At 32.5% G+C, this 230,472-nt stretch overlaps 9 protein-coding genes and 1 long non-coding RNA gene across 16 annotated transcripts; 4 read left to right on the forward strand and 6 right to left on the reverse strand.

Annotated features, from left to right (window-relative positions):
• Nucleotides 1-8,561: 8,561 nt before the first annotated feature.
• LOC111417867 (mitochondrial ribosomal protein L1) lies at nucleotides 8,562-9,921 on the reverse strand. Its single transcript, XM_023050261.2, has 4 exons — nucleotides 9,833-9,921; nucleotides 9,598-9,769; nucleotides 8,922-9,537; nucleotides 8,562-8,867 (listed from the first exon to the last, which is right to left on the reverse strand). The coding sequence occupies exons 1-4, from the start codon at nucleotides 9,849-9,851 to the stop codon at nucleotides 8,613-8,615; spliced, it is 1,062 nt and encodes a 353-aa protein (XP_022906029.2). The 5' UTR covers nucleotides 9,852-9,921; the 3' UTR covers nucleotides 8,562-8,612.
• An 18,225-nt stretch (nucleotides 9,922-28,146) lies between these two features.
• On the forward strand, nucleotides 28,147-56,192 carry LOC111417861 (Chondroitin sulfate synthase). Of its 2 annotated transcripts, none has more exons than XM_023050253.2 (6): nucleotides 28,147-29,192; nucleotides 46,474-46,614; nucleotides 47,440-47,620; nucleotides 47,679-47,836; nucleotides 54,341-54,542; nucleotides 54,897-56,192. In XM_023050253.2, exons 1-6 carry the CDS (start codon nucleotides 28,428-28,430, stop codon nucleotides 55,853-55,855), a joined length of 2,406 nt encoding a protein of 801 aa, XP_022906021.2. In that variant the 5' UTR covers nucleotides 28,147-28,427; the 3' UTR covers nucleotides 55,856-56,192. The 2 variants fall into 2 exon arrangements, with proteins under 2 accessions (XP_022906021.2, XP_022906022.2); XM_023050254.2 differs by having other exon boundaries at nucleotides 28,148-29,174.
• A 4,914-nt stretch (nucleotides 56,193-61,106) lies between these two features.
• Nucleotides 61,107-68,432, reverse strand: LOC111417864 (phenylalanine--tRNA ligase alpha subunit). The gene is made up of 2 exons (XM_023050256.2): nucleotides 67,430-68,432; nucleotides 61,107-61,808 (listed from the first exon to the last, which is right to left on the reverse strand). The coding sequence occupies exons 1-2, from the start codon at nucleotides 68,341-68,343 to the stop codon at nucleotides 61,241-61,243; spliced, it is 1,482 nt and encodes a 493-aa protein (XP_022906024.2). The 5' UTR covers nucleotides 68,344-68,432; the 3' UTR covers nucleotides 61,107-61,240.
• A 4,187-nt stretch (nucleotides 68,433-72,619) lies between these two features.
• Nucleotides 72,620-82,687, forward strand: LOC139429285 (uncharacterized). The gene is made up of 2 exons (XM_071194935.1): nucleotides 72,620-72,704; nucleotides 79,551-82,687. Coding segments are annotated over exons 1-2 (1,947 nt in total). The 5' UTR covers nucleotides 72,620-72,702; the 3' UTR covers nucleotides 81,496-82,687.
• A 2,301-nt stretch (nucleotides 82,688-84,988) lies between these two features.
• On the reverse strand, nucleotides 84,989-107,891 carry LOC111417865 (GRAM domain containing 1B). Of its 2 annotated transcripts, XM_071195163.1 has the most exons (10): nucleotides 107,680-107,891; nucleotides 107,477-107,624; nucleotides 99,090-99,315; nucleotides 98,708-99,018; nucleotides 98,256-98,372; nucleotides 90,942-91,108; nucleotides 86,797-86,898; nucleotides 86,226-86,484; nucleotides 85,974-86,166; nucleotides 84,989-85,918 (listed from the first exon to the last, which is right to left on the reverse strand). In XM_071195163.1, exons 1-10 carry the CDS (start codon nucleotides 107,745-107,747, stop codon nucleotides 85,326-85,328), a joined length of 2,184 nt encoding a protein of 727 aa, XP_071051264.1. In that variant the 5' UTR covers nucleotides 107,748-107,891; the 3' UTR covers nucleotides 84,989-85,325. The 2 variants fall into 2 exon arrangements, with proteins under 2 accessions (XP_071051264.1, XP_022906025.1); XM_023050257.2 differs by lacking the exon at nucleotides 86,797-86,898.
• A 345-nt stretch (nucleotides 107,892-108,236) lies between these two features.
• On the forward strand, nucleotides 108,237-123,415 carry LOC111417866 (neurofilament heavy polypeptide-like). Of its 2 annotated transcripts, none has more exons than XM_023050258.2 (7): nucleotides 108,237-108,348; nucleotides 108,840-109,648; nucleotides 115,815-116,092; nucleotides 116,154-116,317; nucleotides 121,756-121,923; nucleotides 121,994-122,404; nucleotides 122,505-123,415. In XM_023050258.2, the coding sequence occupies exons 2-7, from the start codon at nucleotides 108,872-108,874 to the stop codon at nucleotides 122,642-122,644; spliced, it is 1,938 nt and encodes a 645-aa protein (XP_022906026.2). In that variant the 5' UTR covers nucleotides 108,237-108,348; nucleotides 108,840-108,871; the 3' UTR covers nucleotides 122,645-123,415. The 2 variants fall into 2 exon arrangements, with proteins under 2 accessions (XP_022906026.2, XP_022906027.2); XM_023050259.2 differs by having other exon boundaries at nucleotides 121,997-122,404.
• A 3,768-nt stretch (nucleotides 123,416-127,183) lies between these two features.
• Nucleotides 127,184-132,274, reverse strand: LOC139429315 (uncharacterized). The gene has a single exon (XM_071194983.1). The coding sequence runs from the start codon at nucleotides 132,272-132,274 to the stop codon at nucleotides 127,184-127,186; it is 5,091 nt and encodes a 1,696-aa protein (XP_071051084.1).
• An 11,305-nt stretch (nucleotides 132,275-143,579) lies between these two features.
• LOC111416280 (organic cation transporter protein-like) lies at nucleotides 143,580-180,251 on the forward strand. Of its 3 annotated transcripts, none has more exons than XM_023048250.2 (6): nucleotides 143,580-143,852; nucleotides 173,901-174,260; nucleotides 174,417-174,593; nucleotides 174,649-175,220; nucleotides 179,410-179,739; nucleotides 179,948-180,251. In XM_023048250.2, exons 1-6 carry the CDS (start codon nucleotides 143,834-143,836, stop codon nucleotides 180,062-180,064), a joined length of 1,575 nt encoding a protein of 524 aa, XP_022904018.2. In that variant the 5' UTR covers nucleotides 143,580-143,833; the 3' UTR covers nucleotides 180,065-180,251. The 3 variants fall into 3 exon arrangements, with proteins under 3 accessions (XP_022904018.2, XP_022904019.2, XP_022904017.2); XM_023048251.2 differs by lacking the exon at nucleotides 143,580-143,852 and adding an exon at nucleotides 159,889-159,950; XM_023048249.2 differs by lacking the exon at nucleotides 143,580-143,852 and adding an exon at nucleotides 168,642-168,815.
• Nucleotides 160,304-168,545, reverse strand: LOC139429581 (uncharacterized). The gene is made up of 2 exons (XR_011640138.1): nucleotides 168,180-168,545; nucleotides 160,304-168,029 (listed from the first exon to the last, which is right to left on the reverse strand). It is a non-coding gene; the product is annotated as an uncharacterized lncRNA (long non-coding RNA).
• A 60-nt stretch (nucleotides 180,252-180,311) lies between the features above and the next one.
• LOC111417732 (intermembrane lipid transfer protein VPS13A-like) lies at nucleotides 180,312-227,858 on the reverse strand. Of its 2 annotated transcripts, none has more exons than XM_071195450.1 (22): nucleotides 227,745-227,858; nucleotides 227,424-227,660; nucleotides 226,777-227,371; nucleotides 226,270-226,718; nucleotides 226,095-226,215; nucleotides 225,700-226,034; nucleotides 225,459-225,649; nucleotides 225,124-225,405; nucleotides 217,799-218,192; nucleotides 217,303-217,682; nucleotides 216,939-217,245; nucleotides 216,708-216,887; nucleotides 216,335-216,652; nucleotides 206,738-207,267; nucleotides 205,315-206,681; nucleotides 199,609-200,497; nucleotides 198,244-199,557; nucleotides 191,255-192,167; nucleotides 181,612-181,790; nucleotides 181,394-181,559; nucleotides 181,070-181,340; nucleotides 180,312-181,014 (listed from the first exon to the last, which is right to left on the reverse strand). In XM_071195450.1, exons 2-22 carry the CDS (start codon nucleotides 227,562-227,564, stop codon nucleotides 180,407-180,409), a joined length of 9,930 nt encoding a protein of 3,309 aa, XP_071051551.1. In that variant the 5' UTR covers nucleotides 227,565-227,660; nucleotides 227,745-227,858; the 3' UTR covers nucleotides 180,312-180,406. The 2 variants fall into 2 exon arrangements, with proteins under 2 accessions (XP_071051551.1, XP_071051552.1); XM_071195451.1 differs by having other exon boundaries at nucleotides 227,424-227,675.
• Between the last annotated feature and the right edge of the window lie 2,614 nt (nucleotides 227,859-230,472).

Here is a 230,472-nt window from a genome sequence, read left to right on the forward strand (position 1 = left end):
GCCGCTTGTTAATCCCTTCTGCAGGGCTTTATCTATATAACGTCTAATCCTTACCTCGATTATCTTCCAGTATATCTTATATATACATGATTACAGGCAGATGGCCGTATATATAAGCATTTTATTGTTTTTGATATTTACAATTTTCCCCTTAATACATTCTAATATACAGGGTGATTAGGGAGGAAATGGAAAGATTTTAAGGACATGTCTAGGAAGCTAAAATAAGCAAAATAAGCCCATATGTTCAAATCCGATTTTCATTTGTTTCCGAGATAATTAGGTTTTTCTTTTTAAAAAGTTAATCAAGTTATGTTTGACAACGTTATCCTATATGTCAATTTGAAACAAAATGTTAATTAAAGTGATAGTTGTAATTGTTACGAAATAATAAAAATGCCTCACATTTTCAGTCATAGAGAATATGCAGATATGGTGTTTGTTTATGGTTTTTGTAATGGTAATACTGTTCGTTCAGTAGAAGAGTATCGACGTCGTTTTCCGAATCGAAGAATTCCTAATAGGCAAGTGTTTCAAACTGTTTTTACACGTGCTGGCGAAAGTGGAATGTTCCCAAGTGCAAGCATTGTTTCTGAAAAACAGCAAGGGCTCAGTTTGGAACATGAAGAAAATATTCTGGATGTTGTAGAAAATAATCCAGGGATAAGTACAAGGCGCATGGCAATACAATTTGAAATTCCACAAACAATGGTTTGGAAAACATTAAAGCGGCAAGGCTTAAACGCTTTTCATTTGCAGAAAGTACAAAATCTCCAAGAAAGCGATTATCCATTAAGACTACAATTTTGTCAATGGATTCGTGAAAACAGAAGATTACTTAAATGCATATTATTTTCTGATGAAGCTCAATTTACTCGAGATGGAATTAACAATTACCATAATAATCATCGATGGTCGGACGAAAATCCCCATGCCACGCAAGAACACAATTTCCAACATCGGTTTAGTATTAATGTATGGTGCGACATTCTAAATGATCAGTTGTTTGGTCCTTTTGTGTTGGATGGCCGTCTTACTGGGGAAGGTTATTTACATTTTTTGGAAGACCATTTAGAGGAAATATTGGACGATGTACCTTGAATATTCGACAACGTATGATCTTCCAACATGATGGAGCACCCCCTCATTATTCAAATAATGTGAGGAATTTTCTAAATACGCATTTCGGCGATCGCTGGATTGGCAGAGGAGCCCCGCACCCTTGGCCACCGAGATCACCGGACCTCACTCCCCTAGATTTTTGTCTTTGGGGATGGATGAAGTCCTTAGTTTATGCTAGAAAAGTGGACACAAGGGATGCGCTACTAGATCGTATTCTTAATGTTGCGGCGTTCATTAGAGCGTTCACTGAAACTGGCTACCAGGTCCATTTATAAACGCGCATATAAGTGTATCGAAGTGGGTGGTGGAGTTTTCGAAAATGTAATGTGAATTAATGCTACTTGTTTTTTTGGTTTGTTAGTTTAGTAATAAATTTGGTTTAATTTTGAAATTATTATTGTTCAAAATATCTCAAACAAATGAAAATCGGATTTGAACATATGGGCTTATTTTGCTTATTTTAGCTTCCTAGACATGTCCTTAAAATCTTTCCATTTTCTCCCGAATCACCCTGTATCTTATAAATATATTATTTTCACCCTCTACCCTCTTCCTCCATTTCCATACCCTCGGCTCCTCGGCCTAATCATGCCCTCATCCATCCCTTTGTCTCCTCACCCCCACAACCATTGATTCTCATCAATCGTTTCCCCTCTCCCCCCTCTCCTAAGATCTGACCTCGGTCCAACTCCTCCTCCCTCAACTCACTGCACCCATTCAACATACCCTTCGTCTACTATTTATCTCAGTTACCGAGTAGCCCGCTCGTCTATAATAGTTGTCTCTGTCTCCTTTCCCATATCTGATCTTTCCCTCTCTAATTTCCCTCCAACACTCCCCCAAGATCCCGCAGTTTAGCCTCCCTTCTATTCGTTCTTCATATTTCACTGCTCTCCTGCCCGCCTCCACTCTGACCTTATCCACCTTTACCTCTTCACTCGCTATATACCCCGGCGTTTCTCTCGCCAACCCAAGCACCCATCTCCAGTATCTAGCTTGCACGTCCTCCAGCATTGCCTGCTCTCTCCATCCCCATACCTCTGCCCCATACATCATCACACTGCTAACCAGACCTTCAAACATAATCTTCCTCGCTGCCACATTCCTTCCAAAGACTCTCTTCCCCCAACCCCATACTTGTCCCATCACCTTATTCGCCTTTTTTGCCATAGCTATCACATGCGACCCCTCCCTGTTGTCCTCCCTGAACACATACCCCAAGTAAGTATACTCCCTAACCTCCTCGATCTCTTTTCCCTCCCATCTACAGTTTTCTGTTCTTTTTCTCCCACCCTTACAAAACTTCATCATCCTTGTCTTCCCCACATTCACTTCCAGCAGATGGCCGTATAAATATTACAATATTTTGTGTTTCCCTTCTCGTGCAGTGGTTTGATATTTTCCTCCCAATCTCTAGGTATGTCTTTTCCATCCAACGCCTCCTGGCATATTCTCTGGATCTCTTCCCCCATTTCTTTCCCTTCGTGTTTGACCATCTCGGTGCTGATTTTGTCACTTCTGCCATTCCTATGTATCGCTTCCTTTACTTCTTCCACTGTTATTGCTTGTTCTCTCTCCATTTCCAGAGGTTCTTGTGTTGAGCTTACGTTGGTAATACTTGCTCGAGATGTCCAGTATTTTGCTTTTCTCTATCCCGATATTTCCAATGCTGATTTGCCATACTTTTTCCTTGGATTTTTAACTGTAATCCAGAACTCTTTGTTATGGTTTATATTGTCTTTAAATATTACCTCTATTTCTTTTCCGAAGTCTTCACATACAGTAGGACCTCTACATAACGAACTTCTACATAGCAAATTTTTTTTTAAAGACCCTTAGGAATTTCTTCATACCCATACATTATACACAATATTATACAAACTTCAGTTGCTTGTCTTGTGTACGCATAGAAACGTGCCATCTGAAAAAGCAGATTGTTTAGCTATAATAATTACTGTTTCATCGGAAGATGGTGTTAGAAAAAGCAAAACGCAGCAGAGAGTATGGATGAGAGTGGTGACCACGCAAATCTTCTCAAAGAACTTAAGTTGAGTTCACCATTAGACTATAAAAATTATTTACGAATGCATCCCACTACTTTTGGTGAATTATTGGTCATGGTAACATCACTTATACAGTGAATTTCACTTAAGATGCAATATACTAAAATATATTTCCCTAGAAACCAAGGCGTACCTACTTACTTTGTCTATGTCAATATAATTTGACATTACAGTAAAACCTCGATATATCGGATTAATATAAATAACTAAATAAGCGATTTTAATTAAATTACAGTCCAAACCCATAAAGTAATTATACAGAGAATGAAAAGAAGAGTTTAAACATTACACGGGGAAAGCAGTGTCCGTTACAGCTCAATAAAAATATACAATAATCTAGTCCTGAATAACAAAATATAATACAAGACTAACACTAGACCTAGAACTAGAAACAATCGGGTTTAGCCGTACGTCTTTTAAGACGGCTAAATCCGAATGATTCTAGTTCTACGTCTAGTTTTAGTTTTAATTGTTGTTCAGTGCTGCTTTTAGATCATTAGAACCACCAAAAATTAGAAAAATTCGAGTATAGCTCTTTTGAGCAACCTAGATTAGTTATTAATCATTTAGACAAGTATTACACAATGCTCAATCAGTTTTCAATAATTTTGGACAACATGGAATGGCTATGAACCAATTTTGAACAATGTTGGTGCAGGTTTTATTTGTTCTGAGCAACCTGGACTTGCTATAAACTAGTGCTTATACATTTTAACTAGTTTTCAGTCATTTTGAGCAACATGAAATGGCTATGAACCTATGTCCAAACATTTTGAACAATTTTGGACAATGTTGGTGCAGTTTTCAGTAGTTCTGAACAACTTGGACTTGCTATAAACTACTCATTATACATTTAGACAATTTTTATGTTATTCAGCGCTAGATTGTTGTTAATTATAGCGCGACGATATGTTAAGACAGGTAGTTTTCTTCTGATTCCAATTAAACCGTGAAAAAACCCTAATTAAAGAGTGAAGAATGTTAGGATAGGTCAGTTTTGTTTTGAAACCCTAATCATAGCGTGAAAGAATGTTAGGATAGGTCAAAACCCGATACTTTCTAGTTCTAGGTCTAGTGTTAGTTCTAGTTTTACAGTAGGACTATCACTAGAACTAACACAAGACCTAGAACTAGAATCATTTGGACTTAGCCGTCTTGAGAGACGAACAGCTAAACATTAATGTTTCTAGATCTAGTATTAATTCTAGTTTTAATTGTTATTTACCGTTAGATTCTGGTATATTTTTATTGAACAAAATGTAAAGTTAACACTAGACCTAGAATCATTCGGGTTTAGCCCTGCGTATCTTAAGACGACCGAAAGCTCAGGGTTGTTATAAGGATGTCACCTTTTTTCAAACATAACCTTTCCTTTGCAAAACTATCCAATGCCAGTACTGTTAAGCTGTTACATTTTATGTGGTACAATGAAACTGTCGTTATTGCGCAACTAATTTCAAACAAGTTTGAATTTCTGCAACCAGTTGCGCAACGCATCAACCAACACCATACACTATACAATTTGTTTGCAGGTGTATGGGGCCTATAACAGCAAATCTGTATAAACGTACTTTTATGTTTCTGCATAGGCACCTGATCGGCGGGACAGCGGTTAGTAGAGATAGAACTTTTACTGTAATTTCATTTTAGCGATGTCTAAGCGAAAGTGTCTCTGACAAAATTAACATTTCAAAGGATGTCGACCTTGGCATGCAGAAAAATGACAATTATAAAAAATCGGGGAACAGTTTTAAGAAGTGGAAAAGCTGGGAAAGAAGAAAGAAAAAAGTTAAAATAGTGTAAGTTTAATTCTATAGACGAAGCAGTGCTAAAGTGGGTAACAATGATGCGAAGCCAAAAGGTGCCGATCTCAGGACCATTTATTAAAGAAAAAGCAATTGAATATGCAAAAATTTTGGGCCTTGACGATTTTCAAGCAATTTCACGATCAGAAACGGTTTGTGATCAATGGTAACCCAAATGGCTGGCAATATTGAAAGATTATCAGCCTGATGAAGTGTTTAATATGGACGAATATGGACTTTTTTTATAAATGTCTTCCCAATAAAACCATAAATAAATCAAATTCAACATTAATGATTCATTATCAATTAAACTATATGTATATTTTATAAGTTTTTAAAAAAAGCAAACCTCCACGGGATTTTCAAACTGTTCTGGTCTCTCCTCTGTATATCCAGATGCAAACCACGCGTATTTAAAAACATTAATAAATCGTGGGGAAGACAACTGGTTATGCGTTAGGGATTACAATTTTAAAATATTATCGCGCTGATGCATATTGACATCGTATTGGTAGAGAATAACATGATCAGAAAATCTTCTAATGAAATTTTTCCATATTTTAAAACCAAATACATAGGTATAGACATATGTTTAAACTTAACATCCGATGGACTTACTTCACTAATAATTTCAAGGCAGTGGCCACTCCAACAATCCAATAATAGTAATGATTTGGGTCCAGTGTTTGGGAAATAGACATTTTGTAGCAAATTTTTCATATGAGCAGAAGTCAGTTAACCAGACTTTGATACCAAGACGAATATGTTATCTGCGTTGAACATTGTGCTACCTAACGTATAAAAAGATCATCGTGGTAAATTACATCAATCGACAAATCGTTTCTTCATAACCGCAATTATTCCTTGATCAAAAGATTGCAGTGCATTTGTTGTGTTAGCTGGAAAATAAACGACGTTAACATTGCGCAAATCAATTCCCATAACGTTATGTGCTGGACAATTGTCCATTGTTAACAACACTTTTCTGTCTAGAGCTGCCATGTTGCGTTAAAAACGAAGAAACCATTCTCGAAATACTACATAAGTTACCCAGGCATTTTTCTGAGCAGTATAATGACATAGCAAATGGGGACGATCGAATTTAATTAAACATCTTGGATTTTTTGATTTTCCTACTATCCATAGTTTTAATTTAAAAACTGCTGTTATTCTTTCTTTGCTTTTAGTGCCCACATAACATTTTTTGAATTTAAAATCCAAAGTACAGTTTGGCATTAGATTAAAAGAAATACCAGTCTCATTAATATTAAAAACATCTTGATACATCTTGGCTTCAACCCGAAACGTTTGCGAAGCAAGTAAGTCGTAACTCGTCTACTTCCAAAGCTAAACACTAAAAACTAGCTGGAATATGGTTTAGACTGAGTAGACAAGAAAAATTTTTAAATTTCAATTACGATAATAGTTTGCATTGAAATTATATTCTACGGATGAAATAATTGTTCGTAGTTCATTATAATGAAAAAAGTGCCATATAAAATGTGTTTAAGACATTTGTGGCAAAATTTTGGTTGGCAATAATGATAATTTCGTTACATCGGTGTTCGGTATCTAGAAGTTTACTGTATGTTATACTACTATATTTTTATTGAACTAAAACTAGAACGAGAACTAGAAACATTCGGGTTTAGTCGTGAAAAAAACTGAAAAATGTCAACTTTAATTTTATCATTATATTCGTAATCTTCATAAAATAACCATTAAAGTGAGCCCAAACATGACGCATTTATCTCAAAAAATTCAAAAGTTCGAACTTTTAACTTTTAATTTTGACATATTTGTCAACTTCATAAAAAATCCTTTAAAATGAGTCCAAACTCGACCTATTTAACTTTAATATTAATGGAGATACAGTCACTTCCGGTTTGAAACGTCAATGTCAATTTTGACATATTTATCATCTTCATTAAAAAACCTTTATCCGCACTTATCTCAAAAAACAAAAAAGTTGGAATAAAAAACATTAAACCCGAAGTTAGCAACAATGAAGATAGTTGCAATTTAATTTTTAAATATTACTACCAGCCTTATTTTTTTTTTTATTATATTTTTGTTTTTGTGACAAATATTAAGACATTTTATAAAAATTAATATGTCAAAATGACATTGACATTCCTAACCGGAAGTTACTTATATCTCGAGTAATATTGGAATTAAACGTATCATGTTTGGACTCATTTTAAAGGATTTTTCACGACGATTACAAATATGTCAAAATTGACGTTGACATTAATATTGAAGATAAATATGTCGTGTTTGTACTCATTTTAAAAGATTTTTAATGAAGACTACAAATATGTTAATCATTGAGGTCTTATATAGATGTACCAACTTAGCAGGAAATTCGAAATTCTTATATATACTTATGCAAGAATTTACATTATTTATAAACTGGAAAGACAGAAAATAATAACCAAAACAAAACATTAATATTTATTGATAAATAATTATTAATTATATGATATTTTAAAAGAACTTAATAATTTTTAGCCATGACTCTTATAATTAACAAACTAAGAAGAAAATATTTAAGGAACAGTCCTTAATAATAAACTTTACTTGAACTTCAATTGAAGACCTCGGTGCAAGAAGGGAGTAGCTTCATTTATCAAGAGAAGGAGCAGAAGGAGTTGTCCCCTTCTTATACCGAGGTCTTCAATTGTTAATTCCAAGTCAACTAACCAGAAACATTTTATGGACTGTTGTAAATAATCGTCCAACTTAGCAAATTATAAAAAACATATGTCAAAACGAAAAGAATTCGAAAACTTTCAACAAAAATCAAATTTTAATAAAAATAACAATATGTTTATGAGAATTGTGAGGTTATAATTGTAGGTACAATAGAGACTTGAAACTATAGTCAGGTCGGCACATCCAACATGTCTGACTTTCTGATTACCCCCACCACCACCACATACGCTCTCTAGATTATATATAAGACCTCAATGATGTCAATATTGAGGTTGATATTTTAAACCTGAAGTTAGTTATCATATAACTTTGTCCTTAATTTCATTTTACAACTTTTTAAACTTTAATTTTGTAAATTAGTAACTAATAATCTGATTTCGACTTTGATATGTGATCTTTTTTAACAAAAGAAAAAGAAATATTACGAAATTCGTTTGTAAAATGGATAAGATGAGAGATGTTAATCTATTTGTAGAGTGTCTGAAGATGGCCAAGGACCAAAATTAGTTAGACTTAAATTCTATATAAAATAAAAATCAAACTTTAGAATATTTTCTTCAAAAATTTTTACATGAATCATCATTTTGACTCTAGTATTTGTGGTTAAATTTATGCCACGACTTACAGAAACATCCTGTATAATCGCACCATACAATTTTCAACAGTTTGAGCCTATCTATACTGAGAAGTCTTATTTTGACTGTTTGCAAAGTTTGTCAGAAATTCTACTACTAGATACTTAATAAGTCGCTTAATCATGTACTCAAGGGCTAAAGAAGAAGTCCTAGTATGCCCATTTATTATAAGATGAATCAAAGATGAATATGTGCTTTGACACTTAATAAACAAAATTAAAAAAATTTGACATTTTTATTTATTTCTCTATTTAATTTTCTTAAAAACTATTTTAACCAGCAACAACACGTTCTTTCTCCTCAACAACCTCTTCACCTTCATTCACATCAACCTCATCATTACTTTTATTGGTCTCCTCAGTTGATTTAAGATAAAGATTATAATCGATTTTAAATTTTTCCCCAGATGGAGGACTCCATAAAACAGTTCTCATTATAAACCCACCAGCTCTTTTAGGCCTTTGTTGATACACATCATTAATAAAATAAGAAAAATTCTCTTCTAATTCAGAAGGTTCCATGTTCAGCTACAACCATATTATTTTAATAAATCAACTAAAAAGATATCAATAATTTTTTACCGTTCCAATTCTTGTATCAATTGTACCAAAATCCTTCTCGTACTCATCTTTAACTCCAGTGTAATTAATCCCATGATAAAATTTTAAAGTGGTGTTTACTAAATCAACCTCTAAATTTCCACTTCTAGTTTGAGGGAATTTTTTCTTCATTAACCCCCTCAAAACAGTTAGTTCTGGTAAAATATTTGGATGGGCGATGACGTATTGAAAATCTTGTATGTTAATTGCACCATTTTGAATTTGTTTAATTAACTCAACACCACCAGCATGTAAAGCACCGGCTTCTTTTAATTGGGGAACTGTTTCTGGTAACTTGGTGAAAGCAATAATTGTTCTTTCTTCCCCATGTTCAAATTTATGAGGGGCAAATGCCACCCTTGTAAAATTCTCTAAGAATTTATTCTTTTTCTCCCCAGCCATATTCAAATCAACAGTAACATGAACATAAGCATTTGGTTGGTTGTATAATTGGGGGTGATGAGTTTCACGATGGGCTTTAATTGCATCTTCGAAATTATAAACAGGCCATTGATAATATTTTTGAGGGTAAACATTATCTGAGGCTAACTTTTTCCATGAATCGTCAAATTTGCGTGTTGAACCTTTTTGTGGTAAACTTATTTATAACAAAAAAAATTTTATATCAATTTATTTAACATTTTTAAGGATAACTTACTTTTCCTTCTTTTTAACTTGAAACTTTGATTTTGTCACCTCAACTTTTACTTTTGACTTAGCCTTTTGCTCCCTGTAACCCTTTCTAGCTGCATAATTCCTAGTTTGAGTGACAAAAATTGACGGTGTGATTGTTTTTGAGAAAATACTGGGAAAAATGATCTCGAATGCGCCTTTATAAGAATATAATAGATAATTAAGGTGTAATTAAGGTTAAATTATTTAATTTAACTTACTTTTTGTTAATAATGACATTTTTTTAAAGAATTTTTGTTAGGTTAAGTGAGGTTAGGAAAACTAACCTATAAAAATCTCATTGATGTTTGACAATTTGTTTTGTAATTTGGGTTGCATAATAATTTTGTATAAAACTTAAAAGATGCAAGTAATGTTGCATAACTAACAGGTATTAAGGATAAATAAATTTTATTATTTTCATAAAAGATTAAATTTTATCATTAATTGTTAATGAAAAAATCAAAAAAATCTTTATCTAACTTTTATTGCTTTAATATTTTTATAGTTCTAAAGATCAACGAAAGTTATTGTAAATATCTAACACAATGAACAGTGAAAAGATAATCAAAAAGTATTTTCGCGTTGAAATAAAACGAAATGAAACTTATCTGAAACTTATCAAACAATTGACGTCAATAAATGTAAAGAATACGTTGTTAATTGGTAGTATAAAAATGATTCGACAAAAAATTATAAAAAAACAATAATTTTTAAAGACTATAGTAGAATAGAAACGGTAGGTAAACGTAACATTGTTTGTTTAAGTAGATAAACACCCGGTGAAACGTTTATTGTTGAAGTATAGTGTAAGTAAGAGCAGGTCGCGTGTTTAGAAGTCGATTGTATGAGCGTCTCTGCTCAATTGCCCCCTTTAATAGCCTTTTCCTCATCCGCTTAGGCATTTATACAATACATGCTATAGTAAATTGAGTATACAATAATTGTATTTACATTTTAAAGAGAAGTCATGTTTAAAAATCGGTTTATAAAGATTTGTAACTAAGGCTTTGAATGGTTCAAATCGCTTTGATAATTTTAAACATGACGATATATCTTGGGATATTTTCGCCCACAGGAAGTAAGCATCTTAGAGAAATATTTACAAAAGCATTTATCAGCTGGGGCAGGTAGAAATACAAATATTATCTTAATCAGATTATTTTACAAAAAAAGAGAATGTATCATGGATAAGTTTAAAAGGCTTTTTTTAAATTTTTGTCTTTAAGTAACAATTTGATAAGAAATCAAGTCACAAGAAATTACCAGTTTCATTCATCATGTCGTTAAGATTTTCCACAAGTCCTCTCCACAACACTCCGCGTTCCAATAATGCTCCTACGCGAATAATGTCTAAATTCCAAACACTAGTTCAAGAAAATGTTTCATTGATAATACCCCATATTTTATAAATAACACAGGCCGACAAAAATTTAAATGTTTTCTAAACCAATAACTAGACTATACTATCCCGAAGGTTTTTCACGTTCTAAATCCAAATTTAACCTCAAAAATGCTTCAACACGTAAGGTTTTCAAAATATCTTAGCCAAAATATGTTAAAAATGTGGTTTCTGGTCGTATTTGTGGTTATAGTTCACATGAGGGAGTTAATAAAAACAATTGTTTTTTAGAAGTTTTGAAATTATTACCCTTCCTGTTTAAAACTCTTTTTTAATTACTTAAATATCTTTTTTCTTCTTCGAGATATCATCTGTTGAAATTAATAAGTACATCGGTTTGCTCTGTCCTTGATAAACTGATGTTGAGTTACATCAAGTTAGCGATGTTGACGCACAGTAAAACAAATATGCGAAAATGTGATCAAATATCTAAAAATGAAGCTTTAAAGTTGAAATTTTTAACCATGCATTTATCTTTTAACCAGGAAGTATTCAATTGAGAAACTGGACATTCAAAATCCAGTTAATTTTTATGAATTTATTTGGTTTGTTAGCAAAGTTGTAGTTTTAATGGGAAAACTATAGCAGTATTTACAAAAATAAAATGATTGTTTACGAGATTTATTCATTCAAAAAGAGACAATTTACATATTATTTTTTATTTAAGCTCTATAGCGTTTTATAAGATGAAAATCACAACCATATTGGATTTTCTACACAAAAATTTTAAATTTTTTTTTAATTTTCTTTAGTGACTTTTTTGCGGAAACTTCGAAACACGTCCTTATCGCAGAACCATTAATGAATGGATTAAAAAAATTTGTAGAATGTTACAACATACCTATGAGAAATTTAGTTAAACCGTGGGTACCTACATCTATTTGTACTACTTGTAGATTAACTTTGATTAATTGGAACGATATGAAAAAGGAAGTTGTCATTACACCAACCATGTGGTACGAGCCTAAGGATCACAATGAAGACTGTTACTTCTGTGCCTGTGAATAACAGGTTGTAATAAAAAAAAATAAAGGAAACATATTATATTCTAACGTACAAAGCGTAACACCAGCCAAGAAAGGAAAAATAGCGAGATTAGACAAAGTACCACCTAATAAACATGAATGTTGTTTGGAAGAAATGAGTTCTGTTGAAAGTAAAAAGAACAGTGATTATGAGGATTCTGTTAGTGCCAAAGACCCTGAAATTTTTGATCAAGATTCATTAGATGATCTTATTCGCGATCTTATTCTTTCTAAAGATTCAGCTGAATTATTGACTTCAAGACTTAAAGAGAGGAACATGTTGTTACCCGGAACAAAAATTACAGCGTACAGAAGAAGAGATGAGGAACTTCTGAAATATTTTTCTAGTGAAAATTCCTTAGTTTATTGTAATGATATAGAAGGACTTATCAATACATATCAAGTAGATGTGTATAAGTCCGATGACTGGTATAGAGTATATTTATTTGTAACTCTATATTAATTAACCATATAATAAAATATTAAAAATTAAAATGGAGTATTTGGTAGACTGTTTTATGTTTGTCTACCAGTTTATTTATTATTTTATGACTATAACAAAATCGCCATGGGAAAATACATTATGTTGATATAACAACCCATGGTGATATAACATGATGTTTCTATATAAAAATAATAAGAGTGCGTGATGCGCTACAATTATTCCCCCCTTCAATAAAAATTAAAAATTTAAAGTAATGACGATGTTTCAAACATAGAAATAAAAAGAACGAAGAAGGAAAGGAAATCCATAGGGGGTGGTAACAATTGTCTTTAGTCTGCACAAGAAAGACATTATATACGTTGAAATAATAAGTATTTGTTTAAATTATAAAAAGGAAAATTTTACTTTTTTAGGATTTTCTTTAACAGTATTAATATCATGCAAGGTTTCATTCAACAAGAATGCTGGTTGTAAATGATCAATATGTATTGAAGTGTGGCGATTATTCTTTAGAATAACAAAGTATTTATCCATTCTCTTAATAACTTTGAAAGGACCTTCAAATCTGGACGATAAAGAATTTTTTATTCCTTGAATTTTTACAAAAACAAAATTTGATTTAAACAATTCTTTGTGTATGAAAGGTTTTAATTTTGAATGAAAGTTAGTCTGAGTTGGTCTCAAGTTTGCAAAAGATTCACGCAGGCTAATAAGAAGTTGATCTGTGTCTATCGAAGAGTTTGACTTAAGAAAGAATTCGCCTGGAAGACGAAGCGGTTGTCCAAACACAAGTTCAGCAGAAGAACATCCCAGATCTTCTTTTAAAGACGATCTGAGTCCTAATAAAATTATTGGAAGATCGTGAAACCACCTGTTGCTACTACCACGTGCAACAATGGAATTTTTGAGTGTACGATGAAATCTCTCCAAAATTCCATTGCTTTGCGGATGATAAGCAGAAGTACTAATTTGTGTAGTACCAATTAACATGGCAAATTTTGAAAAAAGTTGAGATTCAAATTGTCGCCCTTTGTCATGAGTAATTGTGTGCGGAATACCAAATCGTGAAAAGTAATTTTGAAAAAGTGTATTTGCTATGGTGCTTGCTGAAGTGTCTATAACCGGAAAAGCTTCTGGCCATCGAGTAAAACGTTCAATAACAGTTAAAATGTATGAATAACCAGAAGAAGGAGTAAGAGGTCCAACAAGATCTATATGTATATGTTGAAATCTTCCTTGTGGAACATTTATATGCTCTATAGGAGATTTTGTATATTTATTAATTTTAGTTTTTTGACATGGTATACATGATCTAGTCCAAAGATAAATGTCTTTACTCATGTGGGGCCAAAAGAAACGCATCTTTAATAAATGACGAGTTGCACGTATACCAAGATGTGAAACATTGTGAAATTTTTGGAAAATTTGTTTGCGAAATTTTTCGGGAATATAAATTTTAGGAATGGATGTTGAGACATCACACCAAAGAGTTATATCAGGAAAAACTGATTTTTCTTCAACGAGTGTAAAATTAGTATTACCTCGCGATTGGGCTTGTAAGAGATGTTGTAACTGAAGATCTGTAGATTGAGCATGTTTAATCTCTTTTAAATCAGGATAAGAAAAATTGAGGGATTCTATATTAATGCGTGACATTGTGTCTGCAATAATGTTAGAATCGCCTTTAATATACCTGATGTCTGAAGTGAATTGAGATATATAATGAAGATAACGTGTTTGTCTTGGTGTTTTATCTGATTTGGAATGAATGGAATTAACTAACGGTTTGTGATCAGTGTAAATTGTAAATTGGTTGCCGTATAAAAAATGTTTGAAATATTTAATAGATGAATAAATAGCTAAAAGTTCCCTATCAAAAGTTGAGTAATTTATTTGACTAGGTGATAACTTTTTTGAAAAGAAAGCAACGGGTTGGGTCGTATTATTAATAGCCTGAGACAGAACTGCACCCATACCTGTATTAGAGGCATCTGTTGTTAATGTCAAATTGGCTGAAGGATTTGGATGCGCGATATATACGGACTGAGATAATAGATCTTTAGCACGTGAAAAAGAGTTGGTGTGCTCGTCTGTCCACACAGTAATTTGCTTCTGATTATTTTTGCAAAGTGTGGTCGAAAGAGAATGCAAGGGTCCAAGAATTTCAGAAAAATTGGGTACAAATCTGTGATAGAAATTGATCATTCCAAGAAATCTTTGGAGTTCTTTCAGATTTTGAGGTTGAGGAAAATTATTTATTGCTTCAATTTTTGATTGAGTTGGACGAGACCCTTTGGAAGATATATGATGGCTTAAAAAATCTATTGAACTTACTCCAAAAACACATTTAGACGGTTTAATGTTGATTCCAAAACTGTCTAATCTTTCAAAAAGTTGTCGAAGGTGAATTAAATGTTCATTTTTGTCTTTACTAGCAATAAGGATATCATCCAGGTAGACAAAAATGAAACTTAAACCGGAAGTTACTTCATTTATAAATCGTTGAAACGTTTGGGCTGCGTTTTTTAACCCAAATGGCATTCTAGAGAACTCATAGAGACCGAAAGGGGTAGTGATAGCGGTTTTGTAGATATCTTCTTCTGCTACTGGTATCTGGTGATACGCTCGTACAAGATTGATTTTTGAAAAAATTGTGCAACCATGAAGGTTCAAATTAAAATCTTGCAAATGAGGTAATGGGTATCTGTCTGGTACCGTTACTAAATTTAACTGACGATAGTCGCCACAAGGACGCCAGTCTTGACAATCTTTTTTAGGTACCATGTGTAAGGGTGAAGCAACAGAAGAAGAAGATGATCTACAAATACCGAGTTCTACCATATCATTGAATTCTCTTTTGGCGATTGCAAATTTAGTTTTGTCAAGTCGTCTCGGCCTACAAAATGGAAGATGTGAATCGGTTATAATATAATGTTTAACATTATGTTTAACAGGTAAATTAAAATCTGGAATAGTGGTTAAATTTGGAAAGGATTTTAAAAGATTTGTAAATTCAGTTTCGATAGAAAATAATTTAGGGGAAGAAATTTCTGAGTTGGCTAACGTGCCATAAGTAGATAAAGTGGTCTTTGAGTCAATCAATTGTCGATTTTTTATATCAACTAAAATGGCGAATTTATTGAGGAAATCAGCTCCAATAATTGGTTTTGTAACATTCGCAATAGTGAAAACGAAAGGAAAATTTCTTCGTAAATTTAAAGAGACGGTTAGTAATTTTTTACCATAAGTATCGATTACAGAACCGTTAGCCGCAGTAAGTATGGACTGTGAGTCTTTTTGATTTAAGGGATAAAATTTATTTGGAATGACAGAAATGTCAGCTCCGGTGTCAATCAAAAATCGCAGGTTAATTTTATTATCATATACAAAAAGTCTGGAAGATATTTGGTTAATTGATTTTGAAGAAGGTGAGGATTTTTCTATCGAAACTTTAATTAGTTTTTTTGAATTTGAATAGGATGTAGTTGGTTTATTTTTTATTAAATTATGGAATTTACACCAAGTACCTTCACAACTATAAGCTTTGGTACCATATCTGCTATGAAATTTGCAAATGTTTGAACGTTCTCGAGAAGGAGTACGATTGCGCGAACGAAATGAAGAATTGTCATTGTAACGACAATGTGAACAACACTGACGTTGTAAAGAATTTATATCTTCAACACTCTGTTGTAAGTTATTTATTTTATTTTGAATAGATGCAATAGATGTGTGTTGTTGTGTTACAGTTTGCAACAAAGTTTGACAAGTTGAAGTTAAATCACTGATGGCTTTTAATAAAGGAAAATCATGCGTCGAATGTGAATTTTGGGCAGGCGTAATTTCTGAAACTTTTAATGATGGATAAGGACCGGAATTTAAAGAATCCCAAATTTTATCTGCCATCGTTAGTAATTCAAGTGGATCACTTTTTCCAGAGGCCAGTAAGGCAACTGAAATTGTGTGTGGAAGCCTCCTCTTCCAAAGTTTTAAAAGTAAGTCTTGACTTACAACTTGAGAACCACCTGCAGTAACCATCATACCTCGGAAGAATTCAGATGGTTTTTGATTTCCCATCTCTGAACCCGACAGGAGATCATCCAGACGTTTCTCCTCACTTTGTGATAGTCTATCAATTAAAGTTTTTTTAAGAAAAGGATATAAGTTTGTGTCTGGTGGGTTATTAATCACATCAATAACTGATGAAATGATTTCTAACGGTAAATTAGAAATCACCAGATTGTATTTAGCTTTGTCATTCTGCACATTACAAATTGAAAATTTTGCTTCCACCTGAGTAAACCAGATTTCAGGTTTTGATACCCAAAAAGGTGGAAGTCGCACTGCAGAAAAATTTTCGGAAAAATTTTGTGTATCACCAACGTTATTATCGGGCATTTTGAATGAAACCTTGTTTAGTATCGAAGAATCAATGATTGAAAATTAGAAGAATATAATGTCTGACTTATGAGGAATAGAAACAATTGTCACTCACCCAAAAATCAGTTATTATGATGATTAGTTGTAATAGTAGGTTTCTTCTTCTCTTATTTTTCTTAGGTAGATTTTTCTTTTATGAAACGCAGATTTCTTCTTGTCGTAGATTTCTTTATTCCGTATTTCTGGTAAATTTCTTCTTGTCGTTTTTATTCCATGTGTATATTTCGTCTTCTTCTAATTCTTCTTCGATTGGTGTTTATTATAGATTTATTATATGATTATTATTATATATTTTCTTTTTTGAAAATAGTCGGGGTCACCAATTATAGAGTATATTTATTTGTAACTCTATATTAATTAACCATATAATAAAATATTAAAAATTAAAATGGAGTATTTGGTAGACTGTTTTATGTTTGTCTACCAGTTTATTTATTATTTTATGACTATAACAAAATCGCCATGGGAAAATACATTATGTTGATATAACAACCCATGGTGATATAACATGATGTTTCTATATAAAAATAATAAGAGTGCGTGATGCGCTACAACTGGCTTCTCTTTATAGATTCTTCTAAAGAACGCCTTAAAGCAGTGTTGCTCCATAACTGAATAATTGGTCATTCCACCAGGCAAAAAGAATCATACGAAGACTTTCAATTTGTACTCGAAAAAATCAATTACAACATCCACAACTGGTTTATATGTGGTGACTACTTTAAAATGATCAATATTTTGGTTGGTTTACAATCAAGAAATACAAAAAAATCCTTGCTTTCTCTGCATTTGGGACAGTCGGGCCCGAGAACAACATTGGATTAAAAAAAAGTGGCCTGAAAGATTTGATTGGAAAGTTGGTTCCACCAATGTTGTTTACAAGAGTCTTGTTGACACAAAGCGTATTTTGTTACCTCCACTCCATATCAAATTAGGCTTGATCTAACAATTCGTAAAAGCCTTAAATACTGATGGAAACTGTTTTAAATACCTTAAGTCTGCATTTCAAAATTTAAGTAATGCTAAAGTTAAGGAAGGTATTTTCATGGGGCCTGATATAAGAAACTTAATGAAAGATGACGATTTTATAAGAACAATAACAGATAACGTAAAAAATGCTTGGTTAAGTTAAGAAGTTGTACAAAATTTCTTGGGCAACCATCGGGACCCACAATATGAAAGCATTGTATCGACAATGTTATTAAACTTTAAAAAATTAGGCTGTTTAATGAGTTTGAAGCTACATTTCCTATTTTCCCATTTGGATTACTTTCAGGAAAATGTAGAAGCCTTCAGCGAAAAATTGGTGAACCATTCCATCAGGTTTTGAAAGAAAAAGAGCGACACTATCAAGGTAGATGGGATGAAAGAATGATGGCTGACTACTGCTTGTCTTTGAAAAGAAACGATAACGCTGCTCAATATAAGCGTAAGAGTGTTAAGTGATCGTTTGAATTGATGCGCGATAGTTATCATAAGAAACTAAAATAACATCTAAACTGTTATAAATAGAAAAGAAGTTTTAAAAATACAAAATTAAATACAATAAAAAATAAATTAATTTAAAAATATTCGAGAATAAGTGAAAGTTATGAAGTTTCATTGTTATAAAGTATATCAAAGAAAAATATTGTAAATTAATTTTTACTTTCTCGCACTATATACGAAGTATATGAGACAAAGTATTGTAATCGTGCAAAGATTCGACCTCGACATTTTGATGGATATACACGTTTTGAGGTCCCCTGAGTCCTGATATTGACCATTCCCAGAAAATGCTTGTGCGTATTTATGTACGTACATTCGTATGTAATAATGTGTGTAAACACGATAATTTAAAAACGCAATAAGTTACCGTTGGTATATAGCTATTAAACCAAAATCGAAAGCTCTTAAACAACTTTTGGACCAAATCCACTAACCGGAAATGGCACTTTACCTGAAGACATTCAAATGTTTCATATAAACTTACACTTTTGATATGTATAGCCCATAGTCTAGTCTTTGGTTTAAAAATTTGTCAGCCTGTGTAATTGATGAGTTTAGAATCTTATATCCACATTAAGTAAAGTTTTTAAAATCAACCTTTGAATTGTGCGTAACTTTTCTAAGTAAATATCCCGAAGCAATAATGTCGTATCTCAAATTTGCCTCAACCATCGCAAAGTAATATTTCCTCATGAAAGCGCTTAACACATGAGGTGACAGCTTTTTTATCAAGAACATTATTGATATTAATTTTTTTTTCACGTATTGCTAATATGGACATCCCACCTGAAATACTGATCCACCACAACGCCGAGATATTTCACAGAACTAATAATTTTATAGAATTAAATAAAACAAAATATGTTAGCTTTGCACTTGCATAAATATTTTAATCGGGACCGGTTTCGAAGTTTACAACTCCATCCTCAGCCGAAAACTATATAGAAGTAAAAATATTGCAATTAATCTATCTAAGATAGATTCGAAACCGGTCCCGATTAAAATATTTATGCAAGTGCAAAGTTAATATATTTTGTTTTATTTAATTCTATATTCAAATTTTACTTGCAACATGGATATTTATCTTAACTCTAATAATTTTAGGACAATCATAATCAATTTGTTGACAGAAGTCGTTGACTGTAGGTTGAGAATCAGTGTGTATGGAGAAAGTGATGAAACTAGTTTTCTCAAAGTTGAAGAATATATCGTCTCTGGGTAAAAATAAAAGATCTCACCATATTGGGTTTTTAAACAAGAGGTCTGCGTAAGATATCATTTTACAATTTAATCTAACTTTCAAAAGATCATCAATACAAATTAAGAACAAGAGTGGGCCCAGAACTGTACCTTGGGGCTCATCACAGGATAGTTTTCCATGTGAGCTGTAACTAAAATTTATTTTTACTCTCTGAGTTCTATCTTGCAAGTAAGATCTAAGTGAGTAACTCGTATTGTGCTATTTATGTGCGATAACTACGACATTCATAGAAAATTGGTGTTAAAAAAACATTCTGACAGATTATCCAGAGTGATCCAATGATCTCACGATGTTGATTATTAAAAGATAAAGGATATGGTCAAAAACAAGAAAATTCCAGAAAGACCGAAAACAGTTTGAGTAGCTCGACTCGTTAGCTTAGCACAACTCGTTGGCTTCCTGCCAAGATAATTAGACAAATACGCAATTTCATATAACTAGCAATATATGAATGTACCACAAAGAGTCCGCCCTGGTTGTCTTCATTGACGTGGAAGGCGCTTTTGACAAAACCACCTTCTCCGGAATAAACGAGGCCTTGTTAGAGCATAACGTTCCTCCAACCCTATGTGGTTGGATCGAGAGCACTCTAAGGCATAGAATCGTTAAATTAAGGGCTGGCCACGCCACCCTACAAAGGGCTATTACCACACTTCTGTGGAATCTCACCCTGGATAGCCTGATGAAACGGCTCAAACTAGCTGGCTTTAAAACCGTTAGCTACGCAGATGACCTGGCAATCCTCTTTCGAGGGAAGTACGTTAAGGTACTCCTTGAGAGGATGCAGGAAGCACTCAATATAACTGAGAACTGGTGTATTAAACAATCCCTCTCCGTTAACCCCAAGAAGACAGAGATGGTTATTTTTACACGTATGCGCAACATAGGCAACCCCAAACTGCCAATGCTCGCTAACACTCCACTTACACTGTCTACAGAGGTTAAGTACTTGGGCTTAATTTTAGACAGCAAGTTAACGTGGAAATCCCACCTAGATAATAGAGTAAAAAAAGCATGCGTCGCTTACGGCCAGTGCCGTAGGGTTGTCGGGAGGACGTGGGGGTTGTCCCCAAGATAGCTCTATGGATTTACACGGCGGTAATCCGACCAATGCTAACTTACACAGAACTTACTTTAACAGAACTTCTAAGTCCATCGCCACCACCGCGCTAAATAGGATACAGAGACTCGCGTGTCTTTTTGTTACAGGTGCGCTGCGATCTACTCCCACCGCGGCCATGGAAGTCATGCTTAACCTGCCATCACTTAATCTACATATTCAGCAGGTGGCGCTGGTAACCATGGAAAGACTACAATCGGTAGGAATCATGAAGGATGAGGACACTGGCGGCAGTTCGACGCTCTGGAGGAGGGTTGTACTGGACTCACCCTCACTTGAGTGCAAGACGGACTGCTTGTCAGCAAAAGCGTTTTCTCAAGAAATTACCTCACCTACATCAGTCCCACAGTAGTAGATGCGAATAAGACCTTAAAAATCTACACTGATGGCTCAAAAAGACGGAACGGGGCGGGAGCGGAGATCTTTTCCCGTCATCCTCGAATACAAGCGGAACTGACCGCTATCAAACTTGCTGCTGACTATATTGTTGACTCCAACGAATGCGGTAAGTGTTATACTATTTATACAGACAGTAGGCAATCTGTTTTAGCGTTAAGCAGCGTTAAGATAACGTGTGCACTAATAATGGACTGCCATCTAGCACTGGAAGAAGCCAAGAAACACAATCGTGTCACTATCCAATGGATCAAGGGGCACTCCGGCTCTACGGGTAACAAACGAGAGGCATGGCCGACCACAGATGATATCAGGAACTTACCTCTGAGGAATATCCTGGCCTTCGGTAATTCCCTAAGCTGGTTGATGTGAAAAGAGGTTATGTTGGGAGTATGCACAAGGGATCCAATGGGGCGTAAGGACGGTGTGCGGGAACGCATGCATTCCCGTTTGCTTACATACATTACATACATACATGAATGTAGTTACCATAGTTACGAAACTACTATGCACTTGCACTGTCCCACATAAAATGCAATATAGCTTAATAGTAGTGGCATTGGGTAGTTTTGCAAAGGAAAAGTTTTGCTTGGAAAAGATAACGTCTTTATGATAACTCTGATTTTCCCTCTTAAGAGACGCATGGCTAAATCCGAATGTTTTTGGTTCTAGGTCTAGTGTTAGTTCTAGTTTTACACTTACACTGTCACTAGAACTAACAGTAGACCTAGAACTAGAAACGTTTCCAAAATGACACAACTGTTGCCATTTTTCTTTTCATAAAAAATGTTATTCCTTTTTTGCAAAAAACACATTATTTAAAAAATTCACACTTTTGTATGCAATTTGTATTTACTCTTTATTTCCTCTTAACTTTGTTAGAAGATGTGCCTTCTTCAAGGAGGTATGCATTGCTCACGTCCAGTATACAAAAATACTTGCCACCCCTCATTCTGTTGAAAACATCTTCTATTCTTGGTATTGGATATCGATCGTCTTGTAAATATTTATTAATTGTAATGTTATAAGCCGCGCATAATCTGATTCTTCCGTCTTTTCTTGAAATTGGTACTATTGGTGTGCCCCATGATGATTTAATTGTCTTCTCGATGATTCCTTCTCTCTCCAATCTCTCCAACTCTTCTTCCACCTTCGGTTGTAAAACGTACGGTAGTGGTCTTGGTTTGCAAAAAATTGGTTGAGTATTTTGGTCAATCAGTTTGTAACTGTATTTAGAATTTCTCCTAACTCATCAGACAATACATCACCATAGGTATTCAAAAATGTATATAATTCTGTATTTGTTTGTATATTAATATCTGGCCAATTTATTTTTATTTTTCGTAACCAATCTCTTCCAAAGAATGCATCAACTTGTAGAGGTAAAGAATATATTGTGCCTTCTGTATTTTGGTTATTGTAGCTTATGTTTACCATTGCTGTACCAGTAGGATGAATGATTTCCCCTGTATATGTACGTAATTTTACATTTGTAGGATGTATGGGTGTATTGGGGCAAATCGTTTTGAACTGCTGCAGTGAAATTGTAGAAACAGCTGCGCCTGTATCCAGTTCCATATCGCATTTCCTTTAGTTTGTTCGTTTATTGGTAATAAAATTTTAGATGTATGTAAAGAATTGATTGCTACGATTTCGTTGAGTGGATGAACTTCTTCGTCTTCTTGTTCATTCTCACTTGTATCGATTTGTTTTTGCGTTTTTGATTTTATACCTGCATTCCGTTGCATACAAACCGATTGTACAGGGTGGGCAAATTTGGGTGTTATTATAGGCTATCTCAGAAACTATAAGAGATACAAAAAAAGTAGGTACCATGTTCCGGTCTCTTTTTGCGAGACTAATCCAATCCCGTAAAGACCAAATCTCTATCTTCTTTTGTTTTTAAGTTATAGCCAACAAGTCAAATTTTAGTGATTTCAAAAAATGCTCATATTTCGTTTATTTTTGAAATTAGAGAAATGAAGTTAATGCTTCTTCTTAAGACACTTTTTTGAGTAGAATATACTGCCGTTGAAAAATTTTTAACATAGCTGATAATTTTTGAGATATAACATTAAGTTGTATTTTTTTAAATACAAACTATACTTTATTATGATGTTACTGAAAAGAGCATATTTTTAGCTTTCCAATGATGTATCGCACGCATGATGTTTCTGCGGAAAATAAGCGTTATTTTTCAATTTTTAAAATATTAAAGATTAAAATTCAAATTTTTAATTACAGTTGGCGAGGAAAACGCTAAATACTACTTAGTTACTATAGCAACGTGAGTTTACTTGTCATTTCATTCATGAATTTTGCGAAACGAGTTTCCCGTTTAAGAAGTTCTGCATTATCTTTAAATAAAACGATAAAATTAAATATAGAATATATTGGAGTCCGCTTTGAAGATGATACATAAGTCTTCATATCCCCATTCAAACGGTGTTTCAATGGAAAGTCCGCTCCCAGTTTATGATTCCTAATTTTCCTCTATCTCACCCAATTTCAAAAGAAAAGATTGCTGATATCAAAAAACTTCTACATCTTATGTTTGGGGAAAACTGGGAAAATACTACCGAAGACTTCATTCATTGATACCGAACTGTTCTAATCTTACAACCAGTAAGTTGAGTAGAAGAAGATGACAGTTTATGACTCTTTAGTTCCTGAAGTTGTCCATATTTAATTATTCATTAATCAATACATTTCTTGTATTTTTAATAAACAAACTTTAAATGCTAATCATTTTCCATTGGTGAACAAAGTCAGGGATAAGATACTGAGAAATTTAAATTAACTATTCAAAGTTTTTATTCGTTGGTACAAAACCAACTTATCCTGAATAATGGTACAAAACCAACTTTATTCTGTCATATTCGTGCAAAACCATATATTTAAGCCACTATAATCAAAATTTTGAACATTAGCGCTTACTATTTTCGAATTGAAAATTAACGCTTATTTTCCGCAGAAACATCATGCGTGCGATACATCATTGGAATGCTAAAAATATGCTCTTTTCTTTAACATCATAATCAAGTATAGTTTGTATTTAAAAAAACACAACTTTGTGTTATATCTCAAAAATCATCAAGTATATTTAAAACTTTTCAACGGCAGTATATTCCACTTAAAAAAGTGTCTTAAGAACGTATCAACCCCATTCCTCTAATTTGAAAAATAAACGAAATATGAGCATTTTTTGAAATCACGAGAATTTGACTTTTTGGCTATAACTTAAAAACAAAAGAAGATAGAGGTTTGATGTTTGCGGGATTGAATTAGTCTCGAAAAAAGAGACCGGGACATGGCACCTACTTTTTTCGTATCTTTTATAGTTTCTGAGATAGCCTATAATAACACCCAAATTTGCCCAGCCTGTACATGACCTTCTTTTTGACATTTGTGGTAACGTTTGATGATGTACATGATTTTAGTATGGTAATGTTGGTTTTTCACTATTGAGCCTTACGTCATTAATACGCTACTATCGTAACTGTAAATGGAATATTATAATTGGTCAATTGTGGCTTTAATATGACATCATACCAATCCTTAGTAACGTTTGATGACGTGGGCGAAAATTTAAAGTACAACAAATTAAGCAACAATTAGAGTGCGGGAAGTTAGCCCCCCATTTTTTGATTTTTAAATTTTTTATTGTTGTTCTAGATTGTTCTAGAGTTGTTCTACATTGTTCCAAAGCGGCAAATCGAAAAAATAAAAACTCCGCGAGAAAACCGAAAAAACAGGTTTTTTGACTAGCCCCCCATTTTTGGAAAAATCAATTTTTCTTTGTTGTTCTGGGTTGTTCTAGTTGTTCTAGTTATTGTTCTAGAAAATCAAAATTATGGGATACAGCATTACGAAGTTATAACTAAAAATACGTTTGGCCGCCGAAATGTCTAGTTGATTGCTGTGACCATAGTCTTTCTATTATCAATTCCATATTACAAATATATACTTATTATAGCTAACGCAATCTGGAACAGCTATTATTTTCACTAGAACAACTTTCTAAAGGGCACTTTACTCTTTGAAAATTAAAGTTTTTGGAAGTTTCAGTCAGTAATTCTTGTGTCAGCGGTTTTATATTACACAATAAGAATTAAAAAACATAGAACAATCTAAAATAACTCAATCTTTGCCGATTCAAATTGTTCTAAATGTGTTTTATGTTTAACATGGACATTAATTTTGCAAAATCACATATTTTTTATTGCTCTAAATTGTTCTTGTTGTTCTAGGTACTTAAAATGTTTATTTAATCACTGCGGCTTTAGTTCTTTTAAAGTTTCGTATTAAAAATTAGTACTTACAACAATTAAAACAATTCAGAACAGCTGTTATTTTCACTAGAAAAACCTTAAATTTGAGTTGTTGTGATATCGGACAAGTTTTGTTGAATCAGTGAACCCAACCTTTAATATAATAATAGTTTTAAAAAACTAAAAAAATATGGAATAATCTGACCATCCTAATTTTCTAAAAATCACAAGTTTCACCTTTCTCTTTAAACTTATAATAGTAAAACATAAGTTGCGATTTAAAGTGTATTTTATTTTGTATAAACTAAGTAATAAATTAATAAATAAACTAACAAATAAGGCAATAACTATTCGATCAGTATTACTATATCAGTACAATAACTTATTCTAAGGTAAACTATAACTAAATAAACTAAATTATGTAAATAAACTAATATCATGGAATAATACGGTTACATCACTTTCCTCATTTATAAACATATATGCACATTTGTACATTTATTTCAGTAGCTTCTTCAACTTGTATGGATTTTTTTTCGTTTGGGTACTGTCCTACATCATTCAAAGATTGAGTACCTTCGTAACTGATGATACCTGCGGGGATATAGAATTTGTTCTGGAGTAACAAATTGCGTGCGTAACTCAATTTTGTTTTATTGTTCTCTCCATTCGTTGTTTCTATAAACAGACCACATTTTTTTGCAATTGTTACTTAGAGTTTGCATGTAGTTTTCTATTACTTGCTTTAGCTGTGCATAGCCAAATATTGTTACGATGTCAATATCGATTGGTAAAATTATGTTTTTATGGAAAGTAACGTTTAAACTATTATTGCAGTTTTTAGTCCTACAATAACTAAATTGTTCTTTAAACAGTTGTGTGCAAAGAAACGCAATATTTGAAATAGCATTCATTATTATCACGCCGGCAATTCTCTGGCTTCCAAAATAATTTATTCCTGTTAATAGTTCAGTTCTTTTTTTATTTGTTACTTTACTAGAACCGGTTTTTAAAAATAATTTTAGGAAACTAAAGCAATCTGTGCAAACATTCTCAACATGATTTCTAAATGAATTGTGTGTACGGGCAAATGCTAAACTATGAAATATGCTGTCGAATCCGCAAGTATTTTGAACAATATATTTTTTATTGAAATAGATATTAATGAAACTTACTTATGAACTTATGAAAGAATTACTACTTGACACTTCCAAAAATTTTAATTTTCAAAGAGAAAAGTGTTCTTTATGGAGTTGTTCTAGTGAAAACATTAGCTGTTCCAGATTGCTTAGGTATAATAAGTATATATTTGTGATATGGAACTGAAAATAGAAAAACTATGGTCACAGCAATCAACTAGACATTTTGGCAGCCCAACCTACTTTTGTTAGTTTAGTTTATTTATTAATTTATTACTTAGTTTTGCAAAATAAAATACACTTTAAATCGCAACTTATGTTTTATTATTATAACTTTAAAGAGAAAGGTGATTTTTAGGATATTAGATGGTCAGATTATTCCATATTGTTAATTTTTTAAAACTATTATTATATTAAAGGTTGGGTTCACTGATTCAACAAAACCTGTCCGATATCACAACAACTCAAATTTAAGGTTTTTCTAGTGAAAATAACAGCTGTTCTGAATTGTTTTAATTGTTGTAAGTACTAATTTTTAATACGAAACTTTAAAAGAACTAAAGCCGCAGTGATTAAATAAACATTTTAAGTACCTAGAACAACAAGAACAATTTAAAGCAACATAAAATGTGTGATTTTGCAAAATTAATGTCCATGTTAAACGTAAAACACATCTAGAATAATTTGAATCGGCAAAGGTTGAGTTATTTTAGATTGTTCTATGTTTTTTAATTCTTATTGTGTAATATAAAACCGGTGACACAAGAATTACTGACTCAAACTTCCAAAAACTTTAATTTTCAAAGAGTAAAGTGCCCTTTAGAAAATTGTTCTAGTGAAAATAATAGCTGTTCCAGATTGCGTTAGCTATAATAAGTATATATTTGTAATATGGAATTGATAATAGAAAAACTATGGTCACAGCAATCAACTAGACATTTCGGCGGCCAAACCTATTTTTAGTTATAACTTCGTAATGCTGTATCCCATAATTTTGATTTTCTAGAACAATAACTAGAACAACTAGAACAACCCAGAACAACAAAGAAAATTTGATTTTTCCAAAAATGGGGGGCTAGTCAAAAAACCTGTTTTTTCGGTTTTCTCGGGGAGTTTTTATTTTTTCGATTTGTCGCTTTGGAACAATGTAGAACAACGTTAAAAAATGGGGGGCTAACTTCCCGCACTCCAACAATTAATGCAAGAGTTTTTTTTTATTCAAATCGTAAAATGTAGTGCTAACTTGACAGACGTTATCATAAATATGTCTAAGTTTGATGGTGAGCTAATAAATCACCCTGTATATACAAAAATTGATCTAATTGAGAATGAAATCTTTTAATCCTCTTCATCTTGAGACCACCTGAGGTCAAATCTCCATTTCCTCAACTCCACCACATCCCGACTCCCGACCAGAAGAAGTACCAGAACTCTTTAATCCTTCCACAATACCCGGACTAACAATTTTCTCCGTCTCTTTCCCACTCTTCGTCGCCGTTTCTCAAGTTTCAACTCGAGACAGATTCCGTCTGCGATCCGTCTCAGTCCTTCGCGTCGCGGTGATCGTGCGGGTCACCCGGGGCGTCGGCGCGGTTCAAGGACGACGTTCGCAGCCCCGAACCACACCACATCATCATCGCACACACATAATCGGCCTCAGATAAGATAGCGCCACCGAAAAATCCGATCGCCGGCGTCATTGCCTCGCCGTGTATTCAACTCCGCACAGTTTTCTACTCGAGTTCCATACAATTTCTAGTCAGTTCCTTCGAGCCTCGCGTTCGCTCCACGTCCGCCGTCTCGTCGTAGTGTTATAAGATGCGCCCGAAATGCCGCGCAAGAACAGGTTCTTGCACGTGCTGCTCGGTATCTTACTCGGTACGTTCGTTTCCGTCGTCTTCGTGGCTCGCCATCGCGGCTCCTCCATGTGTTTACCGCCGGCGAAAACGGTCCGAAGAAAACATTTGGATCCCTTGGAACTAATCGGTGTTAATAATAATTCGTTAGAGGACAAACATCTTTTATTCGTCGGTGTGATGACCGCCGCTGGTTACTTGGATAACCGTGCGGAAACGGTTTATAACACCTGGGGGAAAGAAGTACCGGGAAAAATCGCGTTTTTTAGTTCCGAGGGTTCTTATAGCAACTCGATCCCTTTGGTCGCTTTAAAAGGGGTCGACGACAGTTACCCACCCCAGAAAAAGTCCTTCACCATGTTAAAGTACATGCACGACCACTACATAGACAGGTTCGAGTGGTTTATGAGAGCAGACGATGACGTCTATGTAAGAACGGATCGTTTGGAAGTACTTTTAAGAAGTGTCGACAGCAGGAAACCTTGGTTTATAGGGCAAACAGGTCGCGGAAACACCGAAGAATTTGGATTACTAGCTTTGGAAAGTGACGAAAACTTTTGTATGGGCGGACCGGGGGTAATTTTAAGTCGAGAAACTCTAAAAAGAATCGCTCCTTACTTGGAGGATTGCCTAAGAAATCTTTACACGACCCACGAAGACGTTGAATTAGGGAGGTGTGTGAAGAAACATGCAGGGATTAGCTGTACGTGGTCGTATGAGGCGAGTGATTATAAACAGGCAAGATGAGGTGTTATATTTTTGTGCACTCAACCACATTTTTATTTTTTTTATTTTGGGTTACAATTAAATTAATTTGCATTTTGGGTGTTGGAGATTAATTTAAAAAGGTATCATAACTAATGAGTCATTTTAATTCTTAAATTAAAATTATCACTAAATGAAATTATCACTAGTTAGAAGCACTAATGACATTCTAATTGATCCGAAATTTCGTAGTTGTATAATATAATAATCGTTATTATGGAAAACCTTCGGGGAATTTTCTATTGTAATTTCTATATTTCGAGGAATTGTTTTCTTTTCACTCGGTTAAAAATAACTTGCAATTTTTCAGAAATAAATACTTATTTTCAACGCTGTACATAAATGTACCATATCAATTAACCCGCATTAACATCTACAGGCTAACGATTTCAATTTAATTCCGACCATTTAAATTTAAATCTCGAAATAAATTGGTAAAGAAGGATTGGAGAGACTGATGGTTTAGATTTAAAAATTATACTTAAATTGAGTTACAATAAATAAATGAAATAACCCATAAAACTGAATAAGAAAAAAATTTATTATTTCAAAATTGGTTTAAAATTAAAAACGGAAAGTGGCTTTAAAATCGTATATTGAGGGTAGTAAAGATATAAACTCTCCTGTAAGACTCACTAATTTATATTAATTATAAATGTTAATATAATATATAAGAAGCCGTTTATTCCTACTCCGCCGAGGTTGCTTGCGGGCGAGGCGCTAGAATCTCCCAAAACGAACGATTTCATGTTAATATATTAAATGCAGCTCCTCGCCCGCAAGCAACCTCGATTATTTGAAGCAAAGTCGTTCGTTATATATCTTAATAAGGATGTAAAGTCCTATAACAAAAGTTTTACTCTCACTCCGCCGAGGTCGCTTGCGGGCGAGGCGCTAGAATTTAACAAAACAAATGATTTCATGTTAATATATCAAATCCAGAGCCTCGCCCGCAAGCGACCTCGGCTATTTGAAGCAAAATCGGTCCTTATATATTTTGATAAGGATGCAAAGTCCTATAAGAAGACTTTTACTTTCACTCCGCCAAGGTCGCTTGGCGGCGAGGCGCTAGAATCTTCCGAAGCCGACGATTTCATGTTAATATATCAAATCCAGCGCCTCGCATCTTAGTAAGGATGCAAAATCTCCTACAAGAACAGTTTTATTCTCACTCCGCCGAGGTCGCTTGCGGGCGAGGCGCTAGATTTTTCCAAAACGGACGATTTCATGTTAATATATCAAATCCAACGCCTCGCTCGTAAGCGACCTCGGCTATTTGAGGCAAAATCGTTCCTTATATGTATATTTTGGTAAGGATGCAAGATCATATAAGAACATTTTTATTCTCACTCCGCCGAGGTCGCTTGCGAGCGAGGCGCTAGAATCTCCCAAAACGAACGATTTCATGTTAATATATTAAATCCAGCTCCTCGCCCGCAAGCAACCTCGATTATTTGAAGCAAAGTCGTTCGTTATATATCTTAATAAGGATGTAAAGTCCTATAACAAAACTTTTACTCTCACTCCGCCGAGGTCGCTTGCGGGCGAGGCGCTAGAATTTAACAAAACAAATGATTTCATGTTAATATATCAAATCCAGAGCCTCGCCCGCAAGCGACCTCGGCTATTTGAAGCAAAATCGGTCCTTATATATTTTGATAAGGATGCAAAGTCCTATAAGAAGACTTTTACTTTCACTCCGCCAAGGTCGCTTGGCGGCGAGGCGCTAGAATCTTCCGAAGCCGACGATTTCATGTTAATATATCAAATCCAGCGCCTCGCATCTTAGTAAGGATGCAAAATCTCCTACAAGAACAGTTTTATTCTCACTCCGCCGAGGTCGCTTGCGGGCGAGGCGCTAGATTTTTCCAAAACGGACGATTTCATGTTAATATATCAAATCCAACGCCTCGCTCGTAAGCGACCTCGGCTATTTGAGGCAAAATCGTTCCTTATATGTATATTTTGGTAAGGATGCAAGATCATATAAGAACATTTTTATTCTCACTCCGCCGAGGTCGCTTGCGGGCGAGGCGCTAGAATCTCCCAAAACGAACGATTTCATGTTAATATATTAAATCCAGCTCCTCGCCCGCAAGCAACCTCGATTATTTGAAGCAAAGTCGTTCGTTATATATCTTAATAAGGATGTAAAGTCCTATAACAAAACTTTTACTCTCACTCCGCCGAGGTCGCTTGCGGGCGAGGCGCTAAAATTTAAAAAAACAGACGATTTCATGTTAATATATCAAATCCAGAGCCTTGCCCGCAAGTGACCTCGTCTATTTGAAGCAAAATCGGTCCTTATATATCTTGATAAGGATGCAAAGTCCTATAAGAAGACTTTTACTTTCACTCCGCCAAGGTCGCTTGGCGGCGAGGCGCTAGAATCTTCCGAAGCCGACGATTTCATGTTAATATATCAAATCCAGCTCCTCGCCCGCAAGCAACCTCGATTATTTGAAGCAAAGTCGTTCGTTATATATCTTAATAAGGATGTAAAGTCCTATAACAAAACTTTTACTCTCACTCCGCCGAGGTCGCTTGCGGGCGAGGCGCTAAAATTTAACAAAACAGACGATTTCATGTTAATATATCAAATCCAGAGCCTTGCCCGCAAGTGACCTCGGCTATTTGAAGCAAAATCGGTCCTTATATATCTTGATAAGGATGCAAAGTCCTATAAGAAGATTTTTAGTTTCACTCCACCAAGGTCGTTTGGCGGCGAGGCGCTAGAATCTTCCGAAGCCGACGATTTCATGTTAATATATCAAATCCAGCGCCTCGCATCTTAGTAAGGATGCAAAATCTCCTACAAGAATAGTTTTATTCTCACTCCGCCGAGGTCGCTTGCGGGCGAGGCGCTAGATTTGACCAAAACGGACGATTTCATGTTAATATATCAAATCCAACGCCTCGCTCGTAAGCGACCTCGGCTATTTGAGGCAAAATCGTTCCTTATATGTATATTTTGGTAGGGATGCAAGGTCATATAAGAAGATTTTTATTCTCACTCCGCCGAGGTCGCTTGCGGGCGAGGCGCTAGAATCTTCTAAAACGGACGAATTCATGTAAATATATCAAATCCAGCTCCTCGCCCGCAAGCGACCTTGTCTATTTGAGGCGAATATAATATAGAATAAATTAATGAATATCACAAAGATAAAACATTTAATTTTCACTGATGCGTTATTTACAATAGTATATTACAGTACAAGTGAGGAAAGTATGATTTTTCATTAACGCGTATGTCGGATTTAAAAAGACATACAAGTTAGTGGAAAATATTAGTTTCCCACGTGTGCTGTATAGCGTTTTGCTCAATCCTACTATTTAGAGAAAACCCGTCTTAAAATTCGATAATTCCTGAGTAATTTCATGTCGACATGTCGGCGATTACAGCAGTTTTTGACGTTGTCATGCTCTTAATTGATATATGTAAACAACCGTTTGTGTCAAATTGTTAATTGTCATCATTATGCAAAAAATTAATAAATTGATGAAAATTAATAATTTATACAAGTGAAATACTTAATTAACTTTCCACGTATGCTGTCCACGGTTTTTTAGTTAACATCTGTTACGTTTAAACAAAGAGTCCTTTAAAGGTTTTATATTTAGCTAATAGTGGTTGAAAAAAATTTTCACTCACTCGTTTCTATGAAAGTCAGCAGAGTGAATGCAAATAACAACTTTCAACACTCGTATCTAAGTTAGAAACTCACAATTTTGAAGGTAGGATTGAACAAAATATTGTGCACACAACTAGAGTGCGGGAAGTTAGCCCCCATTTTTTGATTTTAAATTTTTTTATTGTTGTTTTAGATTGTTCTAGAGTTGTTCTACATTGTTCCAAAGCGGCAAATCGAAAAAATAAAAACTCCTCGAGAAAACTAAATTTTTGGAAATATCAAATTTTCTTTGTTGTTCTGGGTTGTTCTAGTTATTGTTCTAGAAAATCAATATTATGGGATACAGCATTACGAAGTTATAACTAAAAATAGGTTTGGCCGCCGACATGTTTTTCTATTATCAATTCCATATTACGAATATATACTTATTATAGCTAACGCAATCTGGAACAGCTATTATTTTCACTAGAACAACTCTCTAAAGGGCTTTACTCTTTGAAAATTAAAGTTTTTGGAAGTTTCAGTCAGTAATTCTTGTGTCAGCAGTTTTATATTACACAATAAGAATCAAAAAACATAGAACAATCTAAAATAACTCAATCTTTGCCGATTCAAATTGTTCTAGATGTGTTTTACGTTTAACATGGACATTAATTTTGCAAAATCACATATTTTTTGTTGCTCTAAATTGTTCTTGTTATTCTAGGTACTTAAAATGTTTATTTAATCACTGCGGCTTTAGTTCTTTTAAAGTTTCATATTAAAAATTCACTAGAAAAACCTTAAATTTGTGTTGTTGTGATATCGGACAGATTTTGTTGAATCAGTGAACCCAACCTCTTTAATATAATAATAGTTTTAAAAAAATATGGAATAATCTGACCATCCTAATTTTCTAAAAATCACAAGTTTCACCTTTCTCTTTAAACTTATAATAGTAAAACATAAGTTGCGATTTAAAATGTATTTTATTTTTTTACTTTTATATTTTATTTTTTATATTTTTTACATTTATTTTTTCGATTTGCCGCTTTGGAACAATGTAGAACAACTCTAGAACAATCTAGAACAACAATAAAAAAATTTAAAATCAAAAAATGGGGGGCTAACTTCACGCATTCACGCAACTACGCAATAAAGTTGCAAATGAAGAATATATCATAAATTGATTAATATAAGTATTGTTTATAAGCAGTAAGGATTATTTATTCATATCAAGTATCATTTATAAATCACCTATAATTTAATTCTTACATGGTATTATGAAATCCCTAAAATTACTACTTGCCATTGCCAACTTAAACGTTTTGTTTTCAATTTGAGTGTTGTTTTCGAGCTTTATTACATAACATTAAAATATATCTAAAAACATTTTCTTTATTTTACATAATTTTACATAAATTTTGTTTAATTTAATTAATCAAAAATAATTTTAAAATAAATATTTGGACATATGCAAATAAAAATCATATTTTAACACCTAAATCGACTCGTGTCGTCTTATAAACAAAGATTAATAATAATTTCATTAGTCATAAACGTGACTGGTCATGTAAATACCCTTCGACTGTAAATATACGCGCCAGATTCGAATACAAACACGATTTCATAACGTGATAGTTAAAACTGGCCATTTACATCGTAAATTAATATGTAAATTAAACATTTCCGGTTCTTTTTTATTTTTGAACATAATTTTTGAAATTTCTGAAATGGTGTTAATTTTTTATAAATAATTTATATAAGCACAGTTTTGTTAATAACTGCTGGGGTATGTATGGTGTATAAAAATAAATTGTCACGCTATCGTATCAGAAACACGGCAAACAACGTTTGCAGATAAATGCGCAAACGTTTGCAATTGTAGCGTGAATATACTTGAAATACAAATGTTGATTACGTTCAATGACGTTACATAGTGAAAGATAACCAACTATTTAAGGGGATTTAAGTTTCATTCTTAATCTAATTTTGTTGGATGGATTTATTACTTATCCGGAGACGTTTCATTGTTAGTTAAGTTTTTATTTAATGCACGTGGATTAACATTGTAAAATTTTTTTACTGAAACTGAGTACGATTTAGAAATCTTTTAATCATAAAGTAATAAAATTTTCACCAAATTTTAAATCAATTTTATGAAATTTCTTGGAATTTTTCAGCAAAGAAAATATTTAAACAGTATTTAGATAAGTTATTTTTATAAATACCATTCAAATTTATTTGGAATAAAATAGGTCGAACTTCCATAAAAAAGATAACCTTTCTAAGAAAGGTCCATTAAACAATTTCCAAGATATCCAACAATTTAACGACTCGCAAAGTGATTATAATTTAATAAGCAAAGAGATATGTTATATTTAATTAGGTCGTATAAATTAAATTAAATGGCTAAATTGCCCCTTATTTTTATATTATTATAGATAAAATATTTTTTCCAAACTCATCAAATCATAATTTTTTATCATTAATCCCATAATAATCTGTTGTGATGTTAAAAAAAGTGGGAGAGATAAGAAATTCTTTCTATTCATTTATTTTTCAATTAATACAACAATTATCTTGTAATAAATTCGTATACGTTGAAGTGTTTTTGATAGTTTTGAGCAAAAACGATTACGCAATTAATCGATTTGACATCGGACCATTAACACTTTAAAAATAAACGTTTGAATGTGGTTAAATGTTTTCGAATTCCGTCGAAGATAAATTTTATTTTTGGTTAAACTATTCGCCAGTTTAGATTTTAGCAACTAAGTAGGTAAATAAATTACTGGAGTAAAGAGAAAGCGGTTTCATATTTAGAGTAAAAATTACTTCTCACTTTAAGTGTACTTGTAGGTTACCGACTTTGCGTCTTTCCACGTAAAAAATTTCAATAGGTTTACGAAATTAGCACGCGTTCGGTTTACGTAAAAATTTAATTACGGATGCTTTGAAAAAAAGAGATGGAGAGCGAAAAAATTTGGGTTCGTTGAAATTGAAATTGAAAACGCTTTCAAAGTTGTGTGAAGTGTAAAAAAAAGTGTTATAAGAAATTCTTTTAGAAATTCGAAGAAAAAAAAGATAATTTATTTTTTTTTCTTCACTTTGTCAGAATTGAAATGTGAAATTTTGGGGGAATTTTTAATTTTTAATAAGAAAAGAATGACATTAACGTTCTCATTACATTTTTGTAGCAGTCGTTTTGACTGCTTAGCATGTTTTATAATCATACATATATTCGGAGAGTTGTGGTGCCCATTCTACAATTCTCTTTACTCATTTGTCTCCCTACATCCTTTCCAGATGTCCCAGCCACTATATTCTTAATATACAGGTGTCTCCGAAATGCGTGTACAACGGAAGACCACAAATTCCTTCAGTCAAAATTGGTCGATTTAAGTTAAGTTATCTATATCCAAAGTTGCTTCGTTTCACTGCTAGAGGACTTCAAAATTAGCAAAAAAAAATCTTTTATTTTTTATAACTCGAAAACGCGTAAATCAATTAAAACCATTTTTTAAAAGTGTATTCACGTTAAACATAAATTGCAATTAGTTGAAATCATTGCCAACTACGATAAGGTAACTTTTGTAACTGCAATGACGTAAACAAAGCTTGCAGATATTTAAAAATACCTTTTTTCTGGCTTAACCACTTATGTAATCAAAATCTTATAAGAGACAAAAACGGTTTAGAACTAAATGGGCTATTCAAAAATTATAATAATGTAATTGTCGCTTGGCCAGAAAAAAAAATATGGAGTAATATCCGGTGAATACATAACATTTCCATCATTCCTGTGTTTCTAAAATTGTATCAAAAACCATAAATTTTTTTTAATTTCAATTGATTTCAATTGATTTACACGTTTTCGAGTTATAAAAAATAAAAGAATTTTTTTTGCTAACTTTGAAGTCCTCTAGCGGCGAAACGAAGCAACTTTGGATATAGATAACTTAACTTAAATCGACCTATTTTGAGCCAAGGAATCTGTGGTCTTCCGTTGTACACGCATTTCGGAGACAGCCTGTATATAGGAGAACAGCGGAGTTGACTGAAATCTGTCCAGTTAGGAAGTATAATGAAGATTTTATGAAACGTTGAAACAACAAGGAAGTATTATGCAAACCGGATAAAGATATACCCAATCTTGATGGAGACCTTATAGAAACTTTGTGAAAATATGATGCTGAGATGAAGTAGTTATATAGAGTTGTCTCAATGCAGACTTGATGCAGGAATGATAGATACTTAAAGTGACTGACTTGGTGCTGATTTTTGCAAAAATTTGATACATTACTACTATCGGTGCCAAAAGTCAAGGCATAAAACAAATTGCGGCATAAGCGAATTATAAATTAAAAAGCAACAGAAGCATGTTTCGTCCAATCGGAAAAGATGGTCCTGGTGTGTGTTCCAGGCAGGACGTCGCGCCTTTATCTTACTTACATAAAGAAATAATGGCGCGACGTCCTGTCTGGAATGCACTATTTTTTCCGATTGGACGGCACTCTCCTCACCCCGTAGAGCTTATTTCTGTTTCTTTTTAATTTTTGATTCGCTTAAATCCCTCTAAAGAAATTAGAGAGACATAACTTTGAAAAACTGATAACGATATCCGATAAACGCAATTATTTGATTATATGGAATATCGAAAAAATAAGATATACCCCTCATTAAGAACAGATTAGGCTACCACCTGTTCAAAATTAAAATGTTTTCATCAGATAGTTTTTGAGAAAAAAAAAATCAAATACGTTTGAAGTACATTTTTCATTTTACTCGCGATAAAAGGAAAACTGATCCGAACATTTTCAAATTAACATATGTTATGTAGCAATGTTCGGTGATTACAACAAACTTTGCCGCAATTTTTTTTATCGAGCGGTTGCAAAGATATCGATCTCTAAAATAAGGGGTCTTGACTTTTAGCACAGATAGTAGATGATAATACAAACTTTATACGGAGCTATCTCAATGCAAATTTGATGAAGACCGGATGCAGGCATGACATACATTTAAAGTAGACTTGATGCTGATGCATTTAGCCTGACTTGATCATGAGGCTAATTAGAGATTGATTTTAGACTATTTCAGAACAAGAAAATTTTGTGCAATCTTGAACGAATCTTGATATATTCCTAGTTACAGTATTTATCCAGTCTGGATAGAAATATGATACAAACTTGATGGAGACTTGATTATATACAAACTTATTTTAATAGAAACATGGTGAGCTGCCGAGTCTGTACCATACTTCATAAGGAGTTTTCTAGATGCAGAATTGATGAAGACTTGATGCAGAGTTGATCAAGACTTGCTGCAGACACGATAGTCATTAAAAGTAGACTTGATATTGATGCATTTATGAAGTCATGAATCATATTAGAGATTGATGTCTGTATATCAAATCCAGCTCCTTGCATCTTGATAAGGATGCAAAGGCTTGTATAAGAAGACTTTTACTCTCACTCCGCCGAGGTCGCTTGCGGGCGAGGCAATAGATTCTTCCAAAACGAAGGATTTCATATTAATATATTAAATCCAGCATCTTGGGAAGCGGAATGGTTCGTTATTTGTCTTGGTAAGGATGCAAAGTCCGATAAGAAGATTTTTAACAGCGAAATTGACTGAAATCTGTCAAGTCAGGAGGTATAATGAAGATTTTATGAAACCTTGAAAGAACAAGGATTGACGGAGATCTAATGGAACCTTGATGAAAACGTGATGCTAGGATGATGTGCTTATATGGAGTTGCTTCAATGCAAAGTTTGGCAGTGTAATAGAGATTAAATGCAAACTTCTAAGATTTGGTGCTTATTTTTGCAAAAATTTGATGCATTACTAGATGATATATACTTGTGCAATGCAAAATTGATGAAGACCGGATGCAGACATGACAAGACATTTAAAGTAGACTTTATGGTGATGCATTTATCAAGTTATGAGGGTAATTACAAATTTATTTTAGACTATTTCAGAACAAGGAGATTTTGTGCAATCTTGAACGAATCTTGATATATTTCTAGTTACAGTATTTATGCAGACTGGATAGAAATATGACACAAATTTGATGGAGACTTGATTATTATCTTGATAGAAACATTTTTCAAGATTAAAAGTGAAGAAATAAAGTTAGGGCAACAGAAACTTGTTCATCATACCTACCTAACCTTCAAGATTATATAGATATAAAACATTGAAAATACCTTATATAGCCCCTTTATTGGGGCTTCTTGGATACTAAACTTCGTTTTAAGCACAATCTCTTACTTTGCATGTCAGATGGCCGAGTTCCCCTGAAAATATAACTGAAGCATTAAGAAATGTATTTTTATTGATGTTTGACGCTATTCTGATGGACAGGTTGTTTCTAGCAATAAAAGAATCGATGAAATCTGGACCTGGACTGTTGTTCTTGAAGACCTTGACCTGTTTCAAAAATATAACCTAACCTCGCTTTCGTGACACAGGACTGAACATGTATGGGTTATGTCCACGTAGCCCCGGGGTGGTCAAGTAGCCCCATCTTACGGTACCATACTTCATACGAAGATGGCTAGATGCAGAATTTATGAAGACTTGCTGCAGACTTGATATTGATGCATTTATGAAGCCATGAGACATATTAAAGATTGATGTCTGACTATTTTAGAACAACGACATTTTATGCAATCTTGAACGAGCTTTGATATATTCCCAGTTGCTGTATTTATGCAAATCGGATAGAAATATTACGCAATTTGATGGAGAACTGATGCCGAGGGGATACAGATTTCATATGTAGTTGGCTAAATGGAAACTTGGTGTAGACTTGCTGTAGACTTGATGAAAACATGATGGACATTAAAAGTAGACTTGACGCTGATGCATGTATATGTATAGTTATTAACCCTTGCGATTATGGCAACAAACTTTTACCCATAATTTCCTATCTACTTCCTTAGCTGATATCTTCCTTACTATTAGAGATAGCGAAAAACTAAATGCACCATGTGAAAATTTGATTCTTTCTCTATCTAAAATCGCTGCCGCTACTACTACTTGACACTAAGATCAATAAAAAATGAAGAACACCTTTCTGTACTTAAAATAGCTCAACATTATCAAACTTCAAGTCCTTGTGCAATTCTTATTAAACCGAATTTTAAAAAACTGTTATTGCAGTCAGAAAGAGCGCTCCTTCAACTATCTTAATACGGGGTTTCGTCGGGCAATATCTATCCACGTTATGCTCAAATCACCCTTAATATACATCTCTACACGCAGAAATGCTTAATTTCTCTTCCTCTAAGCAACTTTCTTATTTGATAGGGGGAAAGCTATAGAAGTATATCTATCTTATCGAAAATTTTCTGCTCTTTCTAATGGTGTATATCGCGTGGCGATCGCAGGTTTGCACAAGTACGTTTTTGACCAAAAACTACAAAATTTACACGTTTTAGCCATTTTTAAACCTTGTTGAGGTCGATAACTTTTTTATATGACCAGGAGAAAAATATAAAAGTATATCTATCTTATCGAATTTTCAATTTTCTGCTCTTTCTAATGGTGTATAATACGCGGTGATAACGCATTTAGTTCAAATGGTGCATTTAGTTTTTCGCTATCTCTAATAATAAGGAAGAAACCAGCTAAGAAATTAGATAGGATATTACGGGTAAAAATTTGATGCTCAGAGGTTTGTTGCCATGGTACGGGTTAGTCATCAGGCATATTGTAGATTTATTTCAGACAATTTCAGAACAACGAGATTTTATGCAATCTTGATGTATTTCTAGTTGCAATATTTATACAAATCAGATAGAAACAGTGTGAGAACTGATGCTGCAGTTGTACAGATTTCATACAGAGTTGGGTAGATGCCGACTTGATAAAGATGTTAAGTAAATTTGAAAGTGGCTTGCTGCATCTATTAAGTATTGAAGTATATTTAGACATTTTATGCATGAAGGAGTCTAAATGGTAATAACTAGTGATTTTGCGAAAAATCGGATATCCGGTATATCTATCCGGCCATTATGGTTACAATTTCTGGTACATTTCTGAAGTGATACCCTACATTGCCACATTATTGCGACATTTGAATAAAAATGAAATTAATAAGAAAGCTGATAAGATATGTCAACTTATTTGGATCCAAGATACAAAATGAACTTTTTTGATGTTGATTTAACGAAGCAACTCTAAAAAGAGAATACTTTAATTAATAATTGGTGATATTTCCACAAGGATCCTTCAAGAAATTAATTTTATAGCAAATTTTGAAAGTTATCGATGAAAATTGCAACATCGAAAATTTTAACAACACTTCAAATATTGTTTTCTCAAAAACTAAAAGTTATTTTTCAAAACGTGTTAGTTGATTGGAAAGAGGACACTTTTATTAACATTTTGGGAAATTTTTATACTCATATTCCAAGAACTGGATTTTATATGAATCTTTAAACTTAATCGGCGAAAATTGCAAAATTCAAAAATTGTCAATTATTTCAAAAATTTATTTCTCAAGAACTAAAAGCGATTTTTCAAAACGGCTTTTTGCATTAAAAAGAGGATACTTTAATTAATAATTGGAGATATTTCCACAAGGATCCTTCAAGAAATTAATTTTATAGCGAATTTTGAAAATTATGGATGAAAATTGCAACATCGAGAATTTTATCAAAATTTCAAATACTGTTTTCTCAAAAACTAAAAGTTATTTTTCAAAACGGGTTGGTTCATTGGAAAGAGGACACTTTTATTAACACTTTGGGAACTTTTCTTACTCATTTTCCAAGAAGTGGATTTTATACGAATTTTTAAAACTTAATCGGCGAAAATTGCAAAATTCGAAAAAATTGTCGATTATTTCAAAAATTTATTTCTCAAGAACTAAAAGTGATTTTTCAAAACGGCTTTTTGCATTAAAAAGAGGATACTTTAATTAATAATTGGAGATATTTCCACAAGGATCCTTCAAGAAATTAATTTTATAGCGAATTTTGAAAATTATGGATGAAAATTGCAACATCGAGAATTTTATCAAAATTTCAAATAGTGTTTTCTCAAAAACTAAAAGTTATTTTTCAAAACGGGTTGGTTCATTGGAAAGAGGACACTTTTTTTAACACTTTGGGAAATTTTCATACTCATATTCCAAGAAATGGATTTTATACGAATTTTTAAAACTTAATCGACGAAAATTGAAAAATTCGAAAAAATTGTCGACTATTTCAAAAATTTATTTCTCAAGAACTAAAAGCGATTTTTCAAAACGGCTTTTTGCATTAAAAAGAGGATACTTTAATTAATAATTGGAGATATTTCCACAAGGATCCTTCAAGAAATTAATTTTATAGCGAATTTTGAAAATTATGGATGAAAATTGTAACATCGAGAATTTTATCAAAATTTCAAATACTGTTTTCTCAAAAACTAAAAGTTATTTTTTAAAACGGGTTGGTTCATTGGAAAGAGGACACTTTTTTCAACACTTTGGGAAATTTTTATACTCATATTCCAAGAAATGGATTTTATACGAATTTTTAAAACTTAATCGACGAAAATTGAAAAATTCGAAAAAATTGTCGACTATTTCAAAAATTTATTTCTCAAGAACTAAAAGCGATTTTTCAAAACGGCTTTTTGCATTAAAAAGAGGATACTTTAATTAATAATTGGAGATATTTCCACAAGGATCCTTCAAGAAATTAATTTTATAGCGAATTTTGAAAATTATGGATGAAAATTGCAACATCGAGAATTTTATCAAAATTTCAAATACTGTTTTCTCAAAAACTAAAAGTTATTTTTCAAAACGGGTTGGTTCATTGGAAAGAGGACACTTTTTTTAACACTTTGGGAAATTTTCATACTCATATTCCAAGAAATGGATTTTATACGAATTTTTAAAGCTTAATCGACGAAAATTGAAAAATTCGAAAAAATTGTCGACTATTTCAAAAATTTATTTCTCAAGAACTAAAAGCGATTTTTCAAAACGGCTTTTTGCATTAAAAAGAGGATACTTTAATTAATAATTGGAGATATTTCCACAAGGATCCTTCAAGAAATTAATTTTATAGCGAATTTTGAAAATTATGGATGAAAATTGCAACATCGAGAATTTTATCAAAATTTCAAATACTGTTTTCTCAAAAACTAAAAGTTATTTTTCAAAACGGGTTGGTTCATTGGAAAGAGGACACTTTTTTTAACACTTTGGGAAATTTTCATACTCATATTCCAAGAAATGGATTTTATACGAATTTTTAAAGCTTAATCGACGAAAATTGAAAAATTCGAAAAGATTGTCGACTATTTCTAAAATTTATTTCTCAAGAACTAAACGTGATTTTTCAAAACGGCTTTGTGCATTAAAAAGAGGATACTTTAATTAATAATTGGAGATATTTCCACAAGGATCCTTCAAGAAATTAATTTTATAGCGAATTTTGAAAATTATGGATGAAAATTGCAACATCGAGAATTTTATCAAAATTTCAAATACTGTTTTCTCAAAAACTAAAAGTTATTTTTCAAAACGGGTTGGTTCATTGGAAAGAGGACACTTTTTTTAACACTTTGGGAAATTTTCATACTCATATTCCAAGAAATGGATTTTATATGAATTTTTAAACTTAATCGGCGAAAATTGCAAAATTCAAAAATTGTCGATTATTTCAAAAATTTATTTCTCAAGAACTCTAAGCGATTTTTCAAAACGGCTTTTTGCATTAAAAAGAGGATACTTTAATTAATAATTGGAGATATTTCCACAAGGATCCTTCAAGAAATTAATTTTATAGCGAATTTTGAAAATTATGGATGAAAATTGTAACATCGAGAATTTTATCAAAATTTCAAATACTGTTTTCTCAAAAACTAAAAGTTATTTTTCAAAACGGGTTGGTTCATTGGAAAGAGGACACTTTTTTTAACACTTTGGGAAATTTTCATACTCATATTCCAAGAAATGGATTTTATATGAATTTTTAAACTTAATCGGCGAAAATTGCAAAATTCAAAAATTGTCGATTATTTCAAAAATTTATTTCTCAAGAACTAAAAGCGATTTTTCAAAACGGCTTTTTGCATTAAAAAGAGGATACTTTAATTAATAATTGGAGATATTTCCACAAGGATCCTTCAAGAAATTAATTTTATAGCGAATTTTGAAAATTATGGATGAAAATTGCAATATCGAGAATTTTATCAAAATTTCAAATACTGTTTTCTCAAAAACTAAAAGTTATTTTTCAAAACGGGTTGGTTCATTGGAAAGAGGACACTTTTTTTAACACTTTGGGAAATTTTCATACTCATATTCCAAGAAATGGATTTTATACGAATTTTTAAAACTTAATCGACGAAAATTGAAAAATTCGAAAAAATTGTCGACTATTTCAAAAATTTATTTCTCAAGAACTAAAAGTGATTTTTCAAAACGGCTTTTTGCATTAAAAAGAGGATACTTTAATTAATAATTGGAGATATTTCCACAAGGATCCTTCAAGAAATTAATTTTATAGCGAATTTTGAAAATTATGGATGAAAATTGCACAATCGAAAATTTTAACAACACTTCAAATATTGTTTTCTCAAAAACTAAAAGTTATTTTTCAAAACGTGTTAGTTGATTGGAAAGAGGGCACTTTTATTAACATTTTGGGAAATTTTAATTACTCATATTCCAAGAACTGGATTTTATATGAATTTTTAAACTTAATCGGCGAAAATTGCAAAATTCAAAAATTGTCGATTATTTCAAAAATTTATTTCTCAAGAACTAAAAGCGATTTTTCAAAACGGCTTTTTGCATTAAAAAGAGGATACTTTAATTAATAATTGGAGATGTTTCCATAAGGATCCTTCAAGAAATTAATTTTATAGCGAATTTTGAAAATTATGGATGAAAACTGCAATATCGAGAATTTTATCAAAATTTCAAATACTGTTTTCTCAAAAACTAAAAGTTATTTTTCAAAACGGGTTGGTTCATTGGAAAGAGGGCACTTTTTTTAACACTTTGGGAAATTTTCATACTCATATTCCAAGAAATGGATTTTATACGAATTTTTAAAGCTTAATCGACGAAAATTGAAAAATTCGAAAAAATTGTCGACTATTTCAAAAATTTATTTCTCAAGAACTAAAAGCGATTTTTCAAAACGGCTTTTTGCATTAAAAAGAGGATACTTTAATTAATAATTGGAGATATTTCCACAAGGATCCTTCAAGAAATTAATTTTGTAGCTATAAAATTAACTTGTTGGATCTTGATACATTCCTAGATTCATTTTTGATGCATATTAATCCAATTTCAATTAATTTCTTATTAATTTAAAGTTTTTCGTTAGTTACAAAGTGATTTTCGTAAATGAACACCCGTTTTAATTTATCATTACAATTGGAAGCAATAAAATGCCACATTACGACATTAAACAACACAATAAACTAATTATTATGATACAGTTGGAGATAAAAATTGTTACATCAGATAAAAATTAAAAATATAATGTTTCTCGAATATTATTCTTTTTACAAAACGTATCACGTTTCGGTTGATTAATCTGGGAATATTAAACAATTTAATAAGTGTTATTGATGATTAGGAAAAGGAAAAAATGACTCATTAATTTTACTACCTTTTAATTCTTTATCATTTTCACTCACATTTCTATGCACTCTTAAAATAATTATTATGCACTTTTAACAGAAAATAAAAAATTACGGTTAAGTTCACAAAAAGAATATCACCTCTTTTTAAATGGTCGTGATTTTATTATAACCTTGTTTGAATCAAAAAATAATCATCAAGGGTTTTAAGGTTTAAATTTTTTTGTGTTTCGGTTAAACTAATGCCCTTTTTTATAAATCTAGAAATGTGCCTTTTCTACCTGATCTGTTCTCAAGGTCCCTTTGCAAAAAATAGAAATTGTTTCAAGGAATTCCCGAACAGAAGGGCACCACATGGTTGTGTTTGTAGATAATGTCCTTTTAAAAATAAAAGGAATGTTGAAGCCGATTTTTTCGCAGATTTGTTTAGAATTTAAAATTTCAAAGCCGTACGCGCTTAAGTTGGGAATTGTTGTGAAAATATAAACTTCATCCTAAAATGTAAACAGATTTTACACTTTTTTTAGATCACAACCTTGCTCTAAATTCTTGATTTAGTGACTTTTAAACAAATACCCGATTGTGTGTGTTGAATAATTCTGTCTAATAAAAATCGGTTTTTTCAAATTGTTTATCTAACAACTTAAATTTTTTTCTAAATTCATTTTAACCTTGTAAAGTCGGTGTAACGACCATAAAACACGTTTCATTATATCGACGTTTGACTTTTTAGAACCAGTATTGAAGTTTGAAATTAAACAAGGACATTTTTCACAATTACTTCTTACTTCTTAATTTGCAATTGATTAAATTTTTCAATCGAAGCGTTCGAAATTGAAACCAATCTGTTCAATTAAAGATGCAAAATACAAAATAGAGCGGAGATTATTTAATTTAAGGCGATCCCGTTTAAATTAACATCAATCTTCATTAAAAGTGTCTCCTTAATTCGAATTGTAGGGTCACATTGTAAATAAAATCATAAGAAAACGATATATTTTTATGAAAAAAATTGAATTTGATTTTTTTTGTAGATGCAAGTAATTCTTTACCACAACCAAAGCGGTTCAACAGCTTTTACAGGCGATTTGAAGCAAAAAGAAGTCCACAAAGCCATAACATTACATCCGGTGAAGCAACCGCAATACATGCAACGTTTGCATAAGTATGTTAAGGTCAGTATTAAAAGATTAATAATTTTGTCTTAATAAGACAAAGAGAAAGTTTAATTTCTTGGAACAAAACCCTTTTTGTTCTTTTTAATCTCAGTAATAAAGAAGTTGTCATAAAATGGGTTCGTTAACCTAAACATTGAGCATCTGCTTCAGAAATAAATGCATTTATAAGTTCTTATGTACTATGTAGAATGAGATAATATTAGAACTTTTAGATATAGAGTTGCTTCAATGAACATCTTTTATTGTAAACACGATTGTTTGTAATTTGGTTAAAATAGATTTTCTTTGTTCTATAATTTTAGAGAAATCGAGTTAAAAGAAAAATGTTTGCATCGTAAAATTAACAAATTAACCCAAACTTATCTTTTTAACTGGATATTTCCTTTTTTTCGTTCATCATTAAAAAATTACTCGAAAAAACCATAAATGTAATGCACAAAACGTATAATTCAACTATTTTTAACTCGTGTAGAAGACTTGAGAACTCGAGGAGTAATAACAACCCAGACCTTGCACTTAACAGCCGTTAAACTCGAACAACGGATTCGTTTTATGGAACAAGAACCATCAAGCTATCAATCAAATCAAAGCCTAATACTCAAAGTTTTTTAAACAACTATAAAAAAATCTTGTTACATAATCATAATCGCCTTGTAAAAAATCCAATTAAAACGCGATAAGATCAAAGATTTAGAAAGTTATAATATTAGGATTTTATCTTGTAAAGTTGTTTCGTGTTTATTAAAAGAGTAAAAATCTTTATCGATTTCCAAACTCGTAAAACCGTAGTAAACTCATTGATAACCGTTATCTAATTTTTAGGGCTTGAAAATACAATCGCTGAGTCAAGAAAGCGTGGATCTTCATCGCGATATCGCTTCTTCAATGGCACAATTGAACGTTCCAATTTCAGAGATATCGAACGCGGATTTAGCCAAAAACATGAAATTATTCGATGAAGAAGCGGGATCTGACGATTATTTAGGCGATCCAACAATTTTAGGTAAAATCATTTAATCTAAGAAAAATAAAACGAAATTAAATAATTTTTTTTGGGACAGGTATTCCTCCGAGTTACTCAAGATTTAGACCAAAAGAACTCCGAGATGTCCTTGATTGGGAATTTATCAATAGGACGGTGTTTTCAGCCAAAGATTTAAATCCTAAAAGAAGAATACCTTCTTCTATGAGAGAAGGAATCGATGATATCCTTAGAGAGGTAATTATAAAAACAGAGAAGTTTTTTGCTACAAAAAGAACATATTGAACATTATTGAAATATATATGTTATAGTATATGCGTAATAGACAAACAACCTTTATGAGAAAACTGACTGACGTATATAGCCAAATATTTATTTATTTATCAAATAAAATAAAATCCAACAGTAATGACACGTGTAAAAACACTATACAGAAAAAACAAATATCACATTAAAGCATTTTCTAGTTGTTTTTCTCAAAATTATGAATGAATTAATTCCACGAAAATTTTGTAATTGAAACAAAATTAATGTTTTCATTAACAAAATCGTTTGGGAAATTAAATTTGCTTTAATTTGATACCAAACACGCCATATTTATCTCCTAAAACGGAAATTTTTGATTTTGAAGCCGCCATTTTGTTTTTATTTTAATTATTAGCAACATTTTTGTTTATAACAAAATATAACAAAATAAATGAGTCATGTTTGGTATCAAAATTTACGAAATTTTCTCCTCTTTCACGCTAAAGCATTTTCTGCTTGTTTTCCTCGAATTTATTAATGAATTAATTCCAGGAAAATTTTATAATTGTAACAAAATTAATGTTTTCATTATCAAAATCGTTTAGGAAACTAAATTTGCTTTAATTTGATACCAAACACGCCATATTTATCTCCAAAAACGGTTAATTTTTGGTTTTGAAGCCGCCATTTTGTTTTTGTTTTAACTATTAGCAACATTTTTGTTTATAACAGTAAATGAGTCATGTTTGGTATCAAAATTCACGAAATTTTCTCCACTTTCACGCTAAAGCATTTTCTGGTTGTTTTCCTCAAATTTATTAATGAATTAATTCCATGAAAATGTTATAATTAAAACAAAATTAATGTTTTCATTAACAAAATCGTTTGGGGAATTAAATTTGCTTTAATTTGATACCAAACACGCCATATTTATATCCAAAAACGGTTAATTTTTTGGTTTAGTTTTTGGTTTTGAAGCCGCCATTTTGTTTTTATTTTAACTATTAGCAACATTTTTGTTTATAACAATAAATGAGTCATGTTTGGTATCAAAATTCACGAAATTTTCTCCTCTTTCACGCTAAAGCATTTTCTGATTGTTTTTCTCAAATTTATGAATGAATTAATTCCGCGAAAATTTTATAATTGAAACAAAATTTATGTTTTCATTAACAAAATCGTTTGGGAAATTAAATTTGCTTTAATTTGATACCAAACACGCCATATTTATCTCCTAAAGCGGTTAATTTTTGGTTTTGAAGCCGCCATTTTGCATTTATGTTAATTATTAGCAACATTTTTGTTTATAACAATAAATGAGTCATGTTTGGTATCAAAATTCACGAAATTTTCTCCTCTTTCACGTTAAAGCATTTTATGCTTGTTTTTCTCAAATTTATAAATGAATTAATTCCACGAAAATTTTATAATTAAAACAAAATTAATGTTTTCATTATCAAAATCGTTTAGGAAACTAAATTTGCTTTAATTTGATACCAAACACGGCATATTTATCTCCAAAAACGGTAAATTTTTGGTTTTGAAGCCGCCATTTTGTTTTTATTTTAACTATTAGCAATATTTTTGTTTATAATAGTAAATGGGTCGTGTTTGGTATCAAAATTCACGAAATTTTCTCCTCTTTCACGCTAAATCATTTTCTGGTTGTTTTCCTCAAATTTATTAATGAATTAATTCCACGAAACTGTTATAATTAAAACAAAATTAATGTTTTCATTAACAAAATCGTTTGGGAAATTAAATTTGCTTTAATTTGATACCAAACACGCCATATTTATCTGTTAAAACGGTTAATTTTTCATTTTGAAGCCGCCATTTGTTTTTATTTTAACTATTAGCAACATTTTTGTTTATAACAATAAATGAGTCATGTTTGGTATCAAAATTCACGAAATTTTCTCCTCTTTCACGCTAAAGCATGTTTTGGTTGTTTTCCTCAAATTTATGAATGAATTAATCCCACGAAAATGTTATAATTAAAACAAAATTAATGCTTTCATTAACAAAATCATTTGGGGAATTAAATTCGCTTTAATTTGATACCAAACACGCCATATTTATCTCCTAAAGCGGTTAATTTTTGGTTTTGAAGCCGCCATTTTGTTTCTATTTTAACTATTAGCAACATTTTTGTTTATAACAGTAAATGGGTCGTGTTTGGTATTAAAATTCACGACATTTTCTCCTCTTTCACGCTAAAGCATGTTTTGGTTGTTTTCCTCAAATTTATGAATGAATTAATCCCACGAAAATTTTATAATTAAAACAAAATTAATGCTTTCATTAACAAAATCGTTTGGGGAATTAAATTTGCTTTAATTTGATACCAAACACGCCATATTTATCTCCTAAAGCGGTTAATTTTTGGTTTTGAAGCCGCCATTTTGCATTTATGTTAATTATTAGCAACATTTTTGTTTATAACAATAAATGAGTCATGTTTGGTATCAAAATTCACGAAATTTTCTCCTCTTTCACGCTAAAGCATTTTTTGGTTGTTTTCCTTAAATTTATGAATGAATTAATTCCACGAAAATTTTATTATTGAAACAAAATTAATGTTTTCATTATCAAAATCGTTTAGGAAACTAAATTTGCTTTAATTTGATACCAAACACTCCATATTTATCTCCTAAAACGGTTAATTTTTGGTTTTGAAGCCGCCATTTTGTTTTTATTTTAACTATTAGCAACATTTTTGTTTATAACAATAAATGAGTCATGTTTGGTATCAAAATTTACGAAATTTTCTCCTCTTTCACGCTATAGCATTTTCTGGTTGTTTTCCTCAAATTTATTTATGAATTAATTCCACGAAAATGTTATAATTGAAACAAAATTAATGTTTTCATTATCAAAATCGTTTAGGAAACTAAATTTGCTTTAATTTGATACCAAACATGCCATATTTATCTCCAAAAACGGTTAATTTTTGGTTTTGAAGCCGCCATTTTGTTTCTATTTTAACTATTAGCAACATTTTTGTTTATAACAGTAAATGGGTCGTGTTTGGTATTAAAATTCACGAAATTTTCTCCTCTTTCACGCTATAGCATTTTCTGGTTGTTTTTTCTCAAATTTATTAATAAATTAATTCCACGAAATATCACACTGTTCATATAACACACAAAATTCATGTAATAAAAATATTACTTGTTCTTACAAGCACTGCTGCCATGACATTTTGAATTTCACAGCATATTTTTTGCATGGCAATTTCTCTTTTTGCATTGGCACATAACCAAACGTTGTTTAGATCCTGACGGTAAAGCTGACGCTTTTCATAAAGTTCACGAGAAACTAGGCACATCTGACTGGCGAATAAACTTTGACTCTGCATAGGTGAATTCATTTCGAGAATAATATCTGGCGAGTTACCCTTTATTCGTTCCTAACTTGTACAGACCGGATTCGTTTACATTCAGAACTACAGCTAGTACATTTCTAGTTGTAACTTTAACCACAACATTTGGCTCAATTTCTGCAAGAAGAAATTTTTTTTCACTAATCTGGCCTTCGCGTCTTCTCCCTGTATATATGTATCTTTGCTTTACATTTAGTACATGATTGGAGATTCCCATAATTTTCACATATGGAACATGGAATTACATCAATGCTACTCTCTCTTTCTTTATCAATTTCTGGAGCCATTGCAACTAAAACTTTTTATCGTTTTCTAGTGACGAATCTGCCAGTCCAATTTTAATTTTCCTGATGTACAGCATATTCAGTACATACCGGGAATTTCATATAACTTACAATATATGAATGCAGTAACCATAGTTACGAAACTACTATGCACTTGCACTGTCCCACATAAAATGCAACATAGCATAATAGTACAGGCATTGGGTAGTTTTGCAAAGGAAAAGTTTTGCTTGGAAAAGGTGACGTCTTTGTAAGTCTTGTGTTAATTCTAGTGATAGTGTAAAACTTGAACTAACAGTAGACCGAGAACTAGAAACATTCGGATTTAGCTGCACGTCTCTTAAGACGGCTGAACCGGAATGATTTTAGTTCTAGGTCTTATGTTAGTTCTAGTGATAGTGCTAGTGTAAAACTAGAACTAATATTAGACCTAGATAAATTAATGAATTTCTCTATTGTCTTCAGGTAAATTATAGTAATTGATGAAAATAATACAAAATGTACCTCTGAAGATTAATTTTTATTCAAAAAATTTTGTTCTCAACGACCGGTTTCGATTTTTATACAATAGTCTTCAGGTTGTTTGCTACGAATTAAATATAGATTGAAATATCACAAAAACGCATTAAAATTAACATGTATTTACCGTCAAAAAGAGATTCAATTCTCGAGGAAAAAATGGAGGTATGTCACTTCTATTTTAATATGTTACAGAGAAAATTCCTTTGAGGTTATGTCGTGTTTTTTTGTCAAAATATTGTTAAAATTACACTAATAAACGTTAAATCTTACAAATAACTTTTCTTACACTTAAAAAATCGCAGATATAATGGTTTTAGAATTAGTAATTCGTAGCAAACAACCTGAAGACGATTATATAAAAATCGAAATCGGTCGTTGAGAACAAAATGTTTTAAATAAAATTTAATCTTCATAGGTACATTTTGTATTAGTTTCATCGATTATTAGACCTAGAAGAAAGAACATTCCGGTTTAGCCGTCTTAAGAGACACACGGCTAACCGAAATGTTGAGCATATGCCAGTCTCCGTGTATTATACCCTCATCATCGCTCTTTGCCGTTAACACTAAAGAAACAGCTAGTTGATTCATTGGTTCTATTTTATTTTGCCTACTGCGCTCCGCTTTACCATGCCTCATCTACGCATTCAAAGAGTGCAGAATGCTTGTTTGAGGTTTGTATACAGTATTTGAAAGTATGCTCGTATTTGGCATAAACTTCGTGACATTGGTTGGTAAAATATGTTAAATAGACGTAGATTGCTAACGCTCGATCTCTATCATAAGATTTTGACCAGTGGGAACTTTTCCTACCTAACAAACAAAATAAGATATAGTTGTGATGTGCACAATTTGAATATAGGTTAAAGGCTAGAATTTCTCCTCCTAAGTATAAGTTGTCAAAACTATCAAGTTGTCCTAAGTATCATTCACGTACCAGATTTGTGTACTTTACAGGGATTTAAGTCTACCCTTGTCAATTTGCTAATGAGAGATCAATAGTTTTTTTTCTTCTTTTCATTATTTTCGTTTTTATTTGTATATGGTATCCCATCTTTTAGAACCATTTCACTATTTAACCTTTTTATTTGTTTAATTCTCCTGTAACCCATTTTTCTTCCTGTACAATGCGTAGTTCTCTAACTCATGGACCCTCTTCTCATTTCTTCCTGTTTTTTCGCCTTTATAATCCTTCTCAAAATACCCTTACTAAGAGATTCGCTGCGTTTTTCTCTTCGAACCTCAGTCCTACTTTCAGTTCCAACTCATTTCTTTCTCTTTCAAATCTAATACACCCAAAGATCGTATACCAGGGGGTGTTTTATAATATCTTAATTTCATTATTGGGTGGTGTTATTCTCCGTTTGGGTTCTCGCTTCTGCCATCTTGCATACATTATGTCTTTATTTTTTTTCCTTTTTCCTGGCTTCTACTTCTCCAATTTTCATTTCTCTCTTACGCTAGCAGATTCGGTATGCAGATGACACCTTTATGGCTGATTTTCTTCCAACCCATCTCAACATATTAGCATATTTTTTGCATTTCAAAGTACCTTCCCATACCATTCTTTCTTAGGCATTATTCTAGTTAAGCTTTTCTGCACTACCCTTGTCTTTTCTGTTATCCTTCTTATGTGTTCGGTCATTCAAAGGTGTTTGTCCAGGAACAGCCCCAAGTATTTGACCAATGGGCAACTTTTTATCTTTTATTATTCCATCATTATTTCTATGTCCTTCAATGGTGGGAAAAAGAAATTCCCTTCAGGATAATCATTTTCTTGTTTTTTATGGCCAGCCGCAAACCCATTTCTGCCATCCTTTCCGAGATTTTCTTTTTTAGGTTCACATAAAATTTGCTTTAGTTGTTACTTCCTCTACAATTTAGTTGTTAATCGGTTATGGTCATGTCTTTGAAGAAACACTCCTAGATACTTAAGTTTTCTTGAGCTATGAATTACAGTATCGTTAACTTGCAGGTTAAGGATTAGTTCTAGTCGTAGTGTTAGTCTAGTTTCCTCGTAGTAATGTCAAAATGTATATATAAACATGTTGCATTTTATGTAGGACAAAGTAACTAGGAAATATATTTTTATTTCACTGTATAAAAAGCAGGAAGATAAACTTAATCGATAAGAAAGCACCCCAGATAAATCTTTATCTGTCGGGCAGATGTGGGAAAATGTTCTTTTATAGAGATATCACAATTTGTATTCTAAGACTACTTTGGAATGTTTTAGAACACTAAATAATTGTGTTTGATTGAATTTTTTTATAACATTGTATTCTTTCTTTTTATTTACTACAAGGCAATGGATATTATTAACCAATACTCAAAGCAACGAGGAAGAATCATCGATTACAAAGACATTTACTACGGTTATTGGAGATTAGATCCAAAATATGGTGTTGATGTGATTTTGGATCTTTTACTTGTTTATAGAAAATACAGAGGACACAAAATGACGGTTACAGTTCGAAGACACGCATATATCCAACAAACATTTACAGGTAATCTTTCTCCAAGTCTCTCTATCCTGCGTATCCTCTACCTTGAGTTGCTTCTCTCTCATTGCCTTTGCGATTCCTTCATTCCCGGATCTTTTCGATCTTCCACATTTCTTCCCCGCTGGCGGAACCCATTTAAATAACTTCGTCGCCCAGCAAACCACCATATACTCTTACTTTGATTCTATCTATCACTGTTGATGTTGTTTTCATGCTACATTCTTGATACTCTGGTGCTTCTTCTCAAATAGTCCATCTCGACTCATATCTCACTATCATAGCCCAGGATTGACTCTACTAGTTCTTCTTTTTATGCTCTTGTCATAATAAACTAAATCATTAATATTTTATTAACAGGTATAGAAGTTCGCGAAATCGATATAAATCAACCCTACACTGAAGAAACCAACGAAAATAACCTCCCATTTCACGAAAAACTCATCAAACAAATTTCAAGAATAAGTTCAAATCTTCAATTAACAGATATATTCGATTCGTCGTCTTCAAATGCATCGAAGAAAAAACGTATTAATTTTATTCTTCCGTTGAGTGGTCGATTTAAAACTTTTAAGCGTTTCATGGACGTTTACGAAGAAGTTTGCATCAAAGAGAACGATCCAACGACGTTAATCATCGTGCTGTATAAAGAAAATCTTTACGATTACGAGGAAAGTTTAGGTTTAATCGAAAACGTTCAAATGAAGTACAAAAACTATGATATCAAAACGGTTTTGGTGAACGAAACTTTCGCGCGCGGTCGAGCGTTGCAGTTCGGAGTTGAAACAACGAATCAAGATGATTTATTATTTTTTATCGATGTTGATATTGTGTTTAATGCGAAAAGTTTGATGAGAATTCGACAAAATACTATTCAACATTTTTCGGTGTATTATCCAATTGTTTATAGCATGTATGATCCTGAATTTTTTGGTAAAAAATATGATATCGATGATTATAAGTTGTTTGAAAATGAGTCGTTGTTGAATGAAGATAATGGTTTTTGGAGACAATTTGGGTTTGGGATTGTTAGTTTGTATAAAAGTGATTTTATTAAATTGGGGGGTTTTAATACAACAATCGTTGGTTGGGGAATGGAAGATGTTAATTTTTATGATAGCACAATTATGTCGCGTTTAAAAGTGGTGCGAAGTGCTGATCCAGGATTAATTCACGTTTACCATCCAGTGCAGTGTGATAATGACAATAATTTAGATAATAATCAAAGGGCTATGTGTCTAGGTACAAAAGCGAGCACATTTGGCTCGTTAAACGACCTTCAGATATACTTTTTAAAGAATAAACATTTGTTTAGCTAGTGTTGAAACTAATTAAAAAAAACTTCTATATAATAAAAGTACCAATCAATTTTTGCTGTGATTTTGTGCTACATATTTATGAACAAATTTTAAGTTAAAGGGAAATTTATTTAAAGAAATGGTTTTATCAACAAGTGCCTTAATAAATTAAAAAGTAATTAAAGTAGTTGCCATTTTCGTTCCTACATCGATGATGATTTAAAATGAAAGTGAAATGTAATTTGTAATTTTTATTTTTAGTGTTTTCGTTTGAAATTATTTGCATTTCAGAATGCTCACTAGCTCTGTATTTTTGTCTGTATGTATCGTGTAAATAAATTAATTTATACATTTAAAATCTTCTTTTGCATAACAGAATAATAATAATAATAAACATATTTATTGACTAAATAATAAACATTGACGCTAACAAGCGTATTAATGTTTCTTGAACCTCAGACGAGAGTCCATAATAACACCAAGATTGCGAAATTCAGAGGAAGTTAGTAGTCTGCGCCTTGCAGAATCAGATGAAAATTGTTTAACAAAGGTAAGTCATCTATCAATCTGCCACCGCTGGGCCTAAAAATAACCACTAAGGATTTGGAAGGGTTAACTGTTAGACAGAGCAGAGCATATACTGCTAAATTGTCCAAGTCAGTATTTATCCTATCCACTGCAATATTCACTTCATCAGCTTTAAAGCTATAATATACTTTTAAGCAGGAGCAAAGCTGAAACGTATAAATCTGGTACAATAAATACTTTTGGGCCTAATATCTTTCAGACCTGAATTGTCTTTATTTATTTGGGATAGGCATTATCAAAATAATCCAGTCCAAGAATTGTTGGACATCATAGTACTTGCATTTTTTTACTAAATTTATCATTACCAATTGATTCAGTTTTAATGGAAATTATTAACTGAGCAATTTAGACAACATTAGATGATTGTCTGAGAAATCTTGCAAATCACGATCACCCGAAGAATTAACCTGTGTCGATTGAAAATAACAATTTATTTGATTAGGTGTACCCAAAGTGTCCGAAATGTTTTGACGTCTGATACGGGATTTAATAGAACTCCATAATTTACGAGAATCGTTTCCAGCAAATAGGTGTGTAAGAAATGCGCGCTTTTCGCGAAGCACGGACGAGTTGGTAAAATTTCTCAGAGAAAGAACCCATTCATTTCCTAATATCTCTATTTCTTTACGGATTTTGTTAACAATTGCAGTCTCAGTTGTTATAGCAGAAAGATCATTATCAAAACCAAAAATAATTAAAAATTATCTGCGGTCTACTATGGGACAAGATAAATTGGCAAATCTTGCAATCATATCTATTGAGAGCGATATTTTACAAAAATTAGATATAGATTTAGCAGATAGATTCAATACGCAACTTTTTTGTCTCTTGACATTTTCTCCTAAAATAGTTAGTTTGATCACAAAAAATAAAATAATACACAGGCTCAAATGAATTAATACAGATTGATTACTATTAGTCAAAGAAATGGAGTTATGTCAAATTGATCTCAGCATTATTTTATTATTTGTGATCAAGCTAACAATTTGTTAGTATGTTAAGAGATAAGAAAGGTGCACATTTTTTCCTTTAACTTTAGAGGGCTTTAACTTGAAGGAGAAAAGATTTTGAACAAAAAGATATATAAAAGACACCCCTCATCATGTTGAATACTTTTGAACAAGTTTGGATGAGTTAATTGTAGACGAAGTAGATAATTTTAAACGAATTTTGCGCTTTTAAATAATTTTGAAGAAGTTTACATAATTTTAGCCACATTTTGATCATTTTGGACAGCTTTAAACAATTTTAGACAAGTTAATTGTAGACGAAGTAGATAATTTTAGACAAATCTTGAGCTTTTAAATAATTTTGAACAAGTTTATATCATTTTAGATACGCTTTGATTATTTTAGCTACATTTTGATCATTTTAGACAGTTTTGAACAAGTTTGGACAAGTTAATTGTAGACAAAGTAGATAAATTTAGAAAAATTTTGCGTTTTTAAATAATTTTGAACAAGTTTACATAATTTTAGATACGTTTTGAATATTTTAGTCACATTTTGATCATTTTAGACAGTTTTAAACAATTTTAGACAAGTTAATTGTAGACGAAGTAGATAATTTTAGACAAATTTTGCGCTTTTAAATAATTTTGGACAAGTTTACATAATTTTAGATACGTTTTGAATATTTTAGCCAGATTTTGATCATTTTAGACAATTTTAAACAAGTTTAGACAAATTAATTGTAGACGAAGTAGATAATTATAGACAAATGTTGCACTTTTAAATAATTTTGAACAAGTTTTCATAATTTTAGATACGTTTTGAATATTTTTGCTACATTTTGATCATTTTAGACAGTTTTAAACCACTTTAAACAGGTTAATTGTAGACGAAGTAGATAATTTTAGACAAATCTTGAGCTTTTAAATAATTTTGAACAAGTTTACATAATTTTACATACGCTTTGAATATTTTAGCTACATTTTGATCATTTTAGACAGTTTTGAACAAGTTTGGACAAGTTAATTGTAGACGAAGTAGATAATTTTAGACAAATTTTGCGCTTTTAAATAATTTTGGACAAATTTACATAATTTTAGATGCGTTTTGAATATTTTAGCCACATTTCGATCATTTTAGACAGTTTTGAACAACTTTAGACAAATTAATTGTAGACGAAGTAGATAATTTTTGACAAATTTTCCGCATTGAAATAATTTTGAACAAGTTTACATAATTGTAGATACGCTTTGAATATTTTAGCCACATTTTGATCATTTTAGACAGTTTTGAACTATTTTGGACAAGTTAATTGTAGAGGATATAGATAATCTTAGACAAATTTTGCGGTTTTAAATAATTTTGAACAAGTTTACACAATTTTAGATACGTTTTGAATATTTTAGCTACATTTTGATCATTTTAGACAGTTTTGAACTATTTTGGACAAGTTAATTGTAGACGAAGTAGATAATTTTAGACAAATTTTGCGCTATTAAATAATTTTGAACATGTTTACGTAATTTTAGATACGTTTTGAATATTTTAGCCACATTTTGATCATTTTAGACATTTTTGAACAACTTTAGACAAGTTAATTGTAGACGAAGTAGATAATTTTAGACAAATTTTGCGCTTTTAAATAATTTTGGACAAATTTACATAATTTTAGATGCGTTTTGAATATTTTAGCCACATTTCGATCATTTTAGACAGTTTTGAACAACTTTAGACAAATTAATTGTAGACGAAGTAGATAATTTTTGACAAATTTTCCGCATTGAAATAATTTTGAACAAGTTTACATAATTGTAGATACGCTTTGAATATTTTAGCCACATTTTGATCATTTTAGACAGTTTTGAACTATTTTGGACAAGTTAATTGTAGAGGATATAGATAATCTTAGACAAATTTTGCGGTTTTAAATAATTTTGAACAAGTTTACACAATTTTAGATACGTTTTGAATATTTTAGCTACATTTTGATCATTTTAGACAGTTTTGAACTATTTTGGACAAGTTAATTGTAGACGAAGTAGATAATTTTAGACAAATTTTGCGCTATTAAATAATTTTGAACATGTTTACGTAATTTTAGATACGTTTTGAATATTTTAGCCACATTTTGATCATTTTAGACATTTTTGAACAACTTTAGACAAGTTAATTGTAGACGAAGTAGATAATTTTAGACAAATTTTGCGCTTTTAAATAATTTTGGACAAATTTACATAATTTTAGATGCGTTTTGAATATTTTAGCCACATTTCGATCATTTTAGACAGTTTTGAACAACTTTAGACAAATTAATTGTAGACGAAGTAGATAATTTTTGACAAATTTTCCGCATTGAAATAATTTTGAACAAGTTTACATAATTGTAGATACGCTTTGAATATTTTAGCCACATTTTGATCATTTTAGACAGTTTTGAACTATTTTGGACAAGTTAATTGTAGAGGATATAGATAATCTTAGACAAATTTTGCGGTTTTAAATAATTTTGAACAAGTTTACACAATTTTAGATACGTTTTGAATATTTTAGCTGCATTTTGATCATTTTAGACAGTTTTGAACTATTTTGGACAAGTTAATTGTAGACGAAGTAGATAATTTTAGACAAATTTTGCGCTATTAAATAATTTTGAACATGTTTACGTAATTTTAGATACGTTTTGAATATTTTAGCCACATTTTGATCATTTTAGACATTTTTGAACAACTTTAGACAAGTTAATTGTAGACGAAGTAGATAATTTTAGACAAATTTTGCGCTTTTAAATAATTTTGAACAAGTTTACATAGTTTTAGATACGTTTTGAAAATTTTAGCCACATTTTGATCATTTTAGACAGTTTTGAATAAGTTTGGACAAGTTAATTGTAAACGAAGTAAATAATTTTAGACAAATTTTGCGCTTTTATGTAATTTGGAACAAATTAACATAATTTTGGATACGTTTTGAATATTTTAGCTACATTTTGATCGTTTTAGACAATTTTGAACAACTTTACACAAGTTCATTGTAGACGAAGTAGATAATTTTAGACAAATTTTGCGCTTTTAAATAATTTTTAACAAGTTTACATAATTTTAGATACGTTTTGAATATTTTAGCCACATTTTGATCATTTTAAACATTTTTGAACACCTTTAGACAAGTTAATTGTAGACAAAGTAGATAATTTTAAACAAATGTTGCGCTTTTAAATAATTTTGAACAAGTTTACATAATTTTAGATACGTTTTGAATGTTTTAGCCACCTTTTGATAATTTTAGACAGTTTTGAACAAGTTATTTGTAGACGAAGTAGATAATTTTAGACAAATTTTGCGCTTTTAAGTAATTTTGAACAAGTTTATATAATTTTAGATACGTTTTGAATATTTTAGCCACATTTTGATCATTTTAGACAGTTTTGAATAACTTTAGACAAGTTAATTGTAGACGAAGTAAATAATTTTAGACAAATTTTGTGTTTTTAAGTAATTTTGAACGAGTTTACATCATTTTTGATTGGATTTTGTGGAAAATGACTAAAATTCGTACGGATTGATTTAATACCATCTCCAGTTTCCGTAACTTTTGAAAGTTTTTCATTAAAGCGTTCATTGAATTTAATTTCTTGAAAATTATCGGAATTACTCATATTGGGAGAAAAAAAATCCAAACACCAACAAAATAATAGAACCAGTCAAAATTCTTCTAAAATAACAATAAAACGAACAATTATTTAAATTTATAATTTTCATTTCAAAAGCAACAACAATAATTACAAAAAAAAAATTCAAAGTTTTATTAAAAAATGCAAATTATAAATATTAACCCATATATTTTTATTGTTTAAATATAAACGTCAAATTTATTTATCTAATCTACAAATTGGACTATTTTGGACCATCATTAAATCAACTTTTGGCCCCACTAAGTCTCTAATATTATTATATCCATATTTAATCATAGTCGGTCTTTCTAAAGATAACCCCCAAGCTAAAACCCTAACATCCTCAGGCAAACCCATCGGGAGTAACATTTCCGGCCTAAAAATTCCTGAGTTTCCAATCTCGATCCATTTCCCCAAACCTTTATGGAAACAAAAAATTTCCATGCTTGGCTCAGTATAAGGATTATAAGCAGGTTTAAATTCTAATTCGGTAATTCCTAATTTTTTAAAGAACTCGGTGAAAACCCCGATAAGATCACCAAGAGTTAAATTGTAATCAGCAATAACCCCTTCAACTTGATGAAATTCAGCTAAATGTGTTGCATCTAAAGTTTCGTTACGAAAAACTCTATCAATACTGAAAAATTTTACGGGGTGGAATTCTTTTTCTTGACCTAAATTATAAAGCATTCTTGCGCTCACTGCTGTGGTATGGGTTCGTAAAAGATTTTTTTGTGCTTCAGACAGTTCCCAATCGTATCGGTACCTAAAATAAAATCAAATTAGTTAATAAAATTATTTTAGTTACTAAATTTGGTATAATTCAAGAATCATCATGTCGCTTAAATTAAATTATCGACAGGAAATCACTCAAATAAGCCGTTAGAAATAAAAAAGAAGGGTGGAAAAGTGTAAAACTTACCGAAAAATCATTTTAAAGTTTCGACGTGACGTCACTTTTTGTAGTTGGGGCAAAACCCGAAACTTTCAAGTTATAGGTGTAGTGTTAATTCTAGTTTTACACTATCACTAGAAGTAACACAAGATCTAGAACTAGAAATATTCGGGTTTTGCTGCACGTCTCTCAAGACGGCTAAACCCGAATGATTCTAGTTCTAGATCTAGTGTTAGTTGTAGTGATATTTCTAGTACTGCATTAGCGCAATGCAATACTAAAACTAACACTAGACCAAGAACTAGAAATATTCGGGATTAGCCGCACGTCTCTCAAGACGGTTAAACCTGAATAATTCTAGTTCTAGTGTTAGTTCTAGTGATAGTGATAATGCAATACTAAAACTAACACTAGACCAAGAACTAGAAATATTCGGGTTTAGCCGCACGTTTCTCAAGACGGCTAAACCCGAATGATTCTAGTTCTAGGTCTTGTGTTAGTTCTAATGCAAAACTAACACTAAACCGAAAACTAGAAACATTCGGATTTAGCCCCACGTCTCTGAAGACGGCTAAACCCGAATGATTCTAGTTCTAGGTCTTGTGTTAGTTCTAGTGATAGTGTAATACTAGAACTAATATTAGACCTAGAACTAGAAACATTCGCGTTTAGCCGCACGTCTTTCAAGACGATAGACCTAGTATTGCGCTATCACTAGAACTAACACTACACCAAGAACTAGAAACATTCGGGTTTAGCCGCACGTCTCTCAAGACGGCTAAACCCGAATGATTCTAGTTCCAGGTCTAGTGTTAGTTTAATTCTGGTTTAGCCGTCTTGAGAGACGTGCGGCTAAACCTGAATGTTTCTAGTTCTTGGTCTAGTGTTAGTTCTAGTTCTTCACTATCACTATAACTAACACAAGACCTAGAATCATTCGGGTTTAGCCGTCTTGGTAGACGGGCGGCTAAACCCGAATATTTCTAGTTCTTGGTCTAGTGTTAGTTCTAGTATTGCATTAGCACTATTATTAGAACTAACACTAGACCTGGAACTAGAATCATTCAGGTTTAGCCACACGTCTCTCAAGACGGCTAAACCCGAATGATTCTGGTTCTTGGTCTAGTGTTAGTTCTAGTGATAGTGCTAGTGTAAAACTAGCTTAATTCAATACAAATATGCAACATAGTGATATCTTATATTAACTACCGCTATCTATCACTGTCACTAGAACCTAAACCGGTTTAGCCGTCTTGAGAGACGTGAGGCTAAATCCGAATGTTTCTAGTTTTCGGTCTAGTGCTAGTTTTAGTTTTGCACTAGAACACAAGACCTAGAATCACTCGGATTTAGCCGTCCTGAGAGACATGGGGCTAAACCAAAATGTTTTTAGTTCTCGGGCAGTGGTAGGTAACAGAGACCTGCATGAATAGTTTCATTCGCCAAAATGAAACATTCACAGAAAAATGAATGGTGAATCAACACTAAGACATCAAGAGCACGCTGAAAAGTAACACACGATTTGCTGAATATGCTGCAGTGTTGTTCTACAACATCATGCAGTAAGCGTCTCTCTCATGTCTAACGAAAAGCAGCGAATGGTTAAAAGTATTCGTGAATCATTTAAAATGATTCATTGCCTCACGTACACAGTAGTGCTTTTGTATACAGTCGTTGTTACTTTAATACCAAACATCTCGCAAATAAAGTAATATTAAATTGAATTTAAGACACAATTTAGATTTATCCAAAGTTATCTAAATTTGGCTAAACTTATACAAAATTATCTAAAATATTCAAAACGTATCTAAAATTATCTGTTTGTTGAAAATTATTTAAAAGCGCAAAATTTGTCTAAAATTATCTACCTCGTCTACAATTAACTTGTCTAAAGTTGTTCAAAGCTGTTTAAAATGATCAAAATGTGGCTAAAATATTCAAAACGTATCTAAAATTATGTAAACTTCTTCAAAATTACTTAAAAGCACAAAATTTGTCTTAAATTATCTACTTCGTCTACAATTAACATGTCTAAAGTTGTTCAAAACTGTCTAAAATGATCAAAATGTGGCTAAAATATTCAAAACATATCTAAAATTATGTAAACTTGTTCAAAATTATTTAAAAGCGCACAATTTGTCTAAAATTATCTACTTCGTCTACAATTAATTTGTGTAAACTTGTTCAAAACTGTCTAAAATGATCAAAATGTGGCTTAAATATTCGAAACGTATCTAAAATTATGTAAACTTATTGAAATTTACATAAAAGCGCAAAATGTGTCTAAAATTATCTACTTCGTCTACAATTAACCTGTTTAAAGTTATTCAAAACTGTCTAAAATGTGGCTAAAATATTCAAAACGTATCTAAAATTATGTAAACTTGTTCAAAATTATTTAAAAGCGCAACATTTGTCTAAAATTATCTACTTCGTCTACAATTAATTTGTCTAAACTTGTTCAAAATTGTCTAAAATGATCAAAATGAGGCTGAAAGATTCAAAACGTATCTAAAATTATGTAAACTTGTTCAAAATTATTTAAAAGTGTAAAATTTGTTTAAAATTATCTACTTCGTCTACAATAAAGTCATCCAAACTTGTTCAAAACTGTCCAAAATGATCGAATGAGTGATTTTGAACAAAAAGATATATGAAAGACATCCCTCGTCTTTCATATATCTTTTTGTTCAAAATCCTTTATTCTCCAAGTTAAAGCCCTTTAAAGTTAAGGGAAAAAAACTGCAACTTTCTTATCTTTTGACATTTTACAACTAATAATGCTGAGATCAATTTGACATAACTCCATTTCTTTAACTAACAATAATCAATCTGTATTAATTCGCAAAATTTGTCTAAAATTTTTGTTTAAATTTGTTTAACACGTTCGCTGCCACGTCCACCCAAATGGGTGGACACGGCGTTATTGGCAAGACTATTAAATTCACTTTGGCAGCTAACGTGTTAAACTTGTTCAAAACTGAGAAATGTTATAAAATTACCTAAAATGATCAAATTGAATACACAAAAATATCTGAAATTGTCAAAATGTGTCTAAAATTATCTACATTCCCTTGAATAATCCTTTTCCAATGTGATGCTGTATCAAAAATGACTTTACGTAGTAATAGTAAATACTTTTATCACGAAAAAACCGTTAACAATTTTTGAATTAAACCTTAAAAATCTTATAATGTAAAAGATATGAAAGATAATAAAAGCTCTGTTTACGTACTTAATACACATTTTTGCGATTTTAAATAATTAGATAAGTTTACATTACATAATCAACATTAAATGATTTTGGACAAATTTTGAGCTTTTAAATAATTTTAAACTAATTTTGGAATATTTCTGATAATTTTTAGGCAACTTTGTACAAGTTACTTTGTGCAATTTTTCAGCAAAATTTTAATACGTTATACGGAAACTTTTCGAATGTCTATTTCGCGAATGATATTAAACCATTCCCTGGTTTTGAATGAGCACGGCACTACATGATTCGCGGTTCTATTGACGAATGAAAGAAACATAGTAACAGCGAATCGATTAATATGATTCACTATGACTGAACCATTCGCTGCAGGTCTCTGGTAGCACTAGTTAGCATAAGATATCACTATGTTGTGTATTTTTATTGAACTAAACCCGAATGTTTCTAGTTCTAGATCTAGTGTTAGTTCTAGTTTTACACTAGCGATATTACTAGAACTAACAAAATACCTAGAACTAGAATCATTCGGGTTTAGCCGTCTTCAGAGACGTGGGGCTAAATCCGAATGTTTCTAGTTTTCGGTTTAGTGTTAGTTTTGCATTAGAACTAACACAAGACTTAGAAATAGAATCAGTCGGGTTTAGCAGTCTTGAGAGACGTGCGGCTTAAGCCGAATGTTGCTAGTTCTAGGTCTTGTGTTAGTTCTAGTGATAGTGCTAGTGTAAAATTGGAACTAACACTAGACCTAGAACTAGAAGTGTAAAATTGGAACTAACACTAGACCTAGAACTAGAATCATTCGGCTTTAGCCGTCTTGAGAGACGTGGGGCTAAACCCGAATGTTTCTAGTTCTAGGTCTTGTGTTAATTCTAGTGATAGTGTAAAACTAGAACTAATACAATAGACATTTGGGTTTAGCTGCACGTCTCTCAAGACGATTAAACCCAAATGATTCTAGTTCTAGGTCTTGTGTTAGTTCTAGTAATAGTGCTAGTGTAAAACTAGAACTAACACTAGACCTAGAACTAGAAACATACAGGTTTAGCAATGCGTCTCTTAAGATGGCTAAGCTTGAAGGTTTCTAGTAGTAGGTCTAACGTTAGTTCTAGTGACAGTGGGTTTAGCTAAAATCCCTAGATTATCAAAATACCGCGGTTCATGAAGCCTGTGTATTCGAACCATTCCATAGAAAATAGTTTCGTAAAATTTCAACTGTCTAAACAAAAACTTCGCACTAAAAATGAAACGCATATAGCGCCATCTATTGGGGATATTTTGGAATTATTCATCTAAGAACAGAGCCACTAGAATACAGATTGGATTGGATTTATATACAAAAGCGCCAACCACAGCATAACTGTTTGGAGCCACTATGTGGCTCCAATTAACGTTCCGACTGGTTGGGAATTCCTCAGATGCAATTACCTATGACAATTACACCTGTCAAATAATGATGCCACATTTGAATATCACTGCATCATATGACATGTGAGATTGCATCTGACGAACTTCCAACCAGTTATAACGTTAACTGAAACAAAGTTATAATGTCAATTATAATCTACTTATTTAATCATACCATTATTACTTTACTATACTCTTACCAAAAAATCACTTTAAAATGACGTTTTCATCTGTCATTCTGAACAAACTTCAACTTTTAAAATTCTTAGTGGCAAATATAAGACGAATTGGAATCTAAACTTTTTAAATTAAAAGAATGATACTGGTAATAATTGTTATTACTGTCTCTCATCATTCCCACTATTAATAATAAAATTGTTAGTTTAATTAAATTATTTCAGTATAGACGCTAATGCCATCTGACGGGGGGATTTTGACATACAATCAGTCCCAAGTTCTCCTATTTACAAAAAGTCCACGTGTAATAATGTCGTCTTGTTGTCTTTGGAGTTGCAAAAATAGCAGTAAGATAGGCTTTCGACTTTTCATAGTACCACAAGAAGAAAAAAAAGGAAATTTGGTGTAATATTATCAACAGAACGAAATAGTTTTAAATTTCCCGCTTGACATTCGAGCCAAAATGGCGGCAAACCGCGGTACTTTAATAATCTAGGGACTTTAGGTTTAGCCTTGCGTCACAAAACGTGACGTCACATCGAAATTAACGTGATTTTTTGGTATTTTCTACACTTTTCCGCACTTTCTTTTTACTTTTAACGTGTCTTTTGGGTCATTTCACATTGATTAAAAAAAAATCGTCGATTTTTAAGCCACAATATGAAGATTCTTGAATTTTTCTCTAAATTTAATTTACCCAATAGAACCATAACCCCCGTTACTGTGAACCTCCTTAACTTTTTTTAAATAATCCATAGGAAATTTCGTAGTTATTTGTGGATCGGATATGAAAAAGGTATCATGTGCATCTCGTGCAGGATGTTGTTGCGGTTGAAACAAAGCGTCAAAATTCCAAAAAGAACTCTCGATATACTTGTTAGTAGGCATCTCTGAGAATCCCATTTCTAAGAATATTTGGCGAAATTCCGATCGGACCTTAAGTAAAGGGTGTAGATATCCAGATTCGGGTGGAACACCCAAAGCATCTAAATTATAATCTTTGAATTTTAGGTTTTTCCAACTTCCTGTACTCAACATTTCCCAAGTTAAATCAGTTTCTAATTTAGCTAAAGTTGTTGTAAATTCAGGCCCTCTTTTTAATAAGTAATATTTAATTGTATTTTCTTGCACTAATTTCCGCTTTTTAAACTCTTGTTTTAAGCTATCGGTGATTTCTGAACAATTATTTTGGGAAATTTGAATAAGATGGTCTCGTACTGTATCAATAATTTCGGGGATTTTCTTTTTAGCGATTGGTTGACCAGAGCTTTTATCAACTAAAATCCATCCTGAAGACATCGCTTTACTAAACCCAATCTTTCCATTTGGTAAATTCATCAATTCCTTTTGATTAATTCCATCTTCGGGTATTGCATTATAAATTACAGCTTCATGACTTCCATTTTTAACAAACAACACACCCTCTTCTGTTAAACCCAACGTTTTATCACTTAAAGGATCGGCAATGACTAAATCCCCGTATGTTTGAATACTTTTTAGGGCCCCAATTACTTTTTGATGGTCTTCTTTAAAAACGGTCGCTAATTTTAACGTGGTTACCTCATCGTTTTCTGAGATATATTGAAGAATTTTTTCACTTAAACTTGCCATTTCTTTTATTAATGATTTGCCGGGTTAAAATTGATTTTTAACCTGACGCAATATGTCAAAAAGTTAGGTTATATATACGTGTCAATTGAAGTTAGCCATATTTAAAGTGTAATATGGGTTGCCTAATATATAGAATAAGTAAAAATTTAAACAATTTTTATTGTTATTACTCAATTTATACTTTTATTTTCACCTATACGCATAAACTACTCCTTAAATTACCATAGTATATAAATTAATATTAACCCTACAGAGAATACGTGGTTAAAATGTTACAGCAAAACACATACAGTGGTACAATAAAGTCTACATACACCCCAGAAAATCATAATATCTCAGCTCCTGAAATGTAATTCAATGAAATTTTTAAACGAAGGATATTAGAAGTGTGTATTATTGTAATATTTTACATAAATATGTATAACTTATTATTTATAATGAAAAACACAAAACATAATCATATTTTTAACTCAAAAAAGTCTACATACAGTTATAACACGGCTCTATGTTTTATTTGTAAACATCATAGTTGCTGTAGTTTGCGTTTTATTTCTACTAACATTGTTGCCATAGCAGTATACTAACATAAATAGTGTAATTAGGACTCCTCACAACAATCAGCTAACAATGGAAGCTAAACGAAAAGAAATACCCTATGCAGTGCGAAATATCATAATTCACAATCATCAATTGAAATCGCAAAAATAGTTAGTAAAAGTCGCTCTTCGATCCAGACAGTAATTCGAAATTATAAGGAACGTCAGTCAATCGAAAATAAACCAAGAAGTGGCCGGCCACGTAAACTGACTGCTAGAGATAAGCGATCAATTTTAAAAACAATCAACGAGCAGCCGACAACAACTGCGGTTGAAATAACCAAATCATTCGCGGCATCAAGGTCTATAATCATAAATGCGGAAACAGTTAGACTGGTGTTACGAAGTGAAGGCTATAACAGTAGAGTTCCAAGAAAAAAGCCGTTTATATCCGAAATAAATGCGAAAAAAAGAGTCGATTTTGCTAAATTACATGAGCAAAAGAATACTACTTTCTGGCGTACCGTTGTATTTTCAGACGAAAGCAAGTTCAATATTTTCGGCTATGATGGCAAAGCAAATGTATGGAGAAAGAAAAACGAAGAAATGAATAAGAAAAACTTGAAAGCCACAGTAGAGCATGGCGGAGGAAATGTAATGGTATGGGGTTGTATGTCAAAAACGACTTAAAAGCTGCACTATTACAGGAATGGAAGACTATTTCACCTGAAATTACAGCTAATTTAGTTGGTTCTATGCCTCGACGATTAGCAGCAGTTCTTGCTGCCAAAGGAGGACCTACCAAATTTGGAAAATTTGGGAGGACCTTCGTTTAAAAATTTCATTGAATTACATTCCAGGAGCTAAGATATTATGATTTTCTGGGGTGTATGTAGACTTTATTGTACCACTGTAAGTCATAGTCATAGGCCTGTCAGGACCCTACGTATCCAATGTAGGGTTAAAAAAGAGATTCACGGGTTAACGGGGAAGCAATAAAAAAAGGAACAGTATACCTAACCTAATAGCATCTTTAAAAATTTCTTGCCATTTCTTTTATTAAGACTATTCTTTTTCGGGATCGAACCTATTGGCAAGTTGTTAATGGTAGCACTTTGGAATCGAAGGATGTTACGAAAAACTTTTAAAATAAAAGTTGTAGCAAATTTTATTGTTAACAATATTGCTCTCTTGCACTTTCGCTCTTAGATACGTCAATATCGAGATAAATATGAAAATTTGATGAATTTGTTGCTTTTTCAAGTTATTAAAGGTAACACTTGAGAATCGGAGCTTGCTATAAGAAAACTTTTATAACAAAAATTGTTGCAAATTTTATTGTTAACAATATTGCTCTCTTGCACTTTTGCTCTTAGATACGTTAATATCGAGATAGATACGAAAATATGAAAATTTTATGAATTTGTAGCTTTTTCAAGCTATTAAAGGTAAAACTTGGGAATCGGATCATGCTATAAGAAAACTTTTATAACAAAAATTGTTGCAAATTTTATTGTTAACAATATTGCTCCCTTGCATTTTTACTCTTAGATGCGTCAATATCGAGATAGATACGAAAATATGAAAATGTTATGAATTTGTTGCTCTTTCAAGTTATTAAAGATAACACTTGAGAATCGGAGCTTGGTATAAGAAAACTTTTATAACAAAAATTGTTGCAAATTTTGTTGTTAACAATATTGCTCTTTTGCACTTTTGCTCTTAGATACGTCAATATCGAGATAGATACGAAAATATAAAAATGTTATGAGTTTGTAGCTTTTTCAAGCTATTAAAGGTAAAACTTGGGAATCGGATCATGCTATAAGAAAACTTTTATAACAAAAATGGTTGCAAATTTTATTGTTAACAATATTGCTCTCTTGCACTTTTACTATTAGATGCGTCAATATCGAGATAGGTACGAAAATATGAAAATTTGATGAATTTGTAGCTTTTTCAAGCTATTAAAGGTGAAACTTAGGAATCGGATCATGCTATAAGAAAACTTTTATAACAAAAATTGTTGCAAATTTTGTTGTTAACAATATTGCTCTCTTGCACTTTTGCTCTTAGATACGTCAATATCGAGGTAGATACGAAAATATGAAAATTTGATGAATTTGTTGCTTTTTCAAATTATTAAAGGTAAAACTTGGGAATCGGATCATGTTACAAAAAAACTTTTATAACCAAAATTCTTGCAAATTTTATTGTTAACAATATTGCTCTCTTGCACTTTTGCTCTTAGATACGTCAATATCGAGGTAGATACGAAAATATGAAAATTTGATGAATGAGGAATCGCAGCATGTTACAAAAACACTTTTAGCGCAAAAGTTGTAGCAAATTTTATTGTTAACAGTATTGCTTTCTTGCACTTTAGCTCTTAAATGCGTGAATATCTATTTTGACAATATTTTGAACCATTTTCAAATTAGGAAGGGCCTCGCTACTATGCGTCAAAAGTTGTAATACATTTTCCGAAGGTACTAAAACGTTAAAAAATAACGAAAATTTTTTTTTTTTCAAAAATTATAAGCGATCGTGAAAAATTTTTAAGTAAAAGTTATGTGAAATTATGCTGTATACCCAACTCAAAAAAAAATTATAGATTTAAAAAAATAGCGAAATTTGTACTCACATCCGGTATAACCGGAAGTACAAAGAGAATGATTTCATGTCGCAATAATCCGTTTTAACGGCCTAATTATGCATTCTAAATGGTTTTCTTATATCACTAATAAAAAAAAATATGGAGGTGAGCCACTTCTGAGGGACACCCGGTATATCAACGATCTGGCAACGTTGCTCGAGCGACATTGCCATATCCCCAGTAAACAAGAAACATCTGTGAAACATTTCAATTTTAACATACAATGAATTAAATGAAACATTTTACAACTACGTTTCATATACGTGACAGATACGATTGTTACGAAACGTATCTAAAGATATGTATCAAATACATTTCAGTAGGAATATTTATGAAATATCATTAAAATATGTAGCAGAAACATTTCATTTGAAACATTTCTCTACAAATGTGTCTGAAACATGTCTGAATATCTTCATCAGCGCCTGTGAACGTATGCGCATGTTCCAGGACGCGGTGACTCATCAGCGTCTTGTCACGACTTGTTCTATTGTGTGTTTTGTTCTGTTCAGTTCTGTTCTCAGTTCCTTCGAATCGTTTTGTATATATCTGTTCTGTGGCTCGAATATTGGTTTAGAATGGCGCAGGTAAGTTTCGTATAAGTTTTTTTATATATCATCACTAGGTTTAGTTATTTTTAAATTTATCTGAAAACATTCTTGTTTAAAATGGTGGCTTAAATCTTGTGATTGAATTTAACCGAAGAATATTATATTGACATAAAGTTATTCGTTAACCAACGTGATGTATTCGCTGCGACGGCGATTGTTACGCTTGATAATGTTGTCGCCAAGTCGACACGGCGGCAAATAAACATGCACAAACGTGCCCAAACCGACGTTTTCAACTGTCAGGTGACAACGACAAAAACCGTGGGTGTAGCGATACTTTCGCGTCGGTCTGGGTATGTTTGTAACAAGTCAGAAAAGATATCTATATTTAATTCGGGGAAGTACAGAAATATTTTGGGAGTGGGGACAACGGATGAGGGACTCGCGAAAAGAGCAGGCAGACAGAAGAAGTTAGAGAGAGTGTGGTCGAGAGTTAGAGTAGAGGCATGGGTAAAGTGTGGAAGTGAAAAGTGGAAAAAGACTAAAAGAAATTAAAAGAGAAAAATAAGAGAAGAAAGTAGAGAAGAAAAAGGTGTCAATCAACCCAAAAACCATTATGTGAGTACGAGATAGAAATAATTACTGTTTTTTTTTTTGTTTATTTTATTTGCGTTTAAAAGAAATTAAATTAAAGTATCTCATTAATTAATTCAAAGTTTTTATTGATCTTTTGTATTTTGTTTATTGACATCCGCCGCTTGATCCTTTCCCCATTGTCTTTTGACACACTTAACCACGTTACGAGGCTCCTATAAAGAGTGGACCCGAGGAGAATACCCTTCTCCGAGAATATACTCGGGGGCCTCTTACCACCTCACGCTCGGGGGTGGTAACATATTTGGTGGCAGCGGGGTGGGATGTGTGTTGAAGCGGTGTGGGATGTGTGTTGAAGACGGGTGGAGACGTGTTAACGGTGAGATGTATGTAAAAATATGGGAAATTCCCCTTTATTCAAATTAAAATTAATCCCAACAACATAGATTTGGTTATGTAAAAATCGAAATTATTTTCATTGTTATTTTGTGTCGGTCATTTGAGTTAAAATAGAGCTTCAAATCTTTTTTTTTTAATGAGATAGAGAGAGAAAGGTAGTATTTTTGCTAAAACAAATTTATCATATTATAAACTGAGATCCAGACGGTCTGAGCTGTTCCAGCGTATCGCACTTTAGAAATCGCGAAATCATCAAGTTGCGAATTACTCTTGATAACGGACCCCTTTATAAAATTTTTATTTTGCAAATACCATATACTTACATTTTATTTAAGTTTTATTCGAACTAAAAACCAAAATAATGGCTACAAATACAGATGAAAAACCTATCGTAAAAGTTGAAATGCCTAAACCATCATTAGCATCTATTTTAAATTCAATTGAAAATTTTACTGGTAAAGAGAACGTTAAACATTTTTTTGAACGAGTAGAACAGAGAGCAAGTTTAGATAACATTGGAGACGAAGACTTAATTAAAATCGTGCGATGTAGACTAACGGGAGACGCATTCAGTTACTATAAAAGCGAATCAAATTTATCAACAAATGAAATAACATATAAGCAATTCAAACAAAAATTTATTACAAAATTTTCGAAATTGAAAATACCAGGTCAGGCTCAACTAATTTTGTCAAGATGTATACAGGGCCGTAACGAAACTATCAGTCAATTTCTCACGCGACTAAAATTAATTGGACAGGAGGTATTAGAAGAGGATTTAATTGACGCTTCACAGGCGGAACGGGAGGGTATAATTAAAAAACATAACAATATTCTATTGACGCAATTTAGAATGGGAATAAAACGGGAAATTTCTAAGATTATTGGAGTTTTGCTGATGCGAGAGAGTGATTTAACACTCGATAAAGCCGCAGAAATAGCGAGTCAAGAAGAATTGAACCAGATGATGACGGAAAATACAATTAACTACTGTTCACATAGTTATTATTCTGAATATGCTTGTAATTTCTCTCAAGAAGGTGTTTCTAAATCTCAGCCTCATTCAACTGCACCACGGGTTAGTTTTAATAAACCAAATTTTAAACCACAGCAATTCGATAAAAAGAATCGCCCATCCATTTCATATCATTCATCATTTTCTAAACCTTTCGAATCTAACTCAACAAAACCTGATTTTAAATATAATCATAAATCAAATAATGTGTGCTATAAATGTTATCAACCGGGACATTTTTCTGGGAATTGTCGGAATGAGGTTGTCTGTAGATTTTGTAAAAAAACGGGTCACGTAGAAGTTAAGTGTTGGAAAAAGAATAACCAATCAAGGGGACAAGTCGGTACGAGTAACCATACTACTCGATCCCATACTCAGTTTAACCATCAAAATGGAAATATAAGAAATGAATCACGCAAACCAAATGAAACACAAAATTTTATAAGAACGGGAACCAGTCATTTAAACCTAAATGCCACCTCGTATGTACCCCAATCCGAGGGAAAATGTTAAATCCAGGGGTAAATGATCAGATTACAAATAAAAACGCAATAGTAAAATCAGTTAGCAGTGCCATAAATTCAGAGGCAGACAAATCCATAATTTTTTTAACAATGGGGTGTACAAAATTATCATTTTTGATTGATTCGGGTTCAGCAGTATCGTTATTGAAGGAGGAGAGTTTACTCCGGACTAAAATTAATTACCACTTAGATTTGCAGCAACATATAACTTTGAAAGGTATCACGGGAAATGAAATAGAAGGAGTAGGATTTTCTTTGTTAGATTTTAGGGTGAAAAACAAGAAATTTAATATTAATTGTGTGATTTGTAAAAATATTGCCATTGAAACCGATGGGATAATCGGATGCGACTTCCTAATTAGCAATCAAGCTATTCTTGATTATAATCAGGGAATTTTGAAGTTAGGACATATTCACTTGAAATTGATCATGACATCATCAAAAAGACAAAAATCTTCTACTGCGCATGGGAACTGTTTACAAAATGACATGAATATGAGCGAGAAAAGCAACTGCCAAACACAAATTATGAAAACTCCCTCTCCAGTTTTAACTAAAAGTTTCCCATTTAAGGTGTTAACATCGAAAAATGAAGAACTATTATTTTCCGATAAATCTTCGGAATTGGGTTTTGGTTTGTCAAATGGGGGCGATAAACAAAAGATAGCGAATAAAGAAAATATGGAAAAGGTTGGAGTAATGCAAACACAAACGAAGGATCATCGAGAGAAAGAAAAGGACACGGAGAGATCATCGTCATCTGGACCAAAGATGATTGGTGATACAGAACGAACAGTTGGTCCCTGTTCGGCTCTGTTGATGGAGGCTTTAGAAATTCCGGGACGATGTGAGGTTGTTTGTGAAGCTTTACAAAACCAATGGGAAAAAGATGAAGAAGTTATCATTGAACCAATTGATACGGGTGTTTATGGGTCAATGTCAGCAAGAGTTGTAACAAGGGTAAATAAAAATCAACGGGTTCCGGTGCGCCTGATCAACGTCACCGAGAAACCATTAATGTTGAATAAGGGAACAAGTGTTGGAATTATTACGCGCGTAAATAAAATTGATATTGAACACAAAGGAGATGAGAATTCATCAGCTGGGATTTGGGAAGAGGTACCTCAACTTGAAAATGTAAATGGTGTAAATAGCACTACTCATAAAAGGGAGAAAATGTATGGAAATTACAGGGAATACGAAGAGAAAATATCGAAAAATATTGTAGAAAATTGGGATATTCTTGAAGATAAGGGTAATTTATTTGATGCGCCGAGGGATTATAGCTTGGCACATTGTGTGAGTGAAGATTTGAAAATGGGAGCAGGAATCGCTGCTGAAGTCAAAGAGAAATTTATGGGAATAAAAGAATTAAATAAACAGAATCCAAAAGTGAGAGATGTTTTGTATTTAAGACGAGATGGAAGGTATATTTTGTACCTTATTACTAAAAGAAAATATTTTTATAAACCAACTTACGAAGATTTGTTTTATACCTTGGGAAAATTAAGGGAATTTTGTGAGAAAAATAATATTCATAAATTAGCCCTACCAAAGATTGCTTGTGGGTTAGATGGGTTAAAGTGGGACAGAGTTATCAATATGATCAGATGGATATTTAAAGGATCAAATATTTGGGTGAGAATTTATCATCTTAATGGATTGGATAGGGATGTGAACCCTTATTCAGTTCGTGTAATAGATACTGGAATTGAAAACGCGGAGGATGACATACAAAAGTTATTTGATTTAAATCATTTGAAAGGTGAAGATAAACGGTTATTATTAAAATTGTTAATTGAGTACAAAGATATCTTTTTATTTGGAAATAATAAATTGGGAACTGCTAATGGCGTGAAACATAGAATTGTTACAGAGGCTTGTCATCCAATTGCAAAACCACCATACCGAGTACCACATAGTCAAAGGGAAATTTTAAATAAAGAAATAAGCAAAATGCTTGACGAAGGAGTGATTGAAGAGTCGCAATCACCTTGGTCAGCACCTGTTGTTATGGTACCGAAAAAGTCTGATAATGGAAAACAAGAAGTTCGAGTATGTATTGACTACCGAGGGTTAAATTCAGTCACTAAGAGGGATTTCTATCCGTTACCTAACCTGAACGAAACAATAGATAGATTGGGAAGTTCTACCATATTTACAACACTAGACCTTGCTTCTGGGTATTGGCAAGTGGAAATAGAAGAAGAAGATCAAGAAAAAACCGGATTTAGTACGCCAGAAGGGCACTATCATTGTAAAAAGATGCCATTTGGTCTGGTCAATGCGCCCAGTACCTTTCAACGGTTAATGAATACCAATTTATCGGGATTAACGGGGAGTAAGTGTTTAGTTTATTTAGACGACGTTATAGTATTCAGTGGGAACGAAATAATTGAACATCTAAACAGACTGAAAGAAGTGTTTGAAAGAATTAGAAGGGCAAATTTGAGATTAAAACCAAGTAAATGCAAGTTTTTACTATCCGAAACCAAATATTTGGGTCACGTTATTTCAAACGAAGGAATCAAACCAGATGCAGAAAAAGTTCAAGCTGTACTTAATTATCCTAAACCAAAAACTGTAAAAGATATTCGGGCATTTTTAGGATTAGCAGGATTTTATAGGCGGTTTATTGAAAGTTATTCAGCAATTGCTAAACCTTTAACGGCATTAACAAAAAAGGATCAACCTTTTATTTGGGGAGAAGAACAGGAAAAATCATTTACTTTACTTCGGAAATCTTTGTGTGATAAACCTGTTTTACACTATCCTGATTTCACACAACCTTTTTATCTAACCACGGATGCTTCGGGAATAGCAATAGGAGCTATACTAAGTCAAAAAGTTGGAGGACATGAAAAACCTGTGGCATATGCCAGTAGGCAACTACAAAAAGCAGAAATGAATTACTCCACTACAGAAAGAGAATGCTTGGCGGTGATATGGGGCGTTAAACATTATCGGGTATATTTGTTTGGAAAACATTTTAAAATCATAACAGATCATCGACCATTAAAATGGTTATTGTCAATCAAAGATCCAAGCTCACGTTTAGCCCGATGGGCATTAACGCTAGCAGAATACGACTTTGAAATAACACATCGACCAGGACGATTACACGGAAACGCTGATGCGTTATCCAGAGTGCAAATAGAGGCAGGAGTAAATTCTTTAACCACCGAAGAGATAAAAACAATAGCAGATAAACAGAAGGAGGATTGTTTTGCTAAAACTATTATTGCAAGAATTGAAAACGATCCAAAGTATTTAGATTTCTTTATTGACGAAGAGGGGATACTATATAAAACAAAACAACAGAATGAAAGATACCATAGATTAGTAGTACCAACGGAATTAAGAAAAGAAATTATGTATCAATGTCATGACTTGCCGTATGCTGGACATTTTGGAGTCGATAAAACCAAGTCTCAGGTGAAGCAAAAGTACTATTGGAAAAATATGGGCGACGATATAAAAAGCTACTGTGACAAATGTTTAGCCTGTAACAAACGGAAAAGTTCGTCACATTTAAAACCAGCTCCATTACAATTATTTACGCCAGCACAGGAACCATTTGAAAGGGTATCAATGGATATCGTAGGACCATTGCCGATCACCTACAATGGAAATAAATATATACTCACGGTTCAAGATTATTTTACGAGATACACCGAAGCGATCCCATTGCAAAATCAGAAGGCTGAGACAGTGGCGAAAGCTTTTGTGGTGCATGTGATTACGCGGCATGGGACTCCAAAGGTATTACTTACCGATCAAGGCACAAATTTCATGTCGAAATTAATGGACGAAGTATGTAAATTACTACAAATCAAAAAGATTCGCACTACTCCATATCATCCACAAACGAATGGCATGATTGAGAGAATGCATCGAGTTTTAAAGGACTTACTATCTCATGTGGTAGATGATAAACAAAAAGATTGGGACGATTGGTTGCCATATGTAATGATGGCTTACCGAAACAACGTACATTCTACTACCGGAGAGTCTCCATACTTTTTACTTCACGGAAGGGATATGAATCTACCCTACGAACTTTATACCAAACCAGATCGTTATCGATATGATTATGACGACAATTACGTATCCGAACTGCTGGAACGATTACATCAATCGTATCAGTTTGTGAGAAGTCATGAGGTCAAAGCTAAAAATAAACAATTAGTTCAATTTAATAAAAGGGCTAAAGAGAAAAATCTGGAACTAGGTGACAAAGTATTATTATATAATCCAGGGATCAAAACTGGAGTAAATTTAAAGTTAAGTAAACCATGGGTAGGACCATACCGAATAATAGGACAAACAGGTCCAGTAAACTTTAAAATAAAGGAAATTAATGGTTCAAAAGTCGAATTAGTACATTCGAATCGTATAAAACTCTATAAGGGAGATGTTGAAGAAAAGAGAAAGAAAGAGTCAGATACTAAAGACCTAGAGAACAACAAATTGAGTTTTGATATAGAAGAACCTATGTGGTATGATTGGAAAGTATTTCCGGACCAAAATAACGAAGACGGAGGGGAAGATCTGTTAGAAGAACAGACAGCTCAGAGTATAGTGGAATACGTTCCAGAAGAAAATATAGAAGATACTAACCTCGAAACAACTGAACCAGGGAATGATACAACGGTTCAAAGAGAAGAAAACACTGGGCATTCATATCTTACCAGAAGTAGAGGTGATGTACCAGAATTGCCATGGGTATTACCGAAAAGAATTTAATAATTTTTATGTATACATTTTGTTGGTTGTTTTCATTGATTATTATTAATAAGGTTTTATCTATCTAGACATAGTATATTGTTAAGGCTTCGAATATTAATACATAGATATAATACGTTTTCTTGGGATTTATAGATTTATAGGAGTATAATTGTTTGAATACATTAATAAAATATATATTTTCAGGTTCTATTTAACTAGTTGGCTACTGATTTTTACGGGGATGTATATAAAGGGTTTAATTGTATACGATTGTCGGGGACCATCTACCAACATTACAGCAGTGTCGCTTCACGATGTGGCACCCTGTCCATCTCCGCAAACAAACTACACCGAGAAGAAAATAAATGTCCGAGTGATTCAGAAAAATGACTATTCCAAAATAAAAGTAAAAACTTGTCTTATAGAAGTAACACGGTTGATAAGATATTGTGGTATGAATAGTCATGTTAGTGATGTCCACCAAGGGTTGATGAAAACCATCAGGCCAATTGGACGAGATGAGTGTCGAAAACTTCATAATACTGGTACTTATATAGGATATTCAGGGAATGTTATTTCTAATATAAAAGTAAATGCCACAACATCTGCATCAATTACCGTTGCTGGGAAGTTATCTATGAACGGAGATTGTGAAGGAACAGTTTATACAGAAAATGGTCAGACATGGTCTAGGGTAGTTGTTACTGCAGCTGTTACATTTATGTTAAAAGAATATTATGCCACTATCGCTTTGGATTCTAATGAAATATCATTGATGGGAGGAGTTACATGTCCATTTGTAGATGGATACTGTATGGATGTTGAAGCAGGTGAAACTATTTGGGATGAAATAGAACAAGGAGCTTGTAAGAAACGGCAATATTCAATTATTTATGAAGGTATTGGAACAGAAGTTTCAGTAAGTAGTCAGGATACAGTTGAAAATTATTTGGTTGTTGAGCAAGACGAATACATCTTTGCATTGAATCTACTAAGGAAGGGTATTGTATGTAACTATGAGGTTTGGGTTACCGAACATCCTCGATTACTAGTAACAAAATCTAAAAATGCTTTTTATCATTTAAATTCTAAAACTCATGACGTCAATAATATAAATCTGTTGACATATGTTAATTCAAAATTTATGTATATTGAAATTTCGTCAAAATTATTGTTTAGAGAGTTACATGTTCAAGCAGTATATCGAAGATGTTTAATAAAGAGAGAAGTATTGAGAAATAGATTGTTGATGGCACCTTTAAATACAAATGCTATTGCCAGTATTTTCAAGACTTCTCTGGGGTATATGGGAAGGGTTTTAGGGGAAGTTTTATACATCATTAAATGTGAACCAAAAATCGCAGAAGTGCGAAGGGTTGATAAATGCTATAATGAATTGCCGATACTGGTTAATAACAATGAGTCATTATTTATGGCTCCAATCACACATGTAGTGCAAGAGCATGCCGAAGAGATAATGTGCTCTCCGGTAGCTCCTTCACTATTTTACATAGAGAACCGATGGGTAGGATTTAGTCCATATCCCACAGTGTATAATTCTCCAGCTTCTTTAGAAATTAACGATGAAAATAATATAAAATTTAGTCCTATTCGAAATTTGGGAAGTGGAGGATTGTATACTCAAAATGAAATTGATAAGATTCAACATAATTTTCTGTTTGGATCCGAGCGTGATGCAATTACCTCATTTTTAGTCAATCGGGTTGCAGGTAGAACTGATGATTCAAACCAGTACGACACAACAAAATTATTTAGTTCAAAAGAAATTAAACGAATCGCTAAGTCGACACTAAGTTATGCTTGGGGTTGGTTTACCGATATTGGGATTTTTATGTCAGGATTTATGGGAATATACATAGCATTTATCATCCTAAAATATATTTGTTCAGTAATTTTAAATGGTTTTGTTTTATACCAGGCTCTGGGATGCGGATTTTCGATTATTGCCAGTTTTTGGACGACTTTAACTTCATGGTTTTTACATCGAAGTTATAATCACAAAGTATCAGATCCAGAGAACCAGGAAGATTTTGCACGAGTACAAGATGGTCATTCTGTTCAACCTACAGCACCCCATAGCAGTAAAGTGATGTATCCGGAAATCCATATTGTACAAGAGACGCCATGAATTTTCGATTAAATATGTCGTTACGTGTTTGTAACACAAAGACACTCTTATTGTTTGTAATTAGGTTAAGAAGTTATTGTTATGAAAAAGAAAAAAAATAATAATAATTCATTAAGAGAAAGTTAGGAAAGTTTGATACTCATCACCATGTGGAGGTAATAAGTTTTGAATAGTTTTTTTTTGAGTTGTTAAAAATTTTTAAATTTATGAACGAAGAGTTTTGATTTAAACAAAGGTTTGCATATTGAATAACGCAATATATCTTATCAAAATAATTCTCCGAAAAAGAAAAAAAAAATGCTGGGAAATGAAAAGGAAACGCCTTCCTTTCCTTAGAATGGATTAAAAAAAAAACAACTACGAAGGATGAAGCTGTTAGTTATCGGGCATGTCGTATGGAAAACGATACAGAAAAAGTAAAGACAGGAAAAGAAAAAAAAAATTACCACAAAACTTCGAAAGAAAGAAAAAAATACATATATATTAAAAAGTAAAGAAAAGAAAGAAAAAAACAAACAAAACAATATATATGTATATGTTATGAAGAAAAGCGAAAATTAAGTTACAACTGTAGTTGACACAGCCAGTTAACACTAATAGTAACGATGATGCTCTACAATGAAGAAAAAAAAAATCTTGAATAGATATATTGTTTGGGTAAAAACGTAAACGAGTATTGATAACATGTTGATGACCATGTTGATGAGTATTTAAGGCATTAGTTTTATAAACATATATGTACTTTATAAGAAAAAAAAAAAATATTTCAATTTCTTTTTGTAATAGAGTTAAGTTTATTTTGATGTTTAATTATGTATTGGATTTTTGATAAAATTGTTGATTGACACTTGGATTATACAAAATATTTCTGTTTTCTTTTTAAATAAGTTGTTGGTAATGCGTAACCAACATCTTAATTAAAGGGGGGAGTAATGTAACAAGTCAGAAAAGATATCTATATTTAATTCGGGGAAGTACAGAAATATTTTGGGAGTGGGGACAACGGATGAGGGACTCGCGAAAAGAGCAGGCAGACAGAAGAAGTTAGAGAGAGTGTGGTCGAGAGTTAGAGTAGAGGCATGGGTAAAGTGTGGAAGTGAAAAGTGGAAAAAGACTAAAAGAAATTAAAAGAGAAAAATAAGAGAAGAAAGTAGAGAAGAAAAAGGTGTCAATCAACCCAAAAACCATTATGTGAGTACGAGATAGAAATAATTACTGTTTTTTTTTTTGTTTATTTTATTTGCGTTTAAAAGAAATTAAATTAAAGTATCTCATTAATTAATTCAAAGTTTTTATTGATCTTTTGTATTTTGTTTATTGACATCCGCCGCTTGATCCTTTCCCCATTGTCTTTTGACACACTTAACCACGTTACGAGGCTCCTATAAAGAGTGGACCCGAGGAGAATACCCTTCTCCGAGAATATACTCGGGGGCCTCTTACCACCTCACGCTCGGGGGTGGTAACATGTTCATTTGCCGCGGCTTCGTGTTGACCTGGCGACATGGTCATGCGAAACAATCGCCGTTACAGAGAATAAATCGCGTTGGTTAAGGAGCAGTTTAAAACTTTTTCCATGACCGAATTCTAATTTAAACATACATTTTAGTGGCAGTTAGGAAGAGCTTCCATTTAACTGATAAAGAATATGAAGTGGTAGTAAGCAATTGGTTACGACAAGCGAATTTACGTTATAATAGGCGAAATAAGGAAACTGCAGATGAGATAATAAAGAATATTGTTATTTTCTTTTAGTATTCTTTCTTTCGTTTACTCGTCGCAATACGGAAAACGTAGTGCAAGAATCGCATCTCAAATATGAAACAAATTTAAAAATTTTGTGTTGCCATTTCTCCATATATGTATATTTTATGTAGTTTTGTACTTTTATGTTTTAGTTTTATGTAGGTTATTTAAATTTTAGTTAAATTTCTTAGTCTTGAACAATCATAAAAAGATGATGAAAGAGATCTCCAGCTTCTTCAGACTACAAGTAAAGAAGACCTATTTATTTTGTAAAAGTCTTATTGCTATAAGTGAGACCACATGTTGTAAAATTCTTTTTATCAAGAAAAATAAACAATTCCACGACTGTTGTACATCGTTTGTGGTACATTAATTGTTTTATTGTATTATCTGACATGTAAATTGTCATGTAACTGTTTTTGTAAGTTATTTTGTAATACTGATAGTTTCTCTTCATAAAAAGAATTTTACAACATGTGATATCTCCAATAACTAAGATAAAAAAAAATGTTAAATATATTATTATAATTATTATTATTAAATATATTATAGGTATTCTTTATTTGTAGTCTGAAGAAGCTGGGGATCTCTGGCGAAACATCACAAATATATGTGTATTAATTGAAACAATGTTTCGTTTGAGAAAAAAAAATTCTTTCGGTTATTCATATATAAACAGAAGTAAAAATAATTAAAAATACCACTAATATGATCTAAATTTAACTTTATATTTAAATGACCTACATAAATTATTGGAATGTTAATTATGATGATTATTAGAATTTTATTTTAGTTACCATTTTAATATATTTTCTATATATATTTACTAAATATATTTAATGCATACCTACTCTTATACTTACTTTATATGTCCTAATCAATGAGAAAACAGAATAGTAGAAATTATTGACTGATAATTTTGAAATTTGGTACAGTAGGCGGTAAGTAACAAGTATCGTACCATATCATACTTCTATTATTATTTTTCCTACCTTAAGGTATGATTTTGTTGCAGCGTCCACCGTCTGCGCCCTGGGTGGTATGCTCAGAAATGCTTCCTCAGCATATGCATATCTTTTGAGGAAGCATGTATGAGCATCTTGTCCAGGATTCAGACGCTACACCTCAACGAAATTATATCTTTACATACATATGTACATCCCTGAAACGTCAACGAAACCTTTCAGAAATTATTTTTAAATGTTTATGATACATACTATTAATGTAATGTAAATGTAAACAAAACATTACAGAAATAATTCAAAACCATTAATGAAACATTTTAGTAGTGTACCGTAATTGTCAGCTGTATGTTGCAGAAACGTTTCGATAGAAACGTTTCAATAAAACATAAAAAGGGTCGGACATTAGCAGTTTCAGACACGTTTCATCTATGTTTCAGAAATATGTCGAAGAACGTTTCATGTTTCAATAATATGTATCAGAAATGTTTCTGAAACGCAAATTTGTTTACTGGGTCGTTGGTATATACTTTTATGCAATATAAGTAGGGTATTCCCATAAGGTACAATTTTTGTTGTAATTATATTGATTTTAAGTACGATGTGTTTCATAATACTTTGTTAAAATTTTAAAGATCGGTAGATTATCTTCTATATCGGTAGATCTACCGATAAATCGGTAGGGTTGGCAACGCCGTATATACGTGTCAGTTGAAGTTATAAGCTATATTGAAAGTGTAATATGGGTTGCCTAATGTATAGAATAGGTAAAAAGTTAAACAATATTATTTAATGTTAATACTCAATTTATACTTTTATTTTCACCTATACGCATAAATTACTCCTTAAATTACCACAGTATATAAATTAATATTAAAAAAGAGATTCACGGGTTAACAGGGAAGGAATAAAAAGAGGAACAGTATACCTAACCTAACAGCATTTTTTAAAATTATTTCTAAAAATCCACAAAAAAAAGAAACTGTACAATTAAATGGAAAAAATTTGGCGTTAAAACGCTTAAACAAATAATTATATCACAATCAACGAACAATACTACCTCAATTGAAACCTATTATCACCTATTAATTAATTAATTACTTTTCGTTTTAAACTTATATCTTACAATTCATCGTTATTGGATGATTTTGAACCGTCTTGGTTCTGTACCATCGACATAATTTTACTAGTATAAGCCGGATGAATAGATCGTTGCAACTGACTCAAAGACTCCTCAATATCTCTTAATAATTGTATTGCTGTCTTTAATATTTTTTGCCACTTGTGCATTTCAACAGTATGCAACGTTTCTTGTTGTTGTAATAACTTAACCCACTCCTCATGGGTTGTTGGCGGATCTTTAAGTACATGTAAATCGATAAACGTCGAAGGTATCGCCCCCTCTAACGTCCATAACTTATAATAAAGTACCCCAGTGAGAATCGCTAACATAATGAGTACGGAAAAAACGATTTTCATCGGATCAATTCGCGATCCCTGGGTGACACCACCGATGGTGTTTATGTTTGGAATTGAACTACGTACAGGTCGAATCATTTCTTTTGGAATGGGACGTTGAATAATCGGTCGTCTTCTACGTCCGGATCGATGTTTTTCCGTTAAGTTTGTACTTTCTTCCGCTTCTATGTGAAGGGCTTTAGCTAATGCAGAAAAGAAATCTTCGACGCCTTGCCAACTATTTTTTTCGATCATCCCTACAAAAAAAATGTTTGAATTGTGTTAAATAATTAAGATTTAATTTTTTAACACCTTTAACTAATCCCCAAACGTTCTTTTTGTACTTAATCTGGGCATAAACCGCCATTGATGATTGGGTATCAGAAATTTTATGTAAGCAGTAATGCACGAAACAATAAAAACTATCTGCATAAGGAATCCCACCATTTACTATATCCACATCGATTGCGTAAAGATAACCTGGTTTGCTACATGTTAACATCACCTAAATTAAATTAAAAAATAATTTAATTTTTGTGGAATTTGAGTAACATGTTTTCTTACCTGTGTTTCAGTTACCTGGGCAGATTTCGGCCCAATCGCTTGAGTTAAAGGAATCGTAAGATTAATGGTGCGCGTTTTCATGTTATTGTTTGGATTGTGCGACCATGCCGTTTGCGTAAAATCGCTTGTTTTTCTTGAAGCGTGAAAATCAAGGAAGAACTTTGAACTGGTGAAGAGAAGGGTGAAGAGTTGATCGACGTGCATTGAGTAAACTTCGTTGATTAATTGTTTACCTTCGTGAAGAGCCGTACAAACGGGACTAAAATAAAAAATGTTTTTGATTAATCCAAGATTACTTTAAAACAATAAAAAAAAAGAAAATAAAGTAAATAAAATAAATCATGCGATGTTAAGAAAATAAAGAGAGCAAAAGCGTTATTTATTGATTAAAGTGCTATAAAAAAATAAATGTTAAAAAAATAATAAAATAAAAATATGTTTTTATTTAAGGATTTTTTTGTTAGGAAAGGTTTTTTTTTCTATAAATAAATGCATGCGCTTAAAGAATGAATTAATAAAGAAATTAGAAGATACAAAAAACAATGAAAATGAGAAAAATGAAAAAACTTACTATAGATTCTCGTCACTGGAAGAATGATAAGGATGGGGATCAGGGGAATTTAAAAGGGCTGAGTCTGGTTCAATGTCACTGCTATTACGTCTACGTTTGCTCCTGCAAACAAATCGAGGTATAACTTTTAAAACAAATCAAGCGGGATTTATCGTAAATCCAAAAGTTAATAAAACGATTTGTTAATTTCATAGATAAAATATACCACTTTGTTATTTTGAACCAGATAATCGATGGTCAAAATTGGAAAAGAATTTCGATCGATTTTAACAGATACAAATAAATAAATTGATGATTGTTTCAGCCAAAGCGATGAATTGGACAAAAAGATATAAATAATTTATGTAAATGAATTGGACTTAAGAAATATTTCAAGATAAATCATTCCATAAATACAAAAGCTTGTAGCTTAAATGTTAACTTGCTAATATAATTTCTCTTATACAGGGTGAGTTGTTAGTATACTGGCTGTCGATAGTTACTAAACCATTTGAAAAACAAAAAAATATTTTATACAAAAGTTGTTAGACAACACTCTGTATATTTTATCATATTATGAATACAACTAAATTTGTTTATACAACCGTATATGTTACTATTTCACAGCGTTCATAGTTTCTGAGATATTCAATTGTTCTTCCAAAATGTTCTTGTTACAAGATCTTTTTGAAAACGATGTAAAAACTATATTTTTTCCGATTTTGCCTTGAAACTACGTCAGACAAAAGTCAAAGCCAGTAGGTTGATAATAGTATTCAAAGATATTAGATACAATATACAGGATGTTTAAAAAGTTCAGTTACTTTTCATGTTTTTCAAATGGCTTTTTCTTAAGTTTTTTAAATAGAACAGACTGTATATTGTATGCTAGTTGAATTGCTCATCAAGTTCCCTTTAATTAATGATAAGTATGTCATATGTCTGACTTTAATAGCTTTCCTAATATTCAAGGTCTGTTGAGTAAACATACTGTATAAGGTTATCCAACTCCATATAAACTGTTGTTATGCACGTATCCCCCCGCAAAGGCATTGCTATGACGTCATTGGAAGAATCAACATTTCTATGTTTTTATTCATGCAGTGTATTTCACTTAACACGTTCGCTGCCCAGCGATACCGTTAACCACGGTTTACTCGTAGTGGGCACCAAACGTGTTAAGAAGCAATATACAAAATAAAATAAAATAAAATTAAAAAAATATTAAAAATAAAGCGAAATATTAACGGTTATAATTTTATTATTGTTAGGTTATCCAACTTGACTCGGTTACCATGGTGATTAAGATCCAAATCTGTACCTGAGAGCTAAAGGGGTGTAAGTCCACTTTTAACAAAAATGTACTAATGCTCAAATAAGAATGCTCTAAAACCCAGTATTTCATTTTTAGTAACATTATTTAAAAAAACTTTATTACGAGGAAAAATGTTTCGATTATAAAGAAAACTCCAAAATTAATGTACACATCAATATTGGGTGTGTAGTGTGCTTTGAAAAATAATTGAAAAGTTATGACTTATGACAAACTCATACTAAATAAAAAACTAAAAAGTCCATGTGGTTCCACCTGTACTTACATATAAGTGCCGTTCGTTAATATCTGAAAATCAACGCCAGCAGATACATAATGATTTTTGGAAAAAAATTTCTTCTTGGGAGTGCAAGAGGCAGTTCATTAATTATTGCGCGTTTACTAAAGATGTAAAACGACGTAGACCAAGAGACCCTCTATCTACAAAAGTGCGTACACAACAAAATCTATATAATTTCTTCATTGAATTTTTTATAAGCACTTTATCGATCAGCGAAAAATTTGTTTATAACGCTCTAAAAAAGAAGTCTACATGTAATATTTTAGTACCTGATCAAAGAGGTAGAAAAGTCCCTATCAATAAAATTTCTGATAAAGTTATTGAAAAAATCACTAAGCACATTGACAGCTACCCTACGTATGAAAGCCATTATTCTCGAGAAAGATCTGTTAAGAAGTATCTTGGAGATGGCATAAATATTTCAAAAATGTATGGGTTATATTACGAAGAACTTAGGAAGGAAGGTGAAGAACCAGCTAAGAAATGGCTTTTTAGAAAAATCTTCAACGAAATGTTTAATTTGTCGTTCCATTTACCAGATAACGACACATGTGTTATGTGTGATTATTTTAATGTAAAGCTTAAGCGAGATTTACATTTAAGTGATGCAAATAATAGATATCAAATCAAAAATGAAGACAAGAAATGTGCTTTAGAAAGTAATGAAAATATACAAGTGGTAATGACCGATCTTCAAAAGTGCCTTCCTACTCCTTTTTTGACCAATTCGGAGAGCTTTTATCTTCGAAAGTTGTGGACCCTAAATTACACAATACATAATCCTTGTACTAAAAACACTTGGTATATGATGTGGAATGAAACCAAAGCTGGAAGAGGTGGTAATGAAATATTTCTACTCATATAGGAAGTAGATTGTCAGCACAGCGTTATTGAATGTGCAAAAAAGAAAACTAAACCATTTACAATTTTTACTTGCACTGATTGGATAAATTTTATGGGCCTAGAAGATTTAAAAAATTTTAGTACATTTTACTCATCATTAACATTACTTTGTTTTTTAAAACATCATTTAAAGAAGACTTTAGCTCCATTAATTTAAATAGAAACCTTCGAAAACCTTCAAACATACCGAAAAATTTGCCCCAATTAAGACATTCTAGAAAACCTATAAGTGAAGCCAAATATGAAAATCTTTTAACCCTTCTTAAGTGGGTTCCTGAAGAATATTAGGATTACTTTAGGAATTTACCTTATGCTAAAGAGGCCCCAGAATTTCCTAATGATGATTAATAATAATAAATTAATAGATTTTAAAGTTTCAAATTTGTTCCAGAAAAAATATAATAAGTTTATATTGTTACAAATTCTTATGTTTTAAGTCCAAATAATCATTTAATTTTTTAGAGCCAAGATGTAGTAAGTCCAATAATTTTGTAAAAATAAAGATTTTTGATAAAAATATGGTATTAATGAACATTTACAGACTATTAATATTAAAAAATACCGATATTTTCGAGATTTATTTGTGAGGTAAAAGCATGAGAATTATTAATTATTTCAATTTATTGTTATTTGAAGTTAAATTAGACATTTTCGGCTATCCCTTCAGCTGTCAGGTACAGAAATATTGCAGATGCTTGTCAAATTGAATTTAAGTTTTTTTAAGGAAAATGTCTTATTTATTGGTTTAAAAGGCTGTATTTAACTTAAAATTGCTTGATCTAGGGTTTTATAAGCAAGGTAAGTGGATTAAATTAAATAAAAAGATTTTTAAATCAATTAAAATGTACAAGAATTTAGGGTTAAATAACAATTAAAACTAGAACTAACACTAGACCTAGAACTAGAAAGTTTTAGGTTTAGCAGGGCGTCTCTCAAGACGGCTAAACTCGAATGATTCTAGTTTTAGGTCTTGTGTTAGTTCTAGTGATAGCGCTAGTGCTAAACCCGAATGATTCTAGTTCTCTGTCTAGTATTAGTTCTAGTATTGCACTAGCGCTATCACTAGAACTAACACAAGACCTAAAACTAGAATCATTCGAGTTTAGCCGTCTTGAGAGACGTGCGGCTAAATCCGAATGTTTCTAGTTGTCGGTCTAATGTTAGTTCTAGTATTACACTATCACTTAGATAGTGTAGGATAGTGTAATACTAGAACTAACATTAGAGCTAGAACCAGAAACATTCGGGTTTAGCCGTCGTGAGAGATATGCGGTTCTTCAATTATCATCATAAGAAAATTTCGAAAATTTCATAAAGGTTGAAGTTTATATCTAATTTCACATGACATAAGTGTAAGGTTAATTTTATTATTCCTGAAAGACTTTTCAAATAGAAGAAATAAATTTAACTTAATAAATAAAATCTTAAGAATTATACCTTAATAATTCTTAAGATTTTATTTTTTCTTTTTAAAAAATTTCTTAAGTCCAACTCGATCCAAAAATATAAAAAATAAACTGTGCTTTATGATAAAAAAAAATAAATGATTAAAAAAAATAAACAAAAATAAAGACTGAAACAAGATTGAAAAAAAAAGACAAGACCCCAATGAATTAAAAATAAAAATTGAAATATTTGACACCAACTTACTTTTCGACCTTCTCCCCATCCGAATCGCTACTTTCTGATAAATCAGTTGGCGGCATCGCTGTGTGATTATTATTTACCGCACCTTCCTCTTCGTTAATGACCTCATTAACATCCTTATCCTCCGGCGTTAACTGATCCAACATCACATCCCCGTTACTACCGCATTCCTATCCCAAAATAAAAACTAAATCTTAAAAGAAAAAATAAACACTCAAACAACTTAATATTAACGGTAGATACACATCTTAAATGTTTATAGTGAAACTTTTCGGGCCCCGAAAACATTCAAAAAAGGAAATGATAAAGAAAACAAAGAGAAAGTTAAAAAATCAAAAACCCGAGAAGATATTTGGAGGAAAAAAGGTAAATAATAATGAAGGCGTCGCGACGACGTTTCGTGTGGACGCCGGTCGTCTCACGTGTTACGACATTATTCGACTGCTTTCGAACATCACGTCCAATCAGAAGGGCGAGAAACGTGGGGGGAGTTTTGAAAAAATCAATAGGGCACGTTTATTGGCGTATTTTCGGTGTCAATGACACAAACACTGATTATAGTAAAACCTCGATATAACGGATCTAGTTATAAGTCATACTATTAATGTTATCTATTTAATACACCAGTATATTTAAATGTTAACGTTCATAGATAAAATCCAACTCGGGTTATTTCTCAACTTGCTCTATTCCATGTTCATAAATAAACGCGGGGTATTCCCTGAGTTATCTATACGACGTATAAAGCTACCAAGGATGGTTGTTCTAGTTTTAATTGTCATTCAGTGCTAGATTGTTGTATATTTTTATTAAACGAAAAGGAAAACTAATTGCTTAATCTGATGTGTCTGGCAGTATACTCGTACTAATATCTGCCCGAGCAGAGAATTTTTGTTTTCGATCCAGGACTCCCGACACAGCTTACACAGAGTTACACTTAAGCCGACGTTACACGTAGCAGTCGACTGCTATGGCGGCAGTCATAGTGGCAGTTTAGTTTTAGAATTAGATTTTGAGAACATAAGGCTTGGGCGAGGATACATTACATAGACTACATATCGGGTAGGCGGACCAACCAACCTTGCACCATGACCCTAAGGATCTGTTGTACCCCGATAGATCGTTATCAAATTTCACCGTGCAGTCCAATGCTCTTAACGAACATTAATACCTTGCTCGGTGGAAGGTCATTCAGATCCTTTAGGGAGATAGACTGCGACCCAAAAATCGAGGATCTTATACGGACGGTATTCATGCTCAACCGCCTCTGCTTCCTCCTCACATAGTCGCCATTCAACATCGTCGGCTAAACCCAATAAGTTGAGGTGTGCTTTTAATCGGCAGTGCCCAGTAAAGACATCCATTAGAACTTTCATGCTGCTACGGGCAAGTCCTAAAATATTTCCGGGTTTGACAGTTGCGATGTTAATAAACACCTTAGCATGTCTCATTCCAGGAGAACTGGTCCACAGTAGGCGAAGTCTCTCTTCTGACCACAGTCCAATTCTATATTTGGCCATTGCAAATGATACACCAACTGCTGGTTACGGCCCCACAAACGCTTTAGCGCTGCCCTCTCGTGCTAGCTCATCAGCCTCTTCATTGTCAGCAACCCCAGTGTGACCCGGGAGCCAGATCAAAGAATCTCTGTTATCACAACTCAGTGTGTTTAATGTTCTCTTACAATCATTAACCAGAGCCGACACCGTTTTCACGGCTTGCAGCGCCTGGAGAGCGGCTTGACTGTCTGAGAAAATTCGTACTGTCATGTTCTTCACCCCTCTCTCAAGAAGGATTTTAGCACTCATGTCAATAGCAAATACTTTCGCCTGGGATACAGTACAGTACGTACCTAAGCTGTAAACTTGCTTAATTCAAGGTGTCTGGCAGTATACTCCTACTCCGACCCCTTCCGGCGTTTTTGATCCATCTGTGAACATGCTAATATCTGCCTGAACCAGAGCAGGTTGGCAAGCTGGTATCGACCATTAATCACTGATAGTGATCCCGACAAATCTGAAGGCATTAATAGCACAGTATCAGTGCTTATAATGTCTTCTGCAGCGCATTGGTAGAACATGTCGGAACAGTTTTGAACATATTGCTTAAATCTGTAAATGGTTGTTCTCTATATGCAAATGCAGAGGTGATAGGCCAAGCAGGACTTCCATTGCTAGAGTTGGCGTTGTGCTTATCGCACCAGAAATTACCAATCCAGCTACTCGTTGAATTCGTGAAAGTTTACTGATAACTGAAGTCTGTCGGACTTTCCTATACCAGACTGCTGCTCCGTATGTCTAACCACAGTCACATAGAGAGTCTTTCAGAGGTAAGACCCTAATTTTTTCCACAAAGACTGCGACAAGACCACAAGAATAGTCTAGCTTTGTGCAAAAGTCCCTGCAAATGTTCATTCCATGACAAGGTTTTGTCTAGAATTACTCCTACATATTTGACTTCCTTTGAGAAAGGAATTTCTTCACCTTGGATAGTTAGGTGAATTATGGTTAGGTGATGACGGATTAAGTTAGGGTTGTGTAAATTATGGATTGGGCGAAGCTTAGGTAGTTATATTTAGTTTTAGGATTAGATTTTGGAAATATAAGGCTTGGGTGAGGATGAAATTGAATTTTGTAGAATGGATTAGGTTGGGTTTGCGCAAATTATGGATTGGACAGGGGTTAACCAAAGTTATACTTATTGTTATTAGTCTTAGGATTTAGACTTAGGGTTCGGTGAGTGGATGGATTTGAATTTGGAAGCATGGGTTAGCATTAATTTGGAGATGTCAAGGATAGTAGCTGAATTCGGTTGAGTTGTGGTTAAATTTAAAACTACATTTTGGAAGTATTATGTTTAGGTTGGTTTGGATGGGGATTAGGGTAGCATTTTGAAAGTTATTGATTCAATTGAGATTTCTATTGTATTTTGATAGTGTTTATTTTAGGTAGTGATAAAGTTAAATTATGTACGATGGGGCATGGATTGGGTTGGTGGTTTGGACATTATTGACCACCACATATACAGTAAGTTGAGTTATGTTTGGATCAAGCCCAGTGTTGGGTTTGGTTATAAAGATAATTTGAATGGGATGGCTTAGGTTGCAGTTTTAAAAATTATAAATTGAATTGGATTAAGTTGTGATTGGGTTCATAATTTAATTTTGAAATTAACTTTGATTGTGTAGGGAGGGTCTGGATTGAGATTTGGGAAATGTTAGTTTTTGGTAAGGTGGAGATTCCAATGATAGAATTTCACAAATTATTAAATGCGAAGAAGCTTCTGGATGATTTGGTCCTGCCTCAAAGAAACACAATGGAGTTACAAGAAGCAGGATTTTAGCACCCATGTCAATAGCCCAGGCTGTAAGCTTGCTTAATCCGAAGTGTCTGGCAGTATACTCTTGCTCCGACCCCATGCAAATATCTGCCTGAACCAGAGAATTTTCGTTTTCGATCCAGAACTGCCGTTCAGGCAGTACAATCTACTGATAGCGATCCCATTAAATCTGATGGCATTGATAGCACAATATAGTCTTCAGACGCATGGCTAAACCCGAAACTTTCTAGATCTAGGTCTAGTGTTAGTTCTAGTTTGAACTTAATGTTAAAACTAAAACTGGAACTAACACTAGAACTAGATACATTCGGATTCATGGCTAAACCCGAAACTTTCTAGATCTAGGTCTAGTGTTAGTTCTAGTTTGAACTTAGTGTTAAAACTAAAACTGGAACTAACACTAGAACTAGATACATTTGGGTTTAGCCGTTTTAAGAGACGCACGGCTAAACCCGAATGTTTCTAATTCTACAGTATCAGCTGACAAGTGTAGTTTGCGAACAAAAATCTGAATTGTCATCACAAATGTTAGCTAACACAGTAGTTGTATTGCCACAGCCGGTATTCTCAACATAAAATTAGTCAAGAGGTGGTGGGTGAAAACTTTATTTAAAAAATGAGTAGAACCTTCTGTTTCCACAGGTTTGCGCATGGAAGACGACCGTGGTTTTAAAAATTTGGTAAGAAAGTCTCCTACGAATTTTGAATACTTCGTAAATTGGTTGGTTCTTCTAGCTTCTTTAGAACAAGTAATTTAAAAACTGACAAACCAGCTGCCACGCTGAGATTTTTAACCACTCGATTATATCAAAGTTTAATATGTATCTGTTTAGAATCTCAAAGCAGAACATTTCTAAATTTGTTCTACAAGTATGTGAATCTTTAATTAATGGACTAAGGGCCGGTTGAACAATATACCGATAAACTTCCCGACAGCGTTGTCTGACCGATAAGCTAGTTTGTACTGTATTACAATGTACGGATATTTTTGTCGGGGAGATTATTGACAGGATAACTTATCGCCCTTATCGGGTACTCAGAGGTGCCGATAAGACGGTTATTCGCCAGATATGTATGGTTACCAACGTTTTTATATAACAACAAACGTTGTCTGTCGTGAAAAAGTTTGGTTACTTTGTTGTACTGGAAGGAAAAAAAATAAACGTGCTACTAATTATACACAAGAGGAGTGTTGGCGATTAATTGAAATAGTAGAAAATCTAGCTCATATTATAGAAAATAAAAAAACAGATGCGGTCACTTGGAAAGAGAAGGTATACTTGGTAATTATTTATCACATATGTATCTTGTATTTTAGAAAGCGGTATGGCAAAAGATTTGTCAAACTTTTAATTCAACCGGCACCACAAACCGTACATGGGAACAGCATCGCAGTAAATACATCATTAAAAAACAACATTAAAAAAAGATGCCCGTCAAGCCGTTGCCAAATACCGCACTGATGTGATGGGTACTGGAGGTCCATGTGAAGAAAAGTTAAACCCGCTATATGAAAGAATTAGAAATTTGATAAAACTAAGCTGCGATGGAACACCATCACAATTTGACAGTGATTATTTAGGTTAATTATTTTACTAATCTTATAATACACAGGATGTCCCGAAACTCAACGTCAAGCGGGCACCATACCTGTTCTGTAATAGACGTATTTTTGAAAATGTTAAAAATCGTTCCCGTACATCATATCTTTAGGTACTACGGTCAGAAATGTTCACAATTTAATAGTAATTTTTTTAATAATGTATTCTTATGAACCATGCTACTATAGCAATCACAAATCGAACAACAAAAGTCGTTAGTTTTGCAAAAAAAAGTATTAGTTTGCTTGAGTTAAGGTTGAAAGAATTGATGTCTATTAAGGTTGACACACGATTTCTAAACAAATGAGTAGTACAACACCCTTGGCGAGTTATTTTAAAAGATGGCCTGTTTAGTCAAGGTTCCAAAATGGTATAACACTTGCTATTTTTCTTTTCCTAAAAAATATGATTGCCTGTTTTTCTGCGAAAAACGCGTTATTACTTTCGTATGTTATTTGTATTTCCTCCAAAATGATTTAACAACTTTGTTAGAAGATGTGCCGCTTAATATCTACAGAGAAATGTGGTTTCAACAAGATGGTTGCCCAGCTCATTATGCTTGTCCTGTATGGGATTGCATACAGAATACCTACAAAGATGGATTGTGCGTCGTGGTTCGATTACGTGGCCTCCTCATTCTCTGGGTCTAAATCCCTTTGATTTTCTTATTATGATTGCATAAACGAAACAGTGTATTAAAAACCGATTGAAAATCTTGCCGAACTGAGCCACAATATTTATACAGCAGCAGAAGAAATAAATGCAAAGAGATTTGCACAACTAGTAAAAAGATCTTTTCTGTGACGATGCAGAGCTTGTATTAGTGCCGACGGCAAATAATTAATAACTAAGGCAAATGCTCAGCCTTAGTTTTAAGAAAATAATGCTATAAAATTAATAATAAATAAATTTGTTTATTTAATTGTGTCTTTAGATTAACCTTATTTGAAAGAGTCTTTTTGCAAGACATAAGGGCAACCATCTTGTTGAAACCACATTTTGTAGTTCGTAGATATTAACTGGCACATCTTTTAACAAAGTTAAGAGGAAATAAAAAATAAATACAAAAGTATGAACTTTTTAAATTACTTATTCATTATTTATAGACAAGAAAAATAGCAAGTGTTGTACCATTTTGGAAACTTGACTAAACAGGCTATCTTTTAAAATTACTTGTCAAGGGAGTTCTACTACTCCTTTTTTTAGAAATCATGTGTCAAACTTGATAGACATAAATTATTTCAACCTTAACTCAATTAAATTAATATATTTTTTTGTACGGGACCGATTTTTAACATTTTCAAAAATATGTCTATTACCACTTAACTAAGAGACATGGAATTTTTTTCTCATTTTTACCAGAACAGGTTGGCCTCCCACCTGGTGCCCGCTTGACGTTGAGTTTCGGGACCCTGTATGTATTTAACTCTGTTTATGAGAAATGCATGTTTAATCTTAACTGTTAATTCTTTTTAATTCTTTCTTTCTTAACTTTTTTTTGTTAACCGAAACCGTTAAAAAAAATCCGTTTCATCCCACTGCGCCATGTGGTTACGTCGTTCTTTAATTTCTTTTTCTTTTCTTTTACTTAAAAACATTAACTAAAAATTCGTTTTCGGACTCGCTGCTGGTCTGATATCGTACAAATTAAACATTTTTCGATATTTTTTAAAATGCTAATTGCACAATTTACACAATTGTTATTATTATTGTCAAAATCAGTTCAAATTTCAAAGAAAGACGTTAGCGTTACCAATCTACGGCACAAATTACTAGATATGAGGAAAAAGTAGCCCGACAAAAACAGTTTGTACAACAGCGAATATCTTTATCCTCCCGATAAGTTTATCGGCCAGATAGTTATCAGACAGATTTATCGGTGTATTGTACAACCGGCTCTAAAAGAAACAGTAAAGGTAATAAATAAAATCATTTACTGAATTATGACAAAGAAAGGTACTTGAATAATACTACAAAAAATAGTTCTTGTACATATTGGAGCAACTAAAGTCTTCATGGAAAGCCCGCGTTCAGGTCTAGTGTTAGTTCTAGTGGTAGTGTGAGCTCTGGTTTTAGTTGTTATTGAACGCTAGAATGTTGTCTATTTTTATTGAATTAAAATTAGACCTAGAATTAAAATCATTCGGATTGAGCCATCTTAAGAGACGTCTCTATAACATATAACGTATTAGTTCGTCATATCAAGGTTTTACTGTATTACAAAAAAGCCTTTTTAAAAAGATGATTAATAAATAAACATTAATCATATTTATCAGGATTTATCAACCTGATAAAAGTGATACAAAATTTCAAAATCGCAATCTAAAAAAATTGTTAAAAACTAAAATTAAAAAAAAAATTATATTGATTAACTCACTTCTGAGAATGATTCAACCGATAATCGACCTGAAAGTTTTTCCTCTTCGGTCCCAGGGGCAATGTAGTCTTCGTCGTCGCTGGTTAAACCCAATTCGTCACCATAACACTGGTGTACCTTAAAATGGCAAGCAACAAGATCGGTTTTTAAAACTAAATTAACGCTCGGTGATTTTTTCATTGGGATACTTTTAGAACCTATCGTATGCTAATAAATATCGATACTGAAATGTTGTGTTTTTTTTTACCTGAGATTAACGTAGATAACAACCTCAATATTATTTTATGTAGAAATATATTTTTATTTTATTTTCACGTGAATATATCGAACGAAACGGTTGCACGTAATTCAATGAATTCGCTCTTTTTAACCAGATAAAACCCTCTCTATCTATCGCGTTATCTAATTAAAATTTCGACTACGATAAAAGGTAATTAATGAACTTTACTTACCCATTGCCACATTTCTTGCATAGCCATTGGTTGATCAAGAAGTGCATTTTGCCAAACTCTAAATAACATCAAATAGGTTTTATCGCGCGCCACAAAACTAGTGAAGAAAAATTTTTCGCTCTTCACCATAATTAAAATTGCATTGGGAATCACTAAAGCGGTTTTTTCTTTTGTTATAGCAGATACATCCTTCCATTTAATCGTAACGTTCGTTTCCCAGCCGAAAATGTTGGCGTAAAAACAGAGATAATTTTGAGATACATACAATCTTCCGTGCACCAAAATTTCCTTTTGTAAAGCACAAGAATAATCTTTTTTAAAGCCAAAAATAAATCTAAATTAGTTACACAACAATAAATGTGAGATTATTAATATTATTTACCTACAACTAACCGTTCATCATCGGGAACTTCCTTAAAAATCCTTTTATAATCTTCAGATCTCGATTTATAAGTTGGATATAACACGTTATACCAAGCGGATTTCTTTTTTGTTCGAGTGTCTTTTCGATCCTTCGAACTACTCGTACTTTCCGTCCGATTTAATTCCGGGGGAAGCACTAATTCGTTGCCGGGAATTCGAAATGGTCCGCAAGAATCCGGAGTAACCTTTTAAAATCGAATAAAAAATTCGAGAATAAATGTTAAGAGTTCAAAAAATCTTACCATCTTTGTTAATAGTAACACAAAGAAAATCGTTAACTCGATACACTGAAGCAGTTTAAAAAAGGAGTAAGGAAAGAATTTGCTCGCACTTAAAATGTTGATACACAATTATTGAAGCAATAACAACCAACAATGGAAATGCTATATCGTGTTCCTTTTCTTGTTTGGTTTATGATTGCTAGTAATAATATTAGAAGTTAAACTTTTATATACAGGTTTAATCAAAAATTTTTTTTAATTAAATGGGATTCTAAAAAAACTTATTTTTTTTTTAATTATATGTGTTTTTAATGGCTAAAACAATAATTGTTCACTAATAAATACATTTAAGCAATGTCAACATTACAAATATTTTGAAGGTCTTTTGAAACTTTTCAAAATTATCTGCAAAACCCAGGATATCTTGAGAAACTGTTAGAGTACTTTGAAAAATTTTCTGAACTTTTGGAAATAAACTGTATAAATACTTAGGAATTCTTCCCTCCATTGAAGGCAGAACTATTAACTACAAAACAGAAGTTAAATACCTAGGGGTAATACTAGACAGTAAATTAAACTGGAAAAAGGCCATTATGGCTAACCAGATCTGCCACAGGCTCCTCGTTAGGAACTGGGGTCTTAAACCAGAAATTGGGCTTACGTAGCATTAATTAGACCCATGGTCACCTATGCCTCACTGGTTTGGTGGCCAAAAACAAATCATAAAGACAGCGCAACAAATCCAGCGGTTAGCATGTCTTAATATAATGAATGCAATGAGATCTTGTCCGACGGCTGCTCTGGACTCGGTCTCACACCACTTCATTAAATTTATACAGTGTGTTTATTATTTTCGTCGATAGTACTTTATTACGATTTTTTGTTTTGAGATTCAGATTGTTCAGGAGAAATAAACTAACCGTTCTTAAAATGTTCACAAAAAATTAAGTGTTTATTCGCCCACAAAAGCAAACAGTTAATCAGTTTCATCATAATTTTTTTCTTATATTTAACCTTTTGATTAAACTCCAACTGGTATATCTTTAATTCCTTTATTTGGAAATTTTTCACTAAATAAAGCAATAAATATTTATCGATTTTTCCCCGGTTCCATAACACTGAATAACACTAAACTTTTTCCTCTAACGTTAACATTGTATTTAAAAAACACTTTAAGTTCACTAAGGCTCATTACTACCATCTTCTGGTTAAGCTATCTAAGAGATTATTACCACAGTTACGGCTATTTTACTCGCTCTGATTGGCTAATAGATGAGTATATCTATTAGATAAATTTAACTAAAAGATGGTAGAAATGGACCTAAGGCTCGTTACTACCATCTTCTGGTTAAGCTATCTAAGAGATTATTACCACAGTTACGGCTATTTTACGCGCTCTGATTGGCTAGTAGATGGGTTTATCTATTAGTTAAATTTATCTAAAAGATGGTAGTAATGGACCTTAGTTACAGTTTCACAGATTAACATTGACAGGAAAGTAATTATGCATTTCCATAGCAATCTCAGTTAGAAATAAAATTGTTTGATATGGATTTTTATCAAAGTAGGCCGATCATTCCGAAAATGTATATGGCGATAGTTTTTGATTTTGAACAAAACTTCTTAGTAACACTTTCACGTACTGTAAATAGAAAAGGTACTGTACCTGCTACAAAAAGAGTTTTTCTTTTACTGTCAAGGCGCACTTGTTTTTTAAAAATTGAAAATATGTTCAAAATTAGTCTTTAATAAAGAATATATTATAAGAGTCGTTTCACCTATTTGGGGACACACTGTATATACAAAAGGAAGCAGCTTTAAGTATTATACTTATCACTGAAAACATGCTCTTCACTCAAGTTGATGGAGGGTAACCTCAGAAAAGGTGTCTTCTGAGGTTTAAAATCCTCAACGACCCATGTCCAAATCGCTTGATTGAAATTAAAACGGACCTTATACCAACAGAATACAATTTCGATCAGCCGTATAAGGACATATTTAGAAGCAGGAATGATTGGACGAAGGACGCTACACGGATGCTTCAAAGACAGTTGAATCCGAAGTAGGCATGGGCATTAGTGGACCAAATAGCCGCATTAAATTGCCCCTCAGCTCGGACATAACCATTTTTCAAGCAGAAGTTGTTGCTATAAACTTCTGCACTGTTTTGAACTTACAAAAGGGACAGAGAGGTGCCCCCGTAAACATTTTCAAAGACACTCGGGCCGCCCTAATGGCAATTTAGGCCTACACGTGTGACTCCGCACTCATCAGAGAGTGTACCAGAGCAACCTGAGAGAACTCGCTAGGGGTAATGACGTTACTGTATGGTGGGTTCCGGGTCACAGAGACATTGAGAGCAATGAGAAGGCAGACCAGCTGACCAAAGAGGCAGCGAAAACGACCTTCATTGGATCTCAACCCGATTGTAGCCTACAAAAAAAGAGTATGATAACTCCGTCGCAAAACAAAACCAAAAAGGTTTTATGTCTCAGCAAAGGGGGTCTAAAGACGCTCTCAGGTTTCCTGACTGACCATGCGCCCCTAAAATACCACCTTTTCTACATTGGACAAACTAAAGATCAAACTTGTCGACTTTGCAACGACGAGTCAGAAACGGTTGAACATATACTGTGTAATTGTGTTACCAGAGGCTGCCTAAGACACAACATTTTCGGTAAAGCTCTTTTTTAATAATAATAATACTTTATTACTACATTTTACAAAAAAAGCGTAGAATGCGTCAATTTAACAATAATTACATTGTAATATGTATAATACAAATTGAATTCAAACATTAAATTGGAAAAATATATCAATGGTATACATCGGATTTTTCGTGGATCCTTGTACCCTCCGAAATGTCATTGTAGATCTTGATACTCTGGTACATAGCCGTCTTCTGCATCTTAGTAAGGTGCGTTTTTGGTGGCACCAGATAGCAGTTCACCTTTCCGTGTGTGCCTCGAGGATGTGATATTTCGTATTCAAATTCAAAATAATTCTTCCTAACCAATACGGCACATTTTTTTATAGTCTTTAAAGTAACTTCTACAGCTATCAGTATTTTTTAGACCAAAGATTGCTGTTACACATCTCTTCTGTAGTATGAAGATTCTATCTATATCAACACCATGGTCCCAAAAGACAACTCCATATCTTAGCAAGAAATGAACATATGCATAATAGGCATTTAAAGCTGCTTCAATGCCAGCTGATCTGGAAATAATCCGAATAGCATATGAGAAATGACTGATCTAGCCAGCAAGGAAATTAATATGATTGATCCAAGACAGTCCAGACATTGTAACCTCACTGATAGATAGGATTTTAATCCATGACAAGCTAACACCTCTAAAGCCAAGTCTCTCCAACTTGGTCAAAAGGATTCAATGATGTACACTATCAAAGGCTTTTGTAAGATCCATGAACAATACTGTTGTGGACTGTTTTCCATTTAATCCCAAGATAATATTTTTCAACAGTTGAAACATCGCAAGTTCGGTGGATCCGAAAACCATTTTGATTCTCGTGCAATATATTATATTTGTTTAAATAATTTATGATTCTGTTGCGTACAAGCTTCTCATAAATTTTTGCAAGATATCATATAATGATAAGATATGATATGCATTCGATATGAGTGCTATTGGACGATAGGTATCATAGCAGGACTTGTCTCCTTTTTTTATAGATTGGAATTATTACTGCTTTTTTCAACTCATCCGGAAAACGGAAGCCAATGAAGAATGTGTTTATTAAATGCGTAGGTATTTCATCTTCACCCGTTGCCGTTGTGCTATTTAAATTATTTATTATTTGTAGGACGTCAATTTCGTCCGTTAAGTATAATGGCAAAGTGTGGCCCAGTGACGGTGGATAGTGAATATTTAGGTGGTGACCAAAATTGTTATCAATATTTTGACAAATCTTTATAAAATAGTCATTTATTTCCGTGAATATTTAAGAACTACTCATTTGTAGCTTCAAAATCTGCTGGCTTCCACAAGTGCTATAAAGCCAGCCGTTATACCACTTGTGGTAGCTTTACCTTGAAGGCGGTTTATTAGTTGCCAAGACGCTCTTGTTTTATTATTAGAATTAATAATGTAATCCGCTCAACTGTTTTTAAGTAGTTTCAATCTCACTCTTTAATAATTTACGAAAATTGTACGTTTTTTTATCAATTTTTTATTCTTGTGGCTTTCGTACATTTGTCTTTTCATTGCTGATAATGTTCTTATTTCTTGAGTAATCCACTTATTTTGCTTTTCACTAACATTTATCTTTTTTACTTTCACAATCTGATGAATTATGGAATTAAGTTTCTCAACAAATAAATTGTGATATTTCGTGGAATCTGTCATCTTCCAGATGTTGACTTATTAAATCTAGCTTGTGGTTCGTAAATATTCTTTTTTTAATATATTGCGAATCATTTATTGCACTATGAGTTTCTATGATTACTCTTTGAGTGTTGTGATCCGATAAGTGTGAATGAATAGTGTCACTTCCACATGGAAGAACATTAGTAAAAATATTATCTATCAGTGTACTGGTCGTTTTAGATCATTTACAGTGGCTTCAAGATTGTGTGCTTTGAATATATCTAACATCTGTTTAGACTGTTTCCTGGTTTTCTTCAAATCAATGTTAAAATCTCCACTGACTAAGATTTTGTAATTCATTTGTACCTCATCCAAAATAGACTCCAGTGACTGGAAGAATAGATCCAACTCCGTTCTAGATTTGTTTGGAGGAGAATAAATGTTAATCACAATCACTTTCATTTTGCGCAATTTTACAGCACTACACTCTATAATTGACTCGATACTTTTCTGTTTTAGGTGGAGTAAGTCGACAATCCTCTGCAATAAAATACAGCAACTATAGGATTTCTTAGTTCTAGTAAATAAGGATGCAACATGGAAACCATCTATAAATACAGGTTTGGTTTTAACCAATGTTTGGAGAGTGAAATTGCATTGACCTTACCTTCCAGACTGTCAACAAGGATCAAAAGATCATCAATTTCATTTCTTAAGCTTTGAATATTGTTGTGAATAAGTGTAAATTTTTAAACATTACTTTGTTTGCTTACTTAAAACGTTTTGTTTCGTTTATTATTCCAAATTGTGTTCTTTTGTTCTATTTGTGTTCTTTTGATTCCTACCGTCATAAAGGAACAAGACCTTGGGGCAATACTAAGATTCATTAAGGACCTACATTTGCCCTAAACTTTTGGAGGGCTAAAGTTACATAGATCTTATAGATCGCGATGACGAGAGAGGCCGCTCCCCTCAGCTCAGTAGCAATAATAATAATAAAAGGAATTCTTGAAACATATTTTTTGATACCTTCAATTATCCTTTTAAGTTTTTGAAAATTCTGTGGATTCTGGATATCGCTGGAAGGTCTAGTTAATCTCCAGAAATTACCGAATTTTTTTGACAACTGAAAAATACCATATCAATAACTACACGGAGTAAAAATAATTCAAAACGCTGTCAAATAAAACGAGAATAGTTCTATTATAGTACCAGCAGTGACCTACACCAGCATAAATGACATCATGTCATCTCATTACTATCTCGATGTAACATACATCCCGAATAGAACAAGTATTGATTTAACACATTGATTTACGTTAACACGACCACACGTTGTTGATGTGTTGACAAAAACATATGAATTTCAAATTTAATAATAGAAAATTAAATCATTAATAGAAACTTAAAAATCAAAAACTCTCTCTATACAGGCTGATTTATTAGTTTATCATAAAACTTTGACATATGATAGCTAATCCAATACCAAAAAAAAAAATGTTGATGAACATATGTCCTATTTCAATTATTTACGAAGTTATAACACTTTAAAGTTTTCGGCAGCGAATTTATTAATAGTCAGAAAAATCAAACATTCTACAAAAACAAAGTTGTCATTGTAATATGTCAGTTTGCTGTGAGGTTTAATTATTACATACAAGAAGAAACTTAAAATGTACGCTTATAGCACTGAAGTGTATGGTAATATAATTTTCGTGTATGGTTTTTGCAATGGAAATGTTCGACAACCAGTACGAGAATATCAAGAAAGATTTCCACAGCGTCATTTGCCATATTATTCAGTTTTTAGCAATTCTTTCAGAAGACTGCGAGAAACAGGTAATCTTGCTCCAGCAAAAGCTATTCGGCTGCATGTAGTTAATGTAGAGGACGAAGAAGTTGTAATTAATGCTATCATTGATAATCCTTCCATCAGCACTCGAAGAATAGCACACAACATACACGGAAGTCAAAATTTTGCATGGTGCGTATTGAACCGCGAGTCTTTCATCCGTATCGTAAACAGAATGTTCAAGCTCTACAGCCAGGAGATAATTAGCAACGGTTAGCATTTTGTGAATGGTTATTGCAGCAACATGCCCAAAATAATGACTTCATTTCAAATGTTCTATGGACAGATGAATCATGTTTTACACGAGATGGTATAAATAATGAAATAAGATCGATTAGGAACCCCGAACAGGACAAAATTTGCGATTGTTTGAAGAAAAACGATTTTCCCGAAATATAAGAAATGGTTAGGAAAGTTTTCTTTTTGGATCTGAAGCAAGAGGCGACCAGGAATACGATGCCGTTGAAATTAGATCGATTAGAAACCCCGAACAGGCCAAAATTTGCGATTGTTTGAAGAAAAGCGATTTTCCCGGAATATAAGAAATGGTTAGGAAAATTTTCTTTTCGAATCTGAAGCAAGAGGCGACCATTAACACGATGCCGTTGAAATTAGATCAATTAAATATCCCGATCACGAAATTGGTTCAGTTTAAAATCTATGGTCAACTTCGCACGCGTTTTTAATTTGTCGTTTTGAATCATGTATTCTACCAGAAGGAGGCTATTTTGAACAATATTTGTAACATTTATGTGTAGCAGTTAATTATGATATAAAAATTAAAACTTTAAAGTGTTATAATTTCGTAAATAATTGAAATAGGACAATATTAATATTAATATTTATTATTTTTATTTATTATTTGATTAATATTTTTTTTTGTAATTGGATTAGCTATCATATGTCAAAGTTTGATGGTGAGCTAATAAATCATTCTGTATAATTTCTCTAGAAGATAATAATTAATTATGATAAAGTTTAGCATTTATTTGTACTACATTAAATGAAAAAGTTAAATTAAAAATTGATTTTCTCAGAGAGCAAGTTTAAATTTGATCAATTACTGATAAAAATGCTTTTTGTACATTTTGTATCAGTCTCATCTATAGAATCTGCATTTTTCTTGACTAACAGACCACAGTGGTTTTGCAGTTGATTGGTTCAAGCAATTGGCAGTTCCATTTAGTAATTTTTTTAGTTTTTTGTTTGAACATACTCCAATCCTTTTCTGAATACAACCAACATACTCAGCCTTTTTCTTGTCTATATCTTCTTCATCACATTCTACTTGGTAGTCCATTTGTTATAATCTAGTTTAAATCTCCAAATATCCATTTAAAACATTGATTAAATTACTTATTATTAAATTTTGAACAGATTTTTATGCAATATTCTTTAGAAATCATGATAATGCAACAAAAATACGTGATTAATTTATTACTTAACGAAATTTTAAATTATTAAGAAAAAATTTGGTGATTAACCTCATCATTTCTTTAAAAACCTTCAAGATTAAAAACTATTTCTTACGAAATCATTTTCAAGGAAGCTTTTAAAAACTTGTAGGAACAAAAAGTTATAAAAGCAGAGATCATTGCCAAATTTAGAAAGTTCAGTTTCTCTTTATTTATTATTTCTTTTTCAACACTTGATTTTCTGTTCTAATTATTATTTAACAAAAAAAAATTAGAACAACCCGAAATCGGCGTTTAAATATTTATAAATAGATAACACAAAGGAATTGTCACTTAAACAATGCAAAAATTGTAAAACCTTCACCTTATTTTATTTAACTTCAACAATTCAATGTTATTTAAAACTCAACAACTAAAAAAAACTGCCTTTTTATAAACGTAATATAAACATTACATACAATTATTTCCTCATTAAGCCCACAATCTCCCAAACAATAAACAAACCAATTTAAACATTAACTATTACTCACACCAGGAGAAACATCAAATTTAACGGATGAACTGGAAGGATCCCTGGAGACACCGAGGTGTGTATCTATTCGACTATGCTCCCGTTTCGTCTGGGGCTTCGGTGAAGGCCTAGGGCTACTCCTCGGACTTGAACCAGGACTTCCAGACCTATAATCGGTCCGTTTTAACCCAGAACATTGTTCAATAAAAATACAAAACTCACTTGGTGTCCGATGGTGAACCACTTTGGCGGTCTCCCGTAATTCCCTGGGCGTTTAGGGTCATTTTCATGGCCGACGACCGAGATTTTGAAAATAATTTGGTGCAACACTACATGATTAAAGTCGGTTTAGACGATTTAAATTGAATTTAGTAAATTTTGAGTGCCCGGTGACAGATACAGAAACGACATTAGAAACGTCAAAATACTGAGTATGTTTGCCGGTATGCGGCGCTGCGATTAAATACGAAGTGATACGAAGTTAGAAGTGGGGCAAAGAACAATTCAAACCATAATTATTTTTAAATTTATATTTTTAATTTACCAAAAAAGTAAAATTAGACAAATAGTTGGATATTATCATTAATTTTTTCGATTATTATTTGTAATAGAATAAATTTTTGTTGATTTAGTGGATGTTTATAATTTTGTTTGTTTGACCGGGAAGGATTTTTGTAGGGTGTAAACCGGTCTTGACACAAACGTATAGCGGCGTTGCTTCATCTACGGGTTGAGTGTGACGGAAGATGTGATTATTGTATTGGGTGAAGTGAGATGAGGCGATATGGTGGCAACGTTGCTTTTGAGATTTTCAGCTATATAGACGCCATAGTGTGTGGAGCGTTCTTCGTATGATGTTGATACGTTTTCAGGTTGAAATTGTGCTAAAAGGTGAGTAAATCAACGAGGTGATAACAATTAGTAAGTTTTTAATAAGTTATTTCATGGGGAGAGTCGTGTTTTTAAGTTTTAATCAACTCCAAGCTGTCCCTCTCATAAACAATACACGCTTTTAGTTCAAGTTTTTTGGCGGTTGTTGCCGTGTGATAAAACTGTTTGATTTCATCGAGTAATTGAATCGGTGCTTTTAATTTTAAATTAAACGAATCCGGTAATTTGTTGGTTTTTTTATTATTAAGAGATTTTTCATTTTTATCCTTATTTACACAATCGTCGAGAGGAGAAGCTCGTTTTAGGCACGTGTAAAGACGCAGTTAATTTTTTCTACTTTCAAGAGGAGGGGGTTTTTCAATTTATCGATGTTGACTTGAATAAGTGTATCTTAATGCTTTTTTAATCATTAAAAATCGTTTTGGTAAACTTTCTTAAGTTTTGGTTGTTAAAATGTTTGTTTTGGTAATAATTTCTTTTTTATCTTTCAGATAGGAACTGATTATCGAAGAAGTCTACAAGTATGAGTTCAGGTTTTAAACCAATACTCTCTCAAGTATCTCAACAGGGTCCTCCAACTTACGGGCAACCATCAACCCATGTTGCCCAAAACTTGGCGTCAATGCAGCATGGTTTACCGACACCCGCACATAATTCCTCAAGTCAAAATCATTATTTAAACGTTCCCAAAACGGAATATAACGCCGCTATGTCAATACCGGCCAGTAATCACCCAATTCCAAATGTCACCCAATCTTCACCAGCCTATATAAGTCCTGTGAAACAAGACCAATTTCCCACAAATTATCAGCAGGGACATCCAGTAGTGCACCCGCCTCAGCCAACCTTGCCAACACCACATGCAATAGTCCCAAAACAAGAATCACCAGAAAAACCTCATTCGAATGGTACCTCAGAGATGCAAGGAAGTCAATCGGGCGAACAGAATTATTCGCCTCAAAAACCAAAAGAGATTATGGAAAAATCATCTAAAGATATCAAACCAGCAACTCCTGTATCAAATTTAACAGATGAATCTTCAAATGAAATAAAACAAGACGAAAACGTCCCGGATGTTATTGATAGTTCATCTTCAGCTTCAATAGAAGGAATTGAGATAACTACAAGTAATTCTAGCATGGCAGAAATAAAACCAGAAGAGGCTGAGGTGCCTAGTGAAAGCGCGAATGTTACTGAGGTTATAGCTAAGGCCACAATTGAACCTGCTACTACAATTGATTCTGCTCAAGGAGGTACAGTTACTACTGATAACAGTGTGGGTACAGCAATTAAAGAACAGGTAAATAAATCTTAATTTTATTATTACAACCATATACAGGGTGATTCATATAAGAACCGACACAGAGCAGGGACATGTAGAGGACAATAAATTAAGATAATTTAACGCAACTTATCTCTATACCAAGTTGTATGCCTGAGGAGTTATAGGCCTTCAAAGTTGGGTCTTAAATTTTTAAAACATTGAATATCTACGTAATACATTAAGCTAGAAAAACCAAATTTGGTATATGTTATGAGTGTACTGAGGGTATTAATTGGTAGCAAGTTGAGATCAATTGAGGCATTTCAAAGGGTTGATTAAGGGTGATGGTTCCCTAAATTTTGGCAGATTTTTTTAACCTTTTTGTGGATTTAATACATTATTACCTCATTTCATGTGGAATTTAATTCTAAAACTTTTTTTACTCTTACTATTTTTTAAAAAACATTGTCGTTTTCATAAAAAACTAAAAAAACTAAAGACGCGTATCTTGTTAATGCTACTTAAAATCATCAAAAATTCAGTAGTCGGCTGTGAAATTGAACGTAATTTGAGAAATAAACTGTTTATTATGAGCTAAAAAGACATCATCCATAAACCAATTTAGTTTAGGCATAATAATTTTCTAGTGATAAAGAGAAAATCCCCATAATGTCAAAATTGAGTACTTTTGTTATCAAAATCGATCATTACTCAAAAAATAATTGTGATGGTGATAAGTTTTTTTGAAATAAATTGTTTATTATGAACTAAAAAGACATCATCCATAAACAGATTTGGTTTAGTTATAATGATTTTCTAGTGATAAAGAAAAAATCACCAAAATGTCAAAATTTAGTACTTTTGGTATTAAAATAGATCATAACTCAAAAATTAAAGGTGATGGAGAAAAGTATACTTCAAATAAATTGTTTATTATGAACTAAAAGGACATTACTCATAAACAGATTTGGTTTAGTTATAATGATTTTCTAATGATAAAGAGAAAATCACCGAAATATCAAAATTGAGTACTATTGGTATTAAAATTGATCATAACTTAAGGATGAAAGGTGATGGAGAAAAGTTTTTTAGGAATAAGTTGTTTATTATCAACTAAGAAGACGTCATCCATAAACGAATTTAGTTTAGATGTAATGATTTTCAGGTGATAAAGAGAAAATCCCCAAAATGTCAAAATTGGGTACTTTTGGTTTTAAAATCGCTCATAACTCGAGAATGGAAGGTGATGACGAAAAGTTTTTTAGGAATAAATTGTTTATTATGAACTAAAAAGATATTATTGATAAACAGATTTTGTTTAGATGTAATGATTTTCTAGTGATAAAGAGAAAATCCCCATAATGTCAAAATTGAGTACTTTTGTTACAAAATCGATCATTACTCAAAAATTAATTGTGATGGAGATAAGTTTTTTTTGAAATAAATTGTTTATTATGAACTAAAAAGACATCATCCATAAACAGATTTGGTTTAGTTATAATGATTTTCTAGTGATAAAGAAAAAATCACTAAAATGTCAAAATTTAGTACTTTTGGTATTAAAATAGATCATAACTCAAAAATTAAAGGTGATGGAGAAAAGCATACTTCAAATAAATTGTTTATTATGAACTAAAAGGACATTACTCATAAACAGATTTGGTTTAGTTATAATGATTTTCTAATGATAAAGAGAAAATCACCGAAATATCAAAATTGAGTACTTTTGGTATTAAAATTGATCATAACTCAAGGATGAAAGGTGATGGAGAAAAGTTTTTTAGGAATAAGTTGTTTATTGTCAACTAAGAAGACATCATCCATAAACAAATTTAGTTTAGATGTAATGATTTTCAGGCGATAAAGAGAAAATACCCAAAATGTCAAAATTGGGTACTTTTGGTGTTAAAATCGATCATAACTCAAGAATGGAAGGTGATGACGAAAAGTTTTTTAGGAATAAATTGTTTATTATGAACTAAAAAGATATTATTGATAAACAGATTTTGTTTAGATGTAATGATTTTCAGGTGATAAAGAGAAAATCCCCATAATGTCAAAATTGAGTACTTTTGTTATCAAAATCGATCATTACTCAAAAATTAATTGTGATGAAGATAAGTTTTTTTGAAATAAATTGTTTATTATGAACTAAAAAGACATCATCCATAAACAGATTTGGTTTAGTTATAATGATTTTCTAATGATAAAGAAAAAAATCACCAAAATGTCAAAATTTAGTACTTTTGGTATTAAAATAGATCATAACTCAAAAATTAAAGGTGATGGAGAAAAGTATACTTCAAATAAATTGTTTATTATGAACTAAAAGGACATTACTCATAAACAGATTTTGTTTAGTTATAATGATTTTCTAATGATAAAGAGAAAATCACCGAAATATCTAAATTGAGTACTTTTGGTATTAAAATTGATCATAACTCAAGGATGAAAGGTGATGGAGAAAAGTTTTTTTTATTAATAAGTTGTTTATTGTCAACTAAGAAGACATCATCCATAAACAAATTTAGTTTAGATGTAATGATTTTGAGGTGATAAAGAGAAAATCCCCAAAATGTCAAAATTGGGTACTTTTGGTGTTAAAATCGATCATAACTCAAGAGTGAAAGGTGATGACGAAAAGTTTTTTAGGAATAAATTGTTTATTATGAACTAAAAAGATATTATTGATAAACAGATTTTGTTTAGATGTAATGATTTTCTAGTGATAAAGAGAAAATCCCCATAATGTCAAAATTGAGTACTTTTGTTATCAAAATCGATCATTACTCAAAAATTAATTGTGATGGAGATAAGTTTTTTTGAAATAAATTGTTTATTATGAACTAAAAAGACATCATCCATAAACAGATTTGGTTTAGTTATAATTATTTTCTAGTGATAAAGAAAAAATCACCAAAATGTCAAAATTTAGTACTTTTGGTATTAAAATAGATCATAACTCAAAAATTAAAGGTGCTGGAGAAAAGTATACTTCAAATAAATTGTTTATTATGAACTAAAAGGACATTACTCATAAACAGATTTGGTTTAGTTATAATGATTTTCTAATGATAAAGAGAAAATCACCGAAATATCAAAATTGAGTACTTTTGGTATTAAAATTGATCATAACTCAAGGATGAAAGGTGATGGAGAAAAGTTTTTTAGGAATAAGTTGTTTATTGTCAACTAAGAAGACATCATCCATAAACAAATTTAGTTTAGATGTAATGTTTATCAGGTGATAAAGAGAAAATCCTCAAAATGTTAAAATTGGGTACTTTTGGTGTTAAAATCGATCATAACTCAAGAATGAAAGGTGATAGAGAAAAGATGGAGAAAACCTTGTCATCAAATAACTTTATAACTTTTTCTAATTTTCTCTTATTTTAAGTAACATTACGAAATACGTGTCTTTAGTTATTTAAGTTTTTTATGAATACGACAAAGTTTTACACATGAAATGAAGTAGTAATGTATTAAATCCGCCAAAAGGTTAAAAAAAATTGTCCAAATTTAGGGTACCATCACCCTTAATCAACCCTATGAAATGCCTCAATTGAGTTCAATTTGCTACCAATTAATACCCTTGGTACACTCATAACGTATACCAAATTTGGTTTTTCTAGCTTAATGTATTACCAAGATATAGAACTTTTTAAAAATTTAAGAGCCATTTTTGAAGGCTTATAACTCCTCAGGGGTACAACTTAGTATAGAGGTAAGTTACGTTAAATCATCTTAATTTATTGTCCTCTACATGTCTCTGCTCTGTGTCGGTTCTTATGTGAATCACCCTGTATATACTATCTCCTATTTCGCTGACTCCCCATCTAAGCAATGAGTGGCGAGCGTTTCCATCAAAGGCAGACGGAATGATACATGTTCTGTCTTTGTCGTTACAAGTGTCGCGAAAGCGCATGCGTGAACCGTAAATTTTAAAGAGCCTGAAGTGTTTCGCGCGTATTATTGTAGATAATTTACTTAAATATAAACTATCGTAGATGCATCAAATAAATTATAATATATGTACTTTTGTGTGAAATTGACGTTGAATATTGCTTTAAATATCAACTTTATGTAGGTTGTTCATTAAACATTATATTCTTTAAAATTCAATTAATACATAGTAATTATTAAAAATGTGTACCAAAATATGGTTATTAATTTTTAATATAATTTATGAGCTCACGCTATTTAATGAAGTTGTTACATTAATCAAAGATATAATAACAAAATTAATAAAATATGTACTTAGGTACTTACTATTTAATGTACAGGGTGTCCAAATTTCGATGGGTTGGGGTTGAGTTGTCATCTCAGTTATTATGAAAGATAGAAAGTTGCGGCTTTCGCGAACCTGAGCTACTTTTTTGTGAAACTTACAATGGCGCAAACCAAATTTTCATAGCCCTCTTCGTTTTTGATATACAGGGAGTGTTTGAAATTTACGATTTTCAGACACCTCCTGTATCTCGGCTATCCGCAAACTTAGTAAAAAAGTAAAAACGGGTTCTAATAGATTTTTTCACGTAGAATCCAATGGTGCACGTAGAATTTTTTCTAGTCATCACGGTTTTTAAGTTATAAACACAACTCAAATACTGAATACTCAATTTCTAAAATACTTAGCTCTTTATAACTCAAAAACCGTGATGACTAGAAAAATTCTACGTGCACCATTGGATTCTACGTGAAAAAATCTATTAGAACCCGTTTTTACGTTTCCGGATAGTCGAGATACAAGAGGGCTATGAAAATTTGGTTTACGCCATTGTAAGTTTCACAAAAAAGTAGCTCAGGTTCGCGAAAGCCACAACTTTCTATCTTTCATAATAACTGAGATACCCTGCAAACCCATCGAAATTTGGACACCCTGTACATAATATTCTATCATAAAATTTACAACAATGTAATTAAACGAGGACTTTGAATTCTTTCTTTTTACACTGAGTTCTTTCCTTCTACCTGTTCATCCAATTTTTAGGACCCAAAAATATCTCCACTACTCTTTTTTTTTTTATTTTACTTTTAACAAATTTTCTTCACTTTCGTAACAAATAATATTACATTTTAAATTGCTTAGTCCAAGAATATGTTAATAATTATGTTATTATACACATAAAACCAATAATATACATAACTAAATATTAAGATTTTAGGTTATGTTCATATGTCAAACGTTTATTTGGTGATTTATAAACATCAAGGTCATCAGCTGCTATTAATTTTTAATTCACCGTCCAATAAGATGATAGCGTACGCACCACGTGCTCGCGCATGCGTCTTGAGTTGAATTGTAACGACAGAGGCAGATACATATATATCTGCACTCTAGTCTTTACACTCTTTTGCTGCCTTAGTCAGCGATATAGGAGATAGTATACAGTCTGTCCCAGGATTGATGTTACAAGAGGTATAATGACTTAAAAATTTTTGAATTTTATTTTAAGGCTTCCTGAGCCTTAAAATAAAAGCCCTGCTTGGCGTGGAGAGAATTTTACGTATATTTATATATTTTGAAAATCAACACGGCCTTGATGGTGAAGCTAAACTATTTTTAGTACAGGTAAAGTAAGCTTTTTGTTCATGATACGGCAAAATGTCATTAAGGAAAGTTGTTCAGAATGAAAAATTATGGCACTATGCAAAATTTCAGAAAGATCTACCTACTATTGATTAAACCACCATATTTTAGGTTAGATCAGAGTGAAGAAAAAAAAAATACAATGAAAAATGCCATGAAAAAAAAAATGACTTAAGTAGTTGCAAATATTAACAAATAAATTGTATTATCCCTCAGTTTTAGTTGACATTTCAATTACTATACAAGATTTATCTTATTAAAATGTGATGGTTCAACCTAAGTAGATAGATCCTTCTGAAATTTTGTATAGGACCATAATTTCTTATTTTGAACAACTTTTCTTAATAAAATTTTTCCGTATCATGAATAAAAAGATTACTTTACCTAAGCTAAAAATAGTTTTCGATTCACTGTCAAGGCCGCCTTTGTTTTCAAAATATGAAAATATTCTTAAAATTCTCTTCACACCAAGCAGGGCTTAATTCCTTAGCCATAAAATAGAATTCAAAAATGTTTAAGTCATTATACCTCTTGTAAGATCTATCCTGGGACACACTGTATATATGATTACAACATTAATGAAAAGAAGATTTATTTATATATTTTTTTAAGGTGGCACCAAAATTAAATGTAAAACCACCAACAAGGGCTGCGCAATCAAAGAAAACGAAAGCTGTTGCGGCGGAAGCTACGGCTGAGGTTTCAACGACAAAGTCGATCTCAAAACCGGATAAACCGTTGGTGACGAAAATGCCAAGGGCGAAACGTGTAAGGAAAAAAGTGCAACCTTATCAGTATCCCATCCCGGAATTGGAGAATTTTTCTAAAATGGCCAATCCAACTAAATCTAGAAAGAGAGACAACGATGAGAATTTGATTATCTTTTATAAGTAATTTGAAAATTATTATTAAATTGATTGGTATTGTGTTATTATTGACTTGTTATTTTAGAAATGAATTTTTGGCTGTGCGAAACGTTGAAGGTGGATTTTTTGTGTGCCAAGTTATGCAAAACGTCTACAAAAGGTCCACAAAAATTAGTATAAGATGGCTTTCACAAGATTCAGATGATAAATCTGGTGAAATTTATATACCTGACTTTTACGATACGATAGGTAAAGTATTATTATAAGTTTAAATTGTAATTTTTTTTAAACAAATACTCCACATCTAAAAAGAGCGTAGATGAGTATAAGTTTTTTTATAAAGTTATAATTAGATCCACTGATTTCCACTTTGATCTTCTAACAATGAGAGTAATTGAGGACTATTATTCTCATTGTTATTCAAAAGCGTCTGTTCAAATTTACAAATTTTAAAAAAACTAAAAAAAAACTTATAGCTATTGAAAAATGTATGTACAGGGTGGTTCAAATTCGAACTATTAGAGTTAGAAAAAAAGTAGCTTACATGTCATGATCTCGTTTTTGGAGAAACTGCTAATCCCAAAAATCTCAAAGCGCTATCGTCTTTTGTTTTTCCCCTAGAGGTCAAAATTGAAAATATCGTAAAACCAGCAAATGCAATTATCTTGGTTATTATTATAGGTGGAGTATTATAACTAAGACATTATATGGACACTTTTTTACAGAGAATTTGATGACGTAGTCAAAAAAAATTTTTCGGTTTTAGATTTTGAGATATTACAATTTTCGTTTTTTTAAATGGTAAAATTCGCTTATTAAATTCGTTATTTTTTTCTGATTACAAAAATATGGGGTTAGATAGGTCTATTTCTTATTGTTTTAGAATAAAGCTAAAAATAAACTTTTCTTAGTGTCCTCAAAGAAATTAAATTTACAGTTTCCTGTAAATTACGGTACTATAACTAAAAATTTATATAAAATTTACTTTATTTTCTAATATGTAACATTCTAAGATGTTAAACTTTTGGTAATTTTCATAATCCATCTTAAAAACCAGGATTTTTAATTTGACACTTCAGAAAATTTTTGAATATAGTAGTAACCACGACGAGTATACATCGATTTAAACAGAAAGCTTCAAGCTTCAATTTAAAATAAGTTTTATTTCTTAATTTCAATAAACACGGTTTCCAGGAATTTTTGAATTAGCATCTTTTTTGACACTTAGACTATGCGAATATAGGGGGATTGCATATTTTGCTAAAATTTTATTCCAAAGGCCTTTACTGACTGTATTTTGATAGCGTTTTAATTCTGTCTGATTCTGTCACAAAGTTTCAAAATGTTTGACTTCTTGGGACACAAAGGGTTAAGTAAGTTTTATTTAAACAGTGGTTCATAATTTATTCATTAATTTTTAATTTATTTCATTTTCGGCTTGTGAAAACACCAACAGATTCACAAGACGTTTCGATTTGAGGTTATAATTATAGAGTTACATCCCTTAGAAGAACAGACGTACTTTTTCGACGTGGCTATTTGAATTGTACACGGTGTCCAAATTTCGATGGGTTTGCAGGGTATCTCAGTTATTATAAAAGATAGAAAGTTGCGGCTTTCGCGAACCTGAGCTACTTTTTTGTGAAACTTACAATGGCGCAAACCAAATTTTCATAGTCCTCTTCGTTTTTGATATACAGGGAGTGTTTGAAATTTACGATTTTCAGACACCTCCTGTATCTCGGCTATCCGGAAACGTAAAAATGGGTTCTAATAGATTTATAATATAGTTATTTCGAGATAAACCGAAATAACGAATAATATAGGGGGTGTTCCACTAATTTAAAAAAACGAAAATTGTCATATCTCAAAAGCTAAAACCGAAAAATTTTTTTTGACTACGTCATCAAATTTTCTGTAAAAAAAGTCCATATAAAATCTAGTTATAATTTATAATACTCCACCTATAATAATAACCAAGGTAATTGTACTTGCTGGTTTTATGATATCTTCAATTTTGGCCTCTAGGGGAAAAACAAAGGATAGTGCTTTTAGGTTTTCGACATTGGAATTTATTTAAAAAAAGAGATTGAGACATGTAAGCTCGAATATGAGAAACCTTGTACAGGGTGGGCCAAATTGAGCACTTTTAAAGGGAAACTTTTATTTCTCTACGAGATAGAGCAAAAATCATATTAGTGTTTGATGCTCGATTTTTATAATAAACTTATCTTTTACGATTTTAGAGATACAGGCTGTGTTTCAAAAAAGTGCATTTTCGAAAAGTCGTCATAACTTTTTTCTTATTGATTAATCTTTCTTTATGTGAAAACATTTCTGAAGCAACTTTTTATGTAGGATTCGATGGAATAAAGAAATTATAGGCAAAAAACGAAAAAGTCATTTTTTTGTTTTTCGGCCATATTTTAAAAACTAAAATGGTTAGATCCAAAAACTTTGTTGAAATAGTGAGCTCTAAGATACGTAACATTGCCCCCGTTTAACCATTTCTGTAGCTCTTTTGGTTTCTGAGATCCCAATAGTGGGGGTTGAATTTGAATTATCCTGTATGCATTTCAGTGTTCATAATAAAAAAATGCTATATATATATCCAATGTTCGGTTCAAAAGGTGCTACTTATTTTCATTTCAGATCAAAAGGTGCTTTTTTCAGAAATTCTGATCAAAAGGTGCTTTTTCCATTTTTTAATGTTAAATGTTGTGCGTTTAGAAACTACAATGACCAATGATAAGTTTTATTAATTTAATCCGCTTCTTATTTATGAATTTATGTTTTAATTCATTATAACCAACTATCTTGATACTACTTATAAATAATATAATCTCGTTTTTCTTTTATTTCCAAAGCCTACTTTTTCAAAAACTGCACATATAAGTTTTAAAGTTGTATATTTCAAAGAAGACTTAAACGAAATATCAAGTGTGCTATATTTTTGTAAAGGAAATTTTATGCACTCGACGAATTTGCAAAAATATATAGGTGTTCCATTTAAAAAAATCATTTTTATGTCAATAGCTGCTAAAATATTGAAGGAAAGGTAACTTATTCCACTGAATTCTACATAAAAAGTTTACTTTTAAATGTTTTATAGAAAGATTTATCAATAAGAAAAAAGTTATGACGACTTTTCCAAAATACACTTTTTTGAAAAACATCAGGAAACTGTAAATTTAATTTCTTTGACGACACTAAAAAAAAGTTTATTTTTAGCTTTATTCTAAAACAATAAGAAATAGATCTATCTAACCCCATATTTTGTAATCAGAAAAAAATAACGAATTTAATAAGCGAATAATCAGTGGTTGTTTCCATTTAAAAAAATGAAAATTGTCATAATATCTCAAAATCTAAAACCGAAAATTTAAAAAAAGCGTCCATATAATGTCTTAGTTATAATACTCCACCTATAATAATAACCAAGATAATTGCACTTGCTGGTTTTACGATATTTTCAATTTTGGCCTCTAGCGCTTTGAGGTTTTTGGCATTAGCAGTTTCTTGAAAAACGAGATCATGACATGTAAGCTACTTTTTTTATAACTCTTATCGTTTCCGAGATAGCCTATTCGGACAGCGAATTTGAACCATCCTGTACATGTGGGCAAATTTGGGTGTTATTATAGAGCAGTGTTGTCCACTAATTTTTGATCAATCGACTTTTTATATAAATGTCTTGCCAAGATCGACCGAAGGGTTTAAAGTAACCTTCCTTTCTTTTCTTTTTTGCTCTGAGGCCAAGATATAGATATTTCAGATTCATGATTTTTTTGGCAATTGACGTTATGGTCACCACTGATTTAGACCTTATAAATAAAAAATGGTAATAATTGGGTTCGATCTTGTTATGGATTTAGTCTTTATGGCCCATTACTAAGGTTTTATGTATAAAAAGTATTTCCCCATCGCTTTTAGATTTTGAGTTATAATTGAGTTAATTTTCGAAAATCAACAAGTTTGATGTTTAATCGATTTAGAGCTTATAAATAAAAAATAGTAATAATTGGGTTCAATCTTGTTATGGATTTAGTCTTTATGGCCCATTACTAAGGTTATATGTATAAAAAGTATTTCCCCATCGCTTTTAGTTTTTGAGTTATAATTGAGTTAATTTTCGAAAATCAACAAGTTTGATGTTTAATCGATTTAGAGCTTATAAATAAAAAATAGTAATAATTGGGTTCAATCTTGTTATGGATTTAGTCTTTATGGCCCATTACTAAGGTTATATGTATAAAAAGTATTTCCCCATCGCTTTTAGTTTTTGAGTTATAATTGAGTTAATTTTCGAAAATCAACAATTTTGATATTTGATCGGTTTAGAGCTTATAAATAAAAAATGGTAATAATTGGGTTTAATCTTTTTATGGATTTAGTCTTTATGGTCCATTACTCAGGTTTTATGTATAAAAAGTATTTCCCCATCGCTTTTAGTTTATGAGTTATAATTGAGTTAATTTTCGAAAAACAACAATTTTGATGTTTAATCGATTTAGAGCTTATAAATAAAAAATAGTAATAATTGGGTCCAATCTTGTTATGGCTTTAGTCTTTATGGCCCATTACTAAGGTTATATGTATAAAAAGTATTTCCCCATCGCTTTTAGTTTTTGAGTTATAATTGAGTTAATTTTCGAAAATCAACAATTTTGATGTTTAGTCGGTTTAGAGCTTATAAATAAAAAATGGTAACAGTTGGGTTCAATATTTTTATGGATCTAGTCTTTATGGTCCATTACTAAGGTTTTATGTATAAAAAATATTTCCCCATCGCTTTTAGTTTATGAGTTATGATTGAGTTAATTTTCGAAAATCAACAATTTTGATGTTTAGTCGATTTAAAGCTACTAAATAAAGAACGGTTATAATTGGGTTCAATCTTTTTATAGATCTAGTCTTTATGGCCCATTACTAAGGTTTTATGTATAAAAAGTATTTCTCCATCGCTTTTAGTTTTTGAGTTATGATTGAGTTAATTTTAAAATAGTAGTAAACAGTAGTGTCCACTAATTTTTGATCAAAATCGACTTGTTATGTAAATGTCTTGCCAAGATCGACCGAAGGGTTTAAAGTAACCTTCCTTTTTTTTTGCTCTGAGGCCCAGATATTAGATATTTCAGATTCATGATTTTCTTGGCGATCGACTCAAAACTACTTTGCGATCGACGTTATGGTGTCCATAACGTTATAGAGACTATCTCAGAAACTATAAGACATACGGAAAAAGTAGGTGCCATGTCCCGGTCTCTTTTTTCGAGGCTAATCCAATCCGGCAAGGACCAAACCTCAATCTTCTTTTGCTTTTAAGTTATAGACAAAAAGTCAAATTTTCGCGATTTAAAAAAATGCTCATATTTCGTTCATTTTTGAACATAAAGAAAAGCGGTTAACTAACACATTCTTAAGACATTTTTGAATAGAATAAACTGCCGTTGAAGAATTAAGCGGATTAAGAAGTTCTTCATTATCTTTAAATAAAACGATAAAATTAAATATGAATTCAACTCAATTTAACCGCCAAGTAGACACAACTAGCCACTAAAATTCCTTTTGCCAATATTACTGTTGTGTTAAGGCCTTGATTTTTGTGATATCTATTCCAAATTAAAATTTTATAATTGGTATCAGAGTGGGTTGAATAATAACATTCTTTCCTTAACTTATTTCAGATGTAGATTGCATCTTAACAAATTTAGAACTATCACGAGTCAACAAAGTAAAATTTAGATTACCACCAGCAGAAAAAAATCGAACAGATAGCATCTTAAAAAGAGCTTTAGCGGTGGAAAAAGGTGAAGCAGTACCTCCATCGCCAACTGAAGAACATCCTGATGGACGTAAGATCTTCAACTACAATAAAAGTACCCCAATCTAACAAAATCCCTTCTTTTTTAAATTTTCTAATAGTAGATTTGTCTCTGTATAAAGAAGAAAGCCAATTACAGAAACCAGAAGGGAAACCCGCAGTGCGAAAACATCCGGCAAGAAGTCCTTCTAGAACTCGTCAAAAATTGCCGGGGAAGGCGAAAAAACGAAATGAAAATCGCGAGGAAAATGTGGTTGCTGCGCAACCAAAACCTAAAGAACCTGTTGAAAAGGAAAGTGTGAAACGGAAACCAACCCCAGCGACGGTGACTGTTGAAAGAAAGGAGGGGACCACTTCCGGTTTGTCACGGTCGGAACGTGCAAAACGGAGGCATGATAAGATAGACAGAGGGGACATTGAAGAACAACCAGTTGTTGATTCAAAGAAAGCGAGGGCTTTAGCGAAAGTTGCAAAGCGGCTTGCTATAAAAGAACCCACATCTAAAAAACCAGGTAATGAAATGACTGATTAAAATAATACTTATGCATTCGAGATTGAGTTCAAGTTTAATAAATTGAGAGTTTACGAAAAACATTTTTTTTTTAATTTCAGAAAAAAAAGACGAAGAAGTAAAAGCACCGGTTCAATCAAAAGCTGCTTCAAAAACAGGTACAATACCAAAGAAAACAAAACAAAAGCAGGAGGAACCGGTGCCGCTAGAACCGCGTAAGACTAAAAGAACAAGGAAATAAACGCACTAGTAGCAAAATCTGTGTTTGTTTGAGTCTATTTTTTTTTTTTAATATTTTATATTTTTTAAAGAAGAAGACGCACACAGTACACACAAAAATAAATAAAAAAAAAAAAAGAATATGAATTTATTTGTATTTTAAAAATAAAATAATTAAAATGTAACAAAGAAAAACTAAAAATAAAGAACAAATTTTTGGAAAAATATTTTTATTATTAAACCTTGGGTACAAATTACGAAAATACGGAATTGCGCCTTGATGGTGTTTCTGTATTTCTGTGGACGCCCAAAAAAATCACATTTTTATTATTTTTCGACGTACTGTTGCATTTTTAATTTTATTTGTGCATTATTATTGTTTCATTATGTTTTTGTTCAAAATGTGTGTTTTTTGTGTGAATAACAAGTGCTCGGAGAATACTTTTAGTTTTTACTATTGATAAGTAAATGCAAAAAAAAAATATTAAAACCCTAAAAGTAGGGAAACAATTCTTATTTACCTGTATTTATAACGATAAGATTTTATTATTATAACCTCAGTTGTGTTCCTTCTTTGAATTATATTAAAAAAAAATACATAATGTAGTAGAAGAGATAAAATTTTATTATTATGAATAAAAATGTAAAATTAAGGTGAGCACCCGAAGGAACACAACTGAACGTATGTGCATCTATTTCTTAGTTATTATTATTAATATAGATTTATTTACTGTGTATAATTTTTCGCAATGTTTCGAATGATTTTTTTATGATAAAAAATTGTGTTCGAAAATTGTTTTTTAATATTAATGTTATCAACAGTTTAATTAGGTGCCTACTTTATTTAATTGTGAGATTTATACAATGAATAAATACAAAAAATTCTAAAAAAAAATAGGTTTAGAATATTTTAACACAACACATTCCTATATTAAATCCGAAACTTTCTAGTTCTAGGTCTAGTTTTCGTTCTAGTTTTGGTTCTATGAAAAGTATACGACAATCTAACGCCAATATTTCTAGTTCTAGATCTAGTTTTAGATGTTATTCAGCATTAGATTGTCGTATATTTTTCATTTAACTAAAACTAGAACTAAACTAGACCTAGAATTAGAAAGTTTCGGGTTTAGCTGTTTTAAGAGACATACGCCTAAACCCAAATGATTCTAATTCTAGGTCTAGTGTTAATTCCAGTTTTACACTAGCACTGTTACAGTTTCCGATATTTCTGGTGGTTTTTATGACGCGCAGAAACAGTAGTGGTAGTAATTATCACCCCGAAAAAGTACCTGAACGTGATTTATGATAGGTCCTCCTAGCGAACTAGGTCCAGGGACGCTCTTTTTTTTAATTTTATTTAAAATTCAACAAAATAAAACAGAAATGTAGTAAAGAATATAAATTTACTTATACTTAAATGATTTTACAAAAAAAAATTAAATATTAGAACTAGAATCATTCGGGTCTACCCGCACGTCTTTCAAGACGGCTAAACGTCTTGTAAGACGTGCGGGTAAACCTAGAACTATGATTCTAGTTCTAGGTCTTATGTTAGTGCTAGTTTTAGTTTAATGAGATATATACATCACTTTAAAGTTGACTAAAAACTAAAACTAGAAGTAACCCTAACATTAGAACTAACACTAGACCGAGAACTAGAAAACATTGCAAATTATATTAAACCACATTCTTCCTAAATCAATGTTATATTTTTTAGGATAAAAACAGATTTTTTCTTTAATCTTGAAGAATTTCTAAAATTTTCGATTTCTTATTATTTTTTTTTAGTTCAAATACTATATTATTTCATAATTATAGAAAATATCTTTGGTTTAGACCTTTCAGATAAAAAGAATACACGCTATCGTGTACGCAACAGAGACAATTACAAATAAAACATCTATAAAGTATGTAAATAGATTACTATAATGTAAGATTTTAAAAAAAATGGGCAACATCCTGTAATTTTCGACCGTCTAAACCATGTTCCCCCCTGAAAAAATCTAAGAAAAAAAGGTATAATTTTCAAGAATCATCCATCAAAGAAATACGGTTATTTCTTAGGTTTTCGAGGCACAACGACTTAAATGTCGGTGTTTACCATCTATAAACAAAAGATAACCTAAAATCTATACCTGACGCCCTACCTCTTTAACTTATTGGGTCCTGAATGCTAGATACTGTTGGTAAAAGACTAATTATTGCTGTCAGAAGATTAAATACTGCTAGTAAAACTATTAACTTTTCGAAGAACATCAGAGAGGCAAATAAAGTTTTAGAATATTTTCATCTATCTAAATAAAATATTTCCAATGTATTTACCATCTGCATAAAAAAATCTAGGCATAAATTGAACGGGGGTGGTTACGTTTAGTAGTATAGAAGGGTAGGTTGAAAGTACAAATAGGGTCAAAACGTGCCCTATTATGAGTTAAACATATTCCCCAAATTTCATTTTCCTAGCGTTTATTGTTTTTGAGAAAAAAAAAATTAAACCAAAATTTTCCGCCATTTTTGGAGGGGTGTAGCTCCTTAGGGGAGCCGAAGTCGCCCACGGTTCATATATCAAAGTACCCTTTAAAATTCACTAAAGAATCACCCCTTGAAGTTTGTTGCAGTCATTCAGATACACCCTGTATAATTGAAGCTGATCATTTAATAATTCGAAGTTATTGCTATTTTTTTGTTTGTTAATTTCTAAAATTTCGGACAGAAAAATGCAGTGGAGCACCATCATGTTGGAACCATATTGGTTGCCTTTGGTCTTCACGGAACTTATTGTAAGTTGATTCTAATGATTTTTAATATGTACGTTGATTTTAATGATTTTTAATAGGTAAGTTGATTCCAATGATTTTTAATAAGTATGTAAGTTGATTCTAATGATTTTCAATATGTAATTTGATTCTAATGATTTTTAATATTTAAGTTGTTTCTATTGATTTTAATATGTATGTTGATTCTAATGATTTTTAATAGGTAAGTTGATTTTAATGATTTTTAATAGGTAAGTTGATTCCAATGATTTTTAATATGCAATTTGATTCTAGTGATTTTTAATATGTAAGTTGATTCTAATGATTTTCAATATGTAATTTGATTCTGGTGATTTTTAATATTTAAGTTGATTCTATTGATTTTAATATGTATGTTGATTCTAATGATATTTATATTACATATTAAAAATCATTGGAATCAACTTACCTAGTTGATTCCAATGATTTTTAATATGTACGTTGATTTTAATGATTTTTAATAGGTAAGTTGATTCCAATGATTTTTAATATGTACGTTGATTTTAATGATTTTTAATAGGTAAGTTGATTCCAATGATTTTTAATATGTACGTTGATTTTAATGATTTTTAATAGGTAAGTTGATTCCAATGATTTTTAATAGGTAAGTTGATTCCAATCATTTTTAATATGTACGTTGATTTTAATGATTTTTAATAGGTAAGTTGATTCCAATGATTTTTAATATGTACGTTGATTTTAATGATTTTTAATAGGTAAGTCGATTCCAATAATTTTTAATAAGTATATAAATTGATTCTAATAATTTTTAATATGTAATTTGATTCTAGTGATTTTTAATATGTAAGTTGATTCTAATGATTTTCAATATGTAATTTGATTCTAGTGATTTTTAATATTTAAGTTGATTCTATTGATTTTAATATGTATGTTGATTCTAATGATTTTTAATAGGTAAGTTGATTCCAATGATTTTTAATAGGTAAGTTGATTCCAATGATTTTTAATAAGTATATAAGTTGATTCTAATGATTTTTAATATGTAATTTGATTCTAGTGATTTTTAATATGTAAGTTGATTCTAATGATTTTCAATATGTAATTTGATTCTAGTGATTTTAATATGTAAGTTGATTCTATTGATTTTAATATTGATTATTTATTTTTTATCTGGTGGGCGCTGGTTAACAACAAAATCTTGGTTTTACGTTTCCATAAACTTTATTATTAATTACACTTAAACTATACATATAAATAGCGATTAGTTGTGGCGAGAGTTATATAGGGAGCCTTGCTCCGCGTAAATTGAAGGGGTACTGTTTCGGTGTGTGTTAAATCGAAGACTGACTAACTGATACGAGTTGAGCTCGCAGGCTCCTTCTTTATTTTAGGTCATAACTAGAAACCCTTACCTAAACACCGAAATACCCCAACGCATTCCCACACTTAACTCCACCCAATAAATAATGCGATAAAAGACTCTAATATTGCGACTCGAGACACTTCAAATCTAGACTAAACAAATGAGGCGATACAAATAAATCCAATATAAATGAACTAATATAATATAAACCTATCAAATCTAATATAAATTAACCAATATAATATAAAATCTAACATGCTCCCCGCCTTGAAAGAACTACCTTTCAACAAATAATAACACAAATTCACAATAAGGACTCAACATCAAAATGTATGAAAAAACAAATGGAAAAATTAAATTTACACGACTGATCGTGAGTGATCAATCGCGCACACACAATTCACGCAATCACAAGCAATCACATTAATGAAACACAAGACTGCTATTCCATCGGTAGTGGACACAGTCTGACCGTGGCCCTTTTGACGATCCCATTTTGTGTGCGTAGCGTGGCCACTCGTGCGACTCCATCCTTACCGCAGTGCAATTCTATAATTCGGCCAGTAAGCCACTTTAAGACAGGCAAATTATCTTCCTTTATTAACGCCAATTGGCCCACCTTTAGGTTAGCGTCACCCGTTGACCACTTGTGGCGACTCTGCAGTTCAGACAAATATTCTTTGGACCACCTAGTCCAAAAATGTTGTTGAATTTGCTGTACACGTTGGAATTGGGATAAGCGGTTTTCACTGATGTGACTCAAGCTCGGATCTGGTGGCGACGTAAGTTTTCTACCAATTAGGAAGTGTGCCGGGGTTAAAGGAGTCGTATCGTTGGGATCGGTGGATAATTGGGTTAATGGCCGGGAATTTAGGATGGCCTCAATCTGAACAAGCAAGGTATAAAAATTTTCGTACGTGAACGAGGCATTGCCGGCAACTCGCCGCAAATGAAATTTGACCGATTTAACACCGGCTTCCCATAATCCGCCAAAGTGTGGCGAGTTAGGTGGAATAAACGACCAACCAATCGAAGCGTTTTCAATCAGAGTTTTGAGTTCGCTAGAGTTATCAATCAAAAACTGACTTAGCTCCTGTAATTCGCGATTACCACCAACGAAATTAGTTCCGTTATCGGAGAACATTCGATTCGGTTTCCCGCGCCTAGCTGAAAACCGCCGAAGAGCGGCAATAAAACACTCTGTAGTAAGTTCGGTTACCAATTCTAGGTGTATAGCGCGTGTGGTAAAGCAAACAAATAGACAAACATACGCCTTGGATAATTTTGCTCCTCGCCCTTTTTTGTCCTTTAGCAGGAACGGTCCCGCGTAATCTACGCCTGTAGTATAAAAGGGCGGCGCCGGTGTTACTCGCTCACGTGGCAAGTTCCCCATTACCGGTTGCTTGGCGCGCGGATTTGCCCTGTAGCAACGTATACAGTTATGGACTATCGACTTGGCTAAATTACGCCCCCCAATTGGCCAAAACCGATCGCGAATGCAAGCCAACAAATGCTGCGGACCAACATGTAATAGCTGTCTATGTTCCATCTCAAATAGCAATCTTGCGAACGCATGTTTACAAGAAATCACCATGGGAAATTTCTTATCGAATTCGTAATCCGAATTTCCCAATCTACCGCCAACACGCATAATCTCATTTTTATCTAGAAAAACGTTTAATTTCGCTAATTTACTATTTTTTTGAATATCTTTATTACTCTTTAACGCCCTTATCTCCTCAGCGAAGGAGTCTCTTTGACTGATCTTAACAATAAATTTAAGCGATTGTTCCAATTCGGTTTTATCTAGCGGTCCCGTGTTACGTATTGCTTTCCTATAACAATTATGACCAAATCGAAATACATACGCGATCACACGCTGCAAACGGATTAACGATGAAAATCGAGAAAAGGATAAAAGATGATCATCCGTCGTCGTAACCGCTGAGAACAGTTTTCTCATTTCTGGTAGCGATTCGTTACGAAAATTTCTAACAGGCCACGCGTTGTCTGTTTCTCTTAGCCATTGGGGCCCAGTCCAATACAATTCTAAACCGGACAATTCTGAGACGTTCACCCCTCTCGAGACCGGATCAGCGGGATTATCACGCGTAGGTACATACCTCCAATCACCAATTCGCGATTTCTCCAATATTCGCGAAATTCGGTTACCCACGAACATTTGTAATTTGGATAAATCGGTCGACAACCACCCCAGGACCACACTGGAGTCGGTCCAATAAACTGTTCGCGTAATATCAATACCCAATGCCGTCTTTACCTTAGCTACCAATTCGGTAAGTAGCAATGCACCCATTAATTCCAAACGCGGAACCGTAACCCGTTTTAGCGGCGCCACTCTGGATTTGGCACAAGTCAATCTTATCAAAACCTCTCCGTCGTTTCCGATAGTCCGAAGGTACACGCACGCTCCATAAGCCTTTGTTGACGAATCTGAGAAACCGCGCATTTCGAATGTGGAGGGATTTTTCAGCGATATATGGCGCGGACAATTGATTAAATGTAAATCCTTCAAACTGTTGCTAAACCGAAGCCAACTTGTGTAAATGTGATTGGGAAGTGCTTCGTCCCACCCCAACCCGGACTCCCAAATTTCCTGTAAGATTATTTTCGCCGTAATAATTACAGGGCTTAATAAACCGAGCGGGTCGAATATTTGGGCTATTTTCGAAAGAACCGTGCGCTTAGTAATGTGACTGGTTGAATTTTCCTTCATTTTATAACGAAAACAATCTTTAGTGGGGTCCCATAATAAACCTAACGTCCGAGTGTTTTCATTTTTTCCCAAATCAAGCACTTCTGAAAGCTCTGTAGACTGAGTACCCTGAACATCGCGTAATATCTCTGGATCGTTCGAAATCCACTTGTGTAAGTTAAATCCTCCGCCGTTCAACACAATTTTTACATTTTTCGCCAAACGAGTAACTTCAGTCAACGAATTTGCTCCCGTCAACAAATCATCTACGTAAAAATGTGAATTAATAACATCCGCGATGACCGGGTCCGCGCATTCTGAACTTAATTGTTTTAAACACCGAGTCGCTAGATAACTAGCCGAAGACGTTCCATATGTTATCGTTAATAACTCGTACGTATCGACGGGTGAATCTTCCGAATCGCGCCATAATATGCGCTGAAATTTCGTCTGCTCAGGATTGATTAGACAGGCACGGTACATTTTTTGAATATCCGCTGTAACCACGTACGCGTACTTCCGAAAACGTATTAAGGCGCTAAACAGGTCAGGCTGTAATATGGGTCCCACCACCTGACAATCATTAAGTGAATATCCCGTTGATGTGGGACATGATGCATCGAAGACGACCCTTAACTTTGTAGTGGCACTATTTTCATTTAATACTCCGTGGTGTGGTATATAATAACCCTCGCGCGTGTCGACAACCTTTTTCATATGACCTAACTCCAAATACTCTCGCATAAATGCATGGTATCGCTCACCGAATTCGCGATTTCGTTTGCATTTTCGCTCGATACCCATTAAACGATTTTCAGCGGTTTTATACGATTCGCCTAACCGATCTAAACTTTCCTTTAGCGGTATCGAAACAATGAATCGTCCGTCTTCTGCACGTTTAGTGGTTTTGTTAAAATGATTTTCGCAAAATGTTTCATTTTTGGATGAGTGAACTAACCCTTCAATCTCCTCGATTTCCCAAAATCGCGCCAACTGCTTGTTTATTACGGAACTGTCATCCTTACAAATTAAATTGCACCGCACCGAATGTGCCGCGCTCGCTTGTATCGGCCCCGAAACGATCCACCCCAAACGGGTGTTTTGCATGATAGGCCCTTTTGCAAGTTTGATTTGCCCGACGCATAACAAATTCCAAAAATAATCAGCCCCGATCAGCATATCTATCTTATCGGATTTATTGAACAAGGGATCCGCCAAGCGAATGTGTGTAGGTATTCCTAAAGTGTTTGCGTCTATTTCAAAATTGGGTAAATCATTCGCGATTGTTGCTATAACCAAACAATTAACCTTAAGTGAAAAATCCGTGCAGTGTGAATGTATTCGCAATGAACAGGAACTCGTTATTGTTGACTGTGTTTGATTGATTGTTGCTACATTAACGTTTGTTGCTGTTCTAGACAATCTTAACCGCTTGCAAGCGTCTACCGAAAGAAAACTACTTTGACTGCCCGGATCCAAGAGTGCGCGTAATGAATGTTTTTTGTTATGTCTGTCGAATGCGTGAACAGTTACGGTGGAGAGTAAGATGTTTGAATGATTTGCATGCTGTGCGAAATTTAGACTGTGTGCTTGGGTGGATGTCGTTGGTTGTGGTGGTGAATCTGAGCGATCGTGCGTCAAATGAAGTAAAGTATGATGACGAGAATTGCACCGTTTACAAGAGCTCGAACGGCATTGTTTAACAAAATGTCCCGACCGAAGACAATTCATACACACCTTTAATTGTTTGACCCGGTCTATACGGCCCTGAACCGTAAGTTTAGTGAAATTTGAACATTCCTGTATGTAATGTTCCCCATTGCAGTTTACACAACGCTTAACACCCGAATTAGCAACCAAAAACGTTTTTGATTTCGGTTTTGATTTCGGTTTTGATTTATCGATTATCCGCTTACCCGAACCGTTTTCCAAAGTTTCCAATAAATCAGCGCGTTCTTTCAAAAACCCTAACAAATTTTCTAAATTCGCTTTGTTTAAACCGGACTTTTTCCTTTCCCACTCCCGATTGGAATCAGCGTCCAATTTCGACACGGCTAAATAAATAAGTAGTGTGTCCCAATTATCCGTAGGTTCATTTAATGCAGCTAACGCGCGCAGATGTTTACGAAAGTCGTCAATAAAACTTCGAATCGGCTGTGGATTATCGCCCGAAACCCCTTCAATTTCGAACAATGCCTTAACGTGATTATGAATTAATATCCGCGGGTTATCATAACGCTCGCGAATCAACCCCCAAGCGACTTCATAGTTAGAATTTGTCAATTCTAAGCTTTCGATAACCTGACGAGCATTACCGGTCAGTGCCGACAGTAAGTAATGAAATTTTTGAATGTCGTTGATCATTGGGTTGTTATGAATTAACGATTCGAAAATGTCTCTAAACCCTAGCCATGCGTCGTAACCACCGTCAAACTTTGGTAAATCTATAACCGGTAGCTTTACATGTTGATCCGGGGAAGGTCCTACAATGAACGACGAATCGGCGCATATATTTCTATTTGTCAAAATTCGCTTAGCTTTAGCCGTATTTGCGTAAAAACTCGCCTCGAATGTCTCCCTCTCCGCGTTTTGTGACTCGCCATCAACGCTTAACAAATCTATTTCACCCTGAATTTCCTCGAACTCATCGATAAGATTAATTGCCCGATTGTATCTTTGTTCTAACTCTAACGAAAGTTCCTGATTAATACCGCTTTCTCTGATATTTGATTCAAATTTTATTACAAATTTCGCAAAATTCGTGAGTTTGCCCTTGACAATACCTCGTTTTTTAGTTAAATTTTCTGACTGACTCATGATCGCGATTGACAAGTTTCAGATTGAGAACGATAAAGGAGAAACCAAAGGGACTTACGGTACTTGTTTCAATGGCGTTGGTCGCTTCCAGTACGTGATGGACGAATTTCTTCTATCTCGAATTTGTTGGGAGTTGCATGAAGTAGAAATTCGGTCTTCGAACACTCCTGGCGAATGTTCTCCAAAAAGCTGCGTAACTGGCGGGCCAACGTTGTCGAATTTAATTTAATTTAATTTTACACGCCGCATCAAGAAACCGAAGACACTTAAATCTTCTTATATTTCCCTATCCGGCTCGAAGGACCATTTATGATTATTTATTTTTTATCTGGTGGGCGCTGGTTAACAACAAAATCTTGGTTTTACGTTTCCATAAACTTTATTATTAATTACACTTAAACTATACATATAAATAGCGATTAGTTGTGGCGAGAGTTATATAGGGAGCCTTGCTCCGCGTAAATTGAAGGGGTACTGTTTCGGTGTGTGTTAAATCGAAGACTGACTAACTGATACGAGTTGAGCTCGCAGGCTCCTTCTTTATTTTAGGTCATAACTAGAAACCCTTACCTAAACACCGAAATACCCCAACGCATTCCCACACTTAACTCCACCCAATAAATAATGCGATAAAAGACTCTAATATTGCGACTCGAGACACTTCAAATCTAGACTAAACAAATGAGGCGATACAAATAAATCCAATATAAATGAACTAATATAATATAAACCTATCAAATCTAATATAAATTAACCAATATAATATAAAATCTAACAAATATGTATGTTGATTTTAATGATTTTTAATAGGTAAGTTGATTCCAATGAATTTTAATAGGTAAGTTGATTCCAATGATTTTTAATATGTGAGTTGATTCTAATGATTTTCAATATGTAATTTGATTCTAGTGATTTTTAATATGTAAGTTGATTCTAATGATTAAGAGATTATCATTCCATTTCCAACATCTATTTTGATTTCATCTTTTTGTTATTGGAAGCCTTTTCTAGTTTTTTTAACCCGAGATTTCTTCCCTATTTTATTTTCATCCATATTAATCGTTTCCTCCATTTTACCTTTCAATTCTTGTATAACCTTTCTACCTCGTCTAGCAGTCTTCTTACTCTTAATTTCGTCCACGTTATCATCCACTTTGTTTTTATCAACATTTTCCATTTCACTTTTTCAATTCTTTTATAACCTTCCTTCCTCGTCTAGCAGTCTTCCTACTTTTAATTTCGATTTTAAAACTCATACGCTTATGATCAAACGATGTTCCAAATTATTAATTTATTTATTTCTCAACTCATAAAGAAACCGATACTGTTTATGTAACAATGCTTTTTATACCATAACTAATTTTATTATTAAAAATGATCTATTCAAAGTGGCTACAATACCCTGGAAAGTTTCTAAAAATAAAATCTTTCCTGGAAAATTATAAATGACTTAAAAATATATTATATTTGATAATAGTTGTTAGAAATTAATCAACATTTGAGTGCGCATAATAAAATTGTTGACACTTGTCATAACGTAATACTAAAAGAAAACCGCAACAAAGAAATAACGTTTAATTGCGGGACCTCTTCACACTTCGTGAACGAGATAAAAATGTTTAAAGTCATTTCGCAAAATGTTAACAAAGAACGAACAATTTTTTGTTATTACTTATTATTTAAACGTGGCTCGTGCTGTTTTACCTTTTTAACCGCAAACAATAGGATGCGAAATGAACTTATGGCTCTACATATTCTATTAAAATGTCAAGTTTGTTATAAAACCACAAAATGTTACAGGAAAACCTGTCTAATTATAATTATACGATTACGTAGAAATAATTTTATTATTATAAAATAATTTTGTTAAAACATTCAATTACGTATAATAATTTTATTTTTAGACCGCTTTTCAAGTTTTAAATTGAGTTTCAATTGGAATTTATATTAAACACTTGTTGATTTTTCATTTGCCAAAAGTCTTTTTTTAGGCCACTTCTTAAAAGCAAAAACTACAAAAAAATAAACTCCCATCTCGTAGAACACAACTTCTTCGATTCGCAACGCTCTATTTGGTTCTATTTAATACCGAACCGTAGAAAGTGAATGTTTCGCATTCTCTAATTAGTGTTACCATAAAACACAGACAACACAAGAAAGACGAATATGGTTTTTCAAACTTTGTTGCAACTCACTTTATTATCCAATACTATTTTAGTTAGGTTTTTTAGTTTACGAAATTACGTTGACATTGAGAGTTAAAGTTAGTTATGCAGAAAAGAGTTTTTCTTCATTCTTTTCTTAGATAAAAACGATTGCGTGCATAAATACGTAATCGTTTTATAAAATCGTTGTGAATGAGGACACTTTTGATAGAGAGAGATTCTTAAATCACCTTAGATGAGATTGTAATTGTGCTCATTTTTGTTTTTTTCATACTTGGCTGGTTTTAATTTTTAATTAGTGCTCTCTTGAGATTGTCGTGTGTTTACGCTATTAAATTAATTATTCCGTGTGAAATTGAAAACGCAGAAAGATTGAGAGAGAAAGGAATTACACAAAGTTAGTTTTAGATTATTTAGGTTTGGTTTTAATTTTGTAACAACCACAATTACAATTGTGGTCATCGATTACGTTAAAAGAATTCGTGAGTAATTGTTAGTTTATTTACAAAATGTTTTTATTTATACTTAGCTTATCAATAATTACTCATATCTTTTTACCAAATCGAAATTAAATCATAAAAAAATAAATAGGAAGTTGCGGAATCATAATGTTTCTCAAAAATTGAAAAAACTACACAAAAAAGGAACTCGAAATCAAATTCAAAAATAACGAAAATAAATAATGTGATGCGTGAACAAGTTTGTTAGATACGTCATAAATCGTTTGGGAATTCAGCGTAATTAATAGTAGTCGTCTAAACCGATAATGGAAATAATTCTCCGCGAGACTAATTAATTTTCGTAGAAACTCATCAAAGATCATCTCACAATCGTTTCATCTCGGTGAGCAAATCTATTAAAAAATGCATAAATCTATTGAAAATTGTAAATGAATCGAAAAATGAAGAAATTTATTCGCCGAGATTGAATTGATTAGAAATAATTGAATCATTTGATTTCAGACTTTGAATATAGTTATATTTAATGAATCGGCAATGAGTCTTCATAGCAAACTAATTTGAAATAAGTATTATTGATTATACTATTTTAGGCAGTTTTTCAACATTTTCGTCCATGATTATCATTATCATCAGCCCGTTTCTGTCCACTGCTGGACATAGGCGTCCTCAAGACATCTCCAATCCTCCCTGTTCTAACCCATTGCGATGCAGTTTATCGCCATTCCATAGCTACGTGTCCGTTCTTCTTATCACTTCTTCATTTCGGATTCAGTCTCACAGGGATAACCTCAATATAGCCCCCGTTATCAGCCCAGCTTTACTGCGCTGATAACGGTCTGTTCCTGAACTATGATAAGTGTTCTAAAATTACTTTCACACGTAAACGTTATCCACTAAACAATTCGTATACATTGGGGGCCGGAGCTTTAACATCGAATGACCACATTAATGATCTTGGCGTTTTGTTGGACAGCAGGCTGATGTTCACTTTACATGTGGACTTTACTATTGCCAAGGCTCTAAAGCGGTTGGGTTTTGTGATTAGGACCTGCCGTATGTTCACAAATGTTCAATGCATAAAATCTCTTTATATGGCGTTAGTGGTTAGTGTTCTTAGCTACGCCTCTACTGTCTGGAACCCTCATTATGCTATTCACATTAACCGCATTGAATCTGTTCAGCGTAAGTTCTTGAGATATTTAGCACGCAAAACATTTTTACCTTACGATTAGACCTTACGATTGATTATCTTTTGCGTTGCAATGCTCTACGGTTTCAGACATTGAAGCAAAGGAGGCTGTGCTACGACTTATTATTCTTGTTTAAACTAGTCAACAATCTTTTCAATTCCTCGGAATTGGTGAGAGAATTATGTTTTTATGTACACTCACATCAGACACGTGGTGAATATTTGTTTAGAATTAGTAGATCCTTGTCTTCGGCACATCTTTACCCTCCTCTTGTTAGATTGATTGTTTCTTTAACTGTTTTCAGACGTTTCATGCGGGGCGTGGGTGTGGAGAGATCGTTACTACTCCATTAATGATTATATTTTTATTTATATAAGTAACGATAATTTTTTATGTTTTTTGATTTGTTTATTATTATTGGAGTGTTACTTTTGATTTTGATTTTGTTTTCATTTTGATTTGGAATATTATTTTTTGTTGTACTCTTAAGTTTTTTTGTTATTAATATTTAGTTGAATATCTTGTGGATGCTTTGTTGGGGGTCAACCCTGTTTGCATCCCGAGTGTAAAATAAAATAAAATAAAAATAAAATAGATCTCTCCATTCTGCGTATGTGTCTTTTTTTTCTAGCTTCTTCACCACATCATTCTTCAGTTCCGTGCTATCAACGATATTCTCCTCGCCCTGAACTATGATATTGTTATTGCTCGCGCCCTTATCTTCCCGCAGCTTTCCTCCACTACTAACCAGACCCTCTTTGCTTTCCGCTCCTCTCTTAACAGTTCTAGCATACTCTCTATCCCCGTTTATTTCCAGATCTATTCTTTTCTGAATCCTCTTCTCCATGTCTTCCATTTTCTCATCAAAATTCTTTCTTATTATCCTCCGAACTCGTCCCAACAACTCTCGTTGCTGAAGCCTCCACTGCTATAAACAGATCCATAATTCTTATGCACACCTCCCTAGGAATATTTCTGTCTTGTCCCGAGAGTTCGTGAACTATTACTCTTAATCTTCATACAAATGGCTTTGACAGATTGTTTACGAAGCGCAACATAAAGTGTTTATTGTGCCATATACACATATCGAAATTGAAATAAATATGTAATGATCCAAAACGATAACATTTAAAAAAAATGAGATTGCAACAACGATAACAATAATAAGAATTCCACATTGTTTTCATTCCTTTTATAAACGTAACCTTTCGGTTAAAACAATAAAGTTAATAAAATCTTTCCAGGTAATTTCAAGTCAGTAAAAATAAAATAGATCTCTCCATTCTGCGTAGTGTCACTTGTAGTTTTCTAACAGATGTCTTTGTAAGTGATAGTGTTTCAGCACCGTATCTTAAAAGTGGGAGCACACATTGATTGAATGCTTTCCATTTCATGCTTATGGGGATATCTAAATATGTCTTAAATATGTCCCAAAGTTTTCCATAAGCTGCTCAACTTAAGGTTATTCCTCTCGAGAGCTTGCACGTCTGATTATCTCTATCAATTCTGACTTCATGGCCAAGGTATATGTATTTCTTAGTGATTTTCCACCTTCACAGGTTCGCTAAGTACTAAATTTGTCATCATTTTTGTTTTATTGTAGAAACTTTTAAATTCAAGGTAAAGCCTTATTTTAGATTTAAACTGCCTGGACACGCTCGGGCAGCACATTAAATAGCTTGGCGGCATAATAGTTCACACTCGAAGTGGTGTGAACTATTATCACACTACGTGTAAAATTTAGTTCAATATCGTTGTTATCTAGTTTGATAATTGTGATTATCGCTCACTTTACGATATGAGGTTGGATTATTTTTAATGTATCGTAGACATTCTAGAATATATATAGAGTCAGAATATTCAGCTCAGAGAATTTGGTTCTGAAGAATTCGGCAAAGCGCAAACCAGTCATGACTCTCAAGTATCTCCTTAGCATTCGACACGACAACGACTTTTTTAGAACACTTGTGGGTAGAAGTATCCGTAATAAATTTAAATCCGTATCCGTTTAAATTTATCAGATTTCTAATTGCAAAAATACACTTATTTAACTTTCTGACCAAGCTTAGTACATGAGCTTCCCACGTTAGCTTGGAATCAAGTATCACTTCCAGATATTTAACCGGCTGAGTGAGATTTGCAGGAATTTTTCGTAAAGCAAACGTCAATGACTCCATCTTGGACGCGATAGAAGTCTTCGGGTAGAGCTAGACACCGCCTGATCAAGAGTATTGAAATTAGAGCGGGTATTCCGTTCCGCAACCTCCGAGCTCTGTGGCAGGTAGCCAGGCATGTCAATAATAACTATCAAAAACAGCAATTGAAGTAGTCCAGATCCTTGTGGGACTCCGTATTTAACTGTAATTTTATCAGAAGTCTCGTTGTTGAAAGAAACATACAGAGTGTGCTCCGAAAGTAAGACTTAAGCAATAGAATGCTGGGTTCACTAAAATGGTCAGCTTTTAATTTTAGCAACAATAACTCGTGGTCAACGTAGTCGAAAGCATTATTTATTGTGCCATACAATAAACACAATATTGTGCCTCTTTTTAGTTCTTATAAACACCAGCAAGATGTAATCTATTCTTACACAAATTTGTGCTTAAAAATTCATTTTTGCCATACCTCATGTAGTTTTTTGTGACATTAAAAGTAAAATTAAAAGATTGTGATCTGCACAGCGCCACCTGGTGGAAACTATTACTATTATCTTAGCGAGGTGTTGTCGTGGACGAGTTTAATAGGGATTTAGATATTAGTTTAATAGGGATTAGGAGGCGGTGTATAACCTTTCTTCTATTAATGTCAAGGTTAATTATTTTAACGAAGTTATGATTTCCTTGTTTGATGTCCATGCACCCCTCGTTATTAGGACTCGAAAGAGAAACTCTTTGCCGTGGATTACTGCAAATATCAAGAAGATGAAAGCTCTTCGAGAGTCTGTTCTAAGGCGTTATAGGAGAATGAGAAATCCTGAACATTTTCACTTATATTACTTGTTAATCTTTCTGTTTCAATTAATTCTAACTCTTTCCTTGTTTCAATAAATTTTTGAATCCATATTGAACTAGACTGGAAATCAATCAGTTGCATTTCCAATTCTTCAATTTACAACCAATCGAATTGGGACAAATTCAGTTTATTAAATGACGTCACATTAGTGTACATAATAAACTTAAGTATATCCGATAATTCTTTGAACTGAGAAATATCGCTGAAAATTCCCTGATTGAAGAATCTATCACAGAGATAAACTCTTCAGTAACTTGGTTTTCGTCTGCTTTCTCATGTATTTCCAAATCGTTGATATATTTTTTCAAATTTGGAAAATACTTGTAGTTTCTTGTGATAATATCATCGTTCCTGAAAATTTTGCCTCAAAAGAACGAATGAGATATATCATGACGATAATTGTTTTATTTATGCCTTGAAGCTTCATGTTTAACTTATTTAAATGTTGGTATATTTCTGTAAAAAATATCAATTTTGAAAGCCACATAACATCCAACAACTGTGGGTATTCTTCAACTTTTCCCTCATTTTACAGAAACAGTCTGATTTCTTCCAAGCAATCAACAAATCTTTGAAGTACGTACATCAGTAAGCCATTGTACACCCAAGGGCGTAGATAAGGGCGTAGATCTCTATGACAAGCATGCCCCACTCAGACGACGCAGGGTGAGACATCCGCCCGCACCCTGGTTAAGTGATGAGATGAGATCACTGATGAGGGAGCGTAATCGTGCAAAGCTATTATTTAAACGTATTCCAAATACTATTAATCGTGAAAACTATAGGATCTTGCGTAACCGTTGCAATCACCAATGTAGAAATGCCAAAAAATTGTATTTCTACCGGAGACTATCCAATGCTAATCTGAGAACGTTTTGGAGGTTGATGCGTTCCTTAGGGGCGGTTGAGTCTCCCTCTGTTTGGGCTGCTTGTGATGTGGATTCGGTTTTTTGCTGACCCTCCTCTGCTCATTAGTGGTGGGACTAGGATGACAACTATTTCTGAAATTCTTGCCTCATCTAAATCCTCCTCTTTCTCCTTTGTTCTGGTCACAGCGTCAGAAGTCCGCGATGCCTTGAATCACTCGAGGTCTACGAGTGTGGGAGCTGATGGAGTTGGTTTCAAACTTCTTCTTCCTATATTGGATATTGTTCTTACTTCTATTACCCACATTTTTAACTTCTCCATTGAACGATCCTCATTCCCTTCAATCTGGAAAGTTGCTCATGTTGTCCCTATACCTAAATAAAAGAGTCCCTTCAGTTTAAATGATTTTCGCCCTATTTCCATTTTATCTGTTCTAGCTAAAGCTCTCGAACGCCTTGTTTATCTACAAGTTCAAGAGTATTTACAAGAATTTAACTTGCACAATGAGTTTCAATCGGGTTTTCGTAAGGGTCATAGCACGATAACAGCGCTTATTAAGATTACAGATGATATTAGATATGCTTGCGACAAACGTTGTGTTACCATCCTTGTATTACTTGATTTCAGCAAGTCGTTCGATTCGGTTGATCACGATCTTTTGTTGGCGTCACTAGCTGCCCTTCATTTACCTCTTCATGTTTATCTTGGTTTCAATCTTAATTTTCCTCTCGTTCCTTGTGTGTGCATGCTGATTCTGCTCTCTCGTCTGCTTGTGATATTAAATGTGGTGTACCCCAGGGTAGTGTGTTGGGTCCGTTGCTCTTTTCGATTTTTATTAATGCCGTCACCCACTGCATTTCTTGTGACTATCATGTGTATGCTGATGACCTCCAAATTTACACTACGACAACTATTGATGATTTTCCGGAAGCAATTGCACGTCTTAATCATGACCTTTCCAATATTTTGGATTGGTCGAAACGTTATGGCCTTAAATTAAATCCTGCTAAAACTCAAGCAATTGCGTTTGGCAGTCGACCTTTACTGGCAAAGCTGAATGATTTTTCATCCATTCACTTAATGCTTGACGGAGACATTATTCAGCTGTCAGACACGGTTAGAAACCTTGGGGTGGTTATGGATTTTACAATGTCCTGGAAACCTCAAATTCAATCCGTCTGCAGAAAGGTCTATCATTGTTTCCACTCACTGAAAAGCCTCCGTTGCTTCCTTCCTCCCATGATCCGTCGTAATCTTTGTTTTTCCCTGATCTTCCCCCATATAGATTATGCTGACACGGCATATCCTGATCTTTCGGTAACACTACGAAACAAACTGCAAAGACTTCAAAACAACTGCATACGGTATATCTTTGATCTCGAGAGAACTCAACACATAACCGCATACCGTAATTATTTGCAGATATTAAGCTGTCAGAACCGTAGATCGTTTCGTATATTGACTATGTTATATACTGTTCTTCACAATCAAACCCCAAGGTATCTGTATTGTATATTTCAACGCTTGTCGTCGCATGGTTTACCCACTAGATCTCAGTTAGATTCTGTGCTTATGTTCCCGACCCATAGTACCGAGATTTACCATAAATCGTTTGCTGTGCAGGCAATAACCCTTTGGAATAGTCTGCCTACTGAGATCCGTAATATTCCTCACCTTGTGACATTTAAAAACCACCTAAAACGTCATTTATTAAAACGTTCATTATTTTATTTTCCGCCATAAACCTTGATTCTAAGCACTATTTGGCGAGTATAACGCTGTAATGTTTCTAAATTACCCCCCCTAGAAATACAAGATATCTACGCCCTTGTGTACACCGTGTTGACTTCATCTAACGACACATCGAACTTTCGCTTGTTTAAAGCATGCGACGAGATGAGGTTGATTATTTTTGTGACTACCTCCATTACATTATCAAGAGATGTTAAACCACTCTTAGCAGGCAAGGCTTGTTGGTGAATGATGCAGTGGAATTGAAGAATCGAATTTTTTTACACCATACTTGGAGCACCATCAGTTGTTACGGAAACAATTTTTTTCAAATCAATTTCTTTTTCAGCAAGCGAATTTTTAACAGCCGTACAAATTACAGTGCCCTTTGTAGTAGTTAGCAACGATTTTATCGCAATTAATTCTTCCTTAATGACGTTTCCAACGCAATATCGAACAAAAACAGCTAAACGAGCAGATTTAGCGACGTCAGTGCTTTCGTCAAGCCATAGCGATATAAAAGAAGCAGAGGTAATGTCAATTTTTTGTTGATCTGTTACATTTTCGGACAGTTTTACGATTATCTCTTTTATTGTGTTTCTGGACAGAAGAGTATCTTTGATGCGCTGAATTATCTTATCTTTATTATTGAAATCATCAAAAAGAGAGGGCGCGCTTCACACTTTTTTCGTAGTGCATCATAATGAATTTTGTGATCAGTGACGTGCCCAAAATATTTTGTCGCGTGCCATTTCATTATATCCTGTCCCCTGATCTTCTCCCTTACCAATTCAACATCCCTCCCCGAGTCTCCCTCTATTAATACCATTTTGTTTTTTTAGCCTGGTTACCCTTTTCAACTTCACCTCTTTCTATGTGTCTTCTTTTTCTAGCTTCTTCACCACATCATTCTTCAGTTCCGTGCTATCAACGATATTCTCCTCGCCCTGAACTATGATATTGTTATTGCTCGCGCCCTTATCTTCCCGCAGCTTTCCTCCACTACTAACCAGACCCTCTTTGCTTTCCGCTCCTCTCTTAACAGTTCTAGCATACTCTCTATCCCCGTTTATTTCCAGATCTATTCTTTTCTGAATCCTCTTCTCCATGTCTTCCATTTTCTCATCAAAATTCTTTCTTATTATCCTCCAAACTCGTCCCAACAACTCTCGTTGCTGAAACCTTCACTGCTATAAACAGATCCATAATTCTTATGCACACCTCCCTAGGAATATTTCTGTCTTGTCCCGAGAGTTCGTGAACTATTACTCTTAATCTTCATACAAATGGCTTTGACAGATTGTTTACGAAGCGCAACATAAAGTGTTTATTGTGCCATATACACATATCGAAATTGAAATAAATATGTAATGATCCACAACGATAACATTTAAAAAAAATGAGATTGCAACAACGATAACAATAATAAGAATTCCACATTGTTTTCATTCCTTTTATAAACGTAACCTTTCGGTTAAAACAATAAAGTTAATAAAATCTTTCCAGGTAATTTCAAGTCCCATCTTTTAATAAATAAAAAAAATAAATCCTCGTGTTTAAGATGTTACATCCTGGTACATTTGGAATAACCATAAAGTATGGTAGTAATATTTACCCAATCCCAAAGTATAAAAAATTAACAAAGCGGATATTAAAAAATCTTTAAATTTAAACTATTTGTTACGAATTATTTATTTTATTGAGTTGATAACCTTATTTGTTAAAAATTGTTAACGTTCAAATTGAAATTAATCTTATTTATCGTAAAGCATTACTAATTATTAATAAAATGATTTTTTTAGTGTGGGGTCCTCACATTCACAGTGAGTTCTTACCGCACGTATATATCACGGACCCGATAGGCGAAACGCTACAGTTTCATTCAACGTTAGGGACGCGAACGCGTTATTTAAATCGACTCGCGAAAAAATAAAAAATTTAAACCTCGTTGTACTTATATTATCGAATTTACCACGATTTTTATTCGAGTAATTACCGATTAAGCACTTACATCACCTCGCCGAGTGAACTCAAAAACTATAAATCAAAAATTATTAATTAATTGCGCTAATAATAAAACGGTTTATTTTTTTTTTAAGTTATAAATTTATTACTATTAAGTTTAAGTTCGTTATGAGTGTTAAAGATACAAGTAAGTAATTTTTTTTAATTGTTTAAATAAGATTTGCGTCAAAACATTTTATTTTTATTGTTATTTTAAAAGTGAGTCGTTTAAAATCGAGTCTATTAAACGATTTTTTTATGTGGATTCTTGGCAATGATTTCTGCTACAAAAGAAAAAAATATATTCATCTATACCATTTTTTTTTCTTGTTTATTGTTTAACTCGCAAAATTTAATCGAAACGAATGTAAAGTTTATTTAGCATTAATTTAACTCACTCATCCCATCTCAATCTAAATATTTAAACTTAGAAATTCTTGGTTAATTCGTGGAAGAGATTTAAACAGAAATGTGGTTAAAAATGATTCTGTTAGAATCGAATTGGTTTTACTGAAAACTATCTAATTTTATGTTTAATTATTTCAAATTGAATCATTTATCTACGTCAATTTGAAAGAGTTTGAATAGGAAGAAAGTAAATATTTTGACTTTATTTCCTTGTTATTTCCATGTATTTTCTTTTATTTTTAAATTCTTTAAATAAGTCGATTTATATAAAAAAAAATCATGACGCAAATGAAACGTTATCATTTTTGAATTATTATTGTTTCTTTACACTTTAACATCGAACTATTTTTTCTTACATCTTAAAATAAATTATTAAAACACATTTTTGTAGAAATATCGTTATCGTATAATAATAATAGTTTTAAAATAGATATAAATCAATATTTCTTCACCTAATAATGAAGATGTTGACATTTAAGTGTAAAGTCTAAAGCAATAATATTTATTTTGATCTAGAAAATATTGAATTTCAAAAACCCAACTAACAAAGCAAATTCATTCAATTATTAATTAATGATTAACTTTTTAGTAGCTTCCTGATTCGAGATCAAATTGCAATGAGGAAGTTCTAAAATAAAATTAAATGTTACAAGGACGAAATGTCTCCGTATTAAGAGATATAGTGTACCGAAATCGGTAGAGAGGAGGTTTTTAACTTTTTAGTTTTCAATCAACAACAGTCATTCAACTTGTCTTGGAAAAAGGTTTACATTTTAATTTTTACCTTGCGACTTGCTAAAGGACTTTGTACGAGAAAAAATTCTTTAAGGTTTCTACCTTGACTCAGATTGTGTTCGCTTACAAGTTTTAAACAATTTTTGCAGTTTATTATAATTATAGACGTTTAAGAAAACGATTTAATGGAAGAAATTTAACAACAATTATTTTATCCATCTACATATTTTTTTTAAATAATCAAAGTATTCAAGGTTACAAAAATATATATTTTTAAAAAGAAATATTTTAAAAATACACACTGTTTATAATTATATATAATTGTTTTAGTTGTACAGGGTGATTCAAAGAAAGTGGAACTTATTTATACAGAGAATTTAATTTAAAATGCAATATACAAAAATATATTTTCATAGAAACCAGGGTGTTTGAATGTTTCTGGTTCTAGGTATAATGTTAGTTGTAGAGTCCACAGAACTCTACAATTTTCAAATTTTTTTACGTAAACTTTCACTACCTACCGTTAGGTGGCGCCCCCCTTTCCGCGTACAGACATCTCTTGGGTTTAATTCCACTTCCAACCAGTAGGCGGCACGAATTTTTCTAGTTACTTTTTAATAAAGTCACCAGATCTAGTTACTTTTCCAATACCAACCTAAATCTAGTAACTTTTTGCCCCCCCAGATTTAAGTTGGTCACTTTCCCTATACTTATAACATTGGAGCGTAACGTCACAAGGAACCGCTTTGATCCAGAACCGGCATTAATACACTACTCTTTTCTCCTATATTTTTCCCGAGTGGTCTCTCGCTGCTGAAATTTAGTGTACACTTGCTAGGAAATGACCTCTTTGAATTTTTTCTAAAAGGGGAAATTTAGTGTACAAATTTTAGTCGGAGAGAGCCCTCGATTTTCCCACAATAATAAAAGAGAAGAACAACTAACTTCCTTCCAACATGTAAAGCCACAATTATTGATGTAGTCACAAAAAATGTACAGTATGTAGTAGAAGAAACTGAAAAAAAAAATTGGGATTTAAACACTCTGGTGTATATGTACGTGTGTAATAATAGAATAGGTAATAAAAAAAAACTCAATTAAAAAGTATCCAAACACCGAAAAAAGTATCCGAATACCGGCAGGCCCGAACTTAAGACTTCAGGGGCTCCGGGCAAATTTGCTGATGGGGCCCCCAGTATAAACATACGTAATATACAATATATGCACACTAATTTTAACTAAGGAATGTAATGATGAAATAATTTTAGAACATGTTAAAATATTAGAATGTTGGATTTTGTATAAAGTAATTCTATATGATATATTAAAAGTGTTAAAATATTTACAACAATTTTATATTTGTAACTGTAATTATTAAAGGTTAATATACCACATTAAGAAAGTATCTGACAAATTCGTTGCAATACTACTGTAATGTCCTATGCAACAAATAATTCAAAAATAAAGTCAGAATAAAAATAAAATAGTACATATAAGGATTATTTTAATTTTTTCTGTTGAACGGACTCTATTTTTGCTTTACTTTATTCTGCTTCATTGTGCGAAACACTATACAGCTGTGCAGCTCACAGCACTGCTATGCTGCACCAACCCACCGACAAAAAATCAAAATATCTCTATCTATGAAATTAGTATGGTTAAAGTATAGTTGTACTGGTTGTAGTAAGTTCCCAAACAACTTTGGGCGATCCCAGACTTTCTTTTATGATATAATCAAATTAAAAACATGCTCGAATTCGAATTCACAAACCTAACTGCCTATAAAAGCAGGAAACGTACACAAACCATCGGCCTACTGGCGAAATTGTTAGTAAAACATAAGAAATAATGTTAATAATTCTGGAATACATATTTGGTACAAATGTAAAAGGTAAACGTTTTTTTTTTTTAGAATCATTCGGGTTTAGCCGTCTTGACAGACGTGTGATTAAACCAGAATGTTTCTAGTTTTAGGTCTAGTGTCAGTTCTAGTTTTAATTGTTATTTAGCGTTAGATTGTGGTATATTTTTATTGAACGACAAGTAGAACTAATATTACACCAGAAACATTCGGATTTAGCAGTGCATCTCTTAAGACGGCCGAAAACCTTTTTCCAAGCAAAACTTTTCTTTTGCAAAACTACCCAATGCCTCTACAACTAAGCTATGTTGCATTTTATATGGGACAGTGCAAGTGCATAGTAGTTTCGTAACTATAGTTACTGCATTCATATCTTCTAAATTAAGTCGGTTAAATAAGTGAACTAGTAGTATTCTTTCTGCCGATGGCAATGGTGAAAACAGAAAAACAATTGAATGTGTCGTTTAAGAAAAAATTAGGAACATGTAATATTTTTAAATGGAACATCCTGTATATTTTTGCAAAATCAAATGTACAACATTTTTAAAACAAAGAAGGTTATAAGCATTATCGGCCTAAAATTTCTGTTTTGTTGTGAAGTTCGATCAAGTTCATGTATCTCCTTTTATAAGCTTCGTTCTTGACATAACCCCAAAAGTAAAAATGCAATGAAGTTGTGTCAGGTGATTTTGGAGGCTAACGTATTGGACCATTGTTTGCTATCCATCTATTTTGAAAAAGCTCCATCTTGTTGGAAATACATTTCCCTACGTGCCTCTAAGTTGACATTGTCTAAACATGTTTCTAGAAAATACAGAAACATATCAACGTATCTCCTTCCTGTCAATGTGCCTTCATAGAAAATTGGTAAAAGTAATATTAGACCACATTTATTAGACCACATCACACATTAATACTAAATTCTATTTGAGGATTTCTGGGATGAACTTTCTGGGTTTGTTCATTGGAAAGAGGACGCTCTTATTAACAATTTGGGAAGTTTTCATACTCATATTCCAAGAAATGGATTTTATACAAATTTTTAAAACTTAATCGGCGGAATTGCAAAATTCGAAAAAATTCTTGATCATTTCAAAAATTTATTTCTCAAAAACTAAAAGTGATTTTGCAAAACGGCGTTTTGGAGGATACTTTAATTAATAATTGGTGATATTTCCACAATGATCCTTCAAGAAACATTTTATATCGAATTTTGAAAGTTATTGATGAAAATTGCAACATCCATAATTTTATCAAAACTTCAAATATTGTTTTCTCAAAAACTAAAAGCTATTTTGCAAATTGTGTTAGTTCACTGGAAAGAGGACACTCTTATTAAGACTTTGGGAAATTTTCATACTCATATTCCAAGAAATGGATTTTATACGAAATATTAAAGCTTAATCGTCGAAAATTGGAAAATTCGAAAAAGTTGTTGATTACTTCAAAAATTTATTTCTCAAGAACTAAAAGTGATTTTTCAAAACAGTTTTTTACATCAAAAAGAGGATACTTTAATTAATAATTGGTGATATTTCCACAAAGATCCTTCAAGAAATTAATTTTACAGCGAATTTTGAAAATTATTGATGAAAATTGCAACATCGAAAATTTTATCAAAACTTCAAATATTGTTTTCTCAAAAACTAAAAGTTATTTTTCAAAACGTGTTGGTTTATAGGAAAGAGGACACATTTATTAACATATTGGGAAGTTTTCATACTCATATTCCAAAAAATCGATTTTATACAAATTTTTAAAACTTAATCGGCGAAAATTGCGAAATTCGAAAAAATTGTCGATTGTTTCAAAAATTTATTTCTCAAAAACTAAAAGCGATTTTTCAAAACTTCTTGTTGCATTAAAAAGAGAATTCTTTAATTAATAACTGGTGATAGTTCCACAAGGATCCTTCCAGAAATTAATTTTATAGCGAATTTTGAAAGTTATTGATAAAAATTGCAACATCAAAAATTTTATCAAAACTTCAAATATTGTTTTCTCAAAAACTTGATTATTATCTGCAGTGTCGAACACCTAAAAGAGATACTAGCTCCTGTGAATGGTGGGCGGATTTTAAAAAATAGCTGGATAGGCCGTATACCGGATAGATGCCGGATATCCGTTCGACCACTAGTGTTTTTAATGGTATTGATGATTCACAGAAGTCAAAAGATGATCTTTGTTTTCTTGGATTAACACATACTGAAAACTGTGTCTCATATGTTGTATGAGACATAGCTGATATACCACATCTAACAATAAATAACAATTAAAACTAGAACTAACACCGAGAACTAGAAATATTCAGATTTAAGGAGCAAAAAGCTTCATAAGAAATAACATATTATTTGCTGTCAGAAGAACATCCCATAAAATTTTCAATCAATTTCAAAACTGCTTTGTCATCAGCGCTTGTTATGTTTGCATCCAGATGAGATGGCTATTAGTACAACTATTCTGCAAAAAGCTACATTTTCTGCAGGCTCAGGAGCAACATGATGCATCTCTTCTTTCTAGAACAGTTTGGTGATAAACTATGATTGAGGTTTTATCACAACATCTTTTACCATTAATACGTTTATTAGTTCTGTTGAGCTTTTATTACCTCTGGATCAACTGGTGTCTAATTAATCAAAATAAAATTATTCCTATTTCCAGTTCAAGAAAATAATATAACTTTTTGCATGATTACAACACTTTCTTTTATATAGATATAGAAATCCTCGTAAATAAGTAAGTAAATAATTAATCATTATTCTTATACTTATCAATGTTATTGTTTTTATTTTAATTCTAAAAATGGTATAAATAATAATCCCCAACGTTCAAAAACGATATAAATCGATGTAATTGACCCAGTTCTCTCGATAAAACCTTTTAATCTAAATTATTCTAAACTCATTCTGTTGGGATCAATTTTTCCCATGCAATAAACGTTTAAAAATGATCGTGATTATAAATATCACACGTCGACGTTAAACGTGTTAAATTTTTTGAATTGTTTTTATTTTTATTTTTCAATCCACAAGTATAAGTAGTTCAATGTCTTCAATGGTGATTTGTTTTTTTGCAAAAAACTACGCGTTGCCTTGGTCTTTGGTGTGCATAATTTATTACGTGAAGTATTTTTTTTTTTATTTTTCGAAGCTTGGTGCAATGTTTTTCTAGGTCAATGTTACAACCAGCTCGGGGTTTTATACGGATTCGAAAATCGTATACAAGACCTTGTCATTGACTTTGCTGCTTATTTTGTTTGATTTTATGTTAAAAAATTAATCCACTTTTATAATTTGTCGATATTTTTGTTGTATATAACTAACGATGCTTTAATAAGTTTTGGGTTCAAGGTGAAAAAAAAAAAATTAAAAGTGAAATTGTTGCATCTTGAGTAAGTTTCTACATCCTTTAATGTGTGTAATTATTTTCGTTATTATCTTGGTAATATCTCGCGATCGTTACGGTGGATTTCTTTCATAGCAAAAAAAAAAAAACTTGCGAAAGACTTAGATTATGCTAAAGTTCGTATTTTGAAAGTGTTATTAACACGTAAATATAGCAACAACGAAAGTCGTTTTAAAGCCAACGAACGTCTTGTGTATCGACCGCCACCAGTATTATTGTTATTTATTAACATTTCCTTGTAGTACTTATTATGTAATAGCTCAGCACGAATTACTTTACCGTCTTATAAATCTCGCCGTCTGGAGAATATAGAACAAAAACATTAAGATATATTTTTTTTATAATTATTAAATATTTATCCATATTAATTATGGAGATTTTCGATCCTAACTTAGCTTGTATGTTTATTATGATTACATAAATGGAACGAATTTCAACAAATGTTAATAGAATTTATGCCTTGGCGTAATTTAATAGTGAGGAATGTTTAAGGCAAACAAACAGACATTTCCTCATTCAATATTTTTGCATTATATCGGGGAAATCTTTCAAACAATTTATTCTAAAGATAATTTGGAACAATTTTATCTTGTTTGAATATCATAATGGTATAAATCAATGTTTGAAATGTAAATACGCAAAGGCGTGTCAGTAAAAATATCCCTACGATACTTAACGGCGATGGAAGAATTAAAAAAATTAATTTTGACATTTTTTGACAATCTTTGAAAGATACTAGAGAACAGAAAAAGCTTGTTGGTGCGTGTCAAAATCTTACTATTCGATTGAAAATGCCTTCAAGATGTTTAATAACACCAAGAAAAGTTGGTAACTTTGAAGGGGATGTTTTCCAGAAAATACAAAGACTTAAAAATATGGGGAAAAACTGATTGGTGTGAATTAAAATGTTTCTAATCGGTTAAAAACAATCCTAGAATACTCAGCAAGGATGAAATAATTAAAGAATTGATTTTGATAGCAGGAAACTGAAAATGATTTTTGGTGGATGTCAAAATGGTACTATTTGATTCACTTTTAAGAGGATGTGTTCCAAAAACTTTAAATATAGGGAAAATCTGATTAGTGTTAATAAAAATGGTTGTAATCTGTTGAAAAGATCCCTAGGATACTCAACGAGGTTGGTAATTTAATCGTGGAGAATGTTTAAGGCAAACAAACAGACATTTCCTCACTCAATATTTTTGCATTATATCGGGGAAATCTTTCAAACGATTTATTCTAAAGATAATTTGGAAAAATTTTATCTTGTTTATGACTTTTTGATTACCAAGAATAATAATATGATAATTAATTACAAATATATCGATATCAATCGCTCTTCACACATTGATAAAAACACTTTTGCATATCATAATGGTATAAACCTATATACGCAAAGACGTGTCGGTAAAAATATCCCTACCATACTTAACGGGGATGGGAGAATTAAAAAAATTGATTTTGACGTTTTTTGACAGTCTTTGAAAGATACTAGGAAACAGAAAAAGCTTGTTGATGCGTGTCAAAATCGTAATATTCGACTGGAAATGTCTTCAAGATATTTAATAACACCAAGAAAAGTTGATAACTTTGAAGGGGATGTTTTCCAGAAAATACAAATACTTAAAAATATAGGGAAAAACTGATTGGTGTGAATTAAAATGTTTCTAATCGGTTAAAAACATTCCTAGGATACTCAGCAAGGATGAAATAATTAAAGAATTGATTTTAATGTTTTCTGGCAGTATTTCAAAGATAGCAGGAAACAGAAAATGATTTTTGGTGGATGTCAAAATGGTACTATTCGATTCACTTTTAAGAGGATGTGTTCCAAAAGCTTTAAATATAGGGAAAAATCTGATTAGTGTTAATAAAAATGGTTGTAATCTGTTGAAAAGATCCCTAGGATACTCAACGAGGTTGGTAATTTAATCGTGGAGAATGTTTAAGGCAAACAAACAGACATTTCCTCGCTCAATATTTTTGCATTATTTCAGGGAAATCTTTCAAACGATTTATTCTAAAGATAATTTGGAACAATTTTATCTTGTTTATGACTTTTTGATTACCAAGAATAATAATATGATAATTAATTACAAATATATCGATATCAATCGCTCTTCACACATTGATAAAAACACTTTTGCATATCATAATGGTATAAACCTATATACGCAAAGACGTGTCGGTAAAAATATCCCTACGATACTTAACGGGGATAGAAGAATTAAAAAAATTGATTTTGACGTTTTTTGGCAGTCTTTGAAAGATACTAGCGAACAGAAAAAGCTTGTTGGTGCGTGTCAAAATCGTACTATTCGATTGGAAATGCCTTCAAGATGTTTAATAACACAAAGAAAAGTTGATAACTTTGAAGGGGATGTTTTCCAGAAAATACAAAGACTTAAAAATATAGGGAAGAACTGATTGGTGTGAATTAAAATGTTTCTAATCGGTTAAAAACATTCCTAGGATACTCAGCAAGGATGAAATAACTAAAGAATTGATTTTGATGTTTTCTGGCAGTGTTTCAAAGATAGCAGGAAACTGAAAATAATTTTTGGTGGATGTCAAAATGGTACTATTCGATTCACTTTTAAGAGGATGTGCTCCAAAAACTTTAAATATAGGGTAAATCTGATTAGTGTTAATAAAAATGGTTGTAATCTGTTGAAAAGATCCCTAGGATACTCAACGAGGTTGGTAATTTAATTGTGGAGAATGTTTAAGGCAAACAAACAGACATTTCCTCACTCAATATTTTTGCATTATATCGGGGAAATCTTTCACACGATTTATTCTAAAGATAATTTGGACAATTTTATCTTGTTTATCACTTTATAATTACCAAGAATAATAATATGATAATTAATTACATATATATCGATATCAATCGCTCTTCATACATTGATAAAAACACTTTTGCATATCATAATGGTATAAACCTATATACGAAAGGCGTGTCGGTAAAAATATCCCTACGATACTTAACGGCGATGGAAGAATTAAAAAAATTGATTTTGACGCTTTTTGACAGTCGTTGAAAGATACTAGGAAACAGAAAAAGCTTGTTGGTGCGTGTCAAAATCGTACTATTCGACTGGAAATGTCTTCAAGATATTTAATAACACCAAGAAAAGCTGATAACTTTGAAGGGGATGTTTTCCAGAAAATACAAAGACTAAACAATATGGGGAAAAACTGATTGGTGTGAATTAAAATGTTTCTAATCGGTTAAAAACATTCCTAGGTTACTCAGCAAGGATGAAATAACTAAAGAATTGATTTTGATGTTTTCTGGCAGTGTTTCAAAGATAGGAGGAAACAGAAAATGATTTTTGGTGGATGTCAAAATGGTACTATTCGATTCACTTTTAAGAGGATGTGTTCCAAAAGCTTTAAATATAGGGAAAAATCTGATTAGTGTTAATAAAAATGGTTGTAATCTGTTGAAAAGATCCCTAGGATACTCAACGATGTTGGTAATTTAATCGTGGAGAATGTTTAAAGCAAACAAACAGACATTTCCTCACTCAATATTTTTGCATTATATCGGGGAAATCTTTCAAACGATTTATTTTAAAGATAATTTGGAAAAATTTTATCTTGTTTATGACTTTTTGATTACCAAGAATAATAATATGATAATTAATTACAAATATATCGATATCAATCGCTCTTCACACATTAATAAAAACACTTTTGCTTATCATAATGGTATAAACCTATATACGCAAAGGCGTGTCGGTAAAAATATCCCTATGATACTTAACGGCGATGGAAGAATTAAAAAAATTGATTTTGACCTTTTTTGAAAGTCTTTGAAAGATACTAGGAAACAGAAAAAGTTTGTTGGTGCGTGTCAAAATCGTACTATTCGACTTGAAATGTCTTCAAGAAATTTATAACACCAAGAAAAGTTGATAACTTTGAAGGGGTCGTTTTCCAGAAAATACAAAGACTTAAAAATATGGGGAGAAACTGATTGGTGTGAATTAAAATGTTTCTAATCGGTTAAAAACATTCCTAGGATACTCAGCAAGGATGAAATAATTAAATAATTGATTTTGATGTTTTCTGGCAGTGTTGCAAAGATAGCAGGAAACTGAAAATAATTTTTGGTGGATGTCAAAATGGTACTATTCGATTCACTTTTAAGAGGATGTGTTCCAAAAACTTTAAATATAGGGAAAAATCTGATTAGTGTTTATAAAAATGGTTGTAATCTGTTGAAAAGATCCGTAGGATACTCAACGAGGTTGGTAATTTAATCGTGGAGAATGTTTAAGGCAAACAAACAGACATTTCCTCACTCAATATTTTTGCATTATATCGGGGAAATCTTTCAAACGATTTATTCTAAAGATAATTTGGAACAATTTTATCTTGTTTATGACTTTTTGATTACCAAGAATAATAATATGATAATTAATTACAAATATATCGATATCAATCCTTACACATTGATAAAAACACTTTTGAATATTATAATGGTATAAATCAATGTTTGAAATCTGTATACGCAAAGGCGTATCGGCGTATCTCTACGATACTTAACAGGGATGGAAGAAATAAAAAAATTGATTTTGACGCTTTTTGGCAGTCTTTAAAAAATACTAGGAAACAGAAAATGCTTGTAGGTGCGTCAAAATCGTACTATTCAATTGGAAATGCCTTCAAGATGTTTAATAACACAAAGAAAAGTTGATAACTTTGAAGGGGATGTTTTCCAGAAAATACAAAGACTTAAAAATATAGGGAAAAACTGATTGGTGTGAATTAAAATGTTTCTAATCGGTTAAAAACATTCCTAGGATACTCAGCAAGGATGAAATAACTAAAGAATTGATTTTGATGTTTTCTGGCAGTGTTTCAAAGATAGCAGGAAACAGAAAATGATTTTTGGTGGATGTCAAAATGGTACTATTCGATTCACTTTTAAGAAGATGTGTTCCAAAAACATTAAATATAAGGAAAATCTGATTAGTGTTAATAAAAATGGTTGTAATCTGTTGAAAAGATCCGTAGGATACTCAACGAGGTTGGTAATTTAATTGTGGAGAATGTTTAAGGCAAACAAACAGATATTTCCTCACTCAATATTTTTGCATTATATCGGGGAAATCTTTCAAACGATTTATTCTAAAGATAATTTGGAAAAATGTCATCTTGTTTATGACTTTTTGATTACCAAGAATAATAATATGATAATTAATTACAAATATATCGATATCAATCGCTCTTCATACATTGATAAAAACACTTTTGCATATCATAATGGTATAACCTATATACGCAAAGGCCTGTCGGTAAAAATATCCCTACGAACTTAACGGGGATGGAAGAATTAAAAAAATTGATTTTGACGCTTTTTGACAGTCTTTGAAAGATACTAGGAAACAGAAAAAACTTATTGGTGCGTGTCAAAATCGTACTATTCGACTGGAAATATCTTCAAGATATTTAATAACACCAATTTTTTTTTTCATTTATTCCAAAACCAGTTCAACAATAACAATGTTTTTCATGGTTACGTTTAGTTAGTTTTTTAATAAATTCGCTGATAGTTGGGACATTTAAGTCTTCATGGAGCTCCTCGTTTCTTACAAATCACGGCGCGTTCACTGAGATCCGCAAAAGTTTATTTTGTAGGGTTTGAATTTTTCTCTTGTTTGAAGTTGATGAATTGCTCCAAACTGGGCAGGCGTAAGTTACTAGTGACCTGATGAGGGTTTGTAAAGAAGTAGAGTGCACTCAGTTCGCAGTGGTGATTTTGTGTTGATCAGAGGATACAGTTGGCGAAGCCTGGCATATCCTTGGTAGACCTTTGAGTTTATGTGAAGTTTCCAAGTGAGGCGGTGATCAAGGAGAACTCCGAGGTATTTAATTTCTTTAATAATCTTTTGCTTTCCACTGTATTTCTTGATCGTTTATAATAATGTAAGGAGCATTTCGATAAGGTCTTAGCGAAAAAATCTTGGTCTGGCATTTGCTGGCATTGAGCAGAATGGCCCATTTTGATAACCATTTCTGAATTTTGTCCACTGACCTTTGAAGTGTCTCAATAGCATCAATAAGGATGTCCTTTTGTCCCATTATTAACATGTCATCCGCAAACATGGCCATTTCGAAGTTTACGTCGGTCGAGATATCATGTATAAAGATGTTGAACCTTGTAGTAAAATACTTGCAGGCATCCTGTAAGTATTTTTCGAGCGCTGGAAAGGAGTAGTCGTTGATGGTGACGGGGAAAGTTCTCTCCTCCAGGAAGGAGAACAGAATGGCAAGTAAATAGTTGCTTAACCCCGTTTGATTGAGCTTGTATTTTAACCCTTCAATCCAGACAGTATCAAAGGTCCTTGCTACATCCAGCGAAACAACAACTGTAAACTTTTTAGCCTCGAACCCTTCCTCGATATATTCCGCTACTCTTGCCAGTTGTTGAACCGTGGAGTGTCTCTCTCTAAATCCGTACTGGATGTTTGGGATTATTTTGAGGAGGCTTAACTCTTCTTGTAGTCGATGATGGATGACTCGTTCGAATAGCTTAGAAAAGGATGAGAGGAGACTGATTGGGCGATAATTGGCTGGGTCCGTATTGATTTTGCCTAGCTTTCTGAACATTAGAAAGCCTTCCAGAAACATTCTTCCAGATATTCCGGAAAGGTGTTGGTTTTGTCTTCGTCGGAGAATACTGGCGTTTCATTGACTAATAGGGTAGGCATTTCTTCATATGTCCGCGTTATTTTCCTAGTAGTCTTCCACAAGTCCGGGTTATTTACTTCAAAACTTTCGATGAGTTTTCTATAATTGTTGATTCTACAGGCATCTACTTCCTGAGAAATTCTATGAGTTAGTCTATCCAGTGTAGTTTTATTTCTGGGTTAAGCGTCTGTTGCCATTCTCGGCGAACCCTCCGTTTTTCTTGATTAGGTCTAAGATGTTTTTAGGGGGAACGTTGTAATTGCTTGTAGGATTCCTTTTGAAAGATTTCGTTGAAGAAACAGCTACTTCCTTAATCTTTGAAGTCAGTGAGTGGATTTTTGCGTCTAACTCGTTCAGAGTAGCTGTTGTTGGTAAGCTAAATTCTTGATTATTCAGTGAGTCTCCAAACTCTGCCCAGTTGATGAATCCATTGATCAGCTTAGGAATTTTAGGTTTGTATTCAGGTTGCTTTGCAAGGGTGAGATTAATGGCAAATGATCCGAGTTTAACTCGCTGATTACACATAGATTTAACTGGATGGTAAAATTTTTGGTTATTACTATATCTAAAATATCCGGTTGATAGTCACTTCTATATGGAAAGTAGGTAAAATCGATTGGGCAGTGCACTTGAAAACCGTATTTGGTTGCTTATAATTCCAGATGGATTATCTGCTCTGCATCCGCAGTGTTTATTCTTGCTGTTAGGATCTCCTATAAATAGGGTAGATATAGAGCTACTCAACATTGTATGTCAATGCATGTCAATTTCTAGTAGTTTTTTGTTAGGTTGTTTGTATCCACATATGATATTAACTGGAGTTGAGTTATTTGTTTGGATTACTGTTGCCGTTACTTCAATAGCAATGGTTTTACAGCTAAATTGATGGTGTTGAATTTGTCTTTTAATTATAATCGCCACCCCCCGGCAGCTGTGGCGGAAGGCCTATCTGCTCTATATACATTATATCTTGCTATTCGGAAAGTCTCACTTGAAGCTAGGTGATTCCGTGATACAAGGTTGTATATGATTGTTAGATTAGTCGTGAATTAAATGTGGGAGTAAATGGTTAATTACAAATGTTTTGATTTGTGGTATTAACGAAACAAGGAAATCTTTATGATAGGAGAGGTGCCTGTGATTCTGAGGATTGTTTTTGGTTTGGTTGATTCTCTACTTGAGCTGGAGTAGGCGTGCTTTTTACTGTCGATGCGTAGCTCCTGATATTAGTCTTTGTTTGAGGTATCGCTTGTGAGCTCTGGGTTCTTTGCGCAAGATAGAGTGAAGTTGTTTGACGATGGTATTTGTTCTGATATTCGATGTGAATTTTACAGCCTAGATGATCTTGGCCACAATTGGCACACTTTGGTGGAACACTTTGAAATGTTTTGCAATTAGTGTGGTTGTGATTTTCACCACATTTGACTCTCCTAGGGCTTATTGAGCAGTAATTTTTCGTATGTCCATATCGTTGGCAGTTATGGCATTGGGGAACCTTTTGGGAATTCCTCCTGGCTTCGACTGTGATGATTACGTTGAAAATTTCCTTGACTTGATAGATTTCTTTGGCGTTCTCTGTGGTTTCTAGATCAGCTGCGCATAAAGGTATGGGATATTTTGACTTATTGAGCAATCTCGTGACTCTTATGACTGGTAGGTTTAGTTGATTCAATTCGGATTTGATTTCTTGATCGGATTTTGATATCGGGATATTGCGTAAGATCACAGAAAGAGGTTTACTGTAGGGATCTTGATAAGTATGGAATGGAATTTTGTTTTCTTTGTAGAATTTGGTGACCGCTCTGTAGTCATCAGCATGGGTTAAGTATTTGAATTTTTGTATGTAGTAGTGAAACTGTGTTTTGTGTTCGCTTTTAAGTCAGTAATTAGCTGCTGGTGGTTTAGGGCAGTATGGTTAAAAATAGGGGGAATTTTTTGGTTTTTATTTTCCTCTTTATTATTAGGGTTGTTTGAAGCCGTACTAGGTTTATTGCTCTCATCCACTAAGGCGGCATATTTACTTTGAGATAGAAGCGTTGTGGGATCCCATGAGTACTTCCTGTTGATTTCCTTGATAAATGTAAAATAAAAATGTTTATAACTGCAATAAGTTTGCACGTTGTTTATCGAAAAGCACTTGTTGAAAAATTTCAATGGTAGTATAAAAACCAGTGCACAAGACTGTAATAACACTAAGAAAAGTTGATAACTTTGAAGGGGATGTTTTCTAGACTTAAAAATATAGGGAAAAACTGATTGGTGTCAAATTAAAATGTTTCTAATCGGTTAAAAACATTCCTACGATACTCAGCAAAGATGAAAGAATTAAAGAATTGATTTTCATGTTTTTTGGCAGTGTTTGAAAGATAGCAGGAAACAGAAAAAGCTTGTTGGTGGATGTCAAAATGATACTATTCCAATGGAAATACCTTCAAGATATTTAATAACACCGAAAAAAATTGATCACTTTGAAGAGGATGTTTTCCAAAAACTTTAAATATAGGGAAAAGCTGATTAGTGTTATTGGCACCGTTGCAGGAAATGAATCACTTAGATCATGACAATGTAAGCTTGATAAAATGCAGTTTTGAAATTATTTCTATAAGCGTATTTCTATATTAATTCTTATCGAATTCATTGATAAAAATGAATTTATATTGGCTTTTGAATTCTTGAAATTGTTGACATAGTTTCCTCTATTTCTACGAATATTTCTGATCATATTTAAATTCTTTGTTTTTTTTATCCAATTAATCTCAACAATAAAAATTTTCAAATCAATTTTATATGTTAATTTTTATTGAAACGTTGATTTCTAATTGTTAAGGATGTTTCTTTTATCGAAGTAATAATTATACCTATTTAATTTATACACGTGGTTCAATTTAATTTTTATCCTTCTTCCTTATTTACATATACCTTCTGATTAATTAAATAAGCACGTTTTACGATAATATTAACATATTAAAAAAATAAAAATCTTATCAAATTTCCGAATATACATACATAGGTAGTCAATATTAAATAAATAACGCTATCTAAAAAATGAACCATTTAAATTGTAACTTGCGATTAGAATCGCCAGTTATATTTCAGAGTGCGAAAGTTTTTATAGTTTTAAGTTAAATTTCGGTGAGTGATTTTCTTTTACTTATTCGAATATCGTTTGTGGCTTTATTAGCAAGGTTTACTTCGATTGCACACTTTCCATTTTTATTTTCGACCCGAAAACGCATTCAAAAGCACTTATGGTTGTTCTGGATTTGGTTGTTTGGGTTCTTACAGATAAGACACTATGAATATTAATTATTTACTTGGTAAATTTTGATGCAATAATGAACATATTTCTTAATATACAGATCTTTTCAAATGCAAAATTTAACCAAGATACATTATTTATTGTAAGTAATGTTTAAATTTTCGTGAAATCGAATCAATTTCGAAATTTAAATTGGTTCATGATCTTAATTAAATTAAACAAAAAGTCATTTACACGTTAATTTTTTCTTTTTGAAATAGTATCCTTTTGTTTACAGCAACTTAAATGAGTTTACAATGTATTCCAAAGTATAAAGACTATTTTCGACACACTTTTTATTACCCATTAAACATTATACACGAAGGAAATGAACGGAACACGAAAGAACCTGACAACTAAAAGGTTTCGATTTAATTGTTATAACTATTTTTTAAACGTTTATCATAACTTTAATTTAAAATAATAGATGTAAAAAATGTATATAATGTTTACATTTTAATGTTTTCATTAATACCAGGTAAAAATGTAATAACAACTACTATTTATTCTAAAGATAATTTCGAACAATTTTATCTTGTTTATCACTTTATGATTACTAAGAATGATAATTATTAATAATAATATGATTCAATTCCAATGACAAATGTATCGATATCAATCACTCTTTACTCATCGAAACAGAAAAAGATTGTTGGTTAATGTCAAAATGATACTATTCGATTGCAAATGCCTTCAAGATACTTAATAATACCAAGAAAAGTTAATAACTTTGAAGGGAATGTTTTCCAGAAAATACAAAGACTTTAAATATAGGGAAAAATTGATTGGTGTGAATCAAAATAAAGTTAAAAAGATTCCTAGGATACTCAACAAGATTGATAGAGATGATTTCCAGAAAATTCCAAGTCAATAAATATAGGTAAAAGCTTACTGGGGTGAATCAAATCAATTAAAAACATTCACACAGGACACGAAAGATTCAGATCCAATCATTTATTATAGCAATTGAGTACTCACCACAACTTGCACCAGGTTAAAATATGGAAACAAGGAAAGCTCCTTGTCAGCTTCTTATGATAAAATATTAACATTAAAATCATCAAAAATATTCAATTCGTCCATCATGGGGTAAATACTCCGTTTGATGACTCAGATGAGTATATTTAATAACACCGAGAAAAGTAGATAATATTGAAGAGGATGTTTTCTATAAAATTTAAAAACTTTATATGTAGAGAAAAATTGATTAGTGTTAATAAAAATGATTGTAATCTGTTGAAAAGGTCCCTAGGATACTCGACGAGGTTGGAAAAATGAAATACATTGATTTTGATGCATTTTGATAGTGTGTCAATGATACCAAAAATTACAAAAAGCTTGTGGATCTCAAAACAGTACTATTCGATTGGGAATACCTTCAAGTTGTTTATTAACAGCGATAGAAGTTGACCACATTGAAGTAGATCTTTTTTAGAAAATTCAAAGCCTTTCGATATAGGTAAAAGCTGATTACTGTGAGGTTGGGAAACTTAAAAAAATGAGTTTGCTGTATTTTGCTAGTGTTTTAATGATACAAGGAAACAGAAAATTCTTGTTAGTGTGTTTCAGGCTATCTAACAAAGCATTCTAGCAAAAGTATTTTAATAGAGGTGGTGGTGTTCTGCTATCATCCTCCAGATTTGAACACGAAGGATTCAGATCCAATAATTTATTATAGCAATTATCCGATATCGATTGATCGAGCAGAAGACGTATTATGAATCATCTTTTAAAAATAAAAGTTCCAGGGATCTCTGGAAATCACTGAGGCATCTGAATGTTATCAAATCAAAAGAGCAGGTACTTCCACAACATTTGAATGACGTTGAAGGCATTAATTATAATTTTTTACAAGCTGCTGAAAACGCAATGATCGCTGATCCAGATACTACTACGAAAAAGTCTACTTTTAATGAATTGTTTGCTTTTGTGCCTGTCTTGGAGTATATTGTAGCGGGCCATTTGTTAAATATCAAATCTGGCAGTGATATGAACTCTTGGTTGTCATGATACAGTACTGTTGTCCTTTTACCAGTCTTTACGTGACACATATTATTAATATTTGCTTATCGAGGTCCTTTTGTCAAAGAACAAATTAAAAATCCTATGACATTTTTGGACCTGCGACCAATTAGTATTTTACCTCTTTTGTCTAAAGTATTAGAAAAAATTATGAATGATCAAATTCGGGAATTTGTCGATAAACTTACTATTTTGCCTAGGACACAGTCTGGATTTCCTGCTAACTACAGTTGCGATACAGCGTTAACGCATATAGTTGATGATATATAGCTGATATATAGTTGATGATAACATCCTATGATACTGTCAATCATAGGATGTTATCAGCTATCTTATCCTTTATTGGGTTCAATGATTCTGCTGTGAGCATGATTGATAGTTATGTGTCGGACAGACAATAAGCGGTTAAATTGGGTGATCGGAGATCTGAACTGCGAGGCTTGAAGTCAGCAGTGTTCTATCTTGGGGCCTCTACTGTTGGGTATTATTATTATTATTATTCTCGTTACCGCGACCTATAAGATCTGTTGTAACTTTAGCCCTCCAAAGGTTTAGAGCAAATGTAGGTCCTTAATGAACCTTAGTATTGTCCTGAGGTCTTCAACCTTTATGTCAGTAGGTAACAAGCGAGTTTTACCGAAAATGTTGTGTCTTAGACGGCCTCTGGCGACGTAATTGCACCGTATATGTATAGCAGTTTCTGACTCGTCGTTGCATAGTCGAAAAGTTTAATCTTCAGCTTGTCCAATGTGGAAAAGGTGGTATTTTAGCAGCCGGTCAGGTAGCCTCAGAGCGTTCTTAGATCTTATCTGTGACCTGGAAGTTCTTTCCAGCGTAAGGCTATCTTTGATACCTCCCAATTGTTGATTATTTGTTTTAGGTGGCTTTTCTGTAGTCCATAGGTTGGGGTCCAATGAAGGGCGTGTTCACTGCCTCTTTGGCCTCTTTCTAATCTTTCGACAGTTTTGAAATATTCAGAGTCACATTTTTATGCGGACGATTCTCAAATCTATCTATCGTTCTTGCCTACCGACATGGTCACTGCTCAAGTTAAATTGAGTGAGGACATAAATAATCTGATAGATGTATCCATGGTGATGGGTAAATTCAAATAAATCAGTGGTTATTCTTTTTGACAGGCGGGGTGCACGAGACTCTTGCAGAAAATTTTAAAATCAATATTGGTGGTAAATCTATTGGTGTTAGGGAATGTGCTAGAAATTTAGGATTACAACTCGACTCGAAGCTTAGGTTCGAAAAGCACATCCTGGACAAAACAAGAATTTTATTTGTTGCGTTGAAGCTCATATATAGCATGAGGAATATTTTAAATCGCAGCAGAAAGGTTATGCTTTGCGATTCCTTAGTGCTGAGCCATTTTAGCTTTTGTGATACACTATATCATAGTTACCTGAACTCAAAAACATCACAAAGGATTCAGCGTGCTCTGAATTCATGTCTCCGAATGATTTTCAGGCTTCGACGAGGGTGCCATGTCTCATACAGGCTGATCGATCTTGGGTGGCTGAATATGTTTAACCGTCGCATATACCATATTGTTTCATTTTATCATAAGCTACTGTTGCTTAAATGTCCATCTTATTTGTATGATAAGATTACATTCCGCACTGATGTCCATAGCTTAAATGTTCGAAGCAAGGGTATTGTCACACCACCATTGCATATTACTACATTATTTGAGAGAAATTTTATAATAGCTTATCCCAATCATTGAAAATGTTGAGCTTGTCGTCGTTTAAATTTTTATATGAAGAACAATGTGATCAGATACAGGGTGGGACACGTGGAATGCGATGATTTGGTTTTACTTTTTATGCAATTGTATTACCATCTTTAAAAATCTTTTCTTTCGTTTTATTTTTTATTGGTGCAATATTATTATTAGTTTCATTTATATCTCGTTTAGTTTTGCTTTGTATTTATTCATTTTTTTTTATTATATTTTGTTTATTTTTATGGCAGGGTTGAGTGGAAGAGAATGGTTATTTTGTGAAATTCCATTCTAATAACGTCTATTATTATTATTATTATTAAGTAGCTTTCACCACAACTTGCACCAGACTAAAATATGGAAACAAGGAGAGCTCTTTGTTAGCATGACAAAACTTCTCATGACAAAACATTAACATTAAAACCATCAAAAAGATTCAATTCGTCCATCATGGGGTAAATACTTCGTTTAATGACTCAGATGACGTTATCAGTCGTCACGTGACCTATGCCAATTGTAACCTCGATGACTTCAATGTTATTATAACTACGTTACATTACATTACATTGCATTGACTATACAGGGTGTATCTGAACGACTGCAACAAACTTGAAGGGGTGATTCTTTAGTGAATTTTAAGGGTACGTTGATATATGAACCATGGGTGACTTCGGCTCCCCTAAGCAGCTACACCCCTCCAAAAATGGCGGAAAATTTTGGTTTAATTTTTTTTTCTCAAAAACCATAAACGCTAGGAAAATGAAAATTGGGGAATATGTCTAACTCATAATAGGGCATGTTTTGACCCTATTTGTACTTTCAACCTACCCTTCTAAATTACTAAATGTAACCACCCCCTTTACATTTTTGGTAATATTTTTTTTATGCAGATGATAAATACATTAAAAAATTTGTATCTAGGTAGATGAAAGTAACCTAAAACTTTTTTGCCTCTCTAAAATTTTTCCAAAAACGACTAATTTTTGAGAAAAAAAATAATAAAGCGTATACTGCACGTTAAACATCGGGGTTGTCGATCAAAATTTGGAATGAATTTTTAATGAAAAAATCTTAGTAGGCTTTGCAATCTTAGTCAGAAACATTTTTGACGTTTAAATGTCACTGTTTTTCTTACTATTATTACTGTTTTTAAATTAATTTTTAAATAAAGTTCTATCGCATTTACGCTACTCTAAGGGTAGGTTGAAAGTACAAATAGGGTCAAAACGTGCCCTATTATGAGTTAAACATATTCCCCAAATTTCATTTGCCTAGCCTTTATGGTTTTTTGCGAAAAAAGAATTAAACCAATATTTTCCGCCATTTTTGGAGGGGTGTAGCTCCTTAGGGGAGCCGAAGTCGCCCATGGTTCATATATCAAAGTACCCTTAAAATTCATTAAAGAATCACCCCTTGAAGATTGTTGCAGTCATTCAGATACACCCTGTATATCCGGTAGGCGGACCAACCAACCTTGCACCGCGACCCTAAGGATCTATTGTACCCCGATAGATATCGTTATCAAATTTTGCAAATTTCGCCTCTCGGCGAAAGGCCATTCAGATCCCTTGAGGAGATAAACTGCGACCCAAAAATCGAGAGTCTGATACGGTCAACGGCAGGGTAGTGGCATAAAACATGCTCAACCGTCTCTGCTTCCTCCGCACATAGTCGGCATTCAACATCATCGGCTAAACCCAACAAGTTGAGGTGTGCTTTTAATCGGCAGTGCCCAGTAAAAACACCCATTAGAACATTTATGCTACTACGGGCAAGTTCTAGAATATTCCCGGGTTTGACAGTGGCGATGTTAATAAACACCTTAGCATGTCTCATTTCAGGAGAACTGATCCACAGTAGGCGAAGTCTCTCTTCAGCCCACAGTCCAATCCTATATTTGGCCATTGCAAATGATACACTGCTGGTTCCGGTCCCACAAACGCTTTAGCGTTGCCCTCTCGTGATAAGCGCTCATCTGCCGCTTCATTGTCAGCAACCCCAGAGTGATCCGGGACCCAAGTCAGAGAAACTCTGTTATCACAACTCAGTGTGTTTAATGTTCTCTTACAATCATTAACCAGAGCCGGCACCGTTTTCACGCTTGCAGCGCCTGGAGAGCGGCTTGACTGTCTGAGAAAATTCGTACTGTCATGTTCTTCACCTCTCTCTCAAGAAGGATTTTAGCATCCATGTCCATAGCAAATACTTCCGCCTGGAATACAGTACAGTACGTATCCAGGCTGTAGGCTTGCTTAATTCGACATGCTTCGACCCCTTCCGGCGTTTTAGATCCATCTGTGAACACGCAAATATCTGCCTGAACAAGAGAATTTTCGTTTTCGATCCAGGACTGCCGCTTAGGCAGTACAATCTGGTATCTAGCATTAATCACTGGTACTGATACCGCAGAACCTCCATTGCTAGAGTTGGCGTTGTGCTTATCGCACCAGAGATTGCCAATCCAGCTACTCGTTGAATTCGTGAAAGTTTACTGATAACTGATGTCTGTCGGACTTTCCTATACCAGGCTGCTGCTCCGTATGTGATCATAGGTCTAACCACAGTCACATAGAGCCAGTGCAGTCTTTCAGTGGTAAGACCCCAATTTTTTCCACAAAGACTGCAACAAGTCCACAAGGATAGTCTAGCTTTGTGCAAAACTCCCCGCAAATGTCCATTCCATGACAGGCTTTTGTCTAGGATTACTCCTACATATTTGACTTCCTTTGAGAAAGGAATTTCTTCACCTTGGATAGTTATTTATTAGTCCATCCAACTTTCGTTTCTTAGTGAAGGGCACACGAATTGTCTTTTGCGGGTTTATTGAGAGGTTCTCTCCCTTACACCAAGCGCAAATAGTATCTAGGGTCAACTGGAGGACTTTAGATATCCTCGGCAAACAGGTTCCTTTAACCATAACGACAATGTCATCAGCATAAGCTTGTATTTGTACACCAACGGTTTCGGCTATCGCAATCAGATCGTATTGTATTACAACTAAGTGAAAAGTTAATTTTTGCCTTGATGGATATTTAGCATCCGTTCAGTCGCTGGTGAGTTATAATCCAACCATGAAGGATAGAAGAAACAAAGTTTAGTACACCAAAGCCTCATTAATATCTAAGAACGTTGTCTTACCGAAGATCTATGAAATCTCTCAGTGCGGATTACAAAGCTGGCCAGAGAAGTGCTAGAAGAGCTGGTGTGGAGGAGTTAGTGTGGACTGACCCATAGTGTGGGGATGTTTAATGGGATTTTGCTGTCTTTGTAAAAGACAGTCATCTTATGTAGCTATCTCATAGGCTTTTTAAGGTTTTTTAAGTTTAAGGTTTTGAGGTATGAAGTTCATCCACCATTTTTTTTATTTAATAAGTCAATTCGTTGTTCCTGATTTGACACCAGAACCCTTTTAAAGTAAAAAGTCGCCACCTGAGCTGACTTTTTAGCTAACGAATACCTTTTATATTCTCTGATAGCTTGTACACCAGTTCCAGTAGAAGTTTAATCCATTTTGAGGTTGTTATTATAAATAAAAAATGTTAAATGTCAGAATGTGTCAGAAAGTAGTGTCAAGTAATAAATATAGCAGTGGGTGGTCTCAATTATAGCTTCTCGGCCGTAAATGACTTTGATTACCATACAATGCGTCCAGATTTCGATGCTCACCATTGGTATATCGGATATTATAAGAGATAGAGCAACGGTTAAATGGAGAATATTTCGCAGAATTCAATCCTCGCAACAAATCATATTTCAAATTCATCCTCACTTTTTTCGTTTTTGAGATATTTCGAATAAACTGAAATTTGCTGATTTTAACTTTTTTCTAATAAGTCGTTAACGCCTAATGCAACTCCTTTTAAACTTTTACATTGTTAAGACACTTTTTTAAGACTAGCAGTTATTTCCAAGTTATTAGCGCTGTCTTTTGTTTTTCTAATGGCAGCCATATTGGATTTTTGATAAGTTAAATAGTCCCTAAAAAGAGCTTTTCAATAATGTTCATTATGTGTGTTAAATAGTATTTGGTGTGCAACTTATCTGCAATTTTATATCTTCCATTAATTTCTGTATTAATTTTTTTATAAACATTTTCATTTAATTCCTTAATATTTTGATTATCTAGGAATTCAAATTCAAAAACAAACTTTATCTGCATCTAAAATAGAAATAAAAATCAACAACACAAAACGTTTATGTTTATTTTTTTAACTTAAAATGTGTACATTTCAACGTTTAAATTTAAACTGCGTACTAAACGAAACAACAATCACTATTTATTCGAAATTATCTTCTAATCTAATCTTACCTTTCACTTTATTTCACTTTATTTCGCTTTAAAACTACTTGAAGTAATCTAAAACAATGAAAAACTTTTAAAAAAATACATTTAATTGCAATTAAACCTTTATCTCATAAACTAGAAAACTTGCAACTTAACAATGATTCGATGTAGTGCTAATTTCGGGGTCGTACTCGTAGTTGAATAAGAAATCGGCCGATTTGCTTATTTTTGTTATTGAAATCTGACCACGAATTAAATTAGAGACGGTTTTTTCTTAGTTCCGAGTATTACAACAACTCAACAACGGTTGATTTGTTCACAGACACTGATGACGGTTGGTTTGTTTTACTCTGACCTTTACGCATTTTTACAACCGAACACTTTACTTCTATGGAATCATTAAAACTTTAGTCGTCCGTCGATATTCGATCAAATCGATCAAAACAAAACTTATCACCGCAAAAGTTTCAAAAGATAAAAATAATTAAATGAAAGAGATAAGTTTAGAAATTTGTTTCTGTTGTGTTTTAATACGTACTTCGTGAAAATTAAACTTTTTTTTTGTGAATTATAAATTTTGTTTGATAAACTTTAAAATGGATGAGATTTATCGTGATGAAGACGAAGGAATACTTGAAGATCTCCTTCGGGATTGCCGAGGTTTGCCTTTCACTTTTTCTGTACATTTTATTTTAACGAGAACTTGAGTTTATTTTAATTAAATTAAAATTAAAAAAAGGTTCATTTCGTTTGAGTCAGTTGCGTAAGAAATTTTAAGATGAAAAAAAATAACGTTTTTGTTTAGTCACGTTTTTTTCCAAGTATTGAAGAAACTAGTAGCACATTAACACATTAAAATCGCTTATTCGTTTTGCATCTTAAAAATCGTAAAACGGTCTTTACGATAATCGTAATAAATTTTACAACTTACTTAAATATTTGTTTTTAGATAAGATTAGATAAGATTCTTTAACAAATTTTTTATTATAAGATTAATTTAAGAGATTTAAAAATAAACAAGAAAAAGCTTCTTAATATATTGCAGGACTGATTCGATAATATTGTTTTGTGGCGCATATTGACTTTAATCTTGATCTTTGTACTATACTTGAAAAATATTGACTTTAAAGATGGATTCAGTAATTACTCAGGTATATGATGAGTTATCTTCAACTCATCGCTCTAGTTTACTAACTTAACAAGGAATATTTTGAGAAGGTTGAGTTACTTCTCATGCTCTAACGTCAAAACTAACTTTGCAAAATAGGATGAAAGTAATTCATCATCCATTCAAAACACGCAGATAACACAATCTTGATATTTGGTATATTATATCATGATCGTACTGTGAATGAAGCAATAAAAAATATTCAAAATTTGGCTTGAAAAATTCAGCACATAAAAGTTTTAGTGTTAGTGTACTTGGAGAATGAAAGTCCAATTAAGTGATGAATTGAGAGGATATTGTATGGCGATGAAATCCTGAAATCAAGATTTGAACCTAGATTGTCTGTTAGGGAGGTTGTAAATCTTACTAAGTGCTTTCCTAATTCAAAGGTATGGATAATAATTCCTTTATTAACAGTTACTTTTCATTAGTTATGTCAAACCAATCTCAATGTGGTTGGGTCAAATCAAGCGGTGCTCTATGCAGGCAACACTTCATAACGTTTGGAAGGTGAGATGACTCATGCTCGGCATAGATACGAGACTTGGGTTGATTTGGGTGTGCAAAACTGTTCAATTTTGTCTTTGTTGCAATCTAACGCAACCCAACCCAACTCTCTTATCTATGATGAGCATCACCCATCTCATCTCATTTTGTCTTTGTTGCAATCCAACACAACCCAACCCAACAGTCTTATCTATAGAGAAAAGAAATAATCTCGTCCGACGTCGACCGACGTTTTCGAAGTCGATTTCTATTTTATCTACCACAAACCTTACTTGAAGATATCAAGAGTTGTTACTTGCAGAGGTAAATAACAACAGTGTAAACTTCGTTTGGACCTTTGATACATTTGATACTTACAAGTATAAGAGATGAAGTTGCATTATATCCGACTGTCACAACATCTGTCTGTTTATTGATTCATATTGCTTCTGCAATTTTTCTAAAAAAGATTTTAACTCATTTCTCAAGCACAAGTAGTTCCGCCATAGTTACCCTTTTTGCTGTTTCTTTTAAAGTTGCGGGTTTAATTTTTATATTCATGGATTTTTGTCTACCTCTTTGATTCAACAATATACAATGTTTTCCACAATTTTGATAAGACGCACTAGGAAGTTGTTCAAACAGACTTGAATTCTACTTGCTCTCCTATGCATTCTCTTATATTCATTTAATTATGCCACAAATCTATAAAACAGAATCATCTTGTATAAACAGACGGAAGATAACATTTTTGCCAACATCTCTCTTGCAGAGCTTTTTCTTATTAAATTAGTTGGAACTCTGCGTAAGAATTAACCCTAAATTCAACCCAACCCAATCTTTGTTGCTAACTTGGTATATAAAACATGTTGACATCAGTTAATAAGTCTCAAATCATTACAAACTTTCAATCACCAAAACGCTATTTTCACAACTTTTGTTACAGAATTTGTAACTTAAAAACTAAAGTGGACGCAGGAAAATTTTATGTACAAAAATCTTGGTTATGACCAAAAAAGACATAATTCATAATTCATAATTCACCTATTCAGAATTATTTTCTAGATACAAGGTGCAAAACACCAAGATCGCGATTTCCGCTACTTTTGTTAATAAAATCTGTTATAGCTTAAAAGCTAAAGTCGATGCAGGAAAATTTTATGCATAAAAGATCTTGGTTATGATCAAAATAGACATAATTCATAATCTGTACACACCTATTCAAGATTATTCTCTAGATACAAGGTGTAAATAACCAAGATCGCGATTTCCAGTACTTTTGTGAATAAAACTTGTTGTAACTGAAAAACTAAAGTCGATGCAGGAAAATTTTGTGCATAAAAAATCTTGGTTATGATCAAAAAGGACATAATTCATAATCTGTACATACCTATTCAAGATTATTTTCTAGATACAAGGTACAAATCGCCAAGATAGCGATTTCTCGCAACTTTTGTTAATAAAACCTGTTATAGTTCAAAAATTAAAGTGGATGCAGGAAAATTGTATGCATAAAAAATCTTGGTTATGATCAAAAACGACATCATTGATAATCTGTACACACCTATTCAAGATTGTTTTCTAGATACAAGGTGCAAATCACCAAGATCGCGATTTCCAGTACTATTGTGAATGAAACCTGTTGTAACTGAAAAACTAAAGTCGATGCAGGAAAATTTTGTGCATAAAAAATCTTGGTTATGATCAAAAAGGACATAATTCATAATCTGTACATACCTATTCAAGATTATTTTCTAGATACAAGGTACAAATCGCCAAGATAGCGATTTCTCGCAACTTTTGTTAATAAAACCTGTTATAGTTCAAAAATTAAAGTGGATGCAGGAAAATTGTATGCATAAAAAATCTTGGTTATGATCAAAAACGACATCATTGATAATCTGTACACACCTATTCAAGATTGTTTTCTAGATACAAGGTGCAAATCACCAAGATCGCGATTTCCAGTACTATTGTGAATGAAACCTGTTGTAACTGAAAAACTAAAGTCGATGCAGGAAAATTTTGTGCATAAAAAATCTTGGTTATGATCAAAAAGGACATAATTCATAATCTGTACATACCTATTCAAGATTATTTTCTAGATACAAGGTGCAAATCGCCAAGATAGCGATTTCTCGCAACTTTTGTTAATAAAACCTGTTATAGTTCAAAAATTAAAGTGGATGCAGGAAAATTTTATGCATAAAAAATCTTGGTTATGATCAAAAAAGACATCATTGATAATCTGTACACACCTATTCAAGATTGTTTTGTAGATACAAGGTGCAAAACACCAAGATCGCGATTTCCAGTACTTTTGTGAATAAAACCTGTTGTAACTGAAAAACTAAAGTCGATGCAGGAAAATTTTGTGCAAAAAAAATCTTGGTTATGATCAAAAAGGACATAATTCATAAACTGTACACACCTATTCAAGATTATTTTCTAGATACAAAGTGTAAATCGTCAAGACAGCGATTTCTCGCAACTTTTGTTAATAAAACCTGTTATAGTTCAAAAATTAAAGTGGATGCAGGAAAATTTTATGGATAAAAAAATCTTGGTTATGATCAAAAAAGACATTATTGATAATCTGTACACACCTATTCAAGATTGTTTTCTAGATACAAGGTGCAAATCACAAAGATCGCGATTTCCACTACTTTTGTTAATAAAACCTATCATAATTCAAAAACTAAAGTCGATGCAGGAAAATTTTATGCATAAAAAATCTTGGTTATGATCAAAAAAGACATAATTCATAATCTGTACAAACCTATTCAATACTATTTTGTAGATATAAGGTGTAAAGTACCAAGATAGCGATTTTTCGCAACTTTTATTAATAAAATCTATTATCACTTAAAAATTGAAATGGATTCAGGACAATTTTATGCATAAAAAATCTTGGTTATGATCTAAAAAGACATAATTCATAATCTGTACAAACCTATTCAATACTATTTTCTAGATACAAGGTGCAAAGTACCACAATAGCGATTTCTCGCAACTTTAGTAAATAAAGCCTATTATAACTCAAAAATTAAAATGTATTCAGGAAAATTTTATGCATAAAGAATCTTGGTTATGATCAAAAAGGACATAATTCATAATCTGTACAAACCTATTTAATACTATTTTCTAGATACAAGGTGCAAAGTACCAAAATAGTGATTTCTCGCAACTTTTGTAAATAAAACCTATTATAACTCAAAAATTAAAATGGATTCAGGAAAATTTTATGCATAAAAAATCTTGGTTATGATCAAAAAAGACATAATTCATAATCTGTACAAACCTATTCAATACTATTTTCTAGATACAAGGTGCAAGATCGCGATTTCACAACTTTTTTTAATAAAACATTTTGTCATATTCAAAAACGAAAGTCGATGCAGGAAAGATTTATGCATACAAAATCTTGATTATGATCAAAAAAGCTATAACTCATAATCTGTACACACCTATTCAAGATTATTTTCTAGATGCAAAGTGCAAATCACCAAGATCGCGATTTCCACTACTTTCGTTGATAAAATCTGTTTAACTTAAAAACCAAAGACGATGCAGGAAAATTTTATGTATAAGAAATTTTGGTTATGATCAAAAGAGATGTAATTCATAATCTGTACACACCTATTCAAGATTATTTACTAGATACAAGGTACAAATCACCAAGATCGCGATTTCCACAACTTTTGTTAATAAAATCTGTCGTATCTCAAAAACTATAGCCGATGCAGGAACATTTTATGCATAAAAAATCTTGGTTATGATCAAAAAAGACATAATTCATAATCTGTACACATCTATTCAAGATTATTTTGTAGATACAAGGTGCAAGTCGCCAAGATCGCGATTTCCACTACTTTTGTTAATAAAATCTGTCATAATTCAAAGATTAAAGTCGATGCAGGAAAATTTTATGCATAAAATGGTACACACATATTCAAGATTATTTTCTAGATACAACGTGCAAATCACCTTGCATCTATCTAGAGGGATCAAACTAATTTAAGATTTATTTCTTTAATTTTTTTTTTAATAATAATTGAATTATATTTAATCTAGAATTATTTTCTTCACAGAAATGAATCCAAATCAAAATGATGCAGAAGAAGACGAAGACAATGACGTTGTAACACGAGCAATCGGAAGTTTTGGAAAATGGCAATTACAAATGACCTTTTTATTATCCCTTTTCAATATCCCCTGCACATTTCACATTTACTCACCGACGTTTTTGGCGAATCAAAGAAAAACGTGGTGCGCTCGCCCGGAAGAATTTCAAAATATATCCGTAGACGATTGGATAACTTACACTCAACCGAACAAAGACAACGATGGTCATTGTTGGATTTACGATTTGACTGGAATTAATAGTTTAGAAAATATCACCCCAAACTTGCCGTTGGTTGCTTGTAAAAATTGGGAATTTGAAGGAGGAGGTAAAACATATGTTGATTTTGGTGTTGTGTTTCAATTTATTGCGATTGATTAAGTTTCGTTCTTTGATTTCAATTGGAATGACGCTATCAGTCACAGTTCAATTAGAATTAAAACTCACCACGTCATATCTGATTACTTTGTTATAATTATTTTAGGAACAACGATAATAGAAGACTTTTCATTGGTGTGCAATCGAAGATTCTTAAATAATATCTCGGAAATGATGTTTTTAGCTGGAGTAGCGATCGGTGGATTAGTTTGTGGCTTTCTTTCGGATAAATTCGGAAGAAAAAAAACTTTAATGTTTTCTGTTTGCGGCCAAACAGCTTTAGGTACATAAATTAGTAATTTATAATTTAATTCTTTTAAATTTTTGTTATCTTTTAGGAATCCTAATAGCTTTCTCACCATGGTTCGAACTTTATTGCATCCTCCGAGCCCTCCTCGGTTTCATCTCAGTTTCAGTCGTTTTCAGCGGATTCGTTCTCTCAATCGAATTAGTTAGCGGTCGTTGGCGAACCATTTCCGGCCTTGCATATTTTTTCCCGCTCTCTTTAGGATACGCGATCACCGCCGGAATCGCGTGGTTACTAAGAGATTGGCGTCACTTTCAATTAGCCATTTCTGTGCCTGGGATACTTTTTATGGGATTATATTGGATAATCCCAAAATCACCGAGATGGCTCTTAGCAATGGGCAAAACCGATGAAGTTATACCGATTTTGCAACGCGCTGCCAAAATTAATGGAAGAACTGTGCCGGATAATTTAGAAAAATTAATGATGGATGATAACAAAGGTGGCGAAGAGCCGAAAGTTTCCGTTTGGGATTTATTTAAAACTCGGGAAATGACGAAAACGACGATTTTGTTATCGATTATTTGGTTTGTGGTGTACTTAATTTATTATGGAATTACGTTAAATATGCAAAATATTGGTGGAGATATTTATATTAATAGCGTAAGTATTAAAATACATTTCTGTTACCGAATTTATCATAGCTCAAAAACTAAAATTTGTGGAAAGAAATGTTGTTCATAAAAAATGATCATAATGGTCTAAAGAGACGTAATCCACAACTTGTTTTAGCTCCTATTATTTTTTTTTAATACAAGCAAATTTGCCCAACATTTCAAAATGAACGATTTTTGTTACATAAAGTTGTTATAGCTCGAAAACTAAAATGGATGTAAGAAAGCGTTTTGAATAAATAATCTTTATAATGATCATAAAACACATAATCCATAACTTATTCAATTCATGCTCTTACAGTTTTCTAGGAATAATGCAAAAATCTCGATAATATGAAATTGTGCAACTTTTGTTGATATGATCGATTCTATCTAAGAAACTAAAATCGATCGAGTTAAATGTTGTACATAAAAAATATTGGTTATGATCAAAACATGCATAATCCATATTCGGTGCAACCCTATTCAATATTATTTTTTAGATGTAAGGTATTAATCACCAAAACCCTATTTTCACAAGTTTTGTTACGAAACTTGTTATAACTCGAAAACTAAAGTCGATGCAGAAAAATTTTATATATAAAAAATGTTGGTTATGACCAAATAAGACATAATTCACAATCTATACACACCTAATCAAGATAATTTTCTAGATACAAGGTACAAATCACCATGATTGCGATTTCCATAACTTTTGTTAAGAAAACCTGTAAAAATTCAAAAGCTAAAGTCGATGCAGAAAAATATTATACATAAAAATGTTGGTTATGATCAAAAAAGACATAATTCATAATCTGTATACATCTATTCAAGACTATTTTCTAGATACAAGGTGCAAATAAGCAAAATTGCGATTTCTCGCAACTTGTGTTAATATAACCTGTCATAACTCAAAAGCCAAAGTCGATGCAGGTAAATTGTATGCATAAAAAATGTTGATTATGATCAAAAAAGATATAATTCATAATCTGTACACACCTATTCAACATTATTTTCTAGATACAAGCTGCAAATCACCAAGATCACGATTTCGACAACTTTTTGTTAATAAAACCTGTTATAACTCAAAAGTTAAAGTGGATGCAGGAAATTTTATGTATAAAAAATCTTAATTATGATTAAAAAAGACATAATGCATAATCTGTACAATTCTACTCAATATTATTTTCTAGATACAAGGTGAAAATCATCAAGATAGCGATTTCTCGCAACTTTTGTTATTAAAACCTGTTATAACTCAAAAATTAATCATGATGTGGATCGTTGTTATCAATATATGTATATGAAAACAATTAAACGTATATTTATGCTTTTATTGATATATTAAGTTTTACACTCTGCCTGACGCGTTTCGGCGATCTACGCCATCTTCGGAGGCTTTCGTCCTTTTTGGTTATGCTATGTAGTACATAAAATATCGGTTTCTCTTTTATGTGGTAAAGTTAAGATGCTTCTTGCAGGGATTATTTTCAAACATTAACATTTAAAGGGCTGGATTACTACTTGTTTTTCTCGGGAGCGAACAAATTGCAGAAAATGGCGTGCTAGGTGTTCGTATTCGAATACGAACATCTAGCACGCCCTAGCACATAAACTGATATTTTATGTACTACATAGCATAACCAAAAAGGACGAAAGCCTCCGAAGATGGCGTAGATCGCCGAAACGCGTCAGGCAGAGTGTAAAACTTAATATATCAATAAAAGCATAAATATACTTTTATTTAATTATTTTCAAAAATTAATGTCGATACAGGAAAATTGTATGCATAAAAAATCTTGGTTATGATTAAAAAGGCATAATTCATAATCTGCACACACCTATTCAAGATTATTTTGTAGATACAAGGAAAAATCTCCCAGATTACGATTTCCACAACTTTTGTTGATAAAACCTGTCATAACTCAAAAACTAAAGTCGATGCAGGAAAATTGTATGCATAAAAAATATTGGTTATGATCAAATAAGACATAATTCATAATCTGTACAAACCTATTCAAGACTATTTTCTAGATACAAGGTGCAAATCACCAAGATAACGATTTCAGGAAACTTTTGTGAATAAAACCTGTTATAACTCAAAAATTAAAGTGGATGCAGGAAAATTTTATGCATAAAAAATGTTGGTTATGATCAAATAAGACATAATTCATAATCTGTACAAACCTATTCAAGACTATTTTCTAGATACAAGGTGCAAATCCCAAGATCGCGATTTCCACTATTTTTGTTAATAAAACCTGTCATAACTAAAAACTAAAGTCGATGCAGGAAATTTTGGTGCATAAAAACTCTTGGGTATGATCAAAAACGACATAATTCATAATCTGTACAAACGTATTCAAGATTATTTTCTAGATACAAGGTGCAAATCACCAAGATAACGATTTCTGGAAACTTTTGTTAAAAAAACCTGTCATAACTCAAAAGCTAAAGTCGATGCAGGAAAATTGTATGCATGAAAAATGTTGATTATGATCAAAAAAGACATAATTGATAATCTGTACACACCTATTCAAGATTATTTTCTAGATACACGTTGTAAAGTGCCAAGATAACGATTTCTGACAACTTTTGTTAATGAATCCTGTTATAACTCAAATATTAAAGTGGATGCAGGAAAATTTTAGGCATGAAAAGTCTTGGTTGTGATAAAAAAAGTGATAATTCATAATTTGTACACATCTGTCCACGATTACTTTCTAGATACAAGGTGCAAATCACCAAAATCGCGATTTCCACAATTTTTGTTCATAAAACCTGTCATAATTCAAAAACTAAAGTCGATGCAGGAAAACTTAATGCATAAAAAATCTTGGTTGTGATCAAAAAAGACATAATTCATAATTTGTACACACCTATTCAAGATTATTTTCCAGATACAAGGTGCAAATCACCAAGATAGCGATTTCTCGCAACTTTTGTGAATAAAACCTGTTATAGCTCAAAAATTAAAGTGGGTGCAGGAAAATTTTATGCATAACAAATCTTGGTTATGATCAAAATAGACATAATCCATAATCTGTACAAACCTATTCAATATGATTTTCTAGATACAAGGTGCAAAACACCAAGATAGCGATTTCTGCCAAGTTTTGTTAATAAAACCTCTTATAACTCAAAAATTAAAGTGGATGCAGGAAAATTTTAGGCATGAAATCAAATCTTGGTTATGATCAAGAAAGTGATAATTCATAATTTGTACACATCTGTCCACGATTACTTTCTAGATACAAGGTGCAAATCACCAAAATCGCGATTTCCACAATTTTTGTTGATAAAACCTGTCATAATTCAAAAACTAAAGTCGATGCAGGAAAACTTAATGCATAAAAAATCTTGGTTGTGATCAAAAAAGACATAATTCATAATGTGTACACATCTATTCATGATTACTTTCTAGATACAAGGTGCAAATCACCAAGATCGCGATTTCCAGAATTTTTGTTGATAAAACCTGTCATAACTCAAAAACTAAGGTCGATGCAGGAAAACTTAATGCATAAAAAATTTTTGTTGTGATCAAAAAAGACATAATTCATAATTTGTACACATCTATTCATGATTACTTTCTAGATACAAGGTGCAAATCACCAAGATCGCGATTTCCAGAATTTTTGTTGATAAAACCTGTCATAACTCAAAAACTAAGGTCGATGCAGGAAAACTTAATGCATAAAAAATTTTTGTTGTGATCAAAAAAGACATAATTCAAAATCTGTACACACCTATTCAAGATTATTTTTCAGATACAAGGTGCAAATCACGAAGATAGCGATTTCTCGCAACTTTTGTTAATAAAACCTGTTATAACTTAAAAATTAAAGTGGATGCAGGAAAACTTAATGCATAAAAAATCTTGGTTATGATCAAAAAAGACATAATTCAAAATCTGTACACACCTATTCAAGATTATTTTCTAGATACAAGGTGCAAATCACCAAGATATCGATTTCCACAAATTTTGTTAATAAAATCCGTCATAATTCAAAAGCTAAAGTCGATGCAGGAAAATTTCATGCATTGGTTATGATCAAAAAAGACATCATTCATAACTTATTCAAATTTTGCTCTACCTATTTTACAAAGCAAAAATTTCCAACATTTACATAAAATAACTTAAAACACTACACATAATCTATACTTAATTCAAATAATTTATTGTATTTTATTTTCAGGTTGTATCTGGTTTAGTAGAAATCCCAGCGATAGCCCTCAGCATAGGAATATTATTAAAAATGGGCCGTCGATACCCATTCGGAGGAACAATTTTCTTTGCGGGAATCATCTCAGTCTGCATTATCCCGATAAAAATGTTTATCCCAGATTTACAATGGCCCGTAACAGCTTTAGCCATGATTGGAAAATTCTTAATTTCATCATCAAACGCGGTTATGCCCGTTTTCACGGCGGAACTTTATCCAACAACGATGCGAAATTTAGGAGTCGGTGCCAGCAATGTTTCCGCAGGAATCGCTTTGATGTTGGTACCTTTCGTTTACGAGACGGTAATTTTTTTTTATTTCTTAAAATAAATATTGATTAGATTATTTATTCAGTTCATTTAAATCAACTTTTTGTTCAGGATGTGACCCTGACATGTCTGATAATTTAAACTTGATAATAACACAATTGAGTATCATCACCATATGGTACTACGTTTAAAATTTTTTTTTAAATTGAGATAATTATTTTTTTTTTCGTGTTTTTCAACAGGAAGTTCTCCACGTATCAGTTCCTCTGATTATTCTCGGAGTATTTGGCGTCGTGGGTGGAGTTAGCGTTTTATTTTTAAGAGAAACTGGAAATAAACCTCTCAAAGACACGTTGTAATAACTGTTAATTAATTAATTAATTATTTAATAAGAAGATAATGTGTATTCCTGTCGTTTTAGATCGGTTTTGATATTTATTTAATTTTATTTTAAATTTTAAATTAAATATATTTTTTATTTCTTCTATGACTTATAAAGACCGAATATTTTTTGTGAAAATAAAACTTAATACACCTAAACTAGAATTTATATTGTGTTTTTATTAATGAACGAATTTATTAATGTGAGATAAATAAATTAATTAATTTAATAAGGGAATATACTTTTATTTATTACAACAGTTAACCGTATAGAGAGACATATACAATAAGCACAGAAAAAAATATATTTATTTATTTTTTTAATTTTCTGTAGCCGTCCAAGATTTCTCTTCCATACTGACAACAATCGCTTGCTCAATTTTTTCTTGGAGCCATTGTAACATCACTTTGTGCCCAGTTAATGTTAATTTGTTATCGGAGTAAGAATTTTCAAAGGTTACATCGCCCTGTCTTATATGAAAAATCAATTCATTTCCAATCAATTGCGGTACAGAAACGACTTCATCCAAATCCAAAACCCACTCCAATTCCCACGAACCCCACATCCTACACTTATTGGCGCGAATAACATGCTCCAAACTAACCAAAACGATCGATTTTCCAACGCGATCCAAAGCGCAATGCGCCCAATACGTATCGTTTTTAAACCGATTGGTACAAATCGTTTCTAAAAGATAATGCCCCATCGATTCATACGCAGAAAATGGTTTCAATCCTAAATAGTTATTAAAATATCGAGTAAGTCTTTGATGAATCCGAACCGGTTCCCCCAAATTTGCAGCTCTCCTCAGGGCTTCAACAGCAACTTGGACGCAATTTGATTTATCATCTGGATGGCGAGTTATTAATGAATGCAAAGCCTTTCCAGTACTCTTAAAGAAAATTTCACCATCGCATTGTAATCCCCCTAAAATATTATTATTATTATTATTTTAATACAGAAATTTCGAAATTTTTATTACCACTTTGATTTCTAATAATAATTTGTTCCAATGCTAAAATAACACCGGGATTAAAATTTTTCGAAGAAGATGTGATACATTTCGGGATACAACTAGGTTTATGATAAGAATTATGTCTTCGAAATCTTTGGATGTTCTCGATATTTTGATTTGCGAAGATATCAACGATGCATTGTTCCAAAGCGACCGAAGACATATTTACGTGCCCTAAAAAGCACCGACATCCGAATAAAATGATCGAGGAGGTTTTATCAAATTCATTTTGCGACTTCTACAATTAAAAAAAAATTAAATAAATCTTATTATTTTGCTTAATTTTATTACTTCGTGTGATGGAATCGCTTGAATGCTGTAAGGATTAACCAAAACGTGTTGTCCTAAGACTTGCGAATAATATTGTTCGAGGAATTGCGTTGAAAAGTGGTTCCAAATTTCGGAGAGCATCCCGAAAAAGGTGATTCTTGTGTCGATAAGTTCAAATGCTGAGATTCTAATTAAGAAGGATTTAATTTTGAATATTCATTAATTCTTTTTTAACTTACTTGTGTCTCACTCCTTCGTTGGGCATGTAAGGTGATAAATTGGCGGGAAATATGAAATCTAAAAGTTTTGTGAAAGGGTATCCGTTACAATTATTTTGGTTTTTGTGGGAAATGTTTAGTTTGATTCCGATTTGGCTCATTGTGAGGTTCTCCACTAAGGAATTAGGTGTGATTAAGTCCTGAAAAAAAAATCAAAAAATGTTTTCAATTATGCTTGCAAAGTATAGAGAGAGGAGATATACAAAATTATGTCAGATATCATAGCCACATTTGATGGGTTTATTTTGAATATACTTAGGGGAGGACGGTGTCCAGAATGAGGCATGGCTGGAGGCAACGGGAGAAGTGAGGGGAAAGTTATAGGGGAATTAGCTTAATGGACTCGGCGTACAAGATATATGCGAAGGCGCTGCTGCAGAGGTTGGAGGAAGAGATGGAAGAGAAAGGGATCTTACCGGACGGACAGGCAGGATTTAGAAAGGGAAAGGGCGCGATAGATAACGTGTACATATTGAAGCACTTGGTGGATAAAGAGCTGGAAGGGAAGGGAGGGAAGCTTTACGCCCTATTCATAGATCTAAAGGCAGCTTTTGATAAGGTGAATAGAGGGAAGTTATGGGAGGAGATGAGGAGGAGAGGGATTACTGGTGGGACAATAAACAGGGTGAGGGAGATATACGCAGAGACGATAGCTAGGGTAAAGGTGGGGGACGAGTTAACGGATAGGTTCTGGACAACGAGGGGTTTGAGGCAGGGATGTCCACTTAGTCCCGCTCTGTTTGCCTTGTATACCGCAGACATGGAAGACAGATTGACCGGTGGGCAGATGGGAGGTGTGGTTGTAGGGAGGAGGAAGGTGCATTCACTGGCTTACGCGGACGATTTGGTGGTAGTGGCGAGAGAGGCGAAGGAGATGAAGGCGATGATGCGGAGTTTGGAGAGTTACTTTAGGGGGAAGGCTCTGGAGGTGAATGTAGGAAAGACAAAGGTTATGAAGTTCTGTAAAGGGGGTAGAAGGAAGAGCGAAGATTGGAGGTGGGAAGGGAAGGAGATAGAGGAGGTGAGGGAGTACACATATTTGGGGTACAGATTTAGAGAGGACAACAAGGAAGGCGCGCATGTGAGGGCAATGGCCAAGAAGGCGAATAAGGTGATGGGGCAGGTCTGGGGATGGGGAGAGAGATTATTTGGAAGGAATATAGGAAAAAGGAAGATGATATTCGAGTGCTTGATTAGAAGTGTTATGATGTACGGGGCAGAGCTTTGGGGGTGAAAAGAGCAAGGGCTGTTGGAAGGCGTACAGGCTAGGTATTGGAGATGGGTTTTGGGGTTGGCAAAAGAGACGCCGGAGTACATAGTCAGAGAAGAGGTGAAGGTTGATAAGTTAAGAGTGAAGGCGGGTAAAAGGGCGGTACGTTTTGAGGAGAGGGTTGAAGGGAGGTCTCAATGTAAAATTTTGGGGGAGTGCTGGAAAGAGATTAAGGCAGGGAAAGGGGGTTACGGGCAACGAGGGAGGGAGGAATATTTCAGAAGGGTGGGGTACTCAGTGAAAGCGGTAGATGATAGAAGGAGGGAAGGTATTGAGATGTGGAAAGAGCTGGAGAGCAGGGATAGAGATGTACAGAGGCAAGAAAGAAGGGGGCAGATAAGGGAGAGCAGGTACAACCCTAAGTACGAGGAAATAATAACGGAGGGATTGCCGAAGTACCTGTCGGTGGAGGGGGATGAGGAGGGGAAGAGGATGGTGGCAAGATTCTGATGCGGCAATGAGGAGAGAGCGAATAGGTATTGGATGAGAGATGATGAGAGGGGATGTAGGCTATGTGGGGGGGAGTGGGAGTCGTTGGAGCACCTACTGAGGGAGTGTGACGAGCTAAGAGAGGAGGTGATCGGCTGGAAGCAGGTGCTGGGGGAGAGGGCAAAGGGAAGAGAATGGATGAGGGAGGTGGTGGCGACAAGGCAGCGTAGGGAGATGCGGGGAGGAGATGGGGAGGGGTGGGATAGGAAATAAAATGTATTGTATTGTAATGTGATATATGTAATTGTAGTATTGTTAAAATTTAATTGTTTGTGGAATGTAATGCTGAGTTTGTAGCAATAAACTTAATTATTATTATTTTGAATATACTTGTCTATACTGGAAAAGGAACTATAATACACAATGATCAAGAACATTCCCACACGTTTTCATTCGTAACGGTGCTACTAAAAGACTATTTGGCTAAAGGGCATGAAATATATCTTGATCATTATTACACTAGTATCCGGATAGCAAAATATTTGTTCAAAAGCATGACGAAACTTGTAGGAACTTTGCAAAAATTTAGAAAGGGAAATCCGAAACAATTATTTCAAGAAAAAATTAAGAAAGGAGATGCTGTATGGAAAAGAAAAGGTCCAGTATTGGTTCACACTGGAAGGACAAGAGATTGGTGGCTATGATATCAACACCGAATGGTAGAAGCAACAAATAGAAAAGGAAAACAAGTAATAAAACCAGTATGTGTTCTCGCCTACAATAAGTACATGTCCCGGATAGAGAGATCAGACCAGATGATGGGATACTACTCATCGCCAAGGAAAACCATAAGATGGTACAGAAAAGTGTTCTTTCATCTTATACATATTGCAATGTGGAATGCCTATAACATATACAGGGTGTTCCGGTGACTCGGGGCATAAAATTAACTTCATATACTAGAGCAAAAATGATGACGATTCGTGAAAAAAAATTATTATAAAAGTCTTCAAATGGCTAAGATATGGGCCATCAAAGTTCAGAAATTTTAACACATTTTTCTAAATATTTTCAATACCATTTGTGGTAGAGCGTTGAAATTTGGCACAGGATAAACAAATATCAAGCAAAATCATTGAACCAATTTTGACTTTGATCGGGCGGCGGCAACCATGCTATACAGGTGTCCCTAAAATTTGTTTGCTCAGAACTTTTTTGTTCGCTCGTAACCCTACCTTTATTTTTGTACTTTTTAATAGAAAATTTATTTTAGAAACTATTATCACTCTTTGAAAATTTTGATAACATTTACCGTTTTCGAGTTATACGCGAAAATGTTAAGCTTTGATTTCAATCGTAACAAACAAAAAAAGGAAACATATTCCGCAAGATCTGAGTTGGCGATGACAATTCAAAAACGAACTGAGCTAATAACCATTATTTGCATACATTTCTAAGTGCAGACTTAGTTAAATACAGTGTTAATTTATTTTAGTTGAATAAAAGAATGTAATTTCCAAAACAATAAATTTAATTTTCACGGTTACAACAAACAAGAACAAAAATTCAAACAAATAGTAATAAATAAAAAAGAACAAAAAAATACTAAAGTAGATGTTCAAAAACACTCCCGCCGGCATCAATGCACGCCTGATATCGCCGTCTTAAATTAAAGCACACTCTGTGGAGAACATCGATCTCAGTTCGAAGTTGATCAAATGAATCAACAATTCGCAACCTCAGTTGATCAACTCGTTTTCGATTAACTGATTTAAACGCAGTAAATTAGCGATTTAACGCGTCCCCATAAATAAAAATCTACAGACGTAAGATCCGGCGATCGGGGGGGCAACTTATCGGTGCACCTACTCCTAGTCCAATCCACCGTTCCGGAAAACGTTCCCTCAGAAATTCTTGGACAGCTTGTGTGCTATGTGCAGGAGCACCATTATGCATATACCACATTGCTTGCCTTGTGTTTAAAGGACCGTCATCTAAAAAAATCATCTAATTCCTCTAAATGTATCCTGTATGTATGTCCATCCAGCCTTGATGGCAAGAAAACGGGTCCAATAATTACATCGCCCACAATGCCAGCCCAAACGTTAAGAGAAAATCTCCATTGTGATTTCCAAGTTTTCTTAAATCTTGGATTTTCGTCCGCCCAACTATGTAAATTTCTCAAATTGAAGATTCCATCTTTAGAAAAAGTAGATTCATCTGTAAAAAGCACTTTTTCTTAAAACTGATAATCAATTTGGATTTTGTGCTGCATTATTTGGCAATATTGCAGTCGCAGTGGGTAATCAGCCAGTCGAACTTAGCGAACTTTGTAACAATGAAATGGATAAAGCTGTTGTTCGTGAAGAACACTCCAGACAGTTGTTTTTGAAGTTAAAAAGTGCCTCGCGATATCCAAAGTACCAGCTGTAGTATTTTCTTCTACGTAGTCTAGAATATCTTCTTCTAGTTCGGGTGTTCGGACTGATCTTACGTTACTGTTGTTAGCAAATTTCGGCTTAAACGTCCCATTTTCCCTTAAACGGGTTTCAACCCTTAAAAATTTTTTTCGATTGGAAGCTCTGCGATTCGGAAATTTCTCCCGATAACGGTTAGCGGCTGCTACGGCGTTTCCATGACATGATTTTGACATTAGGGGAATAATGTCAAAATCATGTCAATTTGTTCACTAAATGTGTAACTCTCCATTTTGAACACTTAAAATTAATAAAAACTTAACTAACAAAAAACTATCATTTGTGTTTAAACGACATAAGCAAGTTGACAGCTCAATTTGTTTTTTTTAATTGCCTTGGCCAACCTTGACTTTTTCGAAGATTTTTGTTTTTTAGTGTTACCATTGAAATCGAAGCTTAATATTTTCGCGTATAACTTGAAAACGGTCAATGTTATCAAAATTTTCAAAGAGTGATAAAAGTTTCTAAAATAAATTTTTTATTAAAAAGTACAAAAATAAATGTAGGGTTACGAGCGAACAAAAAAGTTCTGAGCAAACAAATTTTAGGGACAGCCTGTATAGCATGGTTGCCGCCGCCCGATCAAAGTCAAAATTGGTCAAATAGCCCATATCTTGACCATTTGAAGACTTTTATAATAATTTTCTTTCACGAATCGTCATCATTTTTGCTCTAGTATATGAGGTTAATTTTATGCCCCGAGTCACCGGAACACCCTGTATAAGAAGGAAAGAGGTACAACCAAAATTGACCTCTTGAAGTTCAACAGAAGAAGTTATACAGGATAATCTACAGGTCAATGATACATATACTAGGTCAACCACAGGCCAACAATCAGAATTCCATTATCTGGAGATAGTTCCCTCCACACAGAAAGACAAATCCGACGAAGAGGTGTCGCCAGTGAAGCAGAGGTGGAGTTTACAAGAAATTCATTGTGAGTACCATATGTATGCGGATGATTTGCAAATGTATGTTTCCTTTGATCCACGCGACTTCGCGTTGGGTATTACGAATATGCAAAAAGACCTTGATTACATTCATAAAGTGGCTCGGGAATACGGTCTATATCTTAATCCGAGTAAAACCAATGCTATTCTTTTTGGAAATCTCGCTATATGTAATGGTTTCCAGGAAAGTATTGATTTGCAAATTGATGGTTGTAACATTTCTTTGGTTAGTGAGGTAAAGAATTTGGGTATGATTATGGATAACAGTTTTCGCTATAAGAAGCATGTCTAAAACTGTATATCCAGGGCTTATTATCATCTGAGGATGTTGTTTCCTCATCGACACTACCTTGGTATTCATCTGAAAAAGATGTTGTGTAAAGCCTCTATTTTGGCTCAATTCACTTATTGTGCTGAGGTCTACCATCCGTGCATTGACGTTAGCGATGTAACACGTATTCAACGAGTACAAAACTCGTGTCTTCGGTATATATACGGAATTAGAAAATATAACAGAATATCTTATAAACTGAAGGCTGCGGGATGGCTAAATATGTATCATCATAGGAAAGTGCAGTGTTTGTGCCTACTATAAGGAACCACATATCTCTACCAACTGATAACTTTCCGAAATGATGTCCACCGAATTAATACGCGATTTCGCGGAAGACTGTCGCCACCCTTCTATCGTTTGTCTTTATTTCAGAGGTCATACATATTTCAAATAACTTCGAAATATAATGAGGTGGACGATAATTGCAAGGAGTTCTCACTAGGAAGGTTTAAAATTACACAGAAAAATTCTTGTTTTCTTGAACAATGTCTACATGGGGGCAAACGCTGATCTGACATGTTTTGCAATCTTGTTGTTGTATCTAGCTGTAGCTTTGTAATTTTTGGCCGAGTCATGTTTTTCTTTTTTTGTTTCTTAGGTTAATTAGAGCAGCTGTACTAACTAATACAAGCTGAAACTCGCCTATTTTCCTTTGTATGTTTTTTTTTAAATACAACTTCTTTCTATTAAACTTATTTCTAATAAAGGCATTTATTATTATTATTAAATGCAGATACAACTGCCCGATATGTCCAAAAAACCCTGGTTTGTGTGTAGAACCATGCTTCAGAATCTGGCACAGTGCACAATAATTGTATTTTGTAATATTTTGGGGTAACCGTAGTATTCGTTTTTGTTTGTATAGCACATTACGTTGTATTTAGAAAAAGAAAATAGAGACTTGGAAGAAATTCAGGTGAGTTCAGTTGACTGGACGTTGGTACAGAACTTAGAAATTCAAGGTACAATACCGTCGTCCAGTACTGCAGAAAGCGCGGTAGCGAATGTATTAAAATATGTACTCAACCTCAGTTAAAAAATTAACAACTGTACCAAGCAATGAAGAATCAAGTTAAATGAAGCTAAATCTGCTCATAGGGGTATAGTTAGTTAGGCCATTAGCAAATTCGCCAAGTTATGAACATCTACTTTTTCATTACATTCATGTCGAAGCAACCCAAATCCTCGACAACGTGAATCAGAACAGAAGACTCAAGAGGAACCGGTGAGGAACCTTAGTGAGTAGGATCTGGACCATAATCAGATAATTATGTTGCACAGATTTGGGGAAAAACCTGTTATAAAATCATTTAAGGTACATTTCTCAAGTAATATGTAATTTGGAGTTTTGCAAGCAGTACCTCTTCTTCTGGTCTTCTGTAAGCACTATGTAATCTTCTGCAAGCAGCACTTAGTCGTCTGCAAACACTATCCATTCTTCTGCCAGCAATATTTAGTTTCTGTAAGCAGTATTTAACTACCTACAAGCAGAATATAGTCTTCAATAAGCTATCTAGTATTTTGCAAGTTATATTTATTTTTCTACAAACAGAATTTAGACTTTTTCACTCAAAAACGGCGAGCTCAAGCGGTGCAGCTACTAAGCTTTTCGGCTCTTCTCCTTGATGGTAACGCTTATGGTAATGTTAACACTTGAGAAGGGAACCCTATATGTATTTGGAGATAAAAAAATAGGGGACGTGCTTTTGTATAATTTGAGTAGTCTAACTCCCAAGAGTGAATATAATTGACATGAAATTGTACAGCTTTTGTCGATATGATCGATTATATCTCAGAAACTAAAATCGATGAAGGAAAATGTTATACATATAAAATATTGGTTATGATCAAAAAATACCTAATCCATATTCTGTGCAACCCTATTCAATATTATTTTTTCGATGAAACGTGCTAATCACCAAACCGCTATTTTCATAACTTTCGTTACAAAACTAATTATAACTTAAAAGCTAAAGTCGATGCATGAAAATTTTATGCATAAAAAATCTTGGTTATGATCAAAACAGACATAATTCATAATCTGTACACAACTATTCAAGATTATTTTCTAGATACAAGATGCAAATCACTAAGATTGCGATTTCCTCAACTTTTGTGAATAAAACCTGTTATAACTGAAAAACTAAAGTCGATGCAGAAAAGTTGTATGCATAAAAAATCTTGGTTATGATCAAAACAGACATAATTCATAATCTGTACACACCTATCCAAGATTATTTTCTAGATACAAGGTGCAACAATGGATAAAATTCTACGAAATAATGAAGATAAATTGAAGATAACTCATTAAAGACAGGTCAGTGACCATTTGACAGTAAACTGTCAAATGTTAATCAAAGTAATTATTCACTTTGAAGAGCTATCAAGAAGACTAGTCCCGCAGAATATACTATTTAAAAACGCAGAAGCTAAGAGATACGTTGAATATTTTGAAGATACTTTTATGAATAATCATTTTTGCTTGTTAATGCATCTTTTAGATTAAAATATGTACCCAACCTCAGTTAAAACATTAACAACTGGACCAAGTAATGAAGAATCAAGTTAAATGAGGCTAAATCTGCCTCATCAAAAACTTGTTATAAAATCATTTACGGGTACATTTCTCAAGTAATATCTAGTTTTGAGTTCTGCAATCAGTACCTCTTCTTCTGCAAGCAGTATCCATTCTTCTGCCAGCAGTCTTCTACAAGCAGTATTTAATTATCTACAAGCAGAATATAGTCTTCAACAAGCTATCTAGCATTTTGCAAGTCATATTTAGTTTTCTGCAAGCAGAATTTAGTCTTTTTCACTCAAAAACAGTACTTTTACAGTGAGCATCCTTTGTTCTATGATAATATTAGTTGTTATCACTTAACGATTCTTAAATTAGGCCACCTACATCCCACCTTGACTCAAGCGGTGCAGCTACTCAGTTTTCGGGCTCTTCTCCTTGATGGTAACCCTTATGATGAAGTTAACGACCGAGAAGGGAACAAAATGTAAATAAGCCGTCAATTGCATGTTTACTTTATATGTTTACTGTTGTTGGTATGATCGATTATATCTAAGAAACTAAAATCGATGGAGGAAAATGTTATACATAAAAAATCTTGGTTATGATCAAAAAAGACATAATTCATAATCTGTACACATCTATTCAAGATTATCTTCTAGATACAAGGTGCAACAATGGAGTGTAAGAAACCGAAGAAGAATCTGGCATCAAATTAGATCACCAACCGATAAGATTCTACTAAATAATGAAGATAAATTGAAGATAACTCATTAAAGGTCAGTGTCTACTTAAGTAAACTATCAAGTGTTAGTAAAATTGACGCAGAAGCTAAGAGATACGCTGAATATTTTGAAGATATTTTTTGCCGAATCATTTTTGCTTATTAATGCATCTTTTAGATTAAAATATGTACCCAACATCAGTTAAAAAATTAACAATTGGATCAAGCGATGAAGAATCAAGTTAAATGAAGCTAAATCTGCCTCATAAAAAGTTGTTAGAAAATCATTTAAGGTAATCAAGTAATATCCAGCTTTGAGTTTTGCAAGCAGTACCTCAGCTGTAGTTACCCTTCTGTATGTAATAACTGGTCTTCTGCCAGCAGTATTTAGTCTTCTGCAAGCAATATTAAATTATCTACAAGCAGAATATAGTCTTCAACAAGCTATGTAGCATTTTGCAAGTCATATTTAGTTTTCTACAGGTAGAATTTAGTCTTTTTCACTCAAAAACAGTACTTCTTCAATCAGCATTCTTTGTACTATGAGAATGTTAGTTGTTATCAGTTAACGATTCTTAAACTTAGGACACCTACGTCCCACCGTGACTCAAGCGGTGCAGATACTAAGATTTCGAGCTCTTCTGCCTGATGGGAATAAAATGTAAATAAGAGGCCAATTACATAGCAGAGAATTGAAGAATATTCTCGTATATACATTTGGAGATAAAAAAAATAGGGAGTTGCTTCTGTATGACTTGAGTAGTCTAACTCCTAAGAGTGAATATAACAGCCACATATGCTAATAAAATTTGGTGTATTTTTAGATCTTACAAATATCTTACTGGAATTTAGACTGGTTAAGTTAGACCAAGAAACGAATTTGCATTCTTAAAGTAAATTACCTTATTAATTACAGTGACAGGAACTCGAATCGAACTCAAATCATTTCTAAAGGCTACAGCACCATCTTGAATCCATTTTTTATGCTCAGTCATTAACTTAGCTAATTCCATAACCAATCCACCCTCTAAATTTACATAAAAATCCCCAAAAACCAACTGAACGTTTTTATAAACACTCATCGTTTTCGCAACGTTCTTAAAAAACGAAAATTCGATCACCGAATTCGCTTTAATCGCCTCACACGGCATCGGATTCAAAGTAATTGGGTCATTAGACGTTGTCGGTTGCTTATTGTCAATTTGCCCCGATTGAATTTTCGCACAAAAATATTGATACGTTTGCGATTTTCTGAATTGTACGTAAAGGGCCGGATTGTAAGTTCGCTTTAATTCGGCAAAGAACGGTTTTAGCATGAACATTTTTTCGAAATCGATGTGAACGTAATCTTTGAGTTGACATTTTTTATATGGTAATCGATATTTGTCTTCGATCCATGAAGCTAATTCTAAAGTTAAAGTTTTCCATTTATGGCCGACGTTGACTTCCCAAATTGCGGGGGAATCGGCCATCGATAAATAAATGTGTTCTTTTGTCGGTTGGGTTGTTGTAAAAAATGAAACTCCAATTCCTGCCAATGAAAGTAAACATTCGAAATCGCATTGTTCCATAAACGCGTCTTTTAAAATGTCGTTATAAACTTTTTGATCTTGGGTAAAAATTAGAATCTTTTTTAAACCATCTCGATAACAAATGTAGTAAATTATTACTTTATCTTTACGGACTTTTTTATTTAAAGTTGTTTTTACGCTATCGCAACTGTCGGAATCCTCACTGCTTGAACTTTCTGATTTTAGTTGGTTTTGGTTTGCTCCATAAGTTACACTGTGAAAGCTTATTTTTTCTTCCCCATAACTGAAATTATAAAGAAACAATAGATATTTACGTAACCAGTTATGAAAAGACTAATTTTGTTTGATGAGCGTAATATTTGCATGTAATGAAATCATTATATCACTAGTTATAAAAAAACGTGACGTTGCATAACGTCAGAAAGACATGTAATAGTTATTTATGTAACTAGTTATGAAAAGAGATTTGCAAATTACGTGAATTAACCTTCGAGCGGGCGCGCTGTTATAAAATTTATGACAGTTTTCGTTTTTATAATATTATAATTTCTTATATTATGCATTTGAAAGGATTTAACGCTAAAGTATTCATGTAACTATGTATTTTGAACATGATGAAAAGAAAAATGTAAAAAGAAATACAGTGTGTTAATTAATTGTCGTACCCGATGTCATCATTGCAAGTATGCAACCAATATCACAGTACTGATATTGCAATACGCGATTTGCGTATGATGCGTATTGCACTGTGATATTGGTTGCATACTTGCAATGATGACGTCGGGTATGATAATTAATTAACACACTGTATATTGACGCTGTCTTTATGGAAAAAAAAGTTATAAAATAAAAAAAATGTACACATTAATTGCTGATTTATAAGGCCGTATTTATATTATAGGATGTATTAAGGGATATAAATGTATTATAAATAAGTTTTGAGTCATACATGAAGATTTCGGATCGATTGCACATTTTTGAAAAATACAGGTCCGTAATGACAATTTTGTCGGAATCGAAATTGTTTTCATCTTTTCAATATTTCAATCTTTTGAGTTTATGGAAATATTCAATATATTTAAAGGCTTAATACGGCTAAATCTGAATGTTTCTAGTAGTAGGTCTAATGTTAGTTCTAGTGACAATGGTAGGTAGCGCTAGTTAACATAAGATATCACTATGTTGCATATTTGTTTGTTTATTTATTGATGACATTTACAGAAATACAAATAAAGCAAAGTAAATAACAGAAGAACAAAAAGAAAGGACAGTTTACTGTCATCAACTTGGACCGAGTCAACGTATTGAAAAGATCATTTTTTGATAGGTGGTTTCATAAGCTTTATGACTCGATGATATAGACAGGCTGAATGCAACAATCTCCAGCTAGACATATCCAACTAGCCAACCCACTACAGTGCATGAGATATTCTACTTCTTTTTCTTATTCCATAAATAAAACGCAAACATCAGTTTTAAAACAACTGTATGCGAAGGGAGGTGTGACTATCAAGGCACGAATTATAAACAGCATCCCCGTAATTAAAAATGGATAATATCAAACCATCACAAAGGCGAGATCGTATACACTGATTCAGTAAGAGCTTGCTGCTATACAATAGTCTAAGTGTGGAGTACGCAAGTTGAAGAAGATGGGTTATATGTTTACGGAACCTTCAAGATGATTCCAATGTTATACCTTGATTCCGAGCATCATCAACAATATTTAATTGCAACCCTCAAGTTTGCCTTCAGCATGGTAACAGAATTCCTATGCCCAAAGACCATGACTGACGACTTCGACGCGTTAATAGACAAGCTTAATTTAGCAGCCTCAGAAATTAATCTGTTAAGGTCAGAATTGATTTTATTTTGTGAATCCAACATATCTGTGATATCAAATAGGAAGTACAATGGGGTATCATCAGCATACATATGAACTTTGCAATATCGTAAAACTTTATGTAGATACGCAGTATAAACTAGGTACAGAATAGGGTCAACGACAGAACCCTGAGGAACCCCCGACGAAATCATACCCACATTCGAGTACCTCCCATTTAAATTCACAATCTGACAACGATGATCCAGATAACTTTCAAAAAGTTTAATAGCTTGTTCCGAAAGTCCTGAAAATTTCTGAAATGATAGAAAGGTTTCATGATGCAATGTATCGAACGCTTTTGAAAAATCCAACAGCACAAGCACAAGGACATCACCATCATCCATACACCGGAAAAGATCATCAGTTACGTCCAAAAGGGCCGTTGTACTGCTATACCCTGAGCGAAAACCAGATTGATGCGGCGGTAAAACATTAAAATTTTCAAGGTGCTCAAATAAATTGCAATAAATTTTTCGAAGATTTGAAGATAAAATACTGATAGGCCTGAGGTCCTTAAGATGTAAAGGGTTAGCTAGTTTAGGCACTGGAGTAACAAGAGCTACCATCCATGCATTATGGAATATCGAGGTTTCCAAACAATAATTAATTATATGACATATATATGGTAATATCGTTGGGCAACAGAGAATTAGCAGTTTTTAATACCATCATGATCTACAACATTACTTTTAATCGACTGCAGCAAATCAAAGACCTCCGACTCAGATATATACGCAAAACTTAGTCACTCTACCACGGATGGTAGAGTATGAGTCTCAAAGTAATTTATCATATAGGCATCACCTAGCGATTCAACTTGAGTTCAAAGAAAATATTTATTTATAACATTCTCATTACCAAGACCATCAGGTATTGATCGCTGCTTCCAACTAATTATTCCCATAATTCGAAAACTTTTCCAAAGATCACGACTATTACCCCTACTAACCACCTGAGCAAGATATGCCTTCTTTTCCCTTTGAATGCTAACATTAGTGAAGTTACGAAGTTTTTTGTAGTTACTAAAATGACTGGAAATGACTGCCTTTTTTTAATTTCAAGTACTTATCCCGAAGCAACATCATTAATTTAATATTATCAGTTATCCAAGGACGATAATGTTTCCTAAGGGTGGTAACTTTAACAAGTGCATGTATATCAAAAAGAGTCATTATCAACGAATTAAAAAATTCAACCTTATCATTTATATCATTATATCGTAGTATATTTTGCCACGGAGTTATTTCCAGATCATGTAAGAAATTTTCATAGCAAATATGTTTGAAATCTCTATAATGTACAACACACGGCAACTTATTCTGACTACCAAAGATGTCTAAAACAACAGGCACAAGTAAATCGTCATCATTAAGAATTATGTAATCAATCAGTGTTGCAGTATTTAATGTTACCTCCTCAGCTCGAGGAGGTACAGGGGGATCACCTTTAAGAAGATCGGAGACATCAATTGTCCTAAATTTCCTATTTCATATTCGGCAATAAATGGACCCTTTGACAGTCCAAACGTTTGTTTTTCCATACACTTTTTTTGCCTACTGATACAACCTATATCGCATTCCAGTGAGATCCTCAGTTATTACTAATTTTGATCCTTTAAGCTTCTTCTTCATGTTCAGAATTTGATATTTGTGGTCTACTCTAGCGAATTTTACTATCATTGCATAATCAAAGCGGAGCGCAAATTTTTCTAATAACAGATTTTGAATTTCATCGTGGGCGAAACACTCTTTAATGGACTGGTTTAATATTGTTTTAATCTCGTTAACTTGAGAATTATCGAAAAAAGGCGTGATGATTATATTACCTTTAATCAAACCCACGCGTTCAGTTTCTATGAAAATAGCACAGGTTTAACCACTTCAATTCGCACCAAAAGCCAGACCGCTCTGGCAACACGTCTGTTCACTCCACCAAATTTTACATTTAAAAAGTTTTATACTCTAATTGAACTAAAACTAGAACTAACACTAGATCTAGAACTAGAAAGCTTCGGGTTTAGCCGTACGTCTCTCAAGACGGTTAAACCCGAATGATTCTAATTCTTTTCTAGATCGTTAGACCTAGATCGTTTCTAGATCTAGGTCTAATGTCAGTTCTAATGACAGTATATGTGTAAAACTAGAACTAACACTATACGTATACCGGAATTAGAAACATTTACGTTTAACCGGACGTATCTTAAGACGGACGAAAAGTCAAGATTATCATAATGACGTCACCTTTTTCCAAGCAAAACTTTTCCTCTGCAAAACTACCCGGTAGTGTACTATTACTATCACAATATACAGAGTGTCCCAATTTCGATGTCCGCATAGGCTATCTCCGAAACTAAAAGAGATAGAAAAAAAGTAGCTTACATGTCATGAACTCGTTTTTCGAGAAAATGCTAATGCCGAAAACTCCGAACAGCTATCGTCTTTTGTAAAAATTATGAAAAATGTAACATGATGGAATGCTATATGTTATCAGATAAGAATGCGACGTTAGCCGCGGAATTTTATTTCACAAGATATCCAGAAAGAAGACAACCGCACATAAGAACCTTCAGCCGGTTAGCAGAAAATTTAATAGATATTTGGTCCTTCCCCAAACCACATACAAAAACATACCAAAATGACCTGCAAGAGAAATTGCAACAAGACGTCTGATCCAAAAGCCGTTGCTGCCGAATATGAAAGAAAAATAAGTATAAACCATACAAAGCGGGGCTAACTCCTTATTTACGTGCCGGAGATGTCAATCGAAGATTAGAATTTTGTAGATGATATTTAGAAAAATTAAATAATCTGCTGTTTGTTCAAAATGTTATCTGGACCGAAGAAGTCACTGAGTGTTCAAAGAAGATTGGGGTTCAATGTATGGTGTGCCCTTTTAGATAATAGAATTTTGCCATATAGTATCTACCATAAAAACTTAAACTCAGAGAAATACCTCAATATATTAAGGCAGCACTTGAGCCTTTGGTCGACAATTTGGCACTAAATATGTCTCAAATGATATATTTTCAATATGACGGAGCACCAGCACATAATGCCAGAGTTGTTAGTGAATTTTTAAATACTACTACAAACTCCTTGCTATAAACTTTGGCAATAATTGGAAACAATGCTTTCCCTCATGGTATGGTTATCATCATAACAACACTAAGTTTTAAATACATACAATAGTTTTAGAAAGAACAAAAAAATTGATACATTATATTCCATCATAGTATGTATGGTTATCACTAGGGCACGAAACTTTTGTAACAAAACGATACGATTTCCCCCCTCCACTTGTTCTCATTGGCTAGTTTTCTGGGTTTGTTTTCTAGGAAGCCACTGAGAACAAGTGGAGGGGAAATCGTATCCTTTTGTTACAAAAGTTCCGTGCCTTAGTTATCACCATAGCAACATTAACTTTTAAATACATACATTAGATTTAGATGGAACAAAATGAATTTTTGTTAATTATTCAATAACTATAAGAAATATACCCCACAAACTATATACATTTGTTATGAGAAGAAAAAACAAATTATTTTAAGTCATAGCCAACTATGGTTTCTATTTAAAAAAATAAAGTTACGTCTAAAATCTCGAAAATAAAAGATGAGAAAAAAATTCTACTTACGCCACTGAATTCTTCGTAAAAAGTTGCCCATATAATGTTTTATTTATAATACTCCATCTTTGATAATAAGTGAGATATTTGCGATTGTCGCTTTTGCAACATTTTCAGTTTTTGCCGATAGGGCGAAAACAAAAGACGATAGCTGTTCGGAGTTTTCGGCATTAGCATTTTCTCGAAAAACGAGATCATGACATGTAAGCTATTTTTTTTTATCTCTTTTAGTTTCGGAGATGGCCTATGCGGACATCGAAATTGGGACACCCTGTACTATTAAGCTATGTTGCATTCTATGTGGGACAGTGCAAGTGCACTGTAGTTTCGTAACTATGGTTACTGCATTCATATATTGCGATTTATATGAAATTCCCGGTATGTAGTTTGTAAATATTGTTAGATTTTAAAAATTAATCGATTTCATTGATTTTATTTTATGTTTTTAACAATTGTTTTATATAAATTAAATATTTCTACTTTAGCAAAATGTGTTTTATTAAACATAACGTAATACTTATTAATACGGACCTGATGTCATAAAATTTATGACACGCGCCCGCTCGTGTTATAAAATCGGACGCGCCCACTCGAAGGTTAAACAAAATTAGCCATTTCATAACGTGTTAAGTAAAAAATGTTATCTAATTCCATTGAAAAAGCAATTTTTTTCAAAACTTGACTTATTTTATTAGTAACAGTTGTCAATTTGTAGTTAGGTAATGGAATTTATTACATCACTAGTAATGTAATGAAATCATTACATCACTAGTTATAAAAAAGGTGATGTTACATAAAGTCATAAAGACATGTAAAATTTAATCTAAAAATAAATAAAAAAGGTCCTCACCAATCTTTCGATACATCAATATTAAATCCAACCCCTCTATTATTATAAACATTCCACAACATCATTCTCGGCTTAGTAGGATCATCCCAAGTATAAACCATCGAGTGATACGGATTCAACAAAGTAACTTGCCTTTGTCCTTGTTGTTGAATCTTCAAAAATAAATCCCCACACAAATTTTTAATGTAAACCGGGGCATCCCCATCTTTGTATTCATTAAAACAAATCTTAAAGCTCTCGGTTTTTCCCCCGGTGACATCAACACAAATAGCGGTCCCTTTATCCATCCTTAAAACAGTATGATGATTCGTCGAAATAAAAAATCCTTGCGATTTTAATTTGCTATCGCGATATTTAACAAACATTTGCATCGATGTTGTTTCCGGCCAAAAAGGGACGCATTGACTTGGAGGTAAATCAATCCATAAATCGGATTTTTCGTTTTCCTCCATGAATCGTAATGTTTTTAATGTGTTGTTTATAATGAGGAAGTTGGGGTAAAAAGTGATTATTTTAGTGTGTTTTGGCGCGATTTGCGATAAATGGATCGACATTAAGATTGCGTACTTTTTTTTTCTTTGGTTATCTTTACAAACAATTAGCCCGGTTGTTCCTGCGCATTCTATTCCAAAATCGTTTGACCAATCCGATTCAAAAACCTTTAAATTTAAGGATTGCTTCCCGTGGCGTTTGTAAGAAAACAATAAAATCTCTTGACCAATCGTGGATTCATAAACAACGTTACTCGATGACGCTTTTATATAAAGAGGAAGACCAGTTTTATTAACAATCCAATAAGGTGAAAAGAAAAACATTTCAACACTTCCCTCTCGATCCGTTTTAACGTGAACCATCAAACTTTTATTACCACCATTCCCATCCTCTTTAACATCGGCTCCTAAATGCAAAATTTTTTCATCCAAATGAGTTGTAAGATTTAAAACACCGGACCAATTTAATGTTGCCCCACACACTTTCACCAACAATTTTTGGTCTTTTGATAAATTTAATGAATAAGCGCTTGATTTTTCGCCGGGTTCAACTTTGAGGTGTTGTTTCAAGTCGATATTTTCGACCTCTAAGGTGTATGGGAGGTAGTTATGGACGATTAATGGGGGTAAAAGGTGGATTACGTAATTGGGGATGAAATGGGATTGGGATTTTTTGGTATCGATGTGCTTACGAAGGATTACTCGTAGGGAGAACACTTCGAGGTTTGAATCGGTTTTGGGGCTGCAATGGAAATTATGGGCTGTATCGAGTTCCGTCGTGAAGTCTTGCCACCATATTCCTGCATCAGAAACGTAATGACCTCTGCAAAAAAGAAAAAAATAGAAAGAAATTAATACAAATTTTCATGCTTACTCTGCATAAGCTGGTTGAATAAACAATTTACAATGATACGCAATATAAAGTGGTACATTGTATCGTTCGTGGGGTTCCAAAACCGCAATCCTCATAGTGGTTTCAAAAGGATTCATCACATCTCCCACCGGTTCCAAGTTCATTTGTTGCAAAACTGAAGGTTGATATAAAATGCTTAAAGCAAAACAAGTTTCGTTTTTAATCTGTAATGGAGAACTAACGGCAACTTGTCTCCCATGTTTATTAACACTATGCTTGGCAAGTAAGTAATAAATTTTGCTCGTTGATACACCGTGTAGCCGCATCAATTTCTCCCAAGATTTTTTTGGACAACACGTTTGGACAGGTTGAAAACCGGGGACGTGAATTTTTAAATGATGTTTATTGATTTTTTCATACAAATTCGATGTTGTATCAATAGGAAACTCCAAACTCGAAATTGGTTCTAAATCTATATTCATTTCGATATCTTTGTTGGTTTCATCGGTGTAACTATCGCGATCATCCAAATCATCCAAGAAATCGGTGCTTAAATAAACACTTTTCGTCGGGCTGTTCGGACACGAATCTTGCATCTCGTACGTTTTTGAACACACCAACGTTGAGTTTTCAACCGATTTCGTTCCTTTATTCTCAAAAAGTTCGACTTTCGTTAACGGACCTATATCGTTTACGATATTAATCGATTTATCGTAAGTTATTGATAATGTCTTATTCGAATAAACCGTAAACAACTCGTTTAATACTTTAAAAAAAGTCGAGGTTACTGTAATGTTTAAGATATCTTTAGCGTCGATTAAAAAATAAGTTGATTTTTTATAATTTTTTTGTGGGTAAGCATCGGGATGTTTTGGCTTCACTTCTTCTTCATCGGAATCATCTTCATCACCTGAATTATTAAATATTTATTAAGTAATTATTAATAATAATGTATTAAGATTACAGTAAAACGTCGATAACGGATTAATACAAGGAAGCGAGTGTTCGTTATAGCCCAAAGTTCGATATATAAAAAAATTTTAATTTGCACTTTAAAGTGTTTGAATTATTTTAATGCAAACAAATTCGGACAGCTATCAACAGTTGCGTTCAGTCCACTTGGCTTTATATTTATACCAAGGACGGTAGAATCTAAGAAGCCTGATACATCCTGGGAACAGATAAATAACTCGAAGACCTGTCTGAAGATGCACGGCTAAACCCGAAACTTTCTAGTTCTAATTATAGTGTTAGTTCTACATAGTAACAGTGCTAGTATAAAACTAGAACTGTAGACCTAAAACTAGAATCATTAGGGTTTAGCCGCACGTCTTTAAGACGGCTAAACCCGAATGATTCTAGTTCTAGGTCTAGAATTAGTTCTAGTGACAGTGCAAGTGTAAAACTAGAACTAGCACTATACCTAGAACTAGAATCATTCGGGTTTAGCCGTCTTAAGAGACGTGCGGCTAAACCCAAATGATTCTAGTTCTAGGTATAGTGTTAGTTCTACATAATAACAGTGTTAGTGTAAAACTAGAACTAACACTAGACCTAGAACTAGAAACATTCGAGTTTAGCGTCTAGAGACGCACGGCTAAACACGAAACTTTCTAGTTCTGGGTTTAGTGTTAGTTCTAGTTTTACTTATTATACAGTGCCAGGTTGTTGGGTATTTTTATTGAACTAAAACTAGAACTAACACTATACCTAGAACTAGAATCACTTGGGTTTAGCCGTACGTCTCCAAAGACGGCTAAACCTGAATGATTCTAGTTCTTGGTCTAATGTTAGTTCTAGTTTTACACTAAAACTAGCACTAGAACTAACACTATACCTAGAACTAGAATCATTTGGATTTAGCCACACGTCTATAAAGACGGCTAAACTTTACGGATAATAATTTTTCATATAACAAGTGATTCGAAGTTTAAACTAACATTTATTTTACTATAAATAGTGTGTTGTATTTAGTAATCGTAGTTATGATAGCAAGAACAGCAACTTAAAAAACCGTATCTCAAGAACGAATTCAGGCATCATGATGAAATAAGAAGTATTTTAAAGCAAATTTAATTGAGGTTGAGTATGCCATAAATAATTTCTTAATTTCCATAAACGCCGTTCTTATGATTTTTTACACCCAACTCTACACATTTGATTGGTATAAATGGTAAAAGTAGTAGAAGTAATATAAAAGATCGTATCTCAAGAACGGATTGAGATGTCATGCTAAAATATGAAGCATTTTAAAGCAAATTTAATTGAGGTTGAGTGTGCCACAAATAATTTCTTAATTTCCATAAATTCACAACACCGTTGTTGTGATTTTTTAAACCCAACTCTACGCATTTGATTGCTATAAATTGGTTAAAGCAGTAACAAAATATCGTATCTCAAGAACGAATTGAGATATCATGATGAAATACGAAGCATTTTAAAGCAAATTTAATTGAGGTTGAGTGTGCCACAAATAATTTCTTAATTTCCATAAACGTCGTTGTTATAATTTTTTAAACCCAACCATACGCATTTGATTCTTATAACTGGTTAAAGCAGTAACAAAATATCGTATCTCAAGAACGAATAGAGATATCATGATGAAATGAGAAGCATTTTAAAGCAAATTTAATTGAGATTGAGTGTGCCATAAATAATTTCTTAATTTCCATAAACGTCGTTGTTATAATTTTTTAAACCCAACTCTACGCATTTGATTGTTATAAATGGTTAAAGCAGTAACAAAATATCGTATCGCAAGAACGGATTGAGATATCATGATGAAATAAAATACGTTTTAAAGCAAATTTAATTGAGGTTAAGTATGCCATTAATAATTTCTTAATCTCCATAAACGTCGTTGTTATGATTTTTTAAACCTAACTCTACGCATTTGGTTACTGTTAATGGTAAAAGCAGTAAATAAAAGATCGTATCTCAAGAACGAATTGAGATATCATGATGAAATAAGAAGCATTTTAAAGCAAATTTAATTGAGATTGCGTGTGCCAATAAATATTTTTTTAGTTTCTATGAACATACTTGTTATGATTTTTTAAACCCAACTCTACGCATTTGGTTGCTGTTAATGGCAAAAGCAGTAACAAAAGATGGTATTTCAAGAACGAATTGAGATATCATGATGAAATAAGAAGCATTTTAGAGGAAATTTAATTGAGATTGAGTGTGTCATAAATAATTTCTTATTTTCCATAAACATCATTGTTATGACTTTCTAAACACAACCTTACTTTATTATTAAAAATTTTAATAGCAGTAATATAAAAAGTGATATCTCAAGAACGAATTGAAATATCATGATGAAATAAATAGCATTTTAAAGCAAATTTTATTGATATTAAGTGTACCAAAAATATTTTCTCAATTTCCATAAACGTACTTGTTATGAGTTTGAAACCCAACTCTAAGCATTTGGTTGCTGTTAATGGCAAAAGCAGTAACAAAACATGGTATTTCAAGAACGAATTGAGATATCATGATGAAATAAGAAGCATTTTAGAGGGAATTTAATTGAGATTGAGTGTGCCATAAATAATTTCTTACTCTTCATAAACACCATTGTTATGATTTTTTTAAACACAACCTTACACATTTGAATGTTATAAATTTTAAATGCAGTATTACAAAAAATCATATCTCAAGAACGAATTGAGATATCATGATGAAATAAGAAGCATTTTAAAACAAATTTAATTGATATTAAGCGTGTCAAAAATATTTTCTTAATTTCCATAAACGTACTTATTATGATTTTTAAAACCCAACATTAAGCATTTGGTTGCTGTTAATAGCAAAAGCAGTAATATAAAAATCATATCTCAAGAACGAATTGAGATATTATAATGAAATAAGCTGCATTTTAAAACAAATTTAATTGATATTGAATGTGCTAAAAATATTTTCTTAATTTCGATAAACGTACTTGTTATGAGTTTGAAACTCAACCCTAAGCATTTGGTTGCTGTTAATGGCAAAATCAGTAATATAAAAGATGGTATCTCAAGAACGGATTGAGATATCATGATGAAATAAGAAGCATTTTAGAGGGAATTTAATTGAGATTTAGTGTGCCATAAATAATTTCTTATTTTCCATAAACATCATTGTTATGACTTTTTAAACACAACATTACACATTTGATTATTAAAAATTTTAATAGCAGTAATATAAAAAAACATATCTCAAGAACGAATTGAGATATCATAATGAAATAAATAGCATTTTAAAGCAAATTTAATTGATATTGAGCTTATCAAAAATATTTTCTTAATTTCCATAAACGTACTTGTTATGATTTTTGAAACCCAACATTAAGCATTTGGTTGCTGTTAATGGCAAAAGCAGTAATATAAAAATCATATCTCAAGAACGAATTGAGATATTATAATGAAATAATCAGCATTTTAAAACAAATTTAATTGATATTGAATGTGCTAAAAATATTTTCTTAATTTCCATAAACGTACTTGTTATGAGTTTGAAACCCAACATTAAGCATTTGGGTGCTGTTAATGGCAAAAGCAATAATATAAAAGATGGTATCCAAGAACGAATTGAGATATCATGATGAAATAAGAAGCATTTTAGAGGGAATTTAATTGAGATTGAGTGTGCCATAAATAATTTCTTACTCTCCATAAACACCATTGTTATGACTTTTTAAACACAACCTTACACATTTGATTATTAAAAATTTTAATAGCAGTAATATAAAAAGTGATATCTCAAGAACGAATTGAGATATCATGATGAAATAAATAGCATTTTAAAGCAAATTTAATTAATATTAAGTATGAAAAAATGTTTTCTTAATTTCCATAAACACCGTTGTTATGATTTTTTAAACCCAACTCTACGCATTTGATTGCTATAAATGGTAAAAGTAGTAACAAAATATCGTATCTCAAGAACGAATTGAGATATTATGATGAAATAAGATGCATTTTAAAGCAAATTTAATTGAGGTTGAGTGTGCCATAAATAATTTCTTAATTTCCATAAACGTAAGTGTTATGATTTTTTAAACCCAACTCTACGTATTTGGTTGTTGTTAATGGTAAAAGTTGTAAAATAAAAGATCGTATCTCAAGAACGGATTGAGATAACATGATGAAATAAGAAGCATTTTAAAGCAAATTTAATTGAGATTGAGTGTGTCACAAATAATTTCTTATTTTCCATAAACACCATTGTTATGATTTTTTAAATACAGCCTTACACATTTGATTGTTATAAATTTTAAAGGCAGTAATATAAAAAATCATATCTCAAGAACGAATTGAGATATCATGATAAAATAAGCAGCATTTTAGAGAGAATTTAATTGACATTGAGTGTGCCATAAATAATTTCTTCATTTCCATAAACATTTTTGTTATGTTTTTTTAGCCCCCAACTCTATACATTTTATTGTTGTCAATGTTAAAAAGAAACATTCGGATTTAGCCGTGCGTCTAAAGACTTTCAGTTTTTTTTTGAACTTTTCTAATTCAATGTAAAATATACAATCTCTCGGGGGAATACCCAGAGTTTATCTATAAACGTGGAATAGAGTATCTTGGGGAATAACCCGAGTTGGATTCTATCTATGAGCGCTAACAATTATATTTAAATGTATTAAATAAATAATATTAATAGTATGACTTCAAAATATTTTGTCCGTTATATCGAGATTTTACAGTAATTAATTAATTTAGTTAATATAACCTTCACTAGAATGATCAGAATCTGATGCTTCACTTTCATTCCAATCACCAGTGAATAAATCCGAAATGGCAGCCGCTAATTTTTCCATCGTTCCATCTTCATTTTCCGAATCCGAGTCATCTAAAAATGTTGATAAGCTAGTTTTAACTTTTCGATTACTTCTCGTATGGAACGAATTCGATGGTTGTAAATAAATCATGTCCTCGCCACTTTCCTCGTCGCTAGAACTCGGGGAAGAATTCTTTTTATTCCCGGCGTCTTTTAAATTTGATGATTTTTTCGATTTCGTTTCAACATTACCCATCATCGGTAATGATTTGTCTTGAAAAATTTTTATGATTACTTCCCAAGGTTTATATTCGTAATCGTCCATCACAATCGGATCTAAAACTGGTTCCCAACATTGCGAATTATCATTGAAATAATTCGCTTGAATTGTAAATTCGCAAGTTGAATTTAAAAGTGTTGACCAATCGCACATTGTTACTTCCAATGACGTTTTTATTAACACAACGGGGATTTCTTCTAACTCTAAAATTAATATCATTTCGGTTTTTGGTAACAAAAATAACTCCCTGTAGATGTGGGATGGTGGTTTTTCAACGAATTCTTCTTTACAAACGTATTCATTTAAATGTTTCGGTTCCCATAAATCTTCAATTTCTTTTTCTTTACTTTCTAAACGTTTCAATTTGTTACCGGGGACTTCGTCTGGGAGTTTAAAATGTTCAACGATATCGTTTAATATATCATTAATGGCGTAAACCACTCGATTGCATAATTGAATGTGGATCGAAGAAACCGACGCGGTAATTTTATCCCCTTTTTCTTCACTAAACGATTTCGAAAGTTCAACATCGCATTGTTTTAGAATCGAATAAGGTTCCATTGCGTGAATTCCAACGTCGTAAAACGAGGAATGCAATCCCGATAATGAAATAACAAGACTTAATCGAGTACCATGTCTTGAATAATCCGACAAAATTTCGGTTTTTGTTATAAAATATCGCCGTTTATTCGAAGTTGTTTCAACCACAAAAATAAATTCGGGACGATTTATCCTTAAAGCGATTGTTAAGCTGTGTGGAATCGCTTTTGGGATTTCGTTTTCGTTGGTTTGGTCGCTAACATAACCGTGATTAATTATCCCGATGTCTAGGGTGTCTTTAGGGAGGCAATCAACGATAAACATCGCCATTTTTTCAGAAAATGGAACTGAAAGGGTTAAACTTAAGCGACCGATGATGATATCGATGGATTTATCGCTATTTTTGGTTTGATGGAACGTCAAATCGATTATTGGTGGTTTATTTACGGTTATATTGCAGTTATTGTTCTTGTTATCATCAACTGGGGATTGAAGAATCCTAAAAAAGATTTAGATTAAAATGAGTTTGGATTAATAAAAAGTAATTAAAATAACCCTTTATCATAAACATTAACGTCCGGTCCGATTTCTTCGATACACAACCCATCAACGGATAATTTCCCATCAATACTTCCATCAGTATACAAAACGCAACAAGTTGTGACCTCAACGATTTCGAATTTGCATAATCCGTGGTTTAAATCTCGAATAGGCGAACTTAAAAGTTCCCCCGAATCGAAAAATAATAATAAACTAACGCCGTCGAATGAAAATTTAGTGTTAATATATTTTTGTTTCGGTTCGCAGAAAAAAGCTTCTAAAGTCCGGACGGTTTCGTCGGATTCCTGGACGTTTCCGGTTGGTGATCGTATAATTGGCACGGGGAATAAATCGAGGAGCTTTCCTTCCCCGATATTATCCGCGTAAATAGCCAAAATTATAGCTAAATCTCTTTGTCCCAAAGTTATCTGAATTACGTCCATTATCCCATCGATTTCCCAACATTGGGAGCGAATTGATGAGTTTTGGGATGGTGTGAACCGTTTTATGTCCATGTTTAAGTTAACAGGTTCAATTATTACTTCCTAAAAAAATATTTATTAACCTTCCAGTACTAACATGATTTTTATAACACATCGGTCTGTCAGACCGAACCTACTAAAAAGTGCTTTTTCTTAATTTTTTTACATTTACAAGGTAATTTTATGTACATAAGATGTTAAAATATAAGGATAATATGTTTGGGTGATAGGTAATACATAGTCAGTAGATCTAAAGTGCTCCATAAAATAAGTTAAATAATTAAGATATTTTAAAAAACGTAACGTTTTATTAAATAAACTTAAGGTAAATCTTTTTCATAGTCAATAGTATATTAATGTCTAACGAAATCACAACACATTGCAGTAACATACTCTAAACATAAAAGTTTTGTTTTGCGATTCTTTTTTGCACCGCATAAGGAACATCTACCATACTCTGTGTTTTGCTCTTGGGCAACAGTTTCAGGTTCCATGTTGCTGATTTCTTTTATGCGCATTGTTGAGTTGTTACACGCCTCTTCAGATGATCTCTTACCAAATCAAATGAAAGTTTTTCCAGAAAAACTCTTCGAAGCATATTTGAACCAGGATTTTATGAATTGAACACAGAAAAAGAATTTATGGCAGCTAAGTTCAATACACGATAAGAAATTACCATAGGCCATAGACCTTGTGTTTAGCCTGTTATTTATTTTTCAATTTTGGGTTGATATGGTATTAATTGTAGCACGTCAACCACAAGCAACCTTATCTTACTCAATTAAAGTAATAGATGCGGCCAAGGCACTGTTATTTATTTTCCAGTTTTAGGTTGATATGGTATTAAGATAATTGATAGATAATCCATCACTTTACACGAAAATACTGCCCGTTTGACAAAATTAGCAGTGGCCTTGAAAATATTTTTAAAAAAGGGCTTTTTATTGCAGATAATGTTTAATTTTAAAGAATCTTGTTATATTTTGTTAAGGAGGCATTTGCTACCCTCTCACTATGCACCTTAGTACTTTGTTCTGAAATCTTTGAATCAGACTTGCATTTGCCTTGCAGGTACAACCCCACAGTTGGATTCCATATGTCCATTTTGGTTTTAATACTTGCTTGTATATTAGCAACTTGTTACTTAGTGATAGCGTTGATTTTCTGTCAATAAGCCAATATAGGTGTCTAAATTTGATACCAAGTTCCTCACGTTTTTTTTTGACGTGAGCTTTCCATTTGAGTTTGGCATCCAGCGTCATACCAAGATATTTTGCGGTGTCGGCGTAAGGGACTGCATTGCCATTTATATGTACTGGGACATAGTTTACTTTTTTATAAGTAAAGTTTATGTATGTCGATTTAGTTGTATTTAGTTTTTTTAGCCATCGTTTGCTCCGGTTTTCTATTGAATTTAAGGCCAATTGTACGTCGTTTTCTGTAACCAATATCGCTGTGTCATCTGCGAATGTAGCTGTTAAATGTTTTTGGTACCTGAGGAAGGTCGAATGTGTAGAGGAAGTACAGTGTTGGGCCAAGCACACAGGAGTTCCTCCTTGAGGAACTCCGACTCGTATCTCATGTAGTGGTGAATAAGCGTTTTCGTATTTTACTCTAAAATATCGATCAGAAAGATACAACTGATGGTAGTATTTGGACTAGTTTGTAATTTAAACCATCTAACCAGGCTTTGTCGAAAGCTTGTGCAACATCCTGAAATACGGCGGAGCAAACTTTATTTTCTTCCATTGCTATTTCGATAGTATTCGTTATTCTATGCACTTGGTCTATTATTGCATGTTTATTCCGAAACCCAAATTGACGTGTTGGTATTAGGGCTTTTTCTTCTATGACAGGTTTTAGTTTTTTCATAGTAATTTTTCAAGCAGTTTTGATAGTAAGGGTAATAATGAGATTGGCCTAAATGATGTAACATCTGTGGGGGGTTTACCAGGTTTTGGTATCATTATTATTTCAGCAACTTTCCATATGCTTGGGAAGTACTTCTGTTTAAAAGCAGCATTAATTATGTGTAATAGTTTTGTAATCGCCCGTTTTGGTAGATGTTTCAATGTTTCTCCATTAATTAGGTATTTAGTTTTTGTATTTCATAATACAGTTCTTTCATTCTTACACATGGTATATTACTCTGCTGGTCACTTTGAATTACGCTAGGGACACTATTTGGCATAGTTGTTGGACTGTCTGATGTAAAAGCTTCTTTCAGATATTCAGCAAACAAATTAACTTTTTCTTGATTGCTCTTAGCCCAAATTCCATTATTATTTCAAATTGGAGGTGTATGTGTTTTTGAAACTTTAAGCTTTCTTGTTGTCTTCCACAGAGAATAATCAGTATTGGCATCGTCAGTAAGGTCTTTTAAGTAATTTTGAATATTATTATCTTTGTGGCTATCTGTTAATGCTCTTAATTTGGCTGTTATTTTATTTAATTTAGTTTTATCACTAGGAATTCTATTGGTTTGTCATTTCTTTCTTTCTTTCCGTTTTTCTGCAATTTCGTCTCTAATAAATTTAGGATAAATATTAGATTTAGGTTTTGGTGTTAAAATTGGTTTTTGGAAAACGCAGCCTGGGCGTCAGGCTGCGTTTTGTATGTCTTTTAAGAACTTTTCTACTTCATTGTCAATCTCTTCGCTTGTTTTCATAGGAGCATTAAGATGAATTTTATTATCTAATGTTTGTTGAAATAGATTCCAAGTAGTGAGTTTATTAGTTAGTTATAAAAAGGGTTCTTTGTTACATACTTTGTTATTTAGAAATTTAATAATTACTGGTGAGTGATCTGAGTCCAGCCCTAACTCTTCTTCTATGTTTACGAACTTAAGCGATATATTTTTCGTAATTAAAAAATCAAGCAGGTCCGGAATTTTACTTCTATCTGTTGGCCAGTAAGTTGGTTTCCCAGTGGAGAGCACCTCACAATTTAGGGCCTCTATTGCATGGTTGAGTTCTCTAGACTGTTCCTAAACTTTGTTTGCTCAGAACTTTTTTATTCTATCATAACGCTACATTTATTTTTGCAGTTTCTAATAGTAAATTTAGTTTAGAATCTTTTATCACTCTTAGAGAATATTGATAAAAACTACCGTTTTCGTATTAAATGCAAGAATGTTAGGCTCCTAATTCAATAACACTAAAAAAAAAGAAATAACTAATTAATCTGAATTGGAAATGACAAGTGAAAATCGAACTGAGCTGTCATAACTATTATGTATGCAACATGTTCAAGTGTAGATATAGCTAAATCACATTTTTAATTTGTTTTAATTGGTTTAATAAAAGAATTCGAAAACAATAAATTAAAAATCAACAAAAAATAAACAAAAATCGACAACACTAACAGGAATAATAAAAACATACATAAAATAACAAGACTTAGTAATAAAAAATGCTAAAGGAAATGTTCAAAAACTTAGATTTCTTTTTTTTTTTTTAGTGCTATTAATGAAATCGGAACCCAACATTTTTGCATTTAACACGAAAACGGTGACTTTTATCAATATTATCTAAGAGTAATAAAAGTTTCTAAATTAAATTTGCTATTAGAAACTGCAAACAGAAATGTACCAGTTATGATAGAATAAAAAAGTTTTGAACAAACAAACTTTAGGAACATCCTGTATAGCATTGTTCCCGATGACCGATCCAATTCATAAACTGCCTAACGATTTTACATGACATTGATTTACACTGTACCAAATTTCAACGCTTTACTGTAAATAGTGTTTAAGATATTTGGAAAAATGTGTTAAAATTTCCTAACTTTTATGGTATCTTTGAAATTTGAAGACTTTTACTAATTTTTTTTACATGAATCGTCATCATTTTCACTCTAGTATACCTGGTTAAATTTGTTCCCCGAGTCACCGAAACAGCCTGTATACAATTCTCGTGTAAAGTGAGTTTCGGAGATAAGACATATATCAATATTATTTTCTTTAAGTATTATTGGTAGTGTGTTTTGATGCTGTCGAAGACCATTAGAATTCCACAGCATTATTTTTAGTTGCTGCTTTTTAGACATTTTGATTTCTTCTTTGAATCGCTCCTTGGTTTAAATTGCTTTCAATGAAATCTAGACGTGCATATAATGTGTTTATTGTTTCTTCTTGTTGAAGTATTTTTTTAGTTACAGTTTTACTTACAGTTTTCTCGCTTTTTCGGCATACGCCTGGCTTTATTTTATTTGAATTTACTGTTTTCTTATTCCTGATGACTTGTAGTTCCTTAATCACAATGCATCTTCGGTAGTTCGCTGGATGATTTTCTCCACAGTTGAAACATTTAGCTGGGATTTCTTTGGCTTTAGTGCATTCGCTAGTGTTCACCAGCACATCTCGTTCATTTAACACATCTCGGATTTTTGTGGCAGTAAGCTTTGGCGTGACTCCAACCTTGACCTCTTTTGCACTGGGGCATTTGACTTAGCTTTCTGTACTCTTCGATTTTGACACATTTCATGGATTCTTTTTACATCCTCTGACGGTGTAAAATCCAAGATGTATAAAGGAAGAGGCTCTTGTGTTTTGTATTTTAACATTTGGGTTACTTTACAAATGTTATACTTACGCTTCAATAGATCATCTTTGATATAATTAACATCACAGCTTTTATGCATCTTTTTAGCGACCACTTTCAGATTTCTGGTTTGCTTATTTTCTTAAGTTGACTGGGACAAATTCTTTTCAGTAAGCATCTTTGATGCTTCTCTGTAGTTTTCTTCCGAATTAAGATTCATGCAAACTATAAACAACAATTGCAAAAAATGTGGTTGTGAGGCTAGCATTAGCCTTCAATATGCAAAGTTGCTGTTTATAGAGACAACGAACGGAGAGAACAATAAAACAAAATTGAGTGATTACCCCCGCCATTTACAACTCCATAACAAATTCTATATCACAGGTATCATCAGTTATGAAGTAACTACGACACTACACGCCATTTGTGCCCAACAATGCCAATTGGATATTATTTAATGACTTACGGAAAAAATCCGTACATGTTGAAGAAGCTATTGAAATGAATGCACAAATGTGCATACATATATGTTTATAAATGACCAAAGTAATGTAACCGTATTGGTCCGTGAAATTAGTTTATTTACATGATTTAGTTTATTTAGTTATATTTTACTTTAGAATAAGTTATTATACCGCTATAGTAATACTGATCGAATAGTTATTGTTTTATTTGTTAGTTTAGTTTATTTATTATTATATACAGGGTGTCTCAGCGAGACCGGTCATTAGACGTTTCTGGGGTTCTGGCAAAAATAAAAATTTGAGAATTCAGACATAAGTATTATTAATTACGATCTCTTCGACTAAAATATTTTCAGATTTCTTACACTTCCGGTTATACCGGAAGTCGCCACCTACGTTATTTTTTTAAATGGAACACCCTGTATATTTTTACATATTTGGATTTGTCTGTTTTCAAGGTTTATAATTTACTTTACTTTTTGCAATTTGATTCGGCCGTTCTCGAGTTATTCGAATTTTTCTAGAAAAATCTGCTCCAGTAGACATTTGTTCAAAACATCAGAGAACACTCGATTTTTGGGATATCACTTTAGGATTCAGAACATGCTTAAGCAACATGATGGAGTATGTTTTGGTGCCGAGAACGGCTGTCTAGAACATTTGGTCACTTTACTATGGCACGTTAACTTTTCGAAAATTGGAAGTACCATAACTTCATTTTTTTAAATGGCACCCCCCATATTTTATTACTTAGTCGTCTTCGGTGTCTCACTCTACATCTTTTATATCCCATATGTCCCATACCTAACATTAATAGTTTGGGAGATAATTAGGATTTTTTGAAAAATGCACACATATCATATGGATATTTAGCCTAGTGTGCCATGAACAACAAGCCTTCTCAATGAGTTCTTGCCAAAGACTCACTTGTTTACGTCACTTGATGCATGTGAGCTAATAATTATCTGTTAGGTCGCTTAATATTAGTACTGAAAAGAGTTAAAATCGATAACAATAACGAAAGTAATATTTACACAAATCAAGAAATTCTTAATTTATTTTTTATGCATGAAAAGCGCGACAATGTTCGCAGTATGATTCCCAGATCTTCTCTGGCAGCTCGAATTGAGGTGTTGGGACTGGGCTCGAAATAAGCCAAGGTATTCACCTCTTCCGTTGCATTATCTATTACATTTTTTGGTCAGGTTAACACGTAATTAATTCGTCCAAAATGCAAAAAATTTGCTTCTATTCTTCTAAATTTACCTTTTGTCATCGGAGATAAATGTGAATAATTTTCATTAAACATTCTGCAAGTTCTACTAAGAACTTTGTCGCACTTTTCGTGCACAAAAAATAAATTATGGATTTCTTCATTTGTATAAACATTATTTACGTTATTAGTATCCATTTTAACTGGTTTTAGACTCACAAATATCAAACAACGTAAATCAGACTTTGACGTTTATCAATAAGTCATTAAACATTTGTTTTCCATGGCACACTAGGTTAATATCGATATGATATGTGAGCATTTTTCAAAAAAGCCTAATTATTTCTCAAACTATTAATGTTAGGCATAGGACATATGGAATATAAAAGATGTAAAATGAGACGCCGAAGACGACTAAGTAATAAAATATGGGGGGTGCCATTTAAAAAAATGAAGTTATGGTGTTTCCAAATTTCGAAAAGTTAACGTGTCATAGTAAAGTGATCAAACGATCTAGACAGCCGTTCTCGGCACCAAAACATACTCCATCATGTTGTTTAAGCATGTTCTGAACCCTAAATAGATATCTCAAAAATTGAGTGTTCTATAATTTTTTGAACAAATGTCCGTTGGAGCAGATTTTTCTAGAAAAATTCGAATAACTCGAGAAGTGCTAGTTCAAATTGCAAAAAGTAAAGTTATTTATAAACCTTCAAAACAGACAAATCCAAATATGTACAAATATACAGAGTGTTCCATTTAAAAAAATAAAGTAGGTGGCGACTTCCGGTATAACCGGAAGTGCTAGAAATCTGAAAATATTTTAGATGAAGAGAACATAATTGATAATACTTAAGTCTGCATTCTCAAATTTTTTGTTTGGCCAGAACCCTAAAAACGTCTAATGACCGGTCTCGCTGAGACACCCTGTATTTATTATTATAAGTTTAAAGAGAAAGGTGAAACGATTGTTATATTACAGGTTAGGTTCACTTCAACAAAACCTCCGATATCACAACAACTCAAATTTAAGGTTTTTCTAGTGAAAATAACAGCTGTTCTAATTGTTATAAGTACTAATTTTTAATATGAAACTTTAAAAAAACTAAAGCCACAGTGAAGCCACAAGTGCCACGGTGTGTGAAGCCGCAAGAACAATTTAGAGCAATAGTGATTTTGCAAAATTAATGTCCATGTAACCAGAAAAACCTCTTTTTCTCTACTTTAAACGTAAAACACACCTTGAACAATTCGAATTAGCAAAGTTTGAGTTATTTTAGATCGTTATATGTTTTTTAATTGTTATTGTGTAATTTAAAACCGCCGACGAAAAAATTACTGACTGAAAACTCCCAAGAACTTCAATTTTCAAAGAGTAAAGTGTCCTTTATAGAGTTGTTCTAGTGAAAATAATAGCTGTTCCAGATTGCGTTAGATATGGTATGAGTTGTTCAGTCGGAACTTTCGATCTAAAATATTGTTGAGATGGCTGCCACTTCCGGTCTACCGGAAGTAGACCATAACTTCGTTATTTTAAATAGAATGCTATAGTTTTTATTAGACCTTTTAATTGTACGTAAAAAATATGTTGACTTTCATAAAAGTTATTGGTACCTAGCGTTTTTCGTTTTCGAGTTATTTTGATTTTAAGGTTTTTTTGGCAAATTTATCAGAGTATCTTATACAGAGTGGTCAAAAATTGAATTACCGTTTCTCCATATTCAATGGGGAGAAAGTCAAAAATTTTAAATGGAACGCCCCATATTTTATTAGCCTACAGAAAAGGGAATTTAGTTCTCTACAATTTATCTATAAAGATTCTTATACCTATTTATTGTAGTTTCTCTCATATTCGTAAATTTATCAAAACATGCAGAAAATGTAGGAAATCGTTTGTATTTTTGTTAGAAGGCCATGACATTTGGACAGTTTTTGTTTAATTTATTTTTATTATTATTTGTATTGTTAACTACGATTGATAATCTTTTAGTTTACTAGCTTTTACTTAGCAAAAATAACAAACAGAAGATGAAATAAATGATCTTAAATGATGAGATTTGAATAAAAATATAAATTTATAATATAAATTTGTTATTAAATTGAATTTGGAAATGCAATAAAATACGATAAAACATTGGTGGGTTGGGCTATTTTTTTGCGTACAATTAAACGGTGTAATAAAAACTATAGCATTCCATTTAAAATAACGAAGTTATGGTGGACCGGAAGTGGCGACCATCTTGAAAATATTTTAGAACGAAAGTTCCGAATGAACAACCCATGCTACCAAAATTTCAAATCTCTACGAATAGTGGAACCTGAAAAAGTTCTAACGAACCAGTTACGTGAGACACCCTGTATAATTGTAATATGGAATTGAAAATAGAAAAACTATGGTCAAAGCTATCAACTGGACATTTTGGCAGCCAAACCTATTTTTAATTATAAATTAGTAATGCTGTATCCCATAATTTTGATTTTCTAGAACAATAACTAGAACAACCCAGAACAACAAAGAAACTCTGATTTTTCCAAAAATGTCAAAAAACCAGTTTTTTCCGCCGAGTTTTTATTTTTTTCTATTTACTGCTTTAGAACAATGTAGAACAACTCTAGAATAATCTAAAACAACAATGAAAAATTTAAAAAACAATAAATGGGGAGCTAACTTCCCGCAGCCTGTTAAGTCGGCTGTTGTTCGAACATGTTCAAACAGAGTCGATTCATACTTTTAAGGCTATTCTTTTTTGCTTAATTATTACACATTGTAAATCAAGAAAATTGATTGCTAATTAAGTAAAATGAAGTAATACGTCATTATTCTGGTATAACAGTGAAGAGTCGGTCTGTCAGACCAATGTTAGTACTGGAGGGTTAATTAAATCTTAAAAAATTTGATTTAAAAAACTTACCTGCATCTCTAAAGTTGATGTTAGCGTCATAATTCCTCTATTAACAGTTATTCCATTGATTTTCACTAAAATATTTTCGACGATCTCGCTCGTATAATCTTTAAAAAAATTCTCAACGTTAAATTCGCCAGTATTGATGATGATTACATTCGGCGAAGAAGATTTTTGCGGGAATAAAAGAATTGGGCCTTTCAAATTAATTGCTAAATTAATTTTCGAATTATTTTTTAACGTATCCGTAGCCTTTTCGATTGCTTTATAAATAACATCGACCGCTTTTTCGATGTAGCAAAGCGCCTCTAAATTAACTATAAACCTCTAAATACGATAAATTAATAAATTAATTACTTTTTGAACTAATTTGTGGTCTTACATGAAGTTGGACGAAGAGTTTATATAAAAACGTAACGTGAATTTGTCCCAAATAAATTTTGAACGTTCCATTTGTGAAATTATCGCTGGGAGTTGGGGAGATATCGTTTCTTGGGATTAAATGTGAGGCGTGTCTCACGTATTTTACTTCAAAAACTTTGTCTTCATCGCTTGAAAGAACCTTTAATTATAAAATTATTAATTATTGACTATTAAATGATTAAAATACAACCTTATTGTATAAAGTAACATCGGAAAGATGATCAACATTAATACTTCCCAAAAACGAACGAAAAACGAACCTTTCGTTCGCCCTAAAAAGAAAATCCAATTCCAACCCCGATAATTGGATATTAATTATATCATAATCCGAGTCGCAAACTCTCACTCCTAAATTTGAAAACCTCGCTGAATGTGAGAACTTAATCGAACCCGGAGGAACCGGAGTTTCCGCCGTTTTCGAGCGAAGAAATTCTTTTGCTTTATTAAACCACCCTAAAAATTTAGTAGACAAATTTTTCGAAATTTGAGTTTCAATCCTAAAACAAAATTGAATTATTACTTAAGATTATTTAAATTTATACTTTTTAAAATACTTTGATTTAATATATTTCGTATACTTAATAAAAGTATGAACAGCTTCTTGATGTAACAGTAAAAATAACCCGCCAACATCCGCGACTAAAGATGTTTCAACCCCGTGGAAATGCGTCCAAAAATCTGGGCAACTCGCGCTTACTTTTCGATACAAAATAGTAAGAACGTCAACTTTCGATGGAACGGGGCTGTAAACTAAATCTAAGTATTGGCCGCTTGATGTTGTGTGCATTTTATCCGTTATTAAAATACTATTCAATGAAACTTGATACGCTGGACCATAAGTCATTAAAGCTGCGTCGATTGTGATTAATCCAAGACGGAGGAGTATGTATTGGCGGTCGGTGGAATCACTTGATTTTGAGAAAAGAAATTGAAACTGAAAAATAAATATGATTTATATCAAATTTATAATCTGTCTTATCTAGTATAATAAGCTGAAAAAGCTCCAAATTTTAACAGATTGTGTCAAAATTAATTTAAACAAATTCTTACATCATTAATAACACATCCAACCAAATTTGAAATTCGATTACTCGGAGAAACATTATCTTCCAACCCAGGCAAATCAACGCATCTCGCCCAAGCTTCATTCATATTTTGTTGATAACTAATGATAGAAGTTTTCTTTTCGGATTTAGGAGGATCCTTATCCATCTTCCTCTTACATTTAATATAAGTATCCAAAGTGATGTAATTTTGAACGTGCGATAAATATTTATAAGAAATTTCTTCTTTAATTTTATCAATAGCCCATAATTGTTTTAAGGGCGGTTTTAAAACGTTTTCTTCTTCGATATTTAAACTTTTTAGGAATTTTAAGAATGTACTCGCTTTCCTTTCGGAAACGTTTAGGCGAATGTTTGGAAAGTTTATGTTGAATTTTTGTCTAAAAATAAAATTACTGTTAAGTTAATGTTAATTAGTACAGTAAAATCTCGATATAACGGATTAACATGGGGAAGGGAGTGTCTGTTATAGACTAGTGTTAGTTCTAGTTTTAGTTCAACGAGAAATATACATCATACAAGAATCTGGCGCTGAATAGCAATTAAAACTATTACTACTGTCTTTGACTTATACATCGTATGATAAGTTTTGAAAAGTATGACAACTCAAGTTTTAAAAAAATTTTACATCCATGAATATAACAGTTATTAAATTTATCTGGCGATAGTCACCACAAGGACGCCAATCTTCACAATCTTTTTTAGGTACCATGTGTAATGGAGAGGCAGTAGAAGAAGATGAATGACAGCAAATTAAAAGAGAAATCACTTGATCGAATTCTTTCTTAGCTATTGCAAATTTAGTAGCATCCAAACGTCTTGGTCTACAAAATGGCAAATGAGAATTTGTAATAATGTTATGTCGAAAACTATGGTTAAATATGGTTAGTGATTTTGCGAAAAGCCGGATACCGGATATTCGGTTATCCGGCATATCTATCCGGCCATTATGGGTATAACTTCTGGTGCATTTCTGAAGTGATACCCTACATTACCACATTATTGCGATATTTGAATAAAAATGAAATTAATAAGAATGCTGATAAGAATGAACTTTTTTGATGCTGATTTAACTCACGAAGGAACACTAAAAAGAGAATACTTTAATTAATAATTGGTGATGTTTCCACAAGGATCCTTCAAGAAATGAATTTTATAACGAATTTTGAAACTTATCGATGAAAATTGCAACGTCGAAAATTTTATCAAAAGTTAAATATTGTTTTCTCATAATTTTAAAGTAATTTTTCAAAACGGGTTGGTTCATTGGAAAGAAGACACTTTTGTTAACACTTTGAGAAATTTTCATACTCATATTTCAAGAACTGGATTTTATACGAATTTTTAAAACTTAATCGGCGAAAATTGCAAAATTCGAAAAAATTTTCGATCATTTCAAAAATGTATTTCTCAAAAACTAAAAGCGATTTTTCAAAACGGCTTTTTGCATTAAAAAGAGGATACTATAATTAATAATTGGTGATATTTCCACAAGGATCCTTCAAGAAATGAATTTTATAGCGAATTTTAAAAGTTATCGATGAAAATTGCAATATCGAAAATTTTATCAAAACTTCAAATATTGTTTTCTCAAAAACTAAAAAGTATTTCTCAAAACAGGTTGGTTCATTGGAAAAGGGACACTTTTATTAACACATTGGGAAATTTTCATACTCAGATTCCAAAAAATGGATTTTATACGAATTTCTAAAACTTAACCGGCGAAAATTGCAAAATTCGAAAAAATTGTCAATCATTTCAAAAATTTATTTCTCAAAAACTAAAAGTGATTTTTGCATTAAAAAGATGATACCTTAGTTAATAGTTGGTCATATTTCCACAAGGATCATTCAAGAAATTAATTTTATAGCGTATTTTGACAATTATTGATGAAAATTGTAACATCGAAAATTTTATCAAAACTAAATAAGTATTGTTTTCTCAAAAACTAAAAGTTATTTTTCAAAACGTGTTAGTTCATTGGAAAGAGGACACTCTTATTAGCACTTTGGAAAATTTTCATACTCATATTCCAAGAAATGGATTTTATACGAATTTTTAAAACTTAATCGGTAAAAATTGCAAAATTCGAAAAAATTGTCGATCATTTCAAAAATTTATTTTTCAAAAACTAAACGCGATTTTTCCAAACGGCTTATTGCATTAAAAAAAGGATACTTTAATTAATAATTGGTCATATTTCAACAAGGACCCTTCAAGAAATGAATTTTATAACGAATTTTGAAAGTTATCGATGAAAATTGAAACATCGAAAATTTTATCAAAACTTAAATATTGTTTTCTCAAAAACTAAAAGTTATTTTTCAAAACGTGTTGGTTCATTGGAAAGAGGACACTCTTATTAACATTTTGGGAAACTTTCATACTCATATTCCAAGAAATGGATTTTATACGAATTTTTAAAACTTAATCGGCGAATATTGTAAAATACGAAAAAATTGTCGATCATTTCAAAAATGTATTTCTCAAAAAGTAAAAGCGATTTTTCAAAACGGCTTTTAGCATTAAAAAGAGGATACTTTAATTAATAATTGGTGATATTTGCACAAGGATCCTTCAAGAAATGAATTTTATAGCGAATTTTGAAAATTATCGATGAAAATTTGCAACATCGAAAATTTGATCAAAACTTCAAATATTGTTTTTTTAAAAACTAAAAGTTGTTTTTCAAAACGTGTTAGTTCATTGGAGAAAGGACACTCTTGTTACCACTTTAGGAAATTTTCATACTATATTACAGTTTATTTTCTTAGTTTTATTTATTATCGTTATATTATAACTGATGAGGTATTTTGTGTAATTTTATTGTTTTATTTTTTTTTCTGTATTTATAAGAGTTATTTATAAGGGTTATTTTTAAGAGTTGATCGACATTCAACATGTGTTTACGGGATTTATATTTTTCGGCGAGATAACGGGTTTTTTTTTGATCGTTCAACTTGTGGGAGGAAGGAAGTTTAGTTTCTGACTGAAAAGCTGTCTGGACGTTCCTAGAAGTAAAATTGGAAGAGATTTCCATTTGGCGTCTTTAACAAATTGAATAATTGGTGGACGGATAGTTTAGTTAGGAACGAATCCATAGAGATTGAAGAATAGTATCTATTTTTTTCGTTAATTCGGATTGCTCCTTTGTTTTTTGTTTTATTTAAACACCCCGTTGGCTTGGGTAAGCACATTATTATTTTTGTAATTATAGTCGTGTGAATTGTCGATCACTCATTTGTTTTGTATATAATTTAGGGTGTTTAATCGTGATTGTAAACCATCGAAGAGAATAAGTCGACTTCAAGTTTGGAAAAGATCCTGTTATTGGGGAATCAAGTCACGCCGTTTCGAAACGTGAAAGGATCGCCATTTTGGAGTCGTAATTATAGAAATTTATCTTATTTTATATTCGTTTCGCATCTCGTTAGTGGTAAGGTTAGATTAGATTTAAGGAATAATTATTTCGGCTCAAATTGACACCAACCTCGGTCAATAATTACTAATAAAAGAAGTTTATTGTTTTACATATTGATTTTTCTTGAAGTAACAAAAATTAGCCGTGGCTACAAATATTCCAAGAAATGAATTTTACACGAATTGTTAAAACTTAATCGGCCAAAATTGCAAAATTCGAAAAAATTGTCGATCATTTAAAGAATGTATTTCTCAAAAACTAAAAGCGATTTTTCAAAACGGCTTGCTGCATTAAAAAGAGAATACTTTAATTAATAGTTGGTGGTATTTCCACAAGGATCCTTCCAGAAATTCATTTTATACCGAATTTTGAAAATTATTGATGAAAATTGCAACATCGAAAATTTTATCAAAACTTCAAATATTGTTTTCTCAAAAACTAAAAGCTATTTTTCAAAACGAGGTGGTTCATTGGAAAGAGGACACTTTTATTAACATTTTGGGAAACTTTCATACTCATATTCCAAGAAATGGATTTTATAGGAATTTTTAAAACTTAATCGGCGAAAATTGCAAAATTCGAAAAAATTGTCGATCATTTCAAAAATTTATTTCCCAAAAACTAAAAGCGATTTTTCAAAATGGCTTATTGCATTAAAAAGAGGATACTTTAATTAATAATTGGTGATATTTCAACAAGGACCCTTCAAGAAATGAATTTTATAACGAATTTTGAAAGTTAGCGATGAAAATTGAAACATCGAAAATTTTATCAAAACTTAAATATTGTTTTCTCAAAAACTAAAAGTTATTTTCCAAACGTGTTGGTTCATTGGAAAGAGGACACTTTTATTAACACTTTGGGAAATTTTTATACTCATATTCCAAGAAATGGATTTAATACGAATTTTTAAAACTTAATCGGCGAAAATTACAAAATTCGAAAAAATTGTCGATTATTTCAAAAATTTATTTTTCAAAAACTAAAAGCGATTTTTCAAAACGGCTTGTTGCATTAAAAAGAGGATACTTTAATTAATAATTAGTGATATTTCCACAAGGATCCTTCAAGAAATGAATTTTATAGCGAATTTTGAAAGTTATCGATGAAAATTGCAACATCGAAAATTTTATCAAAACTTTAAATATTGTTTTCTCAAAAACTAAAAGTTATTTTTCAAAACGTGTTGGTTCATTGGAAAGAGGACACTCTTATCAACACTTTGGGAAATTTTCATACTCATATTCGAAGAACTGGATTTTATACGAACTTTTAAATCTTAATCGGCGAAAATTGCAAAATTCGTACAATTAGAAACATTCGGATTTAGCCGCACGTCTTTCAAGATGGCTAAACTCGAATGATTCTAGTTCTAGGTCTAGCATTAGTTTTAGTTTTAGTTCAATGAGAAATATACATCATACAAGAATCTGGCGCTGAATAGCAATTAAAACTAGAACTACCGTCCTTGAGATTTATTTAAGGATTGGTTTTATAATTGTTTTATCCCGGCAGTGGAAACCTATACGATGGAAAAAAAATTGTATTTCAAAGTTTTATTGGTTCTTGATAACGCTGCTTGCCACAACATAGAACTGGATCACCCAAATGTGAAAATTGTCTTCCTTCCTCCTAACTGCACGTCATTAATATAACCTTTGGACCAAGGAATCATTCAAATTTTAAAAATGTACTACACTCGCCAACTTTTCCAAACCATTTTCGACAGATTAGAAAATAGTGAAAATAAAACTCTTACTCAAGTGTGGAAAGAATTTTCTATTTTAGATTGTATTAGAACCGTGTCATCAGCTTGCGCGGAAATTAAACCATCAACGCTTAATGCGTGTTGGAAACTTCTTTTACCTCAAGTGGTTCAAGCAATACAAGATAATTCTACAATTTCACTCCCAGTTACAGAAATAGTAAACATTGCTTCTCGTTTAACCGATGAAGAATTTGTCGTAAACCATCAGGATGTAAGAAAACTAGTACTCGGGGAAGAAACTTTAGATGAGGGAGGACTTAATTGATGCACCCACCTCAAATGCATTGGTAAACAAAAATAAGGAAAACGAATGAGTGCCAAATCTCGATTTACAAGATGTAAAAAAAGGGCTAAAGAATTAGAACTTCATTTCATTCAAACTGATCGTTCAACGGTTCGCAGCCCAAGTTTAAAAGAGAGTTAAGAAATTGCTTAGCTCCCTATAGAGAGGTTTTAGTGGAGTTAGAAAAAAAAGCTACAATCGAAAACCAATGTGAAGATGAACCAAGTGAGGAAGACATTTTGCCCATTAACCCTTTGTGACCCGACGGTACTTTAAAGTACCGGTAGATTTAAACACTCATTTTAAAAAGAAAGCATTGAGCTTTTATTTAAAATAAGTCTCATTTCGTAATTTCAATAAACACGGCTTCCAGGAATTTTTAAATTAGCATCTTTTTTGACACTTTTAGGTTATACGAAAATGTAAGTTTTGTTTCAATATTTTTTTTCTCAATATTTTTCTTACCCAACCCAACAATTATTATACATCATTTTAAAGAGAAAGCTTTGAGCTTTAATTTAGAATAAGTCACATTCCTTAATTTCGATAAATACGGCTTCCAGGAATTTTTAAATTAGCATCTATTTTGACACTTTTAGGTTATACGAAAATGTAAGTTTTGTTTCAACATTTTTTTTCTCAATATTTTTCTTACCCAACCCAACATTTATTATACATCATTTTAAAGAGAAAGCTTTGAGCTTTAATTTAGAATAAGTCACATTCCTTAATTTCGATAAATACGGCTTCCAGGAATTTTTAAATTAGCATCTTTTTTGACACTTTTAGGTTATATGAAAATGTAAGTTTTGTTTCAACATTTTTTTTCTTAATATTTTTCCAATCCAACCCATCAATTATTATACATCATTTTAAAGAGAAAGCTTTGAGCTTTAATTTAGAATAAGTCTCATTCCTTAATTTTGATAAATACGGCTTCCAGGAATTTTTAAATTATCATCTGTTTTGACACTTTTAGGTTATACGAAAATGTAAGTTTTTGCTCAATATGTTTTTTTTCAATATTCTATCAGATTTTCAAGTTTTTCAATTTCTGTACAAGGAATGGGATTGCATATTTTGTTAAAATTGATTCCAAAGGCCTTTCCTGAGTGTATTTTGACAGTGTTTTAATTCTGTTACAAAGTTTCAAAATTTTTGACTTCTTGGGACACAAAGGGTTAAAAGAAGACGAGTTAGGCGACTCATATCTGACAGTGAGGATGAACGTTGAAAAATTACATAATTTTACAAAAGTCTTTCTTATTTTTGTTCGAAAACAGTCTTTTAGATTAGTTTTTGTTTCATTTTTTTTATCAATCCTTATATGAACTCTTTAATTCGCACTCATCGTGTTATAGGAGGGTTGACTGTAGTAAGTTTCTGAGAGTATGACGATGCGTTGGAAAACTATTTTTTAATCATTTTAAAACAAATGTGTAAATCTAAAATCTAAACTATTTAAATAGTTATAATTTTAAAGTTAAGGTTGGCTGTGATGCTTCCACAGATACTTCCCTAAAGTTTGTGTTACAGGGAAAGTTTCTTTTGACTGCGGCACCACCTTTGTTTTTGTACAATAAAAAATAACAACAATTAAGAACTGAAGTCATTTACGAACTCTCGCAACAACTTCTTACAAAACTACAATATCTTAACCCATTCCAGAGATACTTGGAATGTGAGTTTTAAGTGATACAGCTGGGGGAATACTCCGAGTTTATCTATGAACATGGAATAGAGCAACTTGAGGAATAACCCAGTTTCCTAATAATTAGTTTTAACGAGGTCCGTTATATCGATTTTTTACTGTATTAAAAAGAAAATTGATAGATTTACTTTGGGATTGTATCAATATTTTTTACACAATTAGAATAAACAGCTGTAACCGTCGTTTTTGCCAAAACATGAAGCTCGGTGTCTTTTTCCTTTCTCCCCGCCCTCCAATCTTCGGCACTATCACAAAACAAAATTTGAACATCGCTTCCTTTTACATGAAGGCGAGAATAAATTTTTTCTTCCAATTCCATGTGGGTGACGTTTTCCGAGATTTCGTTTTCTTGAGATAATTCTGTGTTAATTTTCATTTGGCCCAGATCAATTATCAATACGTTTTCGCCACTAACACAAATTAAAATTAATGTTATGAATTAAAATTAAGTTGAATTATTTACGTTTGTAAAGAGGCCCCCTCGGGAATCACCAAGTAAGGTAATTTTAAGTCTAATTTCATATCCCATTTGTTGATTAATTTCTTTTTCGTTTCTTCTACGAGTTTTTTGGGGAATTTTTCGAAAAATGTTTTAATCGAAGCATAAATGTCGACTCCTTCCATTAAAAATTTCTTTAATTCATCAAAAGCATGCTGGAATAATTAAAAATTAATTTTTTGTTGATGATTTTGATGATTTTTACCTTGTGATAAGAAATCTCTAAGTACTCCAAAATGCAATTTAATTTATAAGAAAAATTCGAATTAGCCGGTAATTTTTCTAATTCTAATTTAAAGAAATAAGCCGGGCTGTTATGAACTGTTATATGTTCCGAAGAAATTACGGGGAGGAGGTGTTCTTCAACGCTGGCTCCTTCTATGATAATCGCCTCGATTTTTAGCGAAATTTTGTAAGTGCTTTTTGAGTAATTCGGGATTAAACTCGATATGAATTGAGTTAGGGTTAAAACTAAAATTTCGCGGCTTTCGTTTATAAGGGAAACTGTTATGTTTCCAATTCTGAAACTATAATTATGTTCTAAAACAAATTTATTTTATTAATTTAAATTTAATATAATCTAATAAGGTTTTTTTTTACCAATAGATTTTTTTTCATTATCAGTTAACAAAGAAAATCCAATTTTTTCACAAAGAACCAATCGTTCCGGTGATGGCAAGATATCCCAAAAGCTTTTTTCGCATAAACTACTTTCATGTGCCTACAAATACAAAAAAATCGTTATTAATTCAAACTTAATATTAATTAATCGTACGCTTAATCTCGCTTGTTGTCTCGCAATAACAATATTAACAATCGATAATTGATCCTCGTATTTTTGTAAATCCAATTTTAATTCGGTGTCGTTTGGATTAATTAATAACTTTTTATAAATTTCGTAATATTCCCGATAATTCTTTCTAACCTCTTTGATTTTCGACCAAGAATACGGTTGTACCCTTTGATTTAGTACCGCTTTAAACGCGTATTTCCACCAAGAAACTTTATCGTCTAAAATTTTCTTTTTGGGACGAATTGATAAGAAATTCCAACTAATTAACATCCTCTCAAAGGAACTTAAGATGCAATTAATCGAAATTAATTGGTCTTTCGTTATTTGTACGTTACAATCTTGAATTATTATGTCGCCGAAAAGCTTTGCGATGCTTCCGTTTGAATTTTTGGTTATTGTCGTTTTTATTTTTGTCGTCATCGGTTTAATTACTACAAAAAGATTAAATTAATTTATAATTAATTCATCGTTATTTAATAAATAACGCACAAAATTCAAAATCTTGTTCGTTCATAGAAAAATTTTGTAAACTATTCGACATAGAATTCCTCCATTGATAATACTGCAACGGCAAATTCCATTTAATCAATTGATGATTTGGGTTCCAATAAATCGAAAACGCTTCGATTTTAATTAAATAATAACACGTATCATTTGGTCGAAACATTTTTACAGGTTTCCATTTACTGTTTGTAATTTCCGCTGTTATATTTCCAATGCAAATTCCACAAGCCATTGGAAATTTGCTACTAACATCGTCTTCATAACGAACGTGTACGTTTGAAATGTTTAATTGCATATTGTTGATGACGTTTGTTATTAAATATTCGGAGAATAAAGTTGGCCCCCCGATTACGTCATTCTTCGTACCTAATTCGGATAAAATTCGTTTCTTCATCGCTCGTAAAAGACGCTTATTCTTTTCAGGATCGAATTTTTGAAAATTTACTATCGGGGAAGCAACAACGTGAATATCTTCGATTGTTGCGATTATTGGTTGAGACCAAAGAGTATTCCATGGGATTTGAAGCCATACTTTTCCAATTGTACCAGCTTTTACCTCAATTGGTAAATTTAATTCGTACTAAAATTAATTTTATTATATATTATTAACTAAAACATTTTTTTTTACTTACTAAAGCTTCCGGTTTTAATTTTAAATCGGTTAATTGAACTTTCCCAGAAAATATCCCAACATTTAAATTTTCTGTATCCAAATCAACCACATATTTACCAAGCAATTGGTTTAAAATCCTCGCAACGGCTCCTTCCAACATTTTAATTTACTTTTAACTTATTCTCCAAAATTGAAAAAAGCTCACTTCCCAAGTTTCTATTTATAGATTGCAATTGCGTTTCAGCATTGAGACGGCCTAATACGAAAACATCTATTAAAACGATCGATTCATGGGATTTTTCAGGAAATCAAAGAACTTAATTCATATCTTTTTGATTACCTTTTATTTACATCTTGGAGTTTCATCGATAAATTTGCTTTTTCACTTCGCCATCTGCTTCATCTTGTGCCGGTTCGGACCGTTTTGGTATTGATTTCAGGAGTTTCAGGGGGATATTAGGGGAACGGTTGGTATCACGTAAAACGAGTAACCTTCAGGTGAAGAGGGTTTCAATCAATAGCAAAATAATTTCGTTTAACTATAAACAAATTTGTTTAATAATTATTAATATAATTAAATATGACAAATTTTTCAAAAAGAAAACTAAAAGAATGAAATTTACTGCAAAATATAGGTTGATACTTTGCAGGAATTTTGTATGGCAAAATAAAGTGAATCGTAAAATATTGCTGCTCAATCCAAAAATTTGCAGTATACATCTTCTTCTTCTTTTTGCTCCTCCCTCTCTCTTTCTAAACCGTTGGATTTATTGTTTCTGATAAGATTTACCTCTTTGGTGGGCTGTCATGTTATGTGTAAGACCAAAATCTGGTAAATGTCGACAACCCCTAATAAATGTCAACATTCTCCAACTCGTAATATATACAATGATACAATAAAGTCTATATACACCTCAGAAAATGATAATATCTCACCTCCTGAAATGTAGTTCAATGAATTTTTTAAACGAATGATATTAGAAGTCTATATTATTTTAATACAAAGTCGAAACAGTTCGACTTGTGCTACGAAGTGCAGGCTGCAGCAGTAGATTTAGTCGCATTTAGTCTCTCAAGACGGCTAAACCCGAATTATTCTAGTTCTAGGTCTTGTGTTAGCTCTAGTGATTGTGCTAGTGCAAAACTTGATGAACTTGGACTTGCTATAAACTAGGACTTATTCATTTAGACATGTTTTTAATAACTATCAACTAATTTTTAGTTATATTGAACAACATGGATTGTCAAAAAACCAGTTGTTAATCATTTAGACAAGTATAAAATTATGCTCAACTAGTTTTCAATGATTTGGAATAACATGAGATGGCTATGAACCTATTTCGAAACATTTTGCTACCTTATAAAGCAATTTTGGTGTAGTTTTCAGTTATTCTGGGCAACCTAAACTTGTTATAAACTAGTCCTTATACATTTAGACAAGTTTTTAATGATTATCAACTAGTTTACAGTCATTTTGAGCAACATAGATTATTTAAAAACTAGTTGTTAATGATTTAGACAAGTATAAAATTATGCTCAACCTATTATCAATTATTTTGAACAATTTTTCTACCTTATAGACCAATTTTGGACAATGTTGGTGCAGTTTTCAGTCTTTGTGAGCAATCTGGACTTGCTATAAACTAGTCGTTATTCATTTAGACAAGTTCTTAATGACTATCAACTAATTTTTAGTCATTTTGAGCAACGTGGATTGTTTAAGAACTAGTTGTTAATCATTTAGACAAGTATAAAATTATGCTCAACCAGTTCTCAATGATTTTGAAGAACATGGAGTGGCTATGAACTTATTTCCAATCATTTTGAACAATTTTGCTACCTTATAAACCAATTTTAGACAATGTTGGTGCAGTTTTCAGTCATTCTGAGCAACCTGGACTTGCTATTAACTAGTTCTTACACATTTAGACAAGTTTTTAATGACTATCAACTAATTTTTAGTCATTTTGAGCAACATGGATTGTTTAAGAACTAGTTGTTAATCATTTAGACAAGTATAAAATTATGCTCAACTAGCTCTCAATGATTTTGAAGAACATGAAGTGGCTATGAACTTATTTCCAATCATTTTGAACAATTTTGCTAATTTATAAACCAATTTTAGACAATGTTGGTGCAGTTTTCAGTCATTTTGAGCAACCTGGACTTGCTATAAACTAGTCCTTATACATTTAGACAAGTTTTTAATGACTATCAACTAGTTTTCAGTTATTTTGAGCAACATGGATTGTTTAAAAACTAGTTGTTAATCATTTAGATAAGTATAAAATTATGCTCAACCAATTTTCAATGATTTTGAATAACATGAGATAGCTAGGAACCTATTTCGAAACATTTTGAACAATTTTTCTACCTTATAAACCAATTTTAGACAATGTTGGTGCAGTTTTCAGTCATTTTGAGCAACCTGGACTTGCTATAAACTAGTCCTTATACATTTAGACAAGTTTTTAATGACTATCAACTAGTTTTCAGTTATTTTGAGCAACATGGATTGTTTAAAAACTAGTTGTTAATCATTTAGACAAGTATAAAATTATGCTCAACCAATTTTCAATGATTTTGAATAACATGAGATAGCTATGAACATATTTCGAAATATTTGGAACAATTTTGCTACCTTATAAACCAATTTTAGACTATATTGGTGCAGTTTTCAGTCATTTTGAGCAACCTGGACTTGCTATAAACTAGTCCTTATACATTTAGACAAGTTTTTAATGACTATCAACTAGTTTTCAGTCATTTTGAGCAACATGGATTGTTTAAAAACTAGTTGTTAATGATTTAGACAAGTATAAAATTATGCTAGTTCTAGTTCTTGGTCTAGCGCTGTATAATAATTGAAACACTAGCACTGTTACTATATAGAACTAACACTATACCTAGAACTAGAACCATTTGGGTTTAGCCGCAAGTCTGTAAAGACGGCTAAACTCGAATGGTTCTAGTTCTAGATACAGTGTTAGTTCTAGTTTTACACTAGCACTGTTACTATGTAGAATTAACACTATATTAATAAATATAATTTTTTGATATAAATGCAT

This window comes from Onthophagus taurus, chromosome 3, assembly GCF_036711975.1.
Source record: "Onthophagus taurus isolate NC chromosome 3, IU_Otau_3.0, whole genome shotgun sequence".
Lineage (NCBI taxonomy): Eukaryota > Metazoa > Arthropoda > Insecta > Coleoptera > Scarabaeidae > Onthophagus > Onthophagus taurus.

What these genes read in the sequence shown, in the direction of transcription:
- LOC111417866 (XM_023050258.2), top strand. Translation starts at nt 108,872, where the DNA reads ATGAGTTCAGGTTTTAAACCAATACTCTCTCAAGTATCTCAACAGGGT. An exon ending in GTACAGCAATTAAAGAACAG is followed by an intron (nt 109,649 to 115,814) that starts GTAAATAAATCT and finishes TATTTTTTTAAG; the next exon opens with GTGGCACCAAAATTAAATGT. An exon ending in AATTTGATTATCTTTTATAA is followed by an intron (nt 116,093 to 116,153) that starts GTAATTTGAAAA and finishes TTGTTATTTTAG; the next exon opens with AAATGAATTTTTGGCTGTGC.
- LOC111417864 (XM_023050256.2), bottom strand. Translation starts at nt 68,343, where the DNA reads ATGGCAAGTTTAAGTGAAAAAATTCTTCAATATATCTCAGAAAACGAT. An exon ending in GGGGGTTATGGTTCTATTGG is followed by an intron (nt 61,809 to 67,429) that starts GTAAATTAAATT and finishes ATTTTATTTTAG; the next exon opens with GTACCGATACGATTGGGAAC.
- LOC111416280 (XM_023048249.2), top strand. Translation starts at nt 168,752, where the DNA reads ATGGATGAGATTTATCGTGATGAAGACGAAGGAATACTTGAAGATCTC. An exon ending in TTGGGAATTTGAAGGAGGAG is followed by an intron (nt 174,261 to 174,416) that starts GTAAAACATATG and finishes TAATTATTTTAG; the next exon opens with GAACAACGATAATAGAAGAC. An exon ending in TTGCGGCCAAACAGCTTTAG is followed by an intron (nt 174,594 to 174,648) that starts GTACATAAATTA and finishes GTTATCTTTTAG; the next exon opens with GAATCCTAATAGCTTTCTCA.
- LOC111417867 (XM_023050261.2), bottom strand. An exon ending in CAAGTTAAAAAGAAGGAAAA is followed by an intron (nt 9,538 to 9,597) that starts GTAAGTTATCCT and finishes GTTATAAATAAG; the next exon opens with TTTACCACAAAAAGGTTCAA. An exon ending in TTGATACAAGAATTGGAACG is followed by an intron (nt 8,868 to 8,921) that starts GTAAAAAATTAT and finishes ATATGGTTGTAG; the next exon opens with CTGAACATGGAACCTTCTGA.
- LOC111417861 (XM_023050253.2), top strand. Translation starts at nt 28,428, where the DNA reads ATGCCGCGCAAGAACAGGTTCTTGCACGTGCTGCTCGGTATCTTACTC. An exon ending in AGGCGATCCAACAATTTTAG is followed by an intron (nt 47,621 to 47,678) that starts GTAAAATCATTT and finishes TTTTTGGGACAG; the next exon opens with GTATTCCTCCGAGTTACTCA. An exon ending in TCGATGATATCCTTAGAGAG is followed by an intron (nt 47,837 to 54,340) that starts GTAATTATAAAA and finishes ATTTACTACAAG; the next exon opens with GCAATGGATATTATTAACCA.
- LOC111417865 (XM_071195163.1), bottom strand. Translation starts at nt 107,747, where the DNA reads ATGAAAATGACCCTAAACGCCCAGGGAATTACGGGAGACCGCCAAAGT. An exon ending in TGCAAGAAATGTGGCAATGG is followed by an intron (nt 98,373 to 98,707) that starts GTAAGTAAAGTT and finishes TGCCATTTTAAG; the next exon opens with GTACACCAGTGTTATGGTGA. An exon ending in CGGTTGAATCATTCTCAGAA is followed by an intron (nt 91,109 to 98,255) that starts GTGAGTTAATCA and finishes ATTTTGGGATAG; the next exon opens with GAATGCGGTAGTAACGGGGA.
- LOC111417732 (XM_071195450.1), bottom strand. Translation starts at nt 227,564, where the DNA reads ATGTTGGAAGGAGCCGTTGCGAGGATTTTAAACCAATTGCTTGGTAAA. An exon ending in AACTCTTCGTCCAACTTCAT is followed by an intron (nt 216,653 to 216,707) that starts GTAAGACCACAA and finishes TATCGTATTTAG; the next exon opens with AGGTTTATAGTTAATTTAGA. An exon ending in TATTATTAGAAATCAAAGTG is followed by an intron (nt 181,015 to 181,069) that starts GTAATAAAAATT and finishes ATAATATTTTAG; the next exon opens with GGGGATTACAATGCGATGGT.
- LOC139429315 (XM_071194983.1), bottom strand. Translation starts at nt 132,274, where the DNA reads ATGAGTCAGTCAGAAAATTTAACTAAAAAACGAGGTATTGTCAAGGGC.